General features: G+C 56.3%; 1 protein-coding gene across 1 annotated transcript; it reads right to left on the bottom strand.

Annotated features, from left to right (window-relative positions):
• Window positions 1-38,318: 38,318 nt before the first annotated feature.
• LOC138066502 (otoferlin-like) lies at window positions 38,319-148,882 on the bottom strand. Its single transcript, XM_068936370.1, is given in 42 exon segments — window positions 38,319-38,499; window positions 39,269-39,369; window positions 39,576-39,754; window positions 40,313-40,554; window positions 42,394-42,495; window positions 44,747-44,835; window positions 45,360-45,503; window positions 46,300-46,459; window positions 47,018-47,188; window positions 47,763-47,890; window positions 50,125-50,262; window positions 51,055-51,189; window positions 52,994-53,145; window positions 55,531-55,597; window positions 56,708-56,839; window positions 57,325-57,354; window positions 58,758-58,888; window positions 59,705-59,867; window positions 60,159-60,320; window positions 61,622-61,741; window positions 62,540-62,701; window positions 63,245-63,379; window positions 64,726-64,863; window positions 66,247-66,363; window positions 67,212-67,302; window positions 67,776-67,876; window positions 68,460-68,580; window positions 72,734-72,917; window positions 73,414-73,566; window positions 73,977-74,138; window positions 74,865-75,051; window positions 75,410-75,596; window positions 76,924-77,083; window positions 78,457-78,541; window positions 79,441-79,503; window positions 80,002-80,011; window positions 80,013-80,128; window positions 81,859-81,913; window positions 82,218-82,344; window positions 84,170-84,265; window positions 148,641-148,697; window positions 148,849-148,882. Coding segments are annotated over 42 exon segments (5,268 nt in total).
• Between the last annotated feature and the right edge of the window lie 131,175 nt (window positions 148,883-280,057).

Below are 280,057 nucleotides of genomic sequence, written 5' to 3'. Positions count from 1 at the left end.
ATTCCCGATACGGTTGATTCTCTCTTTCATATTAACTGGAATGATCCCAAGGGGAATGGGGCTCCCTGTGTGCGTGGCCAGTGGCAACCAAGCTGTAATTTGGGGAGTAGTCACTCAATGTGCAAAACCTTTCCTTAGCTCCAAAACCAGATTGCTAGCTGTACGTTCTAACCATTCCCTCAACTGGTTTCAATCAACTAGGTGAACCAACCCCATGCCAATCCATAGGACCTATAACATTGGAACACTACTTGAGCACATTACAGGCGATTGTGGGAGGTGTGTGATGGGCTCGACCATCGACGGGAACCAATTCTGAGAAGAAAGGAAAAGAAAACTTCTGGGATGTGAGTGTTAAAATTTTAGCCTTAACATTTCACAGAATCACAGGCTCAGAGAATGGTGGAGGTTGGAAGGGACCTCCGGAGATCCTGGAGTCCAACGCCCCTGCTCAGCCAGGGTCCTCTGGAGCATATTGCCCAGGATTGGGCCAGGCGGCTTTTGAATATCTCCAGGGAAGGAGACTCCACAACCTCTCTGGGCAACCTGGTCGAGTGCTCCGGAACCCTCTCCGCACCCCCAAAAAAAGGCCTAGATTCCCTCAACACCCCCATGACAAGGCCCAGCACCGCCAAAACAACGCCCAGATCCCCTCAGTACCCCGAAAACAAGGCCCAGATCCCCTAAGCACCCTGAAAACAAGCCTAGTTCTCCCAAAACAAGGCCCACCACCCCCAACACAACACCATGACCACTCAGGACCCCCACGACAAGCCCAGCACCCCCAACACAAGGCCCATGTCCTCTAAGCGCCCCCAAAACAAGACCCAGATCCCCTCTGCACCCCCATAACAAGCCCAGCAAACCCTACACAATGCCCAGCACCCCCAACACAATGCCCTGATCCCCTCAGCACCCCCATGACAAGCCCAGCACTCCCAAAACAAGGCCCAGCACCCCAAAAACAAGGCCCTGATCCCCTCTCCACCCCCACAACAAACCCAGCACCCCCAACACAAGGCCCACCTCCTCTAAGCACCCCCACAACAACACCCAGATCCCCTCTGCACCCCCAACACAAGGTCCAGATCCCCTCTGCACCTCAAAACAAAGACCAGCACCCCCAACACAAGGACCAACTCCCCTCTGCACCCCCCACGACAAGACCAGCACCCCCAACACAACGCCCCACTCCCCCCTGCACCCCCGCCACAAGCCCAGCACCAGCAGACACCCTGACCAGAAGGCTAGCCCGCGAGTTTATTGTATACATGTGTTGGGAAGTACGACTAGCATCTGAAATACAAAGGGATGAAATGAAATGCAGCTTCCAGCAGCAATGATCTCTTGCACTGCCTGCAAGGGATGCCATGGGAAATGCATCCTTTGGCAAGAAGCATTTTATTTCTTCCTCTCTGTTTGGCTCTTGCTTGAAATGTTCCAGCAGAGTGGTCTCACTAGGGAGGTTTATGTTTGGTTCTGCAGGAGGAGGTGCACTGGAAGATACTTTGTAGAGCCATTGTTTCCAGAGGCTAGCCAAGTGTTGCCTCAGCTTTTCTTCATGCAGCTCTTCCTTCTTTAGCGACAAAGCCACCAGTTGCCTTCTCTTGACAAGCTCGTGTTCACATTCCGGCTTCTTCTGATGCCCTTTGCTCGGATTCTTCTCCCGTTCAATGAACTCGGCAGACTTTCTCTGTGTCTCTTCCACAAGTGCTTCTCTCAGATCTTGCAGTTGATTTTCAATGCTTGCTTTCCGCTGAATCAAAAGCCCACTGGCGTCATCTTCCCTGAAATACGGTTCCAAGTCTTTCCAGAGGGTCTCCTATTTATCTTGCACTTCCTCCATAAGGCTTCTTCGGGTCACATGCGGAACGTCTCCCTTTCTAATCCGATTGTTCTGTTTCATTTGCAAGTCTAGGATGTGGCTCCCCAGCTGCCAGGTCCACTGGCTGTCGGTTGTTCCTAAGCTGTTGTCTGCGGCAACTTCCCGAGTGTTTTGGAAAGGGAAAACAAACTTTTCATTCAGCAGAGCCTTCCACAAGTCACTCATGCGAACTTTCAAGCTCGAGAGCCTTGAAATAGTGCCCTGCGATCCCTTCTTGGCAGCTTGGAGAATTGTGCTCTTTAACTGCTGCACGTGCTGGCTGTGTGTGGGGTTGGGTGGGGCCCTGGGTGGGTTTCCTTGCCACCCAGAGGTGAGCAAAGTAGTGACTGTGGCTGTTCACATCAAAGCGGATGACATCGCTGAAGCAGGTGACATGGCAGAACGCCTGCTGGGCGGCTGGGTGGCTGTCCCTGCCATTTCCTCCAGCTTTTCCTGCAGGCGTCTTTGTGCTTGCATGTTTTGTTCCTGGGCAGTTATTTCTCCAACATTGTGGTGCACAAAGCAGCAGCTTGGCGAAAGATTGACTTGCTTCATGCGGAGAAAAGCCTGCCCAGCTAGCTGAAGGACATCTTGCATGTCTCCAGGATTTTCTCCCAAGATATTGATCAGAGTCATGTTGCCAATGCCAATGCCAAAGGTGGCTAGCTCATTGTCATCATTAAGTGACTGCTTATTGGCCACCTCCATGGCACAAAGTCCTGCTGTGTCAACAATCAGCCTGTAATCAAAGTCCACGGCCTCTTGGGGTTTCTCGTCCACCTGAAGCAGCTGCGTAAACGCTCCCCGCGTGCCTCTCCCCGCACTGACGTTCCACTGCAGACCAAACATGGCATTCAGCAGGCTTGACTTCCCCGGGCTCTGGATGCCAAGCACTGAGAGAACAAACGCTCTTCTCTCCCCTAGCTTCTCAATTAACTTGTCAAAGATTGCCCCAAGCCATCGTCACCGTACAGACGAAGCATCACCATCCACCACTTCAAGGGCATACCCTGAAACCATCAGATCAACTGCCACTTCAGGTAGTTTGCAAAAACATTCATCTTTTGAGTTCAAGGATTCTAGAGCTTCACGAATCTGCCCTACTTCTCTCAAAAGACACTTGAGACCAATGGATGAATCATTGACTGCATTGGAGAGGGCTTCTAACTTATTCATCAATGCTGTTTTCAGACTGGTTTTTTCCTTGCTTTTCTTTATTTCCAGGATTTGATACCTTCACTGATGATACTCTTTCTGAAGTTCCTCCAAGTGCTCAGAGGACAGGTCATCCCTAAAGACCTTCCTCCACTGCAGCAAGTATTTCTTGGTGTCTCTTGCCTGTGCCTGGAGAAAAGCGAGGACTGATTTCAGCAGCTGCTTGAGGGGGAACGCTCTGTCGAGTTGCTTTCTTCGTCCTGCACACTTCTCTGGCTCAGTTTGGCTCCCATGATGTTCTATGTTCTTGTTCCTCTTTTCCTGCAAGCGGGGGAGCTCTTTCTCCTTTTTACACCATGGGTACCATAGTTGTCCTTGAAGAGGCAGTAGCTGTGACTTGATCTCAAACACAATTTCTCCTTTGTCAAGAATCCCACCAAGGTTCTTGCCTTTGCTTTGGCTCTCACACACTCTTCTGCCTCTTTAGCCACAATAAATCCACGTTGGCGAGCTGTGTCCTGACAAGCATCAAGCCTTAAGAGGTTGTTTCACCTTGCTAGCAGATCTCTGATTGTTTTTACCAGCTCCTCTACTAATTCTGCTTTGTTTCTGTTCTGGATACCTCTTTTTACATTCTGGCTAGATCGGCCACATGCAACATTCTCTTCTTCAGTGAAAAGACAAATCAAAGGCTTTTGAGACTGCCACGGGTCACGTACAATGTTCATGCCTTTCTTGTCACTCTGGTCAGACTCAGCTAACTGAGAGCCTCCTTCACAGAAGAGATCTGCTGTAAAAACGGCAATTGTTGTTCATGACCTCTAGCATCTCCATGCAGGTTACAAAAAGCAACACAGCCGTCAAAAGTGTCATCAGCACTGCCACTGGCACAGGACCAAGAGATCTGCACAACACCTGTCATTAGAAGACAGCCTTTGGTGCTGCCTTTGCAATGTCGATGGAAGAAAGTGTCGTGTTTGTGTTTAGTCGGCAGAGCATTCAGGAGCTGAGCCTTGGAAGAGGAAGGAGAACTCCCGATCCGTAGGAAGGACACGATGGGTGTGTCTGCCTGATCAATCGGTTTGTTTTTGTGCCTCTGAATTGTGGTCTGCTCCTCTGAATTGTGGTCTGCCTTCCCAATTGTTCCGTCCCTTTCCAGCTCTTTTTAACTTGGCTGAGGGAACTCTCTTGGTGCGGTGCATGGATTTGGTAGCAGGAGGGGGAGCACCAAGTGGCACAAAGCGAGGTTTGTTGAAATGTACTGGCTCGTGAAATCAGGGGCACCATGAAACATCGCCACCTGGAGGTCCATGGCATGTGTGTGTGTCAGACCTGCTGTAACAGAGGCATCCCCTTCTTCACGCTCAGCATTGAAAAACTCACTGTCCATATCTGAGGCACTATCTGAGCACTCAGTGCCAAGGCTTGTTGCATTCGGAGTGCTCAGAACGCCTTCTTTTGCTTTGCCATGCTCCTGGCAAACCAGATACCTTCCACGGTAGTCCAGCATCAGCAGCTTGTGCCGAAAATGGAAGGGGTATTCACTGCCAATCCTGGGCTGGCTGTCACACAGGGCAGTCTTGTCGATAACCTGAAGATCTGCCCTCCCCCTTTTCCTTGCGTAGCAATTTTCTAGTCCCGGGTGTTTGATCAAGTGGAAGACCTCTTGGCCTCTGGAACGCTCATTCCTTTTAGGATCCTCCGACTGTTCTGCTGAGGGTGATGGCTTGGATGAATCTTTCTGCTCAGCCCCCTGACCGATATCAATTCTCCCCCGTTTTATAACTTCTTTCTGCAGATCACTGTTGGAGGCTACATAGTCTCCATTCACAGGGGAATTCAGATCTTGCTCCAGAGCGCCCCCAGGATCACATCCACCGCACTTTCTAAGGATCTCACGGACTTCTTCTGACAGCCAGTTTCCTATGTGATGGTTCATCTGAGCTAAGCATTTAAACTTCTCTTCTGGAGACATGTTTTTGCATGTTGCTGCTCTACTCAGCCCTGTCAGGAGCAGGAAAGCCTGAGTTCGGGGAACGGCTGGCTTCCTAAGACTCAGGGAGCATTCCTGCGCCGCCTTCTTTTCACTTCACATGGTGTTTCACTCTCGCCTCCCGCAGAGTCTTGCTCAGAGGTTTATTGACGCTGGCCCGGAGGTGGCGAAGGCGTCTAGCTCCGCGGGCGCTGGTTACTGGCACGTCTGCCCAGGCGCGGAGCCTGCTGCTGGCCCCAATCAGCTGGCCCTTGCCTGGCGCCTCCTGAGCACTCGCCGTGGCCTTCGCAGGAAGGAGGCGCATCTGCGGAGGCCCTTGCGCAGCCCTCTGAAGGCGCCTGCAGGGCAGGCTGGGCAGGCTGGGCAGAGCAGGCAGGCCAGGGCCGCTGTGCAGCCGGTGGCTGCAGCGGGAGGGGAGGGCGCCTCCGGTGGTGGGCTCCAGAGCTGCATGGTGGGCCAGCGCTGCAGGGAGGTGGCACACGCTGGCTCCTCGTCCTCTTCCTCCTCGGACTGCTTGGGGGGCGAAAGTGGCCGCACTGTGCCTTCCCCTGCCAGCGGGACGGGTGCCCAGGCACAGTGCAGGATGGACCGGCGCGGGATGTGGGCTGGCCAGTCGAGGTGTGGGGCTTTGGGGAGGCAGTCCAGCAGCTCGTGTCCTTCCTCGCTGAGCAACACGGTCTGGTTGCGCCCAAAGCGGACCCGCCTGCGTGGTGGGGATGGCGGGAGGGCTGTGGGCACAAGCAGCTCACCCAGCACTCCTGCAGGTGTTGGGGGAGCGTCCAGCAGGATGGAGGCTGGTGGCAGTGGGAGAGGGCCATCCAACTTCCATCCATCCGTGTCTGGCTCGGAGGTGGGCAGGAGGTGGCGAGGGGGCAAGGTGTCCTCGCTTGTGAGCCTGGGAGGGAGAAAGGAGGTGAGGAGGCTGCCTTGGGTGCCCCAGGGGGAAGCCCTGGTGGCAGCAGATGCTAAAGGGTGCCAGGGTGCGGGCGGAGGGGGCGCTGGGGCCAGGGCTGCAGCAGTGGGCAAGGAGCAAAGGGGCTTCCCAGTTGGTGAGCAGCAGGCATGTGGCATGTCCTGGGCATCCCGCGCGTCGACCCCAGCCCTAGCCATGCCATGCCCTGCTCTTTGGGGGGCCCAGGCCAGGCGCAGGTCTGTGGCTCTGGGCTGCATCGGGCTCTTGCCTGCGGTGGGCCTGGCCAGGGCTGTGGAGGCCAGGCCTCCGCTTACCCTGCCTGCCGGCTGGCTGCACAGTCCTGCGTGTCCACCGTGGGCAGGAAGGAGGCTGCTGGAAGAGGAGGCAGAGAGGCAGTGAGCGAGGGCAGCCCGTCGGCGGAGCCCCAGCTGGGGCCGAGGGCGGTGGGCGCTGGCGGCGCTGGGCTGTCTTGGCCGGGAGGCGCTGCCGAGCGCGCCTACGCTCTGGGCCGGGGCTGCTCACCTCCGGGCTCGTCCACGCTGCCGTTGCCCAGGCTGCCAGCACTGCCGCGAGGCCCCTGCACAGCCCAAGAGAGCGCTGCCTTAGTGGCGAGCATCCACGCTGCGCCAAGAGGCGCCCTGCTCGCGGAAGGGCTGCGCGGGGCACGCAGAGCTGAGGCTGGAGGCAGGCTTGCGCGCAGCACCGTCAGGCTGCCCTTGCTGCAGGTGCTGCCGCGGCCTCAGCCCTCTCGCTGCCCGCGCCAGCTCGGGGCCATGCCCAGGCTGACTCCTACCTTGGGCCAGAGCCTTTTCCCCGCCGGCACCAACACCACCGCTATGCACAGGATCGTGAGGACGTTGACGACCGAGGGCATGTGGGCCAGGCACACCACAAAGAGGCTCAGCACCACAAACTCGCCCACGACGCTCAGCCTCCGAGGCTCTATGCCGCCACCGGAAGCGCGCCGCGAGCGTGCAGCCTGCTCAGCGCTCCGCCTCCACGTCCTGCTCCAAGAGTGCCACCCAAAACACAGCACCCACCTCTGAGCACGCCGCCCCTTGCAGCCACCCTCCCCCTCCCCGACCAAGGCAGACCAGCAGCCCCCAAAGCCCTGCTCCCCACCGCCCCTCCAACGCCCCTCCACCAACCTCCCCCGACCCTGACCGCTCTGCTCTGCGGCTCACCCTGTGCACGCTCCTCCGCACCCCAAGATCGACAGCGTCAATCTGACACCAGGAGAAGAGCCAAAGGCCGCCGAGAGCAACTCTGCAAAAAGCAGGGCACGGTGCGCTCACTCCGTCGGCCTTGCCCGGCTGCCCGCTCCCGCGGCTGCTTTCCCACGTGTGACGCGGGGACACCGGGTGGTGAGCAGCAAGGGCGCAGAATGGTGCCCGAGCGTGGCTGGGCTTCGCGGCGGGGACGTTTGCCTGATTGTGGCACTTGTGCCCACCGAGGGAGCGTGCAGCGGGTGGTGGGCGCTGGGGGGGCGACAAAGCCAGGGAGAGCGCCCCGAGGGGAGGAGAGACTGCAGAGAGACGGAAGGAGCCAGCTCTTACCCCGCTGCCTCGCTCCTTCGCCCCAGCTCAACACCACGCTCTCCACCTGCTCGCGCACTCGCTCGCACACTCGCTCGCTCGCTCGCTCGCAGGCAAAGTGACAGCGGCACTTCCCCCAGCCCCACCTCCAGAAAGACCCCGGCATTGTGATGCCATGGTGACATCACTTCCACACACCTGGTCTGCCAGGGCACCCCCAGGCCCCACCTGACGCTGCTCTCACCCAAACCCCAACAAGGCGCAGCCCACCAAGGCCAGCCCCAACACAGCTCCCGCCAGCACAAAGCCCAACCAAAGCCCAGAGTCGTCCCTGACAAGCCCATGCCGAGCCCGTGGCTCGTTCTTCCTTTGGGCACTTTTCCCCTTCTGGACGGGTTGCTGCTGTGCCCTCCAATTGTGCACAGCAATCTTGTTGCAATTGTGAGCGGAAACGGCACACAAGCCATTTGCAGCATGCCTGCGGGGAGCTTTCTGGCGTGAGGCCCCAATTGGCAGAAGCTGCTCCTGCTTCTCTAGACTTTGTATAGGCAGCTTCCTTGTTATCCTCAAGCACAAGGCAACAGTGACTTGCTACAAGACTGGAGCAAAGGGCAGGGACCAACTGATTTCTTCTAACCCACTGGGTCCCATTGAGGACTTGAGGGCGATGGAAGTGAACACTGTGGTCCCCATCAGGAGCACGTATTGTGTCTGTGCAAAGAGCGCTGCACAACGGGCATTGCTTCCAGCAGCCGTGCAGCCCTTCAACTCCGATTGTATGAGGTTTCCAGTTCCAAGCTTTCAGATGAGGCATGGAAAATGCCTGTTTCAGGTTTGCTAGCACAGGGGCCAGAGCTTTACTCATTGCCTCCTCCAGGAGCTCTAGCTCCTTTCTTTCTTGATGCTCAATGCTTTTCAGATGACTTCTGGGAAGTTCAGAATTAGCTCCAAGTCTGCTCCCAAATTCCTCTAGCCACAGGGAGACATTGCCACAGTTCTCTTGGACAACTGGAGTTGTAGGCGCAAAGCTAGCAGCAGCAACAAGAGTCTGGAATGAATTCAGGGAAACATGGAACAAGTTCTTCAGCCTTGAATTGTTCTTGTCTAAGCAATAGTTGTTAACACACTTTTCAACAAAACCTTCTAAAACATGTTGGGGGAAATGAATGTGCTGCCTGAACGTCTCACAATTCTCTTCCTCCGCAAGAGAGAGGAGAATAGCCGTTTCTAGTTGAGATCGATGGCCATTGAAAGCTGGAGAGTTAGAGCTCCTTTCCCAGGCTATATCAAGAGCAGTCTTCACAGACACTGCCTGTCAAAGAGCTCCTGAAAGCTCGTCACATAAAAAAAATCAGCAACTGCTGTGATAGAGGGCACTGCTTGGCAGGACATGTGGAAACTTGTGAAGAAGTCTTCTCTCTGGCCCTGCAGGTAGAAAGTGGGGTCATTTGCTCTTGTGAAAGCCTTCTGCATCTTTGCCAACCTTTCTGCTGCCACTTTGCCTAGAGACACTGCTGAATGTCTTCTGTATCCATGAGTGAAGACATATGTGGAGTTCCTGGCTGCCGAGTCCACCTGTTTTCCTATTTCATGCAGTCTGTCATGAATGCAACTTTGGTTGTCATGCATTGGCTCCTGTTCCTGTGTGTCGATGGGGAGGCTGATGAGCTGTGTGATGCGGTCGTGAAGCTGCTCCGTTCTGGTAATAGCGCAGCTGCACAAAGGCTTTTTCCTGAAGGGCAGTGCTCCCTTCATGACCACCTGCTTGGAAATAGCTTTGATTGGGCAGGTCTCTCTCAGGGAGCGGTCCTCTCAGGTCCCGAGCACAACTGTTTGTTGTCCCCACTGTAACGCTGAGCCATCTATTTCGTAGGCCCTACGCACGGTGTCTGGTTCACTCCCCCAGGTGACATGACAGTTTTGATCCCACACATTCCTCCAGTTCAAGTCTTGTGGAAGATTCTTGGCTTGCTAGACATATGATGGAGAGATGGGAGTTTGAGACTTGTATGCCCAGGCCCCAATCATATAGACGCACCGTTGGTATTATTCCCGATACGGTTGATTCTCTCTTTCATATTAACTGGAATGATCCCAAGGGGAATGGGGCTCCCTGTGTGCGTGGCCAGTGGCAACCAAGCTGTAATTTGGGGAGTAGTCACTCAATGTGCAAAACCTTTCCTTAGCTCCAAAACCAGATTGCTAGCTGTACGTTCTAACCATTCCCTCAACTGGTTTCAATCAACTAGGTGAACCAACCCCATGCCAATCCATAGGACCTATAACATTGGAACACTACTTGAGCACATTACAGGCGATTGTGGGAGGTGTGTGATGGGCTCGACCATCGACGGGAACCAATTCTGAGAAGAAAGGAAAAGAAAACTTCTGGGATGTGAGTGTTAAAATTTTAGCCTTAACATTTCACAGAATCACAGGCTCAGAGAATGGTGGAGGTTGGAAGGGACCTCCGGAGATCCTGGAGTCCAACGCCCCTGCTCAGCCAGGGTCCTCTGGAGCATATTGCCCAGGATTGGGCCAGGCGGCTTTTGAATATCTCCAGGGAAGGAGACTCCACAACCTCTCTGGGCAACCTGGTCGAGTGCTCCGGAACCCTCTCCGCACCCCCAAAAAAAGGCCTAGATTCCCTCAACACCCCCATGACAAGGCCCAGCACCGCCAAAACAACGCCCAGATCCCCTCAGTACCCCGAAAACAAGGCCCAGATCCCCTAAGCACCCTGAAAACAAGCCTAGTTCTCCCAAAACAAGGCCCACCACCCCCAACACAACACCATGACCACTCAGGACCCCCACGACAAGCCCAGCACCCCCAACACAAGGCCCATGTCCTCTAAGCGCCCCCAAAACAAGACCCAGATCCCCTCTGCACCCCCATAACAAGCCCAGCAAACCCTACACAATGCCCAGCACCCCCAACACAATGCCCTGATCCCCTCAGCACCCCCATGACAAGCCCAGCACTCCCAAAACAAGGCCCAGCACCCCAAAAACAAGGCCCTGATCCCCTCTCCACCCCCACAACAAACCCAGCACCCCCAACACAAGGCCCACCTCCTCTAAGCACCCCCACAACAACACCCAGATCCCCTCTGCACCCCCAACACAAGGTCCAGATCCCCTCTGCACCTCAAAACAAAGACCAGCACCCCCAACACAAGGACCAACTCCCCTCTGCACCCCCCACGACAAGACCAGCACCCCCAACACAACGCCCCACTCCCCCCTGCACCCCCGCCACAAGCCCAGCACCAGCAGACACCCTGACCAGAAGGCTAGCCCGCGAGTTTATTGTATACATGTGTTGGGAAGTACGACTAGCATCTGAAATACAAAGGGATGAAATGAAATGCAGCTTCCAGCAGCAATGATCTCTTGCACTGCCTGCAAGGGATGCCATGGGAAATGCATCCTTTGGCAAGAAGCATTTTATTTCTTCCTCTCTGTTTGGCTCTTGCTTGAAATGTTCCAGCAGAGTGGTCTCACTAGGGAGGTTTATGTTTGGTTCTGCAGGAGGAGGTGCACTGGAAGATACTTTGTAGAGCCATTGTTTCCAGAGGCTAGCCAAGTGTTGCCTCAGCTTTTCTTCATGCAGCTCTTCCTTCTTTAGCGACAAAGCCACCAGTTGCCTTCTCTTGACAAGCTCGTGTTCACATTCCGGCTTCTTCTGATGCCCTTTGCTCGGATTCTTCTCCCGTTCAATGAACTCGGCAGACTTTCTCTGTGTCTCTTCCACAAGTGCTTCTCTCAGATCTTGCAGTTGATTTTCAATGCTTGCTTTCCGCTGAATCAAAAGCCCACTGGCGTCATCTTCCCTGAAATACGGTTCCAAGTCTTTCCAGAGGGTCTCCTATTTATCTTGCACTTCCTCCATAAGGCTTCTTCGGGTCACATGCGGAACGTCTCCCTTTCTAATCCGATTGTTCTGTTTCATTTGCAAGTCTAGGATGTGGCTCCCCAGCTGCCAGGTCCACTGGCTGTCGGTTGTTCCTAAGCTGTTGTCTGCGGCAACTTCCCGAGTGTTTTGGAAAGGGAAAACAAACTTTTCATTCAGCAGAGCCTTCCACAAGTCACTCATGCGAACTTTCAAGCTCGAGAGCCTTGAAATAGTGCCCTGCGATCCCTTCTTGGCAGCTTGGAGAATTGTGCTCTTTAACTGCTGCACGTGCTGGCTGTGTGTGGGGTTGGGTGGGGCCCTGGGTGGGTTTCCTTGCCACCCAGAGGTGAGCAAAGTAGTGACTGTGGCTGTTCACATCAAAGCGGATGACATCGCTGAAGCAGGTGACATGGCAGAACGCCTGCTGGGCGGCTGGGTGGCTGTCCCTGCCATTTCCTCCAGCTTTTCCTGCAGGCGTCTTTGTGCTTGCATGTTTTGTTCCTGGGCAGTTATTTCTCCAACATTGTGGTGCACAAAGCAGCAGCTTGGCGAAAGATTGACTTGCTTCATGCGGAGAAAAGCCTGCCCAGCTAGCTGAAGGACATCTTGCATGTCTCCAGGATTTTCTCCCAAGATATTGATCAGAGTCATGTTGCCAATGCCAATGCCAAAGGTGGCTAGCTCATTGTCATCATTAAGTGACTGCTTATTGGCCACCTCCATGGCACAAAGTCCTGCTGTGTCAACAATCAGCCTGTAATCAAAGTCCACGGCCTCTTGGGGTTTCTCGTCCACCTGAAGCAGCTGCGTAAACGCTCCCCGCGTGCCTCTCCCCGCACTGACGTTCCACTGCAGACCAAACATGGCATTCAGCAGGCTTGACTTCCCCGGGCTCTGGATGCCAAGCACTGAGAGAACAAACGCTCTTCTCTCCCCTAGCTTCTCAATTAACTTGTCAAAGATTGCCCCAAGCCATCGTCACCGTACAGACGAAGCATCACCATCCACCACTTCAAGGGCATACCCTGAAACCATCAGATCAACTGCCACTTCAGGTAGTTTGCAAAAACATTCATCTTTTGAGTTCAAGGATTCTAGAGCTTCACGAATCTGCCCTACTTCTCTCAAAAGACACTTGAGACCAATGGATGAATCATTGACTGCATTGGAGAGGGCTTCTAACTTATTCATCAATGCTGTTTTCAGACTGGTTTTTTCCTTGCTTTTCTTTATTTCCAGGATTTGATACCTTCACTGATGATACTCTTTCTGAAGTTCCTCCAAGTGCTCAGAGGACAGGTCATCCCTAAAGACCTTCCTCCACTGCAGCAAGTATTTCTTGGTGTCTCTTGCCTGTGCCTGGAGAAAAGCGAGGACTGATTTCAGCAGCTGCTTGAGGGGGAACGCTCTGTCGAGTTGCTTTCTTCGTCCTGCACACTTCTCTGGCTCAGTTTGGCTCCCATGATGTTCTATGTTCTTGTTCCTCTTTTCCTGCAAGCGGGGGAGCTCTTTCTCCTTTTTACACCATGGGTACCATAGTTGTCCTTGAAGAGGCAGTAGCTGTGACTTGATCTCAAACACAATTTCTCCTTTGTCAAGAATCCCACCAAGGTTCTTGCCTTTGCTTTGGCTCTCACACACTCTTCTGCCTCTTTAGCCACAATAAATCCACGTTGGCGAGCTGTGTCCTGACAAGCATCAAGCCTTAAGAGGTTGTTTCACCTTGCTAGCAGATCTCTGATTGTTTTTACCAGCTCCTCTACTAATTCTGCTTTGTTTCTGTTCTGGATACCTCTTTTTACATTCTGGCTAGATCGGCCACATGCAACATTCTCTTCTTCAGTGAAAAGACAAATCAAAGGCTTTTGAGACTGCCACGGGTCACGTACAATGTTCATGCCTTTCTTGTCACTCTGGTCAGACTCAGCTAACTGAGAGCCTCCTTCACAGAAGAGATCTGCTGTAAAAACGGCAATTGTTGTTCATGACCTCTAGCATCTCCATGCAGGTTACAAAAAGCAACACAGCCGTCAAAAGTGTCATCAGCACTGCCACTGGCACAGGACCAAGAGATCTGCACAACACCTGTCATTAGAAGACAGCCTTTGGTGCTGCCTTTGCAATGTCGATGGAAGAAAGTGTCGTGTTTGTGTTTAGTCGGCAGAGCATTCAGGAGCTGAGCCTTGGAAGAGGAAGGAGAACTCCCGATCCGTAGGAAGGACACGATGGGTGTGTCTGCCTGATCAATCGGTTTGTTTTTGTGCCTCTGAATTGTGGTCTGCTCCTCTGAATTGTGGTCTGCCTTCCCAATTGTTCCGTCCCTTTCCAGCTCTTTTTAACTTGGCTGAGGGAACTCTCTTGGTGCGGTGCATGGATTTGGTAGCAGGAGGGGGAGCACCAAGTGGCACAAAGCGAGGTTTGTTGAAATGTACTGGCTCGTGAAATCAGGGGCACCATGAAACATCGCCACCTGGAGGTCCATGGCATGTGTGTGTGTCAGACCTGCTGTAACAGAGGCATCCCCTTCTTCACGCTCAGCATTGAAAAACTCACTGTCCATATCTGAGGCACTATCTGAGCACTCAGTGCCAAGGCTTGTTGCATTCGGAGTGCTCAGAACGCCTTCTTTTGCTTTGCCATGCTCCTGGCAAACCAGATACCTTCCACGGTAGTCCAGCATCAGCAGCTTGTGCCGAAAATGGAAGGGGTATTCACTGCCAATCCTGGGCTGGCTGTCACACAGGGCAGTCTTGTCGATAACCTGAAGATCTGCCCTCCCCCTTTTCCTTGCGTAGCAATTTTCTAGTCCCGGGTGTTTGATCAAGTGGAAGACCTCTTGGCCTCTGGAACGCTCATTCCTTTTAGGATCCTCCGACTGTTCTGCTGAGGGTGATGGCTTGGATGAATCTTTCTGCTCAGCCCCCTGACCGATATCAATTCTCCCCCGTTTTATAACTTCTTTCTGCAGATCACTGTTGGAGGCTACATAGTCTCCATTCACAGGGGAATTCAGATCTTGCTCCAGAGCGCCCCCAGGATCACATCCACCGCACTTTCTAAGGATCTCACGGACTTCTTCTGACAGCCAGTTTCCTATGTGATGGTTCATCTGAGCTAAGCATTTAAACTTCTCTTCTGGAGACATGTTTTTGCATGTTGCTGCTCTACTCAGCCCTGTCAGGAGCAGGAAAGCCTGAGTTCGGGGAACGGCTGGCTTCCTAAGACTCAGGGAGCATTCCTGCGCCGCCTTCTTTTCACTTCACATGGTGTTTCACTCTCGCCTCCCGCAGAGTCTTGCTCAGAGGTTTATTGACGCTGGCCCGGAGGTGGCGAAGGCGTCTAGCTCCGCGGGCGCTGGTTACTGGCACGTCTGCCCAGGCGCGGAGCCTGCTGCTGGCCCCAATCAGCTGGCCCTTGCCTGGCGCCTCCTGAGCACTCGCCGTGGCCTTCGCAGGAAGGAGGCGCATCTGCGGAGGCCCTTGCGCAGCCCTCTGAAGGCGCCTGCAGGGCAGGCTGGGCAGGCTGGGCAGAGCAGGCAGGCCAGGGCCGCTGTGCAGCCGGTGGCTGCAGCGGGAGGGGAGGGCGCCTCCGGTGGTGGGCTCCAGAGCTGCATGGTGGGCCAGCGCTGCAGGGAGGTGGCACACGCTGGCTCCTCGTCCTCTTCCTCCTCGGACTGCTTGGGGGGCGAAAGTGGCCGCACTGTGCCTTCCCCTGCCAGCGGGACGGGTGCCCAGGCACAGTGCAGGATGGACCGGCGCGGGATGTGGGCTGGCCAGTCGAGGTGTGGGGCTTTGGGGAGGCAGTCCAGCAGCTCGTGTCCTTCCTCGCTGAGCAACACGGTCTGGTTGCGCCCAAAGCGGACCCGCCTGCGTGGTGGGGATGGCGGGAGGGCTGTGGGCACAAGCAGCTCACCCAGCACTCCTGCAGGTGTTGGGGGAGCGTCCAGCAGGATGGAGGCTGGTGGCAGTGGGAGAGGGCCATCCAACTTCCATCCATCCGTGTCTGGCTCGGAGGTGGGCAGGAGGTGGCGAGGGGGCAAGGTGTCCTCGCTTGTGAGCCTGGGAGGGAGAAAGGAGGTGAGGAGGCTGCCTTGGGTGCCCCAGGGGGAAGCCCTGGTGGCAGCAGATGCTAAAGGGTGCCAGGGTGCGGGCGGAGGGGGCGCTGGGGCCAGGGCTGCAGCAGTGGGCAAGGAGCAAAGGGGCTTCCCAGTTGGTGAGCAGCAGGCATGTGGCATGTCCTGGGCATCCCGCGCGTCGACCCCAGCCCTAGCCATGCCATGCCCTGCTCTTTGGGGGGCCCAGGCCAGGCGCAGGTCTGTGGCTCTGGGCTGCATCGGGCTCTTGCCTGCGGTGGGCCTGGCCAGGGCTGTGGAGGCCAGGCCTCCGCTTACCCTGCCTGCCGGCTGGCTGCACAGTCCTGCGTGTCCACCGTGGGCAGGAAGGAGGCTGCTGGAAGAGGAGGCAGAGAGGCAGTGAGCGAGGGCAGCCCGTCGGCGGAGCCCCAGCTGGGGCCGAGGGCGGTGGGCGCTGGCGGCGCTGGGCTGTCTTGGCCGGGAGGCGCTGCCGAGCGCGCCTACGCTCTGGGCCGGGGCTGCTCACCTCCGGGCTCGTCCACGCTGCCGTTGCCCAGGCTGCCAGCACTGCCGCGAGGCCCCTGCACAGCCCAAGAGAGCGCTGCCTTAGTGGCGAGCATCCACGCTGCGCCAAGAGGCGCCCTGCTCGCGGAAGGGCTGCGCGGGGCACGCAGAGCTGAGGCTGGAGGCAGGCTTGCGCGCAGCACCGTCAGGCTGCCCTTGCTGCAGGTGCTGCCGCGGCCTCAGCCCTCTCGCTGCCCGCGCCAGCTCGGGGCCATGCCCAGGCTGACTCCTACCTTGGGCCAGAGCCTTTTCCCCGCCGGCACCAACACCACCGCTATGCACAGGATCGTGAGGACGTTGACGACCGAGGGCATGTGGGCCAGGCACACCACAAAGAGGCTCAGCACCACAAACTCGCCCACGACGCTCAGCCTCCGAGGCTCTATGCCGCCACCGGAAGCGCGCCGCGAGCGTGCAGCCTGCTCAGCGCTCCGCCTCCACGTCCTGCTCCAAGAGTGCCACCCAAAACACAGCACCCACCTCTGAGCACGCCGCCCCTTGCAGCCACCCTCCCCCTCCCCGACCAAGGCAGACCAGCAGCCCCCAAAGCCCTGCTCCCCACCGCCCCTCCAACGCCCCTCCACCAACCTCCCCCGACCCTGACCGCTCTGCTCTGCTCTGCGGCTCACCCTGTGCACGCTCCTCCGCACCCCAAGATCGACAGCGTCAATCTGACACCAGGAGAAGAGCCAAAGGCCGCCGAGAGCAACTCTGCAAAAAGCAGGGCACGGTGCGCTCACTCCGTCGGCCTTGCCCGGCTGCCCGCTCCCGCGGCTGCTTTCCCACGTGTGACGCGGGGACACCGGGTGGTGAGCAGCAAGGGCGCAGAATGGTGCCCGAGCGTGGCTGGGCTTCGCGGCGGGGACGTTTGCCTGATTGTGGCACTTGTGCCCACCGAGGGAGCGTGCAGCGGGTGGTGGGCGCTGGGGGGGCGACAAAGCCAGGGAGAGCGCCCCGAGGGGAGGAGAGACTGCAGAGAGACGGGAGGAGCCAGCTCTTACCCCGCTGCCTCGCTCCTTCGCCCCAGCTCAACACCACGCTCTCCACCTGCTCGCGCACTCGCTCGCACACTCGCTCGCTCGCTCGCTCGCAGGCAAAGTGACAGCGGCACTTCCCCCAGCCCCACCTCCAGAAAGACCCCGGCATTGTGATGCCATGGCCACATCACTTCCACACACCTGGTCTGCCAGGGCACCCCCAGGCCCCACCTGACGCTGCTCTCACCCAAACCCCAACAAGGCGCAGCCCACCAAGGCCAGCCCCAACACAGCTCCCGCCAGCACAAAGCCCAACCAAAGCCCAGAGTCGTCCCTGACAAGCCCATGCCGAGCCCGTGGCTCGTTCTTCCTTTGGGCACTTTTCCCCTTCTGGACGGGTTGCTGCTGTGCCCTCCAATTGTGCACAGCAATCTTGTTGCAATTGTGAGCGGAAACGGCACACAAGCCATTTGCAGCATGCCTGCGGGGAGCTTTCTGGCGTGAGGCCCCAATTGGCAGAAGCTGCTCCTGCTTCTCTAGACTTTGTATAGGCAGCTTCCTTGTTATCCTCAAGCACAAGGCAACAGTGACTTGCTACAAGACTGGAGCAAAGGGCAGGGACCAACTGATTTCTTCTAACCCACTGGGTCCCATTGAGGACTTGAGGGCGATGGAAGTGAACACTGTGGTCCCCATCAGGAGCACGTATTGTGTCTGTGCAAAGAGCGCTGCACAACGGGCATTGCTTCCAGCAGCCGTGCAGCCCTTCAACTCCGATTGTATGAGGTTTCCAGTTCCAAGCTTTCAGATGAGGCATGGAAAATGCCTGTTTCAGGTTTGCTAGCACAGGGGCCAGAGCTTTACTCATTGCCTCCTCCAGGAGCTCTAGCTCCTTTCTTTCTTGATGCTCAATGCTTTTCAGATGACTTCTGGGAAGTTCAGAATTAGCTCCAAGTCTGCTCCCAAATTCCTCTAGCCACAGGGAGACATTGCCACAGTTCTCTTGGACAACTGGAGTTGTAGGCGCAAAGCTAGCAGCAGCAACAAGAGTCTGGAATGAATTCAGGGAAACATGGAACAAGTTCTTCAGCCTTGAATTGTTCTTGTCTAAGCAATAGTTGTTAACACACTTTTCAACAAAACCTTCTAAAACATGTTGGGGGAAATGAATGTGCTGCCTGAACGTCTCACAATTCTCTTCCTCCGCAAGAGACAGGAGAATAGCCGTTTCTAGTTGAGATCGATGGCCATTGAAAGCTGGAGAGTTAGAGCTCCTTTCCCAGGCTATATCAAGAGCAGTCTTCACAGACACTGCCTGTCAAAGAGCTCCTGAAAGCTCGTCACATAAAAAAAATCAGCAAATGCTGTGATAGAGGGCACTGCTTGGCAGGACATGTGGAAACTTGTGAAGAAGTCTTCTCTCTGGCCCTGCAGGTAGAAAGTGGGGTCATTTGCTCTTGTGAAAGCCTTCTGCATCTTTGCCAACCTTTCTGCTGCCACTTTGCCTAGAGACACTGCTGAATGTCTTCTGTATCCATGAGTGAAGACATATGTGGAGTTCCTGGCTGCCGAGTCCACCTGTTTTCCTATTTCATGCAGTCTGTCATGAATGCAACTTTGGTTGTCATGCATTGGCTCCTGTTCCTGTGTGTCGATGGGGAGGCCGATGAGCTGTGTGATGCGGTCGTGAAGCTGCTCCGTTCTGGTAATAGCGCAGCTGCACAAAGGCTTTTTCCTGAAGGGCAGTGCTCCCTTCATGACCACCTGCTTGGAAATAGCTTTGATTGGGCAGGTCTCTCTCAGGGAGCGGTCCTCTCAGGTCCCGAGCACAACTGTTTGTTGTCCCCACTGTAACGCTGAGCCATCTATTTCGTAGGCCCTACGCACGGTGTCTGGTTCACTCCCCCAGGTGACATGACAGTTTTGATCCCACACATTCCTCCAGTTCAAGTCTTGTGGAAGATTCTTGGCTTGCTAGACATATGATGGAGAGATGGGAGTTTGAGACTTGTATGCCCAGGCCCCAATCATATAGACGCACCGTTGGTATTATTCCCGATACGGTTGATTCTCTCTTTCATATTAACTGGAATGATCCCAAGGGGAATGGGGCTCCCTGTGTGCGTGGCCAGTGGCAACCAAGCTGTAATTTGGGGAGTAGTCACTCAATGTGCAAAACCTTTCCTTAGCTCCAAAACCAGATTGCTAGCTGTACGTTCTAACCATTCCCTCAACTGGTTTCAATCAACTAGGTGAACCAACCCCATGCCAATCCATAGGACCTATAACATTGGAACACTACTTGAGCACATTACAGGCGATTGTGGGAGGTGTGTGATGGGCTCGACCATCGACGGGAACCAATTCTGAGAAGAAAGGAAAAGAAAACTTCTGGGATGTGAGTGTTAAAATTTTAGCCTTAACATTTCACAGAATCACAGGCTCAGAGAATGGTGGAGGTTGGAAGGGACCTCCGGAGATCCTGGAGTCCAACGCCCCTGCTCAGCCAGGGTCCTCTGGAGCATATTGCCCAGGATTGGGCCAGGCGGCTTTTGAATATCTCCAGGGAAGGAGACTCCACAACCTCTCTGGGCAACCTGGTCGAGTGCTCCGGAACCCTCTCCGCACCCCCAAAAAAAGGCCTAGATTCCCTCAACACCCCCATGACAAGGCCCAGCACCGCCAAAACAACGCCCAGATCCCCTCAGTACCCCGAAAACAAGGCCCAGATCCCCTAAGCACCCTGAAAACAAGCCTAGTTCTCCCAAAACAAGGCCCACCACCCCCAACACAACACCATGACCACTCAGGACCCCCACGACAAGCCCAGCACCCCCAACACAAGGCCCATGTCCTCTAAGCGCCCCCAAAACAAGACCCAGATCCCCTCTGCACCCCCATAACAAGCCCAGCAAACCCTACACAATGCCCAGCACCCCCAACACAATGCCCTGATCCCCTCAGCACCCCCATGACAAGCCCAGCACTCCCAAAACAAGGCCCAGCACCCCAAAAACAAGGCCCTGATCCCCTCTCCACCCCCACAACAAACCCAGCACCCCCAACACAAGGCCCACCTCCTCTAAGCACCCCCACAACAACACCCAGATCCCCTCTGCACCCCCAACACAAGGTCCAGATCCCCTCTGCACCTCAAAACAAAGACCAGCACCCCCAACACAAGGACCAACTCCCCTCTGCACCCCCCACGACAAGACCAGCACCCCCAACACAACGCCCCACTCCCCCCTGCACCCCCGCCACAAGCCCAGCACCAGCAGACACCCTGACCAGAAGGCTAGCCCGCGAGTTTATTGTATACATGTGTTGGGAAGTACGACTAGCATCTGAAATACAAAGGGATGAAATGAAATGCAGCTTCCAGCAGCAATGATCTCTTGCACTGCCTGCAAGGGATGCCATGGGAAATGCATCCTTTGGCAAGAAGCATTTTATTTCTTCCTCTCTGTTTGGCTCTTGCTTGAAATGTTCCAGCAGAGTGGTCTCACTAGGGAGGTTTATGTTTGGTTCTGCAGGAGGAGGTGCACTGGAAGATACTTTGTAGAGCCATTGTTTCCAGAGGCTAGCCAAGTGTTGCCTCAGCTTTTCTTCATGCAGCTCTTCCTTCTTTAGCGACAAAGCCACCAGTTGCCTTCTCTTGACAAGCTCGTGTTCACATTCCGGCTTCTTCTGATGCCCTTTGCTCGGATTCTTCTCCCGTTCAATGAACTCGGCAGACTTTCTCTGTGTCTCTTCCACAAGTGCTTCTCTCAGATCTTGCAGTTGATTTTCAATGCTTGCTTTCCGCTGAATCAAAAGCCCACTGGCGTCATCTTCCCTGAAATACGGTTCCAAGTCTTTCCAGAGGGTCTCCTATTTATCTTGCACTTCCTCCATAAGGCTTCTTCGGGTCACATGCGGAACGTCTCCCTTTCTAATCCGATTGTTCTGTTTCATTTGCAAGTCTAGGATGTGGCTCCCCAGCTGCCAGGTCCACTGGCTGTCGGTTGTTCCTAAGCTGTTGTCTGCGGCAACTTCCCGAGTGTTTTGGAAAGGGAAAACAAACTTTTCATTCAGCAGAGCCTTCCACAAGTCACTCATACGAACTTTCAAGCTCGAGAGCCTTGAAATAGTGCCCTGCGATCCCTTCTTGGCAGCTTGGAGAATTGTGCTCTTTAACTGCTGCACGTGCTGGCTGTGTGTGGGGTTGGGTGGGGCCCTGGGTGGGTTTCCTTGCCACCCAGAGGTGAGCAAAGTAGTGACTGTGGCTGTTCACATCAAAGCGGATGACATCGCTGAAGCAGGTGACATGGCAGAACGCCTGCTGGGCGGCTGGGTGGCTGTCCCTGCCATTTCCTCCAGCTTTTCCTGCAGGCGTCTTTGTGCTTGCATGTTTTGTTCCTGGGCAGTTATTTCTCCAACATTGTGGTGCACAAAGCAGCAGCTTGGCGAAAGATTGACTTGCTTCATGCGGAGAAAAGCCTGCCCAGCTAGCTGAAGGACATCTTGCATGTCTCCAGGATTTTCTCCCAAGATATTGATCAGAGTCATGTTGCCAATGCCAATGCCAAAGGTGGCTAGCTCATTGTCATCATTAAGTGACTGCTTATTGGCCACCTCCATGGCACAAAGTCCTGCTGTGTCAACAATCAGCCTGTAATCAAAGTCCACGGCCTCTTGGGGTTTCTCGTCCACCTGAAGCAGCTGCGTAAACGCTCCCCGCGTGCCTCTCCCCGCACTGACGTTCCACTGCAGACCAAACATGGCATTCAGCAGGCTTGACTTCCCCGGGCTCTGGATGCCAAGCACTGAGAGAACAAACGCTCTTCTCTCCCCTAGCTTCTCAATTAACTTGTCAAAGATTGCCCCAAGCCATCGTCACCGTACAGACGAAGCATCACCATCCACCACTTCAAGGGCATACCCTGAAACCATCAGATCAACTGCCACTTCAGGTAGTTTGCAAAAACATTCATCTTTTGAGTTCAAGGATTCTAGAGCTTCACGAATCTGCCCTACTTCTCTCAAAAGACACTTGAGACCAATGGATGAATCATTGACTGCATTGGAGAGGGCTTCTAACTTATTCATCAATGCTGTTTTCAGACTGGTTTTTTCCTTGCTTTTCTTTATTTCCAGGATTTGATACCTTCACTGATGATACTCTTTCTGAAGTTCCTCCAAGTGCTCAGAGGACAGGTCATCCCTAAAGACCTTCCTCCACTGCAGCAAGTATTTCTTGGTGTCTCTTGCCTGTGCCTGGAGAAAAGCGAGGACTGATTTCAGCAGCTGCTTGAGGGGGAACGCTCTGTCGAGTTGCTTTCTTCGTCCTGCACACTTCTCTGGCTCAGTTTGGCTCCCATGATGTTCTATGTTCTTGTTCCTCTTTTCCTGCAAGCGGGGGAGCTCTTTCTCCTTTTTACACCATGGGTACCATAGTTGTCCTTGAAGAGGCAGTAGCTGTGACTTGATCTCAAACACAATTTCTCCTTTGTCAAGAATCCCACCAAGGTTCTTGCCTTTGCTTTGGCTCTCACACACTCTTCTGCCTCTTTAGCCACAATAAATCCACGTTGGCGAGCTGTGTCCTGACAAGCATCAAGCCTTAAGAGGTTGTTTCACCTTGCTAGCAGATCTCTGATTGTTTTTACCAGCTCCTCTACTAATTCTGCTTTGTTTCTGTTCTGGATACCTCTTTTTACATTCTGGCTAGATCGGCCACATGCAACATTCTCTTCTTCAGTGAAAAGACAAATCAAAGGCTTTTGAGACTGCCACGGGTCACGTACAATGTTCATGCCTTTCTTGTCACTCTGGTCAGACTCAGCTAACTGAGAGCCTCCTTCACAGAAGAGATCTGCTGTAAAAACGGCAATTGTTGTTCATGACCTCTAGCATCTCCATGCAGGTTACAAAAAGCAACACAGCCGTCAAAAGTGTCATCAGCACTGCCACTGGCACAGGACCAAGAGATCTGCACAACACCTGTCATTAGAAGACAGCCTTTGGTGCTGCCTTTGCAATGTCGATGGAAGAAAGTGTCGTGTTTGTGTTTAGTCGGCAGAGCATTCAGGAGCTGAGCCTTGGAAGAGGAAGGAGAACTCCCGATCCGTATGAAGGACACGATGGGTGTGTCTGCCTGATCAATCGGTTTGTTTTTGTGCCTCTGAATTGTGGTCTGCTCCTCTGAATTGTGGTCTGCCTTCCCAATTGTTCCGTCCCTTTCCAGCTCTTTTTAACTTGGCTGAGGGAACTCTCTTGGTGCGGTGCATGGATTTGGTAGCAGGAGGGGGAGCGCCAAGTGGCACAAAGCGAGGTTTGTTGAAATGTACTGGCTCGTGAAATCAGGGGCACCATGAAACATCGCCACCTGGAGGTCCATGGCATGTGTGTGTGTCAGACCTGCTGTAACAGAGGCATCCCCTTCTTCACGCTCAGCATTGAAAAACTCACTGTCCATATCTGAGGCACTATCTGAGCACTCAGTGCCAAGGCTTGTTGCATTCGGAGTGCTCAGAACGCCTTCTTTTGCTTTGCCATGCTCCTGGCAAACCAGATACCTTCCACGGTAGTCCAGCATCAGCAGCTTGTGCCGAAAATGGAAGGGGTATTCACTGCCAATCCTGGGCTGGCTGTCACATAGGGCAGTCTTGTGGATAACCTGAAGATCTGCCCTCCCCCTTTTCCTTGCGTAGCAATTTTCTAGTCCCGGGTGTTTGATCAAGTGGAGGACCTCTTGGCCTCTGGAACGCTCATTCCTTTTAGGATCCTCCCACTGTTCTGCTGAGGGTGATGGCTTGGATGAATCTTTCTGCTCAGCCCCCTGACCGATATCAATTCTCCCCCGTTTTATAACTTCTTTCTGCAGATCACTGTTGGAGGCTACATAGCCTCCATTCACAGGGGAATTCAGATCTTGCTCCAGAGCGCCCCCAGGATCACATCCACCGCACTTTCTAAGGATCTCACGGACTTCTTCTGACAGCCAGTTTCCTATGTGATGGTTCATCTGAGCTAAGCATTTAAACTTCTGTTCTGGAGACATGTTTTTGCATGTTGCTGCTCTACTCAGCCCTGTCAGGAGCAGGAAAGCCTGAGTTCGGGGAACGGCTGGCTTCCTAAGACTCAGGGAGCATTCCTGCGCCGCCTTCTTTTCACTTCACATGGTGTTTCACTCTCGCCTCCCGCAGAGTCTTGCTCAGAGGTTTATTGACGCTGGCCCGGAGGTGGCAAAGGCGTCTAGCTCCGCAGGCGCTGGTTACTGGCACCTCTGCCCAAGCGCGGAGCCTGCTGCTGGCCCCAATCAGCTGGCCCTTGCCTGGCGCCTCCTGAGCACTCGCCGTGGCCCTCGCAGGAAGGAGGCGCATCTGCGGAGGCCCTTGCGCAGCCCTCTGAAGGCGCCTGCAGGGCAGGCTGGGCAGGCTGGGCAGAGCAGGCAGGCCAGGGCCGCTGTGCAGCCGGTGGCTGCAGCGGGAGGGGAGGGCGCCTCCGGTGGTGGGCTCCAGAGCTGCATGGTGGGCCAGCGCTGCAGGGAGGTGGCACACGCTGGCTCCTCGTCCTCTTCCTCCTCGGACTGCTCGGGGGGCGAAAGTGGCCGCACTGTGCCTTCCCCTGCCAGCGGGACGGGTGCCCAGGCACAGTGCAGGATGGACCGGCGCGGGATGTGGGCTGGCCAGTCGAGGTGTGGGGCTTTGGGGAGGCAGTCCAGCAGCTCGTGACCTTCCTCGCTCAGCAACACGGTCTGGTTGCGCCCAAAGCGGACCCGCCTGCGTGGTGGGGATGGCGGGAGGGCTGTGGGCACAAGCAGCTCACCCAGCACTCCTGCAGGTGTTGGGGGAGCGTCCAGCAGGATGGAGGCTGGTGGCAGTGGGAGAGGGCCATCCAACTTCCATCCATCCGTGTCTGGCTCGGAGGTCGGCAGGAGGTGGCGAGGGGGCAAGATGTCCTCGCTTGTGAGCCTGGGAGGGAGAAAGGAGGTGAGGAGGCTGCCTTGGGTGCCCCGGGGGAAGCCCTGGTGGCAGCAGACGCCAAAGGGTGCCAGGGTGCGGGCGGAGGGGGCGCTGGGGCCAGGGCTGCAGCAGTGGGCAAGGAGCAAAGGGGCTTCCCAGTTGGTGAGCAGCAGGCATGCGGCATGTCCTGGGCATCCCGCGCGTCGACCCCAGCCCTAGCCATGCCATGCCCTGCTCTTTGGGGGGCCCAGGCCAGGCGCAGGTCTGTGGCTCTGGGCTGCATCGGGCTCTTGCCTGCGGTGGGCATGGCCAGGGCTGTGGGGCAGCCCCCCTGCAGGCCAGGCCTCCGCTTACCCTGCCTGCCGGCTGGCTGCACAGTCCTGCGTGTCCACCGTGGGCAGGAAGGAGGCTGCTGGAAGAGGAGGCAGAGAGGCAGTGAGCGAGGGCAGCCCGTCGGCGGAGCCCCAGCTGGGGCCGAGGGCGGTGGGCGCTGGCGGCGCTGGGCTGTCTTGGCCGGGAGGCGCTGCCGAGCGCGCCTGTGCTCTGGGCCGGGGCTGCTCACCTCCGGGCTCGTCCACGCTGCCGTTGCCCAGGCTGCCAGCACTGCCGCGAGGCCCCTGCACAGCCCAAGAGAGCGCTGCCTTAGTGGCGAGCATCCACGCTGCGCCAAGAGGCGCCCTACTCGCGGAAGGGCTGCGCGGGGCACGCAGAGCTGAGGCTGGAGGCAGGCTTGCGCGCAGCACCGTCAGGCTGCCCTTGCTGCAGGTGCTGCCGCGGCCTCAGCCCTCTCGCTGCCCGCGCCAGCTCGGGGCCATGCCCAGGCTGACTCCTACCTTGGGCCAGAGCCTTTTCCCCGCCGGCACCAACACCACCGCTATGCACAGGATCATGAGGACGTTGACGACCGAGGGCATGTGGGCCAGGCACACCACAAAAAGGCTCAGCACCACAAACTCGCCCACGACGCTCAGCCTCCGAGGCTCCATGCCGCCACCGGAAGCGCGCCGCGAGCGTGCAGCCTGCTCAGCGCTCCGCCTCCACGTCCTGCTCCAAGAGTGCCACCCAAAACACAGCACCCACCTCTGAGCACGCCGCCCCTTGCAGCCACCCTCCCCCTCCCCGACCAAGGCAGACCAGCAGCCCCCAAAGCCCTGCTCCCCACCGCCCCTCCAACGCCCCTCCACCAACCTCCCCCGACCCTGACCGCTCCGCTCTGCTCTGCGGCTCACCCTGTGCACGCTCCTCCGCACCCCAAGATCGACAGCGTCAATCTGACACCAGGAGAAGAGCCAAAGGCCGCCGAGAGCAACTCTGCAAAAAGCAGGGCACGGTGCGCTCACTCCGTCGGCCTTGCCTGGCTGCCCGCTCCCACGGCTGCTTTCCCACGTGTGACGCGGGGACACCGGGTCGTGAGCAGCAAGGGCGCAGAATGGTGCCCGAGCGTGGCTGGGCTTCGCGGCGGGGACGTTTGCCTGATTGTGGCACTTGTGCCCACCGAGGGAGCGTGCAGCGGGTTGTGGGCGCTGGGGGGGCGACAAAGCCAGGGAGAGCGCCCCGAGGGGAGGAGAGACTGCAGAGAGATGGAAGGAGCCAGCTCTTACCCCGCTGCCTCGCTCCTTCGCCCCAGCTCAACGCCACGCTCTCCACCTGCTCGCGCACTCGCTCGCACACTCGCTCGCTCGCTCGCTCGCAGGCAAAGTGACAGCGGCACTTCCCCCAGCCCCACCTCCAGAAAGACCCCGGCATTGTGATGCCATGGCGACATCACTTCCACACACCTGGTCTGCCAGGGCACCCCCAGGCCCCACCTGACGCTGCTCTCACCCAAACCCCAACAAGGCGCAGCCCGCCAAGGCCAGCCCCAACACAGCTCCCGCCAGCACAAAGCCCAACCAAAGCCCAGAGTCGTCCCTGACAAGCCCATGCCGAGCCCGTGGCTCGTTCTTCCTTTGGGCACTTTTCCCCTTCTGGACGGGTTGCTGCTGTGCCCTCCAATTGTGCACAGCAATCTTGTTGCAATTGTGAGCGGAAACGGCACACAAGCCATTTGCAGCATGCCTGCGGGGAGCTTTCTGGCGTGAGGCCCCAATTGGCAGAAGCTGCTCCTGCTTCTCTAGACTTTGTATAGGCAGCTTCCTTGTTATCCTCAAGCACAAGGCAACAGTGACTTGCTACAAGACTGGAGCAAAGGGCAGGGACCAACTGATTTCTTGTAACCCACTGGCTACCATTGAGGACTTGAGGGCGATGGAAGTGAACACTGTGGTCCCCATCAGGAGCACGTATTGTGTCTGTGCAAAGAGCGCTGCACAACGGGCATTGCTTCCAGCAGCCGTGCAGCCCTTCAACTCCGATTGTATGAGGTTTCCAGTTCCAAGCTTTCAGATGAGGCATGGAAAATGCCTGTTTCAGGTTTGCTAGCACAGGGGCCAGAGCTTTACTCATTGCCTCCTCCAGGAGCTCTAGCTCCTTTCTTTCTTGATGCTCAATGCTTTTCAGATGACTTCTGGGAAGTTCAGAATTAGCTCCAAGTCTGCTCCCAAATTCCTCTAGCCACAGGGAGACATTGCCACAGTTCTCTTGGACAACTGGAGTTGTAGGCGCAAAGCTAGCAGCAGCAACAAGAGTCTGGAATGAATTCAGGGAAACATGGAACAAGTTCTTCAGCCTTGAATTGTTCTTGTCTAAGCAATAGTTGTTAACACACTTTTCAACAAAACCTTCTAAAACATGTTGGGGGAAATGAATGTGCTGCCTGAACTTCTCACAATTCTCTTCCTCCGCAAGAGAGAGGAGAATAGCCGTTTCTAGTTGAGATCGATGGCCACTGAAAGCTGGAGAGTTAGAGCTCCTTTCCCAGGCTATATCAAGAGCAGTCTTCACAGACACTGCCTGTCAAAGAGCTCCTGAAAGCTCGTCACATAAAAAAAATCAGCAACTGCTGTGAGAGAGGGCACTGCTTGGCAGGACATGTGGAAACTTGTGAAGAAGTCTTCTCTCTGGCCCTGCAGGTAGAAAGTGGGGTCATTTGCTCTTGTGAAAGCCTTCTGCATCTTTGCCAACCTTTCTGCTGCCACTTTGCCTAGAGACACTGCTGAATGTCTTCTGTATCCATGAGTGAAGACATATGTGGAGTTCCTGGCTGCCAAGTCCACCTGTTTTCCTATTTCATGCAGTCTGTCATGAATGCAACTTTGGTTGTCATGCATTGGCTCCTGTTCCTTTGTGTCGATGGGGAGGCTGATGAGCTGTGTGATGCGGTCGTGAAGCTGCTCCGTTCTGGTAATAGCGCAGCTGCGCAAAGGCTTTTTCCTGAAGGGCAGTGCTCCCTTCATGACCACCTGCTTGGAAATAGCTTTGATTGGGCAGGTCTCTCTCAGGGAGCGGTCCTCTCAGGTCCCGAGTACAATTGTTTGTTGTCCCCACTGTAACGCTGAGCCATCTATTTCGTAGGCCCTACGCACGGTGTCTGGTTCACTCCCCCAGGTGACATGACAGTTTTGATCCCACACATTCCTCCAGTTCAAGTCTTGTGGAAGATTCTTGGCTTGCTAGACATATGATGGAGAGATGGGAGTTTGAGACTTGTATGCCCAGGCCCCAATCATATAGACGCACCGTTGGTATTATTCCCGATACGGTTGATTCTCTCTTTCATATTAACTGGAATGATCCCAAGGGGAATGGGGCTCCCTGTGTGCGTGGCCAGTGGCAACCAAGCTGTAATTTGGGGAGTAGTCACTCAATGTGCAAAACCTTTCCTTAGCTCCAAAACCAGATTGCTAGCTGTACGTTCTAACCATTCCCTCAACTGGTTTCAATCAACTAGGTGAACCAACCCCATGCCAATCCATAGGACCTATAGCATTGGAACACTACATGAGCACATTACAGGTGATTGTGGAAGGTGTGTGATGGGCTCGACCATCGACGGGAACCAATTCTGAGAAGAAAGGAAAAGAAAACTTCTGGGATGTGAGTGTTAAAATTTTAGCCTTAACATTTCACAGAATCACAGGCTCAGAGAATGGTGGAGGTTGGAAGGGACCTCCGGAGATCCTGGAGTCCAACGCCCCTGCTCAGCCAGGGTCCTCTGGAGCATATTGCCCAGGATTGGGCCAGGCGGCTTTTGAATATCTCCAGGGAAGGAGACTCCACAACCTCTCTGGGCAACCTGGTCGAGTGCTCCGTAACCCTCTCCGCACCCCCAAAAAAAGGCCTAGATTCCCTCAACACCCCCATGACAAGGCCCAGCACCGCCAAAACAATGCCCAGATCCCCTCAGTACCCCGAAAACAAGGCCCAGATCCCCTCAGCACCCCGAAAACAAGCCTAGTTCTCCCAAAACAAGGCCCACCACCCCCAACACAACACCATGACCACTCAGGACCCCCACGACAAGCCCAGCACCCCCAACACAAGGCCCATGTCCTCTAAGCGCCCCCAAAACAAGACCCAGATCCCCTCTGCACCCCCATAACAAGCCCAGCAAACCCTACACAATGCCCAGCACCCCCAACACAATGCCCTGATCCCCTCAGCACCCCCATGACAAGCCCAGCACTCCCAAAACAAGGCCCAGCACCCCAGAAACAAGGCCCTGATCCCCTCTCCACCCCCACAACAAACCCAGCACCCCCAACACAAGGCCCACCTCCTCTAAGCACCCCCACAACAACACCCAGATCCCCTCTGCACCCCCAACACAAGGTCCAGATCCCCTCTGCACCTCAAAACAAAGACCAGCACCCCCAACACAAGGACCAACTCCCCTCTGCACCCCCCACGACAAGACCAGCACCCCCAGCACAACGCCCCACTCCCCCCTGCACCCCCGCCACAAGCCCAGCACCAGCAGACACCCTGACCAGAAGGCTAGCCCGCGAGTTTATTGTATACATGTGTTGGGAAGTACGACTAGCATCTGAAATACAAAGGGATGAAATGAAATGCAGCTTCCAGCAGCAATGATCTCTTGCACTGCCTGCAAGGGATGCCATGGGAAATGCATCCTTTGGCAAGGAGCATTTTATTTCTTCCTCTCTGTTTGGCTCTTGCTTGAAATGTTCCAGCAGAGTGGTCTCACTAGGGAGGTTTATGTTTGGTTCTGCAGGAGGAGGTGCACTGGAAGATACTTTGTAGAGCCATTGTTTCCAGAGGCTAGCCAAGTGTTGCCTCAGCTTTTCTTCATGCAGCTCTTCCTTCTTTAGCGACAAAGCCACCAGTTGCCTTCTCTTGACAAGCACGTGTTCACATTCTGGCTTCTTCTGATGCCCTTTGCTCGGATTCTTCTCCCGTTCAATGAACTCGGCAGACTTTCTCTGTGTCTCTTCCACAAGTGCTTCTCTCAGATCTTGCGGTTGATTTTCAATGCTTGCTTTCCGCTGAATCAAAAGCCCACTGGCGTCATCTTCCCTGAAATACGGTTCCAAGCCTTTCCAGAGGGTCTCCTATTTATCTTGCACTTCCTCCATAAGGCTTCTTCGGGTCACATGCGGAACGTCTCCCTTTCTAATCCGATTGTTCCGTTTCATTTGCAAGTCTAGGATGTGGCTCCCCAGCTGCCAGGTCCACTGGCTGTCGGTTATTCCTAACCTGTTCTCTGCGGCAACTTCCTGAGTGTTTTGGAAAGGGAAAACAAACTTTTCATTCAGCAGAGCCTTCCACAAGTCACTCATACGAACTTTCAAGCTCGAGAGCCTTGAAATAGTGCCCTGCGATCCCTTCTTGGCAGCTTGGAGAATTGTGCTCTTTAACTGCTGCACGTGCTGGCTGTGTGTGGGGTTGGGTGGGGCCCTGGGTGGGTTTCCTTGCCACCCAGAGGTGAGCAAAGTAGTGACTGTGGCTGTTCACATCAAAGCGGATGACATCGCTGAAGCAGGTGACATGGCAGAACGCCTGCTGGGCGGCTGGGTGGCTGTCCCTGCCATTTCCTCCAGCTTTTCCTGCAGGCGTCTTTGTGCTTGCATGTTTTGTTCCTGGGCAGTTATTTCTCCAACATTGTGGTGCACAAAGCAGCAGCTTGGCGAAAGATTGACTTGCTTCATGCGGAGAAAAGCCTGCCCAGCTAGCTGAAGGACATCTTGCATGTCTCCAGGATTTTCTCCCAAGATATTGATCAGAGTCATGTTGCCAATGCCAATGCCAAAGGTGGCTAGCTCATTGTCATCATTAAGTGACTGCTTATTGGCCACCTCCATGGCACAAAGTCCTCCTGTGTCAACAATCAGCCTGTAATCAAAGTCCACAGCCTCTTGGGGTTTCTCGTCCACCTGAAGCAGCTGCGTAAACGCTCCCCGCGTGCCTCTCCCCGCACTGACGTTCCACTGCAGACCAAACATGGCATTCAGCAGGCTTGACTTCCCCGGGCTCTGGATGCCAAGCACTGAGAGAACAAACGCTCTTCTCTCCCCTAGCTTCTCAATTAACTTGTCAAAGATTGCCCCAAGCCATCGTCACCGTACAGACGAAGCATCACCATCCACCACTTCAAGGGCATACCCTGAAACCATCAGATCAACTGCCACTTCAGGTAGTTTGCAAAAACATTCATCTTTTGAGTTCAAGGATTCTAGAGCTTCACGAATCTGCCCTACTTCTCTCAAAAGACACTTGAGACCAATGGATGAATCATTGACTGCATTGGAGAGGGCTTCTAACTTATTCATCAATGCTGTTTTCAGAGTGGTTTTTTCCTTGCTTTTCTTTATTTCCAGGATTTGATACCTTCACTGATGATACTCTTTCTGAAGTTCCTCCAAGTGCTCAGAGGACAGGTCATCCCTAAAGACCTTCCTCCACTGCAGCAAGTATTTCTTGGTGTCTCTTGCCTGTGCCTGGAGAAAAGCGAGGACTGATTTCATCAGCTGCTTGAGGGGGAACGCTCTGTCGAGTTGCTTTCTTCGTCCTGCACACTTCTCTGGCTCAGTTTGGCTCCCATGATGTTCTATGTTCTTGTTCCTCTTTTCCTGCAAGCGGGGGAGCTCTTTCTCCTTTTTACACCATGGGTACCATAGTTGTCCTTGAAGAGGCAGTAGCTGTGATTTGATCTCAAACACAATTTCTCCTTTGTCAAGAATCCCACCAAGGTTCTTGCCTTTGCTTTGGCTCTCACACACTCTTCTGCCTCTTTAGCCACAATAAATCCACGTTGGCGAGCTGTGTCCTGACAAGCATCAAGCCTTAAAAGGTTGTTTCACCTTGCTAGTAGGTCTCTGATTGTTTTTATCAGCTCCTCTACTAATTCTGCTTTGTTTCTGTTCTGGATACCTCTTTTTACATTCTGGCTAGATCGGCCACATGCAACATTCTCTTCTTCAGTGAAAAGACAAGTCAAAGGCTTTTGAGACTGCCACAGGTCACGTACAATGTTCATGCCTTTCTTGTCACTCTGGTCAGACTCAGCTAACTGAGAGCCTCCTTCACAGAAGAGATCTGCTGTAAAAACGGCAATTGTTGTTCATGACCTCTAGCATCTCCATGCAGGTTACAAAAAGCAACACAGCCGTCAAAAGTGTCATCAGCACTGCCACTGGCACAGGACCAAGAGATCTGCACAACACCTGTCATTAGAAGACAGCCTTTGGTGCTGCCTTTGCAATGTCGATGGAAGAAAGTGTCGTGTTTGTGTTTAGTCGGCAGAGCATTCAGGAGCTGAGCCTTGGAAGAGGAAGGAGAACTCCCGATCCGTAGGAAGGACACGATGGGTGTGTCTGCCTGATCAATCGGTTTGTTTTTGTGCCTCTGAATTGTGGTCTGCTCCTCTTGTGGACTGCTTTCCCAATTGTTCCGTGGCTTTCCAGCTCTTTTTAACTTGGCTGAGGGAACTCTCTTGGTGAGGTGCATGGATTTGGTAGCAGGAGGGGGAGCGCCAAGTGGCACAAAGCGAGGTTTGTTGAAATGTACTGGCTCGTGAAATCAGGGGCACCATGAAACATCGCCACCTGGAGGTCCATGGCATGTGTGTGTGTCAGACCTGCTGTAACAGAGGCATCCCCTTCTTCACGCTCAGCATTGAAAAACTCACTGTCAATATCTGAGGCATTATCTGAGCACTCAGTGCCAAGGCTTGTTGCATTTGGAGTGCTCAGAACGCCTTCTTTTGCTTTGCCATGCTCCTGGCAAACCAGATACCTTCCACGGTAGTCCAGCATCAGCAGCTTGTGCCGAAAATGGAAGGGGTATTCACTGCCAATCCTGGGCTGGCTGTCACACAGGGCAGTCTTGTCGATAACCTGAAGATCTGCCCTCCCCCTTTTCCTTGCGTAGCAATTTTCTAGTCCCGGGTGTTTGATCAAGTGGAAGACCTCTTGGCCTCTGGAACGCTCATTCCTTTTAGGATCCTCCGACTGTTCTGCTGAGGGTGATGGCTTGGATGAATCTTTCTGCTCAGCCCCCTGACCGATATCAATTCTCCCCCGTTTTAGAACTTCTTTCTGCAGATCACTGTTGGAGGCTACATAGTCTCCATTCACAGGGGAATTCAGATCTTGCTCCAGAGCGCCCCCAGGATCACATCCACCGCACTTTCTAAGGATCTCACGGACTTCTTCTGACAGCCAGTTTCCTATGTGATGGTTCATCTGAGCTAAGCATTTAAACTTCTCTTCTGGAGACATGTTTTTGCATGTTGCTGCTCTACTCAGCCCTGTCAGGAGCAGGAAAGCCTGAGTTCGGGGAACGGCTGGCTTCCTAAGACTCAGGGAGCATTCCTGCGCCGCCTTCTTTTCACTTCACATGGTGTTTCACTCTCGCCTCCCGCAGAGTCTTGCTCAGAGGTTTATTGACGCTGGCCCGGAGGTGGCGAAGGCGTCTAGCTCCGCGGGCGCTGGTTACTGGCACGTCTGCCCAGGCGCGGAGCCTGCTGCTGGCCCCAATCAGCTGGCCCTTGCCTGGCGCCTCCTGAGCACTCGCCGTGGCCTTCGCAGGAAGGAGGCGCATCTGCGGAGGCCCTTGCGCAGCCCTCTGAAGGCGCCTGCAGGGCAGGCTGGGCAGGCTGGGCAGAGCAGGCAGGCCAGGGCCGCTGTGCAGCCGGTGGCTGCAGCGGGAGGGGAGGGCGCCTCCGGTGGTGGGCTCCAGAGCTGCATGGTGGGCCAGCGCTGCAGGGAGGTGGCACACGCTGGCTCCTCGTCCTCTTCCTCCTTGGACTGCCCAGGGGGTGAAAGTGGCCGCACTGTGCCTTCCCCTGCCAGCGGGACGGGTGCCCAGGCACAGTGCAGGATGGACCGGCGCGGGATGTGGGCTGGCCAGTCGAGGTGTGGGGCTTTGGGGAGGCAGTCCAGCAGCTCGTGACCTTCCTCGCTCAGCAACACGGTCTGGTTGCGCCCAAAGCGGACCCGCCTGCGTGGTGGGGATGGCGGGAGGGCTGTGGGCACAAGCAGCTCACCCAGCACTCCTGCAGGTGTTGGGGGAGCGTCCAGCAGGATGGAGGCTGGTGGCAGTGGGAGAGGGCCATCCAACTTCCATCCATCCGTGTCTGGCTCGGAGGTGGGCAGGAGGTGGCGAGGGGGCAAGGTGTCCTCGCTTGTGAGCCTGGGAGGGAGAAAGGAGGTGAGGAGGCTGCCTTGGGTGCCCCAGGGGGAAGCCCTGGTGGCAGCAGATGCTAAAGGGTGCCAGGGTGCGGGCGGAGGGGGCGCTGGGGCCAGGGCTGCAGCAGTGGGCAAGGAGCAAAGGGGCTTCCCAGTTGGTGAGCAGCAGGCATGCGGCATGTCCTGGGCATCCCGCGCATCGACCCCAGCCCTAGCCATGCCATGCCCTGCTCTTTGGGGGGCTCAGGCCAGGCGCAGGTCTGTGGCTCTGGGCTGCATCGGGCTCTTGCCTGCGGTGGGCATGGCCAGGGCTGTGGGGCAGCCCCCCTGCAGGCCAGGCCTCCGCTTACCCTGCCTGCCGGCTGGCTGCACAGTCCTGCGTGTCCACCGTGGGCAGGAAGGAGGCTGCTGGAAGAGGAGGCAGAGAGGCAGTGAGCGAGGGCAGCCCGTCGGCGGAGCCCCAGCTGGGGCCGAGGGCGGTGGGCGCTGGCGGCGCTGGGCTGTCTTGGCCGGGAGGCGCTGCCGAGCGCGCCTACGCTCTGGGCCGGGGCTGCTCACCTCCGGGCTCGTCCACGCTGCCGTTGCCCAGGCTGCCAGCACTGCCGCGAGGCCCCTGCACAGCCCAAGAGAGCGCTGCCTTAGTGGCGAGCATCCACGCTGCGCCAAGAGGCGCCCTGCTCGCGGAAGGGCTGCGCGGGGCACGCAGAGCTGAGGCTGGAGGCAGGCTTGCGCGCAGCACCGTCAGGCTGCCCTTGCTGCAGGTGCTGCCGCGGCCTCAGCCCTCTCGCTGCCCGCGCCAGCTCGGGGCCATGCCCAGGCTGACTCCTACCTTGGGCCAGAGCCTTTTCCCCGCCGGCACCAACACCACCGCTATGCACAGGATCGTGAGGACGTTGACGACCGAGGGCATGTGGGCCAGGCACACCACAAAGAGGCTCAGCACCACAAACTCGCCCACGACGCTCAGCCTCCGAGGCTCCATGCCGCCACCGGAAGCGCGCCGCGAGCGTGCAGCCTGCTCAGCGCTCCGCCTCCACGTCCTGCTCCAAGAGTGCCACCCAAAACACAGCACCCACCTCTGAGCACGCCGCCCCTTGCAGCCACCCTCCCCCTCCCCGACCAAGGCAGACCAGCAGCCCCCAAAGCCCTGCTCCCCACCGCCCCTCCAACGCCCCTCCACCAACCTCCCCCGACCCTGACCGCTCTGCTCTGCTCTGCGGCTCACCCTGTGCACGCTCCTCCGCACCCCAAGATCGACAGCGTCAATCTGACACCAGGAGAAGAGCCAAAGGCCGCCGAGAGCAACTCTGCAAAAAGCAGGGCACGGTGCCCTCACTCCGTCGGCCTTGCCTGGCTGCCCGCTCCCACGGCTGCTTTCCCACGTGTGACGCGGGGACACTGGGTCGTGAGCAGCAAGGGCGCAGAATGGTGCCCGAGCGTGGCTGGGCTTCGCGGCGGGGACGTTTGCCTGATTGTGGCACTTGTGCCCACCGAGGGAGCGTGCAGCGCGTGGTGGGCGCTGGGGGGGCGACAAAGCCATGGAGAGCGCCCCGAGGGGAGGAGAGACTGCAGAGAGACGGAAGGAGCCAGCTCTTACCCCGCTGCCTCGCTCCTTCGCCCCAGCTCAACACCACGCTCTCCACCTGCTCGCGCACTCGCTCGCACACTCGCTCGCTCGCTCGCTCGCAGGCAAAGTGACAGCGGCCCTTCCCCCAGCCCCACCTCCAGAAAGACCCCGGCATTGTGATGCCATGGCCACATCACTTCCACACACCTGGTCTGCCAGGGCACCCCCAGGCCCCACCTGACGCTGCTCTCACACAAACCCTGGCTGCAAGGCCAAGCACTGGAGGGCACCGAGGAGCAGCATCCCTCATCTGCTTTGCTGGAGGGTGATCCAGGCCTTGCAGCCACCACTAGAGCAGCACCCTCAGCTTTGCACAAACTCCAAGCCCAGGGTGGGGCAGAAGGAAAGGCCAAGTTCTGCAGCCAGGCAGGAACAACTCCATGCACCAATACAGGCTGGGGCCAATCGACTCCAAAGCTGCAAAGGCCAACAGCATCATGAGCTGCATTAGGAAGAGCTTTACCAGCAGGTCGACGGAGGTGGTCCTTCCCCTCCACACAGCACTGCTGAGGACACACCTGGAGTACTGTGTCCAGTTCTGCACTCCCCAGTACAAGAGACACACGGAGCTCCTGTAGTGAATCCAGCAAAGGGCAACGAAGATGATTAAGGCACTGGAGCATCTGTCAGACAAGGAGAGCCTGAGAGAGCTGGGGCTGTTTAGCCTGGAGAGGAGAAGCCTCTGGGGGATCATCTTAGTATGTGATTGGGGAGGGGGAGTAAAGAAGAGAGAGCAAGACTCCTCTCAGTGATGCTGAATGACAGGACAAGGGGCAAGTGGCACAAACTGAAATACAGGAAATTGCACTTAAAGATCAGAAAATACTTCTTTACTGTGAGGGTGGTTAAACACTGCAATGAGTTCCCCAGAGAGTCCGTGGCGTCTCCATTCTTGTAGAGAATACAAACTTGACTGGACATGACCATGAGCAAGCTGCTCCAGCTGGCCAAGCTTCAAGCAGCACGGTTGCACTAGAAGATCGGCACAGGTCCCTGACCACAAAAACTATTCTCGAGTCTATGGTGGCATTTGGTATATATGTCCACAGCCTAGTGGGCAACGGGTCTCCGCCCTGGGGGGTCCAATCTGTGCTCGGGGCTGGAAGTGAACCCCCAGGGCACGTGTGGCTGGGTAACAGAGGGCAGTGGCAGACAGCAGCTCTTCTGGAAGAGCTTAAACCAACTTTTATTGACAAACCAAAACATCATCATCCTAAAAACAACCCCAAGAGCTCCCCAGGTAGTGAGTAAGGGTCTTGCACACTTGAAGCTGAGAAAGGTGGATCTTCAACAGCTTTATATTGCAGTGGGCTGAAGAAAGAGACCTTCCCTCCCTCCCCCAATATACACAGCAAGAAAAGCCCCAGCCCCAAGAAGTAGTGGTCAGTACAAAATAAATAGGTAAACCAGCAGACCACGCTGAGCTCACACTGCACCAGAGAACGTGGCTCCATGGGAGCCTTCAGGCAAGTCCCACCACCACTGCTGCTTTCAGTGGCCTTAGAAAGATGCTTGAGCTGCTGGAAATCTGCCTTCCTGGGGATGGGGCAGCCCAGTCTGCCCCTTGCAGAGCCCAAGGGCTCTGCCAAGTCTCTACTGCTGTTGGGGCAGGGTGGCTGGCGTGCCCTGTGGTGGCATCAGCCCCTGCAGTCAGGGGCAGTGACCTTCAGGGCTAGGAGGGGGGCAGCGGCAGTGCTGGCATGGAGGCCAGGCTTTGGGGCTGCTCTGTGCCTTGTCCCCAAGCCCGAGGGGCTGGCGTGCTCCCAGCAAGCCCTGGCTGCTCTGCCCCGCCCCACGTCACTGGTTCATGACTGCTTTTAACGTGTCCTGTGAACAAGCATTTAGGCAGCATTCCCACAGCTCCAGCAACGCAACCCTAGTGCTCCCTCTGCTTTCTGCTGGGGCAGAGGAGCTGAGCTGCCCAGACGGGGCACCGACCTCTGCCCCCAGTGGGTCAAGGCATCTGGGACCCACAGCACGGGTGACCCAGAGTAGACAGCCACGCATCTCTGCCAGCCCAGGTGAGGGACACAGGACAGCCTGGGGACCAGAGGCCTTCTCCAACCCCACTTCTCTGAGAGTAAAGCCAAGAAAGGGATCCACAAAGCAGAAACGCAAAATAGGAGGCACAGCAGCAGGGAGGAGATGTCCCTCAAGGTTGCTGCAAGGCAGAGGCGAGGAGAAGGGCATGGGGCTGGGGCAGGCGGTGGCACTGGGCTAGGCGTGTGGGGGAGGCCCCTTTGCCTCACGCTCCCAGGAGCTTCTTGACCATGTAGCCTGGCATGCTGTAAAGGAAGAGGGCCAGCAGGATGAGGAGCAGCAGGGTCAACACTATTTTGATGATGAGCCACTTGTAGCGGGTGCAGGTGAGGTATTTGATGGACTTGAGGGGGTTGAGGAACCTCATGAAGGATGTGTCTGGGCGGCTGTTGGGGAAGCAAGCATCTGTCATGAATGCCATGGCCACAGAAAGGGAGGGCAGGCACAACAAGCAATACAACCAACATGTGAGCCAATGCGGTGGCAGCATTGTGTCCCATCCAGCCACTCCAGGGTGCAGCAGGCTCTCTCGGGGTTGGGGCCACAGCAACCATCCCCACCCAGATGTGGCTTTCCTGTGGCTGCCCAAGTGCATGATCCTCCCCGGCTCACCGCAGTCTGCTCGCACCCTGGCACAGCCTTGACTTTCCTTTTACAAGCCCAGCTGGCAATGGAGAGGGGCACTGTGAGAGAGCCCACGATCTCCTTCCTTGGATAACCCTTCACGCAGTGAAAGAGCCTGACCTTGAGGATCAGGAGGGTTTCCAAGAGGAGCCAGCAGAATTTGTCCCAGAAGGAGTGCAGGGACTTGAGTGGGGGGGTGGGGGAGGGGGTCCTGATGAAGCTGATGTCCTGGCAACGGGTACCAGAGGGGAGGAAGAAGAGGTGGGAGGCTGGGAAAGGGGGATGGAGCTAGGAAGGGAGGGAGAGAAGGAAGAGACTAAGGAAAGGCAGGGAAGTAAATAGAGGGCACTGGAATGAACCAGGAGAGGTGACTCTGCCCCTTTTACCCTGCCCGCAGCCCTCATTCCTACATCCCCAGATAAGTGACCCCTTTCTAACCTTCCCCTGCCTGGCTACCTCCCCGGGAACCACCCGACGCAGCATCTCCCACAAATCCAGGCATCTGCTGGGGGAGAGGCGTCTCCTACTTACTTGGGTTTCTCCAGTGGGTCAGGCTCATTGCGAGCCAGCCCAGCAGGCGATTTCTCTGCCTCCTCTGCTCTCAGGAGCTGTAGTTCAGCTTCAACTTTTCCCTGCAGGGAGCAGAGAGAGGCCTGCTGAGACATGGGCAACGCTCTCCACCGCCGGCCCCAGAGACGGTGCCAGCCAGCGACATGGTGAGCAGAGGGGGCCCCAGGTAGCAGAGGCAGGCATGAAGGAGCTCTGCAAAGGGGCCTCCGTGTACACAGAGGATGCACTCCCCAGGACAGAAAATCCCCCCGCTTCTCCCCATCCTTGCTGTCATCTCCAGCTCATCGTTTTCATCCCTGGCCACAAACGGCCACCAGCCTTTCACTCGCTTCTGCTTGAAGAGGGAAACCATGGTCAGCTCTGCCTCATTTGTCCCCATCTACATGCTGCACTGCTTTGCAGTCTTAGCTCCCCGGGGAAAGCGCTTCAGGTCCAGCTCGATTGCCCCTGGTAGGAGAGGGGGAAGGATACATGGTGGCACCCCTCAACTGTGAGTCTTTGGCTGGAGGCGGGCTGGGCCAACGTTTCCTGCCCTGGCGAGCAACATTTCCTGCCCTGAGCTGTGTCCTGGCATCCTCCCACACATCTATGGCCATGCATCCTCCGATCTCTCCACTATAGCCTGCTTTTTGGGTCACGTCCCCACCTCCTCTCACCCTCTCAAACATCTGCCCATGGCTTCCAGCCACCCTGCACTCCAAAACTAGCTTGGGCATAGAGCTCCCAGACAGGCACCTAAGGGAAAAAGCTAATGCCTTTGCTACAGGAGCAGCCTTTGAACAGCAGCATGAAGACAAGGCCTCTTAGCCTAACTGCTCTTACCTGCAGCATCCAAAGGCGTTTGTAGGACACAATTGGCTTAAAGACCAGGGCTGTCCTTCCAGGGTCTGTTCCTACATAAACCTTGTCTCATCCCACATGCCTTCCTGCTCCATCAGCCATGTAACCTCCCCCTATCCCTCCAGCTTCCCTGTCACTCCAGCTCAGCTGGCCCTCCCCTCTTACCGAGGAAATCGTCGGCCGAGAAGTGGTCGGCATCCCAGACCTGCAGGGTGAGGCGAGCAGGGAGCTTGTCTTCAGTCTCATCCCAGGAGAACATAGACTCCTTCTTGGAGTTGACCATCTTCTTCTCTGCCATCAGGTAGTCAAAGGGAAAGGTGGAGCGCCAGCTGAAGTTGCCCTCGCCAGTGAGTGAGGGGTAAGGGACATGTGTGTCTTGCTTGTCCTCCTGCTGGCCCTTCAGCCACCTGCAGGGCCCAGAGGGATGAGAGGGGTGGCACATATTAGCAGGAGGGAGGAGAGGGCACAGGGCCATCCTGCGCATACAGCTGGCATGTCTCCAGGCCAGCAAGGCATGGACACACTGGAAGGACTCAAGAGTAACGAGCAATGGGCTAGGGTTGCTCAAATCACCATGTCAGCCTCTCCAAGAGGCAACATGGGCATGAGGGCCCTAGAGGGAACAGGCTGATTGAGGGAGCAACATGCAAGCTGGTTATCAGGGTCCTTCTCTGGGCAGGGGGATGTTCAAGAGATGGAAAGGAGCAGGCAGCACTGCTGGGAAGTCTGGAGCAGAGCTTGCTGGAAGGAGCATTATGAATGTTCCTCAGCTTCTTCGACATGACAGGACACCTCTGTTCCTCAGGGAACTCTCAGATTTGTGTGAGTCTCTTGGTCCAGAGGGGCTGCAGCCAGCAGGGACATGGGTCCGTGCTTAGACACTTAGTACAGGGTTGTTCCCCTGGCCTCTGAGCATGCTGACACTCCCGCTCTGCCCTGCAAAACACACAGGGCAAGCAATCCCACCCCAAGCACAAAGGGAAGGCCTCTCACGTTTCAGATTCAGAGTCATCGCAGAAAAGCCACCCATGCATAAACCACCTACTTACCGGCCTTGAAACGGACAGTGACAAGACCTTGTCCCCCTCACGCACATGTACACAGACACAAATTTCACACGCCTGCCAGTATGCAGCAACGGCATGAGAGAGCATGGGTCCTGCCAGCATGTTAAAGTTCATCGCTCCAAGGGCACCTGCCCTCTGTGCAGCATGGCACTGGGAATGCCGAGGCAGGCACTGCATGCACTGCCCTAAACAACCCTCCACTGCACTCTGCAAACAGGACCAGACATAGAAAATGGAACACGTTCTCCAAGAGCAGCATGAGGTGCAAGACGAGGAGACCTGGCCCAAAAGCTCAGGGTAGCTTTTGGGAAGCAGTGAGCAGTTTAGCAGAGCTGTGGGAAGTCACTGCATGCTGTGATGTCAGCCATCAGCCTTAGATTCTGCTACACTAATCTGACCTTCCTCCTCATGCCTCTTTGCCATGACATAGGGTTTAAGCCTTTGGAGAAAGCTTGTTTTCTTGCCTGCTGCACATTGCGCTATGATCTAGTTGCATCTTAACCTGTGCGTGTCAATTTAAAATGAATGAAAGGATCTGGGAAATCCAAATCGACTCTTGCTGAAGCAGGACAGTTCAGGCAGCTCCGCAGGGACGGGAAAGGGAAATCTGGGGACCAAATTTGGCGGAGCCCATGCTGAGGGCCAGTCTCAGAGCCCTGCTATATGAGGACAGGAGAAAAGGGACTCACAAGCACGTTAAGGTAAGTCGTGGGCCAGGGCTCACTCAGAGATGGTCCACAGGTACCATCTGCCCCATGCTGAATATGGGGAGGGTCAGTGCGGTCTGAGATCAGATAACCTGAAGGGACCAAGTAGCAAGACCTCGGCCATTACCCCCGACAGACATCTTCTCTCCCACCAGGAAAGCATCATCTTCCAAAACCACCTCATCCGTGTTCCAGATAATGACCCGCAGCTCAAAGCTGGGCAACCAGGCCAGGCAGCACAGACAGACACACACAGTAGGTCAAGCAGCCAGCAAGAGAGACACAGAGGCAGAGACAGAGCACAGCACATAACAGCACCACTGGCATCATCTGGCCCTCCCCATGGGGAAACCCTTCCTAGCTGCATCACAGAACCCCCCTCTCCAAAACTAGCCCTGGGGCCTAAGTGAGCACCAGGACCCCACCTCGAGGAGAAGTGGAAGTGGTGGCACTGGCCAGCCACATTGTACACACCCCGCTGACAAAAACGTCCCTGGATTTCTCGCCAGTCAAGTAGTCATCGTCCTCCAGGATGACCTCGTCTGTGCTCCACACTATCACTCTAAGCTCATATCTGGCAGCAGGAAGGGAGACCAGGAGGTGAGGCATGGGGGGAACAGAGGGAAGGGGCAGGAGGAGATGGGGTGGGCAGAAGGGAATGGGATGATGCTGCAGGAAACAGGGCGGCAGGAACGCCAACTGCAGGGCTCTACTCGCAGCCATCTTGTCCTAGGGACCAACAGGGCAGGAACACAGAGGGAAATGGTGCCTCAGCTCGGAGGCAGCCCAGGCAAGGTCAGAGGAGCAACAAAGGGACTTTTACCTTCATCTACTCTGAACTGCTGCATGGCCCGAGCCAAAGGCTCTAGGAGACAGCACAGCCTTAGTCTCAGGTACATTTGTGGTTACAATGCGGGTCTGTTGGCCCTGCAAAACAGTCTGAAGCCAGCTCTTTTCCTCATTTCCCCACCTTACCCACCCGGGCCACCCTCCTGGAAACACAGGACAATTTTCCCCTGCCTTCAGAAGTCAGCTCCAAAGGCTCTACCTGCTCTTGTGTCCCAGTCACTTCATCGGGCATCACTGCCTTTCCTAGGACTCCAGCAAGTTTGGAGCCTGTAAGATATTCCCAGCATTGCCTTTGGTGTGCAGGCAACTGGGGTTTCCCAGACACACGCAGTTCGCTTGGGAATTGTGCTGATGGATAAACCAGCTCCCGTGGGAGTTGCCAGAGGAAAAGCAGAAGCCAGTTTCCTTGAACTGGAAGCAGCTGCAGTGTGGACGGGCTAGAAGAGGACTGGAAGACAGTGGCAGAGAAAGGCAGCCATGTGGCCACAATCACATCACATGGCTGCAAGTGCCAGGGACTCCTGTGGAACTGTGAGATTCCTGCCATCTTCAGTGCCAGCACCCTCCGGTCTGCTCCTGTTGTGGGGGAGGGCGGGGGGGGGCTTTCTCTGTGCTGTTCCTCTATAGCACCTAGCACTTGTCCAAGCAACACAGGGATGCTCTTCAGAGCTAACAGGCCACACCGTCAGCTCGTGTTACATGCTGAAACTCCTGGCAAAGAGGGGGGAGCTGCGTTAAATCCCTAGGATGATACATCAGCAGAACCTTGCTGAAATACAGCATCTTCCTACAGACACAGGCACTCACGCAGGTGCTCTCCAGTGCACGTGTGAAGACATACATGGGCTGATGTGTCCATGTGTAACTTGACTGGAGCTCACGTTTATCCCTGCCAAAACAGAGCGACCAGAGCCATAGCCCTTCCTGCTCCATTTTCCCCACAGGGAAGGGTGCATTGGTGTTTTCAAGGCTATTGAAATCCTCCCTTCAGCCCCTCCGGAGGAATGTCTCAACTCCAGCACACGGGGCACTACTGAGCACGGCTGCCCCTGGCTGCATTGCAGATAAACCTCTGTTTTTTTCCAGGCTGCTTCAGCAACTAGAGCTTTCTCTGGCTTCAGCTTTCCTGCAGCTGCCTGCCCTGCTCTTCACATCCAAGCTACGGCCCTCGGAGATCAGAGGAAATTGTCTCCACTTTCATTGTGCTTTGGAGCCAAACACCAGTCGACTGAGCACAGGAGTGCAAGAGATTCCCACGAGGATGCAAATATGGCCTCTGCATCCCAGCCCCCGGGGACGGGCAAAAGGGGCCCAAGGACACAGTCTAGCTGGGTAAAATTGGCCTAGCATGGATGCTGAGGAACACAATGTCTTCCTTCTGTCTAAAGGACTCCTAGAGGGGCTGAGCATCGGAGGGCAGAGGTGGAGAGGACAGGAATGGGAAGGAGAACTCTCTAGTTCACTGTCTGCTGCCTGCTCTGTCCTACCTGCCTTTACCAAGTCTCTCCCAGTGATCTGCCTGGTGCCAGGGCCCTTCCTTGCCCAGAGCCCCAGCCAGACTGGGAAACTCTCCCCTCCAGCCAAGGGCCTGTGGACGCCCTGACCTAGGCTAACCCCTGCCCCTGGGGCTGCGTTCGGGCTGGCTGCATTGGTCTGCCCCCTTCCCCATACCAGGCACTAGCTAGCAATTTGAACTCCTCGTCTAGACTGACACAGAGAGGTGAGGAGCTGCAGGGAACTGAACAGATGGGAACTGAAGCACCCTGCAAGGGCAGCTCCACAACCTGTGGGGAAGCGGAAGACAGCATTTGATGCCTCCAGTCTTGGGATCTCTGGCCACGCCAGTCTGGTTGGGGGTCCCAGGCACATGGCTGTGCTGAGCTGGGCCATGGAGAACCAGTAGAAGAGTGGGGAAGCAGGGCTCCAGCCCCAGCCACGGGTTTTCCCTGGGGTTTGTTGGCTGGCAGATTCCTTACTTCTTTGGTTTCCTGGGGAAAATATCAATGGCAGGGCCTGGTGCCAGCATATCCATGGGGAACACGTCCACCCACATCTCCAGGCGACCCTGCAAGGCTGGAGTCGTGCAGTCAGCTCCCCGAGATCCTCCTTGCCCAAAGACACCTGCAGCATTCCCTCCAGCTCCTCCTGCCCTTCAGCATCAGTAAGGCTGTGCCAGTCCTGCCAAGGCAATGCAAGGCCTGCAGCACCACACTAAACCCTGCCGGATGTGTGGTTGGGCAGGGCTCCACTGGGCTGTTTGTCTTTTATTGCCCCAGTAGAGGAATTTTTCCTGGCACAGCATGGCGCCGAGGAAGAAGAACATAGGCATGGGGGAAGTAGGGGACCCAGAGACTTTGGGGTATGAAATAGGTGCCAGCTGAAGAGGCATTGAAAATTTAGTCAGCTGGGCTCAACAGGCAGTGTGTTAAGGACTGCTATGTCCAAGTGCCACTTTTCGTAGGCTGCCTCCCTCCCCACTGCTCCCCATGACAAGGGGGGTTGCAGCTTGTCTGCCCAGCTGAGGTCTCTCCTCCCTGCTTGGAGGCTAAGCAGGCCCTGCCCTTCCCCCGGATCTTGGGCTGCGGGGACCTGTTCAATGCCCGGCTTGTCACGGTTCAGCAATGGACGCGGCTCCACGTGCTCAGGGACCAGCCTGCAGCCTGCGCGTGGAACGTCTTCCCAGTGGTGCAGCACGGTCAGTGCTAGGCGCTCCCCTGCCTGCTTCTTCTGTCCCGTGTGGGTAAAGGGAGGACTGAGTCTGGAGAACTGGGCAGAAGAGACACCAGGGACAGCAAACAATCCCAAGCAGGACCCAACCTCCTACTGACAGCAGGACCTCCAGTCTGGCTTTGCAAACTTCTGCTGACATCCTCTTCCCCAAGGCCACACACACTGCTCCTGCTGGCTACCTCTTCCAGCTCCTACCAACTTCAAGGCAGCAGAACTGCCTAGTAGTTGCTCCTCTCCATCTCCTTGGGCCCCCTTTGTTCTTGCACCAACACTCCCTAACTCCTCTTTCTCCCCTTTCTACTCCTAGGCACTCACAGAGAAGGTCCAGATCCCCTACCAGGCTGTATTTTCCCACGCTCAACAAGCTCTATATCCACCGACACTGCTGCCCCCCTCCTCTGCACCCCTCCTGGTCTGCATTCAACTGTGTTGCGTATATACGAGTGATTTGGACACAACCATTGTTTGGGGATGCAGCTATATGGACAGTGGCTTCCTAAGCCCTGCAAGGGCCAGGATGGGCTATCTGCATTGGTCCTTTGCCATAAACTGCCAGCAGGAAGGTTTCAAAGGCAGCTTTGGTCATGCCATGCCGTGGATGCTCACCAGTAACTCTGACAGCAACCTGGGTCGTCTATAAGACACTGTCTAGCTGGTGACATAACGCAGGCCCCACACAAGGGGGTGGCTGGAGAGACATTGCAATGCTGCAGGGGGTGATGGGATTCAGTTCTGGATGATGAGGGGACACCCCATGCCCCTGCTCCCCTCCCCACCTTCACGCCATGGGGTGCGTACCATTTTCATCCTCCATCTCCGTGGCGCCACTGAAGACCCTCGTGGCCACTTTCACTCTTCCTCCTGGACCAAAGGGCGGCCCATCCACTTGGCCCTCTTTGCACAGCTTGCACAGCATTTGGGAAGGCTTCATGGGGTCACGCCACATGTTATACCCATGTCTGTGAACAAGAGCACAAGGTCAGACTTGGAGGAAGAAGGAATCTTTGTTTCCATCTGCCAGAAACGCAAATGTTACTGCCCCTCAGGAGCCAGGATTCATCAGGGAAGGATCTGAGGCTCCACATGTCAAACTGCAGAGCAAGGTAGGGCCACCTGTGCCCAAACTCTACGCTTTGCCGATACCTTTCCACCCCAGGCCCTTCACTCTATGCTGACCCAGACCTGCAATCCCCAGCGCCCTCCACTTTGCCACTGATGCTCAGTTCTGCTGCTCCGGCCCAGCTGCTATTTCAGCAACCTCTTCATTTCTATATCCAGACCTACCAATGCCCCTCAGTCCCTTCCTCACTGCCCTGTGCTCCTGCTTACAACCTGCTCTCCTGCTACCCCACTGTGCTGGTCCCAAAGCCCACGTTAAGACTGAGGGCACAGCACAGATTCCCTCATCATCAGGCAATGAAAGAGGGAGATCCCTACAGGAGATCTAGGCCTAGTGCAGAAGATGAAACTGACACGGGTCCAGACACCAGGTTGCACAGGGAAAGCTTGGCTCATACATGGCATAAGGCTGTGACACCCCACAAGTAGCTCGGTGCTTGCTGTAGTAGCGGTTCTCCAGGTCAATCTTGGTCTCTCCAACGAGGTCGTCGGTCCCCACCAAGTCCCAGTCGTACACTGCCACCCTCAGCATGGACTCCATGGGAAAGGTGGCCTCAATGTCAAAGGACCTGTGGCGGGAGAAAGGGTGGAGAGGGAGAACAGGCTGTAGCCATCCAAGGGTTTGGATGGCGCTCAAGACACATGCATGGGTGAGGTGGGTCTGCTCCAGTCTCTGGACAGTGTTTAATTGCACCTCCCACTGCAGTACATTCAGCTTACGTGTTGTCACTAATTCTCTGCGTGGACTGCTTCTGAACTAGTAGCCCTAGAAGGGAGAGCGATCATGAGGATTGCTTGACGTGGATGTCCCAATAGCCCTGAAACTAAATGTGTGTGTCACTGGAGAGCCGGCAATGCTGTTACTTGGGTCCAGGCCTAGCGCTTCCTAAAGTTGGCACCTATCTTGACCAGATACGGATAGCTCTTCAACACTCTTGACAGCGTTGACGAGACTGCTGACAAAGCAGGACAGATGACTTCAATGGGGACAGCTACACTGCACCCAAGGAAAGTTCAGGGTGATCAGTCCCATCTTTCGACCCCAAGCTGGGGCTATGGGATGGGTAGGGTGCAGGCCCAAGGGCTGGTGAGCCTAGCTCACTCTTCAGGGTGAAGACAGCTAACAGGGCTGGGGCAACTCACTCGCCAAAGACAGGATTCAACTGTTGGGAGATGTAGTTCTCCTCATCTTTGATGTCTGTCTTCCCCAGCTTGATGGCAATATAAGGATCAGCTTTTCCATTGATGTCAGCTGGGGGCAGCTCTGTGGCCTGTAGGGAAAAGATAAGATAGGTCAGCCCAGTCAGGGACAGTCCCTATTCTCCATCCCTGAGACCAGCTGGCCTTACCTGGCCATAGCTGTGTGCCCAAGTCCTTTGATAAGGTCACCTAAATATAGGGACTCAATTTAAACCAGGGATCAGTCCTGCCTTCTACTAACCTATGTCCCTGCCTAGGCATGTAGTGGGGCTAGGTGTGTTGGTCTGGGCTGACTCAGGTCAAGCCCAAGTGGCTGTGTCCCCTTCGGAAAGACATAGTCACAGTCTCCTTTGGCTTCTCTCTCATCAGTGGAAAGACGCAGGTTCCTCTAGCTAGAGACCCTCAGCAGAAACCTGACTGAGATGTCCAGAAGACATCCCTCCGCCTCTCTCTTTCCCTCCATGGATTTATTAGGGCCACGGGCCTCTGTAAGTAGCCCCCGTAAGCAGGGGTAAGTATCCTCAATCTCTCCAGTTCAGAGTCTAGTTGGAGGTCTATAACGAGCAGTGTGCCCCAGGGGTCAATACTGGGTCCAGTCTTGTTCAACTTATTCCTCAATGACCTGGATGAAAGGACAGAGTGCCTCCTCAGCAAGTTTGCTGAGGATGCTAAACTAGGAGGAGCGGCTGACACACCAGAAGGCTGTGCTGCCATTGCGAGGGACCTCGACAGGCTGGAGAGTTGGGCAGAGAGGAGCCTCATGACATTCAACAAAGGCCAGTGCAGGGTCCTGCACCTGGGGAGGAATAACCTGGTGCATGGTGCATGGGCACGGGCACCAGGACAGGCTCGGGGTTGACCTCCTGGAAAGCAGCTCTGCAGAGAAGGACCTGGGAGTCCTGGTGGACAACAAGTTGACTATAAGCCAGCAATGTGCCCTTGTGGCCAACAAGGTCAATGGTACCCTGGGCAGCCTTAGGAAGAGTGTTGCTAGCAGGTGGAGGGAGGTGAGGGCCTCCCCCTCTCCTCAGCCCTGCTGAGACCACACCTCGGGTGGTGTGTCTAGTGCTGGGCTCCCCAGTACAAGACAGACATGGAGCTCCTGGAGTGAGTCCAGCAAAGGGCCACTAAGATGAGGAAGGGCCTGGAGCATCTCTCCTAGGACGAAAGGCTGAGAGCGCTGCTACTCTTCAGCCTGCAGAAGAGAAGACTGAGAGGGGAGTCTCATCAATGAGTCTAAGCATGTGAAGGGAGGGTGACAGGAAGACGGGGCCAGACTCTTCTCCATGGTGCCCAGCAACAGGACAAGAGGCAACGGGCACAACCTGAAACATAGGAAGTTCTGTCTGAACATGAGGAAATACTTCTTTCCTGGGAGGGTAACTGAGCACTGGAGCAGGTTGCCCAGAGAGGCCGTGGAGTCTCCTTCCTCGAAGATATTCAAAAGTCATCTGGACACAATTCTACGCAACATGCTGTAGGTGACCCTGGTTGAGCGGGGGGAGTTGGACTAGATGATCTCCAGAGGTCCCTTCCAACTTCAACCATTCGGTGATTTTGGGATTCTGGGATTGCAATCTCACCTGCTATCCCCTTCTCAGGGCAATGAGATGTAGCACTGGATGGGAAACCAGGTTAGTGGGAAACGTAGGTGAAAGTAGGTTGCATTTATAAAACAACAGGGACAAGGGGTTGGCAAAGAGCCACCCAGGTGCTTCCAGCAGGGCTGAGATATCTCAAGATATCTTATCTTGACATAAGAATGGAGGTCAAGAAGGACTTTTTCCAGAGTGCACTCCATATAAAGAGACAGGCATTAGCTGGACCACATTGATTATCACTCGGCATGTGTCCCACAAGGTGACAGGCCCTTCAGCCAGATCTACTAATCCCTGCCTCCTCCTGGTTTGCTCAGCATATGCCTCATTGATTATCTAAAAGGGGGATTATGTAAAGAACCAGAATCTCGTAGTCTGGGCTGATCCAAATTCTTCTCTGAAGTTGAGCACTACAACGGACACCTCCATCCATCCTGTAGGCCAGGTGTCTGGACCTCACACAGGCTTAGTATCCCAATGGGGAGAGCACAAAGCTAGGAAGACGCCCCTTTCAAGGGCCCATCAGTGAGCTTTAGTCCTCATGCTGCATCCTTGACCTTGGTGCCATCTGCTATCAGGTGGATGCTGGCACCAACAGCACCAAGAACTAAAAGTCAACTTCTCTGCAGCTTCAGCACCAGCTCTGGGTGCGAGCACTGTAAGGGAACACAGCATCACGCCTTGGCATACAACATGGTTATACTCACCCGAACAACAGAGACTCAGACCAGCACATTGATGGGGTCATTGCTGGCGATCCCCTGGAACATGCCCAAGTCGGGGTCGTATCCTGCCTCCTTGCCCATATCATCACGGAGCGGCACTTTGTAGACACAGATGGAGCCCTAGCACAAGGGAGTGCACAGCCTCAGTAGTCCTGCTGCTCCCGAGGCTCAGAGCGAGCAGACCAATCCCAAACCACCCTTCCTGAGAGCCCACTTTCTCTCCTTGTTTCTAGCCCTGCGCTGTAGTAGACAGGCGAGGTCTGGAAGCTTCCTCTGCCTCACAAGCACCCCCTGCAGAGGATACAACCCTGAGCAGAGCAACTGGACAACGTGAAGGACACCTGCAGAGGAATCAGACTAGCAAGGTGCTCACAGGCAGGGAATTCCAGGAATACAACTGGCAGAAAACCAAGAGCAATGGAAATAAAAGGTGCTGTCAAGGCAGGGGCTGGGAAATCCAGGAACTACCACGTGAAACACAGTTCATTTCCATGCTCCCTGACCGTCTGATCACTCCCTCCAGCAAGAGTTTAACTTGCATGCATTGGTGCAACATGGCAGGCAGCCCCGTGCTACTGGTGAAAAATAGTCTGCAACGATAACTCCAGGCATGACTTATATCCACAGCGGGTGATAAAGAGGATCTGCTTTGCCCTTGGCCTTCTGTAGGAATCACAAAAGATCTGGTTGCTGCAAAGGACTGCCCTCTGCAATGCACTCTGTGAAGCCATCTGACTCCTGGGGCTATCCTTGGAGGCTTACCCTCCCTGCAAGGAGATGTGGTTGGGTCAATGCAAATTGGTCTCTTACATCCAACCTCCTTTCAGCTAATGCACCTTCAAGGAGAGAACCCTATAGGCAAGGCTTTCCCAAGCTGTCCCTGCCCTGACCCAACTCAGCAGCCACACTCACTCTGAACCTCCCCACTAGCCGCTCCTCTTCTGTTGCGTCGTCATCATTGTCCCCGGTCTTTCCACGGAGCAGGTTGAAGGTGTGCAGCCAGTCCTCAAAGTTATCAAACTCTCTTTCCAGCTCTTTGTTGAAGACCTGTGATGACACAAAATTAGAGGAGAGCAGTTTAAAAAAAAAAAAAAAAAAGAAAAGATCCAGTGGTCACCCAAGGACAATCAAAGAGATCATGGACATCACCGTTCCCAGTGACTAATTCTCTAGGATGCAAAGGGATCTCCAGGTCATTGGGTTAGACCTTGATGACATAAGCACCTTCCCAAACTGATCATGTATAGGAGGGAACCTCAGCTGAATGGGCTGTGTAGCTATTCCCCTTACGTGTATAATCCGGGTTCAAATTCCTTCTCAGGCCCAGAGTCACAGATTCTATAGTAAAGTCCATGGACCACTAACCTGAACCAGGGCCCTTTCCTGCACTGAGTCTTGGCCAGGCTAGCTATGGCCCACAGGAAGCTCTCCCCCACCCAGGGCCCATCCAAACTGCCCATGGGATAGCCTTGCCCCAGGCTATTCCCTGCCCCTGCCCAGCAGTGGGATGGGGCTGGGCACATTGGCCTGGAGCCCTGGCACCAGGCCTGGCGCCAGGGTCCTGGTTTGGGTTGCTGATGGGCAATGCCTGGCCCTGATCCATCTCCTACTATAGCTGTAGACTCTGATTCCACCGTGGGGAGGGTGTTCTCACCAACTTAGAACTTCTTCCTCCACTCTCAAGACCAAGTTGATGCCTTTCTCATACTACTCATTAAGCTACACGATTGCCTGATCCTTCAGTGCAGTTACAGAGAGCAAATCATAGCTCCCACCACCTTTGGTTTTTTCTCCCCTGTAATTCCTGCAAGTACTTCTGGTTCCAGCTGCATTGTGTGGGACAAACCCCTCCAAGAACTACATACAGTGATGGCTGTGATTCCTGCTGCCATGAGGCATGTTGGGTTTCAGCCCCACATACAGCAGCTGTTTGGGCACTCAGGATGCCAGTCACCTCAGGAGCTTTAGACATCCACTGGCTGAACATGGGAGCTGCCTGATCAAATGGGGGCATCTCTGGATGGACAAATCATACAGTCATATGGGAACCGAGGTGGGAAGGGACCACTGGCATTCAAAGTTAGAGAAGCTTGCCCAGGGTCAAGCTCCCATGTCTCCAAGGACGGAGAGCTCTGCAAAGTTGCAGCACACTCATGATGAATCAGTTCATTGTAGGAAACAAACGATGCTTTATGTCCAACAGGAATTTCCTTTGCTGCATCTTGCGTCCATTTCCTTCTGCACTCTCCTTTGTCCTCTGCCATATCCCCCTGCCATGTACCATCAGGTACCTGAAGATGACAATTCAATCCCCCATTCACCTTCTCCTCTCCAAGCTGAACAAACCCAGCTCTCAGCCTCTTCCTCTTCTTGTATGCCACGTCCTCCAGACCTGTGACCAGCCTGGTGGCTTCCACCACTGGACTCACTGCAGTAGGTCAGTGTCTTCCTTGTGCTGGGGAGCACCAGTCAGGACAGAGAAGCCAGAAGGGATCTGACAAGTGCCAGAAAGAGGGGAAGAATCCCTCCCCTCAACTCGCTGGCCAACTCTTGCTAACACAGCCCAGCATGCACTTGGCCTTCACTGCTAGAAGGGTTCACTGCTGACTTTTCCTGTCCCCAAGGACCTCAGGTCCTTTCCTGCAAAGCTAGTTACCCTGAACTCTCCGTCTATGCAGAGAATTTGACAGTCCCAAGGCTCATCTCACCCAGTGCTAGATACCCCTCACACAGGTGAGATGCATCCAGCAGGGCTGATCCATCCTACTGTGTTTTCCACATGGCTAGGATCTGACTTCCATCCTGCTGCTGAGCAGGCAGAGCCTCCTCCTCCCCCTGCCAACACACATACCTTCAGTTCATCAATCTTCCGCTTGCTCTGCTTCTCAGGAAGCTCAGTGGCTCACTGCTGCTGCTTCTTCTTATCATCTTTGGGTGCCTTGGACTTCTTGCTCTTTGCCTGACCCTTGGAGCCTTTCATGGGAGAGTCATCCGGTTTGATTTCTGAGTCCAAGGGGAAGCAATGGGGATGGAGGAGATGGAAACGAGGGTGAGGTGGAGCGGAGGAAGACAGAGAAGGGGGAACATGATCACAGGCACTCAAACAAGAGGAACATGAAAGCTGACAGCTGCTACTGCCTGCAATTCCCCATCTCAGTCCCACAGGAACCCTTCAACCTCTCTCCTCTCTTTCCTCAGCTCTGGCCATTGCTACCCAGCTCACAGCATTTCCAGGAGCCCACAGATCTCCGCGTAGGGAACTCCCACAGTTGACCCGAGCAGGAGTCATTTGGAGGACTATGAAACATGGACTGAGAGCCTAGGCTCTGCCTAGTTTCAACAGCACTGAAAATATCTGATCCTGCCCATAGCACCTTCTTGTCTTCTTTCCACTTGTCCTGCTGGGCTGCTAGTACAACACCCTTCCCAGTCTTCCCTGAAGGGCTCATTTCCCCATCTCACTCTGGTCTCCGCTACGTCCTTTGAAGCTGACAGCAATGGCGTTGGAGAAAAGAGAAGGGAGTGAAAAACATCAAGGGCACCTGGCTGGGCCCTGCTAGGTGCGCCCATGGAAGAGAATACTTCCTGTGCCCAGACCCCTGACACGTGCGCAGCTTGCAGAGCAAAACCCCTGCCTAGGTGTGGCTGAGGTGACAATGCTTGAAGCTCAGTGCCAAAGCACAGACTGCTGCTCTTCAAGGGTGACGCCAATGACTAGCTGCAACAACAGGCTCTTAAGATCTCTCTCTTCAGAGCAGTCACCAGCCAAGGACACAGTACAGTCTACTAGAAAGGCATGCTCAAAGGAGGCTGCACAACACTGCACGCTTCTCCCACTCATGTGCAATCCCCAGCCCTCACTGCCTCTATCCCGCCAGCTTTCATGGCTGCTGCGCAAGGCAGATGAGAACAGACAGATGACAACAGATAAACCTTTAATGTGGAAGAGGAAAGCAGGAAGGAAGGGCAGTGTAAAAGGGGAAAATGAACCCTGCTCAGAATGACTGACAGAGAACGAGGAGGCATACAAGGACACCCCCCCAACAGCTCTGCTACTACAGCAAGCCCAGGCAGAAGCTGCTCAGAGTCATCGCCAAGCTCAGCAGCACCTGGCCTCATCTTTCTCATGATACAAAGGCTAGTCTTCCAACAGAAGCCAGACTCTCTATTTTTCCCACCTAATGGAGTCTGCACGAACAGGACAACCACCCCCTCTCCTCTGAATTCACGATCTATGGAGAGCAGGGGAAGCAGGCAGCGCTGGGAACTCAGTGCTATCTGCTGCTACCCTTCTTTACTCCACTGCCCATTTAGTCCATAGGGTGGCCCTTTGCTGAGCCCCTACGCAGAGGCTCCTAACCTTCTCCCTCTGCCCATTCCCATCTCAGTCTTCATGACTGAGCTGGCCAATCATGGCTCCTCAGGGAAACACTCACCAGCCCTGCTTACCAGGGACTGCCAGAGAGCCTGCAGGGTGGACAAGGTCACCCTTGGACAGCAGGTCCCAGCTCACTCATGTTCACAGCCCATAGTACTCTTGGTATGAAATTGGCCTCACCCAGCTTGAGGCATCTGCAATGCCCCATCTGAGCTACTGTCCCCCAGACTCTTTGAGAGAAAAACACACTCAGGGCACACTTCATCTCAGGACAGTATCTAAAATAGGTCAGAGAACTGGCCCTGAAAGGCATAGTTTTCTCTAATGCCCATTCTAGAAAACCAGAACACAGACTACACTTTCAGCTTTAGATCACAGACTACGCTTTCAGATTACACTTTTTTTTTTAAACAGATCACTCTTCAGCTTTACACTGAAGATAAAAGCAGTCAGGTTAGATGGATCCCAAACATCTTGCCTAGTGGACTCTTCCCTGGCAAAACTGGGGCAAAAGAAGGCCTCCATAAAGCCTCCCTCATGGTGACGAGGGAAAACCCTGCAAATGCGATATTAACGTATCTGTGCCTTGGTGTTCTCAATAGACTTTGAGCACACAGCCTTGCAGCTCTATAAACGCATGGGCAAGGGGATGCGACTACTAACTTCTGAAGGCACAAAAATGCCTTCAGTCAATAACACAGATCCTAGTCACTAATCTCATTACTTCCACACAGCCTTCCTTCCAGCAGGGATGAGCTGGAGGCTGCCACAATGCCACACTCGGACTGGGAGTCCCCTGGCATTTGCAGCCTGATACGTCAGCCCAACACAATCCATACCAGGTCTGCATTCACAAAAATTGATCCCGCCTGGAGATATGCAACACAGCACGAGTATCTGACTGAGCAGAAGAGCAATTGCATGCTCGGAATTGGGTGCCCAAGCACCAAAAGGAACTCTGGTCCTACCCTTCCCTGCCCCGTTTCCTCCCTTGCTTGCAAACAGCTCACCCTCAGCAGTCTCCATTCCCTCCTCCTCCTCTGCTTCTGCTGCAGCTGCTTCCTGCTGCCAAAGTTGCTGGGGGAGAAACGAAATGAACAACGAGTGGCCAGTTGCACTGAGCTCTCTGTGCTCATTGAAAGTGCCTAGCTTAGGGGTCGCAGCTCTCCCTTTCTCCTTTGAGCAGGGAGCTAGGATCTAGCCAAACTGGAGAAATCAAAGTTGTTCAACACAGTCTTCAACAGTGACGCTGCTAAATAACTGTGCTCTGAATACAAACGAGACACAAAATAAGTACACTCAAGGAAAAGAAACCCTGCTCAGCTCTGCCAGGTGAAAGCCTGGTTGACAGTCAGGCAAGGCTGGCGAGAAAAGCAGCATGGCCCCAAGCCTTTGGCCACAAGGCTGCCCCAGTCTCTGCAAGAACAGCCTATTAGACAGCTAAAGCACTTTTACCTCTCTCTTGCACTTGTTTAAATTGTGTGTCCATCCAGGAAGCTGGACAGAGCCCAGGCAAGTGGGGATGGCTCTAGGGTATCCAAGGAGCAGTTCCCAAGGCCAGGGATGTTGCCAGTGCAAAGAGCCTTTAGTTTTAGGTGGTTCTGTGTAACAGCGGAGGATCAGGCCCCACAAGAGAAAAGAAACACCCTCTCCCTCACTGTACAATTTTTCAGCACTGGTACGTGAGCAGGAATTCTCACAAAGGCAGGGCTCAGCCATGAGCAGGACTGTGTGTGAGGGAGAGTCTCTCGCAGGGGATGGGGCAGGAGGACGTGTCTATGTTTGCATGGCATCCTTGTGCACTTGGGCAGTTCGCAGCTGAGACACTGGGAAGACGACTGGGCTGGTACCAGAAAGGGAAACGGAATGAGCACCTGGCTGGCGCAAGCCCACGTGCCCCTTACCAGCTCGGCAATGATCAGGGAGGCAACAGACAGAAACAGCAGCTGATCGTTGCTTTTCTACCACCCCATTTTTCACACTGGGGATGGGGACTTCAATACACATACTTCCCCTCCTTCCTTAGGCCAGTGGTCCCAGCCTTAGTGCTGGGAATGGGCACTGTTTGCATTTCAAAAGCAGTCCACTGCTGTGCTGTCCCAACAGATGTTGGGACTGTGCTGTTCTGCTGGAAATAGCCGAGACCTTGCAGGCAGGGAACATCTTCCTGCACCCCCCTACATGCACCCCTCCACTGCTCTCAATTGAAGCAAAATACTTGGACCACCAGTCCAGCATGCTCTCATCCGGCTCCTCCTCTTCTCCTTCCTCTCCTCCTCCTTTCTTCTTCTTCTTCCTTTTCTCCTTCTCTTCCTCAGACTGCAGGAACAAAGGAAGCAAAGACAGAGAAGAAGAGGGATCAGATGGAAGCAAGATGTCTCTCAAAGGGCCAAGGTGATAGGTAAATCCCTTGAGAAGGCAGAATCCTCCTGGCTAGGCTGTATCATTAGCACCTGCCACCTTTTACAACCAGAGAAACTGAGGCTCCGAGTAGCAAAGGGAGCTGCCCAAGGCTCCAGAGAGATAGTGTCAGAGTCCTAAACCAGAGATGTCCTCATCCCTTTTCCACCATCCCTTTCACTCATGCATTTCCCAGGCTGAAGCACCTGAAGCTTACATGGTACCAGGCCCCCCTGTCCCAGCAAGGTATCCTGAGCCCGCTCAGTGCCTCACCATTAAGCCTTTGGGAGGTGGTACCACAACCACATAGTTGTGGTGGGAATAATCATCATGCACACTCGCAGGGTGCTGTCTCTCCTGCTCCTCCCAGCCCAACTATGCTCGGAAGCAGATCCGTCACTTACCACCTCCACCTTCACCACTGCATCCGAGTTCTGCCACCAGGGCTAAAAGGGAACAGGGAGAGGGAACAGCAGGCTAGTGGGCAACTGCACCGCCAAAAGGCAGCAGAGTACAAAGGCACACAGACACACACGTGCACAGTGAGCTGCGAGAAGTCACAAACAGCTCCCCACGGTTGCAGGAAGCAAAGGCCTTGAAGGAACAGCCCTGGCTGGGAAGCTCTACATACAAGGGAGACGTCTGCTGGGACACATCAAACCCATCTCCTCTTGGGAGAGCTCTGCTAATGAAGAACCCCAATCCCAAACAATGAGAGCACGGGCCTGGAAAGATACCTGGGCCTTCAGTATGGATAAAGACTGCTTTGCTCCCTTGGAGCTACTTTTTGTCTAGCTAAGGAGGCTTGCAAGTGTTTGTGGTACATTTCCCGAAGCCAACAAGCATGTGCATGCCAGGGCTTTTCACACATGCACACATGCTCTGGGGGTCCTCTTGAACACAGCTGGGCCAACAGACTCCTTGTGAATGCAAATGCAAGTGACAAGAGTTTTTTGTGCACCTGCTAGGAACTCTAGGTAGAGGTGCATTTGTAAATCCACCAAGGACTTGTGGGTTGTACGGGTGTGTGTGTGTTTATGCACATGTGCATCTGTGCAGAAGTGGCTTTGTATGTGCTGTGGTCTTTCTGTAAATGTGCCCATGAGGGGCCATGGATATGCATGCACATTTGGAGCCCGCAATGTGCCCATAGGCACATGCATGCACACATGCTGCTTGCCTGCAGAGGAGGACATGTCCCTACAAAGGGCTTCCTGTAGAGACACAGGCATTTCTTTTGGTAGAGAGCGCTCTGGAGTAGACAGCTACAGGAGGGTGCTCCAATTTCCATTCTGGGCAAGAAAACGGTGACAACACGTGAGCAAAGTCTGACTCCTCGGGGACACGTTGCTTGTCCCATGTGCAGACTGCTGATTTTTCAGGGCAGACCCAGTAGGTCTAGAGGGCTCTGCCTGCATCAGGATGACTCTGTGTGCCTGGATCAGCCCTGTGCCACATGCATCTGAGGTGCATGCATCTCGAGTCTGCACCATTCACAGAACGATGGTTCAGACAGAGCAACACAGGGGCAGGGTTATGCTCATGGGGGCTCATTCCTATTTAACTGTCTTCACAGGAAAACGTACAAATACCTCATTTTCTTAGCCCAGGACAGGCTGTCTTGGGGCAGCAAGCACCAGCTGAGTTCAGCCAGGACAGGACAGGACGTGACTGATTAGTGCAACTAACTATGACCCCAAGGCCTTTAATTCCAGGCATCAGTCCAACTACATGCCCAACAGCACAAGGTCGCCTCTGCTTGCGGGGGGATCACCCAGTTATTGACAATGCAGTGAAGACAGACATGCTAAAGTAGTGCCGACACACGGATACTCACAGCTTCCAGCTTCACCATGGTCTCCATCTTCTTGATGGGAACCTCAGGTTCCACCTTGACAACAAGCTCCCCCGTGGGGCAAGAGGGAGGACCTCTGATGGCCATTGCCAGAGAGCCATTGAGCAGTTCAACTGGACAGAGGACAGAGAAAGACAGACAACAAGAGAGAAAGGATAGTGCAGAGTGGAAACTGAGAGCTCAAGTGCGATCCTACAGGATTCGGACAGGAGTGGCGTGTGACCCTCTTGTTCAGAGAAGGACCAAAGCACGGAAATTAGTACACTGGTTGGGATTCAAACACTGGCCACCTCAGTGCCAGGAACACTGCTGGTCTTGCTGCTGTCCCCATGACTTTTCAGGTCTCCTTGCTATAAACGTCCACAGGGAAGGCACCTCCACCTAAGCAAGCCATCCCAGGCTCTCGTTATAATCGCCAGAGATCTAAGTAATTCAGTCTAGTCTAGAGCACAAGGCCCGTGCCCTGGACAGAAAAGCTACTTGCAATGACACAACAATGAGTCCAGCCCTCCAGGCTGCATTAAGTGTATTGACTATATCTCTTCCACGGGAGCCTGAGCTGTCTGTCCTGAGCAAATTCATCTCCCAGTCCTGAGGAACAGTTGGAGATTGTAGAGCCACGGAAACACAGCTATGTTAGTGGTGAACCAGGCTTTCTTGTCTGACAGGTGTCAGGAAGAGTAGGCAGTTATCACAGTGAGACCCATGGATCAAACCAATCAAAAGGCAACGATGACCTCATGCCCCCACGGCTTCCCAACCCCTTGATGTGAACCTTGAATCCTAATTCATTTAACAACCAAGCAGACAATGGCCCATAGTCCTTACAACCCACTACCCATCTCCCTTCTTTTCTGTATCGCTCACTCGTGTGCGGTGCCCCACCAATGACCCACACCAGCCTGTCCCTCTTGGCCCAAGCCTGGTACCTGTCATATTCCAATGGTGGGCCGCCTTCTCTGGTGGGCGACAGATGAACTTTCAGACGGAGCTGACAGCACGGGACCCCACTAGGGTATAACGCCCAAAAGCCCGGCACTCCACCACTCGGATGTGGAGGGGCGGGTGAAGCAGTTCATTCTCTGGGAGGTCCTGGAAGCAAAGGGGTCCTGGTTATCAAGGGCTGCATGTAGGCTACAGCATGTCTATTGTGGTGGTTGCCAGTAGGGACTCAAAGAGAGATCATGTTGGAGGAAGAGGTCTCATGTAACTCCAGCAGAGCTGGGCCTGGGAGCCATCACAGAAAGGGAATCCCCAACTAGGCTGGAGATCACTTCCTTTACTATCGTGGGCAAACGGAAGCAAGGGGCCAGCAGCCACAATTTGAGCTCCAGCCAAGCCTGGATTTTGGCCAAGGGCTCAGAGGAAAGAGGCAACACTCACCACTCCCAACCGCTTGACTGAAGTGCTGAAGTTGGCGCTTTTCTTGTAGTTCTGGATGAGAACTGACTGGACCCCCTTTCCAGTACACTCAATGTCCACACGGGGCCGCTCCTCCTGAGCCACGTTCACTCTCTTCAGGTCTCTGAGTCCCCAGAACAACATCTAGGGCAGCAGGAGGAGGAAAGGCATACAGGTGAGAAGAACTGCCCCCAACTGCTGCCAGACCTCTTTGCTGGAGCCAAAGGAGTTGGCTTTCCTCATCCCCTGGGAGCAAGGATCCCTCACGGCACACAAAATCACCTGGGCAGCAATGGAGCCCTCAAGCTTCTTTTCCTTCTCCATGCGGCTCTGGCATGCAGCATGCTCTCTCACTGACCCCACACAAACCACCCCATGACTCACCTGCAACAGCCTAACATCTCCTTTCCGATGCCCTCAGCACTCCTCTCCTAGCCCTCTTCTGCCCTCAGACTCCATAGAGCAGGACCACATCAGTTTAGTTTAGCCCATCTGCAGTGGCTCTTCATTCAGCACTGGCAGCATTTTGTCAGAAACAGGGAAATGACTGCCTCCTCCCCTTTCCTTTCTTGGGATAAGAGACCAACACCATGATTAAAAGTCCCCCTGAAACAAGCTTTTTCCACCTCCTGTCCCCCCAAGGCCATATTCACACTGCGCACCAGAGGAATAGTATTTCTTTGACCAGATGAAAAAGTCTACAAAACGTGGACGTAGGATCTCTTTAGAGCCCCTGGGGATCCGATCAGCAGCATCTCCTCCTAGCAGAGACACCTACAACAGCCGGGTGAGTCATGCACCAAATGTCACTGTCTCTATTGCCCACATCACCATTGTCTACCAAGTCAGCCTAGGGTGAGGAGCCCTGATGGATGTGTCACCATATCTCACTAGAGAGAAGCAGCAGGCATCCTGTCCTTGATGTCCAAGATAGGTCAAATGAGCTTCAGGCTACCAATCTTGGGTTTTTCCCCTCCCACCAATACTAAGGGAGAGTCAGCGTGACTACTTCAGGTGTAGGTGTACACCCCTAATGTGCATTCCTCTGAATTTCAGACCAAGTGCCCTCTACTGCAGCTCCTAGGCTTGCTATGGTGCCCACAGTTAAGAAAGAAAGCAAGTACTAATCCAGTCATCCTGCTTTTTTTTTAGGGCTGCTGCAGCTTAACTCCCTGTGCAGCTAGTACAGGCAGGTCCTTGCAATCCAAACATCTGGCTGTAGGTGCTTAACTTGTCATCAGAACCTCTAAGATCCCTCCTGGCCTTCAAACACCCACTGACAGAGTCTTCTGCCTTACATCACCCTCGCCTAACAGATGGAGCCCTCATAATGGGATCTGGTCGAGGCCATGACAACACAGTACCTTCTGCTGTGTAGCCATCTGGCTGCGCAGCATTCAAGTCTGGTGCCCCAAGACGAACCCCTCTGCTGTCAACGCATTTGCCTCCACTCTGTATTTACTCAGCACCAGACGAATCCCCAATGGCACTGGCAGGATGGGACCCCTGTCAATGCCTGTGGGTCCATCGACACGAGGCAGGTCTGACTTGCCCCCAGCTCCAATCTGGAAGAGATGCATCACGGATTAAGGTCTGCTTTTTTGAACTGGGGGAACCAGCACACCCTGCTCTCCTGCACTGGGTCTGTAGAGTCTTAGATGATTCAGCAATCCACTGACTGTACAGTACAGGCACTTTGGGAAAAGGTGTTCATAGGAGCAGAAGAGGTGGTGCTATGCTTCCACACAGGGCACATTCAGCAGCAAAGCAAACTTCCAAGCCCACCCACTAGTGCAGCTGACAGGCTGATACGGACAGGCTTTGGCCAGCTCAAAGCCTGAGCAAAGCCAGCAGGTCTCTACTCCACCACCTTCAACCACTCCAGGCATCTCCTGCTCTGTCTAGTCAATGGAAAGAGAGGGATACCTACAGAGAGAGATTAGCCCCCACCCTGAGCTCCTTGTCAAAGATGCTTAGCATACACCATCTTCCTCTATGAGAACTCACACCCCTTTTACCTGGGACCTTCCCATTGACATCTCTTGAGAGAACCAAGACTCCCATTGACAACTTCCATAGCCCAGGGATGTTGCAGAGACTTTGTGCTGCTGCAACGCTTTAGTAGGGTTCCCTGCCAGAAAGAAGCTGGCATTCATTGCACACCAGCATAACTCTGCAGGAGCTGCCCTCACACTGAGCTGCGAGTAGCTATGCTACACCCTGCTAGCTTTTCTAGGATGCATGAACTAACCACTCTTTGCAGCACCTCAGAAACAGAAGCGTGGATTAAACGCGGTTCTCCCCCACACCCCCTCCCGCTCTCTTCCCTCCCTCGGTCTGGGATGGCTCTGTCCAGCTGCTACCTGCAGTAGCTCAAAGGCAGCCAGCAGGTCGCCTGCTGTGGAGTTGCCCCGGTATATCTGGTAGCACTCCAGCTGCAGAGGGAACCGTGGAGGGCAGTACTGTTCATCTGACATCTTCACCACAGGTTGGGCAAAGGTGCGGCCCATCAAGTCAGCTTTGCCCTGGCCAGGCAAAGACAGCACTCGGGTTTTTAGCATCGGGCTTCTTGTCTGCCTTGAGAGACCAACCAAAGGTCTCCACAGTTAGCCCCACAGCACTCCCCAGTATGGGCAGAACAGGATCAGTCTGCTGCACGTACGTGACCAAAGCTCAGTGCCACCTTTCACTGGTGCCTTTCCATCCACGAGGCCTTTCCTAATGCACCAACTTCTTTAAGGAAGGTGAAGGAGGTGGCCCAGGGTTGGGGCAGCAATGAGGCCAGGACTGAGCACTGCTCTACTGGGAGAGACTACAGTAATATATCCTTGCCTCCAGCCTCACCTGAACTCTTGCTTCTGGCTCCAAACATAAGACACCAACGAGTGCAAGAGATCAATTAGCAGCAGAGGCTCCTAGTTTCTTCTGTGCCCTGGGAAACAGGGAGGAAACATCTTCCACAGGTCAGGAAAAACACTTCTTCTCACATCTGCTGCACCAGCTGCCTTGCCAGGAGTGATCTCAGTACCTGAATCAGAAATGCTTTCCTCTGCTGAGATTCATCTTACCACTGGGTCCTGCTCATAGATCTCAGTGACAACTATGGGAGGGTCGTCCCGCATTTCGTGAGCTTCTCCATATAGCTCCACATTGTCAAAGACCAGCAGCTGGTCCCAGCTTGGGCAAAGGCTTTCATTGAGAACCTGGAGGAACAGAAACAGCATTTACCATTACAGCTAGGAGTAGCAGCCAGGGCCTAAGGCCCTGAACAATGGGAGCAGAGAGGATATTGATCTCCGTTTTCCTGCACCAGGACTTTTGCAGCGCTGCGAGCAGGGGGGAGGTTACTTTGAAAATATGAGGGGATTTATCTTGGGTCACATTGCATGTCCACAACATAAAGGCTCCCTTACTTCATGGTAGGCACCCCAGGATCCCTGTCTAGGGAGGGGGAGAGAAAGCAATCTCTTTATGGCACCGCTTGTCTCTTCCTAAGGTGTATGGCTAAAATAGATGAGATGTATTTTGTCTTTTAAAGGTCCTTCTCTCCCCACTGCTTATTCAGAGAATTGAGGCAGCTCTGATGCAGATGCGGACACTGTGGCAGTCTGCCATCTATTGGGTATTAATGCTATTGCCAAGCAGTGCTTTGGATCACAGATATTTACTGGATCATACTGTGAAGGCACCTGGGGCTAAACCCATTAGAGGGTTGATGGCTTATGGGGCAAGAGACAGGAAAGAGCCACATTAGGATCTGAAGCCTGATCCAAAGGAAGGGAAATTACAGGTCTAACTCGCTTGGCAGATCTTGACCCAAGATACTTGCAGCTCCCAGAGTTCACCCCTTGCTCTGATGGTCTAATTTTCTCTGCTTGAGCATCTGCTTCCTTCTGTCAAATCAGGACAAAACAGTACCCTGCAAAGGGGCAGCCACAGGGATGACCCCATTTCCGTGAATGACCCCAGGCCTGGCCTGTCTGAGCCAGGCCACAGGCTGCAACTTCAGTGCTGGCAGCACTGGTAGGCTGGCGCTTGCTCTGCAGGCAAGCGAGCCATAGCGCATCTCCCATGGACTCTCCCAGGAAAAAACAGCAGGCAGGCACAAATTATTCCCAGCTTCCACGAGGTTTGCTAAAGCTCGGCAGCCTTCAGCACAGGAAGAGATGGCACAGAAACACCTCCTACTTCCTGTAGGGTCCAGTTTCTCTTCACCAGGCAGCTGAAAGCTCAGTCACACAGAAACGGGGTGGCTGTGTGCTTGTGCCCAGGGACATGCGGTGAAAGGGCTGTTGGACTTGCCTGCAGCTGGGGAAGAGACTTCCAGCAGGCTTCCTTTGAGTGCAAGGTTGCTCGAGATAGATAGTCAGGCCCCAGTGCTATGGCTGCTTTCGCACCCCAGGACCCCACGGTCAACCTGATCCATGATTCAGCAGGAGTCAGGAGACCCAGCCCCATGGCAGGGCAGCAGGATGGACAGATGAGAGGACAAGTACCACATTCAACCCCAGGGATTGCCCACTCCTCCAGGTCAGGAAATAGTGTTCACCTCGGTGCATTGGCTCTGGGGGAGGAAGACGACTCGGGCAAAGGGAGCCAAAAGGCCACTACTGTCAGCAGCAAACAAACTCCTGGCCTGGTACATGTGGGCTCGCAGCTCAAACACCTGCTTCTCTGTGACAGAGAGAGGGGGAAGTGAGACAGCTTGGGATGCATCCCTGGAGCTTAGCCATGGAGAACTCCAGATTGGAAGGCTGAAGATTTTCCCTTTCTCTTAGTTCAGTGCCCACGAGGACTGTAGGGCAGGTACCCTGCACTTCCATTCCCTACAATGGAAGCAGTTCCCTCTCTGGACATCTCCTATCATGCCTTAGAGCCTGCTTTATTTTCTGCTGTGGCAAACCAAAGCAGAGAAAAGAGTTACTTTATAAAGGGCTATTTCACCAAGCCTAGGAGCCTCGCCCATATTGGCAAATGAGAACAGCAAGTGCCAAACTACAACTTCCACGTGGACCAATAACCCCAAATGGCTGCAGCCATTCAGACCCAGGTAGAAACTGCACGAATTTCAGAGGAACTGCAATTTTCTGCAGGAAGGAACAAGAGATTTTGCAGAAATAACATCTTTTTGGAAATTTTGTGAGCAGCTCTAACATATTCGGCTATTAACTGTCACCCATGAGGTGGAGTGAAGCAAGAGTACACCGCAGTGATAACAATTAGATGGCTTCATCTGAAAGCTCTCCAAAGAGCTACTTACTTAACATTTTTCTCTACTTAGCAAAAATCAGAGATGGCTGCAGGCTGCTCACTTCAATATTGGGTGGACATTTGCCACCTTCTGGGGGCTGCTCCCCTGGGGAATTGCACGGCCTTGTCACGGCTCAAGGCAGGCAAAACCATCCTCTAGCTCAACTGCAAGAGGACCCAGTTCTGTTACTGTCTGGGAAGGGCTCTTCAACTTATATTAATGCTCATCCTTTCCAATCCAGGAGCGTATAGGCAAACCTGGGAGGCACGGGGCAGTTTATAGACTGACTATGCAAAGTTGCCAGATGGTGAAAAGTATACTGGTGACCTATTTCAGGCCAGGGCCCTGCCTCAGGCCCTGGGCCAGGCTGGGAAACGCCCCCACCTCAAGGGGTCCCTCCAACCAGCTCCAGGGATGCCCTGTCCAGGGCTAAGCCTGGCCTCACCTGCGGACGGGTTAGGGCTGGGCATTTTGGCTTGGGCTCACAGTGCACCAGGATGGACAGCCAGGGCTCAGTTCCCACCACAGACTGGTTAATTAGCACACTAGATATAGCTGGTGTAGTCAGTGGAGGGAAGTGGTCATGCTGCCTTGGCTGAGCACTTCTATTAGGTGGTCTGAAGAGAGGTTTAAGCACCTGTCTTGACACAGGAGGAGCATACAGGTCCTTTAGAAAAGGAGCAGAGTCTAACAAAGGTCTTGTCTTCTTGGACTGGCTCCTTGCAGAAGACCTGTGTCACCAGGGAACTCTCCTGCACGCAGGATTTGCCCATAAGCTGACCCAGCTAACAGGCACTCTCCCTGTGGAGGGCAACTCACCTCATCAGCTAACAACCAGAGTTTCTGGAGGAAGTTTTGCACCAGCTTCACCTTGTCTTTCATGGTGGTGTTCTTCACCTGCGAGCGCAGAGTCGTGGCTTGCTGACCCATGTTTTCCTGTGATTAAAAGGGAGCCCAGGACACATTGTGAATGAGAGCACAATGGAGCACAGAGAAGGCAAAAGCAGCAGACAGGTCTCCCTGCGTTCAGGAAGGCGTGGTGAGGACACAAATGCCTTAGTCCTGCCATGTGCATCCAGATAATGGTACTTCTGGCGCCCCTTTGTTAACCTCAGCAGGATATAGGAAGGGTCCCACAGCACAGAGGTTTCTGCCCCAGCAGGGCCTGCCATGGAACAGAGAGGTGTCAGTTGTGCTTATGGCATTTTGCAGTGGCTTCAAGCCTTGTCTTAAGCATAGTCTCTCCCCTTTCCCTGACTCCACTACAAATCAGCATCTGGCAGTTCAGAAGAGGGGACATAGAGGCTTCCACAGGTCACATTCATCACTCTGTTGTATGCAGCTGGCTAATGAAGCTTCATTGCGTCAGCTGGATAAACCACTTGGTCTTTGCACAGCTCCTTTCCAATACGTTGGCCTACCAGCTCCAAATACCCAGGCTAGAGCTAGCCCTGCAGCATCTATACTCGGCAGAGTCCCCTACATTCCTGCTTTCCCCTCTCCTGAACTCTTTGACAATAAAGCGACTCCTTTTCTGCACTCCGAGATTTCTTCCCAATGAAAAGCAGAGCGTGATGGAGGGGACGTAGTGGTGTGGACCCAAGGGTCATGTGGGACCTGTGCAAGACAGGAAGTGCTCTTGGGTCCCCCTCTTTAGCAATAAACCTCAAACCACCAATCCACAGAGACTGGAAGTCAAGACCCCTAAGGACCAAGGTTCCCCACCGCATTGATGGGGTCCAGCCCCATTCCCGAATCTTCCTCCCCAGCTGAATCACACTTACCAGCTCCCTCATGCAGGACTCGAGTCTTTCTCGATCCAGCCTCGTGCGGGAAGAGTGGTGCCGGTCCTTGTCAGCTAAGGTCACAAAGCGCCTGATGGAAAAGCTCGTCAGCATGAATCCTGCGAGAGCCTGCTGGCTCTCTGCAAGCAGCCTTGCCAGGCTGGATCTCTGCTAGCAGTAGGGCACTTGCCTACACGGAAGCGCCCTTGTTCTTTCAGTGTGCGCTGCAATCGCAGCCAAGCGGCCTATTTACACCCAGCACTCAATGACGTGCATGAGGAGAAGGTGCCGCTCAGGCACTAGCCTGAGGAGGCCACAAGACTGAGTCTGTGTGGCTTTCATCACTGGCTGGGGGTCTTTGGAATTCAGAGGCGAGTACCACCTCGCCCATGCTCCAAGGCAGAAGGCAATCAATATGGTGGTGTGCTAAGCCAAGAAAATGATTGCCTATCATCTCGGAGCATAACGCAAGGGGAGCTCATGCTCTCAGTCCCATGATCTTGCCCATATCCCGGCTGAGAGCACAGGTCTCTGGTGGGTAGCTTTTGCTAGTCTTTTACTCACAAGCACCCACTGCTCAGATCCTCCAGGACCCCTCAGAGCCAGCGCTCCAGCTGTGGCTTCTCACTCTTGATCGTTTCCTGCACATCACTGAGGCCTTCCTCCTGGAATGGCAATGGGGGGGAAGCAGTGAAGGGGGCAGTGGAGCAGAGCCCCACAGCAGGCTGAGGTTTAGCACCACAGCCACTCCATGAAGAGCAGCCCTGGCACTGCCAATAGCACACACCTGCTTCTTCCCCAGGCTTTCCTGCCTCAGAGCTCAGCTCTGGCACATGTTTGGCTGGGGGAGGCTGGCTTCAGTTGATGTGAATTTCACCTCTCTCCACCTGCAGGCATCACAAAGGCTCCTCAGCAATCAGTTCAGGCTACAAAGGAGGCTCTGCCACAAAAGGGGCTCACTCCAGGAGTCCAGGCAGGGAAAGTCTCCCACCTTCCTTCAGCCTTCCGGGGGACACTCTGGGTCTGACCCACACCAAAATTCATTCAACCCCCAGGGTTTGGCCATTCATTCTGTGGAGTGTTTAGTATTGCGGAGCTTCCTCTTTCCTGGCATGAGTTTGATAAAGGCTCTCTGCAACGGTCTGGCCCTGCTTTGTAACAAGCTGCAGAGACATGCAGGGAGCCTGGATGTGCCAGGAATGGCCTACCCCATCCCCTGAGCCAGCTCCATCCCCAGCACCTACTGGCCACCTTGTCTGCAATCTTGTCCATGATGGTGGCATTATACAGTCTCCGGCGCTGGTCTGGCCACCAGCTCTTGATGTACCTGCAGGCCTTCTTCTCAAAGTATGGCAGGTGGAAGCAGTTCCTGCAACAGGAAGCAGAAGGATGTTCTGTGGTAGGACCACTCCCAGACAGGAACGGCCATTGCCCCCCACCTCCCCCAGCATGTCAGAGTGCTGGGATGGGGAAATGGATATACATGAAGTCAGGCCAAGAGGAAAGGCGCTGGGAGTAGCATATATGAATTGCACGTTCAAGGACAGAGACTCCATCTCTCCTAGCACCCTTCCGCATCTGGAGTACTGTGTCCACATCTGGGCTCCCCAATACAAGAGAGACATGGAGCTCCTGGAGTGAGTCCAGCAAAGGGCCACTACGATGATGAAGGGACTGGAGCATCTCCCCTAGGAGGAAAGGCTGAGGGAGCTATTACTCTTCAGCCTGCAGAAGAAAAAATTGAGGGGGAATCTCATCAATGTGGACAAGTATCTGAAGGGAGGGCGTCAAGAGGAGGAGGCCAGACTCTTCTGCGTGGTGCCCAGCGACAGGGCGAGAGGCAACGGGCACAAACTGGAGCACAGGAACTTCCATATGAATAGGAAGAAAAACTTGTTGACTGTGAGGGTGACAGAGCACGGGACCAGGTTGCCCAGACAGACTGCAGAGTCTCCTTCCTTGGAGATATTCAAAAGCATCTGGACACAGTCCTGGGAAAAATGTTGTAGGTGACCCTGGTTGAGCGGAGGTGGGGGTTGGACTAGATGATCCCCAGAGGTCCCTTCCAACCACAACCATTCTGTGATTCCTAGCACCAGACCGGTCCCCACCCAAGCCCACAGCTGGGCCAGCCATGCCTGGGGGAAACTTTCCCCTCCCAGCCAAGGCCCACCCAAACTGCCCCCAGGCATGCCCTGCCTGGGTTAACCCCTGCCTCTGCCCAGGGAGGGTTGGGGCTGCATGCATTGGCCAGGTGCTCCAGTGTGACAGCGCATGCAGGCAGACACCATGAGCGAGCACAAGTGAAACCAAAGCACTAACACCCTATTCTGAAAGCCAGCGAGCATTTCTTATAGACCCCCCTGGCCTTCACAACAGGCAGAGGTCTCTGCTGTTTGCAGAGCTGCCAGATTTCCATTCGTCTGTGGGATGGACGTGGCATGGAGAGACAATAGTCATGGCACAGAAAAGGGGGGGGAAGAGCCAGGATCGCAGGCATGCCCTGCAGAACAGGTTCATGCTTCTGGTTTGCCCAAGGCAGCCTGAGCATCCGCTGTGAGCCAGGATTCACCCTGGATAAAGCCACTGCAGATCCTGCTGCAACTGGAATCACCCTTAGGTTACAAAACAGCTTCACTTCATCTTGTGAAGCTGTCTGGGTTATTTTTAGGCAGATGATGTCAGCAGAGTCCCACAGTTGATGGGGAAACTCCCTGTGCTCTGATAAGGCAGTAGGAAAAGCAAAGCCCAGGGGAATACGCTCTGTAAAACATCTGTGCTTTCCATCTCCCTTCTGCATTCACCTTCCCAATGGGCTGCTTAACAAGTGCAGCAACCCCAGGCAGACAGTTCTATCTAGAATGCAAACAGCCTTGATTCAGGTTAGTCTCTTCCATTTCCCAGTTGAATTAAGTCAGTCAGTTAATTTTGATTAGCAACATCTATCTGCTGGTATAATAGTTACAATAATCCACTTCCAATACCTCTCCTCAGGTTAAATCCGATTAGCCTTCCTGAGTACAAGTCCTTTGTATTCAAATCTTGGCCAGGGATGGCGTGCAGCCTAGACACACCAAGACCCGGGTCCTGATCCCATTTGCTTCTGGGCTTTCTGAAAAGCCTTCTGAAGCTCCAGGTGCTTGCGGTAGTGATAGGCGCCACACAGGCAAGTGTGGGACTCAGGATGGTGCAGCCCCTAGAAGAGGGGTTTGCTCTAGGGTGCTCCCCAAGAGTTTAGGAACCCCGGGTGCACCACGGCCAGAGCCACCACACTGTGGGGGTGCCGTAGCCTCATGAGTGCACAGCATGAGTGCAGAGCAAACCTAGTCAGCAAAGGAGAAGGGACACCGCAGACTCACACTCTAAGCATCTGGATACCTTGGAATTGCGCACTGATAGCTGCTGACTGTGCGCACTGATAGCTGCTGACTGTGCGCACTGATAGCTGCTAAACGTGCAACTGTTAAACATGCACACTGATAGCTGCTGAATGTACTGATAAGCATCCTGTTGACCATCCTGTTGGCATCCCTACTGTTATCACCTAAGACCATCCGTTCCATTGTCCAGCTATGGTCTGGCACTGATCAATGAACTAAGCCCGGGAAGGATAAAAGACAGTAAGCCACATACCTCTGTGTGGACTCGGACTCACCGTCAGCTGGCCTGCGGACCCCACAACCCACCCATCAGCGGGGACGCCCCTGATGCCAACTGCCAGAGAGAACCTGAATCCTCTTGGCGCAGCTCGAGCGTGGTGAGAACAAGCCGGGGAAAACTATACCGCAGGGCTGGCCCATAAGGACAAGGAAAGGGCGAGAGCGGTCATTATACCGTGCATCCGAGAGCAGTCATTGTACTGGGCTTCCGTGGCTTAACCATAGAGCTCTGATACGTGGGGGTTTTGGATTCCTTACTATACTACTTAGCCTTGTTATACTTGTAGATTGTCTGCTGGTCATGGTTTAGTGTTGTCCAGTGTCCGTCATACGTGCAGAACCGCTTAGATCTAATACATTCTTACATCTGACAAAGAACCATCTCCAGTTCAGTGCAACTAACCCCAGAATACAAAAGAATCCCGGACGCCCCACTAGTGGCACGTCACAGGTAGAAAGCATCGAGTAGACTCACATTTGCAGCTGTCTGGATCACCTGTCTGTTAGGGTAATTTCTACCTGCACATCGCAAAGAATTGCCTCAATTCTACAGAGGGAGAACCTGAAGCAGAGAGAACAGAACTCATCTGCCCAGTGAAACTCACCAGTTTTGGCAGTCCCAGGAATAGGATCTACTTTCCCCATATCCTGATTCTCTGACACTGACACACGAGAACGAGGCATGCCAATAGTTAGAGGGAATGGGAATAGACAGACTGACCAAAAGAGAGAGAGAAGCTACAAATCTAGACACTGAAAGGATTAAGACTTTTACCCCAAACTCCTGCTAACCCATTCTCATGAACTTCCTCCAGCAGTTTCTGCATCCGCCCCTCTGTGTTTGTGACCTCGGCTAGCTTTTCAGATCCCAAGCGATTCCAAATGCACCTTGCCCCAGCACAAATTACCTTAATTACTGAAATCTATGCCTTATTTCAAGGTAGACTTCTTGCCAATCTCTAAACGGTCTCCAGGATGCTTTCACATGTCAGGCAGCTAGAGAAATCAAAGACGCAAAGCCCAGGCACCTCCCTCCCTCTTTCCTCCCTGATGGGCAGAAGTGCGTTTGTGCATTCACACATTTGCTGTGGCATCAAAGGGTCCTAGGCAGGGACCTGTCTTTTAGGCTGGTTTTCTGAATGTCTGAAACTTGCATGTGCAGCAGTCCATCTGCTTTTTTTAATGCCAACCAATGATTTTTGAATCCACTGGTTAACTTTCCCCTAACTTGCCACAGAGGTAGAGCGTTAAAGGTGTGGATAGCTACGAGCGCTGGGCACATAACTGGCTGCGTAGATGAGAGAGGCCCTCTGTAGGGTAGGCTGAGAGGTCAGCTCAACCTTTATGAGACAACAGGCAATCGACAAGAGTGATCAGCACTGTAGGCAATGGCGGTGGGTGTTCAGCTCTTCTTAGCTGCAATACCCAAGATGGGGTCTCTACAAGCACTTAGCTAAGCTCCCTTCACAGGGCACAGAGAGCTAGCGGCTGCTGCTGCTCCGAGGGCTGGCTGGCTGAATGACTCTCCAGGTTCCAGGGACTGCACTGACTCCATCTCTGCTGACTCTCGGGGGAGCTCAGATACCTGGCACACATGCCAACACCTTCGGACAAGGAACTAAGTCACATCTCTCCCCACGAGCTTTTAGGTCTGCTGCTCCCATCAGCCTACAGACCTTTCAGAAACCAGATGCTAATTCCCTCTCCTGCAAGGCAAGGGAGCACACTGCCTCTCTGTTTCCCAGCTGCTGGCAGGAGACAGACCCCTCCTACCTCACTACAACACTGCAATGTCCCTTCCCTCACTTTCCCCTTGCCATGTTCAGCAAGGCCGCCCTCTGGTGGCCAGGAGGGCACACTTACCTGTCTGTGACCAGGGGTTTCATGGGTTGAGATGAGCAAAGGGAGACCAGCTCTCCATCCTCATCACCGTCTTCCTCACTTGAGTTCTGCAGCAGCTCAGACTCTGCTTCGTCCCCATCCTCTCCATCTTTCTTCCTCCGCAAGGTAGGCTTGGCCATGCCATCAATCTGGTTCCCGTAGTTACCTCAGGAAAGAAGTCACAGGGCTATAACTCACACTGGGGTTAAACGGCCTCAGTCACCTGCCTTTAATTCAGGCTGGGGAGCAACTTCCTCTGCAGGAACCATGGGGGACAGTGGAGTTCAGCTTTCTGAAACCCTGACCAGGGATTACAAACTAACAACAGAAATCTGTCCTCTACTCATGCCCCCTTCCAAGCCACTAGAAACATACATCCTTCCTTTGGTGGTTAACCTCTGGAAACGCAAAGCCAGGTGCTCTCAACTGAGAGATGGAGCAGATCCACTGCTGACAGGAGATCACGCAGCAAAGAGCTCATCTGGGGACACGCATGGCTTGTGCCAATGAAGTAGCCATCACCTTCTTCCTAAACTGAGAGCCTCAGATGCTCTGTCAAACGTTAGCATGGAAAGAGGGGGTAAACAGCCTGCTTTTGGCCTTGGCTCCTGCAGTCTCTGCCGGGCATGTTTCAAAACCAACCTCCTCAGAAAACCACCAACCTATTGTGACCTCAGAGTTGATGGGTTTGTCACCAATCTTCCTGTCCATCACGGTAGCTTCCAGGAAGGCTCCAAAGAGGAAGAATTCCTCCATTTTCCCAGGACAGTTCTGCAGGAAAAAAACAGGCAAGTAGGATACAAGGTTAAGGTCAGCTGGATGGACCCTTAGGAGAACAAGCCACAGGGCAGGGGGTCCCAGAAGGCCACATTCGGCACCTTGAACACCTACACAGGCTCTATGAAGGGGACGTGCCACTGTCTAGGTTTTCATGGAGACTATGAGGGTTTTCTCTCCCTCTGCTCAAGCCTTCTAAGAGATAGGTGTCTGGCTGAACTCGGTGTCTAGGCTCACTGCATGTTCCTTTTGAATGACCATAAAACCTGAAAAATCTTTGCAAGATTTGTTGTTGTGCTGGGGGATCCAGTGCTTGTAGTGCAACACCAAATAAAATCCTCAGTCTATGAGACCAGACATAACTACCAAGGGGACTGAGCAAACTATCACTAACACCCAGCACTTGTCACTGGCAACCAAAGGGTCAGGGAAGACTCACATCAGCAACTCATCTCCAAGATCTCCACAGCAAGGCTTATCAAAAGCCTGGCCCGGAAAGAGATGCCTTCACCCAGACCCTCATTCAGATCTTGGTGCTCATCCATCAGGGTGTAGTTCCGAGTGGAGCCGTACATGTTCACCCAGGCACGGCCAAAGGTGGGCAGGAAGCCTGCAGGAGACCAGACACACACGTAGTGAAGGGGATGTGCAAGAAGGAGGGCATGGCTTTGTCTCAGGGCTCAAGCTGGCTCATGGAATGGCATCACTTCCCTGCTCTGGGTATTGTACTACAGGATTGAGCATGCGTATGTGTGCGTGCGCGTGCACATGGAAAATACACACTTGCAACAATACATGGAAATGATTTTGTGGTGACAGCAGTGAGGGGGATTGTGCAGCTCACCACGCCAAAGACACACACAACTACTCCGTTGGGCAAGCCACCCAGCATGAGGCAACAGAGAGGAGAAACCCTCATTAGCCACCTTCGTAGAGCCCTCTCTGCTTTTACATTGGTCCTGTCCACATGTGCGCTAGTGCATTTGTGCATGTGTGTGCATTCGTGTGTGCATGTGTCTGTGTGAACATGAGAGCCTGTCAGATATTCATCCATTCATGGCCATGAATTTTCTGGAAGGGCCCGTTGCTCTTGGGTGTCTTTTCTTTCAAGTTTCTGACTGGAGGCATGTTATGGGACTTGGTTTTCAGGGAATGGGTGCCCAGTGATCTCAGAAAACCACTGCAGGGAATAAAGGTCTCTCCTACTGGCCACCAAGGAGCAGCTGTCTCCAGGGCTGGGGAAGGAGCCTGGGCTATTTTGCTAACTCTCTGCCAATGGGAAGTCTCTCTCTACCATGAAGAGGGTGTCTCAGTCCTCCCTTCATATTAGCTTTACCTTTGTCTCCTTCGTTAGAGACCTCCCGCCAATCAATGAAATGGGTCCCAATGGCCACATCATGGACTTTGTCAGAGTCTCGGACCTGGATCTTTATCCTCTTGCACAATGGGGGGAACATTCCTGTGAAGACTATTTGCTCATTCCAGAGGAGCTCGTAGCTGCTCTTCCGCACAGATGTCTTCCCCTGCCAAGTGGGAGGAGAAAGCACATGTTTCACAAGGGTCTGAGCCCACAAGCCACCCACCTTCTTTCAGACCTCAACTCCTCCCCTGCTAATGACCATGATAGCAACACGTGTTCTGCTCGGGACTTTCTTCTCCCAAATAGAGACTGCTGGAGACTGCAGACTGATGCAACCCCCTCGTAGTCTGGGCAAGAGAAGGGAACGTGGCACAGGACAAACAAGCAGCTTTGTCACACAGGTCAGCATCTACATGCCAGGACAGCTGAGATCATCCTTGGCCACGTAGTCCCAAACCTGCATAATGGCTAGCCCTGCTCACGTTATCATGTCACAATAGAATAGCAAGTAGCTCACCCACCTTCTGCCCTGCAAAGAACACCTCCACATCGGGGTCCACCAAGTCCTTGTTCTCCCCAATGAGAGCCTTCTTCACATTGGCCATGAGGCTGGTGTTCATACGGGGCAGCCCCTCAGCTCGATAGATCTTTAGGTAGAAACGAGCCCATTGCTGCTCCGGAGGGACCCCATCTGGAAGGAGGAGGTTCCTGCAGCATCAGAAAACAGGACTCAAAACAGCTCCTGGGCCTGGCAGGTTTGTCAGGAGAGACTTGCAGAAGAGGGAGAAGCTGCCCCACTTGTGGAGCACAGGCTGTGAGGAGGTGGAAAGGTAGCCATTTCTGCAGCCCTATATTTTATCATAGTCCTGTTCCTGCCCACCCTCCTGATTCAGGACGGGGAAGGGCGGTTTCATAAGGGAAACCTTATGGCAACACATTGAGGTGCCTCAGAGACAACCTGCATCTTTCTAAAGGGATACAATCATTATCAGCAGTGGAGCCGAGGGAGGGGAAGACTAATCTCTACCTAGTTTAGACATCTGCAGCAGCCCAGATGAATGGGATGTTAGAAGGGCCTTTACCTTTGGAAAAGGCCCTCATACCCTGCCAGGGTATAAGGAGAACTGGGGTGGTTATACTGGAAGGAAACTTGAGCTCCGTGAAATGGCTTCTCGTGGCAGGTCTTGCCTCTTCCCTCTTCCCCGAGAGCTACAGAGGATGCTGTGAACAACAGTTCTAAAGGAACTTTGTCCATGATAAAGTGGGATAAGAGCATGACTGCAGCATGGAACAATAGTCCAAAAGAGTTCACATGCTGCTCTAAGCCCCTTGGTGCCCAGCAAGTCAAGAAGGCTGTACTAGCATTTTCATACTAGCGTGATAAGCTTAGTTGCTGACTACTTGGGCAGAGGCTGAGAGATGGACTTGCAAGTCTGTGATCGCACTTGGAGATATTTAATTGACTTGAAACACTCAGGGCTACAACTACGTTTTAAACTCGCTTGACTCTTCTTGCATGGCCTTTCAGATGCTCTGGGGAGTTGAAGAGCTCTGCCCACTCACATCACCTGGCAAACACTTACACAAACTGCTCCTCTCTGTCCTTGCACTGGGTAGGGAGACCTCAGCCATCATTTCCCATCTTCCCTTCAACCTCACTTCTGTGGCTCCCATTCAACGGCCAACTGGAGCAACAGCTAAAAAGCACGGACATTATGTTGGTTCACATCAGGCTGGTGCTGGTATGCAGAAGTGAACAACCAGCAGCAGAGGGTCTGAACTGATATAAAGGACTGGTCTGTAGTGATGTGACCAGGATTTGCATCAGTAATCTAGCAACTCTTCTCTTTCCAAGAAACAATCTAGTTGGCACTTCTGATTGCAGTGCACAAGTTAAGCATGCCTATTAGAGGGGCTGTCAGCCTAATTGGGAAGGGGTGCTGTCCTTACTGAATAATCCAAAATAAAGTGACACAAAAAGCTCATAGCTCATTCCCAAGGAAGGATACAGGAAATCGGCTCTGCGAATCCTTACCCCTCAATATCATCCTCATCTGTCTCATTGGCTTTGTGTGGTGTCTTGATGTTGTCCCCTTTCCCTACCACAGCAACGTCACACTTCAGATAACCTTTAAGTCCAGCAGTGAGATCCTCAGGGTCAGAAAGGATGGCCCATTTGTGATAGAACTGGTGCTCTGAAAGCCATGGAACAAGACAGACATTTATCACAATTACAGGAATTACTGTGAGCACTGGGCATGTCTGTCCACTTGACTGCAGAAGCCTGCATGCATGCCTAAGAGACATCTTCAGGTGTGAGGAATTCCAGACAGAACCCCCTGAAAATCCATTGGGAGAATCTGCCTCATGTTGAAGACAGAGAAGCAATGGGATAAACTGCCTGTAGAGGTGTGGAGTTTCCATCACTGGACATTTTTAAGGCCTGGTGCCTCTTAGATGGGCGAGAAAGATCTCATCCTTCTGTGGAGTGCATCAGAGGAGACGCTCTCTTAAGGTACCTTCCAGCATCATTTGCTGAGCACCCCTGAAACGGAAACTTAGCTCTCAGGACTCTTCAGAGGGGCAGAGTGCTACAAAAAGGCCTGATGCATAAGCTAAGATAAAATCCCAGTGATTCTGGATGTCTCTTCTCTAAAGGGAAGTTTCAGGTCTTCCTTACGCTGGCATGCTGCAAGCCCTGGGCCCTCCAAGGAGCCATGCTCTTCTGTACAGAACAGGCATTTCTTAGTCTCCTCTCCTGCAGACGGGTTTGCTTCATCAGTCTGCCAGACACGTTCAAGATGATTCACTGATTCAGTGACTTTTCAGGCAGAAGCTCAGTGGGGAGCCTGTCACGGAGTAGGGCTGATCCTTCCCAAGAGCAAGGGTATGGACTGAATGACCTCTCCAGGGACCCTTCTGGACCTCCTTTATACTAATCCCAACCATGCCTGCTTTCGCTGCGCACAGCGAGTGCAGGATGCTGAAAGCTTCCACATTTCTTTTATGGTTCTATAAAACAGGCTTCCCTGAAACAGAGGTCCTCTAAACAAAGCCCACGATAGCACAGTGGATTTTAGTAGCACTCATCGGGCCCCTCTGTGCTAAGTCAAGGCAGGCTGTAGCATCAGTGAGCAACATGACATTCTCACAGAAGCTCTAATTAACCTCTCTTTCTTTGCACACTGGGCATCTTCCTGTCTTGGTCTAAAGGCCAGCCACACAGGGCTAGACCTTCAGCTCTCGGAAAGGTCAACATCTTGCCTAAGCAAGCTAATCTAAGCTTCTTAGGAGGTCAGTGGAGAGAGAATGGCACATCTGAGGACAATTCTACCTGCGTGCATTATGCCTTATCCTAGAATGGGATATACCATCTTCTGGAGAGGCTGAGGGCTCTTTTCGGACTGCAGAAGGAGCCTAGATGACATGCTTGCACCTGGGATACTAAAATTAAGTTGACTAAGTGTTGCCAAAGGAAACTAGTGACTGCCTGGCTACCTTGCCAAGACATTTGTTTGATGGTGAAGGTAGGCATCTATATGACCCCTTGCAAATTGTGGTGACATACCAGGCTGGGTGTAAACAGTTCCAACATCCACCTTGAAGGAGCCTACCAAAGTCCCACTGCGCAAGAGATTTTTTGAGTGGATCACCTGAAAAGCGAGGGAGAACAACAAGTCAGAGCTTTTTCTGTGCCCAGCCATGCTGGGAGGGGTAGGGCTGTTTCTAATGTTTGACACTGAACCCTTCTAAAGGATTTGATGCATCTTGCTTAGTCCGGGCAGGAGATATAATCACTCTATGAAGCACAGTGTGGTTGGCAGCTCTTGTTTAGCAGTCTTGCAAGCAAGTGTACACTTGGATTCAACAGAAAAAAAAAGTAAAAAAAAAAACCATCTTTGAAACAAGATGCAGTGTTCCAGCTACTATGGCACCAAACACTGAGACATTCTCCTCAAGGAAGTGTCTCAAAGATGCTTGAAATCTATGCTTTAATTCCCTTCCTGGGAGAAATTACACAGCCAGACTATGCATGGGATAGATGTGGATGCTCCTAGCCAGCCTGCTTTGATCTGTGAATCTATGAATCTCCTTCCTAGTCTTCCTTTGCGGCTCTGGGGAGAGCTGGAGCCTCTGTTTTGCTCTCATTATTTACAACTCTGAATTTCCTCAAGAGCTGTACCCACCCTCATGCTTCAGGGAATCCACTGGCAGCCTCAGGAAGCTCTTGCTTCTCCCCAAGCCTAAAGAGACATCCTGAGACAGGCTTAGTTTTGCCTAGCTAGGAAATACCAGAGAGCAGCCTCAGAGGGAACACGAGTGGAGGGGTGTGTGGCTGCAGCAATAAGGACACTGACAGAGGGATTGGGGGGATCTGCAAAGGAGGTGAGGCTCGTAGGACATGAGGGCTCAGAGAGAGGGACTGAGCACCTCCGCTCCTGCCACAGGTCTCGCATCATCAAGGGTCTTAAATCCATCCCAACAAGTAAGTAAAATGGGTTGGTTTCCACCAAAGCCCACTGAAAAGGGCAACACAACCATGCTCACTTACGGACAGCTTGATGATCTTATCGAACACGACATCTGGGGGAACATGGAAATCAAAGACAAAGTACTGAAAGAGAAGGAGCATGCGTGAAAGCAGGGAAGCAGGCGTGGACTCCTTCTGAATTGAAGGACAACATTATGGTCCATATCCCACCAACAGAGACGTGTCTGGGCAGAGGAACAGCCTGCAGTTCACGTCACAGCTGCAGAGGGACCCACGTCAGCCCAACAACTGACAGCATCAGTGATCTCAGAAACTAAAATAAAGCATTAACTTCTTGGAAAGACTCAGAAAGTGGGCACAGGCTCATTTAATTTGAAACTGATCAAGTAAGGGGTTTTGTTTTGCTTTGGTTCTTTGTCACCATTTTGTAAAATACCAGAGGGCCAAGGTTTCATCCCTCCTTCTGCATGGTTTCTGATTTCATCTTACTCCATCTTACTTACTAACAGAAGAAAAAGAAAAAAAAACAAAGTCAAATAAATGTAACTTGCTGTCAAACTGCAGTGTAGGCCTTGAGGAGCAACGAGCCTGGAGCAGCACCTCAGGAAAAATCCAGCTCACCTCATTGTAGGCAATTAGTCGAGTCCTTCATGGACGTGCATTTCTTTTCATCTCCAACCTCCACACAGGCCACGGGGTCCATGTTGAGCTCAACCAGCTGCCGTGACTCAATGACTATGATGCTGACCTGGGGAGAGAGATTCATGGACCTCCACCTCGGCTGCCCTAAACCGTGTCTCCACCTGGCTCTCCTCTCCAAGGTGCTTTCAGTGCCGGGGTGGCAGCTGGGTAGTCTCTCTTCATCACACAAAAGGGACAGGGCTGCTCCTACAAGCCTGAGAGAGCTGCGGCATGGCATGGGAGGTAGGAGCATCAGAGCAGCCCTGTCCGTTCAGATGGCTCTTCTGCTCCAAGAGCACGTAAGGCACAAAGCTGAACAGATTTAGCTAAGCTGCGGGAGCAGACACTCTGCTACTGATGCCCTAACTGGCTTAACTTGCTTCTGCTAAAAAATACAAGGGGTAAACCGCTCATAAAAGGAAGCTGATAAAAGACAGCTGAGCTCTCTAAAGAAGAGGACAAGACTGCCTGGCATTGATTGCTGCACAAACTGACTTACTGCAGAGGAGCTGAGCTGCAAATGCAACCTCCTACCCCTCACCCAAAGCTGCACCAGCTTAACAAACCCAGCTCAAATCCCTTCCTCATTTCAAGGGCAGCAAGGTAGGTGCGAATACTCTCAGACTCCTTCTGAGGAGGTAAGCAGCTAAGGTCACTGCTCTGTTCCCTCACCATTCCCAATGAAAACCAGCCTTGTGATACTCCTGTTTGCACTGGCCAATTAACTGAACCTCTTGCTCTGTCTTGCACATAATTCATCTTGCACCTTCCTCCTTCTCCTTACATTCCGATTATACTATTCCCGAACCAGGGACACTCAGTCCTCGTCATCCTCGCAACTTGCTTTAGGCTTTTTATGCGTATAATTAAACCTCTTCCACATACTGCTCTACTGCATCTTCTGATGTCAACTGGTCTCTCGTGGGATTTAGAAGTGGACGCCGTATATGGTCTACAATAAACCTTTAACAACAAATCATTATTTGCATTGGTCCCAGACATCCCTAGGAACGTGCTACTGCACTAACACGCAAGGACAGAAAAGTAAACGGCTGCCGAATCAGCATGACTCAGGGAAAGCGAGAAGAGGAACAAGATAACAGCAACCGGGCACCAACCTACCAGAGGAAATCCAACGAGTACTGCCAGCCAGGCCTCGTCAATTGGGAATGCTAAAACAGGTACTGAAAGCCTTTGGAAATTAAGAGAACTGTGTTGGAGATTGCCTGCTTCAAACCCTGATTAAGCTGGGCTTTCTGGGCTTGTCACAATGGACAGCAAATCCAGTTAACTACTTGAGATATAGCTTATCACTCTAGCATTTAAACAGCAGCTTTTTGAAAGTCATCCTCCCACAGGAACAACACCTGAAACAGTCATTCACACATGAGCCAGCCTTCAGACTTAACAAACAAATTGTCAGTTGCTTTTGTGAGCGCAGTACATTGAAACCCGCGCTGGACTCGCTCCCAACAACGCCATGCCAAGGTCCATAACCTGCTGCACGGGGAGGAGGCACAGCCTCGGTGGGACTCCAGCAAGCCTAGGCCTGCTCAAGTGACTGTCAGTCCTTCCTCCTGGTCCCAGAGCTGTCCCACAGGCCATCGGGGACAAAGGCTTCAACTAAGAGATTCAGCTCCTCAAGTAACTACTCTGCTGATAGTTGTGGTCCAAGAAAGTGTGAAAGAAAAGTTCTCAACTCGCCTCTTCCTCCCCTTAAACACTCCCTGTGAAATGGTCTCTCTCTGGGCTCTGAACCCCCCGAGCTGAAGTTGGGGGCACAGCGTTGTCACCTACCTGATAATCCATCGGCCTCCCAGCACTCGGCTCCATTTTGATATCAGGCTTGGACCTTCCAAAGGGCAGGAAAAAAGACCTCCGTCAAACAACAGAGGAACTCACTGCAGACTGTGACAGAGCATTTCCCAGCGTTACTCCTCGCAGTGCCAGCTCTCTTGGCATGAGAGGAATATAAACTCCAGGGGCTGTGAAATGCCACTGAACATTCTTTGTTCAAGCGTTTCTGAAAACAGTTGCATGGGGCAACGTGATTTCCAGCATAGCTCAGCTCAGGGAACACATGGCTCTGGGGAGCAGGCACGTCTGAGAGTTTGCCATCACCTCCTGGCTTGCACAAGCTCACATCTGGCCTTCACCTCTTGTTGGAGACACTGGTGGTTACAGCCGTGACGGAAGCCAAGGAGACTGTGTCTGGGTCCAGTCCACCTCCTAGTCTCATGGCTTTTCGGCCCAGGTCTTCTGCTTCCAAAACAGCAGGTTCCTCTGCATAAAGGCACACAGACAAAAGAATGTCTCTTGTTGTTTCCACTCGGTGGATAATTGAAGACTCCGAGAAAGGTAACCAATACATCCTATCAACCTCTCCTGGTAATACAAAGAACAGTGGTCACCTGGTCAGGCCACAGACAACCTGGTTTAAAATGGATTTTAAAAGAGGTTTGCGTAGCGTGACACATTATTCCACCTGTGCTGTGTGCCAGCACAGTTTCATGAAGGCAATAAACTTTGGAAAACTGAAATCCGACAAATGAGCAATGCAGACTTCACGAGGTAAAAGAGCATGTGAACATGTGCTGCAGCTCTAACTGCCATAAGGTGATGCACTGCTGAGGATGAAGGGAGGTGGGGAGCTGCTTTAGGGTCACTGGTTTGTTTCGTTGGCACAGGGGGAAATACTACCAAAACCACGCATAGAGCACAGACATCGCTTTTGGGAAACAGGTTTCCTACCTCGTGGCTAATCCAAGACTTGGATCAGTTGCTTCACCATAGTCTGGCCCGGTTCTGTGAGATAATACAGAAATAACCTTGGGCTTCAGCTGAAGTGAGGGGGATCTAGGCTGGATGTTAGGAAAAGCTTTCCTAGGTGGAGAGAGGCACTGCAGCAAGTTGTGTGTGAAAAGAGTGTCCTCATTTCCACTGAGGGACCTAAGCAGATTCCATCCTGCCACGTGTGGGTGGAGGGACAGACCAGCACCTTCCCAGCTCTGCTTGCAGTGATTCAGTGGGTTTGTTTGACCCGAGCAGAACTGGCAATCTGCCTGGGATGGCAGAAAGAAGCAGACCACCACTCAGGAGGGATGCTGGGAGGACTACGCCCTGTGGAGGGCAAAGGGGGAGGAAGGATACACACAGCTGTGAGGCAATGACCACATGAACAGTTGTTGCAACTGTTCCCCCACCACTGGTAAATCTACATGTGAATGTACTCCACAATCTGAGAGTACAGCCTTTTCATGCCTTTGCATCCCAGATGGCTTTCCTCATCACCTTAGGTGAAGTCTTCACCACAAGAAGAACACCCTTTCACTGGGGAGGGCAGGAAGATCACCAAGGTTTCAGTATTATGCCTCTACAGTCTGCCAAGGCCTCTACCTCTATAGTGTCTCAGGCCAAATCCCTCCTTTCTTCTCTTAAAAGCTGGCTGAACAACAACAAAGATTTGCCCATGAAGAATATCTAAAGCAACATTTGGTCTTCCTCCACAAAAAGGCATTCCCCAATTTCTTTGTCACTGAAACATCATAGTTTGAGCCGAATGGAAACAACAACAAATTTCCGATCGCTAACCACCTTCTGCCTTTCCAGAAAGGTGTCCCATTTCAGCACTGTAGCAGGTATCGAGACCTTGGAACAGACAACCTTGAGGCAACAGAGCCCTACCTCTCACTGTGCTGCTGCAATGCTATTCATGCAGGTCTCCATGCATCACAGAGAAGCAGTGAAAGGGCTAAATCACGCTTTTTGCTCTTACACTTGCAAGTAATCCTTAAAATAAGCCAGAAACTGCCCACCTGACTTCCAGGTTTCACCATGATCTCACAAAGCGGGTGAGATCTGGCAAAGCCTTCAGTGTAAGGCTCTCTCCATCTATCCCTGCTTCCCAGATTCCCCCATGCAGACCCTCTCTCCAGCCTTCACCCTGTCCACCAAATGCTCCCTGCCTAATCCCTGAGTTACCAACAGCATTGATGTGTGCCACTTACGGGGCGCAGCCGGGGGGGGTCTCATCCGTAAGTGGATGGGACCAGGGGCTTTCCTGGAACAGCAGTACTGGATCAGGGAACAACCTCCTCCCAGCACCTACCTTGCTTCCGATGATCATCCTTTGGTGGACGCATCTTGCCAAGCTTCATGGCTGAAAAAACTCCTTTCCCAGCTCTGGGAGAAGACGTTCTTTCTTCTGAAAGAACTCATTGTATCCTGTACTTTTAGTGGTGTTCTCTGTGACACAGGGGACAACAGGAGGTTTCACAGAATCACAGAATGGTTGAGGTTAGAAGAGGGACTGCTAACTTCCTCCCCCAGCTCCTTTATCTGGCAATACAAAGGGTCAACCACAGCACACCTTGCACAGGAGAGCTGACTGTCAGCCCAGGCCTCACAGAAAGGCCCCAGGCACTCCCTGCAGCCTGACACCTGCAGAGCTGCATCTGCTGTCTGAGGGTCTGTCTGGGTTGAAGCCTCACACACAGCTGAGGCAGCACCTCCAACAGCCACTGGGGAATGTGCTCTGCAGCATGTCATGACCATGCCCCAGGGAAGGACACACCACTGCAGAAAAGGGAGAGGCACCTTCTTTGCCTGCTGCCCAAACTGCTGCCTCTGCCAGCCCCACTCTGGGAGCTGGGCTCTAGGCCTGGCTCTTATATAGGCCTCTGCCCAGCAGTGACTCACAAGGGTGCTTGACCCACCAAATCAGGAGCCACCTGAAACAAAAGCCCCAACTCCCTCTGACCAGGCCAGCCCAGATTGCTCGTTAGCAGCAGCCCCACCTAGCTAGGACTTCCCAGAAGTTAAGTTAAGTTAAGTTAAGTCAAGGCCCCCTGCAGTAGTCCTTGCCTAGCTCTCCCTTCCTGCTAGCAGCAAGCACTGTCTAGTTCCTCGGGGGTCCCCAGAAAGCCTCCCCAACTTCCAACAAGGCCCACCAAAGGCCCAGGCAGAGCCCAGACACTGCTGCGCAAACTGCTGTGTCTGTTTGCTGCCTCTGTTTGCTGTGCTCTGCAGCTCATCACTGCACCATGACAAGAACAGGTGCGTTTTCACCAAAACAGAGCTGGGGCTGCCTGTGCAGTGCAGATGTTGCTGTTGCCCTCTTCTCAGCACCCCCCCACCACCACCACAATCCTTTCTTGGCCTCAGCAGCTCAGCACGGCCATGCCCACCTCTCTGCCTCTGGGCTGCATCCTGCTCTGCCCCGGCCTGTACCTCCCCCTGCTCCTGGGGCATCTGCACAGGCCACAGGCACACACTAGTGCCCTCCCCATTCCAGCACCTGCCACAGGGGCAGACCTCTGCAGCCAAGGCCTCCCCTTAACCCTGCCTCCCGCCTCTCTGCCCAAAGCTCCCCGTCTGCTGGGGGGAAGCAAGGAGGCTGCGGCAACAAGAGCCACACAGAGAGTGAGGGAGGGCAGCTCCTCCGTGCCCTTTGGGGGAGCTGGTCTTGTCATAGGTTTGCTCAGGGGACCTGGGCCTTGTGTTGGGGGTGCTGGGCTTGTTGTGGGGGTGCTGAGGGTCACTGAACTTTGTGTTGGGAGTGCTGAGGGGATCTGCTTGTTGTGTTGGGGGTGCTAGGTTTGTTTTCGGGCTGCTCAGTGGAGCGGAGCCTTGTGTTGCGGGTGCTGGGGTTGTCATGGTGGTGCTTAGGGGATCTGGGCGTTGTGCAGGAGGTGCTGAGCCTTTTGTTGCGAGTGCTAGGCTTGTCGTGGGGGTGCAGAGGGGATCTGGACCTTTCTTATGGGGCTGCTGGGCTTGTTTTGGGGGATCTGGGCCTTGTGTTGGGGGTGCTGGGCTTGTGGGTCTGCTGAGGGGATCTGGACATTGTGTTGGGACTGCTGGGCTTGTCATGCAGGGTGCTGAGGGGATCAGGGCCTTGTGTTGGGGAGAGCAAGGCTTGTTGTGGGGGTGCTGAGGAAAGCTAGGTCTTGTTTTCGGGGTGCTGGGCCTTGTTTTGGGAGTGCAGAGGGGATCAGGGCCCTGTTTTGGGGGTGCTGAGTAGATCTGGGCGGTGTGTTTGTTGTGTTGGGCTTGTGGGAGCGCTGAGGGGATCTTGAGCTTGTATTGGAGATGCTGGGCTTCTGGTGGGGGTGCTGAGGGGTCTGAGCTTTGTGTTGGGGTTGCTGGGCCTTGTGTTGGGAGTGCTGGGTCTTGTGTTGGGGGTGATGAGGGAATCTGGGCCATTGCGTTGGGGGTGCTGGGCCTTGTGGTGGGGGTGCTGAGGGGATCTGGGCTTGTTTTTGAGGTGCTGAGCTTGTGTTGCAGGTGCTGGCCTTGTTTTGGGGGTGCAGAGGGGAGCTGGGTGTTGTGTTGGAGGTGCTGGGCCTTGTATTGGGGGGATCTGGGTGTTGTGTTGGGGGTGCTAAGCTTGTTTTCAGGCTGCTCACTGGAGATGAGTGTTGTGTTGGGGGTGCTGGTCTTATCATGAGGGTACTGAAGGGGATCTCGGCGTAGTGTTGGGGGTGCTGGGCTTGTTGTGGCTGTGCTTAGGGGGTCTGGGCTTTGTTTTCGAGGTGCTGGGCTTTGTTTTGGGGGTGCAGAGGGGATCTGGGGCTTGTGTTGGGGGTGCTGGGCTTGTCATAGTGGTGCTGAGGGGATCTGGGGCTTGTTTTAGGGGTGCTGGGCCTTTTTTACGTGGTGCAGAGGAGATCTGGGGCTTGTTTTCGAGATGCTGGGCTTGTGGTCGGGGTGCTGAGGGGGTCTGGGCATTGTGTTCGGCGTGCTGGGCTTGTAGTGGAGGTGCTGAAGGGATGTGGGGCTTGTTTTCAAGATGCTGGGCCTTTTTTTGGTGGTGCAGAGGTTTATCAGGTACTTGTTTTGGAGATGCTGCGCTTGTGGTGGGGTTGCAGAGGGGATCTGGCCATTGCGTTGGGGGTGCTGAGGGGATCTGGGCTTGTGTTGGGGGTGCTGGGCGTGTTGTGCGAGTGCGGAGGGGATCTGGGGCTTGTATTGGAGGTGTTGGGTTTGTTATGGGGCTGCTGAGGGGATCAGGGGCTTGTATTGGGGGTACTGAGGGGATCAGGGGCTTGTTTTCGAGGTGCTGGATGTGTTTTGGGAGTGCAGAGGGGATCAGGGCCTTGTGGTGGGGGTGCTGAGGGGATCTGGGCGTTGTGTTGGGGGTGCTGGGCTTGTGGTGGGGGTGCTGAAAAGAGCTAGGTCTTGCACTGGGGGTGCTGGGCTTGTTGTGGGAGTGCTGGGCTAGTGGTGGGTGTGCAGAGGGGATCCTGGTGTTGTGTTACGGGTGCTGGGCTTGTGGTCGGGCTGCTGATGGGATGTGGGCCTTGTGTCGGGGGAGCTGGTCTTGTAATGGGTGTGCTGAGGGGATCTGGGCCTTGTTTTGGGGTTGCTGAGGGGATCGGGGCATTGTGTTGGGGGTGCTGGGCTTGTGGTAGGGGTGCTGAGGGCATGTGGGCATTGCGTTGGGGGTGCAGGGCTTGTGGTGCGGCTGCTGAGGTGATCTGGGGCATTGTTTTGGAGGTGCGGGGCTTGTGGTGGGGGTGCTGAGGGGATCTGGCCATGTTTTCGAGGTGCTGGGCCTTTTTTTCCGTGGTGCAGAGGAAATCTGGGCATTGTGTTGGGGGTGCTGGGCTTGTGGTGGGGGTGCTGAGGGGATCTGGGCTTTGTGTTGGGGGTGCTGAGGAGATCGGGGCCTTGTATTGGGGGTAGTGAGGGGATCAGGGGCTTGTTTTCGAGGTGCTGGATGTGTTTTGGGAGTGCAGAGGGGATCAGGGCCTTGTGGTGGGGGTGCTGAGGGGATCTGGGCATTGTGTTGGGGGTGCTGAGGGGATCGGGGCATTGTGGTGGGGGTGCTGGGTGTTGTTTTTGGACTGCTGGGCTTGTGGTAGGGATGCTGAGGTGATTTAGGCCCTGTTTTTGTTGTGTGGGGCGTGTGGGAGTGCCTAGGGGATCTGGGCTGTGTGTCGGGGGTGCTGAGGGGATCTGGGCGTTGTGTTTGTTGTGTTGAGCTTGTGGGAGTGCTGAGGGGATCTGGGGCTTGTTGTGGGGGTGCTGAGGGGATCAGGGCATGGTGTCGGAAGTGTTGGGCTTGTCATCGGGGTACTGAGGGGTCTGGGCCTTGTCTTGGGTGTGCTGGGCCTTGTGTTGGGGCTTGTCGAGGGGATGTGGGCGGTGTGTTTGTTGAGTTGGGCTTGGGGGAGTGCTGAGGGGATGATGGGCTTGTTTTGGGGGTGCTGGGCTTGTGGTGGGTGTGCTGAGGGGGTCTGGGCCTGTTTTCGAGGTGCTGGGCTTGTCATGCAGGGTGCTAGCCTTGTTTTGGGGGTGCAGAGGGGATCTGGGCGTTGTGTTGGGGGTGCTGGGCTTGTGGTGGGGGTGCTGAGGGGATCTGGGCATTGTTTTTGAAGTGCTGGGCTTTGTTGTGGGGGTGCAGAGGGGATCTGGGCCTTGTGTCGGGGGAGCTGGTCTTGTAATGGGTTTGCTGAGGGGATGTGGGCCTTGTTTTGGGGTTCTGAGGGGATCTGGGGCCTTGTGTTGGGGGTGCAGGGCTTGTGGTAGGGGTGCTGAGGGGATCGGGGCATTGTGTTGGGGGTGCTGGGCTTGGGGTAGGGGTGCTGAGGGGATCTGGGCATTGCGTTGGGGGTGCAGAGGGGATCTGGGCGTTGTGGTGGGGGTGCTGAGGTGATCTGGGGCATTGTTTTGGAGGTGCGGGGCTTGTAGTGGGGGTGCTGAGGGGATCTGGCCATGTTTTCGAGGTGCGGGGCCTTTTTTTCCGTGGTGTAGAGGAGATCTGGGCATTGTGTTGGGGGTGCCGGGCTTGTGGTGGGGGTGCAGAGGGGATCTGGGCGTTGTGGTGGGGGTGCTCAGGAGATCGGGGCCTTGTATTGGGGGTAGTGAGGGGATCAGGGGCTTGTTTTCGAGGTGCTGGATGTGTTTTGGGAGTGCAGAGGGGATCAGGGCCTTGTGGTGGGGGTGCTGAGGGGATCTGGGCGTTGTGTTGGGGGTGCTGGGCTTGTGGTGGGGGTGCTGAGGAGAGCTAGGTCTTGCACTGGGGGTGCTGGGCTTGTTGTGGGCAGTGCTGGGCTAGTGGTGGGTGTGCAGAGGGGATCTGGGTCTTGTTGTGGGGGTGTCGGGCTTGTCATGGGGGTACTGAGGGGTCTGGGCCTTGTCTTGGGAGTACTGGGCCTTGTGTTGGGGGTGAAGAGGAGATCTGGGCTGTGTGTTTGTTGTGTTGGGCTTGGGGAAGTGCAGAGGGGATCTGGGCTTGTGGTGGGGGTGCTGAGGGGATCTGGGCATTGTGTTGGGGGTGCTGAGGGGATCGGGGCATTGTGTTGGGGGTGCTGGGTGTTGTTTTTGGACTGCTGGGCTTGTGGTGGGGATGCTGAGGTGATTTAGGCCCTGTTTTTGTTGTGTGGGGCGTGTGGGAGTGCCTAGGGAATCTGGGCTGTGTGTCGGGGGTGCTCAGGGGATCTGGGCGTTGTGTTTGTTGTGTTGAGCTTGTGGGAGTGCTGAGGGGATCTGGGGCTTGTTGTGGGGGTGCTGAGGGGATCAGGGCATGGTGTCGGAAGTGTTGGGCTTGTCATCGGGGTACTGAGGGGTCTGGGCCTTGTCTTGGGTGTGCTGGGCCTTGTGTTGGGGCTTCTCGAGGGGATGTGGGCGGTGTGTTTGTTGAGTTGGGCTTGGGGGAGTGCTGAGGGGATGATGGGCTTGTTTTGGGGGTGCTGGGCTTGTGGTGGGGGTGCTGAGGGGATCTGGGCCTGTTTTCGAGGTGCTGGGCTTGTCATGCAGGGTGCTAGCCTTGTTTTGGGGGTGCAGAGGGGATCAGGGCGTTGTGTTGGGGGTGCTGGGCTTGGGGTAGGGGTGCTGAGGGGATCTGGGCATTGCGTTGGGGGTACAGGGCTTGTGGTGGGGCTGCTGAGGTGATCGGGGCATTGTTTTGGAGGTGCGGGGCTTGTAGTGGGGGTGCTGAGGGGATCTGGCCATGTTTTCGAAGTGCTGGGCCTTTTTTTCCATGGTGCAGAGGAAATCTGGGCATTGTGTTGGGGGTGCTGGGCTTGTGGTGGGGGTGCAGAGGGGATCTGGGCTTTGTGTTGGGGGTGCTGGGCTTGTGGTGGGGGTGCAGAGGGGATCTGGGCGTTGTGGTGGGGGTGCTGAGGAGATCCGGGCCTTGTATTGGGGGTAGTGAGGGGATCAGGGGCTTGTTTTCGAGGTGCTGGATGTGTTTTGGGAGTGCAGAGGGGATCAGGGCCTTGTGGTGGGGGTGCTGAGGGGATCTGGGCATTGTGTTGGGGGTGCTGGGCTTGTGGTGGGGGTGCTGAGGAGAGCTAGGTCTTGCACTGGGGGTGCTGGGCTTGTTGTGGGAGTGCTGGGCCTTGTTTTGGGAGTGCAGAGGGGATCAGGGCCTTGTTTTGGGGGTGCGGAGGGGATCTGGGCCGTGTGTTTGTTGTGTGGGGCGTGTGGGAGTGCTGAGGGGATCTGGGGCTTGTTTTTGGGGTGCTGGGCTTGTGATGGAGGATGCTGAGGGGATCTGGGCCTTGTGTTGGGTGCGCTGGGCTTGTCGTGGACGTGCTGAGGGGATCTGGGCATTGTGGTGGAGGGGCTGGGCTTGTCGTAGGGGTACTGAGGGGTCTGGGCCTTGTCTGGGGAGTGCTGGGCCTTGTGTTCGGGGTGCTGAGGGGATGTGGGCCTTGTGTCGGGGGAGCTGGTCTTGTAATGGGTTTGCTGAGGGGATCTGGGCCTTTTTTGGGGGTTCTGAGGGGATCGGGGCATTGTGTTGGGGGTGCTGGGCTTGTTATGGGGGTGCAGAGGGGATCTCGGCTGTGTGTTTGTTGTGTTGGGCTTGTGGGAGTGCAGAGGGGATCTGGGCTTGTCATGGGGGTGCTGAGGGGATCTGGACCTTCTTGTGGGGGTGTTGAGGGAATATGGGGCGTGTTTTCATGGTGTTGGGCTTGTCATGCAGGCTGCTGGGCTTTTTGTGGAAGTGCAGAGGCGAGCTGGGTGTTGTGTTGGAGTTGCTGGGCCTTGTTTTGGGGGTGCTGAGGGGATGTGGGCCTTGTGTCGGGGGAGCTGGTCTTATAATGGGTTTGCTGAGGGGATCTGGGCCTTGTTTTGGGGTTGCTGAGGGGATTAGGGCATTGTGTTGGGGGTGCAGGGCTTGTGGTAGGGGTGCTAAGGGGATCTGGTCATTGTGTTGGGGGTGCAGGGCTTGTGGTGCGGCTGCTGAGGTGATCGGGGCATTGTTTTGGAGGTGCGGGGCTTGTAGTGGGGGTGCTGAGGGGATCTGGCCATGTTTTCGAGGTGCTGGGCCTTTTTTTCCGTGGTGCAGAGGAAATCTGGGCATTGTGTTGGGGGTGCTGGGCTTGTGGTGGGGGTGCAGAGGGGATCTGGGCTTTGTGTTGGGGGTGCTGAGGAGATCGGGGCCTTGTATTGCGGGTACTGAGGGGATCAGGGGCTTGTTTTCGAGGTGCTGGATGTGTTTTGGGAGTGCAGAGGGGATCAGGGCCTTGTGGTGGGGGTGCTGAGGGGATCTGGGCATTGTGTTGGGGGTGCTGAGGGGATCGGGGCATTGTGGTGGGGGTGCTGGGTGTTGTTTTTGGACTGCTGGGCTTGTGGTGGGGATGCTGAGGTGATTTAGGCCCTGTTTTTGTTGTGTGGGGCGTGTGGGAGTGCCTAGGGGATCTGGGCTGTGTGTCGGGGGTGCTCAGGGGATCTGGGCATTGTGTTTGTTGTGTTGAGCTTGTGGGAGTGCTGAGGGGATCTGGGGCTTGTTGTGGGGGTGCTGAGGGGATCAGGGCATGGTGTCGGAAGTGTTGGGCTTGTCATCGGGGTACTGAGGGGTCTGGGCCTTGTCTTGGGTGTGCTGGGCCTTGTGTTGGGGCTTGTCGAGGGGATGTGGGCAGTGTGTTTGTTGAGTTGGGCTTGGGGGAGTGCTGAGGGGATGATGGGCTTGTTTTGGGGGTGCTGGGCTTGTGGTGGGGGTGCTGAGGGGATCTGGGCGTTGTGTTGGGGGTGCTGGGCTTGTGGTGGGGGTGCTGAGGGGAGCTAGGTCTTGCACTGGGGGTGCTGGGCTTGTTGTGGGAGTGCTGGGCTAGTGGTGGGTGTGCAGAGGGGATCTGGGTCTTGTTGTGGGGGTGTCGGGCTTGTCATGGGGGTACTGAGGGGTCTGGGCCTTGTCTTGGGAGGGCTGGGCCTTGTGTTGGGGGTGCAGAGGAGATCTGGGCCGTGTGTTCGTTGTGTTGGGCTTGTGGGAGTGCTGAGGGGATGATGGGCTTGTTTTGGGGGTGCTGGGCTTGTGGTGGGGGTGCTGAGGGGATCTGGGGCTTGTTTTCGAGGTGCTGGGCTTGTCATGCAGGGTGCTAGCCTTGTTTTGGGGGTGCAGAGGGGAGCTGGGCATTGTGTTGGAGGTGCTGGGCCTAGTTTTGGGGGATCTGGGTGTTGTGTTGGGGGTGCTAGGCTTGTTTTCGGGCTGCTCAGTGGAGCTGGGTGTTGTGTTGGGGGTGCTAGTCTTGTCATGAGGGTACTGAAGGGGATCTGGGCGTGGTGTTGGGGGTGCTGGGCTTGTGGTGGGGGTGCTGAGGGGATCTGGGCGTTGTGTTGGGGGTGCTGGGCTTGTGGTGGGGGTGCTTAGGGGATCTGGGCATTGTTTTTGAAGTGCTGGGCTTTGTTGTGGGGGTGCCGAGGGGATCTGGGCATTGTTTTTGAGGTGCTGGACTTGTCATAGTGGTGCTGAGGGCATCTGGGCTTGTGTTAGGGGTGCTGGGCGTGTTGTGCCAGTGCGGAGGGGATCTGGGGCTTGTATTGGAGGTGTTGGGCCTGTTATGGGGGTGCAGAGGGGATCTGGGCTGTGTGTTTGTTGTGTTGGGCTTGTGGGAGTGCAGAGGGGATCTGGGCTTGTCATGGGGGTGCTGAGGAGATCCGGACCTTCTTGTGGGGGTGCTGAGGGAATATGGGGCTTGTTTTGAGGTGCTGGGCTTGTCATGCAGGCTGCTGGGCTTTTTGTGGAAGTGCAGAGGGGAGCTGGGCGTTGTGTTGGAGTTGCTGGGCCTTGTTTTGGGGGTGCTGAGGGGATCTGGGCCTTGTGTCAGGGGAGCTGGTCTTGTAATGGGTTTGCTGAGGGGATGTGGGCCTTGTTTTGGGGTTGCTGAGGGGATCTGGGACATTGTGTTGGGGGTGCTGGGCTTGTGGTAGGGGTGCTGAGGGGATCTGGACTTTGTTTTCGAGGTGCTGGGCCTTTTTTCCCAGTGGTGCAGAGGAAATCTGGGCATTGTGTTGGGGGTGCTGGGCTTGTGGTGGGGGTGCAGAGGGGATCTGGGCATTGTGGTGGGGGTGCTGAGGGATCGGGGCCTTGTATTGCGGGTATTGAGGGGATCAGGGGCTTGTTTTCGAGGTGCTGGATGTGTTTTGGGAGTGCAGAGGGGATCACGGCCTTGTGGTGGGGGTGCTGAGGGGATCGGGGGGTTGTGTTGGGGGTGCTGGGCCTGTTGTGGGAGTGCTGGGCCTTGTTTTGGGAGTGCAGAGGGGATCAGGGCCTTGTTTTGGGGGTGCGGAGGGGATCTGGGCCGTGTGTTTGTTGTGTGGGGCGTGTGGGAGTGCTGAGGGGATCTGGGGCTTGTTTTTGGGGTGCTGGGCTTGTGATGGAGGATGCTGAGGGGATCTGGGCCTTGTGTTGGGTGCGCTGGGCTTGTCGTGGACGTGCTGAGGGGATCTGGGCATTGTGGTGGAGGGGCTGGGCTTGTCGTAGGGGTACTGAGGGGTCTGGGCCTTGTCTGGGGAGTGCTGGGCCTTGTGTTCGGGGTGCTGAGGGGATGTGGGCCTTGTGTCGGGGGAGCTGGTCTTGTAATGGGTTTGCTGAGGGGATCTGGGCCTTTTTTGGGGTTCTGAGGGGATCAGGGCATTGTGTTGGGGGTGCTGGGCTTGTTATGGGGGTGCAGAGGGGATCTGGGCTGTGTGTTTGTTGTGTTGGGCTTGTGGGAGTGCAGAGGGGATCTGGGCTTGTCATGGGGGTGCTGAGGGGATCTGGACCGTCTTGTGGGGGTGCTGAGGGAATATGGGGCTTGTTTTCGTGGTGTTGGGCTTGTCATGCAGGCTGCTGGGCTTTTTGTGGAAGTGCAGAGGCGAGCTGGGTGTTGTGTTGGAGTTGCTGGGCCTTGTTTTGGGGGTGCTGAGGGGATGTGGGCCTTGTGTCGGGGGAGCTGGTCTTGTAATGGGTTTGCTGAGGGGATCTGGGCCTTGTTTTGGGGTTGCTGAGGGGATTAGGGCATTGTGTTGGGGGTGCTGGGCTTGTGGTGGGGGTGCTTAGGAGATCGGGGCCTTGTATTGGGGGTAGTGAGGGGATCAGGGGCTTGTTTTCGAGGTGCTGGATGTGTTTTGGGAGTGCAGAGCGGATCAGGGCCTTGTGGTGGGGGTGCTGAGGGGATCTGGGCATTGTGTTGGGGGTGCTGAGGGGATCGGGGCCTTGTGGTGGGGGTGCTGGGTGTTGTTTTTGGACTGCTGGGCTTGTGGTGGGGATGCTGAGGTGATTTAGGCCCTGTTTTTGTTGTGTGGGGCGTGTGGGAGTGCCTAGGGGATCTGGGCTGTGTGTCGGGGGTGCTCAGGGGATCTGGGCGTTGTGTTTGTTGTGTTGAGCTTGTGGGAGTGCTGAGGGCATCTGGGGCTTGTTGTGGGGGTCCTGAGGGCATGGTGTCGGAAGTGTTGGGCTTGTCATCGGGGTACTGAGGGGTCTGGGCCTTGTCTTGGGTGTGCTGGGCCTTGTGTTGGGGCTTGTCGAGGGGATGTGGGCGGTGTGTTTGTTGAGTTGGGCTTGGGGGAGTGCTGAGGGGATGATGAGCTTGTTTTGGGGGTGCTGGGCTTGTGGTGGGGGTGCTGAGGGGATCTGGGCCTGTTTTCGAGGTGCTGGGCTTGTCATGCAGGGTGCTAGCCTTGTTTTGGGGGTGCAGAGGGGATCAGGGCGTTGTGTTGGGGGTGCTGGGCTTGGGGTAGGGGTGCTGAGGGGATCTGGGCATTGCGTTGGGGGTGCAGGGCTTGTGGTGGGGCTGCTGAGGTGATCGGGGCATTGTTTTGGAGGTGCAGGGCTTGTAGTGGGGGTGCTGAGGGGATCTGGCCATGTTTTCGAGGTGCGGGGCCTTTTTTTCCATGGTGCAGAGGAAATCTGGGCATTGTGTTGGGGGTGCTGGGCTTGTGGTGGGGGTGCAGAGGGGATCTGGGCTTTGTGTTGGGGGTTCTGGGCTTGTGGTGGGGGTGCAGAGGGCATCTGGGCGTTGTGGTGGGGGTGCTGAGGAGATCGGGGCCTAGTATTGGGTGTAGTGAGGGGATCAGGGGCTTGTTTTTGAGGTGCTGGATGTGTTTTGGGAGTGCAGAGGGGATCAGGGCCTTGTGGTGGGGGTGCTGGGTGTTGTTTTTGGACTGCTGGGCTTGTGGTGGGGATGCTGAGGTGATTTAGGCCCTGTTTTTGTTGTGTGGGGCGTGTGGGAGTGCCTAGGGGATCTGGGCTGTGTGTCGGGGGTGCTCAGGGGATCTGGGCGTTGTGTTTGTTGTGTTGAGCTTGTGGGAGTGCTGAGGGCATCTGGGGCTTGTTGTGGGGGTGCTGAGGGCATGGTGTCGGAAGTGTTGGGCTTGTCATCGCGGTACTGAGGGGTCTGGGCCTTGTCTTGGGAGTACTGGGCCTTGTGTTGGGGGTGAAGAGGAGATCTGGGCTGTGTGTTTGTTGTGTTGGGTTTGGGGAAGTGCAGAGGGGATCTGGGCTTGTCATGGGGGTGCTGAGGGGATCCGGACCTTCTTGTGGGGGTGTTGAGGGAATATGGGGCTTGTTTTCGAGGTGCTGGATGTGTTTTGGGAGTGCTGAGGGGATCAGGGCCTTGTGGTGAGGGTGCTGAGGGGATCTGGGCGTTGTGTTGGGGGTGCTGGGCTTGTGGTGGGGGTGCTGAGGAGAGCTAGGTCTTGCACTGGGGGTGCTGGGCTTGTTGTGGGAGTGCTGGGCCTTGTTTTGGGGGTGCAGAGGGGATCAGGGCCTTGTTTTGGGGGTGCGGAGGGGATCTGGGCCGTGTGTTTGTTGTGTGGGGCGTGTGGGAGTGCTGAGGGGATCTGGGGCTTGTTTTTGGGGTGCTGGGCTTGTGATGGAGGATGCTGAGGGGATCTGGGCCTTGTGTTGGGTGCGCTGGGCTTGTCGTGGACGTGCTGAGGGGATCTGGGCATTGTCGGGGGAGTGCTGGGCCTTGTTTTCGGGCTGCTCAGTGGAGCTGGGAGTTGTGTTGGGGGTGCTAATCTTGTCATGAGGGTACTGAAGGGATCTGGGCGTTGTGTTGGGGGTGCTGGGCTTGTGGTGGGGGTGCTGAGGGGATCTGGGCATTGTGTTGGGGGTGCTGGGCTTTGTTGTGGGGGTGCTTAGGGGATCTGGGCATTGTTTTTGAAGTGCTGGGCTTTGTTGTGGGGGTGCCGAGGGGATCTGGGCATTGTTTTTGAGGTGCTGGACTTGTCATAGTGGTGCTGAGGGGATCTGGTCCTTGTGTTGGGGGTGCTGGGCGTGTTGTGCGAGTGCAGAGGGGATCTGGGCTTTGTGTTTGTTGTGTTGGGCTTGTGGGAGTGCAGAGGGGATCTGGGCTTGTCATGGGGGTGCTGAGGGGATCTGGACCGTCTTGTGGGGGTGCTGAGGGAATATGGGGCTTGTTTTGAGGTGCTGGGCTTGTCATGCAGGCTGCTGGGCTTTTTGTGGAAGTGCAGAGGGGAGCTGGGCGTTGTGTTGGAGTTGCTGGGCTTGTGGTGGGGGTGCTGAGGGGATCTGGGCATTGTTTTTGAAGTGCTGGGCTTTGTTGTGGGGGTGCAGAGGGGATCTGGGCATTGTGTTGGGGGTGCTGGACTTGTCATAGTGGTGCTGAGGGGATCTGGGCTTTTGTTAGGGGTGCGGGGCGTGTTGTGCCAGTGCGGAGGGGATCTGGGGCTTGTATTGGAGGTGTTGGGCCTGTTATGGGGGTGCAGAGGGGATCTGGGCATTGTTTGTTGTTTTGGGCTTGTGGGAGTGCAGAGGGGATCTGGGCTTGTCATGGGGGTGCTGAGGGGATCCGGACCTTCTTGTGGGGGTGCTGAGGGAATATGGGGCTTGTTTTGAGGTGCTGGGCTTGTCATGCAGGCTGCTGGGCTTTTTGTGGAAGTGCAGAGGGGAGCTGGGCGTTGTGTTGGAGTTGCTGGGCTTTGTCATAGTGGTGCTGAGGGGATCTGGTCCTTGTGTTGGGTGCGCTGGGCTTGTCGTGCAGGTGCTGACGGGATCTGGGCATTGTGGTGGAGGGGCTGGGCTTGTCGTAGGGGTACTGAGGGGTCTGGGCCTTGTCTTGGGAGTGCTGGGCCTTGTTTTGAGGGTGTTGAGGGGATGTGGCCTTGTGTCGGGGGAGCTGTTCTTGTAAGGGGTTTGCTGACGGGATGTCGGCCCTGTTTTGGGGTTGCTGAGGGGGTCTGGGCATTGCGTTGGGGGTGCAGGGCTTGTGGTGGGTTTGCTGAGGGGATCGGGGGGTTGTGTTGGGGGTGCTGGGCGTTGTTTTTGGAGTGCTGGGCTTGTGGTGGGGATGCTGAGGTGATTCAGGCCGTGTTTTTGTTGTGTTGGGCGTGTGGGAGTGCCGAGGGGATCTAGGCTGTGTGTCGGGGGTGCTGAGGGGATCTGGGCATTGTTTTTGAGGTGCTGGACTTGTGTTGCGGGTGCTGGCCTTGTTTTGGGGGTGCTGAGGGGATCTGGGCCTTGTGTCAGGGGAGCTGGTCTTGTAATGGGTTTGCTGAGGGGATGTGGGCCTTGTTTTGGGGTTGCTGAGGGGATCGGGGACATTGTGTTGGGGGTGCTGGGCTTGTGGTAGGGGTGCTGAGGGGATCTGGACTTTGTTTTCAAGGTGTTGGGCCTTTTTTCCCAGTGGTGCAGAGGAAATCTGGGCATTGTGTTGGGGGTGCCGGGCTTGTGGTGGGGGTGCAGAGGGGATCTGGGCGTTGTGGTGGGGGTGCTGAGGAGATCGGGGCCTAGTATTGCGGGTAGTGAGGGGATCAGGGGCTTGTTTTCGAGGTGCTGGATGTGTTTTGGGAGTGCAGAGGGGATCAGGGCCTTGTGGTGGGGGTGCTGAGGGGATCTGGGCGTTGTGTTGGGGGTGCTGGGCTTGTGGTGGGGGTGCTGAGGAGAGCTAGGTCTTGCACTGGGGGTGCTGGGCTTGTTGTGGGAGTGCTGGGCCTTGTTTTGGGAGTGCAGAGGGGATCAGGGCCTTGTTTTGGGGGTGCGGAGGGGATCTGGGCCGTGTGTTTGTTGTGTGGGGCGTGTGGGAGTGCTGAGGGGATCTGGGGCTTGTTTTTGGGGTGCTGGGCTTGTGATGGAGGATGCTGAGGGGATCTGGGCCTTGTGTTGGGTGCGCTGGGCTTGTCGTGGACGTGCTGAGGGGATCTGGGCATTGTGGTGGAGGGGCTGGGCTTGTCGTAGGGGTACTGAGGGGTCTGGGCCTTGTCTGGGGAGTGCTGGGCCTTGTGTTCGGGGTGCTGAGGGGATGTGGGCCTTGTGTCGGGGGAGCTGGTCTTGTAATGGGTTTGCTGAGGGGATCTGGGCCTTTTTTGGGGGTTCTGAGGGGATCGGGGCATTGTGTTGGGGGTGCTGGGCTTGTTATGGGGGTGCAGAGGGGATCTGGGCTGTGTGTTTGTTGTGTTGGGCTTGTGGGAGTGCAGAGGGCATCTGGGCTTGTCATGGGGGTGCTGAGGGGATCTGGACCGTCTTGTGGGGGTGTTGAGGGAATATGGGGCTTGTTTTCGTGGTGTTGGGCTTGTCATGCAGGCTGCTGGGCTTTTTGTGGAAGTGCAGAGGGGAGCTGGGTGTTGTGTTGGAGTTGCTGGGCCTTGTTTTGGGGGTGCTGAGGGGATGTGGGCCTTGTGTCGGGGGAGCTGGTCTTATAATGGGTTTGCTGAGGGGATCTGGGCCTTGTTTTGGGGGTGCTCAGGGGATCGGGGCATTGTGTTGGGGGTGCTGGGCTTGTGGTAGGGGTGCTGAAGGGATCTGGGCATTGCATTGGGGGTGCAGGGCTTGTGGTGCGGCTGCTGAGGTGATCGGGGCATTGTTTTGGAGGTGCGGGGCTTGTAGTGGGGGTGCTGAGGGGATCTGGCCATGTTTTCGAGGTGCTGGGCCTTTTTTTCCGTGGTGCAGAGGAAATCTGGGCATTGTGTTGGGGGTGCTGGGCTTGTGGTGGGGGTGCTGAGGGGATCTGGGCGTTGTGGTTGGGGTGCTGGGCTTGTGGTGGGGGTGCAGAGGGTATCTGGGCGTTGTGGTGGGGGTGCTCAGGAGATCGGGGCCTTGTATTGGGGGTAGTGAGGGGATCAGGGGCTTGTTTTGGAGGTGCTGGATGTGTTTTGGGAGTGCAGAGGGGATCAGGGCCTTGTGGTGAGGGTGCTGAGGGGATCTGGGCATTGTTTTTGAAGTGCTGGGCTTTGTTGTGGGGGTGCAGAGGGGATCTGGGCATTGTTTTTGAGGTGCTGGACTTGTCATAGTGGTGCTGAGGGGATCTGGGCATTGTGTTGGGGGTGCTGAGGGGATCGGGGCCTTGTGGTGGGGGTGCTGGGTGTTGTTTTTGGACTGCTGGGCTTGTGGTGGGGATGCTGAGGTGATTTAGGCCCTGTTTTTGTTGTGTGGGGCGTGTGGGAGTGCCTAGGGGATCTGGGCTGTGTGTCGGGGGTGCTCAGGGGATCTGGGCGTTGTGTTTGTTGTGTTGAGCTTGTGGGAGTGCTGAGGGCATCTGGGGCTTGTTGTGGGGGTCCTGAGGGCATGGTGTCGGAAGTGTTGGGCTTGTCATTGGGGTACTGAGGGGTCTGGGCCTTGTCTTGGGTGTGCTGGGCCTTGTGTTGGGGCTTGTCGAGGGGATGTGGGCGGTGTGTTTGTTGAGTTGGGCTTGGGGGAGTGCTGAGGGGATGATGGGCTTGTTTTGGGGGTGCTGGGCTTGTGGTGGGGGTGCTGAGGGGATCTGGGCCTGTTTTCGAGGTGCTGGGCTTGTCATGCAGGGTGCTAGCCTTGTTTTGGGGGTGCAGAGGGGATCAGGGCGTTGTGTTGGGGGTGCTGGGCTTGGGGTAGGGGTGCTGAAGGGATCTGGGCATTGCATTGGGGGTGCAGGGCTTGTGGTGCGGCTGCTGAGGTGATCGGGGCATTGTTTTGGAGGTGCAGGGCTTGTAGTGGGGGTGCTGAGGGGATCTGGCCATGTTTTCGAGGTGCTGGGCCTTTTTTTCCATGGTGCAGAGGAAATCTGGGCATTGTGTTGGGGGTGCTGGGCTTGTGGTGGGGGTGCAGAGGGGATCTGGGCTTTGTGTTGGGGGTTCTGGGCTTGTGGTGGGGGTGCAGAGGGCATCTGGGCGTTGTGGTGGGGGTGCTAAGGAGATCGGGGCCTTGTATTGGGTGTAGTGAGGGGATCAGGGGCTTGTTTTTGAGGTGCTGGATGTGTTTTGGGAGTGCAGAGGGGATCAGGGCCTTGTGGTGGGGGTGCTGGGTGTTGTTTTTGGACTGCTGGGCTTGTGGTGGGGATGCTGAGGTGATTTAGGCCCTGTTTTTGTTGTGTGGGGCGTGTGGGAGTGCCTAGTCGATCTGGGCTGTGTGTCGGGGGTGCTCAGGGGATCTGGGCGTTGTGTTTGTTGTGTTGAGCTTGTGGGAGTGCTGAGGGGATCTGGGGCTTGTTGTGGGGGTGCTGAGGGCATGGTGTCGGAAGTGTTGGGCTTGTCATCGCGGTACTGAGGGGTCTGGGCCTTGTCTTGGGAGTACTGGGCCTTGTGTTGGGGGTGAAGAGGAGATCTGGGCTGTGTGTTTGTTGTGTTGGGTTTGGGGAAGTGCAGAGGGGATCTGGGCTTGTCATGGGGGTGCTGAGGGGATCCGGACCTTCTTGTGGGGGTGTTGAGGGAATATGGGGCTTGTTTTCGAGGTGCTGGATGTGTTTTGGGAGTGCTGAGGGGATCAGGGCCTTGTGGTGAGGGTGCTGAGGGGATCTGGGCGTTGTGTTGGGGGTGCTGGGCTTGTGGTGGGGGTGCTGAGGGGAGCTAGGTCTTGCACTGGGGGTGCTGGGCTTGTTGTGGGAGTGCTGGGCTAGTGGTGGGTGTGCAGAGGGGATCTGGGTCTTGTTGTGGGGGTGTCGGGCTTGTCATGGGGGTACTGAGGGGTCTGGGCCTTGTCTTCGGAGGGCTGGGCCTTGTGTTGGGGGTGCAGAGGAGATCTGGGCCGTGTGTTCGTTGTGTTGGGCTTGTGGGAGTGCTGAGGGGATGATGGGCTTGTTTTGGGGGTGCTGGGCTTGTGGTGGGGGTGTTGAGGGGATCTGGGCTTGTTTTCGAGGTGCTGGGCTTGTCATGCAGGGTGCTAGCCTTGTTTTGGGGGTGCAGAGGGGAGCTGGGCATTGTGTTGGAGGTGCTGGGCCTAGTTTTGGGGGATCTGGGTGTTGTGTTGGGGGTGCTAGGCTTGTTTTCGGGCTGCTCAGTGGAGCTGGGAGTTGTGTTGGGGGTGCTAGTCTTGTCATGAGGGTACTGAAGGGATCTGGGCGTTGTGTTGGGGGTGCTGGGCTTGTGGTGGGGGTGCTGAGGGGATCTGGGCATTGTGTTGGGGGTGCTGGGCTTTGTTGTGGGGGTGCTTAGGGGATCTGGGCATTGTTTTTGAAGTGCTGGGCTTTGTTGTGGGGGTGCCGAGGGGATCTGGGCATTGTTTTTGAGGTGCTGGACTTGTCATAGTGGTGCTGAGGGGATCTGGGCTTGTGTTAGGGGTGCTGGGCATGTTGTGCGAGTGCAGAGGGGATCTGGGCTGTGTGTTTGTTGTGTTGGGCTTGTGGGAGTGCAGAGGGGATCTGGGCTTGTCATGGGGGTGCTGAGGGGATCCGGACCTTCTTGTGGGGGTGCTGAGGGAATATGGGGCTTGTTTTGAGGTGCTGGGCTTGTCATGCAGGCTGCTGGGCTTTTTGTGGAAGTGCAGAGGGGAGCTGGGCGTTGTGTTGGAGTTGCTGGGCTTTGTCATAGTGGTGCTGAGGGGATCTGGTCCTTGTGTTGGGGGTGCTGGGCGTGTTGTGCGAGTGCAGAAGGGATCTGGGGCTTGTGTTGGGTGCGCTGGGCTTGTCGTGCAGGTGCTGACGGGATCTGGGCATTGTGGTGGAGGGGCTGGGCTTGTCGTAGGGGTACTGAGGGGTCTGGGCCTTGTCTTGGGAGTGCTGGGCCTTGTTTTGAGGGTGCTGAGGGGATGTGGCCTTGTGTCGGGGGAGCTGTTCTTGTAAGGGGTTTGCTGACGGGATGTCGGCCCTGTTTTGGGGTTGCTGAGGGGGTCTGGGCATTGCGTTGGGGGTGCAGGGCTTGTGGTGGGTTTGCTGAGGGGATCGGGGGGTTGTGTTGGGGGTGCTGGGCGTTGTTTTTGGAGTGCTGGGCTTGTGGTGGGGATGCTGAGGTGATTCAGGCCGTGTTTTTGTTGTGTTGGGCGTGTGGGAGTGCCGAGGGGATCTAGGCTGTGTGTCGGGGGTGCTGAGGGGATCTGGGCATTGTTTTTGAGGTGCTGGACTTGTGTTGCGGGTGCTGGCCTTGTTTTGGGGGTGCTGAGGGGATCTGGGCCTTGTGTCAGGGGAGCTGGTCTTGTAATGGGTTTGCTGAGGGGATGTGGGCCTTGTTTTGGGGTTGCTGAGGGGATCGGGGACATTGTGTTGGGGGTGCTGGGCTTGTGGTAGGGGTGCTGAGGGGATCTGGACTTTGTTTTCAAGGTGCTGGGCCTTTTTTCCCAGTGGTGCAGAGGAAATCTGGGCATTGTGTTGGGGGTGCCGGGCTTGTGGTGGGGGTGCAGAGGGGATCTGGGCGTTGTGGTGGGGGTGCTGAGGAGATCGGGGCCTAGTATTGCGGGTAGTGAGGGGATCAGGGGCTTGTTTTCGAGGTGCTGGATGTGTTTTGGGAGTGCAGAGGGGATCAGGGCCTTGTGGTGGGGGTGCTGGGTGTTGTTTTTGGACTGCTGGGCTTGTGGTGGGGATGCTGAGGTGATTTAGGCCCTGTTTTTGTTGTGTGGGGCGTGTGGGAGTGCCTAGGGGATCTGGGCTGTGTGTCGGGGGTGCTCAGGGGATCTGGGCGTTGTGTTTGTTGTGTTGAGCTTGTGGGAGTGCTGAGGGGATCTGGGGCTTGTTGTGGGGGTGCTGAGGGCATGGTGTCGGAAGTGTTGGGCTTGTCATCGCGGTACTGAGGGGTCTGGGCCTTGTCTTGGGAGTACTGGGCCTTGTGTTGGGGGTGAAGAGGAGATCTGGGCTGTGTGTTTGTTGTGTTGGGTTTGGGGAAGTGCAGAGGGGATCTGGGCTTGTCATGGGGGTGCTGAGGGGATCCGGACCTTCTTGTGGGGGTGTTGAGGGAATATGGGGCTTGTTTTCGAGGTGCTGGATGTGTTTTGGGAGTGCTGAGGGGATCAGGGCCTTGTGGTGAGGGTGCTGAGGGGATCTGGGCGTTGTGTTGGGGGTGCTGGGCTTGTGGTGGGGGTGCTGAGGGGAGCTAGGTCTTGCACTGGGGGTGCTGGGCTTGTTGTGGGAGTGCTGGGCTAGTGGTGGGTGTGCAGAGGGGATCTGGGTCTTGTTGTGGGGGTGTCGGGCTTGTCATGGGGGTACTGAGGGGTCTGGGCCTTGTCTTGGGAGGGCTGGGCCTTGTGGTGGGGGTGCTGAGGGGATCTGGGCGTTGTGTTGGGGGTGCTGGGCTTGTGGTGGGGGTGCTGAGGAGAGCTAGGTCTTGCACTGGGGGTGCTGGGCTTGTTGTGGGAGTGCTGGGCCTTGTTTTGGGAGTGCAGAGGGGATCAGGGCCTTGTTTTGGGGGTGCGGAGGGGATCTGGGCCGTGTGTTTGTTGTTTGGGGCGTGTGGGAGTGCTGAGGGGATCTGGGGCTTGTTTTTGGGGTGCTGGGCTTGTGATGGAGGATGCTGAGGGGATCTGGGCCTTGTGTTGGGTGCGCTGGGCTTGTGGACGTGCTGAGGGGATCTGGGCATTGTGGTGGAGGGGCTGGGCTTGTCGTAGGGGTACTGAGGGGTCTGGGCCTTGTCTGGGGAGTGCTGGGCCTTGTGTTCGGGGTGCTGAGGGGACGTGGGCCTTGTGTCGGGGGAGCTGGTCTTGTAATGGGTTTGCTGAGGGGATCTGGGCCTTTTTGGGGGGTTCTGAGGGGATCGGGGCATTGTGTTGGGGGTGCTGGGCTTGTTATGGGGGTGCAGAGGGGATCTGGGCTGTGTGTTTGTTGTGTTGGGCTTGTGGGAGTGCAGAGGGCATCTGGGCTTGTCATGGGGGTGCTGAGGGGATCTGGACCGTCTTGTGGGGGTGTTGAGGGAATATGGGGCTTGTTTTCGTGGTGTTGGGCTTGTCATGCAGGCTGCTGGGCTTTTTGTGGAAGTGCAGAGGCGAGCTGGGTGTTGTGTTGGAGTTGCTGGGCCTTGTTTTGGGGGTGCTGAGGGGATGTGGGCCTTGTGTCGGGGGAGCTGGTCTTATAATGGGTTTGCTGAGGGGATCTGGGCCTTGTTTTGGGGGTGCTCAGGGGATCTGGGGCATTGTGTTGGGGGTGCTGGGCTTGTGGTAGGGGTGCTGAAGGGATCTGGGCATTGCATTGGGGGTGCAGGGCTTGTGGTGCGGCTGCTGAGGTGATCGGGGCATTGTTTTGGAGGTGCGGGGCTTGTAGTGGGGGTGCTGAGGGGATCTGGCCATGTTTTCGAGGTGCTGGGCCTTTTTTTCCGTGGTGCAGAGGAAATCTGGGCTTGTGGTGGGGGTGCTGGGCTTGTGGTGGGGGTGCAGAGGGGATCTGGGCGTTGTGGTTGGGGTGCTGGGCTTGTGGTGGGGGTGCAGAGGGCATCTGGGCGTTGTGGTGGGGGTGCTCAGGAGATCGGGGCCTTGTATTGGGGGTAGTGAGGGGATCAGGGGCTTGTTTTCGAGGTGCTGGATGTGTTTTGGGAGTGCAGAGGGGATCAGGGCCTTGTGGTGAGGGTGCTGAGGGGATCTGGGCGTTGTGTTGGGGGTGCTGGGCTTGTGGTGGGGGTGCTGAGGGGAGCTAGGTCTTGCACTGGGGGTGCTGGGCTTGTTGTGGGAGTGCTGGGCTAGTGGTGGGTGTGCAGAGGGGATCTGGGTCTTGTTGTGGGGGTGTCGGGCTTGTCATGGGGGTACTGAGGGGTCTGGGCCTTGTCTTGGGAGGGCTGGGCCTTGTGTTGGGGGTGCAGAGGAGATCTGGGCCGTGTGTTCGTTGTGTTGGGCTTGTGGGAGTGCTGAGGGGATGATGGGCTTGTTTTGGGGGTGCTGGGCTTATGGTGGGGGTGCTGAGGGGATCTGGGGCTTGTTTTCGAGGTGCTGGGCTTGTCATGCAGGGTGCTAGCCTTGTTTTGGGGGTGCAGAGGGGAGCTGGGCATTGTGTTGGAGGTGCTGGGCCTAGTTTTGGGGGATCTGGGTGTTGTGTTGGGGGTGCTAGGCTTGTTTTCGGGCTGCTCAGTGGAGCTGGGAGTTGTGTTGGGGGTGCTAGTCTTGTCATGAGGGTACTGAAGGGATCTGGGCGTTGTGTTGGGGGTGCTGGGCTTGTGGTGGGGGTGCTGAGGGGATCTGGGCATTGTGTTGGGGGTGCTGGGCTTTGTTGTGGGGGTGCTTAGGGGATCTGGGCATTGTTTTTGAAGTGCTGGGCTTTGTTGTGGGGGTGCCGAGGGGATCTGGGCATTGTTTTTGAGGTGCTGGACTTGTCATAGTGGTGCTGAGGGGATCTGGGCTTGTGTTAGTGGTGCTGGGCATGTTGTGCGAGTGCAGAGGGGATCTGGGCTTTGTGTTTGTTGTGTTGGGCTTGTGGGAGTGCAGAGGGGATCTGGGCTTGTCATGGGGGTGCTGAGGGGATCTGGACCGTCTTGTGGGGGTGCTGAGGGAATATGGGGCTTGTTTTGAGGTGCTGGGCTTGTCATGCAGGCTGCTGGGCTTTTTGTGGAAGTGCAGAGGGGAGCTGGGCGTTGTGTTGGAGTTGCTGGGCTTGTGGTGGGGGTGCTGAGGGGATCTGGGCATTGTTTTTGAAGTGCTGGGCTTTGTTGTGGGGGTGCAGAGGGGATCTGGGCATTGTGTTGGGGGTGCTGGACTTGTCATAGTGGTGCTGAGGGGATCTGGGCTTTTGTTAGGGGTGAGGGGCGTGTTGTGCCAGTGCGGAGGGGATCTGGGGCTTGTATTGGAGGTGTTGGGCCTGTTATGGGGGTGCAGAGGGGATCTGGGCATTGTTTGTTGTGTTGGGCTTGTGGGAGTGCAGAGGGGATCTGGGCTTGTCATGGGGGTGCTGAGGGGATCCGGACCTTCTTGTGGGGGTGCTGAGGGAATATGGGGCTTGTTTTGAGGTGCTGGGCTTGTCATGCAGGCTGCTGGGCTTTTTGTGGAAGTGCAGAGGGGAGCTGGGCGTTGTGTTGGAGTTGCTGGGCTTTGTCATAGTGGTGCTGAGGGGATCTGGTCCTTGTGTTGGGGGTGCTGGGCGTGTTGTGGGGGTGCAGAGGGGATCTGGGGCTTGTGTTGGGTGCGCTGGGCTTGTCGTGCAGGTGCTGACGGGATCTGGGCATTGTGGTGGAGGGGCTGGGCTTGTCGTAGGGGTACTGAGGGGTCTGGGCCTTGTCTTGGGAGTACTGGGCCTTGTGTTGGGGATGAAGAGGAGATCTGGGCTGTGTGTTTGTTGTGTTGGGCTTGTGGGGAGTGCAGAGGGGATCTGGGCTTGTCATGGGGGTGCTGAGGGGATCCGGACCTTCTTGTGGGGGTGCTGAGGGAATATGGGGCTTGTTTTGAGGTGCTGGGCTTGTCATGCAGGCTGCTGGGCTTTTTGTGGAAGTGCAGAGGGGAGCTGGGTGTTGTGTTGGAGTTGCTGGGCCTTGTTTTGGGGGTGCTGAGGGGATGTGGGCCTTGTGTCAGGGGAGCTGGTCTTGTAATGGGTTTGCTGAGGGGATGTGGGCCTTGTTTTGGGGTTCTGAGGGGATCTGGGGCATTGTGTTGGGGGTGCAGGGCTTGTGGTAGGGGTGCTGAGGGGATCGGGGCATTGTGTTGGGGGTGCTGGGCTTGGGGTAGGGGTGCTGAGGGGATCTGGGCATTGCGTTGGGGGTGCAGAGGGGATCTGGGCGTTGTGGTGGGGGTGCTGAGGTGATCTGGGGCATTGTTTTGGAGGTGCGGGGCTTGTAGTGGGGGTGCTGAGGGGATCTGGCCATGTTTTCGAGGTGCTGGGCCTTTTTTTCCGTGGTGTAGAGGAGATCTGGGCATTGTGTTGGGGGTGCTGGGCTTGTGGTGGGGGTGCAGAGGGGATCTGGGCGTTGTGGTGGGGGTGCTCAGGAGATCGGGGCCTTGTATTGGGTGTAGTGAGGGGATCAGCGGCTTGTTTTCGAGGTGCTGGATGTGTTTTGGGAGTGCAGAGGGGATCAGGGCCTTGTGGTGAGGGTGCTGAGGGGATCTGGGCGTTGTGTTGGGGTTGCTGGGCTTGTGGTGGGGGTGCTGAGGAGAGCTAGGTCTTGCACTGGGGGTGCTGGGCTTGTTGTGGGCAGTGCTGGGCTAGTGGTGGGTGTGCAGAGGGGATCTGGGTCTTGTTGTGGGGGTGTCGGGCTTGTCATGGGGGTACTGAGGGGTCTGGGCCTTGTCTTGGGAGGGCTGGGCCTTGTGTTGGGGGTGCAGAGGAGATCTGGGCCGTGTGTTTGTTGTGTTGGGCTTGGGGGAGTGCTGAGGGGATGATGGGCTTGTTTTGGGGGTGCTGGGCTTGTGGTGGGGGTGCTGAGGGGATCTGGGCTTGTTTTCGAGGTGCTGGGCTTGTCATGCAGGGTGCTAGCCTTGTTTTGGGGGTGCAGAGGGGAGCTGGGCATTGTGTTGGAGGTGCTGGGCCTAGTTTTGGGGGATCTGGGTGTTGTGTTGGGGGTGCTAGGCTTGTTTTCGGGCTGCTCAGTGGAGCTGGGTGTTGTGTTGGGGGTGCTAGTCTTGTCATGAGGGTACTGAAGGGGATCTGGGCGTTGTGTTGGGGGTGCTGGGCTTGTGGTGGGGGTGCTGAGGGGATCTGGGCGTTGTGTTGGGGGTGCTGGGCTTTGTTGTGGGGGTGCTTAGGGGATCTGGGCATTGTTTTTGAAGTGCTGGGCTTTGTTGTGGGGGTGCCGAGGGGATCTGGGCTTGTGTTAGGGGTGCTGGGTGTGTTGTGCCAGTGCGGAGGGGATCTGGGGCTTGTATTGGAGGTGTTGGGCCTGTTATGGGGGTGCAGAGGGGATCTGGGCATTGTTGTTTTGGGCTTGTGGGGATGCAGAGGGGATCTGGGCTTGTCATGGGGGTGCTGAGGGGATCTGGACCTTCTTGTGGGGGTGCTGAGGGAATATGGGGCTTGTTTTGAGGTGCTGGGCTTGTCATGCAGGCTGCTGGGCTTTTTGTGGAAGTGCAGAGGGGAGCTGGGCATTGTGTTGGAGTTGCTGGGCTTTGTTTTAGGGGTGCTGAGGGGATGTGGGCCTTGTGTTGTGGGGGCTGGACTTGTCATAGTGGTGCTGAGGGGATCTGGTCCTTGTGTTGGGGGTGCTGGGCGTGTTGTGCGAGTGCAGAAGGGATCTGGGGCTTGTGTTGGGTGCGCTGGGCTTGTCGTGCAGGTGCTGACGGGATCTGGGCATTGTGGTGGAGGGGCTGGGCTTGTCGTAGGGGTACTGAGGGGTCTGGGCCTTGTCTTGGGAGTGCTGGGCCTTGTTTTGAGGGTGCTGAGGGGATGTGGCCTTGTGTCGGGGGAGCTGTTCTTGTAAGGGGTTTGCTGACGGGATGTCGGCCCTGTTTTGGGGTTGCTGAGGGGGTCTGGGCATTGCGTTGGGGGTGCAGGGCTTGTGGTGGGTTTGCTGAGGGGATCGGGGGGTTGTGTTGGGGGTGCTGGGCGTTGTTTTTGGAGTGCTGGGCTTGTGGTGGGGATGCTGAGGTGATTCAGGCCGTGTTTTTGTTGTGTTGGGCGTGTGGGAGTGCCGAGGGGATCTAGGCTGTGTGTCGGGGGTGCTGAGGGGATCTGGGCATTGTTTTTGAGGTGCTGGACTTGTGTTGCGGGTGCTGGCCTTGTTTTGGGGGTGCTGAGGGGATCTGGGCCTTGTGTCAGGGGAGCTGGTCTTGTAATGGGTTTGCTGAGGGGATGTGGGCCTTGTTTTGGGGTTGCTGAGGGGATCGGGGACATTGTGTTGGGGGTGCTGGGCTTGTGGTAGGGGTGCTGAGGGGATCTGGACTTTGTTTTCAAGGTGCTGGGCCTTTTTTCCCAGTGGTGCAGAGGAAATCTGGGCATTGTGTTGGGGGTGCCGGGCTTGTGGTGGGGGTGCAGAGGGGATCTGGGCGTTGTGGTGGGGGTGCTGAGGAGATCGGGGCCTAGTATTGCGGGTAGTGAGGGGATCAGGGGCTTGTTTTCGAGGTGCTGGATGTGTTTTGGGAGTGCAGAGGGGATCAGGGCCTTGTGGTGGGGGTGCTGGGTGTTGTTTTTGGACTGCTGGGCTTGTGGTGGGGATGCTGAGGTGATTTAGGCCCTGTTTTTGTTGTGTGGGGCGTGTGGGAGTGCCTAGGGGATCTGGGCTGTGTGTCGGGGGTGCTCAGGGGATCTGGGCGTTGTGTTTGTTGTGTTGAGCTTGTGGGAGTGCTGAGGGGATCTGGGGCTTGTTGTGGGGGTGCTGAGGGCATGGTGTCGGAAGTGTTGGGCTTGTCATCGCGGTACTGAGGGGTCTGGGCCTTGTCTTGGGAGTACTGGGCCTTGTGTTGGGGGTGAAGAGGAGATCTGGGCTGTGTGTTTGTTGTGTTGGGTTTGGGGAAGTGCAGAGGGGATCTGGGCTTGTCATGGGGGTGCTGAGGGGATCCGGACCTTCTTGTGGGGGTGTTGAGGGAATATGGGGCTTGTTTTCGAGGTGCTGGATGTGTTTTGGGAGTGCTGAGGGGATCAGGGCCTTGTGGTGAGGGTGCTGAGGGGATCTGGGCGTTGTGTTGGGGGTGCTGGGCTTGTGGTGGGGGTGCTGAGGGGAGCTAGGTCTTGCACTGGGGGTGCTGGGCTTGTTGTGGGAGTGCTGGGCTAGTGGTGGGTGTGCAGAGGGGATCTGGGTCTTGTTGTGGGGGTGTCGGGCTTGTCATGGGGGTACTGAGGGGTCTGGGCCTTGTCTTGGGAGGGCTGGGCCTTGTGGTGGGGGTGCTGAGGGGATCTGGGCGTTGTGTTGGGGGTGCTGGGCTTGTGGTGGGGGTGCTGAGGAGAGCTAGGTCTTGCACTGGGGGTGCTGGGCTTGTTGTGGGAGTGCTGGGCCTTGTTTTGGGAGTGCAGAGGGGATCAGGGCCTTGTTTTGGGGGTGCGGAGGGGATCTGGGCCGTGTGTTTGTTGTGTGGGGCGTGTGGGAGTGCTGAGGGGATCTGGGGCTTGTTTTTGGGGTGCTGGGCTTGTGATGGAGGATGCTGAGGGGATCTGGGCCTTGTGTTGGGTGCGCTGGGCTTGTGGACGTGCTGAGGGGATCTGGGCATTGTGGTGGAGGGGCTGGGCTTGTCGTAGGGGTACTGAGGGGTCTGGGCCTTGTCTGGGGAGTGCTGGGCCTTGTGTTCGGGGTGCTGAGGGGATGTGGGCCTTGTGTCGGGGGAGCTGGTCTTGTAATGGGTTTGCTGAGGGGATCTGGGCCTTTTTTGGGGGTTCTGAGGGGATCGGGGCATTGTGTTGGGGGTGCTGGGCTTGTTATGGGGGTGCAGAGGGGATCTGGGCTGTGTGTTTGTTGTGTTGGGCTTGTGGGAGTGCAGAGGGCATCTGGGCTTGTCATGGGGGTGCTGAGGGGATCTGGACCGTCTTGTGGGGGTGTTGAGGGAATATGGGGCTTGTTTTCGTGGTGTTGGGCTTGTCATGCAGGCTGCTGGGCTTTTTGTGGAAGTGCAGAGGCGAGCTGGGTGTTGTGTTGGAGTTGCTGGGCCTTGTTTTGGGGGTGCTGAGGGGATGTGGGCCTTGTGTCGGGGGAGCTGGTCTTATAATGGGTTTGCTGAGGGGATCTGGGCCTTGTTTTGGGGGTGCTCAGGGGATCTGGGGCATTGTGTTGGGGGTGCTGGGCTTGTGGTAGGGGTGCTGAAGGGATCTGGGCATTGCATTGGGGGTGCAGGGCTTGTGGTGCGGCTGCTGAGGTGATCGGGGCATTGTTTTGGAGGTGCGGGGCTTGTAGTGGGGGTGCTGAGGGGATCTGGCCATGTTTTCGAGGTGCTGGGCCTTTTTTTCCGTGGTGCAGAGGAAATCTGGGCTTGTGGTGGGGGTGCTGGGCTTGTGGTGGGGGTGCAGAGGGGATCTGGGCGTTGTGGTGGGGGTGCTGGGCTTGTGGTGGGGGTGCAGAGGGCATCTGGGCGTTGTGGTGGGGGTGCTCAGGAGATCGGGGCCTTGTATTGGGGGTAGTGAGGGGATCAGGGGCTTGTTTTCGAGGTGCTGGATGTGTTTTGGGAGTGCAGAGGGGATCAGGGCCTTGTGGTGAGGGTGCTGAGGGGATCTGGGCGTTGTGTTGGGGGTGCTGGGCTTGTGGTGGGGGTGCTGAGGGGAGCTAGGTCTTGCACTGGGGGTGCTGGGCTTGTTGTGGGAGTGCTGGGCTAGTGGTGGGTGTGCAGAGGGGATCTGGGTCTTGTTGTGGGGGTGTCGGGCTTGTCATGGGGGTACTGAGGGGTCTGGGCCTTGTCTTGGGAGGGCTGGGCCTTGTGTTGGGGGTGCAGAGGAGATCTGGGCCGTGTGTTCGTTGTGTTGGGCTTGTGGGAGTGCTGAGGGGATGATGGGCTTGTTTTGGGGGTGCTGGGCTTATGGTGGGGGTGCTGAGGGGATCTGGGGCTTGTTTTCGAGGTGCTGGGCTTGTCATGCAGGGTGCTAGCCTTGTTTTGGGGGTGCAGAGGGGAGCTGGGCATTGTGTTGGAGGTGCTGGGCCTAGTTTTGGGGGATCTGGGTGTTGTGTTGGGGGTGCTAGGCTTGTTTTCGGGCTGCTCAGTGGAGCTGGGAGTTGTGTTGGGGGTGCTAGTCTTGTCATGAGGGTACTGAAGGGATCTGGGCGTTGTGTTGGGGGTGCTGGGCTTGTGGTGGGGGTGCTGAGGGGATCTGGGCATTGTGTTGGGGGTGCTGGGCTTTGTTGTGGGGGTGCTTAGGGGATCTGGGCATTGTTTTTGAAGTGCTGGGCTTTGTTGTGGGGGTGCCGAGGGGATCTGGGCATTGTTTTTGAGGTGCTGGACTTGTCATAGTGGTGCTGAGGGGATCTGGGCTTGTGTTAGTGGTGCTGGGCATGTTGTGCGAGTGCAGAGGGGATCTGGGCTTTGTGTTTGTTGTGTTGGGCTTGTGGGAGTGCAGAGGGGATCTGGGCTTGTCATGGGGGTGCTGAGGGGATCTGGACCGTCTTGTGGGGGTGCTGAGGGAATATGGGGCTTGTTTTGAGGTGCTGGGCTTGTCATGCAGGCTGCTGGGCTTTTTGTGGAAGTGCAGAGGGGAGCTGGGCGTTGTGTTGGAGTTGCTGGGCTTGTGGTGGGGGTGCTGAGGGGATCTGGGCATTGTTTTTGAAGTGCTGGGCTTTGTTGTGGGGGTGCAGAGGGGATCTGGGCATTGTGTTGGGGGTGCTGGACTTGTCATAGTGGTGCTGAGGGGATCTGGGCTTTTGTTAGGGGTGCGGGGCGTGTTGTGCCAGTGCGGAGGGGATCTGGGGCTTGTATTGGAGGTGTTGGGCCTGTTATGGGGGTGCAGAGGGGATCTGGGCATTGTTTGTTGTGTTGGGCTTGTGGGAGTGCAGAGGGGATCTGGGCTTGTCATGGGGGTGCTGAGGGGATCCGGACCTTCTTGTGGGGGTGCTGAGGGAATATGGGGCTTGTTTTGAGGTGCTGGGCTTGTCATGCAGGCTGCTGGGCTTTTTGTGGAAGTGCAGAGGGGAGCTGGGCGTTGTGTTGGAGTTGCTGGGCTTTGTCATAGTGGTGCTGAGGGGATCTGGTCCTTGTGTTGGGGGTGCTGGGCGTGTTGTGCGAGTGCAGAAGGGATCTGGGGCTTGTGTTGGGTGCGCTGGGCTTGTCGTGCAGGTGCTGACGGGATCTGGGCATTGTGGTGGAGGGGCTGGGCTTGTCGTAGGGGTACTGAGGGGTCTGGGCCTTGTCTTGGGAGTACTGGGCCTTGTGTTGGGGATGAAGAGGAGATCTGGGCTGTGTGTTTGTTGTGTTGGGCTTGTGGGGAGTGCAGAGGGGATCTGGGCTTGTCATGGGGGTGCTGAGGGGATCCGGACCTTCTTGTGGGGGTGCTGAGGGAATATGGGGCTTGTTTTGAGGTGCTGGGCTTGTCATGCAGGCTGCTGGGCTTTTTGTGGAAGTGCAGAGGGGAGCTGGGTGTTGTGTTGGAGTTGCTGGGCCTTGTTTTGGGGGTGCTGAGGGGATGTGGGCCTTGTGTCGGGGGAGCTGGTCTTGTAATGGGTTTGCTGAGGGGATGTGGGCCTTGTTTTGGGGTTCTGAGGGGATCTGGGGCATTGTGTTGGGGGTGCAGGGCTTGTGGTAGGGGTGCTGAGGGGATCTGGGCATTGCGTTGGGGGTGCAGAGGGGATCTGGGCGTTGTGGTGGGGCTGCTGAGGTGATCTGGGGCATTGTTTTGGAGGTGCGGGGCTTGTAGTGGGGGTGCTGAGGGGATCTGGCCATGTTTTCGAGGTGCTGGGCCTTTTTTTCCGTGGTGCAGAGGAAATCTGGGCATTGTGTTGGGGGTGCTGGGCTTGTGGTGGGGGTGCAGAGGGCATCTGGGCGTTGTGGTGGGGGTGCTCAGGAGATCGGGGCCTTGTATTGGGTGTAGTGAGGGGATCAGCGGCTTGTTTTCGAGGTGCTGGATGTGTTTTGGGAGTGCAGAGGGGATCAGGGCCTTGTGGTGAGGGTGCTGAGGGGATCTGGGCGTTGTGTTGGGGTTGCTGGGCTTGTGGTGGGGGTGCTGAGGAGAGCTAGGTCTTGCACTGGGGGTGCTGGGCTTGTTGTGGGCAGTGCTGGGCTAGTGGTGGGTGTGCAGAGGGGATCTGGGTCTTGTTGTGGGGGTGTCGGGCTTGTCATGGGGGTACTGAGGGGTCTGGGCCTTGTCTTGGGAGGGCTGGGCCTTGTGTTGGGGGTGCAGAGGAGATCTGGGCCGTGTGTTTGTTGTGTTGGGCTTGTGGGAGTGCTGAGGGGATGATGGGCTTGTTTTGGGGGTGCTGGGCTTGTGGTGGGGGTGCTGAGGGGATCTGGGCTTGTTTTCGAGGTGCTGGGCTTGTCATGCAGGGTGCTAGCCTTGTTTTGGGGGTGCAGAGGGGAGCTGGGCATTGTGTTGGAGGTGCTGGGCCTAGTTTTGGGGGATCTGGGTGTTGTGTTGGGGGTGCTAGGCTTGTTTTCGGGCTGCTCAGTGGAGCTGGGTGTTGTGTTGGGGGTGCTAGTCTTGTCATGAGGGTACTGAAGGGGATCTGGGCGTTGTGTTGGGGGTGCTGGGCTTGTGGTGGGGGTGCTGAGGGGATCTGGGCGTTGTGTTGGGGGTGCTGGGCTTTGTTGTGGGGGTGCTTAGGGGATCTGGGCATTGTTTTTGAAGTGCTGGGCTTTGTTGTGGGGGTGCCGAGGGGATCTGGGCTTGTGTTAGGGGTGCTGGGCGTGTTGTGCCAGTGCGGAGGGGATCTGGGGCTTGTATTGGAGGTGTTGGGCCTGTTATGGGGGTGCAGAGGGGATCTGGGCATTGTTGTTTTGGGCTTGTGGGGATGCAGAGGGGATCTGGGCTTGTCATGGGGGTGCTGAGGGGATCTGGACCTTCTTGTGGGGGTGCTGAGGGAATATGGGGCTTGTTTTGAGGTGCTGGGCTTGTCATGCAGGCTGCTGGGCTTTTTGTGGAAGTGCAGAGGGGAGCTGGGCATTGTGTTGGAGTTGCTGGGCTTTGTTTTAGGGGTGCTGAGGGGATGTGGGCCTTGTGTTGTGGGGGCTGGACTTGTCATAGTGGTGCTGAGGGGATCTGGTCCTTGTGTTGGGGGTGCTGGGCGTGTTGTGCGAGTGCAGAAGGGATCTGGGGCTTGTGTTGGGTGCGCTGGGCTTGTCGTGCAGGTGCTGACGGGATCTGGGCATTGTGGTGGAGGGGCTGGGCTTGTCGTAGGGGTACTGAGGGGTCTGGGCCTTGTCTTGGGAGTGCTGGGCCTTGTTTTGAGGGTGCTGAGGGGATGTGGCCTTGTGTCGGGGGAGCTGTTCTTGTAAGGGGTTTGCTGACGGGATGTCGGCCCTGTTTTGGGGTTGCTGAGGGGGTCTGGGCATTGCGTTGGGGGTGCAGGGCTTGTGGTGGGTTTGCTGAGGGGATCGGGGGGTTGTGTTGGGGGTGCTGGGCGTTGTTTTTGGAGTGCTGGGCTTGTGGTGGGGATGCTGAGGTGATTCAGGCCGTGTTTTTGTTGTGTTGGGCGTGTGGGAGTGCCGAGGGGATCTAGGCTGTGTGTCGGGGGTGCTGAGGGGATCTGGGCATTGTTTTTGAGGTGCTGGGCTTGTGTTGCGGGTGCTGGCCTTGTTTTGGGGGTGCTGAGGGGATCTGGGCTTGTTGTGGGGGTCCTGAGGGGATCTGGGGCTTGTTTTCGAGGTGCTGGATGTGTTTTGGGAGTGCAGAGGGGATCAGGGCCTTCTGGTGGGGGTGCTGAGGGGATCTGGGCATTGTTTTTGAAGTGCTGGGCTTTGTTGTGGGGGTGCAGAGGGGATCTGGGCATTGTTTTTGAGGTGCTGGACTTGTCATAGTGGTGCAGAGGGGATCTGGGCTTGTGTTAGGGGTGCTGGGCGTGTTGTGCCAGTGCGGAGGGGATCTGGGGCTTGTATTGGAGGTGTTGGGCCTGTTATGGGGGTGCAGAGGGGATCTGGGCATTGTTTGTTGTTTTGGGCTTGTGGGAGTGCAGAGGGGATCTGGGCTTGTCATGGGGGTGCTGAGGGGATCCGGACCTTCTTGTGGGGGTGCTGAGGGAATATGGGGCTTGTTTTGAGGTGCTGGGCTTGTCATGCAGGCTGCTGGGCTTTTTGTGGAAGTGCAGAGGGGAGCTGGGCGTTGTGTTGGAGTTGCTGGGCTTTGTCATAGTGGTGCTGAGGGGATCTGGTCCTTGTGTTGGGGGTGCTGGGCGTGTTGTGCGAGTGCAGAAGGGATCTGGGGCTTGTGTTGGGTGCGCTGGGCTTGTCGTGCAGGTGCTGACGGGATCTGGGCATTGTGGTGGAGGGGCTGGGCTTGTCGTAGGGGTACTGAGGGGTCTGGGCCTTGTCTTGGGAGTGCTGGGCCTTGTTTTGAGGGTGCTGAGGGGATGTGGCCTTGTGTCGGGGGAGCTGTTCTTGTAAGGGGTTTGCTGACGGGATGTCGGCCCTGTTTTGGGGTTGCTGAGGGGGTCTGGGCATTGCGTTGGGGGTGCAGGGCTTGTGGTGGGTTTGCTGAGGGGATCGGGGGGTTGTGTTGGGGGTGCTGGGCGTTGTTTTTGGAGTGCTGGGCTTGTGGTGGGGATGCTGAGGTGATTCAGGCCGTGTTTTTGTTGTGTTGGGCGTGTGGGAGTGCCGAGGGGATCTAGGCTGTGTGTCGGGGGTGCTGAGGGGATCTGGGCATTGTTTTTGAGGTGCTGGGCTTGTGTTGCGGGTGCTGGCCTTGTTTTGGGGGTGCTGAGGGGATCTGGGCCTTGTGTCAGGGGAGCTGGTCTTGTAATGGGTTTGCTGAGGGGATGTGGGCCTTGTTTTGGGGTTGCTGAGGGGATCGGGGACATTGTGTTGGGGGTGCTGGGCTTGTGGTAGGGGTGCTGAGGGGATCTGGACTTTGTTTTCAAGGTGCTGGGCCTTTTTTCCCAGTGGTGCAGAGGAAATCTGGGCATTGTGTTGGGGGTGCCGGGCTTGTGGTGGGGGTGCAGAGGGGATCTGGGCGTTGTGGTGGGGGTGCTGAGGAGATCGGGGCCTAGTATTGCGGGTAGTGAGGGGATCAGGGGCTTGTTTTCGAGGTGCTGGATGTGTTTTGGGAGTGCAGAGGGGATCAGGGCCTTGTGGTGGGGGTGCTGGGTGTTGTTTTTGGACTGCTGGGCTTGTGGTGGGGATGCTGAGGTGATTTAGGCCCTGTTTTTGTTGTGTGGGGCGTGTGGGAGTGCCTAGGGGATCTGGGCTGTGTGTCGGGGGTGCTCAGGGGATCTGGGCGTTGTGTTTGTTGTGTTGAGCTTGTGGGAGTGCTGAGGGGATCTGGGGCTTGTTGTGGGGGTGCTGAGGGCATGGTGTCGGAAGTGTTGGGCTTGTCATCGCGGTACTGAGGGGTCTGGGCCTTGTCTTGGGAGTACTGGGCCTTGTGTTGGGGGTGAAGAGGAGATCTGGGCTGTGTGTTTGTTGTGTTGGGTTTGGGGAAGTGCAGAGGGGATCTGGGCTTGTCATGGGGGTGCTGAGGGGATCCGGACCTTCTTGTGGGGGTGTTGAGGGAATATGGGGCTTGTTTTCGAGGTGCTGGATGTGTTTTGGGAGTGCTGAGGGGATCAGGGCCTTGTGGTGAGGGTGCTGAGGGGATCTGGGCGTTGTGTTGGGGGTGCTGGGCTTGTGGTGGGGGTGCTGAGGGGAGCTAGGTCTTGCACTGGGGGTGCTGGGCTTGTTGTGGGAGTGCTGGGCTAGTGGTGGGTGTGCAGAGGGGATCTGGGTCTTGTTGTGGGGGTGTCGGGCTTGTCATGGGGGTACTGAGGGGTCTGGGCCTTGTCTTGGGAGGGCTGGGCCTTGTGGTGGGGGTGCTGAGGGGATCTGGGCGTTGTGTTGGGGGTGCTGGGCTTGTGGTGGGGGTGCTGAGGAGAGCTAGGTCTTGCACTGGGGGTGCTGGGCTTGTTGTGGGAGTGCTGGGCCTTGTTTTGGGAGTGCAGAGGGGATCAGGGCCTTGTTTTGGGGGTGCGGAGGGGATCTGGGCCGTGTGTTTGTTGTGTGGGGCGTGTGGGAGTGCTGAGGGGATCTGGGGCTTGTTTTTGGGGTGCTGGGCTTGTGATGGAGGATGCTGAGGGGATCTGGGCCTTGTGTTGGGTGCGCTGGGCTTGTGGACGTGCTGAGGGGATCTGGGCATTGTGGTGGAGGGGCTGGGCTTGTCGTAGGGGTACTGAGGGGTCTGGGCCTTGTCTGGGGAGTGCTGGGCCTTGTGTTCGGGGTGCTGAGGGGATGTGGGCCTTGTGTCGGGGGAGCTGGTCTTGTAATGGGTTTGCTGAGGGGATCTGGGCCTTTTTGGGGGGTTCTGAGGGGATCGGGGCATTGTGTTGGGGGTGCTGGGCTTGTTATGGGGGTGCAGAGGGGATCTGGGCTGTGTGTTTGTTGTGTTGGGCTTGTGGGAGTGCAGAGGGCATCTGGGCTTGTCATGGGGGTGCTGAGGGGATCTGGACCGTCTTGTGGGGGTGTTGAGGGAATATGGGGCTTGTTTTCGTGGTGTTGGGCTTGTCATGCAGGCTGCTGGGCTTTTTGTGGAAGTGCAGAGGCGAGCTGGGTGTTGTGTTGGAGTTGCTGGGCCTTGTTTTGGGGGTGCTGAGGGGATGTGGGCCTTGTGTCGGGGGAGCTGGTCTTATAATGGGTTTGCTGAGGGGATCTGGGCCTTGTTTTGGGGGTGCTCAGGGGATCTGGGGCATTGTGTTGGGGGTGCTGGGCTTGTGGTAGGGGTGCTGAAGGGATCTGGGCATTGCATTGGGGGTGCAGGGCTTGTGGTGCGGCTGCTGAGGTGATCGGGGCATTGTTTTGGAGGTGCGGGGCTTGTAGTGGGGGTGCTGAGGGGATCTGGCCATGTTTTCGAGGTGCTGGGCCTTTTTTTCCGTGGTGCAGAGGAAATCTGGGCTTGTGGTGGGGGTGCTGGGCTTGTGGTGGGGGTGCAGAGGGGATCTGGGCGTTGTGGTGGGGGTGCTGGGCTTGTGGTGGGGGTGCAGAGGGGATCTGGGCGTTGTGGTGGGGGTGCTCAGGAGATCGGGGCCTTGTATTGGGGGTAGTGAGGGGATCAGGGGCTTGTTTTCGAGGTGCTGGATGTGTTTTGGGAGTGCAGAGGGGATCAGGGCCTTGTGGTGAGGGTGCTGAGGGGATCTGGGCGTTGTGTTGGGGGTGCTGGGCTTGTGGTGGGGGTGCTGAGGGGATCGGGGCATTGTGTTGGGGGTGCTGGGCTTGGGGTAGGGGTGCAGAGGGGATCTGGGCATTGCGTTGGGGGTGCAGAGGGGATCTGGGCATTGTGGTGGGGGTGCTGAGGTGATCTGGGGCATTGTTTTAGAGGTGCGGGGCTTGTAGTGGGGGTGCTGAGGGGATATGGCCATGTTTTCGACGTGCTGGGCCTTTTTTTCCGTGGTGTAGAGGAAATCTGGGCATTGTGTTGGGGGTGCTGGGCTTGTGGTGGGGGTGCTGAGGGGATCTGGGCGTTGTGGTGGGGGTGCTGAGGAGATCGGGGCCTTGTATTGGGTGTAGTGAGGGGATCAGGGGCTTGTTTTGGAGGTGCTGGATGTGGTTTGGGAGTGCAGAGGGGATCAGGGCCTTGTGGTGGGGGTGCTGAGGGGATCTGGGTGTTGTGTTGGGGGTGCTGGGCTTGTGGTGGGGGTGCTGAGGAGAGCTAGGTCTTGCACTGGGGGTGCTGGGCTTGTTGTGGGAGTGCTGGGCCTTGTTTTGGGAGTGCAGATGGGATCGGGGCCTTGATTTGGGGGTGCGGAGGGGATCTGGGCCGTGTGTTTGTTGTGTGGGGCATGTGGGAGTGCTGAGGGGATCTGGGGCTTGTTTTTGGGGTGCTGGGCTTGTGATGGAGGATGCTGAGGGGATCTGGGCCTTGTGTTGGGTGCGCTGGGCTTGTCGTGGACGTGCTGAGGGGATCTGGGCATTGTGGTGGAGGGGCTGGGCTTGTCGTAGGGGTACTGAGGGGTCTGGGCCTTGTCTGGGGAGTGCTGGGCCTTGTGTTCGGGGTGCTGAGGGGATGTGGGCCTTGTGTCGGGGGAGCTGGTCTTGTAATGGGTTTGCTGAGGGGATCTGGGCCTTTTTTGGGGGTTCTGAGGGGATCGGGGCATTGTGTTGGGGGTGCTGGGCTTGTTATGGGGGTGCAGAGGGGATCTGGGCTGTGTGTTTGTTGTGTTGGGCTTGTGGGAGTGCAGAGGGCATCTGGGCTTGTCATGGGGGTGCTGAGGGGATCTGGACCGTCTTGTGGGGGTGTTGAGGGAATATGGGGCTTGTTTTTGTGGTGTTGGGCTTGTCATGCAGGCTGCTGGGCTTTTTGTGGAAGTGCAGAGGCGAGCTGGGTGTTGTGTTGGAGTTGCTGGGCCTTGTTTTGGGGGTGCTGAGGGGATGTGGGCCTTGTGTCGGGGGAGCTGGTCTTATAATGGGTTTGCTGAGGGGATGTGGGCCTTGTTTTGGGGGTGCTCAGGGGATCGGGGCATTGTGTTGGGGGTGCTGGGCTTGTGGTAGGGGTGCTGAAGGGATCTGGGCATTGCATTGGGGGTGCAGGGCTTGTGGTGCGGCTGCTGAGGTGATCGGGGCATTGTTTTGGAGGTGCAGGGCTTGTAGTGGGGTGCTGAGGGGATCTGGCCATGTTTTCGAGGTGCTGGGCCTTTTTTTCCATGGTGCAGAGGAAATCTGGGCATTGTGTTGGGGGTGCTGGGCTTGTGGTGGGGGTGCAGAGGGGATCTGGGCGTTGTGGTGGGGGTGCTGGGCTTGTGGTGGGGGTGCAGAGGGCATCTGGGCGTTGTGGTGGGGGTGCTCAGGAGATCGGGGCCTTGTATTGGGGGTAGTGAGGGGATCAGGGGCTTGTTTTCGAGGTGCTGGATGTGTTTTGGGAGTGCAGAGGGGATCAGGGCCTTGTGGTGGTGGTGCTGAGGGGATCTGGGCGTTGTGTTGGGGGTGCTGGGCTTGTGGTGGGGGTGCTGAGGGGAGCTAGGTCTTGCACTGGGGGTGCTGGGCTTGTTGTGGGAGTGCTGGGCTAGTGGTGGGTGTGCAGAGGGGATCTGGGTCTTGTTGTGGGGGTGTCGGGCTTGTCATGGGGGTACTGAGGGGTCTGGGCCTTGTCTTGGGAGGGCTGGGCCTTGTGTTGGGGGTGCAGAGGAGATCTGGGCCGTGTGTTCGTTGTGTTGGGCTTGTGGGAGTGCTGAGGGGATGATGGGCTTGTTTTGGGGGTGCTGGGCTTATGGTGGGGGTGCTGAGGGGATCTGGGGCTTGTTTTCGAGGTGCTGGGCTTGTCATGCAGGGTGCTAGCCTTGTTTTGGGGGTGCAGAGGGGAGCTGGGCATTGTGTTGGAGGTGCTGGGCCTAGTTTTGGGGGATCTGGGTGTTGTGTTGGGGGTGCTAGGCTTGTTTTCGGGCTGCTCAGTGGAGCTGGGAGTTGTGTTGGGGGTGCTAGTCTTGTCATGAGGGTACTGAAGGGATCTGGGCGTTGTGTTGGGGGTGCTGGGCTTGTGGTGGGGGTGCTGAGGGGATCTGGGCATTGTGTTGGGGGTGCTGGGCTTTGTTGTGGGGGTGCTTAGGGGATCTGGGCATTGTTTTTGAAGTGCTGGGCTTTGTTGTGGGGGTGCCGAGGGGATCTGGGCATTGTTTTTGAGGTGCTGGACTTGTCATAGTGGTGCTGAGGGGATCTGGGCTTGTGTTAGGGGTGCTGGGCATGTTGTGCGAGTGCAGAGGGGATCTGGGCTTTGTGTTTGTTGTGTTGGGCTTGTGGGAGTGCAGAGGGGATCTGGGCTTGTCATGGGGGTGCTGAGGGGATCTGGACCGTCTTGTGGGGGTGCTGAGGGAATATGGGGCTTGTTTTGAGGTGCTGGGCTTGTCATGCAGGCTGCTGGGCTTTTTGTGGAAGTGCAGAGGGGATCTGGGCGTTGTGTTGGAGTTGCTGGGCTTGTGGTGGGGGTGCTGAGGGGATCTGGGCATTGTTTTTGAAGTGCTGGGCTTTGTTGTGGGGGTGCAGAGGGGATCTGGGCATTGTGTTGGGGGTGCTGGACTTGTCATAGTGGTGCTGAGGGGATCTGGGCTTTTGTTAGGGGTGCGGGGCGTGTTGTGCCAGTGCGGAGGGGATCTGGGGCTTGTATTGGAGGTGTTGGGCCTGTTATGGGGGTGCAGAGGGGATCTGGGCATTGTTTGTTGTGTTGGGCTTGTGGGAGTGCAGAGGGGATCTGGGCTTGTCATGGGGGTGCTGAGGGGATCCGGACCTTCTTGTGGGGGTGCTGAGGGAATATGGGGCTTGTTTTGAGGTGCTGGGCTTGTCATGCAGGCTGCTGGGCTTTTTGTGGAAGTGCAGAGGGGAGCTGGGCGTTGTGTTGGAGTTGCTGGGCTTTGTCATAGTGGTGCTGAGGGGATCTGGTCCTTGTGTTGGGGGTGCTGGGCGTGTTGTGCGAGTGCAGAAGGGATCTGGGGCTTGTGTTGGGTGCGCTGGGCTTGTCGTGCAGGTGCTGACGGGATCTGGGCATTGTGGTGGAGGGGCTGGGCTTGTCGTAGGGGTACTGAGGGGTCTGGGCCTTGTCTTGGGAGTACTGGGCCTTGTGTTGGGGATGAAGAGGAGATCTGGGCTGTGTGTTTGTTGTGTTGGGCTTGTGGGGAGTGCAGAGGGGATCTGGGCTTGTCATGGGGGTGCTGAGGGGATCCGGACCTTCTTGTGGGGGTGCTGAGGGAATATGGGGCTTGTTTTGAGGTGCTGGGCTTGTCATGCAGGCTGCTGGGCTTTTTGTGGAAGTGCAGAGGGGAGCTGGGTGTTGTGTTGGAGTTGCTGGGCCTTGTTTTGGGGGTGCTGAGGGGATGTGGGCCTTGTGTCGGGGGAGCTGGTCTTGTAATGGGTTTGCTGAGGGGATGTGGGCCTTGTTTTGGGGGTGCTCAGGGGATCGGGGCATTGTGTTGGGGGTGCTGGGCTTGTGGTAGGGGTGCTGAAGGGATCTGGGCATTGCATTGGGGGTGCAGGGCTTGTGGTGCGGCTGCTGAGGTGATCGGGGCATTGTTTTGGAGGTGCAGGGCTTGTAGTGGGGTGCTGAGGGGATCTGGCCATGTTTTCGAGGTGCTGGGCCTTTTTTTCCATGGTGCAGAGGAAATCTGGGCATTGTGTTGGGGGTGCTGGGCTTGTGGTGGGGGTGCTGAGGGGATCTGGGCGTTGTGGTGGGGGTGCTGGGCTTGTGGTGGGGGTGCAGAGGGGATCTGGGCTTGTCATGGGGGTGCTGAGGGGATCCGGACCTTCTTGTGGGGGTGCTTAGGGAATATGGGGCTTGTTTTCGAGGTGCTGGATGTGTTTTGGGAGTGCAGAGGGGATCAGGGCCTTGTTGTGAGGGTGCTGAGGGGATCTGGGCATTGTTTTTGAAGTGCTGGGCTTTGTTGTGGGGGTGCAGATGGGATCTGGGCATTGTGTTGGGGGTGCTGGACTTGTCATAGTGGTGCTGAGGGGATCTGGGCTTTTGTTAGGGGTGCGGGGCGTGTTGTGCCAGTGCGGAGGGGATCTGGGGCTTGTATTGGAGGTGTTGGGCCTGTTATGGGAGTGCCGAGGGGATCTAGGCTGTGTGTCGGGGGTGCTGAGGGGATCTGGGCATTGTTTTTGAGGTGCTGGGCTTGTGTTGCGGGTGCTGGCCTTGTTTTGGGGGTGCTGAGGGGATCTGGGCTTGTTGTGGGGGTCCTGAGGGGATCTGGGGCTTGTTTTCGAGGTGCTGGATGTGTTTTGGGAGTGCAGAGGGGATCAGGGCCTTCTGGTGGGGGTGCTGAGGGGATCTGGGCATTGTTTTTGAAGTGCTGGGCTTTGTTGTGGGGGTGCAGAGGGGATCTGGGCATTGTTTTTGAGGTGCTGGACTTGTCATAGTGGTGCAGAGGGGATCTGGGCTTGTGTTAGGGGTGCTGGGCGTGTTGTGCCAGTGCGGAGGGGATCTGGGGCTTGTATTGGAGGTGTTGGGCCTGTTATGGGGGTGCAGAGGGGATCTGGGCTGTGTGTTTGTTGTGTTGGGCTTGTGGGAGTGCAGAGGGGATCTGGGCTTGTCATGGGGGTGCTGAGGGGATCCGGACCTTCTTGTGGGGGTGCTGAGGGAATATGGGGCTTGTTTTGAGGTGCTGGGCTTGTCATGCAGGCTGCTGGGCTTTTTGTGGAAGTGCAGAGGGGAGCTGGGCGTTGTGTTGGAGTTGCTGGGCCTTGTTTTGGGGGTGCTGAGGGGATGTGGGCCTTGTGTCGGGGGAGCTGGTCTTGTAACGGGTTTGCTGAGGGGATGTGGGCCTTGTTTTGGGGTTCTGAGGGGATCTGGGGCATTGTGTTGGGGGTGCAGCGCTTGTGGTAGGGGTGCTGAGGGGATCGGGGCATTGTGTTGGGGGTGCTGGGCTTGGGGTAGGGGTGCTGAGGGGATCTGGGCATTGCGTTGGGGGTGCAGAGGGGATCTGGGCATTGTGGTGGGGGTGCTGAGGTGATCTGGGGCATTGTTTTAGAGGTGCGGGGCTTGTAGTGGGGGTGCTGAGGGGATATGGCCATGTTTTCGACGTGCTGGGCCTTTTTTTCCGTGGTGTAGAGGAAATCTGGGCATTGTGTTGGGGGTGCTGGGCTTGTGGTGGGGGTGCAGAGGGGATCTGGGCGTTGTGGTGGGGGTGCTGAGGAGATCGGGGCCTTGTATTGCGGGTAGTGAGGGGATCAGGGGCTTGTTTTGGAGGTGCTGGATGTGGTTTGGGAGTGCAGAGGGGATCAGGGCCTTGTGGTGGGGGTGCTGAGGGGATCTGGGTGTTGTGTTGGGGGTGCTGGGCTTGTGGTGGGGGTGCTGAGGAGAGCTAGGTCTTGCACTGGGGGTGCTGGGCTTGTTGTGGGAGTGCTGGGCCTTGTTTTGGGAGTGCAGATGGGATCGGGGCCTTGATTTGGGGGTGCGGAGGGGATCTGGGCCGTGTGTTTGTTGTGTGGGGCATGTGGGAGTGCTGAGGGGATCTGGGGCTTGTTTTTGGGGTGCTGGGCTTGTGATGGAGGATGCTGAGGGGATCTGGGCCTTGTGTTGGGTGCGCTGGGCTTGTCGTGCAGGTGCTGACGGGATCTGGGCATTGTGGTGGAGGGGCTGGGCTTGTCGTAGGGGTACTGAGGGGTCTGGGCCTTGTCTGGGGAGTGCTGGGCCTTGTGTTCGGGGTGCTGAGGGGATGTGGCCTTGTGTCGGGGGAGCTGGTCTTGTAATGGGTTTGCTGAGGGGATCTGGGCCTTTTTTGGGGGTTCTGAGGGGATCGGGGCATTGTGTTGGGGGTGCTGGGCTTGTTATGGGGGTGCAGAGGGGATCTGGGCTGTGTGTTTGTTGTGTTGGGCTTGTGGGAGTGCAGAGGGCATCTGGGCTTGTCATGGGGGTGCTGAGGGGATCTGGACCTTCTTGTGGGGGTGTTGAGGGAATATGGGGCTTGTTTTTGTGGTGTTGGGCTTGTCATGCAGGCTGCTGGGCTTTTTGTGGAAGTGCAGAGGCGAGCTGGGTGTTGTGTTGGAGTTGCTGGGCCTTGTTTTGGGGGTGCTGAGGGGATGTGGGCCTTGTGTCGGGGGAGCTGGTCTTATAATGGGTTTGCTGAGGGGATGTGGGCCTTGTTTTGGGGGTGCTCAGGGGATCGGGGCATTGTGTTGGGGGTGCTGGGCTTGTGGTAGGGGTGCTGAAGGGATCTGGGCATTGCATTGGGGGTGCAGGGCTTGTGGTGCGGCTGCTGAGGTGATCGGGGCATTGTTTTGGAGGTGCAGGGCTTGTAGTGGGGTGCTGAGGGGATATGGCCATGTTTTCGACGTGCTGGGCCTTTTTTTCCGTGGTGTAGAGGAAATCTGGGCATTGTGTTGGGGGTGCTGGGCTTGTGGTGGGGGTGCTGAGGGGATCTGGGCGTTGTGGTGGGGGTGCTGAGGAGATCGGGGCCTTGTATTGCGGGTAGTGAGGGGATCAGGGGCTTGTTTTGGAGGTGCTGGATGTGGTTTGGGAGTGCAGAGGGGATCAGGGCCTTGTGGTGGGGGTGCTGAGGGGATCTGGGTGTTGTGTTGGGGGTGCTGGGCTTGTGGTGGGGGTGCTGAGGAGAGCTAGGTCTTGCACTGGGGGTGCTGGGCTTGTTGTGGGAGTGCTGGGCCTTGTTTTGGGAGTGCAGATGGGATCGGGGCCTTGATTTGGGGGTGCGGAGGGGATCTGGGCCGTGTGTTTGTTGTGTGGGGCATGTGGGAGTGCTGAGGGGATCTGGGGCTTGTTTTTGGGGTGCTGGGCTTGTGATGGAGGATGCTGAGGGGATCTGGGCCTTGTGTTGGGTGCGCTGGGCTTGTCGTGCAGGTGCTGACGGGATCTGGGCATTGTGGTGGAGGGGCTGGGCTTGTCGTAGGGGTACTGAGGGGTCTGGGCCTTGTCTGGGGAGTGCTGGGCCTTGTGTTCGGGGTGCTGAGGGGATGTGGCCTTGTGTCGGGGGAGCTGGTCTTGTAATGGGTTTGCTGAGGGGATCTGGGCCTTTTTTGGGGGTTCTGAGGGGATCGGGGCATTGTGTTGGGGGTGCTGGGCTTGTTATGGGGGTGCAGAGGGGATCTGGGCTGTGTGTTTGTTGTGTTGGGCTTGTGGGAGTGCAGAGGGCATCTGGGCTTGTCATGGGGGTGCTGAGGGGATCTGGACCTTCTTGTGGGGGTGTTGAGGGAATATGGGGCTTGTTTTTGTGGTGTTGGGCTTGTCATGCAGGCTGCTGGGCTTTTTGTGGAAGTGCAGAGGCGAGCTGGGTGTTGTGTTGGAGTTGCTGGGCCTTGTTTTGGGGGTGCTGAGGGGATGTGGGCCTTGTGTCGGGGGAGCTGGTCTTATAATGGGTTTGCTGAGGGGATGTGGGCCTTGTTTTGGGGGTGCTCAGGGGATCGGGGCATTGTGTTGGGGGTGCTGGGCTTGTGGTAGGGGTGCTGAAGGGATCTGGGCATTGCATTGGGGGTGCAGGGCTTGTGGTGCGGCTGCTGAGGTGATCGGGGCATTGTTTTGGAGGTGCAGGGCTTGTAGTGGGGTGCTGAGGGGATCTGGCCATGTTTTCGAGGTGCTGGGCCTTTTTTTCCATGGTGCAGAGGAAATCTGGGCATTGTGTTGGGGGTGCTGGGCTTGTGGTGGGGGTGCAGAGGGGATCTGGGCGTTGTGGTGGGGGTGCTGGGCTTGTGGTGGGGGTGCAGAGGGGATCTGGGCTTGTCATGGGGGTGCTGAGGGGATCCGGACCTTCTTGTGGGGGTGCTTAGGGAATATGGGGCTTGTTTTCGAGGTGCTGGATGTGTTTTGGGAGTGCAGAGGGGATCAGGGCCTTGTTGTGAGGGTGCTGAGGGGATCTGGGCATTGTTTTTGAAGTGCTGGGCTTTGTTGTGGGGGTGCAGATGGGATCTGGGCATTGTGTTGGGGGTGCTGGACTTGTCATAGTGGTGCTGAGGGGATCTGGGCTTTTGTTAGGGGTGCGGGGCGTGTTGTGCCAGTGCGGAGGGGATCTGGGGCTTGTATTGGAGGTGTTGGGCCTGTTATGGGGGTGCAGAGGGGATCTGGGCATTGTTTGTTGTTTTGGGCTTGTGGGAGTGCAGAGGGGATCTGGGCTTGTCATGGGGGTGCTGAGGGGATCCGGACCTTCTTGTGGGGGTGCTGAGGGAATATGGGGCTTGTTTTGAGGTGCTGGGCTTGTCATGCAGGCTGCTGGGCTTTTTGTGGAAGTGCAGAGGGGAGCTGGGCGTTGTGTTGGAGTTGCTGGGCTTTGTCATAGTGGTGCTGAGGGGATCTGGTCCTTGTGTTGGGGGTGCTGGGCGTGTTGTGCGAGTGCAGAAGGGATCTGGGGCTTGTGTTGGGTGCGCTGGGCTTGTCGTGCAGGTGCTGACGGGATCTGGGCATTGTGGTGGAGGGGCTGGGCTTGTCGTAGGGGTACTGAGGGGTCTGGGCCTTGTCTTGGGAGTGCTGGGCCTTGTTTTGAGGGTGCTGAGGGGATGTGGCCTTGTGTCGGGGGAGCTGTTCTTGTAAGGGGTTTGCTGACGGGATGTCGGCCCTGTTTTGGGGTTGCTGAGGGGGTCTGGGCATTGCGTTGGGGGTGCAGGGCTTGTGGTGGGTTTGCTGAGGGGATCGGGGGGTTGTGTTGGGGGTGCTGGGCGTTGTTTTTGGAGTGCTGGGCTTGTGGTGGGGATGCTGAGGTGATTCAGGCCGTGTTTTTGTTGTGTTGGGCGTGTGGGAGTGCCGAGGGGATCTAGGCTGTGTGTCGGGGGTGCTGAGGGGATCTGGGCATTGTTTTTGAGGTGCTGGACTTGTGTTGCGGGTGCTGGCCTTGTTTTGGGGGTGCTGAGGGGATCTGGGCCTTGTGTCAGGGGAGCTGGTCTTGTAATGGGTTTGCTGAGGGGATGTGGGCCTTGTTTTGGGGTTGCTGAGGGGATCGGGGACATTGTGTTGGGGGTGCTGGGCTTGTGGTAGGGGTGCTGAGGGGATCTGGACTTTGTTTTCAAGGTGCTGGGCCTTTTTTCCCAGTGGTGCAGAGGAAATCTGGGCATTGTGTTGGGGGTGCCGGGCTTGTGGTGGGGGTGCAGAGGGGATCTGGGCGTTGTGGTGGGGGTGCTGAGGAGATCGGGGCCTAGTATTGCGGGTAGTGAGGGGATCAGGGGCTTGTTTTCGAGGTGCTGGATGTGTTTTGGGAGTGCAGAGGGGATCAGGGCCTTGTGGTGGGGGTGCTGGGTGTTGTTTTTGGACTGCTGGGCTTGTGGTGGGGATGCTGAGGTGATTTAGGCCCTGTTTTTGTTGTGTGGGGCGTGTGGGAGTGCCTAGGGGATCTGGGCTGTGTGTCGGGGGTGCTCAGGGGATCTGGGCGTTGTGTTTGTTGTGTTGAGCTTGTGGGAGTGCTGAGGGGATCTGGGGCTTGTTGTGGGGGTGCTGAGGGCATGGTGTCGGAAGTGTTGGGCTTGTCATCGCGGTACTGAGGGGTCTGGGCCTTGTCTTGGGAGTACTGGGCCTTGTGTTGGGGGTGAAGAGGAGATCTGGGCTGTGTGTTTGTTGTGTTGGGTTTGGGGAAGTGCAGAGGGGATCTGGGCTTGTCATGGGGGTGCTGAGGGGATCCGGACCTTCTTGTGGGGGTGTTGAGGGAATATGGGGCTTGTTTTCGAGGTGCTGGATGTGTTTTGGGAGTGCAGAGGGGATCAGGGCCTTGTGGTGAGGGTGCTGAGGGGATCTGGGCGTTGTGTTGGGGGTGCTGGGCTTGTGGTGGGGGTGCTGAGGGGAGCTAGGTCTTGCACTGGGGGTGCTGGGCTTGTTGTGGGAGTGCTGGGCTAGTGGTGGGTGTGCAGAGGGGATCTGGGTCTTGTTGTGGGGGTGTCGGGCTTGTCATGGGGGTACTGAGGGGTCTGGGCCTTGTCTTGGGAGGGCTGGGCCTTGTGGTGGGGGTGCTGAGGGGATCTGGGCGTTGTGTTGGGGGTGCTGGGCTTGTGGTGGGGGTGCTGAGGAGAGCTAGGTCTTGCACTGGGGGTGCTGGGCTTGTTGTGGGAGTGCTGGGCCTTGTTTTGGGAGTGCAGAGGGGATCAGGGCCTTGTTTTGGGGGTGCGGAGGGGATCTGGGCCGTGTGTTTGTTGTGTGGGGCGTGTGGGAGTGCTGAGGGGATCTGGGGCTTGTTTTTGGGGTGCTGGGCTTGTGATGGAGGATGCTGAGGGGATCTGGGCCTTGTGTTGGGTGCGCTGGGCTTGTGGACGTGCTGAGGGGATCTGGGCATTGTGGTGGAGGGGCTGGGCTTGTCGTAGGGGTACTGAGGGGTCTGGGCCTTGTCTGGGGAGTGCTGGGCCTTGTGTTCGGGGTGCTGAGGGGATGTGGGCCTTGTGTCGGGGGAGCTGGTCTTGTAATGGGTTTGCTGAGGGGATCTGGGCCTTTTTGGGGGGTTCTGAGGGGATCGGGGCATTGTGTTGGGGGTGCTGGGCTTGTTATGGGGGTGCAGAGGGGATCTGGGCATTGTTTGTTGTTTTGGGCTTGTGGGAGTGCAGAGGGGATCTGGGCTTGTCATGGGGGTGCTGAGGGGATCCGGACCTTCTTGTGGGGGTGCTGAGGGAATATGGGGCTTGTTTTGAGGTGCTGGGCTTGTCATGCAGGCTGCTGGGCTTTTTGTGGAAGTGCAGAGGGGAGCTGGGCGTTGTGTTGGAGTTGCTGAGCTTTGTCATAGTGGTGCTGAGGGGATCTGGTCCTTGTGTTGGGGGTGCTGGGCGTGTTGTGCGAGTGCAGAAGGGATCTGGGGCTTGTGTTGGGTGCGCTGGGCTTGTCGTGCAGGTGCTGACGGGATCTGGGCATTGTGGTGGAGGGGCTGGGCTTGTCGTAGGGGTACTGAGGGGTCTGGGCCTTGTCTTGGGAGTGCTGGGCCTTGTTTTGAGGGTGCTGAGGGGATGTGGCCTTGTGTCGGGGGAGCTGTTCTTGTAAGGGGTTTGCTGACGGGATGTCGGCCCTGTTTTGGGGTTGCTGAGGGGGTCTGGGCATTGCGTTGGGGGTGCAGGGCTTGTGGTGGGTTTGCTGAGGGGATCGGGGGGTTGTGTTGGGGGTGCTGGGCGTTGTTTTTGGAGTGCTGGGCTTGTGGTGGGGATGCTGAGGTGATTCAGGCCGTGTTTTTGTTGTGTTGGGCGTGTGGGAGTGCCGAGGGGATCTAGGCTGTGTGTCGGGGGTGCTGAGGGGATCTGGGCATTGTTTTTGAGGTGCTGGGCTTGTGTTGCGGGTGCTGGCCTTGTTTTGGGGGTGCTGAGGGGATCTGGGCCTTGTGTCAGGGGAGCTGGTCTTGTAATGGGTTTGCTGAGGGGATGTGGGCCTTGTTTTGGGGTTGCTGAGGGGATCGGGGACATTGTGTTGGGGGTGCTGGGCTTGTGGTAGGGGTGCTGAGGGGATCAGGACTTTATTTTCAAGGTGCTGGGCCTTTTTTCCCAGTGGTGCAGAGGAAATCTGGGCATTGTGTTGGGGGTGCTGGGCTTGTGGTGGGGGTGCTGAGGAGAGCTAGGTCTTGCACTGGGGGTGCTGGGCTTGTTGTGGGAGTGCTGGGCCTTGTTTTGGGAGTGCAGAGGGGATCAGGGCCTTGTTTTGGGAGTGCGGAGGGGATCTGGGCCGTGTGTTTGTTGTGTGGGGCATGTGGGAGTGCTGAGGGGATCTGGGGCTTGTTTTTGGGGTGCTGGGCTTGTGATGGAGGATGCTGAGGGGATCTGGGCCTTGTGTTGGGTGCGCTGGGCTTGTCGTGGACGTGCTGAGGGGATCTGGGCATTGTGGTGGAGGGGCTGGGCTTGTCGTAGGGGTACTGAGGGGTCTGGGCCTTGTCTGGGGAGTGCTGGGCCTTGTGTTCGGGGTGCTGAGGGGATGTGGGCCTTGTGTCGGGGGAGCTGGTCTTGTAATGGGTTTGCTGAGGGGATCTGGGCCTTTTTGGGGGGTTCTGAGGGGATCGGGGCATTGTGTTGGGGGTGCTGGGCTTGTTATGGGGGTGCAGAGGGGATCTGGGCTGTGTGTTTGTTGTGTTGGGCTTGTGGGAGTGCAGAGGGCATCTGGGCTTGTCATGGGGGTGCTGAGGGGATCTGGACCGTCTTGTGGGGGTGTTGAGGGAATATGGGGCTTGTTTTCGTGGTGTTGGGCTTGTCATGCAGGCTGCTGGGCTTTTTGTGGAAGTGCAGAGGGGAGCTGGGCGTTGTGTTGGAGTTGCTGGGCCTTGTTTTGGGGGTGCTGAGGGGATGTGGGCCTTGTGTCGGGGGAGCTGGTCTTATAATGGGTTTGCTGAGGGGATGTGGGCCTTGTTTTGGGGGTGCTCAGGGGATCGGGGCATTGTGTTGGGGGTGCTGGGCTTGTGGTAGGGGTGCTGAAGGGATCTGGGCATTGCGTTGGGGGTGCAGGGCTTGTGGTGCGGCTGCTGAGGTGATCGGGGCATTGTTTTGGAGGTGCAGGGCTTGTAGTGGGGGTGCTGAGGGGATCTGGCCATGTTTTCGAGGTGCTGGGCCTTTTTTTCCATGGTGCAGAGGAAATCTGGGCATTGTGTTGGGGGTGCTGGGCTTGTGGTGGGGGTGCAGAGGGGATCTGGGCGTTGTGGTGGGGGTGCTGGGCTTGTGGTGGGGGTGCAGAGGGGATCTGGGCGTTGTGGTGGGGGTGCTGGGCTTGGGGTAGGGGTGCGGAGGGGATCTGGGCATTGCGTTGGGGGTGCAGAGGGGATCTGGGCGTTGTGGTGGGGGTGCTGAGGTGATCTGGGGCATTGTTTTGGAGGTGCGGGGCTTGTAGTGGGGGTGCTGAGGGGATCTGGCCATGTTTTCGAGGTGCTGGGCCTTTTTTTCCATGGTGCAGAGGAAATCTGGGCATTGTGTTGGGGGTGCTGGGCTTGTGGTGGGGGTGCTGAGGGGATCTGGGCGTTGTGGTGGGGGTGCAGAGGGGATCTGGGCGTTGTGGTGGGGGTGCTCAGGAGATCGGGGCCTTGTATTGGGGGTAGTGAGGGGATCAGGGGCTTGTTTTCGAGGTGCTGGATGTGTTTTGGGAGTGCAGAGGGGATCAGGGCCTTGTGGTGGGGGTGCTGAGGGGATCTGGGCGTTGTGTTGGGGGTGCTGGGCTTGTGGTGGGGGTGCTGAGGAGAGCTAGGTCTTGCACTGGGGGTGCTGGGCTTGTTGTGGGAGTGCTGGGCCTTGTTTTGGGAGTGCAGATGGGATCAGGGCCTTGTTTTGGGGGTGCGGAGGGGATCTGGGCCGTGTGTTTGTTGTGTGGGGCATGTGGGAGTGCTGAGGGGATCTGGGGCTTGTTTTTGGGGTGCTGGGCTTGTGATGGAGGATGCTGAGGGGATCTGGGCCTTGTGTTGGTTGCGCTGGGCTTGTCGTGGACGTGCTGAGGGGATCGGGGCATTGTGGTGGAGGGGCTGGGCTTGTCGTAGGGGTACTGAGGGGTCTGGGCCTTGTCTGGGGAGTGCTGGGCCTTGTGTTCGGGGTGCTGAGGGGATGTGGGCCTTGTGTCGGGGGAGCTGGTCTTGTAATGAGTTTGCTGAGGGGATCTGGGCCTTGTTTTGATGTTCTGAGGGGATCGGGGCATTGTGTTGGGGGTGCTGGGCTTGTTATGGGGGTGCAGAGGGGATCTGGGCTGTGTGTTTGTTGTGTTGGGCTTGTGGGAGTGCAGAGGGGATCAGGGCCTTGTGGTGGGGGTGCTGAGGGGATCTGGACCGTCTTGTGGGGGTGTTGAGGGAATATGGGGCTTGTTTTCGTGGTGTTGGGCTTGTCATGCAGGCTGCTGGGCTTTTTGTGGAAGTGCAGAGGCGAGCTGGGTGTTGTGTTGGAGTTGCTGGGCCTTGTTTTGGGGGTGCTGAGGGGATGTGGGCCTTGTGTCGGGGGAGCTAGTCTTATAATGGGTTTGCTGAGGGGATCTGGGCCTTGTTTTGGGGGTGCTCAGGGGATCGGGGCATTGTGTTGGGGGTGCTGGGCTTGGGGTAGGGGTGCTGAGGGGATCTGGGCATTGCGTTGGGGGTGCAGGGCTTGTGGTGCGGCTGCTGAGGTGATCCGGGGCATTGTTTTGGAGGTGCGGGGCTTGTAGTGGGGGTGCTGAGGGGATCTGGCCATGTTTTCGAGGTGCTGGGCCTTTTTTTCCGTGGTGCAGAGGAAATCTGGGCATTGTGTTGGGGGTGCTGGGCTTGTGGTGGGGGTGCAGAGGGGATCTGGGCGTTGTGGTGGGGGTGCTGGGCTTGTGGTGGGGGTGCAGAGGGGATCTGGGCGTTGTGGTGGGGGTGCTCAGGAGATCGGGGCCTTGTATTGGGGGTAGTGAGGGGATCAGGGGCTTGTTTTCGAGGTGCTGGATGTGTTTTGGGAGTGCAGAGGGGATCAGGGCCTTGTGGTGGGGGTGCTGAGGGGATCTGGGCGTTGTGTTGGGGGTGCTGGGCTTGTGGTGGGGGTGCTGAGGAGAGCTAGGTCTTGCACTGGGGGTGCTGGGCTTGTTGTGGGCAGTGCTGGGCTAGTGGTGGGTGTGCAGAGGGGATCTGGGTCTTGTTGTGGGGGTGTCGGGCTTGTCATGGGGGTACTGAGGGGTCTGGGCCTTGTCTTGGGAGTACTGGGCCTTGTGTTGGGGGTGAAGAGGAGATCTGGGCTGTGTGTTTGTTGTGTTGGGCTTGGGGAAGTGCAGAGGGGATCTGGGCTTGTCATGGGGGTGCTGAGGGGATCTGGACCTTCTTGTGGGGGTGTTGAGGGAATATGGGGCTTGTTTTCGAGGTGCTGGATGTGTTTTGGGAGTGCAGAGGGGATCAGGGCCTTCTGGTGGGGGTGCTGAGGGGATCTGGGCATTGTTTTTGAAGTGCTGGGCTTTGTTGTGGGGGTGCAGAGGGGATCTGGGCATTGTTTTTGAGGTGCTGGACTTGTCATAGTGGTGCAGAGGGGATCTGGGCTTGTGTTAGGGGTGCTGGGCGTGTTGTGCCAGTGCGGAGGGGATCTGGGGCTTGTATTGGAGGTGTTGGGCCTGTTATGGGTGTGCAGAGGGGATCTGGGCATTGTTTGTTGTTTTGGGCTTGTGGGAGTGCAGAGGGGATCTGGGCTTGTCATGGGGGTGCTGAGGGGATCCGGACCTTCTTGTGGGGGTGCTGAGGGAATATGGGGCTTGTTTTGAGGTGCTGGGCTTGTCATGCAGGCTGCTGGGCTTTTTGTGGAAGTGCAGAGGGGAGCTGGGCGTTGTGTTGGAGTTGCTGGGCCTTGTTTTGGGGGTGCTGAGGGGATGTGGGCCTTGTGTCGGGGGAGCTGGTCTTGTAACGGGTTTGCTGAGGGGATGTGGGCCTTGTTTTGGGGTTCTGAGGGGATCTGGGGCATTGTGTTGGGGGTGCAGGGCTTGTGGTAGGGGTGCTGAGGGGATCGGGGCATTGTGTTGGGGGTGCTGGGTTTGGGGTAGGGGTGCTGAGGGGATCTGGGCATTGCGTTGGGGGTGCAGAGGGGATCTGGGCATTGTGGTGGGGGTGCTGAGGTGATCTGGGGCATTGTTTTAGAGGTGCGGGGCTTGTAGTGGGGGTGCTGAGGGGATATGGCCATGTTTTCGACGTGCTGGGCCTTTTTTTCCGTGGTGTAGAGGAGATCTGGGCATTGTGTTGGGGGTGCTGGGCTTGTGGTGGGGGTGCTGAGGGGATCTGGGCGTTGTGGTGGGGGTGCTGAGGAGATCGGGGCCTTGTATTGCGGGTACTGAGGGGATCAGGGGCTTGTTTTTGAGGTGCTGGATGTGGTTTGGGAGTGCAGAGGGGATCAGGGCCTTGTGGTGGGGGTGAAGAGGAGATCTGGGCTGTGTGTTTGTTGTGTTGGGCTTGTGGTGGGGGTGCTGAGGGGAGCTAGGTCTTGCACTGGGGGTGCTGGGCTTGTTGTGGGAGGGCTGGGCCTTGTTTTGGGAGTGCAGATGGGATCGGGGCCTTGATTTGGGGGTGCGGAGGGGATCTGGGCCGTGTGTTTGTTGTGTGGGGCATGTGGGAGTGCTGAGGGGATCTGGGGCTTGTTTTTGGGGTGCTGGGCTTGTGATGGAGGATGCTGAGGGGATCTGGGCCTTGTGTTGGGTGCGCTGGGCTTGTCGTGGACGTGCTGAGGGGATCTGGGCATTGTGGTGGTGGGGCTGGGCTTGTCGTAGGGGTACTGAGGGGTCTGGGCCTTGTCTGGGGAGTGCTGGGCCTTGTGTTCGGGGTGCTGAGGGGATGTGGGCCTTGTGTCGGGGGAGCTGGTCTTGTAATGGGTTTGCTGAGGGGATCTGGGCCTTTTTGGGGGGTTCTGAGGGGATCGGGGCATTGTGTTGGGGGTGCTGGGCTTGTTATGGGGGTGCAGAGGGGATCTGGGCTGTGTGTTTGTTGTGTTGGGCTTGTGGGAGTGCAGAGGGCATCTGGGCTTGTCATGGGGGTGCTGAGGGGATCTGGACCTTCTTGTGGGGGTGCTGAGGGAATATGGGGCTTGTTTTGAGGTGCTGGGCTTGTCATGCAGGCTGCTGGGCTTTTTGTGGAAGTGCAGAGGGGAGCTGGGCGTTGTGTTGGAGTTGCTGGGCCTTGTTTTGGGGGTGCTGAGGGGATGTGGGCCTTGTGTCGGAGGAGCTGGTCTTATAATGGGTTTGCTGAGGGGATCTGGGCCTTGTTTTGGGGTTGCTGAGGGGATTGGGGCATTGTGTTGGGGGTGCAGGGCTTGTGGTAGGGGTGCTGAGGGGATCTGGGCATTGCGTTGGGGGTGCAGGGCTTGTGGTGCAGCTGCTGAGGTGATCGGGGCATTGTTTTGGAGGTGCGGGGCTTGTAGTGGGGGTGCTGAGGGGATCTGGCCATGTTTTCGAGGTGCTGGGCCTTTTTTTCCGTGGTGCAGAGGAAATCTGGGCATTGTGGTGGGGGTGCTGGGCTTGTGGTGGGGGTGCAGAGGGGATCTGGGCGTTGTGGTGGGGGTGCTCAGGAGAACGGGGCCTTGTATTGGGGGTACTGAGGGGATCAGGGGCTTGTTTTCGAGGTGCTGGATGTGTTTTGGGAGTGCAGAGGGGATCAGGGCCTTGTGGTGGGGGTGCTGAGGGGATCTGGGCATTGTGTTGGGGGTGCTGAGGGGATCGGGGCCTTGTGGTGGGGGTGCTGGGTGTTGTTTTTGGACTGCTGGGCTTGTGGTGGGGATGCTGAGGGGATCTGGGCTTTGTGTTTGGGGTGCTGGGCTTTGTTTTGGGGGTGCAGAGGGGATCAGGGCCTTGTGTTGGGGGTGCTGGACTTGTCATAGTGGTGCTGAGCGGATCTGGGCATTGTTTTGGGGGTGCTGGGCGTGTTGTGCGAGTGCGGAGGGGATCTGGGGCTTGTATTGGAGGTGTTGGGCCTGTTATGGGTGTGCAGAGGGGATTGGGCTGTGTGTTTGTTGTGTTGAGCTTGTGGGAGTGTTGAGGGGATCAGGGGCTTGTTTTTGAGGTGTTGGGCTTGTGTTGCGGGGGCTGGGCTTGTTTTGGGGGTGCAGAGGGGAGCTGGGCATTGTGTTGGATGTGCTGGGCCTTGTGTCGGGGGATCTGGGTGTTGTGTTGGGGGTGCTAGGCTTGTTTTCGGGCTGCTCAGTGGAGCTGGGTGTTGTGTTGGGGGTGCTAGTCTTGTCATGAGGGTACTGAAGGGATCTGGGCGTTGTGTTTGGGGTGCTGGGCTTGTGGTGGGGGTGCTGAGGGGATCTGGGCGTTGTGTTTGGGGTGCTGGGCTTTGTTGTGGGGGTGCAGAGGGGATCTGGGCATTGTTTTTGAGGTGCTGGACTTGTCATAGTGGTGCTGAGGGGATCTGGGCTTGTGTTAGGGGTGCAGGGCGTGTTGTGCCAGTGCGGAGGGGATCTGGGGCTTGTATTGGAGGTGTTGGGCCTGTTATGGGGGTGCAGAGGGGATCTGGGCTGTGTGTTTGTTGTTTTGGGCTTGTGGGAGTGCAGAGGGGATCTGGGCTTGTCATGGGGGTGCTGAGGGGATCCGGACCTTCTTGTGGGGGTGCTGAGGGAATATGGGGCTTGTTTTGAGGTGCTGGGCTTGTCATGCAGGCTGCTGGGCTTTTTGTGGAAGTGCAGAGGGGAGCTGGGCGTTGTGTTGGAGTTGCTGGGCCTTGTTTTGGGGGTGCTGAGGGGATGTGGGCCTTGTGTCGGGGGAGCTGGTCTTGTAATGGGTTTGCTGAGGGGATGTGGGCCTTGTTTTGGGGTTCTGAGGGGATCTGGGACATTGTGTTGGGGGTGCAGGGCTTGTGGTAGGGGTGCTGAGGGGATCGGGGCATTGTGTTGGGGGTGCTGGGCTTGGGGTAGGGGTGCTGGGGGGATCTGGGCATTGCGTTGGGGGTGCAGAGGGGATCTGGGCGTTGTGGTGGGGGTGCTGAGGTGATCCGGGGCATTGTTTTGGAGGTGCGGGGCTTGTAGTGGGGGTGCTGAGGGGATCTGGCCATGTTTTCGAGGTGCGGGGCCTTTTTTTCCGTGGTGTAGAGGAGATCTGGGCATTGTGTTGGGGGTGCTGGGCTTGTGGTGGGGGTGCTGAGGGGATCTGGGGCTTGTATTGGAGGTGTTGGGCCTGTTATGGGGGTGCAGAGGGGATCTGGGCTGTGTGTTTGTTGTGTTGAGCTTGTGGGAGTGTTGAGGGGATCTGGGCTTGTTTTTGAGGTGTTGGGCTTGTGTTGCGGGTGCTGGGCTTGTTTTGGGGGTGCAGAGGGGAGCTGGGCATTGTGTTGGAGGTGCTGGGCCTAGTTTTGGGGGATCTGGGTGTTGTGTTGGGGGTGCTAGGCTTGTTTTCGGGCTGCTCAGTGGAGCTGGGTGTTGTGTTGGGGGTGTGGTCTTGTCATGAGGGTACTGAAGGGATCTGGGCGTTGTGTTGGGGGTGCTGGGCTTGTGGTGGGGGTGCTGAGGGGATCTGGGCGTTGTGTTTGGGGTGCTGGGCTTTGTTGTGGGGGTGCAGAGGGGATCTGGGCATTGTTTTTGAGGTGCTGGACTTGTCATAGTGGTGCTGAGGGGATCTGGGCTTGTGTTAGGGGTGCTGGGCGTGTTGTGCCAGTGCGGAGGGGATCTGGGGCTTGTATTGGAGGTGTTGGGCCTGTTATGGGGGTGCAGAGGGGATCTGGGCTGTGTGTTTGTTGTGTTGGGCTTGTGGGAGTGCAGAGGGCATCTGGGCTTGTCATGGGGGTGCTGAGGGGATCTGGACCTTCTTGTGGGGGTGCTGAGGGAATATGGGGCTTGTTTTGAGGTGCTGGGCTTGTCATGCAGGCTGCTGGGCTTTTTGTGGAAGTGCAGAGGCGAGCTGGGTGTTGTGTTGGAGTTGCTGGGCCTTGTTTTGGGGGTGCTGAGGGGATGTGGGCCTTGTGTCGGGGGAGCTGGTCTTGTAATGGGTTTGCTGAGGGGATCTGGGCCTTGTTTTGGGGTTGCTGAGGGGATCGGGGCATTGTGTTGGGGGTGCAGGGCTTGTGGTAGGGGTGCTGAGGGGATCTGGGCATTGCGTTGGGGGTGCAGGGCTTGTGGTGCAGCTGCTGAGGTGATCGGGGCATTGTTTTGGAGGTGCGGGGCTTGTAGTGGGGGTGCTGAGGGGATCTGGCCATGTTTTCGAGGTGCTGGGCCTTTTTTTCCGTGGTGCAGAGGAAATCTGGGCATTGTGGTGGGGGTGCTGGGCTTGTGGTGGGGGTGCAGAGGGGATCTGGGCGTTGTGGTGGGGGTGCTCAGGAGAACGGGGCCTTGTATTGGGGGTACTGAGGGGATCAGGGGCTTGTTTTCGAGGTGCTGGATGTGTTTTGGGAGTGCAGAGGGGATCAGGGCCTTGTGGTGGGGGTGCTGAGGGGATCTGGGCATTGTGTTGGGGGTGCTGAGGGGATCGGGGCCTTGTGGTGGGGGTGCTGGGTGTTGTTTTTGGACTGCTGGGCTTGTGGTGGGGATGCTGAGGGGATCTGGGCTTTGTGTTTGGGGTGCTGGGCTTTGTTTTGGGGGTGCAGAGGGGATCAGGGCCTTGTGTTGGGGGTGCTGGACTTGTCATAGTGGTGCTGAGCGGATCTGGGCATTGTGTTAGGGGTGCTGGGCGTGTTGTGCGAGTGCGGAGGGGATCTGGGGCTTGTATTGGAGGTGTTGGGCCTGTTATGGGTGTGCAGAGGGGATTGGGCTGTGTGTTTGTTGTGTTGAGCTTGTGGGAGTGTTGAGGGGATCAGGGGCTTGTTTTTGAGGTGTTGGGCTTGTGTTGCGGGGGCTGGGCTTGTTTTGGGGGTGCAGAGGGGAGCTGGGCATTGTGTTGGATGTGCTGGGCCTAGTTTTGGGGGATCTGGGTGTTGTGTTGGGGGTGCTAGGCTTGTTTTCGGGCTGCTCAGTGGAGCTGGGTGTTGTGTTGGGGGTGCTAGTCTTGTCATGAGGGTACTGAAGGGATCTGGGCGTTGTGTTGGGGGTGCTGGGCTTGTGGTGGGGGTGCTGAGGGGATCTGGGCGTTGTGTTTGGGGTGCTGGGCTTTGTTGTGGGGGTGCAGAGGGGATCTGGGCATTGTTTTTGAGGTGCTGGACTTGTCATAGTGGTGCTGAGGGGATCTGGGCTTGTGTTAGGGGTGCGGGGCGTGTTGTGCGAGTGCGGAGGGGATCTGGGGCTTGTATTGGAGGTGTTGGGCCTGTTATGGGGGTGCAGAGGGGATCTGGGCTGTGTGTTTGTTGTGTTGGGCTTGTGGGAGTGCAGAGGGGATCTGGGCTTGTCATGGGGGTGCTGAGGGGATCCGGACCTTCTTGTGGGGGTGCTGAGGGAATATGGGGCTTGTTTTGAGGTGCTGGGCTTGTCATGCAGGCTGCTGGGCTTTTTGTGGAAGTGCAGAGGGGAGCTGGGCGTTGTGTTGGAGTTGCTGGGCCTTGTTTTGGGGGTGCTGAGGGGATGTGGGCCTTGTGTCGGGGGAGCTGGTCTTGTAATGGGTTTGCTGAGGGGATATGGGCCTTGTTTTGGGGTTCTGAGGGGATCTGGGGCATTGTGTTGGGGGTGCTGGGCTTGTGGTAGGGGTGCTGAGGGGATCGGGGCATTGTGTTGGGGGTGCTGGGCTTGGGGTAGGGGTGCTGGGGGGATCTGGCCATTGCATTGGGGGTGCAGAGGGGATCTGGGCGTTGTGGTGGGGGTGCTGAGGTGATCCGGGGCATTGTTTTAGAGGTGCGGGGCTTGTAGTGGGGGTGCTGAGGGGATCTGGCCATGTTTTCGAGGTGCGGGGCCTTTTTTTCCGTGGTGTAGAGGAGATCTGGGCATTGTGTTGGGGGTGCTGGGCTTGTGGTGGGGGTGCTGAGGGGATCTGGGGCTTGTATTGGAGGTGTTGGGCCTGTTATGGGGGTGCAGAGGGGATCTGGGCTGTGTGTTTGTTGTGTTGAGCTTGTGGGAGTGTTGAGGGGATCTGGGCTTGTTTTTGAGGTGTTGGGCTTGTGTTGCGGGGGCTGGGCTTGTTTTGGGGGTGCAGAGGGGAGCTGGGCATTGTGTTGGATGTGCTGGGCCTTGTGTCGGGGGATCTGGGTGTTGTGTTGGGGGTGCTAGGCTTGTTTTCGGGCTGCTCAGTGGAGCTGGGTGTTGTGTTGGGGGTGCTAGTCTTGTCATGAGGGTACTGAAGGGATCTGGGCGTTGTGTTTGGGGTGCTGGGCTTGTGGTGGGGGTGCTGAGGGGATCTGGGCGTTGTGTTTGGGGTGCTGGGCTTTGTTGTGGGGGTGCAGAGGGGATCTGGGCATTGTTTTTGAGGTGCTGGACTTGTCATAGTGGTGCTGAGGGGATCTGGGCTTGTGTTAGGGGTGCTGGGCGTGTTGTGCCAGTGCGGAGGGGATCTGGGGCTTGTATTGGAGGTGTTGGGCCTGTTATGGGGGTGCAGAGGGGATCTGGGCTGTGTGTTTGTTGTGTTGGGCTTGTGGGAGTGCAGAGGGGATCTGGGCTTGTCATGGGGGTGCTGAGGGGATCCGGACCTTCTTGTGGGGGTGCTGAGGGAATATGGGGCGTGTTTTGAAGTGCTGGGCTTGTCATGCAGGCTGCTGGGCTTTTTGTGGAAGTGCAGAGGGGAGCTGGGCGTTGTGTTGGAGTTGCTGGGCCTTGTTTTGGGGGTGCTGAGGGGATGTGGGCCTTGTGTCGGGGGAGCTGGTCTTGTAATGGGTTTGCTGAGGGGATATGGGCCTTGTTTTGGGGTTCTGAGGGGATCTGGGGCATTGTGTTGGGGGTGCTGGGCTTGTGGTAGGGGTGCTGAGGGGATCGGGGCATTGTGTTGGGGGTGCTGGGCTTGGGGTAGGGGTGCTGGGGGGATCTGGCCATTGCATTGGGGGTGCAGAGGGGATCTGGGCGTTGTGGTGGGGGTGCTGAGGTGATCCGGGGCATTGTTTTAGAGGTGCGGGGCTTGTAGTGGGGGTGCTGAGGGGATCTGGCCATGTTTTCGAGGTGCGGGGCCTTTTTTTCCGTGGTGTAGAGGAGATCTGGGCATTGTGTTGGGGGTGCTGGGCTTGTGGTGGGGGTGCTGAGGGGATCTGGGGCTTGTATTGGAGGTGTTGGGCCTGTTATGGGGGTGCAGAGGGGATCTGGGCTGTGTGTTTGTTGTGTTGAGCTTGTGGGAGTGTTGAGGGGATCTGGGCTTGTTTTTGAGGTGTTGGGCTTGTGTTGCGGGGGCTGGGCTTGTTTTGGGGGTGCAGAGGGGAGCTGGGCATTGTGTTGGAGGTGCTGGGCCTAGTTTTGGGGGATCTGGGTGTTGTGTTGGGGGTGCTAGGCTTGTTTTCGGGCTGCTCAGTGGAGCTGGGTGTTGTGTTGGGGGTGCTAGTCTTGTCATGAGGGTACTGAAGGGATCTGGGCGTTGTGTTGGGGGTGCTGGGCTTGTGGTGGGGGTGCTGAGGGAATCTGGGCGTTGTTTTTGGGGTGCTGGGCTTTGTTGTGGGGGTGCAGAGGGGATCTGGGCATTGTTTTTGAGGTGCTGGACTTGTCATAGTGGTGCTGAGGGGATCTGGGCTTGTGTTAGGGGTGCTGGGCGTGTTGTGCGAGTGCGGAGGGGATCTGGGGCTTGTATTGGAGGTGTTGGGCCTGTTATGGGGGTGCAGAGGGGATCTGGGCTGTGTGTTTGTTGTGTTGGGCTTGTGGGAGTGCAGAGGGCATCTGGGCTTGTCATGGGGGTGCTGAGGGGATCCGGACCTTCTTGTGGGGGTGCTGAGGGAATATGGGGCTTGTTTTGAGGTGCTGGGCTTGTCATGCAGGCTGCTGGGCTTTTTGTGGAAGTGCAGAGGCGAGCTGGGCGTTGTGTTGGAGTTGCTGGGCCTTGTTTTGGGGGTGCTGAGGGGATGTGGGCCTTGTGTCGGGGGAGCTGGTCTTGTAATGGGTTTGCTGAGGGGATCTGGGCCTTGTTTTGGGGTTGCTGAGGGGATCGGGGCATTGTGTTGGGGGTGCAGGGCTTGTGGTAGGGGTGCTGAGGGGATCTGGGCATTGCGTTGGGGGTGCAGGGCTTGTGGTGCAGCTGCTGAGGTGATCGGGGCATTGTTTTGGAGGTGCGGGGCTTGTAGTGGGGGTGCTGAGGGGATCTGGCCATGTTTTCGAGGTGCTGGGCCTTTTTTTCCGTGGTGCAGAGGAAATCTGGGCATTGTGGTGGGGGTGCTGGGCTTGTGGTGGGGGTGCAGAGGGGATCTGGGCGTTGTGGTGGGGGTGCTCAGGAGAACGGGGCCTTGTATTGGGGGTACTGAGGGGATCAGGGGCTTGTTTTCGAGGTGCTGGATGTGTTTTGGGAGTGCAGAGGGGATCAGGGCCTTGTGGTGGGGGTGCTGAGGGGATCTGGGCATTGTGTTGGGGGTGCTGAGGGGATCGGGGCCTTGTGGTGGGGGTGCTGGGTGTTGTTTTTGGACTGCTGGGCTTGTGGTGGGGATGCTGAGGGGATCTGGGCTTTGTGTTTGGGGTGCTGGGCTTTGTTGTGGGGGTGCAGAGGGGATCAGGGCCTTGTGTTGGGGGTGCTGGACTTGTCATAGTGGTGCTGAGCGGATCTGGGCATTGTGTTAGGGGTGCTGGGCGTGTTGTGCGAGTGCGGAGGGGATCTGGGGCTTGTATTGGAGGTGTTGGGCCTGTTATGGGTGTGCAGAGGGGATTGGGCTGTGTGTTTGTTGTGTTGAGCTTGTGGGAGTGTTGAGGGGATCAGGGGCTTGTTTTTGAGGTGTTGGGCTTGTGTTGCGGGGGCTGGGCTTGTTTTGGGGGTGCAGAGGGGAGCTGGGCATTGTGTTGGATGTGCTGGGCCTTGTGTCGGGGGATCTGGGTGTTGTGTTGGGGGTGCTAGGCTTGTTTTCGGGCTGCTCAGTGGAGCTGGGTGTTGTGTTGGGGGTGCTAGTCTTGTCATGAGGGTACTGAAGGGATCTGGGCGTTGTGTTTGGGGTGCTGGGCTTGTGGTGGGGGTGCTGAGGGGATCTGGGCGTTGTGTTTGGGGTGCTGGGCTTTGTTGCGGGGGTGCAGAGGGGATCTGGGCATTGTTTTTGAGGTGCTGGACTTGTCATAGTGGTGCTGAGGGGATCTGGGCTTTTGTTAGGGGTGCTGGGCGTGTTGTGCGAGTGCGGAGGGGATCTGGGGCTTGTATTGGAGGTGTTGGGCCTGTTATGGGGGTGCAGAGGGGATCTGGGCTGTGTGTTTGTTGTGTTGGGCTTGTGGGAGTGCAGAGGGGATCTGGGCTTGTCATGGGGGTGCTGAGGGGATCCGGACCTTCTCGTGGGGGAGCTGAGGGAATATGGGGCGTGTTTTGAAGTGCTGGGCTTGTCATGCAGGCTGCTGGGCTTTTTGTGGAAGTGCAGAGGGGAGCTGGGCGTTGTGTTGGAGTTGCTGGGCCTTGTTTTGGGGGTGCTGAGGGGATGTGGGCCTTGTGTCGGGGGAGCTGGTCTTGTAATGGGTTTGCTGAGGGGATATGGGCCTTGTTTTGGGGTTCTGAGGGGATCTGGGGCATTGTGTTGGGGGTGCTGGGCTTGTGGTAGGGGTGCTGAGGGGATCGGGGCATTGTGTTGGGGGTGCTGGGCTTGGGGTAGGGGTGCTGGGGGGATCTGGCCATTGCATTGGGGGTGCAGAGGGGATCTGGGCGTTGTGGTGGGGGTGCTGAGGTGATCCGGGGCATTGTTTTAGAGGTGCGGGGCTTGTAGTGGGGGTGCTGAGGGGATCTGGCCATGTTTTCGAGGTGCGGGGCCTTTTTTTCCGTGGTGTAGAGGAGATCTGGGCATTGTGTTGGGGGTGCTGGGCTTGTGGTGGGGGTGCTGAGGGGATCTGGGGCTTGTATTGGAGGTGTTGGGCCTGTTATGGGGGTGCAGAGGGGATCTGGGCTGTGTGTTTGTTGTGTTGAGCTTGTGGGAGTGTTGAGGGGATCTGGGCTTGTTTTTGAGGTGTTGGGCTTGTGTTGCGGGGGCTGGGCTTGTTTTGGGGGTGCAGAGGGGAGCTGGGCATTGTGTTGGAGGTGCTGGGCCTAGTTTTGGGGGATCTGGGTGTTGTGTTGGGGGTGCTAGGCTTGTTTTCGGGCTGCTCAGTGGAGCTGGGTGTTGTGTTGGGGGTGCTAGTCTTGTCATGAGGGTACTGAAGGGATCTGGGCGTTGTGTTTGGGGTGCTGGGCGTTGTGTTTGGGGTGCTGAGGGGATCTGGGCGTTGTGTTTGGGGTGCTGGGCTTTGTTGTGGGGGTGCAGAGGGGATCTGGGCATTGTTTTTGAGGTGCTGGACTTGTCATAGTGGTGCTGAGGGGATCTGGGCTTGTGTTAGGGGTGCTGGGCGTGTTGTGCCAGTGCGGAGGGGATCTGGGGCTTGTATTGGAGGTGTTGGGCCTGTTATGGGTGTGCAGAGGGGATCTGGGCTGTGTGTTTGTTGTGTTGGGCTTGTGGGAGTGCAGAGGGCATCTGGGCTTGTCATGGGGGTGCTGAGGGGATCTGGACCTTCTTGTGGGGGTGCTGAGGGAATATGGGGCTTGTTTTGAGGTGCTGGGCTTGTCATGCAGGCTGCTGGGCTTTTTGTGGAAGTGCAGAGGGGAGCTGGGCGTTGTGTTGGAGTTGCTGGGCCTTGTTTTGGGGGTACTGAGGGGATGTGGGCCTTGTGTCGGGGGAGCTGGTCTTGTAATGGGTTTGCTGAGGGGATCTGGGCCTTGTTTTGGGGTTCTGAGGGGATCTGGGGCATTGTGTTGGGGGTGCTGGGCTTGTGGTAGGGGTGCTGAGGGGATCGGGGCATTGTGTTGGGGGTGCTGGGCTTGGGGTAGGGGTGCTGGGGGGATCTGGCCATTGCATTGGGGGTGCAGAGGGGATCTGGGCGTTGTGGTGGGGGTGCTGAGCTGATCCGGGGCATTGTTTTAGAGGTGCGGGGCTTGTAGTGGGGGTGCTGAGGGGATCTGGCCATGTTTTCGAGGTGCGGGGCCTTTTTTTCTGTGGTGTAGAGGAGATCTGGGCATTGTGTTGGGGGTGCTGGGCTTGTGGTGGGGGTGCAGAGGGGATCTGGGGCTTGTATTGGAGGTGTTGGGCCTGTTATGGGGGTGCAGAGGGGATCTGGGCTGTGTGTTTGTTGTGTTGAGCTTGTGGGAGTGTTGAGGGGATCTGGGCTTGTTTTTGAGGTGTTGGGCTTGTGTTGCGGGGGCTGGGCTTGTTTTGGGGGTGCAGAGGGGAGCTGGGCATTGTGTTGGAGGTGCTGGGCCTAGTTTTGGGGGATCTGGGTGTTGTGTTGGGGGTGCTAGGCTTGTTTTCGGGCTGCTCAGTGGAGCTGGGTGTTGTGTTGGGGGTGCTAGTCTTGTCATGAGGGTACTGAACGGGATCTGGGCGTTGTGTTGGGGGTGCTGGGCTTGTTGTGGGGGTGCTGAGGGGATCTGGGCGTTGTGTTTGGGGTGCTGGGCTTTGTTGTGGGGGTGCAGAGGGGATCTGGGCATTGTGTTGGGGGTGCTGGACTTGTCATAGTGGTGCTGAGGGGATCTGGGCTTGTGTTAGGGGTGCTGGGCTTGTTGTGCCAGTGCGGAGGGGATTTGGGGCTTGTATTGGAGGTGTTGGGCCTGTTATGGGTGTGCCGAGGGGATCTGGGCATTATTTGTTGTTTTGGGCTTGTGGGAGTGCAGAGGGGATCTGGGCTTGTCATGGGGGTGCTGAGGGGATCTGGACCTTCTTGTGGGGGTGCTGAGGGAATATGGGGCTTGTTTTGAGGTGCTGGGCTTGTCATGCAGGCTGCTGGGCTTTTTGTGGAAGTGCAGAGGGGAGCTGGGCGTTGTGTTGGAGTTGCTGGGCCTTGTTTTGGGGGTGCTGAGGGGATGTGGGCCTTGTGTCGGGGGAGCTGGTCTTGCAATGGGTTTGCTGAGGGGATGTGGGCCTTGTTTTGGGGTTCTGAGGGGATCTGGGGCATTGTGTTGGGGGTGCTGGGCTTGTGGTGGGGGTGCTGAGGTGATCGGGGCATTGTATTGGGGGTGCTGGGCTTGTGGTGGGGGTGCAGAGGGGATCCGAGCGTTGTGTTGGGGGTGCTGGGCGTTGTTTTTGGAGTGCTGGGCTTGTGGTGGGGATGCTGAGGTGATTTAGGCTGTGTTTTTGGTTTGTTGGGCGTGTGGGAGTGCCTAGGGGATCTGGGCTATGTGTCGGTGGTGCTGACCGGATCTGGGCCTTGTTGTGGGGGTCCTGAGGGGATCTGGGGCTTGTTTTCAAGGTGCTGGCCTTGTTTTGGGGGTGCTGGCCTTGTTTTGGGGGTGCAGAGAGGATCTGGGCATTGTTGTGGGGCTGCTGAGGGAATATGGGGCTTGTTTTCGAGGTGCTGGGCTTGTTTTGCAGGGGATCTGGGCTTTTTGTGGGGGTGCTGAGGGGATGTGGGCCTTGTGTCGGGGGAGCTGGTCTTGTAATGGGTTTGCTGAGGGGATCTGGGCCTTGTTATGGGGTTGCTGAGGGGATCGGGGCATTGTGGTGGGGGTGCAGGGCGTGTGGTGGGGGTGCTGAGGTGATCAGGGCGTTGTTTTGGAGGTGCGGGGCTTGTAGTGGGGGTGCTGAAGGGATCTGGCTTTGTTTTCGAGGTGCTGGGCCTTTTTTCCGTGGTGCAGAGGAAATCTGGGCATTGTGTTGGGGGTGCTTGTTTTCAAGGTGCTTGGCTTGTCATGCAGGCTGCTGGGCTTTTTGTGGAAGTGCAGAGGGGAGCTGGGCGTTGTGTTGGAGCTGTTGGGCCTTGTTTTTGGGGTGCTGAGGGGATCTGGGCCTTGTTTTGGGGTTGCTGAGGGGATCGGGGCATTGCGTTGGGGGTGCAGGGCTTGTGGTAGGGGTTGCTGAGGGGATCTGGCCATGTTTTGGAGGTGCGGGGCTTGTAGTCGGGGTGCTGAGGGGATCTGTCCTTATTTTCGACGTGCTGGGCCTTTTTTCCGTGGTGCAGAGGAGATCTGGGCATTGTGTTGGGGGTGGTGGGCCTTGTGCTCGGCTTGCAGCAGCGATCTGGAGCTGTCATGGAGGTGGAGAGGGGATCTGGGCTTGTATTTCGGGTGCTGGGTCTTTTTTTAGTGGGGGTGCGGAGGGGATCTGGGCCTTGTTCCGGGGAGATCTGGGCGGTGTGTTGGGGGTGCTGAGGGGTTCTGGGCGTTGTTTTCGGGGTGCTGGGCTTATCGGCGTCCTGAGGGGATCTGGGTGTTGTGTTGGGAGTGCAGAGACTGTGTCGCTGGCTCCTTGAAAGCCTCAGCTGCAGCCTCTTGAAATGGGGCTACTCACCCCCCAGCAGGCAGCCCGCACGCCCTCCACCACTGCGTATGCCATGGCTCATGCAGCTTCCCGATTGTTCCTGTCTCCACCTCTGGAGAACTCCGCAGATGCTTGGAGCTGCAGCTCACCTGGGTCACAACAAGGCACAAGGCTTGTGGCCGCTCCTCTTGCCCACAGCCCCTTGGCAGCACACGCAGCGACAGTCACAGCTCTGCCTTCCCCTCTGAGTGGCATGCCACCACACCTCTGCCTCAGCACTCCTGCCTAGCTGAGAGCCACCAGAGCCACTGCCAGGGGCTGCTGTTGGCCAGGCAAGAGCCAGCACTACCTGGGCATCTTCCATAGGCAGCATGGGGGCACTCGCATGCTGCCCAATGTCTCTTTGCTCCACCTGGGAGGCAGAAAGCAGGTGACAACCCTCCCTCAGGGCTCCCTTTTGCCCCTGAGCAGGCACCCCTGCGCCAGGCAGGCCCCAAAGGCACCCAGCCTTGCCGCACAGAGGGGCCCTGCAGACACACCTGCACCGGGCGCCTGGGCTGTGTCTCAGCACCAGGCAGCCTTTCGGGCAGCTCTGCGGCAGCCTTTCCATTTACCCTGGCCCTCCCTAAGCCATTGCCTGCTCTTCAGCACTCCCAACACCCATCCCCTCCTTGGCCTCTGCACCTCAGCCACACCATGAGCACCTCTCTGCCTCTGGGCTCCATCCTGCCCTCAGTCTCCCCAGGGCCACGCCGCAGCTGCAAGGCCCACAGGCACACATTCAGGGAGCCCCCCGCATCACGGTCTCTCGCACAGCCTGATGCCCTGCAGCCAAGGCCTCTGCCTACCCTGCCTCCTGCCTTCTGCACACTCCTCCTCCGCTTCCTTGTGCGCCACAGAGGCTGCTGCAAGAAGAGGCACACACAGAGTGAGCGAGGGCAGCTCCTCTGCCAAGCCTTGCCTGCGCCAGAGGCATGTGGGTGCCGGCAGCGGCGGCGATTTCTTGCTGCGACCAGCTGCACAGTGCCGCACTCACTCTTGCATGCGGTTGCTCACCTCCAGCCTCCTCCTTCCTCTCTCTCTGCCTCATTGTCCTCGGCAGAGCTCTCGCACTAGTGCAGCACGAGTGTGCTGCTGGCTCTTTTGCATGAGCAGCAGCCCCTTGCTTCTTCTCAGGCCAGCCCTTGCTCTCCGCCTCTTGCCGCCTCTGCGCCTGCTCCGTCCCCCACTTGCCTCTCACCTGCCCTTCTGCAGCAGCCCAAGATGATGCCTTCGAGCCTCCGATGCGCCAGCAGCGCCCCACCAGCAATCTCGCAGGCCCTGTCCCGTTGGGCACCTGAGGGCCGAGGCAGCTTGCACCTCATGCCCAGTTTGCGCTCTGGGCCTCTGGAGGCTTCTGCACGATGCGCTGGCGATGTCTCACGTGCGCCGGCCACTCTTTGTGTGCAACTTTTGGGAGGCAGTCCAGCAGCTCATGGCCTTCATCGCTCACCAACACCGCCTGGTTGTCAGCACAACGGAGCCGGCTCTGCCTGTGCAGTGCACATATTGCTGTTGCCCTCTTCTCAGCACCCCCCCACCACAATCCTCTCTTGGCCTCGGCAGCTCAGCACGGCCATGCCCACCTCTCTGCCTCTGGGCTGCATCCTGCTCTGCCCCGGCCTGCGCCTCCCCCCGCTCCTGCGGCACCTGCCCAGGCCACAGGCACACACTAGTGCCCTCCCCATTCCAGCACCTGCCGCAGGGGCAGACCTCTGCAGCCAAGGCCTCCCCTTGCCCTGCCTCCCGCCTCTCTGCCCCCAAAACACCCCCAGCGCCCCCAACCCCCAGATCCCCCCCGCACCCCCCACAACCCCCAGATCCCCTCAGCAGGGACAGACAAGGCTTCACTCCCCGCCCCACGCTGCCATCCACAACCCGCCAATCAGGACACAGCTAACACTCCCACACCCACCAATCAGGAGGCTCCTACCGCAGCTGTTGCTCCGGCACCTTCTAGAAGCTTCCCCGGGCCAGCAGGGAGTGAGGAAATGCCCAGAGAAAACGGGCTCCGGAGAAAAGGAGTAATGGAGCCACAACCAGCTGCTCGGGGGGAGAGGGCATCCCACCCCCTGCCCCTGCGCCTGACTCCGTGACCCCCGAGTGAAAATTAATCAGGAACGCCCCAAGGAAATGGCTGGGGGGGGTGAGGGGAAAGGGGGAGCTGCTGAAAAACAAAGAACAGCCAAACCCCAACCCAGCCTCCTTCCCATGGGTAAATAAATAAAACCCACAGTGTGTAAGTAAATAAATGACCCCTATGGGTGATTGCTTGTGGGGGAGGAAGAAGAAAAAGACCAAAAAAAAAACTGCTGGAAAAAAACCTGCAGAGTTTCAAGGCTGTAAAAAACTTCCTCAGGAAATACATTTTAAAAACCTGCACACAAGCTGCTCAAATATGGGCAACCACCACCCTCCATCTGCCAAAAGACAGGGAGAAAAAAAAAAGAAATAGTTGCAAATCAGAAAGGAAATGTGCCACCCTCCCCCCCCAAAAGGTGAAAATGTGGGGAATCCTTTCCCCCTTGCCCCTCCAAGAGCCGCTCCAATAACAAATGGCGATGGAGAAGGCTGCGGTGGAGGCTGCTGCGTTTCTGGCTGGCGTGGCGAGAGCTGTCTGTGGCAGGAAATCCAGCCGGACCGCCCCGGTACGGCCTCCTGGGCGCTGCTTGCCAGATGGCTTCTCCCCTTGGTGCCACGACGAGTGCCCACGTCTTGGGCAGCTCCTGGGACGAGGACGTGCCGCTTGTCCCCCCACCCCACTGTCTCCAGCACCAGGAGAGAGCCTGACTAGCGTTGCAGCCGCTCTGCTGCTTTTCACACCTTGTATGCGCCCTGACCCCCAATACAACGCCCAGATCCCCTCAGGAACGCCCAACACAAGGCCCAGATCCCCTCAGCACCCTAAAACAAAGCCCAGAACTCGAAAAACAAGGCCCAGCACTCCCAAACATAAGGCCCAGATCCCGTTCAACACCCCCATGACAAGCCGCGCACCACCAATACAAGGCCCAGATCCCCTCAGGACTCCCAAAACAAGCCCCAGCACCCCTAAAACAACACCTAGCTCTCAGCACACCCACGACAAGCCCAGCTCTCCCCAATACAAGGCCCAGATCCCCTCAGCACTCCCAAAACAAGCCCAGCACCCCCAACACAATGCCCAGATCCCCTCAGCACCACCATAAGCCCAGCCCCCCAACAAAATGCCCAGATCTCCTCAGCACCCACAACACAAGCCCCGCACCCCCAACATATCCCCTCAGCACCCCCACAGCAAGGCCCAGCACCCCCAAAACAATGCCCAGATCGCCTCAGCACGTGCAAAACAAGACCCACCACTTACAAAACAAGGCCAAGATCCCCTCAGCACTACTAACACAAGGCCCAGATCCCCTCACCACCCCCCAAAAAAGACACAGATCCCATCAGAACCCCCAACACAAAGCCCAGCACTCCCAATACAAGGCCCAAATCCCCTCAACGTCCCCATGACAAGACCAGCATTTCCAATAAAAGCCCCAGATACCCTCAGCGCTCCTAAAACCAGGCCCAGATCCCCTCCGCATCCCCCAAAAAAGCCCCGCACCTCCAACACAATGCCCAGCACCCCCAAAAGCAATGCCCAGCACCCCAAAAACACAGCCCAGATCCCCTCAGCACCCCAACGACAAGACCAGCACCCCTAAAACAAGACCCAGCACCCCCAGAAAAAGGCCCCGATACTCTCAGGATGCCCAACACAAGGCCTAGATCCCCTAAGCACCACGACAAGCCCAGTGCCCACAACACAATGCCCAGATCCCCTCAGCACCTTCATGAAAAGCCCAGCACCCCCAATACAAGGCCCAGATACCTCCAGCACTCCCAAAACAATGCCTAGGTCCCCTCAGCACCCCAAAACAAGCCTAGCTCTCCCAAAACAAGTCCCAGCACCCCCAAAACAACGCCCTGACTACTCAGGACCCCCACAACAGGCCCTGCACCCCAAACACAAGGCCCACGTCCCCTCTCCACCCCCACGACAAGCCCAGCACCCCCAACACAATGCCCAGATGCCCTCAGCACCCCCATGACAAGCCCAGCACCAGGAGAGAGCCTGACTAGCGTTGCAGCCGCTCTGCTGCTTTTCACACCTTGTATGCGCCCTGGCCCTCATCCCACATTGCTTCAATCTCTGCGCGTCTGTGGCAGGAGCCGTGCAAATCTCTATGTGCACCAGCTGAGCCAGGAGGGAGAGGTGGCCCTCTTGGGACAACAGCCTCCAGTCCTGCCCGTGCAGACGAGCGTACTGGACCTGACTTGCCACAGGAGAGTGCGACCAGCTCTTGCCAGGCTCAGCAGGAGACGCCTGCACTCTGCAGCAAGGCTTCGTAAGGGGGCTTCAGGCCTGGCTCCTGCAGAAGACCTTCCCAAAGGCACCTGGCACTTTCTCTCCCCACAACCTCCCCGCCAGCACCCGCACGATGCTTCCCACATACAAGGAGAACGTCAGGAAGCGAGAGCAGGCAACAGGCCCCTTTTACTGCTTGTTGCTGGTACAGAGCTATGAACGTGGGAACATGTGTTACAAACAGAGCAGAGCCACAGGATCAAACACAAGAGAGAGACCTTGGTGAAGGGTGACATTCTGTGACATGTTTGTTCCCGAGGCCATCAGATGAGGGGATCCTATCAGTCCAGTTGGACTTTAAAAGCACAGACTTCAGGAAAGACTCTGCTTCATGGAGTCCAGAAGTCCAAAATACCCATGTTTGTATCTTGCCAACTGTGCTGGCTATTGTTTGAGTTCTTTGCTGAAGGCTTGAGTTGATTGTATACATGTTTCGGGAAGTAAGACTGGGACCTGAAAAACAAAGGGATGAAATGAAATGCAGCTTCCAGCAGGAGTGATCTCTTGGACTGCTGGCAAGGGATGCCAATACATTCAGGCCATTGCCATTGCAGACCGTTTTGGTGCTGGGAGATGCTATGTGGAGGGGATAGCTGTTCCAGCTCAGAGATCACATCTGTCTTTGGGCACTTTTCCCCTTCTGGAGGGGTTGCTGCTGTGCCCTCCAATTGTGCACAGCAATCTTGTTGCAATTGTGAGCGGAAACGGCACACAAGCCATTTGCAGCATGCCTGCGGGGAGCTTTCTGGCGTGAGGCTCCAACTGGCAGAAGCTGCTCCTGCTTCTCTAGACTTTGTATAGGCAGCTTCCTTGTTATCCTCAAGCACAAGGCAACAGTGACTTGCTACAAGACTGGAGCAAAGGGCAGGGACGAACTGATTTCTTCTAACCCACTGGCTACCATTGAGGACTTGAGGGCGATGGAAGTGAACCCTGTGGTCCCCATCAGGAGCACATATTGTGTCTGTGCAAAGAGCGCTGCACAACGGGCATTGCTTCCAGCAGCCGTGCAGCCGTTCAACTACGATTGTATGAGCCCAGGCTATATCAAGAGCAGTCTTCACAGACACTGCCTGTCAAAGAGCTCCTGAAAGCTTGTCACATAAAAAAATCAGCAACTGCTGTGATAGAGGGCACTGCTTGGCAGGACATGTGGAAACTTGTGAAGAAGTCTTCTCTCTGGCCCTGCAGGTAGAAAGTGGGGTCGTTTGCTCTTGTGAAAGCCTTCTGCATCTTTGCCAAGCTTTCTGCTGCCACTTTGCCTAGAGACACTGCTGAATGTCTTCTGTATCCATGAGTGAAGACATATGTGGAGTTCCTGGCTGCCGAGTCCACCTGTTTCCTTATTTCATGCAGTCTGTCATGAATGCAACTTTGGTTGTCATGCATTGGCTCCTGTTCCTTTGTGTCGATGGGGAGGCTGATGAGCTGTGTGATGCGGTCGTGAAGCTGCTCCGTTCTGGTAATAGCGCAGCTGCGCAAAGGCTTTTTCCTGAAGGGCAGTGCTCCCTTCATGACCACCTGCTTGGAAATAGCTTCGATTGGGCAGGTCTCTCTCAGGGAGTGGTCCTCTCAGGTCCCGAGTACAATTGTTTGTTGTCCCCACTGTAACGCTGAGCCATCTATTTCGTAGGCCCTACGCACGGTGTCTGGTTCACTCCCCCAGGTGACATGACAGTTTTGATCCCACACATTCCTCCAGTTCAAGTCTTGTGGAAGATTCTTGGCTTGCTAGACATATGATGGAGAGATGGGAGTTCGAGACTTGTATGCCCAGGCCCCAATCATATAGACGCACCGTTGGTATTATTCCCGATACGGTTGATTCTCTCTTTCATATTAACTGCAATGATCCCAAGGGGAATGGGGCTCCCTGTGTGCGTGGGCAGTGGCAACCAAGCTGTAATTTGGGGAGTAGTCACTCAATGTGCAAAACCTTTCCTTAGCTCCAAAACCAGATTGCTAGCTGTACGTTCTAACCATTCCCTCAACTGGTTTAAATCAACTAGGTGAACCAACCCCATGCCAATCCATAGGACCTATAGCATTGGAACACTACATGAGCACATTACAGGTGATTGTGGAAGATGTGTGATGGGCTCGACCATCGATGGGAACCAATTCTGAGAAGAAAGGAAAAGAAAACTTCTGGGATGTGAGTGTTAAAATTTTAGCCTTAACATTTCACAGAATCACAGGCTCAGAGAATGGTGGAGGTTGGAAGGGACCTCCGGAGATCCTGGAGTCCAACGCCCCTGCTCAGCCGGGGTCCTCTGGAGCATATTGCCCAGGATTGGGCCAGGCGGCTTTTGAATATCTCCAGGGAAGGAGACTCCACAACCTCTCTGGGCAACCTGGTCGAGTGCTCCGTAACCCTCTCCGCACCCCCCAAAAAAGGCCTAGATTCCCTCAACACCCCCATGACAAGGCCCAGCACCCCCAAAACAACGCCCAGATCCCCACCGTACCCCGAAAACAAGGCCCAGATCCCCTCAGCACCCTTAGGAAAAGCCCAGTACCCCCAAAACAAGGCCCACACCCCGAAAACAAGGCCCAGATCCCCTAAGCACCCCAAAAACAAGCCTAGTTCTCCCAAAACAACGCCCACCACCCCCAACACAACACCATGACCACTCAGGACCCCCACGACAAGCCCAGCACCCCCAACACAAGGCCCACGTCCTCTAAGCACCCCCAAAACAAGACCCAGACCCCCTCTGCACCCCCATAACAAGCCCAGCAAACCCTACACAATGCCCAGCACCCCCAACACAATGCCCTGATCCCCTCAGCACCCCCACAACAAGCCCAGCACTCCCAAAACAAGGCCCAGCACCCCAGAAACAAGGCCCTGATCCCCTCTCCACCCCCACAACAAACCCAGCACCCCCAACACAAGGCCCACCTCCTCTAAGCACCCCCACAACAACACCCAGATCCCCTCTGCACCCCCAACACAAGGTCCAGATCCCCTCTGCACCTCAAAACAAAGACCAGCACCCCCAACACAAGGACCAACTCCCCTCTGCACCCCCCACGACAAGACCAGCACCCCCAACACAACGCCCCACTCCCCCCTGCACCCCCGCCACAAGCCCAGCACCAGCAGACACCCTGACCAGAAGGCTAGCCCGCGAGTTTATTGTAGACATGTTTTGGGAAGTACGACTAGCATCTGAAATACAAAGGGATGAAATGAAATGCAGCTTCCAGCAGCAATGATCTCTTGCACTGCCTGCAAGGGATGCCATGGGAAATGCATCCTTTGGCAAGAAGCATTTTATTTCTTCCTCTCTGTTTGGCTCTTGCTTGAAATGTTCCAGCAGAGTGGTCTCACTAGGGAGGTTTATGTTTGGTTCTGCAGGAGGAGGTGCACTGGAAGATACTTTGTAGAGCCATTGTTTCCAGAGGCTAGCCAAGTGTTGCCGCAGCTTTTCTTCATGCAGCTCTTCCTTCTTTAGCGACCAAGCCACCAGTTGCCTTCTCTTGACAAGCTCGTGTTCACATTCTGGCTTCTTCTGATGCCCTTTGCTCTGATTCTTCTCCCGTTCAATGAACTCGGCAGACTTTCTCTGTGTCTCTTCCACAAGTGCTTCTCTCAGATCTTGCGGTTGATTTTCAATGCTTGCTTTCTGCTGAATCAAAAGCCCACTGGCGTCATCTTCCCTGAAATATGGTTCCAAGTCTTTCCAGAGGGAAAGAGAGAGAGTCTTTCATATTTATCTTGCACTTCCTCCATAAGGCTTCTTCGGGTCACATGCGGAACGTCTCCCTTTCTAATCCGATTGTTCCGTTTCATTTGCAAGTCTAGGATGTGGCTCCCCAGCTGCCAGGTCCACTGGCTGTCGGTTGTTCCTAAGCTGTTGTCTGCGGCAACTTCCCGAGTGTTTTGGAAAGGGAAAACAAACTTTTCATTCAGCAGAGCCTTCCACAAGTCACTCATACGAACTTTCAAGCTCGAGAGCCTTGAAATAGAGCCCTGCGATCCCTTCTTGGCAGCTTGGAGAATTGTGCTCTTTAACTGCTGCACGTGCTGGCTGTGTGTGGGGTTGGGTGGGGCCCTGCGTGGGTTTCCTTGCCACCCAGAGGTGAGCAAAGTAGTGACGGTGGGTGTTCACATCAAAGCGGATGACATCGCTGAAGCAGGTGACATGGCAGAACGCCTGCTGGGCGGCTGGGCGGCTGTCCCTGCCATTTCCTCCAGCTTTTCCTGCAGGCGTCTTTGTGCTTGCATGTTTTGTTCCTGGGCAGTTATTTCTCCAACATTGTGGTGCACAAAGCAGCAGCTTGGCGAAAGATTGACTTGCTTCATCCGGAGAAAAGCCTGCCCTGCTAGCTGAAGGACATCTTGCATGTCTCCAGGATTTTCTCCCAAGATATTGATCAGAGTCATGTTGCCAATGCCAATGCCAAAGGTGGCTAGCTCATTGTCATGATTGAGTGACTGCTTATTGGCCACCTCCATGGCACAAAGTCCTCCCGTGTCAACAATCAGCCTGTAATCAAAGTCCACGGCCTCTTGGCGTTTCTCGTCCACCTGAAGCAGCTGCATAAACGCTCCCCGCGTGCCTCTCCCCGCACTGACGTTCCACTGCAGACCAAACATGGCATTCAGCAGGCTTGACTTCCCCGGGCTCTGGATGCCAAGCACTGAGAGAACAAACGCTCTTCTCTCCCCTAGCTTCTCAATTAACTTGTCAAAGATTGCCCCAAGCCATCGTCACCGTACAGACGAAGCATCACCATCCACCACTTCAAGGGCATACCCTGAAACCATCAGATCGACTGCCACTTCAGGTAGTTTGCAAAAACATTCATCTTTTGAGTTCAAGGATTCTAGAGCTTCACGAATCTGCCCTACTTCTCTCAAAAGACGCTTGAGACCAATGGATGAATCATTGACTGCATTGGAGAGGGCTTCTAACTTATTCATCAATGCTGTTTTCAGACTGGTTTTTTTCCTTGCTTTTCTTTATTTCCAGGATTTGATACCATCACTGATGATACTCTTTCTGAAGTTCCTCCAAGTGCTCAGAGGACAGGTCATCCCTAAAGACCTTCCTCCACTGCAGCAAGTATTTCTTGGTGTCTCTTGCCTGTGCCTGGAGAAAAGCGAGGACTGATTTCATCAGCTGCTTGAGGGGGAACGCTCTGTCGAGTTGCTTTCTTCGTCCTGCACACTTCTCTGGCTCAGTTTGGCTCCCATGATGTTCTATGTTCTTGTTCCTCTTTTCCTGCAAGCGGGGGAGCTCTTTCTCCTTTTTACACCATGGGTACCATAGTTGTCCTTGAAGAGGCAGTAGCTGTGACTTGATCTCAAACACAATTTCTCCTTTGTCAAGAATCCCACCAAGGTTCTTGCCTTTGCTTTGGCTCTCACACACTCTTCTGCCTCTTTAGCCACAATAAATCCACATTGGCGAGCTGTGTCCTGACAAGCATCAAGCCTTAAAAGGTTGTTTCACCTTGCTAGTAGGTCTCTGATTGTTTTTACCAGCTCCTCTACCAATTCTGCTGTGTTTCTGTTCTGGATACCTCTTTTTACATTCTGGCTAGATCGGCCACATGCAACATTCTCTTCTTCAGTGAAAAGACAAATCAAAGGCTTTTGAGACTGCCACGGGTCACGTACAATGTTCACGCCTTTCTTGTCACTCTGGTCAGACTCAGCTAACTGAGAGCCTCCTTCACAGAAGAGATCTGCTGTAAAAACGGCAATTGTTGTTCATGACCTCTAGCATCTCCATGCAGGTTACAAAAAGCAACACAGCCGTCAAAAGTGTCATCAGCACTGCCACTGGCACAGGACCAAGAGATCTGCACAACACCTGTCGTTAGAAGACAGCCTTTGGTGCTGCCTTTGCAATGTCGATGGAAGAAAGTGTCGTGTTTGTGTTTAGTCGGCAGAGCATTCAGGAGCTGAGCCTTGGAAGAGGAAGGAGAACTCCCGATCCGTATGAAGGACACGATGAGTGTGTCTGCCTGATCAATCGGTTTGTTTTTGGGCCTCTGAATTGTGGTCTGCTCCTCTGAATTGTGGTCTGCTTTCCCTATTGTTCCGTCCCTTTCCAGCTCTTTTTAACTTGGCTGAGGGAACTCTCTTGGTGCGGTGCATGGATTTGGTAGCAGGAGGGGGAGCGCCAAGTGGCACAAAGCGAGGTTTGTTGAAATGTACTGTCTCGTGAAATCAGGGGCACCATGAAACATCGCCACCTGGAGGTCCATGGCATGTGTGTGTGTGTCAGACCTGCTGTAACAGAGGCATCCCCTTCTTCACTCTCAGCATTGAAAAACTCACTGTCAATATCTGAGGCACTATCTGAGCACTCAGCGCCAAGGCTTGTTGCATTCGGAGTGCTCAGAACGCCTTCTTTTGCTTTGCCATGCTCCTGGCAAACCAGATACCTTCCACGGTAGTCCAGCATCAGCAGCTTGTGCCGAAAATGGAAGGGGTATTCACTGCCAATCCTGGGCTGGCTGTCACACAGGGCAGTCTTGTGGATAACCTGAAGATCTGCCCTCCCCCTTTTCCTTGCGTAGCAATTTTCTCGTCCCGGGTGTTTGATCAAGTGGAGGACCTCTTGGCCTCTGGAACGCTCATTCCTTTTAGGATCCTCCCACTGTTCTGCTGAGGGTGATGGCTTGGATGAATCTTTCTGCTCAGCCCCCTGACCAATATCAATTCTCCCCTGTTTTACAACTTCTTTCTGCAGATCACTGTTGGAGGCTACATAGTCTCCATTCACAGGGGAATTCAGATCTTGCTCCAGAGCGCCCCCAGGATCACATCCACCGCGCTTTGTAAGGATCTCAACGGACTTCTTCTGGCAGCCAGTTTCCTATGTGATGGTTCATCTGAGCTAAGCATTTAAACTTCTGTTCTGGAGACATGTTTTTGCATGTTGCTGCTCTACTCAGCCCTGTCAGGAGCAGGAAAGCCTGAGTTCGGGGAACGGCTGGCTTCCTAAGACTCAGGGAGCATTCCTGCGCCTCCTTCATAGCACTTCACATGGTGTTTCACTCTTGCCTCCCACAGAGTCTTGCTCAGAGGTTTATTGACACTGGGCCGGAGGTGGCGAAGGCGTCTAGCTCCGCGGGCGCTGGTTACTGGCACCTCTGCCCAGGCGCGGAGCCTGCTGCTGGCCCCAATCAGCTGGCCCTTGCCTGGCGCCTCCTCAGCACTCGCCGTGGCCTTCGCAGGAAGGAGGCGCATCTGCGGAGACCCTTGCGCAGCCCTCTGAAGGCGCCTGCAGGGCAGGCTGGGCAGGCTGGGCAGAGCAGGCAGGCCAGGGCCGCTGTGCAGCCGGTGGCTGCAGCGGGAGGGGAGGGCGCCTCCGGTGGTGGGCTCCAGAGCTGCATGGTGGGCCAGCGCTGCAGGGAGGTGGCACACGCTGGCTCCTCGTCCTCTTCCTCCTCGGACTGCCCGGCGGGTGAAAGTGGCCGCACTGTGCCTTCCCCTGCCAGCGGGACGGGTGCCCAGGCACAGTGCAGGATGGACCGGCGCGGGATGTGGGCTGGCCAGTCGAGGTGTGGGGCTTTGGGGAGGCAGTCCAGCAGCTCGTGACCTTCCTCGCTCAGCAACACGGTCTGGTTGCGCCCAAAGCGGACCCGCCTGCGTGGTGGGGATGGCGGGAGGGCTGTGGGCACAAGCAGCTCACCCAGCACTGCTGCAGGTGTTGGGGGAGCGTCCAGCAGGATGGAGGTTGGTGGCAGTGGGAGAGGGCCATCCAACTTCCATCCATCCGTGTCCGGCTCGGAGGTGGGCAGGAGGTGGCGAGGGGGCAAGGTGTCCTCGCTTGTGAGCCTGGGAGGGAGAAAGGAGGTGAGGAGGCTGCCTTGGGTGCCCCAGGGGGAAGCCCTGGTGGCAGCAGATGCTAAAGGGTGCCAGGGTGCGGGCGGAGGGGGCGCTGGGGCCAGGGCTGCAGCAGTGGGCAAGGAGCAAAGGGGCTTCCCAGTTGGTGAGCAGCAGGCATGCGGCATGTCCTGGGCATCCCGCGCGTCGACCCCAGCCCTAGCCATGCCATGCCCTGCTCTTTGGGGGGCCCAGGCCAGGCGCAGGTCTGTGGCTCTGGGCTGCATCGGGCTCTTGCCTGCGGTGGGCCTGGCCAGGGCTGTGGGGCAGCCCCCCTGCAGGCCACGCCTCCGCTTACCCTGCCTGCCGGCTGGCTGCACACTCCTGCGTGTCCACCGTGGGCAGGAAGGAGGCTGCTGGAAGAGGAGGCAGAGAGGCAGTGAGCGAGGGCAGCCCGTCGGCGGAGCCCCAGCTGGGGCCGAGGGCGGTGGGCGCTGGCGGCGCTGGGCTGTCTTGGCCGGGAGGCGCTGCCGAGCGCGCCTACGCTCTGGGCCGGGGCTGCTCACCTCCGGGCTCGTCCACGCTGCCGTTGCCCAGGCTGCCAGCACTGCCGCGAGGCCCCTGCACAGCCCAAGAGAGCGCTGCCTTAGTGGCGAGCATCCACGCTGCGCCAAGAGGCGCCCTGCTCGCGGAAGGGCTGCGCGGGGCACGCAGAGCTGAGGCTGCAGGCAGGCTTGCGCGCAGCACCGTCAGGCTGCCCTTGCTGCAGGTGCTGCCGCGGCCTCAGCCCTCTCGCTGCCCGCGCCAGCTCGGGGCCATGCCCAGGCTGACTCCTACCTTGGGCCAGAGCCTTTTCCCCGCCAGCACCAACACCACCGCTATGCACAGGATCATGAGGACGTTGACGACCGAGGGCATGTGGGCCAGGCACACCACAAAAAGGCTCAGCACCACAAACTCGCCCACGACGCTCAGCCTCCGAGGCTCCATGCCGCCACCGGAAGCGCGCCGCGAGCGTGCAGCCTGCTCAGCGCTCCGCCTCCACGTCCTGCTCCAAGAGTGCCACCCAAAACACAGCACCCACCTCTGAGCACGCCGCCCCTTGCAGCCACCCTCCCCCTCCCCGACCAAGGCAGACCAGCAGCCCCCAAAGCCCTGCTCCCCACCGCCCCTCCAACGCCCCTCCACCAACCTTCCCCGACCCTGACCACTCCGCTCTGCTCTGCGGCTCACCCTGTGCACGCTCCTCCGCACCCCAAGATCGACAGCGTCAATCTGACACCAGGAGAAGAGCCAAAGGCCGCCGAGAGCAACTCTGCAAAAAGCAGGGCACGGTGCCCTCACTCCGTCGGCCTTGCCTGGCTGCCCGCTCCCGCCGCTGCTTTCCCACGTGTGACGCGGGGACACCGGGTGGTGAGCAGCAAGGGCGCAGAATGGTGCCCGAGCGTGGCTGGGCTTCGCGGCGGGGACGTTTGCCTGATTGTGGCACTTGTGCCCACCGAGGGAGCGTGCAGCGGGTGGTGGGCGCTGGGGGGGCGACAAAGCCAGGGAGAGTGCCCCGAGGGGAGGAGAGACTGCAGAGAGACGGAAGGAGCCACCTCTTACCCCGCTGCCTCGCTCCTTCGCCCCAGCTCAACGCCACGCTCTCCACCTGCTCGCGCACTCGCTCGCACACTCGCTCGCTCGCTCGCTCGCAGGCAAAGTGACAGCGGCACTTCCCCCAGCCCCACCTCCAGAAAGACCCCGGCATTGTGATGCCATGGCGACATCACTTCCACACACCTGGTCTGCCAGGGCACCCCCAGGCCCCACCTGACGCTGCTCTCACCCAAACCCCAACAAGGCGCAGCCCGCCAAGGCCAGCCCCAACACAGCTCCCGCCAGCACAAAGCCCAACCAAAGCCCAGAGTCGTCCCTGACAAGCCCATGCCGAGCCCGTGGCTCGTTCTTTCTTTGGGCACTTTTCCCCTTCTGGACGGGTTGCTCCTTTGCCCTCCAATTGTGCACAGCAATCTTGTTGCAATTGTGAGCGGAAACGGCACACAAGCCATTTGCAGCATGCCTGCGGGGAGCTTTCTGGGGTGAAATGGGAATGGGGCTCCCTGTGTGCGTGGGCAGTGGCAACCAAGCTGTAATTTGGGGAGTAGTCACTCAATGTGCAAAACCTTTCCTTAGCTCCAAAACCAGATTGCTAGCTGTACGTTCTAACCATTCCCTCAACTGGTTTAAATCAACTAGGTGAACCAACCCCATGCCAATCCATAGGACCTATAGCATTGGAACACTACATGAGCACATTACAGGTGATTGTGGAAGATGTGTGATGGGCTCGACCATCGATGGGAACAAATTCTGAGAAGAAAGGAAAAGAAAACTTCTGGGATGTGAGTGTTAAAATTTTAGCCTTAACATTTCACAGAATCACAGACTCACAGAATGGTGGAGGTTGGAAAGGACCTCTGGAGATCCTGGAGTCCAACCCCCCCTGCTCAGCCAGGGTCCTCTGGAGCATATTGCCCAGGATTGGGCCAGGTGGCTTTTGAATATCTCCAGGGAAGGAGACTCCACAACCTCTCTGGGCAACCTGGTCGAGTGCTCCGGAACCCTCTCCGCACCCCAAAAAAAAGGCCTAGATCCCCTCAACACCCCCATGACAAGGCCCAGCACACCCAAAACAATGCCCAGATCCCCACCGTACCCCGAAAACAAGGCCCAGATCCCCTCAGCACTCCCAAGACAAGGCCCACATCGCCTGTCCATCCCCAATACAAGGCCCAGATCCCCTCAGCACCCTTACGACAAGCCCACTACCCCCAAAACAAGGCCCACACCCCAAAAACAAGGCCCAGATCCCCTCAGCACCCCCCTGACAAGCCCACCACCCCCATTACAAGGCCGAGCATACCCTCAGCACCCCCATGACAAGGCCCAGATCCCCTCAGCATCCCCACGACAAGCCCAGCACACCCATTACAAGGCCGAGCATTCCCTCAGCACCCCCATGACAAGACCCAGCTCCCCTCTGCACCCCCACAACAAGCCCAGACCCCCAATACAATGCCCAGATCCCCTAAGCACCCCAAAAACAAGCCTAGTTCTCCCAAAAAAAAGCCCACCACCCCCAACACAACACCATGACCACTCAGGACCCCCACGATAAGCCCAGCACCCCCAACACAAGGCCCACGTCCTCTAAGCACCCCCAAAACAAGACCCAGACCCCCTCTGCACCCCCATAACAAGCCCAGCAAACCCTACACAATGCCCAGCACCCCCAACACAATGCCCTGATCCCCTCAGCACCCCCACAACAAGCCCAGCACTCCCAAAACAAGGCCCAGCACCCCAAAAACAAGGCCCTGATCCCCTCTCCACCCCCACAACAAACCCAGCACCCCCAACACAAGGCCCACCTCCTCTAAGCACCCCCACAACAACACCCAGATCCCCTATGCACCCCCAACACAAGGTCCAGATCCCCTCAGCACCTCAAAACAAAGACCAGCACCCCCAACACAAGGACCAACTCCCCTCTGCACCCCCCACGACAAGACCAGCACCCCCAACACAACGCCCCACTCCCCCCTGCACCCCCGCCACAAGCCCAGCACCACGAGACACCCTGACCAGAAGGCTAGCCCGCGAGTTTATTGTAGACATGTTTTGGGAAGTACGACTAGCATCTGAAATACAAAGGGATGAAATGAAATGCAGCTTCCAGCAGCAATGATCTCTTGCACTGCCTGCAAGGGATGCCATGGGAAATGCATCCTTTGGCAGGAAGCATTTTATTTCTTCCTCTCTGTTTGGCTCTTGCTTGAAATGTTCCAGCAGAGTGGTCTCACTAGGGAGGTTTATGTTTGGTTCTGCAGGAGGAGGTGCACTGGAAGATACTTTGTAGAGCCATTGTTTCCAGAGGCTAGCCAAGTGTTGCCTCAGCTTTTCTTCATGCAGCTCTTCCTTCTTTAGCGACCAAGCCACCAGTTGCCTTCTCTTGACAAGCTCGTGTTCACATTCTGGCTTCTTCTGATGCCCTTTGCTCTGATTCTTCTCCCGTTCAATGAACTCGGCAGACTTTCTCTGTGTCTCTTCCACAAGTGCTTCTCTCAGATCTTGCGGTTGATTTTCAATGCTTGCTTTCTGCTGAATCAAAAGCCCACTGGCGTCATCTTCCCTGAAATATGGTTCCAAGTCTTTCCAGAGGGAAAGAGAGAGAGTCTTTCATATTTATCTTGCACTTCCTCCATAAGGCTTCTTCGGGTCACATGCGGAACGTCTCCCTTTCTAATCCGATTGTTCCATTTCATTTGCAAGTCTAGGATGTGGCTCCCCAGCTGCCAGGTCCACTGGCTGTCGGTTGTTCCTAAGCTGTTGTCTGCGGCAACTTCCCGAGTGTTTTGGAAAGGGAAAACAAACTTTTCATTCAGCAGAGCCTTCCACAAGTCACTCATACGAACTTTCAAGCTCGAGAGCCTTGAAATAGAGCCCTGCGATCCCTTCTTGGCAGCTTGGAGAATTGTGCTCTTTAACTGCTGCACGTGCTGGCTGTGTGTGGGGTTGGGTGGGGCCCTGCGTGGGTTTCCTTGCCACCCAGAGGTGAGCAAAGTAGTGACGGTGGGTGTTCACATCAAAGCGGATGACATCGCTGAAGCAGGTGACATGGCAGAATGCCTGCTGGGCGGCTGGGCGGCTGTCCCTGCCATTTCCTCCAGCTTTTCCTGCAGGCGTCTTTGTGCTTGCATGTTTTGTTCCTGGGCAGTTATTTCTCCAACATTGTGGTGCACAAAGCAGCGGCTTGGCGAAAGATTGACTTGCTTCATCCGGAGAAAAGCCTGCCCAGCTAGCTGAAGGACATCTTGCATGTCTCCAGGATTTTCTCCCAAGATATTGATCAGAGTCATGTTGCCAATGCCAATGCCAAAGGTGGCTAGCTCATTGTCATGATTGAGTGACTGCTTATTGGCCACCTCCATGGCACAAAGTCCTCCCGTGTCAACAATCAGCCTGTAATCAAAGTCCACGGCCTCTTGGCGTTTCTCGTCCACCTGAAGCAGCTGCATAAACGCTCCCCGCGTGCCTCTCCCCGCACTGACGTTCCACTGCAGACCAAACATGGCATTCAGCAGGCTTGACTTCCCCGGGCTCTGGATGCCAAGCACTGAGAGAACAAACGCTCTTCTCTCCCCTAGCTTCTCAATTAACTTGTCAAAGATTGCCCCAAGCCATCGTCACCGTACAGACGAAGCATCACCATCCACCACTTCAAGGGCATACCCTGAAACCATCAGATCGACTGCCACTTCAGGTAGTTTGCAAAAACATTCATCTTTTGAGTTCAAGGATTCTAGAGCTTCACGAATCTGCCCTACTTCTCTCAAAAGACGCTTGAGACCAATGGATGAATCATTGACTGCATTGGAGAGGGCTTCTAACTTATTCATCAATGCTGTTTTCAGACTGGTTTTTTTCCTTGCTTTTCTTTATTTCCAGGATTTGATACCATCACTGATGATACTCTTTCTGAAGTTCCTCCAAGTGCTCAGAGGACAGGTCATCCCTAAAGACCTTCCTCCACTGCAGCAAGTATTTCTTGGTGTCTCTTGCCTGTGCCTGGAGAAAAGCGAGGACTGATTTCATCAGCTGCTTGAGGGGGAACGCTCTGTCGAGTTGCTTTCTTCGTCCTGCACACTTCTCTGGCTCAGTTTGGCTCCCATGATGTTCTATGTTCTTGTTCCTCTTTTCCTGCAAGCGGGGGAGCTCTTTCTCCTTTTTACACCATGGGTACCATAGTTGTCCTTGAAGAGGCAGTAGCTGTGACTTGATCTCAAACACAATTTCTCCTTTGTCAAGAATCCCACCAAGGTTCTTGCCTTTGCTTTGGCTCTCACACACTCTTCTGCCTCTTTAGCCACAATAAATCCACATTGGCGAGCTGTGTCCTGACAAGCATCAAGCCTTAAAAGGTTGTTTGACCTCGCTAGTAGGTCTCTGATTGTTTTTACCAGCTCCTCTACTAATTCTGCTGTGTTTCTGTTCTGGATACCTCTTTTTACATTCTGGCTAGATCGGCCACATGCAACATTCTCTTCTTCAGTGAAAAGACAAATCAAAGGCTTTTGAGACTGCCACGGGTCACGTACAATGTTCACGCCTTTCTTGTCACTCTGGTCAGACTCAGCTAACTGAGAGCCTCCTTCACAGAAGAGATCTGCTGTAAAAACGGCAATTGTTGTTCATGACCTCTAGCATCTCCATGCAGGTTACAAAAAGCAACACAGCCGTCAAAAGTGTCATCAGCACTGCCACTGGCACAGGACCAAGAGATCTGCACAACACCTGTCGTTAGAAGACAGCCTTTGGTGCTGCCTTTGCAATGTCGATGGAAGAAAGTGTCGTGTTTGTGTTTAGTCGGCAGAGCATTCAGGAGCTGAGCCTTGGAAGAGGAAGGAGAACTCCCGATCCGTATGAAGGACACGATGAGTGTGTCTGCCTGATCAATCGGTTTGTTTTTGGGCCTCTGAATTGTGGTCTGCTCCTCTGAATTGTGGTCTGCTTTCCCAATTGTTCCGTCCCTTTCCAGCTCTTTTTAACTTGGCTGAGGGAACTCTCTTGGTGCGGTGCATGGATTTGGTAGCAGGAGGGGGAGCGCCAAGTGGCACAAAGCGAGGTTTGTTGAAATGTACTGTCTCGTGAAATCAGGGGCACCATGAAACATCGCCACCTGGAGGTCCATGGCATGTGTGTGTGTGTCAGACCTGCTGTAACAGAGGCATCCCCTTCTTCACGCTCAGCATTGAAAAACTCACTGTCAATATCTGAGGCACTATCTGAGCACTCAGTGCCAAGGCTTGTTGCATTCGGAGTGCTCAGAACGCCTTCTTTTGCTTTGCCATGCTCCTGGCAAACCAGATACCTTCCACGGTAGTCCAGCATCAGCAGCTTGTGCCGAAAAGGGAAGGATATTCACTGCCAATCCTGGGCTGGCTGTCACACAGGGCAGTCTTGTCGATAACCTGAAGATCTGCCCTCCGCCTTTTCCTTGCGTAGCAATTTTCTCGTCCCGGGTGTTTGATCAAGTGGAGGACCTCTTGGCCTCTGGAACGCTCATTCCTTTTAGGATCCTCCCACTGTTCTGCTGAGGGTGATGGCTTGGATGAATCTTTCTGCTCAGCCCCCTGACCAATATCAATTCTCCCCTGTTTTACAACTTCTTTCTGCAGATCACTGTTGGAGGCTACATAGTCTCCATTCACAGGGGAATTCAGATCTTGCTCCAGAGCGCCCCCAGGATCACATCCACCGCGCTTTCTAAGGATCTCACGGACTTCTTCTGACAGCCAGTTTCCTATGGGATGGTTCATCTGAGCTAAGCATTTAAACTTCTGTTCTGGAGACATGTTTTTGCATGTTGCTGCTCTACTCAGCCCTGTCAGGAGCAGGAAAGCCTGAGTTCGGGGAACGGCTGGCTTCCTAAGACTCAGGGAGCATTCCTGCGCCTCCTTCATAGCACTTCACATGGTGTTTCACTCTCGCCTCCCGCAGAGTCTTGCTCAGAGGTTTATTGACGCTGGGCCGGAGGTGGCGAAGGCGTCTAGCTCCGCGGGCGCTGGTTATTGGCACCTCTGCCCAGGCGCGGAGCCTGCTGCTGGCCCCAATCAGCTGGCCCTTGCCTGGCGCCTCCTGAGCACTCGCCGTGGCCCTCGCAGGAAGGAGGCGCATCTGCGGAGGCCCTTGCGCAGCCCTCTGAAGGCGCCTGCAGGGCAGGCTGGGCAGGCTGGGCAGAGCAGGCAGGCCAGGGCCGCTGTGCAGCCGGTGGCTGCAGCGGGAGGGGAGGGTGCCTCCGGTGGTGGGCTCCAGAGCTGCATGGTGGGCCAGCGCTGCAGGGAGGTGGCACACGCTGGCTCCTCGTCCTCTTCCTCCTCGGACTGCCCGGGGGGTGAAAGTGGCCGCACTGTGCCTTCCCCTGCCAGCGGGACGGGTGCCCAGGCACAGTGCAGGATGGACCGGCGCGGGATGTGGGCTGGCCAGTCGAGGTGTGGGGCTTTGGGGAGGCAGTCCAGCAGCTCGTGACCTTCCTCGCTCAGCAACACGGTCTGGTTGCACCCAAAGCGGACCCGCCTGCGTGGTGGGGATGGCGGGAGGGCTGTGGGCACAAGCAGCTCACCCAGCACTCCTGCAGGTGTTGGGGGAGCGTCCAGCAGGATGGAGGTTGGTGGCAGTGGGAGAGGGCCATCCAACTTCCATCCATCCGTGTCTGGCTCGGAGGTCGGCAGGAGGTGGCGAGGGGGCAAGGTGTCCTCGCTTGTGAGCCTGGGAGGGAGAAAGGAGGTGAGGAGGCTGCCTTGGGTGCCCCAGGGGGAAGCCCTGGTGGCAGCAGATGCTAAAGGGTGCCAGGGTGCGGGCGGAGGGGGCGCTGGGGCCAGGGCTGCAGCAGTGGGCAAGGAGCAAAGGGGCTTCCCAGTTGGTGAGCAGCAGGCATGTGGCATGTCCTGGGCATCCCGCGCGTCGACCCCAGCCCTAGCCATGCCATGCCCTGCTCTTTGGGGGGCCCAGGCCAGGCGCAGGTCTGTGGCTCTGGGCTGCATCGGGCTCTTGCCTGCGGTGGGCCTGGCCAGGGCTGTGGGGCAGCCCCCCTGCAGGCCAGGCCTCCGCTTACCCTGCCTGCCGGCTGGCTGCACAGTCCTGCGTGTCCACCGTGGGCAGGAAGGAGGCTGCTGGAAGAGGAGGCAGAGAGGCAGTGAGCGAGGGCAGCCCGTCGGCGGAGCCCCAGCTGGGGCCAAGGGCGGTGGGCGCTGGCGGCGCTGGGCTGTCTTGGCCGGGAGGCGCTGCCGAGCGCGCCTACGCTCCAGGCCGGGGCTGCTCACCTCCGGGCTCGTCCACGCTGCCGTTGCCCAGGCTGCCAGCACTGCCGCGAGGCCCCTGCACAGCCCAAGAGAGCGCTGCCTTAGTGGCGAGCATCCACGCTGCGCCAAGAGGCACCCTGCTCGCGGAAGGGCTGCGCGGGGCACGCAGAGCTGAGGCTGGAGGCAGGCTTGCACGCAGCACCGTCAGGCTGCCCTTGCTGCAGGTGCTGCCGCGGCCTCAGCCCTCTCGCTGCCCGCGCCAGCTCGGGGCCATGCCCAGGCTGACTCCTACCTTGGGCCAGGGCCTTTTCCCCGCCGGCACCAACACCACTGCTATGCACAGGATTGTGAAGACGTTGACGACCGAGGGCATGTGGGCCAGGCACACCACAAAGAGGCTCAGCACCACAAACTCGCCCACGACGCTCAGCCTCCGAGGCTCCATGCCGCCACCGGAAGCGCGCCGCGAGCGTGCAGCCTGCTCAGCGCTCCGCCTCCACGTCCTGCTCCAAGAGTGCCACCCAAAACACAGCACCCACCTCTGAGCACGCCGCCCCTTGCAGCCACCCTCCCCCTCCCCGACCAAGGCAGACCAGCAGCCCCCAAAGCCCTGCTCCCCACCGCCCCTCCAACGCCCCTCCACCAACCTCCCCCGACCCTGACCGCTCCGCTCTGCTCTGCGGCTCACCCTGTGCACGCTCCTCCGCACCCCAAGATCGACAGCGTCAATCTGACACCAGGAGAAGAGCCAAAGGCCGCCGAGAGCAACTCTGCAAAAAGCAGGGCACGGTGCCCTCACTCCGTCGGCCTTGCCTGGCTGCCCGCTCCCGCCGCTGCTTTCCCACGTGTGACGCGGGGACACCGGGTGGTGAGCAGCAAGGGCGCAGAATGGTGCCCGAGCGTGGCTGGACTTCGCGGCGGGGACGTTTGCCTGATTGTGGCACTTGTGCCCACCGAGGGAGCGTGCAGCGGGTGGTGGGCGCTGGGGGGGCGACAAAGCCAGGGAGAGCGCCCCGAGGGGAGGAGAGACTGCAGAGAGACGGAAGGAGCCACCTCTTACCCCGCTGCCTCGCTCCTTCGCCCCAGCTCAACGCCACGCTCTCCACCTGCTCGCGCACTCGCTCGCACACTCGCTCGCTCGCTCGCTCGCAGGCAAAGTGACAGCGGCACTTCCCCCAGCCCCACCTCCAGAAAGACCCCGGCATTGTGATGCCATGGCGACATCACTTCCACACACCTGGTCTGCCAGGGCACCCCCAGGCCCCACCTGACGCTGCTCTCACCCAAACCCCAACAAGGCGCAGCCCGCCAAGGCCAGCCCCAACACAGCTCCCGCCAGCACAAAGCCCAACCAAAGCCCAGAGTCGTCCCTGACAAGCCCATGCCGAGCCCGTGGCTCGTTCTTTCTTTGGGCACTTTTCCCCTTCTGGACGGGTTGCTCCTTTGCCCTCCAATTGTGCACAGCAATCTTGTTGCAATTGTGAGCGGAAACGGCACACAAGCCATTTGCAGCATGCCTGCGGGGAGCTTTCTGGGGTGAAATGGGAATGGGGCTCCCTGTGTGCGTGGGCAGTGGCAACCAAGCTGTAATTTGGGGAGTAGTCACTCAATGTGCAAAACCTTTCCTTAGCTCCAAAACCAGATTGCTAGCTGTACGTTCTAACCATTCCCTCAACTGGTTTAAATCAACTAGGTGAACCAACCCCATGCCAATCCATAGGACCTATAGCATTGGAACACTACATGAGCACATTACAGGTGATTGTGGAAGATGTGTGATGGGCTCGACCATCGATGGGAACAAATTCTGAGAAGAAAGGAAAAGAAAACTTCTGGGATGTGAGTGTTAAAATTTTAGCCTTAACATTTCACAGAATCACAGACTCACAGAATGGTGGAGGTTGGAAAGGACCTCTGGAGATCCTGGAGTCCAACCCCCCCTGCTCAGCCAGGGTCCTCTGGAGCATATTGCCCAGGATTGGGCCAGGTGGCTTTTGAATATCTCCAGGGAAGGAGACTCCACAACCTCTCTGGGCAACCTGGTCGAGTGCTCCGGAACCCTCTCCGCACCCCAAAAAAAAGGCCTAGATCCCCTCAACACCCCCATGACAAGGCCCAGCACACCCAAAACAATGCCCAGATCCCCACCGTACCCCGAAAACAAGGCCCAGATCCCCTCAGCACTCCCAAGACAAGGCCCACATCGCCTGTCCATCCCCAATACAAGGCCCAGATCCCCTCAGCACCCTTACGACAAGCCCACTACCCCCAAAACAAGGCCCACACCCCAAAAACAAGGCCCAGATCCCCTCAGCACCCCCCTGACAAGCCCACCACCCCCATTACAAGGCCGAGCATACCCTCAGCACCCCCATGACAAGGCCCAGATCCCCTCAGCATCCCCACGACAAGCCCAGCACACCCATTACAAGGCCGAGCATTCCCTCAGCACCCCCATGACAAGACCCAGCTCCCCTCTGCACCCCCACAACAAGCCCAGACCCCCAATACAATGCCCAGATCCCCTAAGCACCCCAAAAACAAGCCTAGTTCTCCCAAAAAAAAGCCCACCACCCCCAACACAACACCATGACCACTCAGGACCCCCACGATAAGCCCAGCACCCCCAACACAAGGCCCACGTCCTCTAAGCACCCCCAAAACAAGACCCAGACCCCCTCTGCACCCCCATAACAAGCCCAGCAAACCCTACACAATGCCCAGCACCCCCAACACAATGCCCTGATCCCCTCAGCACCCCCACAACAAGCCCAGCACTCCCAAAACAAGGCCCAGCACCCCAAAAACAAGGCCCTGATCCCCTCTCCACCCCCACAACAAACCCAGCACCCCCAACACAAGGCCCACCTCCTCTAAGCACCCCCACAACAACACCCAGATCCCCTATGCACCCCCAACACAAGGTCCAGATCCCCTCAGCACCTCAAAACAAAGACCAGCACCCCCAACACAAGGACCAACTCCCCTCTGCACCCCCCACGACAAGACCAGCACCCCCAACACAACGCCCCACTCCCCCCTGCACCCCCGCCACAAGCCCAGCACCACGAGACACCCTGACCAGAAGGCTAGCCCGCGAGTTTATTGTAGACATGTTTTGGGAAGTACGACTAGCATCTGAAATACAAAGGGATGAAATGAAATGCAGCTTCCAGCAGCAATGATCTCTTGCACTGCCTGCAAGGGATGCCATGGGAAATGCATCCTTTGGCAGGAAGCATTTTATTTCTTCCTCTCTGTTTGGCTCTTGCTTGAAATGTTCCAGCAGAGTGGTCTCACTAGGGAGGTTTATGTTTGGTTCTGCAGGAGGAGGTGCACTGGAAGATACTTTGTAGAGCCATTGTTTCCAGAGGCTAGCCAAGTGTTGCCTCAGCTTTTCTTCATGCAGCTCTTCCTTCTTTAGCGACAAAGCCACCAGTTGCCTTCTCTTGACAAGCTCGTGTTCACATTCTGGCTTCTTCTGATGCCCTTTGCTCTGATTCTTCTCCCGTTCAATGAACTCGGCAGACTTTCTCTGTGTCTCTTCCACAAGTGCTTCTCTCAGATCTTGCGGTTGATTTTCAATGCTTGCTTTCTGCTGAATCAAAAGCCCACTGGCGTCATCTTCCCTGAAATATGGTTCCAAGTCTTTCCAGAGGGAAAGAGAGAGAGTCTTTCATATTTATCTTGCACTTCCTCCATAAGGCTTCTTCGGGTCACATGCGGAACGTCTCCCTTTCTAATCCGATTGTTCCATTTCATTTGCAAGTCTAGGATGTGGCTCCCCAGCTGCCAGGTCCACTGGCTGTCGGTTGTTCCTAAGCTGTTGTCTGCGGCAACTTCCCGAGTGTTTTGGAAAGGGAAAACAAACTTTTCATTCAGCAGAGCCTTCCACAAGTCACTCATACGAACTTTCAAGCTCGAGAGCCTTGAAATAGAGCCCTGCGATCCCTTCTTGGCAGCTTGGAGAATTGTGCTCTTTAACTGCTGCACGTGCTGGCTGTGTGTGGGGTTGGGTGGGGCCCTGCGTGGGTTTCCTTGCCACCCAGAGGTGAGCAAAGTAGTGACGGTGGGTGTTCACATCAAAGCGGATGACATCGCTGAAGCAGGTGACATGGCAGAATGCCTGCTGGGCGGCTGGGCGGCTGTCCCTGCCATTTCCTCCCGCTTTTCCTGCAGGCGTCTTTGTGCTTGCATGTTTTGTTCCTGGGCAGTTATTTCTCCAACATTGTGGTGCACAAAGCAGCGGCTTGGCGAAAGATTGACTTGCTTCATGCGGAGAAAAGCCTGCCCAGCTAGCTGAAGGACATCTTGCATGTCTCCAGGATTTTCTCCCAAGATATTGATCAGAGTCATGTTGCCAATGCCAATGCCAAAGGTGGCTAGCTCATTGTCATGATTGAGTGACTGCTTATTGGCCACCTCCATGGCACAAAGTCCTCCCGTGTCAACAATCAGCCTGTAATCAAAGTCCACGGCCTCTTGGGGTTTCTCGTCCACCTGAAGCAGCTGCATAAACGCTCCCCGCGTGCCTCTCCCCGCACTGACGTTCCACTGCAGACCAAACATGGCATTCAGCAGGCTTGACTTCCCCGGGCTCTGGATGCCAAGCACTGAGAGAACAAACGCTCTTCTCTCCCCTAGCTTCTCAATTAACTTGTCAAAGATTGCCCCAAGCCATCGTCACCGTACAGACGAAGCATCACCATCCACCACTTCAAGGGCATACCCTGAAACCATCAGATCGACTGCCACTTCAGGTAGTTTGCAAAAACATTCATCTTTTGAGTTCAAGGATTCTAGAGCTTCACAAATCTGCCCTACTTCTCTCAAAAGACGCTTGAGACCAATGGATGAATCATTGACTGCATTGGAGAGGGCTTCTAACTTATTCATCAATGCTGTTTTCAGACTGGTTTTTTTCCTTGCTTTTCTTTATTTCCAGGATTTGATACCATCACTGATGATACTCTTTCTGAAGTTCCTCCAAGTGCTCAGAGGACAGGTCATCCCTAAAGACCTTCCTCCACTGCAGCAAGTATTTCTTGGTGTCTCTTGCCTGTGCCTGGAGAAAAGCGAGGACTGATTTCATCAGCTGCTTGAGGGGGAACGCTCTGTCGAGTTGCTTTCTTCGTCCTGCACACTTCTCTGGCTCAGTTTGGCTCCCATGATGTTCTATGTTCTTGTTCCTCTTTTCCTGCAAGCGGGGGAGCTCTTTCTCCTTTTTACACCATGGGTACCATAGTTGTCCTTGAAGAGGCAGTAGCTGTGACTTGATCTCAAACACAATTTCTCCTTTGTCAAGAATCCCACCAAGGTTCTTGCCTTTGCTTTGGCTCTCACACACTCTTCTGCCTCTTTAGCCACAATAAATCCACATTGGCGAGCTGTGTCCTGACAAGCATCAAGCCTTAAAAGGTTGTTTGACCTCGCTAGTAGGTCTCTGATTGTTTTTACCAGCTCCTCTACTAATTCTGCTGTGTTTCTGTTCTGGATACCTCTTTTTACATTCTGGCTAGATCGGCCACATGCAACATTCTCTTCTTCAGTGAAAAGACAAATCAAAGGCTTTTGAGACTGCCACGGGTCACGTACAATGTTCACGCCTTTCTTGTCACTCTGGTCAGACTCAGCTAACTGAGAGCCTCCTTCACAGAAGAGATCTGCTGTAAAAACGGCAATTGTTGTTCATGACCTCTAGCATCTCCATGCAGGTTACAAAAAGCAACACAGCCGTCAAAAGTGTCATCAGCACTGCCACTGGCACAGGACCAAGAGATCTGCACAACACCTGTCGTTAGAAGACAGCCTTTGGTGCTGCCTTTGCAATGTCGATGGAAGAAAGTGTCGTGTTTGTGTTTAGTCGGCAGAGCATTCAGGAGCTGAGCCTTGGAAGAGGAAGGAGAACTCCCGATCCGTATGAAGGACACGATGAGTGTGTCTGCCTGATCAATCGGTTTGTTTTTGTGCCTCTGAATTGTGGTCTGCTCCTCTGAATTGTGGTCTGCTTTCCCAATTGTTCCGTCCCTTTCCAGCTCTTTTTAACTTGGCTGAGGGAACTCTCTTGGTGCGGTGCATGGATTTGGTAGCAGGAGGGGGAGCGCCAAGTGGCACAAAGCGAGGTTTGTTGAAATGTACTGTCTCGTGAAATCAGGGGCACCATGAAACATCGCCACCTGGAGGTCCATGGCATGTGTGTGTGTGTCAGACCTGCTGTAACAGAGGCATCCCCTTCTTCACGCTCAGCATTGAAAAACTCACTGTCAATATCTGAGGCACTATCTGAGCACTCAGTGCCAAGGCTTGTTGCATTCGGAGTGCTCAGAACGCCTTCTTTTGCTTTGCCATGCTCCTGGCAAACCAGATACCTTCCACGGTAGTCCAGCATCAGCAGCTTGTGCCGAAAAGGGAAGGATATTCACTGCCAATCCTGGGCTGGCTGTCACACAGGGCAGTCTTGTCGATAACCTGAAGATCTGCCCTCCGCCTTTTCCTTGCGTAGCAATTTTCTCGTCCCGGGTGTTTGATCAAGTGGAGGACCTCTTGGCCTCTGGAACGCTCATTCCTTTTAGGATCCTCCCACTGTTCTGCTGAGGGTGATGGCTTGGATGAATCTTTCTGCTCAGCCCCCTGACCAATATCAATTCTCCCCTGTTTTACAACTTCTTTCTGCAGATCACTGTTGGAGGCTACATAGTCTCCATTCACAGGGGAATTCAGATCTTGCTCCAGAGCGCCCCCAGGATCACATCCACCGCGCTTTCTAAGGATCTCACGGACTTCTTCTGACAGCCAGTTTCCTATGGGATGGTTCATCTGAGCTAAGCATTTAAACTTCTGTTCTGGAGACATGTTTTTGCATGTTGCTGCTCTACTCAGCCCTGTCAGGAGCAGGAAAGCCTGAGTTCGGGGAACGGCTGGCTTCCTAAGACTCAGGGAGCATTCCTGCGCCTCCTTCATAGCACTTCACATGGTGTTTCACTCTCGCCTCCCGCAGAGTCTTGCTCAGAGGTTTATTGACGCTGGGCCGGAGGTGGCGAAGGCGTCTAGCTCCGCGGGCGCTGGTTATTGGCACCTCTGCCCAGGCGCGGAGCCTGCTGCTGGCCCCAATCAGCTGGCCCTTGCCTGGCGCCTCCTGAGCACTCGCCGTGGCCTTCGCAGGAAGGAGGCGCATCTGCGGAGGCCCTTGCGCAGCCCTCTGAAGGCGCCTGCAGGGCAGGCTGGGCAGGCTGGGCAGAGCAGGCAGGCCAGGGCCGCTGTGCAGCCGGTGGCTGCAGCGGGAGGGGAGGGTGCCTCCGGTGGTGGGCTCCAGAGCTGCATGGTGGGCCAGCGCTGCAGGGAGGTGGCACACGCTGGCTCCTCGTCCTCTTCCTCCTCGGACTGCCCGGGGGGTGAAAGTGGCCGCACTGTGCCTTCCCCTGCCAGCGGGACGGGTGCCCAGGCACAGTGCAGGATGGACCGGCGCGGGATGTGGGCTGGCCAGTCGAGGTGTGGGGCTTTGGGGAGGCAGTCCAGCAGCTCGTGACCTTCCTCGCTCAGCAACACGGTCTGGTTGCACCCAAAGCGGACCCGCCTGCGTGGTGGGGATGGCGGGAGGGCTGTGGGCACAAGCAGCTCACCCAGCACTCCTGCAGGTGTTGGGGGAGCGTCCAGCAGGATGGAGGTTGGTGGCAGTGGGAGAGGGCCATCCAACTTCCATCCATCCGTGTCTGGCTCGGAGGTCGGCAGGAGGTGGCGAGGGGGCAAGGTGTCCTCGCTTGTGAGCCTGGGAGGGAGAAAGGAGGTGAGGAGGCTGCCTTGGGTGCCCCAGGGGGAAGCCCTGGTGGCAGCAGATGCTAAAGGGTGCCAGGGTGCGGGCGGAGGGGGCGCTGGGGCCAGGGCTGCAGCAGTGGGCAAGGAGCAAAGGGGCTTCCCAGTTGGTGAGCAGCAGGCATGTGGCATGTCCTGGGCATCCCGCGCGTCGACCCCAGCCCTAGCCATGCCATGCCCTGCTCTTTGGGGGGCCCAGGCCAGGCGCAGGTCCGTGGCTCTGGGCTGCATCGGGCTCTTGCCTGCGGTGGGCCTGGCCAGGGCTGTGGGGCAGCCCCCCTGCAGGCCAGGCCTCCGCTTACCCTGCCTGCCGGCTGGCTGCACAGTCCTGCGTGTCCACCGTGGGCAGGAAGGAGGCTGCTGGAAGAGGAGGCAGAGAGGCAGTGAGCGAGGGCAGCCCGTCGGCGGAGCCCCAGCTGGGGCCAAGGGCGGTGGGCGCTGGCGGCGCTGGGCTGTCTTGGCCGGGAGGCGCTGCCGAGCGCGCCTACGCTCCAGGCCGGGGCTGCTCACCTCCGGGCTCGTCCACGCTGCCGTTGCCCAGGCTGCCAGCACTGCCGCGAGGCCCCTGCACAGCCCAAGAGAGCGCTGCCTTAGTGGCGAGCATCCACGCTGCGCCAAGAGGCACCCTGCTCGCGGAAGGGCTGCGCGGGGCACGCAGAGCTGAGGCTGGAGGCAGGCTTGCACGCAGCACCGTCAGGCTGCCCTTGCTGCAGGTGCTGCCGCGGCCTCAGCCCTCTCGCTGCCCGCGCCAGCTCGGGGCCATGCCCAGGCTGACTCCTACCTTGGGCCAGGGCCTTTTCCCCGCCGGCACCAACACCACTGCTATGCACAGGATTGTGAAGACGTTGACGACCGAGGGCATGTGGGCCAGGCACACCACAAAGAGGCTCAGCACCACAAACTCGCCCACGACGCTCAGCCTCCGAGGCTCCATGCCGCCACCGGAAGCGCGCCGCGAGCGTGCAGCCTGCTCAGCGCTCCGCCTCCACGTCCTGCTCCAAGAGTGCCACCCAAAACACAGCACCCACCTCTGAGCACGCCGCCCCTTGCAGCCACCCTCCCCCTCCCCGACCAAGGCAGACCAGCAGCCCCCAAAGCCCTGCTCCCCACCGCCCCTCCAACGCCCCTCCACCAACCTCCCCCGACCCTGACCGCTCTGCTCTGCTCTGCGGCTCACCCTGTGCACGCTCCTCCGCACCCCAAGATCGACAGCGTCAATCTGACACCAGGAGAAGAGCCAAAGGCCGCCGAGAGCAACTCTGCAAAAAGCAGGGCACGGTGCCCTCACTCCGTCGGCCTTGCCTGGCTGCCCGCTCCCGCCGCTGCTTTCCCACGTGTGACGCGGGGACACCGGGTGGTGAGCAGCAAGGGCGCAGAATGGTGCCCGAGCGTGGCTGGACTTCGCGGCGGGGACGTTTGCCTGATTGTGGCACTTGTGCCCACCGAGGGAGCGTGCAGCGGGTGGTGGGCGCTGGGGGGGCGACAAAGCCAGGGAGAGCGCCCCGAGGGGAGGAGAGACTGCAGAGAGACGGAAGGAGCCACCTCTTACCCCGCTGCCTCGCTCCTTCGCCCCAGCTCAACGCCACGCTCTCCACCTGCTCGCGCACTCGCTCGCACACTCGCTCGCTCGCTCGCTCGCAGGCAAAGTGACAGCGGCACTTCCCCCAGCCCCACCTCCAGAAAGACCCCGGCATTGTGATGCCATGGCGACATCACTTCCACACACCTGGTCTGCCAGGGCACCCCCAGGCCCCACCTGACGCTGCTCTCACCCAAACCCCAACAAGGCGCAGCCCGCCAAGGCCAGCCCCAACACAGCTCCCGCCAGCACAAAGCCCAACCAAAGCCCAGAGTCGTCCCTGACAAGCCCATGCCGAGCCTGTGGCTCGTTCTTCCTTTGGGCACTTTTCCCCTTCTGGACGGGTTGCTGCTGTGCCCTCCAATTGTGCACAGCAATCTTGTTGCAATTGTGAGCGGAAACGGCACACAAGCCATTTGCAGCATGCCTGCGGGGAGCTTTCTGGCGTGAGGCCCCAATTGGCAGAAGCTGCTCCTGCTTCTCTAGACTTTGTATAGGCAGCTTCCTTGTTATCCTCAAGCACAAGGCAACAGTGACTTGCTACAAGACTGGAGCAAAGGGCAGGGACCAACTGATTTCTTGTAACCCACTGGCTACCATTGAGGACTTGAGGGCGATGGAAGTGAACCCTGTGGTCCCCATCAGGAGCACGTATTGTGTCTGTGCAAAGAGCGCTGCACAACGGGCATTGCTTCCAGCAGCCGTGCAGCCCTTCAACTCCGATTGTATGAGGTTTCCAGTTCCAAGCTTTCAGATGAGGCATGGAAAATGCCTGTTTCAGGTTTGCTAGCACAGGGGCCAGAGCTTTACTCATTGCCTCCTTCAGGAGCTCTCGCTCCTTTCTTTCTTGATGCTCAGTGCTTTTCAGATGACTTCTGGGAAGTTCAGAATTAGCTCCAAGTCTGCTCCCAAATTCCTCTAGCCACAGGGAGACATTGCCACAGTTCTCTTGGACAACTGGAGTTGTAGGCGCAAAGCTAGCAGCAGCAACAAGAGTCTGGAATGAATTCAGGGAAACATGGAACAAGTTCTTCAGCCTTGAATTGTTCTTGTCTAAGCAATAGTTAACACACTTCTCAACGAAACCTTCTAAAACATGTTGGGGGAAATGAATGTGCTGCCTGAACTCACCATTCTCTTCCTCCGCAAGAGAGAGGAGAATAGCCGTTTCTAGTTGAGATCGATGGCCATTGAAAGCTGGAGAGTTAGAGCTCCTTTCCCAGGCTATATCAAGAGCAGTCTTCACAGACACTGCCTGTCAAAGAGCTCCTGAAAGCTCGTCACATAAAAAAAATCAGCAACTGCTGTGATAGAGGGCACTGCTTGGCAGGACATGTAGAAACTTGTGAAGAAGTCTTCTCTCTGGCCCTGCAGGTAGAAAGTGGGGTCGTTTGCTCTTGTGAAAGCCTTCTGCATCTTTGCCAACCTTTCTGCTGCCACTTTGCCTAGAGACACTGCTGAATGTCTTCTGTATCCATGAGTGAAGACATATGTGGAGTTCCTGGCTGCCGAGTCCACCTGTTCTCTTATTTCATGCAGTCTGTCATGAATGCAACTTTGGTTGTCATGCATTGGCTCCTGTTCCTTTGTGTCGATGGGGAGGCTGATGAGCTGTGTGATGCGGTCGTGAAGCTGCTCCGTTCTGGTAATAGCGCAGCTGCACAAAGGCTTTTTCCTGAAGGGCAGTGCTCCCTTCAGGACCACCTGCTTGGAAATAGCTTCGATTGGGCAGGTCTCTCTCAGGGAGTGGTCCTCTCAGGTCCCGAGTACAATTGTTTGTTGTCCCCACTGTAACGCTGAGCCATCTATTTCGTAGGCCCTACGCACGGTGTCTGGTTCACTCCCCCAGGTGACATGACAGTTTTGATCCCACACATTCCTCCAGTTCAAGTCTTGTGGAAGATTCTTGGCTTGCTAGACATATGATGGAGAGATGGGAGTTCGAGACTTGTATGCCCAGGCCCCAATCATATAGACGCACCGTTGGTATTATTCCAGATACGGTTGATTCTCTCTTTCATATTAACTGGAATGATCCCAAGGGGAATGGGGCTCCCTGTGTGCGTGGCCAGTGGCAACCAAGCTGTAATTTGGGGAGTAGTCACTCAATGTGCAAAACCTTTCCTTAGCTCCAAAACCAGATTGCTAGCTGTACGTTCTAACCATTCCCTCAACTGGTTTAAATCAACTAGGTGAACCAACCCCATGCCAATCCATAGGACCTATAACATTGGAACACTACATGAGCACATTACAGGCGATTGTGGGAGGTGTGTGATGGGCTCGACCATCGACGGGAACCAATTCTGAGAAGAAAGGAAAAGAAAACTTCTGGGATGTGAGTGTTAAAATTTTAGCCTTAACATTTCACAGAATCACAGGCTCAGAGAATGGTGGAGGTTGGAAGGGACCTCCGGAGATCCTGGAGTCCAACGCCCCTGCTCAGCCAGGGTCCTCTGGAGCATATTGCCCAGGATTGGGCCAGGCGGCTTTTGAATATCTCCAGGGAAGGAGACTCCACAACCTCTCTGGGCAACCTGGTCGAGTGCTCCGGAACCCTCTCCGCACCCCCAAAAAAGGCCTAGATCCCCTCAACACCCCCACGACAAGGCCCAGCACCGCCAAAACAACGCCCAGATCCCCACAGTACCCCGAAAACAAGGCCCAGATCCCCTAAGCACCCCAAAAACAAGCCTAGTTCTCCCAAAACAACGCCCACCACCCCCAACACAACACCATGACCACTCAGGACCCCCACGACAAGCCCAGCACCCGCAACACAAGGCCCACGTCCCCTAAGCACCCCCAAAACAAGACCCAGATCCCCTCTCCACCCCCATAACAAGCCCAGCAAACCCTACACAATGCCCAGCACCCCCAACACAATGCCCTGATCCCCTCAGCACCCCCATGACAAGCCCAGCACTCCCAAAACAAGGCCCAGCACCCCAGAAACAAGGCCCTGATCCCCTCTCCACCCCCACAACAAACCCAGCACCCCCAACACAAGGCCCATCTCCTCTAAGCACCCCCACAACAACACCCAAATCCCCTCTGCACCCCCAACACAAGGTCCAGATCCCCTCTGCACCCCAAAACAAAGACCAGCACTCCAAAAACAAGGCCCTGATCCCTTCTGCACCCCCATGACAAGCCCAGCACCCCCAACACAAAGCCCACCTCCTCTAAGCACCCCCACAACAACACCCAGATCCCCTATGCACCCCCAACACAAGGTCCAGATCCCCTCTGCACCTCAAAACAAAGACCAGCACCCCCAACACAAGGACCAACTCCCCTCTGCACCTCCCACGACAAGACCAGCACCCCCAACACAACGCCCCACTCCCCCCTGCACCCCCGCCACAAGCCCAGCACCACGAGACACCCTGACCAGAAGGCTAGCCCGCGAGTTTATTGTAGACATGTTTTGGGAAGTACGACTAGCATCTGAAATACAAAGGGATGAAATGAAATGCAGCTTCCAGCAGCAATGATCTCTTGCACTGCCTGCAAGGGATGCCATGGGAAATGCATCCTTTGCCAAGAAGCATTTTATTTCTTCCTCTCTGTTTGGCTCTTGCTTGAAATGTTCCAGCAGAGTGGTCTCACCAGGGAGGTTTATGTTTGGTTCTGCAGGAGGAGGTGCGCTGGAAGATACTTTGTAGAGCCATTGTTTCCAGAGGCTAGCCAAGTGTTGCCTCAGCTTTTCTTCATGCAGCTCTTCCTTCTTTAGCGACAAAGCCACCAGTTGCCTTCTCTTGACAAGCTCGTGTTCACATTCTGGCTTCTTCTGATGCCCTTTGCTCGGATTCTTCTCCCGTTCAATGAACTCGGCAGACTTTCTCTGTGTCTCTTCCACAAGTGCTTCTCTCCGATCTTGCGGTTGATTTTCAATGCTTGCTTTCCGCTGAATCAAAAGCCCACTGGCGTCATCTTCCCTGAAATACGGTTCCAAGCCTTTCCAGAGGGTCTCATATTTATCTTGCACTTCCTCCATAAGGCTTCTTCGGGTCACTTGCGGAACGTCTCCCTTTCTAATCTGATTGTTCCGTTTCATTTGCAAGTCTAGGATGTGGCTCCCCAGCTGCCAGGTCCACTGGCTGTCGGTTGTTCCTAAACTGTTGTCTGCAGCAATTTCCCAAGTGTTTTGGAAAGGGAAAACAAACTTTTCATTCAGCAGAGCCTTCCACAAGTCACTCATACGAACTTTCAAGCTCGAGAGCCTTGAAATAGTGCCCTGCGATCCCTTCTTGGCAGCTTGGAGAATTGTGCTCTTTAACTGCTGCACGTGCTGGCTGTCTGTGGGGTTGGGTGGGGCCCTGGGTGGGTTTCCTTGCCACCCAGAGGTGAGCAAAGTAGTGACTGTGGGTGTTCACATCAAAGCGGATGACATCGCTGAAGCAGGTGACATGGCAGAATGCCTGCTGGGCGGCTGGGCGGCTGTCCCTGCCATTTCCTCCAGCTTTTCCTGCAGGCGTCTTTGTGCTTGCATGTTTTGTTCCTGGGCAGTTATTTCTCCAACATTGTGGTGCACAAAGCAGCAGCTTGGCGAAAGATTGACTTGCTTCATCTGGAGAAAAGCCTGCCCGGCTAGCTGAAGGACATCTTGCATGTCTCCAGGATTTTCTCCCAAGATATTGATCAGAGTCATGTTGCCAATGCCAATGCCAAAGGTGGCTAGCTCATTGTCATCATTAAGTGACTGCTTATTGGCCACCTCCATGGCACAAAGTCCTCCCGTGTCAACAATCAGCCTGTAATCAAAGTCCATGACCTCTTGGGGTTTCTCGTCCACCTGAAGCAGCTGCATAAACGCTCCCCGCGTGCCTCTCCCCGCACTGACGTTCCACTGCAGCCCAAACATGGCATTCAGCAGGCTTGACTTCCCCGGGCTCTGGATGCCAAGCACTGAGAGAACAAACGCTCTTCTCTCCCCTAGCTTCTCAATTAACTTGTCAAAGATTGCCCCAAGCCATCGTCACCGTACAGACGAAGCATCACCATCCACCACTTCAAGGGCATACCCTGAAACCGTCAGATCGACTGCCACTTCAGGTAGTTTGCAAAAACATTCATCTTTTGAGTTCAAGGATTCTAGAGCTTCACAAATCTGCCCTACTTCTCTCAAAAGACACTTGAGACCAATGGATGAATCATTGCCTGCATTGGAGAGGGCTTCTAACTTATTCATCAATGCTGTTTTCAGACTGTTTTTTTCCTTGCTTTTCTTTATTTCCAGGATTTGATACCTTCACTGATGATACTCTTTCTGAAGTTCCTCCAAGTGCTCAGAGGACAGGTCATCCCTAAAGACCTTCCTCCACTGCAGCAAGTATTTCTTGGTGTCTCTTGCCTGTGCCTGGAGAAAAGCGAGGACTGATTTCATCAGCTGCTTGAGGGGGAACGCTCTGTCGAGTTGCTTTCTTCGTCCTGCACACTTCTCTGGCTCACTTTGGCTCCCATGATGTTCTATGTTCTTGTTCCTCTTTTCCTGCAAGCGGGGGAGCTCTTTCTCCTTTTTACACCATGGGTACCATAGTTGTCCTTGAAGAGGCAGTAGCTGTGATTTGATCTCAAACACAATTTCTCCTTTGTCAAGAATCCCACCAAGGTTCTTGCCTTTGCTTTGGCTCTCACACACTCTTCTGCCTCTTTAGCCACAATAAATCCACGTTGGCGAGCTGTGTCCTGACAAGCATCAAGCCTTAAGAGGTTGTTTCACCTTGCTAGTAGGTCTCTGATTGTTTTTACCAGCTCCTCTACTAATTCTGCTTTGTTTCTGTTCTGGATACCTCTTTTTACATTCTGGCTAGATCGGCCACACGCAACATTCTCTTCTTCAGTGAAAAGACAAATCAAAGGCTTTTGAGACTGCCACGGGTCACGTACAATGTTCATGCCTTTCTTGTCACTCTGGTCAGACTCGGCTAACTGAGAGCCTCCTTCACAGAAGAGATCTGCTGTAAAAACGGCAATTGTTGTTCATGACCTCTAGCATCTCCATGCAGGTTACAGAAAGCAACACAGCCGTCAAAAGTGTCGTCAGCACTGCCACTGGCACAGGACCAAGAGATCTCCACAACACCTGTCGTTAGAAGACAGCCTTTGGTGCTGCCTTTGCAATGTCGGTGGCAGAAAGTGTGGTGTTTGTGTTTAGTCGGCAGAGCATTCAGGAGCTGAGCCTTGGAAGAGGAAGGAGAACTCCCGATCCGTATGAAGGACACCATGAGTGTGTCTGCCTGATCAATCGGTTTGTTTTTGTGCCTCTGAATTGTGGTCTGCTCCTCTGAATTGTGGTCTGCTTTCCCGATTGTTCCGTGGCTTTCCAGCTCTTTTTAACTTGGCTGAGGGAACTCTCTTGGTGCGGTGCATGGATTTGGTAGCAGGAGGGGGAGCGCCAAGTGGCACAAAGCGAGGTTTGTTGAAATGTACTGGCTCGTGAAATCATGGGCACCATGAAACATCGCCACCTGGAGGTCCATGGCATGTGTGTGTGTCAGACCTGCTGTAACAGAGGCATCCCCTTCTTCACGCTCAGCATTGAAAAACTCACTGTCAATATCTGAGGCACTATCTGAGCACTCAGCGCCAAGGCTTGTTGCATTCGGAGTGCTCAGAACGCCTTCTTTTGCTTTGCCATGCTCCTGGCAAACCAGATACCTTCCACGGTAGTCCAGCATCAGCAGCTTGTGCCGAAAATGGAAGGGGTATTCACTGCCAATCCTGGGCTGGCTGTCACACAGGGCAGTCTTGTCGATAACCTGAAGATCTGCCCTCCCCCTTTTCCTTGCGTAGCAATTTTCTAGTCCCGGGTGTTTGATCAAGTGGAGGACCTCTTGGCCTCTGGAACGCTCATTCCTTTTAGGATCCTCCCACTGTTCTGCTGAGGGTGATGGCTTGGATGAATCTTTCCGCTCAGCCCCCTGACCAATATCAATTCTCCCCCGTTTTATAACTTCTTTCTGCAGATCACTGTTGGAGGCTACATAGTCTCCATTCACAGGGGAATTCAGATCTTGCTCCAGAGCGCCCCCAGGATCACATCCACCGCGCTTTGTAAGGATCTCACGGACTTCTTCTGACAGCCAGTTTCCTATGTGATGGTTCATCTGAGCTAAGCATTTAAACTTCTGTTCTGGAGACATGTTTTTGCATGTTGCTGCTCTACTCAGCCCTGTCAGGAGCAGGAAAGCCTGAGTTCGGGGAACGGCTGGCTTCCTAAGACTCAGGGAGCATTCCTGCGCCTTCTTCATATCACTTCACATGGTGTTTCACTCTCGCCTCCCGCAGAGTCTTGCACAGAGGTTTATTGACGCTGGCCCGGAGGTGGCAAAGGCGTCTAGCTCCGCGGGCGCTGGTTACTGGCACGTCTGCCCAGGCGCGGAGCCTGCTGCTGGCCCCAATCAGCTGGCCCTTGCCTGGCGCCTCCTGAGCACTCGCCGTGGCCTTCGCAGGAAGGAGGCGCATCTGCGGAGGCCCTTGCGCAGCCCTCTGAAGGCGCCTGCAGGGCAGGCTGGGCAGGCTGGGCACAGCAGGCAGGCCAGGGCCGCTGTGCAGCCGGTGGCTGCAGCGGGAGGGGAGGGCGCCTCCGGTGGTGGGCTCCAGAGCTGCATGGTGGGCCAGCGCTGCAGGGAGGTGGCACACGCTGGCTCCTCGTCCTCTTCGTCCTCGGACTGCCCGGCGGGTGAAAGTGGCAAGATGTCCTCGCTTGTGAGCCTGGGAGGGAGAAAGGAGGTGAGAAGGCTGCCTTGGGGGCCCCAGGGGGAAGCCCTGGTGGTGGCGGCAGACGCCAAAGGGTGCCAGGGTGCGGGCGGAGGGGGTGCTGGGGCCAGGGCTGCAGCAGTGGGCAAGGAGCAAAGGGGCTTCCCAGTTGGTGAGCAGCAGGCATGCGGCATGTCCTGGGCATCCCGCGCGTCGACCCCAGCCCTAGCCATGCCATGCCCTGCTCTTTGGGGGGCCCAGGCCAGGCGTAGGTCCGTGGCTCTGGGCTGCATCGGGCTCTTGCCTGCGGTGGGCCTGGCCAGGGCTGTGGAGGCCAGGCCTCCGCTTACCCTGCCTGCCGGCTGGCTGCACAGTCCTGCGTCTGCACCGTGGGAAGGAAGGGGGCTGCTGGAAGAGGAGGCAGAGAGGCAGTGAGCGAGGGCAGCCCGTCGGCGGAGCCCCAGCTGGGGCCGAGGGCGGTGGGCGCTGGCGGCGCTGGGCTGTCTTGGCCGGGAGGCGCTGCCGAGCGCGCCTACGCTCTGGGCCGGGGCTGCTCACCTCCGGGCTTGTCCACGCTGCCGTTGCCCAGGCTGCCAGCACTGCCGCGAGGCCCCTGCACAGCCCAAGAGAGCGCTGCCTTAGTGGCGAGCATCCACGCTGCGCCAAGAGGCGCCCTGCTCGCGGAAGGGCTGCGCGGGGCACGCAGAGCTGAGGCTGGAGGCAGGCTTGCGCGCAGCACCGTCAGGCTGCCCTTGCTGCAGGTGCTGCCGCGGCCTCAGCCCTCTCGCTGCCCGCGCCAGCTCGGGGCCATGCCCAGGCTGACTCCTACCTTGGGCCAGAGCCTTTTCCCCGCCAGCACCAACACCACCGCTATGCACAGGATCGTGAGGACGTTGACGACCGAGGGCATGTGGGCCAGGCACACCACAAAGAGGCTCAGCACCACAAACTCGCCCACGACGCTCAGCCTCCGAGGCTCCATGCCGCCACCGGAAGCGCGCCGCGAGCGTGCAGCCTGCTCAGCGCTCCGCCTCCACGTCCTGCTCCAAGAGTGCCACCCAAAACACAGCACCCACCTCTGAGCACGCCGCCCCTTGCAGCCACCCTCCCCCTCCCCGACCAAGGCAGACCAGCAGCCCCCAAAGCCCTGCTCCCCACCGCCCCTCCAACGCCCCTCCACCAACCTCCCCCGACCCTGACCGCTCCGCTCTGCTCTGCGGCTCACCCTGTGCACGCTCCTCCGCACCCCAAGATCGACAGCGTCAATCTGCCACCAGGAGAAGAGCCAAAGGCCGCCGAGAGCAACTCTGCAAAAAGCAGGGCACGGTGCGCTCACTCCGTCGGCCTTGCCTGGCTGCCCGCTCCCGCCGCTGCTTTCCCACGTGTGACGCGGGGACACCGGGTGGTGAGCAGCAAGGGCGCAGAATGGTGCCCGAGCGTGGCTGGGCTTCGCGGCGGGGACGTTTGCCTGATTGTGGCACTTGTGCCCACCGAGGGAGCGTGCAGCGGGTGGTGGGCGCTGGGGGGGGCGACAAAGCCACGGAGAGCGCCCCGAGGGGAGGAGAGACTGCAGAGAGATGGAAGGAGCCAGCTCTTACCCCGCTGCCTTGCTCCTTCGCCCCAGCTCAACGCCACGCTCTCCACCTGCTCGCGCACTCGCTCGCACACTCGCTCGCTCGCTCGCTCGCAGGCAAAGTGACAGCGGCACTTCCCCCAGCCCCACCTCCAGAAAGACCCCGGCATTGTGATGCCATGGTGACATCACTTCCACACACCTGGTCTGCCAGGGCACCCCCAGGCCCCACCTGACGCTGCTCTCACCCAAACCCCAACAAGGCGCAGCCCACCAAGGCCAGCCCCAACACAGCTCCCGCCAGCACAAAGCCCAACCAAAGACCAGAGTCGTCCCTGACAAGCCCATGCCGAGCCCGTGGCTCGTTCTTCCTTTGGGCACTTTTCCCCTTCTGGAGGGGTTGCTCCTTTGCCCTCCAATTGTGCACAGCAATCTTGTTGCAATTGTGAGCGGAAACGGCACACAAGCCATTTGCAGCATGCCTGCGGGGAGCTTTCTGGCGTGAGGCCCCAATTGGCAGAAGCTGCTCCTGCTTCTCTAGACTTTGTATAGGCAGCTTCCTTGTTATCCTCAAGCACAAGGCAACAGTGACTTGCTACAAGACTGGAGCAAAGGGCAGGGACCAACTGATTTCTTGTAACCCACTGGCTCCCATTGAGGACTTGAGGGCGATGGAAGTGAACCCTGTGGTCCCCATCAGGAGCACGTATTGTGTCTGTGCAAAGAGCGCTGCACAACGGGCATTGCTTCCAGCAGCCGTGCAGCCCTTCAACTCCGATTGTATGAGGTTTCCAGTTCCAAGCTTTCAGATGAGGCATGGAAAATGCCTGTTTCAGGTTTGCTAGCACAGGGGCCAGAGCTTTACTCATTGCCTCCTCCAGGAGCTCTAGCTCCTTTCTTTCTTGATGCTCAGTGCTTTTCAGATGACTTCTGGGAAGTTCAGAATTAGCTCCAAGTCTGCTCCCAAATTCCTCTAGCCACAGGGAGACATTGCCACAGTTCTCTTGGACAACTGGAGTTGTAGGCGCAAAGCTAGCAGCAGCAACAAGAGTCTGGAATGAATTCAGGGAAACATGGAACAAGTTCTTCAGCCTTGAATTGTTCTTGTCTAAGCAATAGTTGTTAACACACTTCTCAACGAAACCTTCTAAAACATGTTGGGGGAAATGAATGTGCTGCCTGAACTTCTCACCATTCTCTTCCTCCGCAAGAGACAGGAGAATAGCCGTTTCTAGTTGAGATCGATGGCCACTGAAAGCTGGAGAGTTAGAGCTCCTTTCCCAGGCTATATCAAGAGCAGTCTTCACAGACACTGCCTGTCAAAGAGCTCCTGAAAGCTCGTCACATAAAAAAAATCAGCAACTGCTGTGAGAGAGGGCACTGCTTGGCAGGACATGTGGAAACTTGTGAAGAAGTCTTCTCTCTGGCCCTGCAGGTAGAAAGTGGGGTTGTTTGCTCTTGTGAAAGCCTTCTGCATCTTTGCCAACCTTTCTGCTGCCACTTTGCCTAGAGACACTGCTGAATGTCTTCTGTATCCATGAGTGAAGACATATGTGGAGTTCCTGGCTGCCGAGTCCACCTGTTTTCCTATTTCATGCAGTCTGTCATGAATGCAACTTTGGTTGTCATGCATTGGCTCCTGTTCCTGTGTGTCGATGGGGAGGCTGATGAGCTGTGTGATGCGGTCGTGAAGCTGCTCCGTTCTGGTAATAGCGCAGCTGCGCAAAGGCTTTTTCCTGAAGGGCAGTGCTCCCTTCAGGACCACCTGCTTGGAAATAGCTTCGATTGGGCAGGTCTCTCTCAGGGAGTGGTCCTCTCAGGTCCCGAGTACAATTGTTTGCTGTCCCCACTGTAACACTGAGCCATCTATTTCGTAGGCCCTACGCACGGTGTCTGGTTCACTCCCCCAGGTGACATGACAGTTTTGATCCCACGCATTCCTCCAGTTCAAGTCTTGTGGAAGATTCATGGCTTGCTAGACATATGATGGAGAGATGGGAGTTCGAGACTTGTATGCCCAGGCCCCAATCATATAGACGCACCGTTGGTATTATTCCCGATACGGTTGATTCTCTCTTTCATATTAACTGGAATGATCCCAAGGGGAACGGGGCTCCCTGTGTGCGTGGGCAGTGGCAACCAAGCTGTAATTTGGGGAGTAGTCACTCAATGTGCAAAACCTTTCCTTAGCTCCAAAACCAGATTGCTAGCTGTACGTTCTAACCATTCCCTCAACTGGTTTAAATCAACTAGGTGAACCAACCCCTATAGCAACCATATGACCTATAACATTGGAACACTACACGAGCACATTACAGGCGATTGTGGGAGGTGTGTGATGGGCTCGACCATTGACGGGAACCAATTCTGAGAAGAAAGGAAAAGAAAACTTCTGGGATGTGAGTGTTAAAATTTTAGCCTTAACATTTCACAGAATCACAGGCTCACAGAATGGTGGAGGTTGGAAGGGACCTCTGGAGGTCCTGGAGTCCAACGCCCCTGCTCAGCCAGGGTCCCCTGGAGCATATTGCCCAGGATTGGGCCAGGCGGCTTTTGAATATCTCCAGGGAAGGAGACTCCACAACCTCTCTGGGCAACCTGGTCGAGTGCTCCGGAACCCTCTCCGCACCCCCAAAAAAAGGCCTAGATCCCCTCAACACCCCCACAACAAGGCCCAGCACCCCCAAAACAATGCCCAGATCCCCACGGTACCCCGAAAACAAGGCCCACATCCCCTCAGCACCCTTAGGACAAGCCCAGTACCCCCAAAACAAGGCCCACACCCCGAAAACAAGGCCCAGATCCCCTAAGCACCCCGAAAACAAGCCTAGTTCTCCCAAAACAACGCCCACCACCCCCAATACAACACCATGACCACTCAGGACCCCCACGACAAGCCCAGCACCCCCAACACAAGGCCCACGTCCTCTAAGCACCCCCAAAACAAGACCCAGACCCCCTCTGCACCCCCAGAACAAGCCCAGCAAACCCTACACAATGCCCAGCACCCCCAACACAATGCCCTGATCCCCTCTGCACCCCCATGACAAGCCCAGCACTCCCAAAACAAGGCCCAGCACCCCAAAAACAAGGCCCTGATCCCCTCTCCACCCCCACAACAAACCCAGCACCCCCAACACAAGGCCCACCTCCTCTAAGCACCCCCACAACAACACCCAGATCCCCTATGCACCCCCAACACAAGGTCCAGATCCCCTCTGCACCTCAAAACAAAGACCAGCACCCCCAACACAAGGACCAACTCCCCTCTGCACCCCCCACGACAAGACCAGCACCCCCAACACAACGCCCCACTCCCCCCGGCACCCCCGCCACAAGCCCAGCACCACGAGACACCCTGACCAGAAGGCTAGCCCGCGAGTTTATTGTAGACATGTTTTGGGAAGTACGACTAGCATCTGAAATACAAAGGGATGAAATGAAATGCAGCTTCCAGCAGCAATGATCTCTTGCACTGCCTGCAAGGGATGCCATGGGAAATGCATCCTTTGGCAAGAAGCATTTTATTTCTTCCTCTCTGTTTGGCTCTTGCTTGAAATGTTCCAGCAGAGTGGTCTCACTAGGGAGGTTTATGTTTGGTTCTGCAGGAGGAGGTGCACTGGAAGATACTTTGTAGAGCCATTGTTTCCAGAGGCTAGCCAAGTGTTGCCTCAGCTTTTCTTCATGCAGCTCTTCCTTCTTTAGCGACCAAGCCACCAGTTGCCTTCTCTTGACAAGCTCATGTTCACATTCTGGCTTCTTCTGATGCCCTTTGCTCTGATTCTTCTCCCGTTCAATGAACTCGGCAGACTTTCTCTGTGTCTCTTCCACAAGTGCTTCTCTCAGATCTTGCGGTTGATTTTCAATGCTTGCTTTCCGCTGAATCAAAAGCCCACTGGCGTCATCTTCCCTGAAATACGGTTCCAAGCCTTTCCAGAGGGTCTCATATTTATCTTGCACTTCCTCCATAAGGCTTCTTCGGGTCACTTGCGGAACGTCTCCCTTTCTAATCCGATTGTTCCGTTTCATTTGCAAGTCTAGGATGTGGCTCCCCAGCTGCCAGGTCCACTGGCTGTCGGTTGTTCCTAAGCTGTTGTCTGCGGCAACTTCCCGAGTGTTTTGGAAAGGGAAAACAAACTTTTCATTCAGCAGAGCCTTCCACAAGTCACTCATACGAACTTTCAAGCTCAAGAGCCTTGAAATAGTGCCCTGCGATCCCTTCTTGGCAGCTTGGAGAATTGTGCTCTTTAACTGCTGCACGTGCTGGCTGTGTGTGGGGTTGGGTGGGGCCCTGCGTGGGTTTCCTTGCCACCCAGAGGTGAGCAAAGTAGTGACGGTGGGTGTTCACATCAAAGCGGATGACATTGCTGAAGCAGGTGACATGGCAGAACGCCTGCTGGGCGGCTGGGCGGCTGTCCCTGCCATTTCCTCCCGCTTTTCCTGCAGGCGTCTTTGTCCTTGCATGTTTTGTTCCTGGGCAGTTATTTCTCCAACATTGTGGTGCACAAAGCAGCGGCTTGGCGAAAGATTGACTTGCTTCATGCGGAGAAAAGCCTGCCCAGCTAGCTGAAGGACATCTTGCATGTCTCCAGGATTTTCTCCCAAGATATTGATCAGAGTCATGTTGCCAATGCCAATGCCAAAGGTGGCTAGCTCATTGTCATCATTAAGTGACTGCTTATTGGCCACCTCCATGGCACAAAGTCCTCCTGTGTCAACAATCAGCCTGTAATCAAAGTCCACGGCCTCTTGGGGTTTCTCGTCCACCTGAAGCAGCTGCATAAACGCTCCCCGCGTGCCTCTCCCCGCACTGACGTTCCACTGCAGACCAAACATGGCATTCAGCAGGCTTGACTTCCCCGGGCTCTGGATGCCAAGCACTGAGAGAACAAACGCTCTTCTCTCCCCTAGCTTCTCAATTAACTTGTCAAAGATTGCCCCAAGCCATCGTCACCGTACAGACGAAGCATCACCATCCACCACTTCAAGGGCATACCCTGAAACCATCAGATCGACTGCCACTTCAGGTAGTTTGCAAAAACATTCATCTTTTGAGTTCAAGGATTCTAGAGCTTCATGAATCTGCCCTACTTCTCTCAAAAGACGCTTGAGACCAATGGATGAATCATTGACTGCATTGGAGAGGGCTTCTAACTTATTCATCAATGCTGTTTTCAGAGTGGTTTTTTTCCTTGCTTTTCTTTATTTCCAGGATTTGATACCTTCACTGATGATACTCTTTCTGAAGTTCCTCCAAGTGCTCAGAGGACAGGTCATCCCTAAAGACCTTCCTCCACTGCAGCAAGTATTTCTTGGTGTCTCTTGCCTGTGCCTGGAGAAAAGCGAGGACTGATTTCATCAGCTGCTTGAGGGGGAACGCTCTGTCGAGTTGCTTTCTTCGTCCTGCACACTTCTCTGGCTCAGTTTGGCTCCCATGATGTTCTATGTTCTTGTTCCTCTTTTCCTGCAAGCGGGGGAGCTCTTTCTCCTTTTTACACCATGGGTACCATAGTTGTCCTTGAAGAGGCAGTAGCTGTGATTTGATCTCAAACACAATTTCTCCTTTGTCAAGAATCCCACCAAGGTTCTTGCCTTTGCTTTGGCTCTCACACACTCTTCTGCCTCTTTAGCCACAATAAATCCACGTTGGCGAGCTGTGTCCTGACAAGCATCAAGCCTTAAAAGGTTGTTTGACCTTGCTAGTAGGTCTCTGATTGTTTTTACCAGCTCCTCTACCAATTCTGCTGTGTTTCTGTTCTGGATACCTCTTTTTACATTCTGGCTAGATCGGCCACATGCAACATTCTCTTCTTCAGTGAAAAGACAAATCAAAGGCTTTTGAGACTGCCACAGGTCACGTACAATGTTCATGCCTTTCTTGTCACTCTGGTCAGACTCAGCTAACTGAGAGCCTCCTTCACAGAAGAGATCTGCTGTAAAAATGGCAATTGTTGTTCATGACCTCTAGCATCTCCATGCAGGTTACAAAAAGCAACACAGCCGTCAAAAGTGTCATCAGCACTGCCACTGGCACAGGACCAAGAGATCTGCACAACACCTGTCATTAGAAGACAGTCTTTGGTGCTGCCTTTGCAATGTCGGTGGAACAAAGTGTCGTGTTTGTGTTTAGTCAGCAGAGCATTCAGGAGCTGAGCCTTGGAAGAGGAAGGAGAACTCCCGATCCGTATGAAGGACACCATGAGTGTGTCTGCCTGATCAATCGGTTTGTTTTTGTGCCTCTGAATTGTGGTCTGCTCCTCTGAATTGTGGTCTGCTTTCCCAATTGTTCCGTGGCTTTCCAGCTCTTTTTAACTTGGCTGAGGGAACTCTCTTGGTGAGGTGCATGGATCTGGTAGCAGGAGGGGGAGCGCCAAGTGGCACAAAGCGAGGTTTGTTGAAATGTACTGTCTCGTGAAATCATGGGCACCATGAAACATCGCCACCTGGAGGTCCATGGCATGTGTGTGTGTCAGACCTGCTGTAACAGAGGCATCCCCTTCTTCACGCTCAGCATTGAAAAACTCACTGTCAATATCTGAGGCATTATCTGAGCACTCAGTGCCAAGGCTTGTTGCATTCGGAGTGCTCAGAACGCCTTCTTTTGCTTTGCCATGCTCCTGGCAAACCAGATACCTTCCACGGTAGTCCAGCATCAGCAGCTTGTGCCGAAAATGGAAGGGGTATTCACTGCCAATCCTGGGCTGGCTGTCACACAGGGCAGTCTTGTCGATAACCTGAAGATCTGCCCTCCCCCTTTTCCTTGCGTAGCAATTTTCTCGTCCTGGGTGTTTGATCAAGTGGAGGACCTCTTGGCCTCTGGAACGCTCATTCCTTTTAGGATCCTCCCACTGTTCTGCTGAGGGTGATGGCTTGGATGAATCTTTCTGCTCAGCCCCCTGACCAATATCAATTCTTCCCTGTTTTACAACTTCTTTCTGCAGATCACTGTTGGAGGCTACATAGTCTCCATTCACAGGGGAATTCAGATCTTGCTCCAGAGCGCCCCCAGGATCACATCCACCGCGCTTTGTAAGGATCTCACGGACTTCTTCTGACAGCCAGTTTCCTATGTGATGGTTCATCTGAGCTAAGCATTTAAACTTCTGCTCTGGAGACATGTTTTTGCATGTTGCTGCTCTACTCAGCCCTGTCAGGAGCAGGAAAGCCTGAGTTCAGGGAACGGCTGGCTTCCTAAGACTCAGGGAGCATTCCTGCGCCTTCTTCATATCACTTCACATGGTGTTTCACTCTCGCCTCCCGCAGAGTCTTGCTCAGAGGTTTATTGACGCTGGCCCGGAGGTGGCGAAGGCGTCTAGCTCCGCGGGCGCTGGTTACTGGCACGTCTGCCCAGGCACGGAGCCTGCTGCTGGCCCCAATCAGCTGGCCCTTGCCTGGCGCCTCCTGAGCACTCGCCATGGCCTTCGCAGGAAGGAGGCGCATCTGCGGAGGCCCTTGCGCAGCCCTCTGAAGGCGCCTGCAGGGCAGGCTGGGCAGGCTGGGCACAGCAGGCAGGCCAGGGCCGCTGTGCAGCCGGTGGCTGCAGCGGGAGGGGAGGGCGCCTCCGGTGGTGGGCTCCAGAGCTGCATGGTGGGCCAGCGCTGCAGGGAGGTGGCACACGCTGGCTCCTCGTCCTCTTCCTCCTCGGACTGCTCGGGGGGCGAAAGTGGCCGCACTGTGCCTTCCCCTGCCAGCGGGACGGGTGCCCAGGCACAGTGCAGGATGGACCGGCGCGGGATGTGGGCTGGCCAGTCGAGGTGTGGGGCTTTGGGGAGGCAGTCCAGCAGCTCGTGACCTTCTTCACTGAGCAGCACGGTCTGGTTGTGCCCAAAGCGGACCCGCCTGCGTGGTGGGGATGGCGGGAGGGCTGTGGGCACAAGCAGCTCACCCAGCACTCCTGCAGGTGTTGGGGGAGCGTCCAGCAGGATGGAGGTTGGTGGCAGTGGGAGAGGGCCATCCAACTTCCATCCATCCGTGTCCAGCTCGGAGGTCGGCAGGAGGTGGCGAGGGGACAAGATGTCCTCGCTTGTGAGCCTGGGAGGGAGAAAGGAGGTGAGGAGGCTGCCTTGGGTGCCCCAGGGGGAAGCCCTGGTTGCGGCGGCAGACGCCAAAGGGTGCCAGGGTGCGGGCGGAGGGGGCGCTGGGGCCAGGGCTGCAGCAGTGGGCAAGGAGCAAAGGGGCTTCCCAGTTGGTGAGCAGCAGGCATGCGGCATGTCCTGGGCATCCCGCGCGTCGACCCCAGCCCTAGCCATGCCATGCCCTGCTCTTTGGGGGGCCCAGGCCAGGCGCAGGTCTGTGGCTCTGGGCTGCATCGGGCTCTTGCCTGCGGTGGGCCTGGCCAGGGCTGTGGGGCAGCCCCCCTGCAGGCCAGGCCTCCGCTTACCCTGCCTGCCGGCTGGCTGCACAGTCCTGCGTGTCCACCGTGGGCAGGAAGGAGGCTGCTGGAAGAGGAGGCAGAGAGGCAGTGAGCGAGGGCAGCCCGTGGGCGGAGCCCCAGCTGGGGCCGAGGGCGGTGGGCGCTGGCGGCGCTGGGCTGTCTTGGCCGGGAGGCGCTGCCGAGCGCGCCTACGCTCTGAGCCGGTGCTGCTCACCTCCGGGCTCGTCCACGCTGCCGTTGCCCAGGCTGCCAGCACTGCCGCGAGGCCCCTGCACAGCCCAAGAGAGCGCTGCCTTAGTGGCGAGCATCCACGCTGCGCCAAGAGGCGCCCTGCTCGCGGAAGGGCTGCGCGGGGCACGCAGAGCTGAGGCTGGAGGCAGGCTTGCGCGCAGCACCGTCAGGCTGCCCTTGCTGCAGGTGCTGCCGCGGCCTCAGCCCTCTCGCTGCCCGCGCCAGCTCGGGGCCATGCCCAGGCTGACTCCTACCTTGGGCCAGGGCCTTTTCCCCGCCGGCACCAACACCACCGCTATGCACAGGATCGTGAGGACGTTGACGACCGAGGGCATGTGGGCCAGGCACACCACAAAGAGGCTCAGCACCACAAACTCGCCCACGACGCTCAGCCTCCGAGGCTCCATGTCGCGACCGGAAGCGCGCCGCGAGCGTGCAGCCTGCTCAGCGCTCCGCCTCCACGTCCTGCTCCAAGAGTGCCACCCAAAACACAGCACCCACCTCTGAGCACGCCTCCCCTTGCAGCCACCCTCCCCCTCCCCGACCAAGGCAGACCAGCAGCCCCCAAAGCCCTGCTCCCCACCGCCCCTCCAACGCCCCTCCACCAACCTCCCCCGACCCTGACCGCTCCGCTCTGCTCTGCGGCTCACCCTGTGCACGCTCCTCCGCACCCCAAGATCGACAGCGTCAATCTGACACCAGGAGAAGAGCCAAAGGCCGCCGAGAGCAACTCTGCAAAAAGCAGGGCACGGTGCGCTCACTCCGTCGGCCTTGCCTGGCTGCCCGCTCCCACGGCTGCTTTCCCACGTGTGACGCGGGGACACCGGGTGGTGAGCAGCAAGGGCGCAGAATGGTGCCCGAGCGTGGCTGGGCTTCGCGGCGGGGACGTTTGCCTGATTGTGGCACTTGTGCCCACCGAGGGAGCGTGCAGCGGGTGGTGGGCGCTGGGGGGGCGACAAAGCCAGGGAGAGCGCCCCGAGGGGAGGAGAGACTGCAGAGAGACGGAAGGAGCCAGCTCTTACCCCGCTGCCTTGCTCCTTCGCCCCAGCTCAACGCCACGCTCTCCACCTGCTCGCGCACTCGCTCGCACACTCGCTCGCTCGCTCGCTCGCAGGCAAAGTGACAGCGGCACTTCCCCCAGCCCCACCTCCAGAAAGACCCCGGCATTGTGATGCCATGGCGACATCACTTCCACACACCTGGTCTGCCAGGGCACCCCCAGGCCCCACCTGACGCTGCTCTCACCCAAACCCCAACAAGGCGCAGCCCACCAAGGCCAGCCCCAACACAGCTCCCGCCAGCACAAAGCCCAACCAAAGACCAGAGTCGTCCCTGACAAGCCCATGCCGAGCCCGTGGCTCGTTCTTCCTTTGGGCACTTTTCCCCTTCTGGAGGGGTTGCTCCTTTGCCCTCCAATTGTGCACAGCAATCTTGTTGCAATTGGGAGCGGAAACGGCACACAAGCCATTTGCAGCATGCCTGCGGGGAGCTTTCTGGCGTGAGGCCCCAATTGGCAGAAGCTGCTCCTGCTTCTCTAGACTTTGTATAGGCAGCTTCCTTGTTATCCTCAAGCACAAGGCAACAGTGACTTGCTACAAGACTGGAGCAAAGGGCAGGGACCAACTGATTTCTTGTAACCCACTGGCTCCCATTGAGGACTTGAGGGCGATGGAAGTGAACCCTGTGGTCCCCATCAGGAGCACGTATTGTGTCTGTGCAAAGAGCGCTGCACAACGGGCATTGCTTCCAGCAGCCGTGCAGCCCTTCAACTCCGATTGTATGAGGTTTCCAGTTCCAAGCTTTCAGATGAGGCATGGAAAATGCCTGTTTCAGGTTTGCTAGCACAGGGGCCAGAGCTTTACTCATTGCCTCCTTCAGGAGCTCTAGCTCCTTTCTTTCTTGATGCTCAGTGCTTTTCAGATGACTTCTGGGAAGTTCAGAATTAGCTCCAAGTCTGCTCCCAAATTCCTCTAGCCACAGGGAGACATTGCCACAGTTCTCTTGGACAACTGGAGTTGTAGGCGCAAAGCTAGCAGCAGCAACAAGAGTCTGGAATGAATTCAGGGAAACATGGAACAAGTTCTTCAGCCTTGAATTGTTCTTGTCTAAGCAATAGTTGTTAACACACTTCTCAACGAAACCTTCTAAAACATGTTGGAGGAAATGAATGTGCTGCCTGAACTTCTCACCATTCTCTTCCTCCGCAAGAGACAGGAGAATAGCCGTTTCTAGTTGAGATCGATGGCCACTGAAAGCTGGAGAGTTAGAGCTCCTTTCCCAGGCTATATCAAGAGCAGTCTTCACAGACACTGCCTGTCAAAGAGCTCCTGAAAGCTCGTCACATAAAAAAAATCAGCAACTGCTGTGAGAGAGGGCACTGCTTGGCAGGACATGTGGAAACTTGTGAAGAAGTCTTCTCTCTGGCCCTGCAGGTAGAAAGTGGGGTTGTTTGCTCTTGTGAAAGCCTTCTGCATCTTTGCCAACCTTTCTGCTGCCACTTTGCCTAGAGACACTGCTGAATGTCTTCTGTATCCATGAGTGAAGACATATGTGGAGTTCCTGGCTGCCGAGTCCACCTGTTTTCCTATTTCATGCAGTCTGTCATGAATGCAACTTTGGTTGTCATGCATTGGCTCCTGTTCCTGTGTGTCGATGGGGAGGCTGATGAGCTGTGTGATGCGGTCGTGAAGCTGCTCCGTTCTGGTAATAGCGCAGCTGCGCAAAGGCTTTTTCCTGAAGGGCAGTGCTCCCTTCATGACCACCTGCTTGGAAATAGCTTTGATTGGGCAGGTCTCTCTCAGGGAGTGGTCCTCTCAGGTCCCGAGTACAATTGTTTGCTGTCCCCACTGTAACACTGAGCTATCTATTTCGTAGGCCCTACGCACGGTGTCTGGTTCACTCCCCCAGGTGACATGACAGTTTTGATCCCACACATTCCTCCAGTTCAAGTCTTGTGGAAGATTCATGGCTTGCTAGACATATGATGGAGAGATGGGAGTTCGAGACTTGTATGCCCAGGCCCCAATCATATAGACGCACCGTTGGTATTATTCCCGATACGGTTGATTCTCTCTTTCATATTAACTGGAATGATCCCAAGGGGAACGGGGCTCCCTGTGTGCGTGGGCAGTGGCAACCAAGCTGTAATTTGGGGAGTAGTCACTCAATGTGCAAAACCTTTCCTTAGCTCCAAAACCAGATTGCTAGCTGTACGTTCTAACCATTCCCTCAACTGGTTTAAATCAACTAGGTGAACCAACCCCTATAGCAACCATATGACCTATAACATTGGAACACTACACGAGCACATTACAGGCGATTGTGGGAGGTGTGTGATGGGCTCGACCATTGACGGGAACCAATTCTGAGAAGAAAGGAAAAGAAAACTTCTGGGATGTGAGTGTTAAAATTTTAGCCTTAACATTTCACAGAATCACAGGCTCACAGAATGGTGGAGGTTGGAAGGGACCTCCGGAGATCCTGGAGTCCAACGCCCCTGCTCAGCCAGGGTCCTCTGGAGCATATTGCCCAGGATTGGGCCAGGCGGCTTTTGAATATCTCCAGGGAAGGAGACTCCACAACCTCTCTGGGCAACCTGGTCGAGTGCTCCGGAACCCTCTCCGCACCCCCAAAAAAAGGCCTAGATCCCCTCAACACCCCCACAACAAGGCCCAGCACCGCCAAAACAATGCCCAGATCCCCACGGTACCCCGAAAACAAGGCCCACATCCCCTCAGCACCCTTAGGACAAGCCCAGTACCCCCAAAACAAGGCCCACACCCCGAAAACAAGGCCCAGATCCCCTAAGCACCCCGAAAACAAGCCTAGTTCTCCCAAAACAACGCCCACCACCCCCAATACAACACCATGACCACTCAGGACCCCCACGACAAGCCCAGCACCCCCAACACAAGGCCCACGTCCTCTAAGCACCCCCAAAACAAGACCCAGACCCCCTCTGCACCCCCAGAACAAGCCCAGCAAACCCTACACAATGCCCAGCACCCCCAACACAATGCCCTGATCCCCTCTGCACCCCCATGACAAGGCCAGCACTCCCAAAACAAGGCCCAGCACCCCAGAAACAAGGCCCTGATCCCCTCTGCACCCCCATGACAAGACCAGCTCCCCCAACACAAGGCCCACCTCCTCTAAGCACCCCCTCAACAACACCCAGATCCCCTATGCACCCCCAACACGAGGTCCAGATCCCCTCTGCACCTCAAAACAAAGACCAGCACCCCCAACACAAGGACCAACTCCCCTTTGCACCCCCCACGACAAGACCAGCACCCCCAACACAACGCCCCACTCCCCCCTGAACCCCCGCCACAAGACCAGCACCAGCAGACACCCTGACCAGAAGGCTAGCCCGCGAGTTTATTGTAGACATGTTTTGGGAAGTACGACTAGCATCTGAAATACAAAGGGATGAAATGAAATGCAGCTTCCAGCAGCAATGATCTCTTGCACTGCCTGCAAGGGATGCCATGGGAAATGCATCCTTTGGCAAGAAGCATTTTATTTCTTCCTCTCTGTTTGGCTCTTGCTTGAAATGTTCCAGCAGAGTGGTCTCACTAGGGAGGTTTATGTTTGGTTCTGCAGGAGGAGGTGCACTGGAAGATACTTTGTAGAGCCATTGTTTCCAGAGGCTAGCCAAGTGTTGCCTCAGCTTTTCTTCATGCAGCTCTTCCTTCTTTAGCGACCAAGACACCAGTTGCCTTCTCTTGACAAGCTCATGTTCACATTCTGGCTTCTTCTGATGCCCTTTGCTCTGATTCTTCTCCCGTTCAATGAACTCGGCAGACTTTCTCTGTGTCTCTTCCACAAGTGCTTCTCTCCGATCTTGCGGTTGATTTTCAATGCTTGCTTTCTGCTGAATCAAAAGCCCACTGGCGTCATCTTCCCTGAAATATGGTTCCAAGTCTTTCCAGAGGGAAAGAGAGAGAGTCTTTCATATTTATCTTGCACTTCCTCCATAAGGCTTCTTCGAGTCACATGCGGAACGTCTCCCTTTTTAATCCGATTGTTCCGTTTCATTTGCAAGTCTAGGATGTGGCTCCCCAGCTGCCAGGTCCACTGGCTGTCGGTTGTTCCTAAGCTGTTGTCTGCGGCAACTTCCCGAGTGTTTTGGAAAGGGAAAACAAACTTTCCATTCAGCAGAGCCTTCCACAAGTCACTCATACGAACTTTCAAGCTCGAGAGCCTTGAAATAGTGCCCTGCGATCCCTTCTTGGCAGCTTGGAGAATTGTGCTCTTTAACTGCTGCACGTGCTGGCTGTGTGTGGGGTTGGGTGGGGCCCTGCGTGGGTTTCCTTGCCACCCAGAGGTGAGCAAAGTAGTGACGGTGGGTGTTCACATCAAAGCGGATGACATTGCTGAAGCAGGTGACATGGCAGAACGCCTGCTGGGCGGCTGGGTGGCTGTCCCTGCCATTTCCTCCCGCTTTTCCTGCAGGCGTCTTTGTGCTTGCATGTTTTGTTCCTGGGCAGTTATTTCTCCAACATTGTGGTGCACAAAGCAGCGGCTTGGCGAAAGATTGACTTGCTTCATGCGGAGAAAAGCCTGCCCAGCTAGCTGAAGGACATCTTGCATGTCTCCAGGATTTTCTCCCAAGATATTGATCAGAGTCATGTTGCCAATGCCAATGCCAAAGGTGGCTAGCTCATTGTCATCATTAAGTGACTGCTTATTGGCCACCTCCATGGCACAAAGTCCTGCTGTGTCAACAATCAGCCTGTAATCAAAGTCCACGGCCTCTTGGGGTTTCTCGTCCACCTGAAGCAGCTGCATAAACGCTCCCCGCGTGCCTCTCCCCGCACTGACGTTCCACTGCAGACCAAACATGGCATTCAGCAGGCTTGACTTCCCCGGGCTCTGGATGCCAAGCACTGAGAGAACAAACGCTCTTCTCTCCCCTAGCTTCTCAATTAACTTGTCAAAGATTGCCCCAAGCCATCGTCACCGTACAGACGAAGCATCACCATCCACCACTTCAAGGGCATACCCTGAAACCATCAGATCGACTGCCACTTCAGGTAGTTTGCAAAAACATTCATCTTTTGAGTTCAAGGATTCTAGAGCTTCATGAATCTGCCCTATTTCTCTCAAAAGACGCTTGAGACCAATGGATGAATCATTGACTGCATTGGAGAGGGCTTCTAACTTATTCATCAATGCTGTTTTCAGAGTGGGTTTTTCCTTGCTTTTCTTTATTTCCAGGATTTGATACCATCACTGATGATACTCTTTCTGAAGTTCCTCCAAGTGCTCAGAGGACAGGTCATCCCTAAAGACCTTCATCCACTGCAGCATGTATTTCTTGGTGTCTCTTGCCTGTGCCTGGAGAAAAGCGAGGACTGATTTCATCAGCTGCTTGAGGGGGAACGCTCTGTCGAGTTGCTTTCTTCGTCCTGCACACTTCTCTGGCTCAGTTTGGCTCCCATGATGTTCTATGTTCTTGTTCCTCTTTTCCTGCAAGCGGGGGAGCTCTTTCTCCTTTTTACACCATGGGTACCATAGTTGTCCTTGAAGAGGCAGTAGCTGTGACTTGATCTCAAACACAATTTCTCCTTTGTCAAGAATCCCACCAAGGTTCTTGCCTTTGCTTTGGCTCTCACACACTCTTCTGCCTCTTTAGCCACAATAAATCCACATTGGCGAGCTGTGTCCTGACAAGCATCAACCCTTAAGAGGTTGTTTGACCTTGCTAGTAGGTCTGTGGTTGTTTTTACCAGCTCCTCTACCAATTCTGCTGTGTTTCTGTTCTGGATACCTCTTTTTACATTCTGGCTAGATCGGCCACATGCAACATTCTCTTCTTCAGTGAAAAGACAAATCAAAGGCTTTTGAGACTGCCACGGGTCACGTACAATGTTCACGCCTTTCTTGTCACTCTGGTCAGACTCAGCTAACTGAGAGCCTCCTTCACAGAAGAGATCTGCTGTAAAAACGGCAATTGTTGTTCATGACCTCTAGCATCTCCATGCAGGTTACAAAAAGCAACACAGCCGTCAAAAGTGTCATCAGCACTGCCACTGGCACAGGACCAAGAGATCTCCACAACACCTGTCATTAGAAGACAGTCTTTGGTGCTGCCTTTGCAATGTCGGTGGAACAAAGTGTCGTGTTTGTGTTTAGTCGGCAGAGCATTCAGGAGCTGAGCCTTGGAAGAGGAAGGAGAACTCCCGATCCGTATGAAGGACACGATGAGTGTGTCTGCCTGATCAATCGGTTTGTTTTTGTGCCTCTGAATTGTGGTCTGCTCCTCTGAATTGTGGTCTGCTTTCCCGATTGTTCCGTGGCTTTCCAGCTCTTTTTAACTTGGCTGAGGGAACTCTCTTGGTGAGGTGCATGGATTTGGTAGCAGGAGGGGGAGCGCCAAGTGGCACAAAGCGAGGTTTGTTGAAATGTACTGTCTCGTGAAATCATGGGCACCATGAAACATCGCCACCTGGAGGTCCATGGCATGTATGTGTGTCAGACCTGCTGTAACAGAGGCATCCCCTTCTTCACGCTCAGCATTGAAAAACTCACTGTCAATATCTGAGGCATTATCTGAGCACTCAGTGCCAAGGCTTGTTGCATTCGGAGTGCTCAGAACGCCTTCTTTTGCTTTGCCATGCTCCTGGCAAACCAGATACCTTCCACGGTAGTCCAGCATCAGCAGCTTGTGCCGAAAATGGAAGGGGTATTCACTGCCAATCCTGGGCTGGCTGTCACACAGGGCAGTCTTGTCGATAACCTGAAGATCTGCCCTCCCCCTTTTCCTTGCGTAGCAATTTTCTCGTCCTGGGTGTTTGATCAAGTGGAGGACCTCTTGGCCTCTGGAACGCTCATTCCTTTTAGGATCCTCCCACTGTTCTGCTGAGGGTGATGGCTTGGATGAATCTTTCTGCTCAGCCCCCTGACCAATATCAATTCTTCCCTGTTTTACAACTTCTTTCTGCAGATCACTGTTGGAGGCTACATAGTCTCCATTCACAGGGGAATTCAGATCTTGCTCCAGAGCGCCCCCAGGATCACATCCACCGCGCTTTGTAAGGATCTCACGGACTTCTTCTGACAGCCAGTTTCCTATGTGATGGTTCATCTGAGCTAAGCATTTAAACTTCTGTTCTGGAGACATGTTTTTGCATGTTGCTGCTCTACTCAGCCCTGTCAGGAGCAGGAAAGCCTGAGTTCAGGGAACGGCTGGCTTCCTAAGACTCAGGGAGCATTCCTGCGCCGCCTTCTTTTCACTTCACATGGTGTTTCACTCTCGCCTCCCGCAGAGTCTTGCTCAGAGGTTTATTGACGCTGGCCCGGAGGTGGCGAAGGCGTCTAGCTCCGCGGGCGCTGGTTACTGGCACGTCTGCCCAGGCGCGGAGCCTGCTGCTGGACCCAATCAGCTGGCCCTTGCCTGGCGCCTCCTGAGCACTCGCCATGGCCTTCGCAGGAAGGAGGCGCATCTGCGGAGGCCCTTGCGCAGCCCTCTGAAGGCGCCTGCAGGGCAAGCTGGGCAGGCTGGGCACAGCAGGCAGGCCAGGGCCGCTGTGCAGCCGGTGGCTGCAGCGGGAGGGGAGGGCGCCTCCGGTGGTGGGCTCCAGAGCTGCATGGTGGGCCAGCGCTGCAGGGAGGTGGCACACGCTGGCTCCTCGTCCTCTTCGTCCTCGGACTGCCCGGCGGGTGAAAGTGGCCGCACTGTGCCTTCCCCTGCCAGCGGGACGGGTGCCCAGGCACAGTGCAGGATGGACCGGCGCGGGATGTGGGCTGGCCAGTCGAGGTGTGGGGCTTTGGGGAGGCAGTCCAGCAGCTCGTGACCTTCCTCGCTCAGCAACACGGTCTGGTTGCGCCCAAAGCGGACCCGCCTGCGTGGTGGGGATGGCGGGAGGGCTGTGGGCACAAGCAGCTCACCCAGCACTCCTGCAGGTGTTGGGGGAGCGTCCAGCAGGATGGAGGTTGGTGGCAGTGGGAGAGGGCCATCCAACTTCCATCCATCCGTGTCTGGCTCGGAGGTGGGCAGGAGGTGGCGAGGGGACAAGATGTCCTCGCTTGTGAGCCTGGGAGGGAGAAAGGAGGTGAGGAGGCTGCCTTGGGTGCCCCAGGGGGAAGCCCTGGTGGCAGCAGATGCTAAAGGGTGCCAGGGTGCGGGCGGAGGGGGCGCTGGGGCCAGGGCTGCAGCAGTGGGCAAGGAGCAAAGGGGCTTCCCAGTTGGTGAGCAGCAGGCATGCGGCATGTCCTGGGCATCCCGCGCGTCGACCCCAGCCCTAGCCATGCCATGCCCTGCTCTTTGGGGGGCCCAGGCCAGGCGCAGGTCTGTGGCTCTGGGCTGCATCGGGCTCTTGCCTGCGGTGGGCCTGGCCAGGGCTGTGGGGCAGCCCCCCTGCAGGCCAGGCCTCCGCTTACCCTGCCTGCCGGCTGGCTGCACAGTCCTGCGTGTCCACCGTGGGCAGGAAGGAGGCTGCTGGAAGAGGAGGCAGAGAGGCAGTGAGCGAGGGCAGCCCGTGGGCGGAGCCCCAGCTGGGGCCGAGGGCGGTGGGCGCTGGCGGCGCTGGGCTGTCTTGGCCGGGAGGCGCTGCCGAGCGCGCCTGTGCTCTGGGCCGGGGCTGCTCACCTCCGGGCTCGTCCACGCTGCCGTTGCCCAGGCTGCCAGCACTGCCGCGAGGCCCCTGCACAGCCCAAGAGAGCGCTGCCTTAGTGGCGAGCATCCACGCTGCGCCAAGAGGCGCCCTGCTCGCGGAAGGGCTGCGCGGGGCACGCAGAGCTGAGGCTGGAGGCAGGCTTGCGCGCAGCACCGTCAGGCTGCCCTTGCTGCAGGTGCTGCCGCGGCCTCAGCCCTCTCGCTGCCCGCGCCAGCTTGGGGCCATGCCCAGGCTGACTCCTACCTTGGGCCAGAGCCTTTTCCCCGCCAGCACCAACACCACCGCTATGCACAGGATCGTGAGGACGTTGACAACCGAGGGCATGTGGGCCAGGCACACCACAAAGAGGCTCAGCACCACAAACTCGCCCACGACGCTCAGCCTCCGAGGCTCCATGCCGCCACCGGAAGCGCGCCGCGAGCGTGCAGCCTGCTCAGCGCTCCGCCTCCACGTCCTGCTCCAAGAGTGCCACCCAAAACACAGCACCCACCTCTGAGCACGCCGCCCCTTGCAGCCACCCTCCCCCTCCCCGACCAAGGCAGACCAGCAGCCCCCAAAGCCCTGCTCCCCACCGCCCCTCCAACGCCCCTCCACCAACCTCCCCCGACCCTGACCGCTCCGCTCTGCTCTGCGGCTCACCCTGTGCACGCTCCTCCGCACCCCAAGATCGACAGCGTCAATCTGACACCAGGAGAAGAGCCAAAGGCCGCCGAGAGCAACTCTGCAAAAAGCAGGGCACGGTGCCCTCACTCCGTCGGCCTTGCCTGGCTGCCCGCTCCCGCCGCTGCTTTCCCACGTGTGACGCGGGGACACCGGGTGGTGAGCAGCAAGGGCGCAGAATGGTGCCCGAGCGTGGCTGGACTTCGCGGCGGGGACGTTTGCCTGATTGTGGCACTTGTGCCCGCCGAGGGAGCATGCAGCGGGTGGTGGGCGCTGGGGGGGCGACAAAGCCAGGGAGAGCGCCCCGAGGGGAGGAGAGACTGCAGAGAGACGGAAGGAGCCAGCTCTTACCCCGCTGCCTTGCTCCTTCGCCCCAGCTCAACGCCACGCTCTCCACCTGCTCGCGCACTCGCTCGCACACTCGCTCGCTCGCTCGCTCGCAGGCAAAGTGACAGCGGCACTTCCCCCAGCCCCACCTCCAGAAAGACCCCGGCATTGTGATGCCATGGCGACATCACTTCCACACACCTGGTCTGCCAGGGCACCCCCAGGCCCCACCTGACGCTGCTCTCACCCAAACCCCAACAAGGCGCAGCCCGCCAAGGCCAGCCCCAACACAGCTCCCGCCAGCACAAAGCCCAACCAAAGCCCAGAGTCGTCCCTGACAAGCCCATGCCGAGCCCGTGGCTCGTTCTTCCTTTGGGCACTTTTCCCCTTCTGGACGGGTTGCTGCTGTGCCCTCCAATTGTGCACAGCAATCTTGTTGCAATTGTGAGCGGAAACGGCACACAAGCCATTTGCAGCACGCCTGCGGGGAGCTTTCTGGCGTGAGGCTCCAACTGGCAGAAGCTGCTCCTGCTTCTCTAGACTTTGTATAGGCAGCTTCCTTGTTATCCTCAAGCACAAGGCAACAGTGACTTGCTACAAGACTGGAGCAAAGGGCAGGGACAAACCGATTTCTTCTAACCCACTGGCTCCCATTGAGGACTTGAGGGCGATGGAAGTGAACACTGTGGTCCCCATCAGGAGCACGTATTGTGTCTGTGCAAAGAGCGCTGCACAACGGGCATTGCTTCCAGCAGCCGTGCAGCCCTTCAACTCCGATTGTATGAGGTTTCCAGTTCCAAGCTTTCAGATGAGGCATGGAAAATGCCTGTTTCAGGTTTGCTAGCACAGGGGCCAGAGCTTTACTCATTGCCTCCTCCAGGAGCTCTAGCTCCTTTCTTTCTTGATGCTCAGTGCTTTTCAGATGACTTCTGGGAAGTTCAGAATTAGCTCCAAGTCTGCTCCCAAATTCCTCTAGCCACAGGGAGACATTGCCACAGTTCTCTTGGACAACTGGAGTTGTAGGCGCAAAGCTAGCAGCAGCAACAAGAGTCTGGAATGAATTCAGGGAAACATGGAACAAGTTCTTCAGCCTTGAATTGTTCTTGTCTAAGCAATAGTTGTTAACACACTTCTCAACGAAACCTTCTAAAACATGTTGGGGGAAATGAATGTGCTGCCTGAACTTCTCACAATTCTCTTCCTCCGCAAGAGAGAGGAGAATAGCCGTTTCTAGTTGAGATCGATGGCCATTGAAAGCTGGAGAGTTAGAGCTCCTTTCCCAGGCTATATCAAGAGCAGTCTTCACAGACACTGCCTGTCAAAGAGCTCCTGAAAGCTCGTCACATAAAAAAAATCAGCAACTGCTGTGAGAGAGGGCACTGCTTGGCAGGACATGTGGAAACTTGTGAAGAAGTCTTCTCTCTGGCCCCGCAGGTAGAAAGTGGGGTTGTTTGCTCTTGTGAAAGCCTTCTGCATCTTTGCCAACCTTTCTGCTGCCACTTTGCCTAGAGACACTGCTGAATGTCTTCTGTATCCATGAGTGAAGACATATGTGGAGTTCCTGGCTGCCGAGTCCACCTGTTTTCCTATTTCATGCAGTCTGTCATGAATGCAACTTTGGTTGTCATGCATTGGCTCCTGTTCCTTTGTGTCGATGGGGAGGCTGATGAGCTGTGTGATGCGGTCGTGAAGCTGCTCCGTTCTGGTAATAGCGCAGCTGCGCAAAGGCTTTTTCCTGAAGGGCAGTGCTCCCTTCATGACCACCTGCTTGGAAATAGCTTTGATTGGGCAGGTCTCTCTCAGGGAGTGGTCCTCTCAGGTCCCGAGTACAATTGTTTGCTGTCCCCACTGTAACGCTGAGCCATCTATTTCGTAGGCCCTACGCACGGTGTCTGGTTCACTCCCCCAGGTGACATGACAGTTTTGATCCCACACATTCCTCCAGTTCAAGTCTTGTGGAAGATTCATGGCTTGCTAGACATATGATGGAGAGATGGGAGTTCGAGACTTGTATGCCCAGGCCCCAATCATATAGACGCACCGTTGGTATTATTCCCGATACAGTTGATTCTCTCTTTCATAGTAACTGGAATGATCCCAAGGGGAACGGGGCTCCCTGTGTGCGTGGGCAGTGGCAACCAAGCTGTAATTTGGGGAGTAGTCACTCAATGTGCAAAACCTTTCCTTAGCTCCAAAACCAGATTGCTAGCTGTACGTTCTAACCATTCCCTCAACTGGTTTAAATCAACTAGGTGAACCAACCCCTGTAGCAACCATATGACCTATAGCATTTGAACACTACATGAGCACATTACAGGTGATTGTGGAAGATGTGTGATGGGCTCAACCATCGATGGGAACCAATTCTGAGAAGAAAGGAAAAGAAAACTTCTGGGATGTGAGTGTTAAAATTTTAGTCTTAACATTTCACAGAATCACAGGCTCAGAGAATGGTGGAGGTTGGAAGGGACCTCCGGAGATCCTGGAGTCCAACGCCCCTGCTCAGCCAGGGTCCCCTGGAGCATATTGCCCAGGATTGGGCCAGGCGGCTTTTGAATATCTCCAGGGAAGGAGACTCCACAACCTCTCTGGGCAACCTGGTCGAGTGCTCCGGAACCCTCTCCGCACCCCCAAAAAAAGGCCTAGATCCCCTCAACACCCCCACAACAAGGCCCAGCACCCCCAAAACAATGCCCAGATCCCCTCAGTACCCCGAAAACAAGGCCCAGATCCCCTAAGTACCCTGAAAACAAGCCTAGTTCTCCCAAAACAAGGCCCACCACCCCCAACACAACACCATGACCACTCAGGACCCCCACGACAAGCCCAGCACCCCCAACACAAGGCCCATGTCCTCTAAGCGCCCCCAAAACAAGACCCAGATCCCCTCTGCACCCCCAGAACAAGCCCAGCAAACCCTACACAAGGCCCAGCACCCCCAACACAATGCCCTGATCCCCTCAGCACCCCCACAAAAAGCCCAGCACTCCCAAAACAAGGCCCAGCACCCCAAAAACAAGGCCCTGATCCCCTCTCCACCCCCACCCAGATCCCCTATGCACCCCCAACACAATGCCCAGATACCCTCTGCACCCCAAAACAAAGACCAGCACCCCCAACACAAGGCCCAACTCCCCACTGCACCCCCCACGACAAGTCCAGCACCCCCAACAGAAGGCCCACCTCCTCTAAGCACCCCCACAACAACACCCAGATCCCCTATGCACCCCCAACACAAGGTCCAGATCCCCTCTGCACCTCAAAACAAAGACCAGCACCCCCAACACAAGGACCAACTCCCCACTGCACCCCCCACGACAAGACCAGCACCCCCAACACAACGCCCCACTCCCCCCTGCACCCCCGCCACAAGCCCAGCACCACGAGACACCCTGACCAGAAGGCTAGCCCGCGAGTTTATTGTAGACATGTTTTGGGAAGTACGACTAGCATCTGAAATACAAAGGGATGAAATGAAATGCAGCTTCCAGCAGCAATGATCTCTTGCACTGCCTGCAAGGGATGCCATGGGAAATGCATCCTTTGGCAAGAAGCATTTTATTTCTTCCTCTCTGTTTGGCTCTTGCTTGAAATGTTCCAGCAGAGTGGTCTCACTAGGGAGGTTTATGTTTGGTTCTGCAGGAGGAGGTGCACTGGAAGATACTTTGTAGAGCCATTGTTTCCAGAGGCTAGCCAAGTGTTGCCTCAGCTTTTCTTCATGCAGCTCTTCCTTCTTTAGCGACCAAGACACCAGTTGCCTTCTCTTGACAAGCTCGTGTTCACATTCTGGCTTCTTCTGATGCCCTTTGCTCGGATTCTTCTCCCGTTCAATGAACTCGGCAGACTTTCTCTGTGTCTCTTCCACAAGTGCTTCTCTCAGATCTTGCGGTTGATTTTCAATGCTTGCTTCCCGCTGAATCAAAAGCCCACTGGCGTCATCTTCCCTGAAATACGGTTCCAAGCCTTTCCAGAGGGAAAGAGAGAGAGTCTTTCATATTTATCTTGCACTTCCTCCATAAGGCTTCTTCGGGTCACATGCGGAACGTCTCCCTTTCTAATCCGATTGTTCCGTTTCATTTGCAAGTCTAGGATGTGGCTCCCCAGCTGCCAGGTCCACTGGCTGTCGGTTGTTCCTAAGCTGTTGTCTGCGGCAACTTCCCGAGTGTTTTGGAAAGGGAAAACAAACTTTTCATTCAGCAGAGCCTTCCACAAGTCACTCATACGAACTTTCAAGCTCGAGAGCCTTGAAATAGTGCCCTGCGATCCCTTCTTGGCAGCTTGGAGAATTGTGCTCTTTAACTGCTGCACGTGCTGGCTGTGTGTGGGGTTGGGTGGGGCCCTGCGTGGGTTTCCTTGCCACCCAGAGGTGAGCAAAGTAGTGACGGTGGGTGTTCACATCAAAGCGGATGACATCGCTGAAGCAGGTGACATGGCAGAACGCCTGCTGGGCGGCTGGGCGGCTGTCCCTGCCATTTCCTCCCGCTTTTCCTGCAGGCGTCTTTGTCCTTGCATGTTTTGTTCCTGGGCAGTTATTTCTCCAACATTGTGGTGCACAAAGCAGCAGCTTGGCGAAAAATTGACTTGCTTCATCCGGAGAAAAGCCTGCCCAGCTAGCTGAAGGACATCTTGCATGTCTCCAGGATTTTCTCCCAAGATATTGATCAGAGTCATGTTGCCAATGCCAATGCCAAAGGTGGCTAGCTCATTGTCATCATTAAGTGACTGCTTATTGGCCACCTCCATGGCACAAAGTCCTCCTGTGTCAACAATCAGCCTGTAATCAAAGTCCACGGCCTCTTGGGGTTTCTCGTCCACCTGAAGCAGCTGCATAAACGCTCCCCGCGTGCCTCTCCCCGCACTGACGTTCCACTGCAGACCAAACATGGCATTCAGCAGGCTTGACTTCCCCGGGCTCTGGATGCCAAGCACTGAGAGAACAAACGCTCTTCTCTCCCCTAGCTTCTCAATTAACTTGTCAAAGATTGCCCCAAGCCATCGTCACCGTACAGACGAAGCATCACCATCCACCACTTCAAGGGCATACCCTGAAACCATCAGATCGACTGCCACGTCAGGTAGTTTGCAAAAACATTCATCTTTTGAGTTCAAGGATTCTAGAGCTTCACGAATCTGCCCTACTTCTCTCAAAAGACGCTTGAGACCAATGGATGAATCATTGACTGCATTGGAGAGGGCTTCTAACTTATTCATCAATGCTGTTTTCAGAGTGGTTTTTTTCCTTGCTTTTCTTTATTTCCAGGATTTGATACCTTCACTGATGATATTCTTTCTGAAGTTCCTCCAAGTGCTCAGAGGACAGGTCATCCCTAAAGACCTTCCTCCACTGCAGCATGTATTTCTTGGTGTCTCTTGACTGTGCCTGGAGAAAAGCGAGGACTGATTTCATCAGCTGCTTGAGGGGGAACGCTCTGTCGAGTTGCTTTCTTCGTCCTGCACACTTCTCTGGCTCAGTTTGGCTCCCATGATGTTCTATGTTCTTGTTCCTCTTTTCCTGCAAGCGGGGGAGCTCTTTCTCCTTTTTACACCATGGGTACCATAGTTGTCCTTGAAGAGGCAGTAGCTGTGACTTGATCTCAAACACAATTTCTCCTTTGTCAAGAATCCCACCAAGGTTCTTGCCTTTGCTTTGGCTCTCACACACTCTTCTGCCTCTTTAGCCACAATAAATCCACATTGGCGAGCTGTGTCCTGACAAGCATCAACCCTTAAGAGGTTGTTTGACCTTGCTAGTAGGTCTGTGGTTGTTTTTACCAGCTCCTCTACCAATTCTGCTGTGTTTCTGTTCTGGATACCTCTTTTTACATTCTGGCTAGATCGGCCACATGCAACATTCTCTTCTTCAGTGAAAAGACAAATCAAAGGCTTTTGAGACTGCCACGGGTCACGTACAATGTTCACGCCTTTCTTGTCACTCTGGTCAGACTCAGCTAACTGAGAGCCTCCTTCACAGAAGAGATCTGCTGTAAAAACGGCAATTGTTGTTCATGACCTCTAGCATCTCCATGCAGGTTACAAAAAGCAACACAGCCGTCAAAAGTGTCATCAGCACTGCCACTGGCACAGGACCAAGAGATCTCCACAACACCTGTCGTTAGAAGACAGCCTTTGGTGCTGCCTTTGCAATGTCGGTGGAACAAAGTGTCGTGTTTGTGTTTAGTCGGCAGAGCATTCAGGAGCTGAGCCTTGGAAGAGGAAGGAGAACTCCCGATCCGTATGAAGGACACGATGGGTGTGTCTGCCTGATCAATCGGTTTGTTTTTGTGCCTCTGAATTGTGGTCTGCTCCTCTGAATTGTGGTCTGCTTTCCCAATTGTTCCGTGGCTTTCCAGCTCTTTTTAACTTGGCTGAGGGAACTCTCTTGGTGCGGTGCATGGATTTGGTAGCAGGAGGGGGAGCGCCAAGTGGCACAAAGCGAGGTTTGTTGAAATGTACTGTCTCGTGAAATCAGGGGCACCATGAAACATCGCCACCTGGAGGTCCATGGCGTGTGTGTGTGTCAGACCTGCTGTAACAGAGGCATCCCCTTCTTCACGCTCAGCATTGAAAAACTCACTGTCAATATCTGAGGCACTATCTGAGCACTCAGTGCCAAGGCTTGTTGCATTCGGAGTGCTCAGAACGCCTTCTTTTGCTTTGCCATGCTCCTGGCAAACCAGATACCTTCCACGGTAGTCCAGCATCAGCAGCTTGTGCCGAAAATGGAAGGGGTATTCACTGCCAATCCTGGGCTGGCTGTCACACAGGGCAGTCTTGTCGATAACCTGAAGATCTGCCCTCCCCCTTTTCCTTGCGTAGCAATTTTCTAGTCCCGGGTGTTTGATCAAGTGGAGGACCTCTTGGCCTCTGGAACGCTCATTCCTTTTAGGATCCTCCCACTGTTCTGCTGAGGGTGATGGCTTGGATGAATCTTTCTGCTCAGCCCCCTGACCAATATCAATTCTCCCCCGTTTTACAACTTCTTTCTGCAGATCACTGTTGGAGGCTACATAGTCTCCATTCACAGGGGAATTCAGATCTTGCTCCAGAGCGCCCCCAGGATCACATCCACCGCGCTTTGTAAGGATCTCACGGACTTCTTCTGACAGCCAGTTTCCTATGTGATGGTTCATCTGAGCTAAGCATTTAAACTTCTCTTCTGGAGACATGTTTTTGCATGTTGCTGCTCTACTCAGCCCTGTCAGGAGCAGGAAAGCCTGAGTTCGGGGAACGGCTGGCTTCCTAAGACTCAGGGAGCATTCCTGCGCCGCCTTCTTTTCACTTCACATGGTGTTTCACTCTCGCCTCCCGCAGAGTCTTGCTCAGAGGTTTATTGACGCTGGCCCGGAGGTGGCGAAGGCGTCTAGCTCCGCGGGCGCTGGTTACTGGCACGTCTGCCCAGGCGCGGAGCCTGCTGCTGGCCCCAATCAGCTGGCCCTTGCCTGGCGCCTCCTGAGCACTCGCCATGGCCTTCGCAGGAAGGAGGCGCATCTGCGGAGGCCCTTGCGCAGCCCTCTGAAGGCGCCTGCAGGGCAGGCTGGGCAGGCTGGGCACAGCAGGCAGGCCAGGGCCGCTGTGCAGCCGGCGGCTGCAGCGGGAGGGGAGGGCGCCTCCGGTGGTGGGCTCCAGAGCTGCATGGTGGGCCAGCGCTGCAGGGAGGTGGCACACGCTGGCTCCTCGTCCTCTTCGTCCTCGGACTGCCCGGCGGGTGAAAGTGGCCGCACTGTGCCTTCCCCTGCCAGCGGGACGGGTGCCCAGGCACAGTGCAGGATGGACCGGCGCGGGATGTGGGCTGGCCAGTCGAGGTGTGGGGCTTTGGGGAGGCAGTCCAGCAGCTCGTGACCTTCCTCGCTGAGCAACACGGTCTGGTTGCGCCCAAAGCGGACCCGCCTGCGTGGTGGGGATGGCGGGAGGGCTGTGGGCACAAGCAGCTCACCCAGCACTCCTGCAGGTGTTGGGGGAGCGTCCAGCAGGATGGAGGTTGGTGGCAGTGGGAGAGGGCCATCCAACTTCCATCCATCCGTGTCTGGCTCGGAGGTGGGCAGGAGGTGGCGAGGGGACAAGATGTCCTCGCTTGTGAGCCTGGGAGGGAGAAAGGAGGTGAGGAGGCTGCCTTGGGTGCCCCAGGGGGAAGCCCTGGTGGCAGCAGATGCTAAAGGGTGCCAGGGTGCGGGCGGAGGGGGCGCTGGGGCCAGGGCTGCAGCAGTGGGCAAGGAGCAAAGGGGCTTCCCAGTTGGTGAGCAGCAGGCATGCGGCATGTCCTGGGCATCCCGCGCGTCGACCCCAGCCCTAGCCATGCCATGCCCTGCTCTTTGGGGGGCCCAGGCCAGGCGCAGGTCTGTGGCTCTGGGCTGCATCGGGCTCTTGCCTGCGGTGGGCCTGGCCAGGGCTGTGGGGCAGCCCCCCTGCAGGCCAGGCCTCCGCTTACCCTGCCTGCCGGCTGGCTGCACAGTCCTGCGTCTGCACCGTGGGCAGGAAGGAGGCTGCTGGAAGAGGAGGCAGAGAGGCAGTGAGCGAGGGCAGCCCGTGGGCGGAGCCCCAGCTGGGGCCGAGGGCGGTGGGCGCTGGCGGCGCTGGGCTGTCTTGGCCGGGAGGCGCTGCCGAGCGCGCCTGTGCTCTGGGCCGGGGCTGCTCACCTCCGGGCTCGTCCACGCTGCCGTTGCCCAGGCTGCCAGCACTGCCGCGAGGCCCCTGCACAGCCCAAGAGAGCGCTGCCTTAGTGGCGAGCATCCACGCTGCGCCAAGAGGCGCCCTGCTCGCGGAAGGGCTGCGCGGGGCACGCAGAGCTGAGGCTGGAGGCAGGCTTGCGCGCAGCACCGTCAGGCTGCCCTTGCTGCAGGTGCTGCCGCGGCCTCAGCCCTCTCGCTGCCCGCGCCAGCTTGGGGCCATGCCCAGGCTGACTCCTACCTTGGGCCAGAGCCTTTTCCCCGCCAGCACCAACACCACCGCTATGCACAGGATCGTGAAGACGTTGACGACCGAGGGCATGTGGGCCAGGCACACCACAAAGAGGCTCAGCACCACAAACTCGCCCACGACGCTCAGCCTCCGAGGCTCCATGCCGCCACCGGAAGCGCGCCGCGAGCGTGCAGCCTGCTCAGCGCTCCGCCTCCACGTCCTGCTCCAAGAGTGCCACCCAAAACACAGCACCCACCTCTGAGCACGCTGCCCCTTGCAGCCACCCTCCCCCTCCCCGACCAAGGCAGACCAGCAGCCCCCAAAGCCCTGCTCCCCACCGCCCCTCCAACGCCCCTCCACCAACCTCCCCCGACCCTGACCGCTCCGCTCTGCTCTGCGGCTCACCCTGTGCACGCTCCTCCACACCCCAAGATCGACAGCGTCAATCTGACACCAGGAGAAGAGCCAAAGGCCGCCGAGAGCAACTCTGCAAAAAGCAGGGCACGGTGCCCTCACTCCGTCGGCCTTGCCTGGCTGCCCGCTCCCGCCGCTGCTTTCCCACGTGTGACGCGGGGACACCGGGTGGTGAGCAGCAAGGGCGCAGAATGGTGCCCGAGCGTGGCTGGACTTCGCGGCGGGGACGTTTGCCTGATTGTGGCACTTGTGCCCACCGAGGGAGCGTGCAGCGGGTGGTGGGCGCTGGGGGGGCGACAAAGCCAGGGAGAGCGCCCCGAGGGGAGGAGAGACTGCAGAGAGACGGAAGGAGCCAGCTCTTACCCCGCTGCCTTGCTCCTTCGCCCCAGCTCAACGCCACGCTCTCCACCTGCTCGCGCACTCGCTCGCACACTTGCTCGCTCGCTCGCTCGCAGGCAAAGTGACAGCGGCACTTCCCCCAGCCCCACCTCCAGAAAGACCCCGGCATTGTGATGCCATGGCGACATCACTTCCACACACCTGGTCTGCCAGGGCACCCCCAGGCCCCACCTGACGCTGCTCTCACCCAAACCCCAACAAGGCGCAGCCCGCCAAGGCCAGCCCCAACACAGCTCCCGCCAGCACAAAGCCCAACCAAAGCCCAGAGTCGTCCCTGACAAGCCCATGCCGAGCCCGTGGCTCGTTCTTCCTTTGGGCACTTTTCCCCTTCTGGACGGGTTGCTGCTGTGCCCTCCAATTGTGCACAGCAATCTTGTTGCAATTGTGAGCGGAAACGGCACACAAGCCATTTGCAGCACGCCTGCGGGGAGCTTTCTGGCGTGAGGCTCCAACTGGCAGAAGCTGCTCCTGCTTCTCTAGACTTTGTATAGGCAGCTTCCTTGTTATCCTCAAGCACAAGGCAACAGTGACTTGCTACAAGACTGGAGCAAAGGGCAGGGACAAACCGATTTCTTCTAACCCACTGGCTCCCATTGAGGACTTGAGGGCGATGGAAGTGAACACTGTGGTCCCCATCAGGAGCACGTATTGTGTCTGTGCAAAGAGCGCTGCACAACGGGCATTGCTTCCAGCAGCCGTGCAGCCCTTCAACTCCGATTGTATGAGGTTTCCAGTTCCAAGCTTTCAGATGAGGCATGGAAAATGCCTGTTTCAGGTTTGCTAGCACAGGGGCCAGAGCTTTACTCATTGCCTCCTCCAGGAGCTCTAGCTCCTTTCTTTCTTGATGCTCAGTGCTTTTCAGATGACTTCTGGGAAGTTCAGAATTAGCTCCAAGTCTGCTCCCAAATTCCTCTAGCCACAGGGAGACATTGCCACAGTTCTCTTGGACAACTGGAGTTGTAGGCGCAAAGCTAGCAGCAGCAACAAGAGTCTGGAATGAATTCAGGGAAACATGGAACAAGTTCTTCAGCCTTGAATTGTTCTTGTCTAAGCAATAGTTGTTAACACACTTCTCAACGAAACCTTCTAAAACATGTTGGGGGAAATGAATGTGCTGCCTGAACTTCTCACCATTCTCTTCCTCCGCAAGAGAGAGGAGAATAGCCGTTTCTAGTTGAGATCGATGGCCATTGAAAGCTGGAGAGTTAGAGCTCCTTTCCCAGGCTATATCAAGAGCAGTCTTCACAGACACTGCCTGTCAAAGAGCTCCTGAAAGCTTGTCACATAAAAAAAATCAGCAACTGCTGTGATAGAGGGCACTGCTTGGCAGGACATGTGGAAACTTGTGAAGAAGTCTTCTCTCTGGCCCCGCAGGTAGAAAGTGGGGTCGTTTGCTCTTGTGAAAGCCTTCTGCATCTTTGCCAACCTTTCTGCTGCCACTTTGCCTAGAGACACTGCTGAATGTCTTCTGTATCCATGAGTGAAGACATATGTGGAGTTCCTGGCTGCCGAGTCCACCTGTTTTCCTATTTCATGCAGTCTGTCATGAATGCAACTTTGGTTGTCATGCATTGGCTCCTGTTCCTTTGTGTCGATGGGGAGGCTGATGAGCTGTGTGACGCGGTCGTGAAGCTGCTCCGTTCTGGAAATAGCGCAGCTGCGCAAAGGCTTTTTCCTGAAGGGCAGTGCTCCCTTCATGACCACCTGCTTGGAAATAGCTTCGATTGGGCAGGTCTCTCTCAGGGAGTGGTCCTCTCAGGTCCCGAGTACAATTGTTTGTTGTCCCCACTGTAACGCTGAGCCATCTATTTCGTAGGCCCTACGCACGGTGTCTGGTTCACTCCCCCAGGTGACATGACAGTTTTGATCCCACGCATTCCTCCAGTTCAAGTCTTGTGGAAGATTCATGGCTTGCTAGACATATGATGGAGAGATGGGAGTTCGAGACTTGTATGCCCAGGCCCCAATCATATAGACGCACCGTTGGTATTATTCCCGATACGGTTGATTCTCTCTTTCATAGTAACTGGAATGATCCCAAGGGGAATGGGGCTCCCTGTGTGCGTGGGCAGTGGCAACCAAGCTGTAATTTGGGGAGTAGTCACTCAATGTGCAAAACCTTTCCTTAGCTCCAAAACCAGATTGCTAGCTGTACGTTCTAACCATTCCCTCAACTGGTTTAAATCAACTAGGTGAACCAACCCCTGTAGCAACCATATGACCTATAGCATTTGAACACTACATGAGCACATTACAGGTGATTGTGGAAGATGTGTGATGGGCTCAACCATCGATGGGAACCAATTCTGAGAAGAAAGGAAAAGAAAACTTCTGGGATGTGAGTGTTAAAATTTTAGCCTTAACATTTCACAGAATCACAGGCTCAGAGAATGGTGGAGGTTGGAAGGGACCTCCGGAGATCCTGGAGTCCAACGCCCCTGCTCAGCCAGGGTCCTCTGGAGCATATTGCCCAGGATTGGGCCAGGCGGCTTTTGAATATCTCCAGGGAAGGAGACTCCACAACCTCTCTGGGCAACCTGGTCGAGTGCTCCGTAACCCTCTCCGCACCCCCAAAAAAAGGCCTAGATTCCCTCAACACCCCCACAACAAGGCCCAGCACCGCCAAAACAACGCCCAGATCCCCTCAGTACCCCGAAAACAAGGCCCAGATCCCCTAAGCACCCTTAGGACAAGCCTAGTTCTCCCAAAACAAGGCCCACCACACCCAACACAACACCATGACCACTCAGGACCCCCACGACAAGCCCAGCACCCCCAACACAAGGCCCATGTCCTCTAAGCGCCCCCAAAACAAGACCCAGATCCCCTCTGCACTCCCAGAACAAGCCCAGCAAACCCTACACAATGCCCAGCACCCCCAACACAATGCCCTGATCCCCTCTGCACCCCCACAACAAGCCCAGCACTCCCAAAACAAGGCCCAGCACCCCAAAAACAAGGCCCTGATCCCCTCTCCACCCCCACAACAAACCCAGCATCCCCAACACAAGGCCCACCTCCTCTAAGCACCCCCACAACAACACCCAGATCCCCTATGCACCCCCAACACAATGCCCAGATACCCTCTGCACCCCAAAACAAAGACCAGCACCCCCAACACAAGGCCCAACTCCCCTCTGCACCCCCCACGACAAGTCCAGCACCCCCAACACAAGGCCCACCTCCTCTAAGCACCCCCACAACAACACCCAGATCCCCTATGCACCCCCAACACAATGTCCAGATCCCCTCTGCACCTCAAAACAAAGACCAGCACCCCCAACACAAGGACCAACTCCCCTCTGCACCCCCCACGACAAGACCAGCACCCCCAACACAACGCCCCACTCCCCCCTGCACCCCCGCCACAAGCCCAGCACCACGAGACACCCTGACCAGAAGGCTAGCCCGCGAGTTTATTGTAGACATGTTTTGGGAAGTACGACTAGCATCTGAAATACAAAGGGATGAAATGAAATGCAGCTTCCAGCAGCAATGATCTCTTGCACTGCCTGCAAGGGATGCCATGGGAAATGCATCCTTTGGCAAGAAGCATTTTATTTCTTCCTCTCTGTTTGGCTCTTGCTTGAAATGTTCCAGCAGAGTGGTCTCACTAGGGAGGTTTATGTTTGGTTCTGCAGGAGGAGGTGCACTGGAAGATACTTTGTAGAGCCATTGTTTCCAGAGGCTAGCCAAGTGTTGCCTCAGCTTTTCTTCATGCAGCTCTTCCTTCTTTAGCGACCAAGACACCAGTTGCCTTCTCTTGACAAGCTCGTGTTCACATTCTGGCTTCTTCTGATGCCCTTTGCTCTGATTCTTCTCCCGTTCAATGAACTCGGCAGACTTTCTCTGTGTCTCTTCCACAAGTGCTTCTCTCCGATCTTGCGGTTGATTTTCAATGCTTGCTTTCCGCTGAATCAAAAGCCCACTGGCGTCATCTTCCCTGAAATACGGTTCCAAGCCTTTCCAGAGGGAAAGAGAGAGAGTCTTTCATATTTATCTTGCACTTCCTCCATAAGGCTTCTTCGGGTCACTTGCGGAACGTCTCCCTTTCTAATCCGATTGTTCCGTTTCATTTGCAAGTCTAGGATGTGGCTCCCCAGCTGCCAGGTCCACTGGCTGTCGGTTGTTCCTAAGCTGTTGTCTGCGGCAACTTCCCGAGTGTTTTGGAAAGGGAAAACAAACTTTTCATTCAGCAGAGCCTTCCACAAGTCACTCATACGAACTTTCAAGCTCGAGAGCCTTGAAATAGTGCCCTGCGATCCCTTCTTGGCAGCTTGGAGAATTGTGCTCTTTAACTGCTGCACGTGCTGGCTGTCTGTGGGGTTGGGTGGGGCCATGGGTGGGTTTCCTTGCCACCCAGAGGTGAGCAAAGTAGTGACTGTGGGTGTTCACATCAAAGCGGATGACATCGCTGAAGCAGGTGACATGGCAGAACGCCTGCTGGGCGGCTGGGCGGCTGTCCCTGCCATTTCCTCCCGCTTTTCCTGCAGGCGTCTTTGTGCTTGCATGTTTTGTTCCTGGGCAGTTATTTCTCCAACATTGTGGTGCACAAAGCAGCAGCTTGGCGAAAAATTGACTTGCTTCATCCGGAGAAAAGCCTGCCCGGCTAGCTGAAGGACATCTTGCATGTCTCCAGGATTTTCTCCCAAGATATTGATCAGAGTCATGTTGCCAATGCCAATGCCAAAGGTGGCTAGCTCATTGTCATCATTAAGTGACTGCTTATTGGCCACCTCCATGGCACAAAGTCCTCCTGTGTCAACAATCAGCCTGTAATCAAAGTCCACGGCCTCTTGGCGTTTCTCGTCCACCTGAAGCAGCTGCATAAACGCTCCCCGCGTGCCTCTCCCCGCACTGACGTTCCACTGCAGACCAAACATGGCATTCAGCAGGCTTGACTTCCCCGGGCTCTGGATGCCAAGCACTGAGAGAACAAACGCTCTTCTCTCCCCTAGCTTCTCAATTAACTTGTCAAAGATTGCCCCAAGCCATCGTCACCGTACAGACGAAGCATCACCATCCACCACTTCAAGGGCATACCCTGAAACCATCAGATCGACTGCCACTTCAGGTAGTTTGCAAAAACATTCATCTTTTGAGTTCAAGGATTCTAGAGCTTCACGAATCTGCCCTACTTCTCTCAAAAGACGCTTGAGACCAATGGATGAATCATTGACTGCATTGGAGAGGGCTTCTAACTTATTCATCAATGCTGTTTTCAGACTGGTTTTTTCATTGCTTTTCTTTATTTCCAGGATTTGATACCATCACTGATGATATTCTTTCTGAAGTTCCTCCAAGTGCTCAGAGGACAGGTCATCCCTAAAGACCTTCCTCCACTGCAGCAAGTATTTCTTGGTGTCTCTTGACTGTGCCTGGAGAAAAGCGAGGACTGATTCCATCAGCTGCTTGAGGGGGAACGCTCTGTCGAGTTGCTTTCTTCGTCCTGCACACTTCTCTGGCTCAGTTTGGCTCCCATGATGTTCTATGTTCTTGTTCCTCTTTTCCTGCAAGCGGGGGAGCTCTTTCTCCTTTTCACACCATGGGTACCATAGTTGTCCTTGAAGAGGCAGTAGCTGTGACTTGATCTCAAACACAATTTCTCCTTTGTCAAGAATCCCACCAAGGTTCTTGCCTTTGCTTTGGCTCTCACACACTCTTCTGCCTCTTTAGCCACAATAAATCCACGTTGGCGAGCTGTGTCCTGACAAGCATCAAGCCTTAAAAGGTTGTTTCACCTTGCTAGTAGAGCTCTGATTGTTTTTACCAGCTCCTCTACTAATTCTGCTGTGTTTCTGTTCTGGATACCTCTTTTTACATTCTGGCTAGATCGGCCACATGCAACATTCTCTTCTTCAGTGAAAAGACAAATCAAAGGCTTTTGAGACTGCCACGGGTCACGTACAATGTTCATGCCTTTCTTGTCACTCTGGTCAGACTCAGCTAACTGAGAGCCTCCTTCACAGAAGAGATCTGCTGTAAAAACGGCAATTGTTGTTCATGACCTCTAGCATCTCCATGCAGGTTACAAAAAGCAACACAGCCGTCAAAAGTGTCATCAGCACTGCCACTGGCACAGGACCAAGAGATCTCCGCAACACCTGTCGTTAGAAGACAGTCTTTGGTGCTGCCTTTGCAATGTCGGTGGAAGAAAGTGTCGTGTTTGTGTTTAGTCGGCAGAGCATTCAGGAGCTGAGCCTTGGAAGAGGAAGGAGAACTCCCGATCTGTATGAAGGACACGATGGGTGTGTCTGCCTGATCAATCGGTTTGTTTTTGTGCCTCTGAATTGTGGTCTGCTCCTCTGAATTGTGGTCTGCTTTCCCAATTGTTCCGTGGCTTTCCAGCTCTTTTTAACTTGGCTGAGGGAACTCTCTTGGTGCGGTGCATGGATTTGGTAGCAGGAGGGGGAGCGCCAAGTGGCACAAAGCGAGGTTTGTTGAAATGTACTGTCTCGTGAAATCAGGGGCACCATGAAACATCGCCACCTGGAGGTCCATGGCATGTGTGTGTGTCAGACCTGCTGTAACAGAGGCATACCTTCTTCACTCTCAGCATTGAAAAACTCACTGTCAATATCTGAGGCACTATCTGAGCACTCAGTGCCAAGGCTTGTTGCATTCGGAGTGCTCAGAACGCCTTCTTTTGCTTTGCCATGCTCCTGGCAAACCAGATACCTTCCACGGTAGTCCAGCATCAGCAGCTTGTGCCGAAAATGGAAGGGGTATTCACTGCCAATCCTGGGCTGGCTGTCACACAGGGCAGTCTTGTCGATAACCTGAAGATCTGCCCTCCCCCTTTTCCTTGCGTAGCAATTTTCTAGTCCCGGGTGTTTGATCAAGTGGAGGACCTCTTGGCCTCTGGAACGCTCATTCCTTTTAGGATCCTCCCACTGTTCTGCTGAGGGTGATGGCTTGGATGAATCTTTCTGCTCAGCCCCCGACCAATATCAATTCTCCCCTGTTTTACAACTTCTTTCTGCAGATCACTGTTGGAGGCTACATAGTCTCCATTCACAGGGGAATTCAGATCTTGCTCCAGAGCGCCCCCAGGATCACATCCACCGCGCTTTGTAAGGATCTCACGGACTTCTTCTGGCAGCCAGTTTCCTATGTGATGGTTCATCTGAGCTAAGCATTTAAACTTCTGTTCTGGAGACATGTTTTTGCATGTTGCTGCTCTACTCAGCCCGTCAGGAGCAGGAAAGCCTGAGTTCGGGGAACGGCTGGCTTCCTAAGACTCAGGGAGCATTCCTGCGCCGCCTTCTTTTCACTTCACATGGTGTTTCACTCTCGCCTCCCGCAGAGTCTTGCTCAGAGGTTTATTGACGCTGGCCCGGAGGTGGCGAAGGCGTCTAGCTCCGCGGGCGCTGGTTACTGGCATGTCTGCCCAGGCGCGGAGCCTGCTGCTGGCCCCAATCAGCTGGCCCTTGCCTGGCGCCTCCTCAGCACTCGCCGTGGCCTTCGCAGGAAGGAGGCGCATCTGCGGAGGCCCTTGCGCAGCCCTCTGAAGGCGCCTGCAGGGCAGGCTGGGCAGGCTGGGCACAGCAGGCAGGCCAGGGCTGCTGTGCAGCCAGTGGCTGCAGCGGGAGGGGAGGGCGCCTCCGGTGGTGGGCTCCAGAGCTGCATGGTGGGCCAGCGCTGCAGGGAGGTGGCACACGCTGGCTCCTCGTCCTCTTCGTCCTCGGACTGCCCGGCGGGTGAAAGTGGCCGCACTGTGCCTTCCCCTGCCAGCGGGACGGGTGCCCAGGCACAGTGCAGGATGGACCGGCGCGGGATGTGGGCTGGCCAGTCGAGGTGTGGGGCTTTGGGGAGGCAGTCCAGCAGCTCGTGACCTTCCTCGCTCAGCAACACGGTCTGGTTGCGCCCAAAGCGGACCCGCCTGCGTGGTGGGGATGGCGGGAGGGCTGTGGGCACAAGCAGCTCACCCAGCACTCCTGCAGGTGTTGGGGGAGCGTCCAGCAGGATGGAGGTTGGTGGCAGTGGGAGAGGGCCATCCAACTTCCATCCATCCGTGTCCGGCTCGGAGGTGGGCAGGAGGTGGCGAGGGGGCAAGGTGTCCTCGCTTGTGAGCCTGGGAGGGAGAAAGGAGGTGAGGAGGCTGCCTTGGGTGCCCCAGGGGGAAGCCCTGGTGGTGGTAGCAGACGCCAAAGGGTGCCAGGGTGCGGGCGGAGGGGGCGCTGGGGCCAGGGCTGCAGCAGTGGGCAAGGAGCAAAGGGGCTTCCCAGTTGGTGAGCAGCAGGCATGCGGCATGTCCTGGGCATCCCGCGCGTCGACCCCAGCCCTAGCCATGCCATGCCCTGCTCTTTGGGGGGCCCAGGCCAGGCGCAGGTCTGTGGCTCTGGGCTGCATCGGGCTCTTGCCTGCGGTGGGCCTGGCCAGGGCTGTGGGGCAGCCCCCCTGCAGGCCAGGCCTCCGCTTACCCTGCCTGCCGGCTGGCTGCACAGTCCTGCGTGTCCACCATGGGCAGGAAGGAGGCTGCTGGAAGAGGAGGCAGAGAGGCAGTGAGCGAGGGCAGCCCGTCGGCGGAGCCCCAGCTGGGGCCGAGGGCGGTGGGCGCTGGCGGCGCTGGGCTGTCTTGGCCGGGAGGCGCTGCCGAGCGCGCCTACGCTCTGGGCCGGGGCTGCTCACCTCCGGGCTCGTCCACGCTGCCGTTGCCCAGGCTGCCAGCACTGCCGCGAGGCCCCTGCACAGCCCGAGAGAGCGCTGCCTTAGTGGCGAGCATCCACGCTGCGCCAAGAGGCGCCCTGCTCGCGGAAGGGCTGCGCGGGGCATGCAGAGCTGAGGCTGGAGGCAGGCTTGCGCGCAGCACCGTCAGGCTGCCCTTGCTGCAGGTGCTGCCACGGCCTCAGCCCTCTCGCTGCCCGCGCCAGCTTGGGGCCATGCCCAGGCTGACTCCTACCTTGGGCCAGGGCCTTTTCCCCGCCGGCACCAACACCACCGCTATGCACAGGATCGTGAGGACGTTGACGACCGAGGGCATGTGGGCCAGGCACACCACAAAGAGGCTCAGCACCACAAACTCGCCCACGACGCTCAGCCTCCGAGGCTCCATGCCGCCACCGGAAGCGCGCCGCGAGCGTGCAGCCTGCTCAGCGCTCCGCCTCCACGTCCTGCTCCAAGAGTGCCACCCAAAACACAGCACCCACCTCTGAGCACGCCGCCCCTTGCAGCCACCCTCCCCCTCCCCGACCAAGGCAGACCAGCAGCCCCCAAAGCCCTGCTCCCCACCGCCCCTCCAACGCCCCTCCACCAACCTCCCCCGACCCTGACCGCTCCGCTCTGCTCTGCGGCTCACCCTGTGCACGCTCCTCCGCACCCCAAGATCGACAGCGTCAATCTGCCACCAGGAGAAGAGCCAAAGGCCGCCGAGAGCAACTCTGCAAAAAGCAGGGCACGGTGCCCTCACTCCGTCGGCCTTGCCCGGCTGCCCGCTCCCGCCGCTGCTTTCCCACGTGTGACGCGGGGACACCGGGTGGTGAGCAGCAAGGGCGCAGAATGGTGCCCGAGCGTGGCTGGACTTCGCGGCGGGGACGTTTGCCTGATTGTGGCACTTGTGCCCACCGAGGGAGCGTGCAGCGGGTGGTGGGCGCTGGGGGGGCGACAAAGCCAGGGAGAGCGCCCCGAGGGGAGGAGAGACTGCAGAGAGACGGAAGGAGCCAGCTCTTACCCCGCTGCCTTGCTCCTTCGCCCCAGCTCAACGCCACGCTCTCCACCTGCTCGCGCACTCGCTCGCACACTCGCTCGCTCGCTCGCTCGCAGGCAAAGTGACAGCGGCACTTCCCCCAGCCCCACCTCCAGAAAGACCCCGGCATTGTGATGCCATGGCGACATCACTTCCACACACCTGGTCTGCCAGGGCACCCCCAGGCCCCACCTGACGCTGCTCTCACCCAAACCCCAACAAGGCGCAGCCCGCCAAGGCCAGCCCCAACACAGCTCCCGCCAGCACAAAGCCCAACCAAAGCCCAGAGTCGTCCCTGACAAGCCCATGCCGAGCCCGTGGCTCGTTCTTCCTTTGGGCACTTTTCCCCTTCTGGACGGGTTGCTCCTTTGCCCTCCAATTGTGCACAGCAATCTTGTTGCAATTGTGAGCGGAAACGGCACACAAGCCATTTGCAGCATGCCTGCGGGGAGCTTTCTGGGGTGAAATGGGAATGGGGCTCCCTGTGTGCGTGGGAGTGGCAACCAAGCTGTAATTTGGGGAGTAGTCACTCAATGTGCAAAACCTTTCCTTAGCTCCAAAACCAGATTGCTAGCTGTACGTTCTAACCATTCCCTCAACTGGTTTAAATCAACTAGGTGAACCAACCCCATGCCAATCCATAGGACCTATAGCATTGGAACACTACATGAGCACATTACAGGTGATTGTGGGAGGTGTGTGATGGGCTCGACCATCGATGGGAACAAATTCTGAGAAGAAAGGAAAAGAAAACTTCTGGGATGTGAGTGTTAAAATTTTAGCCTTAACATTTCACAGAATCACAGGCTCAGAGAATGGTGGAGGTTGGAAGGGACCTCCGGAGATCCTGGAGTCCAACGCCCCTGCTCAGCCAGGGTCCTCTGGAGCATATTGCCCAGGATTGGGCCAGGCGGCTTTTGAATATCTCCAGGGAAGGAGACTCCACAACCTCTCTGGGCAACCTGGTCGAGTGCTCCGGAACCCTCTCCGCACCCCAAAAAAAAGGCCTAGATCCCCTCAACACCCCCATGACAAGGCCCAGCACACCCAAAACAATGCCCAGATCCCCTCAGTACCCCGAAAACAAGGCCCAGATCCCCTCAGCACTCCCAAGACAAGGCCCACATCGCCTGTCCATCCCCAATACAAGGCCCAGATCCCCTCAGCACCCTTACGACAAGCCCACTACCCCCAAAACAAGGCCCACACCCCAAAAACAAGGCCCAGATCCCCTCAGCACCCCCCTGACAAGCCCACCACCCCCATTACAAGGCCGAGCATACCCTCAGCACCCCCATGACAAGGCCCAGATCCCCTCAGCATCCCCACGACAAGCCCAGCACACCCATTACAAGGCCGAGCATTCCCTCAGCACCCCCATGACAAGACCCAGCTCCCCTCTGCACCCCCACAACAAGCCCAGACCCCCAATACAATGCCCAGATCCCCTAAGCACCCCAAAAACAAGCCTAGTTCTCCCAAAAAAAAGCCCACCACCCCCAACACAACACCATGACCACTCAGGACCCCCACGATAAGCCCAGCACCCCCAACACAAGGCCCACGTCCTCTAAGCACCCCCAAAACAAGACCCAGACCCCCTCTGCACCCCCATAACAAGCCCAGCAAACCCTACACAATGCCCAGCACCCCCAACACAATGCCCTGATCCCCTCAGCACCCCCACAACAAGCCCAGCACTCCCAAAACAAGGCCAGCACCCCAAAAACAAGGCCCTGATCCCCTCTCCACCCCCACAACAAACCCAGCACCCCCAACACAAGGCCCACCTCCTCTAAGCACCCCCACAACAAGACCCAGATCCCCTATGCACCCCCAACACAAGGTCCAGATCCCCTCTGCACCTCAAAACAAAGACCAGCACCCCCAACACAAGGACCAACTCCCCTCTGCACCCCCCACGACAAGACCAGCACCCCCAACACAACGCCCCACTCCCCCCTGCACCCCCGCCACAAGCCCAGCACCAGCAGACACCCTGACCAGAAGGCTAGCCCGCGAGTTTATTGTATACATGTGTTGGGAAGTACGACTAGCATCTGAAATACAAAGGGATGAAATGAAATGCAGCTTCCAGCAGCAATGATCTCTTGCACTGCCTGCAAGGGATGCCATGGGAAATGCATCCTTTGGCAGGAAGCATTTTATTTCTTCCTCTCTGTTTGGCTCTTGCTTGAAATGTTCCAGCAGAGTGGTCTCACTAGGGAGGTTTATGTTTGGTTCTGCAGGAGGAGGTGCACTGGAAGATACTTTGTAGAGCCATTGTTTCCAGAGGCTAGCCAAGTGTTGCCTCAGCTTTTCTTCATGCAGCTCTTCCTTCTTTAGCGACCAAGCCACCAGTTGCCTTCTCTTGACAAGCTCGTGTTCACATTCTGGCTTCTTCTGATGCCCTTTGCTCTGATTCTTCTCCCGTTCAATGAACTCGGCAGACTTTCTCTGTGCCTCTTCCACAAGTGCTTCTCTCAGATCTTGCGGTTGATTTTCAATGCTTGCTTTCCGCTGAATCAAAAGCCCACTGGTGTCATCTTCCCTGAAATATGGTTCCAAGTATTTCCAGAGGGAAAGAGAGAGAGTCTTTCATATTTATCTTGCACTTCCTCCATAAGGCTTCTTCGGGTCACATGCGGAACGTCTCCCTTTCTAATCCGATTGTTCCGTTTCATTTGCAAGTCTAGGATGTGGCTCCCCAGCTGCCAGGTCCACTGGCTGTCGGTTGTTCCTAAGCTGTTGTCTGCGGCAACTTCCCGAGTGTTTTGGAAAGGGAAAACAAACTTTTCATTCAGCAGAGCCTTCCACAAGTCACTCATACGAACTTTCAAGCTCGAGAGCCTTGAAATAGTGCCCTGCGATCCCTTCTTGGCAGCTTGGAGAATTGTGCTCTTTAACTGCTGCACGTGCTGGCTGTGTGTGGGGTTGCGTGGGGCGATGGGTGGGTTTCCTTGCCACCCAGAGGTGAGCAAAGTAGTGACGGTGGGTGTTCACATCAAAGCGGATGACATCGCTGAAGCAGGTGACATGGCAGAACGCCTGCTGGGCGGCTGGGCGGCTGTCCCTGCCATTTCCTCCCGCTTTTCCTGCAGGCGTCTTTGTCCTTGCATGTTTTGTTCCTGGGCAGTTATTTCTCCAACATTGTGGTGCACAAAGCAGCAGCTTGGCGAAAGATTGACTTGCTTCATCCGGAGAAAAGCCTGCCCAGCTAGCTGAAGGACATCTTGCATGTCTCCAGGATTTTCTCCCAAGATATTGATCAGAGTCATGTTGCCAATGCCAATGCCAAAGGTGGCTAGCTCATTGTCATGATTGAGTGACTGCTTATTGGCCACCTCCATGGCACAAAGTCCTCCCGTGTCAACAATCAGCCTGTAATCAAAGTCCACGGCCTCTTGGGGTTTCTCGTCCACCTGAAGCAGCTGCATAAACGCTCCCCGCGTGCCTCTCCCCGCACTGACGTTCCACTGCAGACCAAACATGGCATTCAGCAGGCTTGACTTCCCCGGGCTCTGGATGCCAAGCACTGAGAGAACAAACGCTCTTCTCTCCCCTAGCTTCTCAATTTGTCAAAGATTGCCCCAAGCCATCGTCACCGTACAGACGAAGCATCACCATCCACCACTTCAAGGGCATACCCTGAAACCATCAGATCGACTGCCACTTCAGGTAGTTTGCAAAAACATTCATCTTTTGAGTTCAAGGATTCTAGAGCTTCACGAATCTGCCCTACTTCTCTCAAAAGACGCTTGAGACCAATGGATGAATCATTGACTGCATTGGAGAGGGCTTCTAACTTATTCATCAATGCTGTTTTCAGACTGGTTTTTTTCATTGCTTTTCTTTATTTCCAGGATTTGATACCTTCACTGATGATACTCTTTCTGAAGTTCCTCCAAGTGCTCAGAGGACAGGTCATCCCTAAAGACCTTCATCCACTGCAGCAAGTATTTCTTGGTGTCTCTTGACTGTGCCTGGAGAAAAGCGAGGACTGATTTCATCAGCTGCTTGAGGGGGAACGCTCTGTCGAGTTGCTTTCTTCGTCCTGCACACTTCTCTGGCTCAGTTTGGCTCCCATGATGTTCTATGTTCTTGTTCCTCTTTTCCTGCAAGCGGGGGAGCTCTTTCTCCTTTTCACACCATGGGTACCATAGTTGTCCTTGAAGAGGCAGTAGCTGTGACTTGATCTCAAACACAATTTCTCCTTTGTCAAGAATCCCACCAAGGTTCTTGCCTTTGCTTTGGCTCTCACACACTCTTCTGCCTCTTTAGCCACAATAAATCCACGTTGGCGAGCTGTGTCCTGACAAGCATCAAGCCTTAAAAGGTTGTTTCACCTTGCTAGTAGGTCTCTGATTGTTTTTACCAGCTCCTCTACCAATTCTGCTTTGTTTCTGTTCTGGATACCTCTTTTTACATTCTGGCTAGATCGGCCACATGCAACATTCTCTTCTTCAGTGAAAAGACAAATCAAAGGCTTTTGAGACTGCCACGGGTCACGTACAATGTTCATGCCTTTCTTGTCACTCTGGTCAGACTCAGCTAACTGAGAGCCTCCTTCACAGAAGAGATCTGCTGTAAAAACGGCAATTGTTGTTCATGACCTCTAGCATCTCCATGCAGGTTACAAAAAGCAACACAGCCGTCAAAAGTGTCATCAGCACTGCCACTGGCACAGGACCAAGAGATCTCCACAACACCAGTCATTAGAAGACAGCCTTTGGTGCTGCCTTTGCAATGTCGATGGAAGAAAGTGTCGTGTTTGTGTTTAGTCGGCAGAGCATTCAGGAGCTGAGCCTTGGAAGAGGAAGGAGAACTCCCGATCCGTATGAAGGACACGATGGGTGTGTCTGCCTGATCAATCGGTTTGTTTTTGTGCCTCTGAATTGTGGTCTGCTCCTCTGAATTGTGGTCTGCTTTCCCAATTGTTCCGTGGCTTTCCAGCTCTTTTTAACTTGGCTGAGGGAACTCTCTTGGTGCGGTGCATGGATTTGGTAGCAGGAGGGGGAGCGCCAAGTGGCACAAAGCGAGGTTTGTTGAAATGTACTGTCTCGTGAAATCAGGGGCACCATGAAACATCGCCACCTGGAGGTCCATGGCATGTGTGTGTGTCAGACCTGCTGTAACAGAGGCATCCCCTTCTTCACGCTCAGCATTGAAAAACTCACTGTCAATATCTGAGGCATTATCTGAGCACTCAGTGCCAAGGCTTGTTGCATTCGGAGTGCTCAGAACGCCTTCTTTTGCTTTGCCATGCTCCTGGCAAACCAGATACCTTCCACGGTAGTCCAGCATCAGCAGCTTGTGCCGAAAATGGAAGGGGTATTCACTGCCAATCCTGGGCTGGCTGTCACACAGGGCAGTCTTGTCGATAACCTGAAGATCTGCCCTCCCCCTTTTCCTTGCGTAGCAATTTTCTCGTCCCGGGTGTTTGATCAAGTGGAAGACCTCTTGGCCTCTGGAACGCTCATTCCTTTTAGGATCCTCCCACTGTTCTGCTGAGGGTGATGGCTTGGATGAATCTTTCTGCTCAGCCCCCTGACCAATATCAATTCTCCCCCGTTTTATAACTTCTTTCTGCAGATCACTGTTGGAGGCTACATAGTCTCCATTCACAGGGGAATTCAGATCTTGCTCCAGAGCGCCCCCAGGATCACATCCACCGCGCTTTGTAAGGATCTCACGGACTTCTTCTGGCAGCCAGTTTCCTATGTGATGGTTCATCTGAGCTAAGCATTTAAACTTCTGCTCTGGAGACATGTTTTTGCATGTTGCTGCTCTACTCAGCCCTGTCAGGAGCAGGAAAGCCTGAGTTCGGGGAACGGCTGGCTTCCTAAGACTCAGGGAGCATTCCTGCGCCGCCTTCTTTTCACTTCACATGGTGTTTCACTCTCGCCTCCCGCAGAGTCTTGCTCAGAGGTTTATTGACGCTGGCCCGGAGGTGGCGAAGGCGTCTAGCTCCGCGGGCGCTGGTTACTGGCACGTCTGCCCAGGCGCGGAGCCTGCTGCTGGCCCCAATCAGCTGGCCCTTGCCTGGCGCCTCCTCAGCACTCGCCATGGCCTTCGCAGGAAGGAGGCGCATCTGCGGAGGCCCTTGCGCAGCCCTCTGAAGGCGCCTGCAGGGCAGGCTGGGCAGGCTGGGCACAGCAGGCAGGCCAGGGCTGCTGTGCAGCCGGTGGCTGCAGCGGGAGGGGAGGGTGCCTCCGGTGGTGGGCTCCAGAGCTGCATGGTGGGCCAGCGCTGCAGGGAGGTGGCACACGCTGGCTCCTCGTCCTCTTCGTCCTCGGACTGCCCGGCGGGTGAAAGTGGCCGCACTGTGCCTTCCCCTGCCAGCGGGACGGGTGCCCAGGCACAGTGCAGGATGGACCGGCGCGGGATGTGGGCTGGCCAGTCGAGGTGTGGGGCTTTGGGGAGGCAGTCCAGCAGCTCGTGACCTTCCTCGCTCAGCAACACGGTCTGGTTGCGCCCAAAGCGGACCCGCCTGCGTGGTGGGGATGGCGGGAGGGCTGTGGGCACAAGCAGCTCACCCAGCACTCCTGCAGGTGTTGGGGGAGCGTCCAGCAGGATGGAGGGTGGTGGCAGTGGGAGAGGGCCATCCAACTTCCATCCATCCGTGTCTGGCTCGGAGGTGGGCAGGAGGTGGCGAGGGGGCAAGGTGTCCTCGCTTGTGAGCCTGGGAGGGAGAAAGGAGGTGAGGAGGCTGCCTTGGGTGCCCCAGGGGGAAGCCCTGGTGGTGGTAGCAGATGCCAAAGGGTGCCAGGGTGCGGGCGGAGGGGGCGCTGGGGCCAGGGCTGCAGCAGTGGGCAAGGAGCAAAGGGGCTTCCCAGTTGGTGAGCAGCAGGCATGCGGCATGTCCTGGGCATCCCGCGCGTCGACCCCAGCCCTAGCCATGCCATGCCCTGCTCTTTGGGGGGCCCAGGCCAGGCGTAGGTCCGTGGCTCTGGGCTGCATCGGGCTCTTGCCTGTGGTGGGCCTGGCCAGGGCTGTGGGGCAGCCCCCCTGCAGGCCACGCCTCCGCTTACCCTGCCTGCCGGCTGGCTGCACAGTCCTGCGTGTCCACCGTGGGCAGGAAGGAGGCTGCTGGAAGAGGAGGCAGAGAGGCAGTGAGCGAGGGCAGCCCGTGGGCGGAGCCCCAGCTGGGGCCGAGGGCGGTGGGCGCTGGCGGCGCTGGGCTGTCTTGGCCGGGAGGCGCTGCCGAGCGCGCCTACGCTCTGGGCCGGGGCTGCTCACCTCCGGGCTCGTCCACGCTGCCGTTGCCCAGGCTGCCAGCACTGCCGCAAGGCCCCTGCACAGCCCGAGAGAGCGCTGCCTTAGTGGCGAGCATCCACGCTGCGCCAAGAGGCGCCCTGCTCGCGGAAGGGCTGCGCGGGGCACGCAGAGCTGAGGCTGGAGGCAGGCTTGCGCGCAGCACCGTCAGGCTGCCCTTGCTGCAGGTGCTGCCGCGGCCTCAGCCCTCTCGCTGCCCGCGCCAGCTCGGGGCCATGCCCAGGCTGACTCCTACCTTGGGCCAGGGCCTTTTCCCCGCCGGCACCAACACCACCGCTATGCACAGGATCGTGAAGACGTTGACGACCGAGGGCATGTGGGCCAGGCACACCACAAAGAGGCTCAGCACCACAAACTCGCCCACGACGCTCAGCCTCCGAGGCTCCATGCCGCCACCGGAAGCGCGCCGCGAGCGTGCAGCCTGCTCAGCGCTCCGCCTCCACGTCCTGCTCCAAGAGTGCCACCCAAAACACAGCACCCACCTCTGAGCACGCCGCCCCTTGCAGCCACCCTCCCCCTCCCCGACCAAGGCAGACCAGCAGCCCCCAAAGCCCTGCTCCCCACCGCCCCTCCAACACCCCTCCACCAACCTCCCCCGACCCTGACCGCTCTGCTCTGCTCTGCGGCTCACCCTGTGCACGCTCCTCCGCACCCCAAGATCGACAGCGTCAATCTGACACCAGGAGAAGAGCCAAAGGCCGCCGAGAGCAACTCTGCAAAAAGCAGGGCATGGTGCCCTCACTCCGTCGGCCTTGCCTGGCTGCCCGCTCCCACGGCTGCTTTCCCACGTGTGACGCGGGGACACCGGGTGGTGAGCAGCAAGGGCGCAGAATGGTGCCCGAGCGTGGCTGGGCTTCGCGGCAGGGACGTTTGCCTGATTGTGGCACTTGTGCCCACCGAGGGAGCGTGCAGCGGGTGGTGGGCGCTGGGGGGGCGACAAAGCCACAGAGAGCGCCCCGAGGGGAGGAGAGACTGCAGAGAGACGGAAGGAGCCAGCTCTTACCCCGCTGCCTTGCTCCTTCGCCCCAGCTCAACACCACGCTCTCCACCTGCTCGCGCACTCGCTCGTACACTCACTCGCTCGCTCGCTCGCTCGCAGGCAAAGTGACAGCGGCACTTCCCCCAGCCCCACCTCCAGAAAGACCCCGGCATTGTGATGCCATGGTGACATCACTTCCACACACCTGGTCTGCCAGGGCACCCCCAGGCCCCACCTGACGCTGCTCTCACCCAAACCCCAACAAGGCGCAGCCCGCCAAGGCCAGCCCCAACACAGCTCCCGCCAGCACAAAGCCCAACCAAAGCCCAGAGTCGTCCCTGACAAGCCCATGCCGAGCCCGTGGCTCGTTCTTCCTTTGGGCACTTTTCCCCTTCTGGACGGGTTGCTGCTGTGCCCTCCAATTGTGCACAGCAATCTTGTTGCAATTGTGAGCGGAAACGGCACACAAGCCATTTGCAGCATGCCTGCGGGGAGCTTTCTGGCGTGAGGCCCCAATTGGCAGAAGCTGCTCCTGCTTCTCTAGACTTTGTATAGGCAGCTTCCTTGTTATCCTCAAGTACAAGGCAACAGTGACTTGCTACAAGACTGGAGCAAAGGGCAGGGACCAACTGATTTCTTCTAACCCACTGGCTACCATTGAGGACTTGAAGGCGATGGAAGTGAACCCTGTGGTCCCCATCAGGAGCACGTATTGTGTCTGTGCAAAGAGCGCTGCACAACGGGCATTGCTTCCAGCAGCCGTGCAGCCCTTCAACTCCGATTGTATGAGGTTTCCAGTTCCAAGCTTTCAGATGAGGCATGGAAAATGCCTGTTTCAGGTTTGCTAGCACAGGGGCCAGAGCTTTACTCATTGCCTCCTCCAGGAGCTCTAGCTCCTTTCTTTCTTGATGCTCAGTGCTTTTCAGATGACTTCTGGGAAGTTCAGAATTAGCTCCAAGTCTGCTCCCAAATTCCTCTAGCCACAGGGAGACATTGCCACAGTTCTCTTGGACAACTGGAGTTGTAGGCGCAAAGCTAGCAGCAGCAACAAGAGTCTGGAATGAATTCAGGGAAACATGGAACAAGTTCTTCAGCCTTGAATTGTTCTTGTCTAAGCAATAGTTGTTAACACACTTCTCAACGAAACCTTCTAAAACATGTTGGGGGAAATGAATGTGCTGCCTGAACTTCTCACCATTCTCTTCCTCCGCAAGAGACAGGAGAATAGCCGTTTCTAGTTGAGATCGATGGCCATTGAAAGCTGGAGAGTTAGAGCTCCTTTCCCAGGCTATATCAAGAGCAGTCTTCACAGACACTGCCTGTCAAAGAGCTCCTGAAAGCTCGTCACATAAAAAAAATCAGCAACTGCTGTGATAGAGGGCACTGCTTGGCAGGACATGTGGAAACTTGTGAAGAAGTCTTCTCTCTGGCCCCGCAGGTAGAAAGTGGGGTCGTTTGCTCTTGTGAAAGCCTTCTGCATCTTTGCCAAGCTTTCTGCTGCCACTTTGCCTAGAGACACTGCTGAATGTCTTCTGTATCCATGAGTGAAGACATATGTGGAGTTCCTGGCTGCCGAGTCCACCTGTTTTCCTATTTCATGCAGTCTGTCATGAATGCAACTTCGGTTGTCATGCATTGGCTCCTGTTCCTTTGTGTCGATGGGGAGGCTGATGAGCTGTGTGATGCGGTCGTGAAGCTGCTCCGTTCTGGTAATAGCGCAGCTGCGCAAAGGCTTTTTCCTGAAGGGCAGTGCTCCCTTCAGGACCACCTGCTTGGAAATAGCTTCGATTGGGCAGGTCTCTCTCAGGGAGTGGTCCTCTCAGGTCCCGAGTACAATTGTTTGTTGTCCCCACTGTAACGCTGAGCCATCTATTTCGTAGGCCCTACGCACGGTGTCTGGTTCACTCCCCCAGGTGACATGACAGTTTTGATCCCACGCATTCCTCCAGTTCAAGTCTTGTGGAAGATTCTTGGCTTGCTAGACATATGATGGAGAGATGGGAGTTCGAGACTTGTATGCCCAGGCCCCAATCATATAGACGCACCGTTGGTATTATTCCAGATACGGTTGATTCTCTCTTTCATATTAACTGGAATGATCCCAAGGGGAATGGGGCTCCCTGTGTGCGTGGGCAGTGGCAACCAAGCTGTAATTTGGGGAGTAGTCACTCAATGTGCAAAACCTTTCCTTAGCTCCAAAACCAGATTGCTAGCTGTACGTTCTAACCATTCCCTCAACTGGTTTAAATCAACTAGGTGAACCAACCCCTGTAGCAACCATATGACCTATAGCATTTGAACACTACATGAGCACATTACAGGTGATTGTGGAAGATGTGTGATGGGCTCAACCATCGATGGGAACCAATTCTGAGAAGAAAGGAAAAGAAAACTTCTGGGATGTGAGTGTTAAAATTTTAGCCTTAACATTTCACAGAATCACAGGCTCAGAGAATGGTGGAGGTTGGAAGGGACCTCCGGAGATCCTGGAGTCCAACGCCCCTGCTCAGCCAGGGTCCTCTGGAGCATATTGCCCAGGATTGGGCCAGGCGGCTTTTGAATATCTCCAGGGAAGGAGACTCCACAACCTCTCTGGGCAACCTGGTCGAGTGCTCCGGAACCCTCAGTACCCCGAAAACAAGGCCCAGATCCCCTAAGCACCCTTAGGACAAGCCTAGTTCTCCCAAAACAAGGCCCACCACACCCAACACAACACCATGACCACTCAGGACCCCCACGACAAGCCCAGCACCCCCAACACAAGGCCCATGTCCTCTAAGCGCCCCCAAAACAAGACCCAGATCCCCTCTGCACCCCCATAACAAGCCCAGCAAACCCTACACAATGCCCAGCACCCCAAAAACAAGGCCCTGATCCCCTCTCCACCCCCACAACAAGCCCAGCACCCCCAACACAAGGCCCACCTCCTCTAAGCACCCCCACAACAACACCCAGATCCCCTCTGCACCCCCAACACAAGGTCCAGATCCCCTCTGCACCTCAAAACAAAGACCAGCACCCCCAACACAAGGCCCAACTCCCCTCTGCACCCCCCACGACAAGACCAGCACCCCCAACACAACGCCCCACTCCCCCCTGCACCCCCGCCACAAGCCCAGCACCAGCAGACACCCTGACCAGAAGGCTAGCCCGCGAGTTTATTGTAGACATGTTTTGGGAAGTACGACTAGCATCTGAAATACAAAGGGATGAAATGAAATGCAGCTTCCAGCAGCAATGATCTCTTGCACTGCCTGCAAGGGATGCCATGGGAAATGCATCCTTTGGCAAGAAGCATTTTATTTCTTCCTCTCTGTTTGGCTCTTGCTTGAAATGTTCCAGCAGAGTGGTCTCACTAGGGAGGTTTATGTTTGGTTCTGCAGGAGGAGGTGCACTGGAAGATACTTTGTAGAGCCATTGTTTCCAGAGGCTAGCCAAGTGTTGCCTCAGCTTTTCTTCATGCAGCTCTTCCTTCTTTAGCGACCAAGCCACCAGTTGCCTTCTCTTGACAAGCTCGTGTTCACATTCTGGCTTCTTCTGATGCCCTTTGCTCGGATTCTTCTCCCGTTCAATGAACTCGGCAGACTTTCTCTGTGTCTCTTCCACAAGTGCTTCTCTCAGATCTTGCGGTTGATTTTCAGTGCTTGCTTTCCGCTGAATCAAAAGCCCACTGGCGTCATCTTCCCTGAAATACGGTTCCAAGCCTTTCCAGAGGGAAAGAGAGAGAGTCTTTCATATTTATCTTGCACTTCCTCCATAAGGCTTCTTCGGGTCACATGCGGAACGTCTCCCTTTCTAATCCGATTGTTCCGTTTCATTTGCAAGTCTAGGATGTGGCTCCCCAGCTGCCAGGTCCACTGGCTGTCGGTTGTTCCTAAGCTGTTGTCTGCGGCAACTTCCCGAGTGTTTTGGAAAGGGAAAACAAACTTTTCATTCAGCAGAGCCTTCCACAAGTCACTCATACGAACTTTCAAGCTCGAGAGCCTTGAAATAGTGCCCTGCGATCCCTTCTTGGCAGCTTGGAGAATTGTGCTCTTTAACTGCTGCACGTGCTGGCTGTGTGTGGGGTTGCGTGGGGCGATGGGTGGGTTTCCTTGCCACCCAGAGGTGAGCAAAGTAGTGACGGTGGGTGTTCACATCAAAGCGGATGACATCGCTGAAGCAGGTGACATGGCAGAATGCCTGCTGGGCGGCTGGGCGGCTGTCCCTGCCATTTCCTCCCGCTTTTCCTGCAGGCGTCTTTGTGCTTGCATGTTTTGTTCCTGGGCAGTTATTTCTCCAACATTGTGGTGCACAAAGCAGCAGCTTGGCGAAAGATTGACTTGCTTCATCCGGAGAAAAGCCTGCCCAGCTAGCTGAAGGACATCTTGCATGTCTCCAGGATTTTCTCCCAAGATATTGATCAGAGTCATGTTGCCAATGCCAATGCCAAAGGTGGCTAGCTCATTGTCATGATTGAGTGACTGCTTATTGGCCACCTCCATGGCACAAAGTCCTCCCGTGTCAACAATCAGCCTGTAATCAAAGTCCACGGCCTCTTGGGGTTTCTCGTCCACCTGAAGCAGCTGCATAAACGCTCCCCGCGTGCCTCTCCCCGCACTGACGTTCCACTGCAGACCAAACATGGCATTCAGCAGGCTTGACTTCCCCGGGCTCTGGATGCCAAGCACTGAGAGAACAAACGCTCTTCTCTCCCCTAGCTTCTCAATTTGTCAAAGATTGCCCCAAGCCATCGTCACCGTACAGACGAAGCATCACCATCCACCACTTCAAGGGCATACCCTGAAACCATCAGATCGACTGCCACTTCAGGTAGTTTGCAAAAACATTCATCTTTTGAGTTCAAGGATTCTAGAGCTTCACGAATCTGCCCTACTTCTCTCAAAAGACGCTTGAGACCAATGGATGAATCATTGACTGCATTGGAGAGGGCTTCTAACTTATTCATCAATGCTGTTTTCAGACTGGTTTTTTTCATTGCTTTTCTTTATTTCCAGGATTTGATACCTTCACTGATGATACTCTTTCTGAAGTTCCTCCAAGTGCTCAGAGGACAGGTCATCCCTAAAGACCTTCATCCACTGCAGCAAGTATTTCTTGGTGTCTCTTGACTGTGCCTGGAGAAAAGCGAGGACTGATTTCATCAGCTGCTTGAGGGGGAACGCTCTGTCGAGTTGCTTTCTTCGTCCTGCACACTTCTCTGGCTCAGTTTGGCTCCCATGATGTTCTATGTTCTTGTTCCTCTTTTCCTGCAAGCGGGGGAGCTCTTTCTCCTTTTCACACCATGGGTACCATAGTTGTCCTTGAAGAGGCAGTAGCTGTGACTTGATCTCAAACACAATTTCTCCTTTGTCAAGAATCCCACCAAGGTTCTTGCCTTTGCTTTGGCTCTCACACACTCTTCTGCCTCTTTAGCCACAATAAATCCACGTTGGCGAGCTGTGTCCTGACAAGCATCAAGCCTTAAAAGGTTGTTTCACCTTGCTAGTAGGTCTCTGATTGTTTTTACCAGCTCCTCTACCAATTCTGCTTTGTTTCTGTTCTGGATACCTCTTTTTACATTCTGGCTAGATCGGCCACATGCAACATTCTCTTCTTCAGTGAAAAGACAAATCAAAGGCTTTTGAGACTGCCACGGGTCACGTACAATGTTCATGCCTTTCTTGTCACTCTGGTCAGACTCAGCTAACTGAGAGCCTCCTTCACAGAAGAGATCTGCTGTAAAAACGGCAATTGTTGTTCATGACCTCTAGCATCTCCATGCAGGTTACAAAAAGCAACACAGCCGTCAAAAGTGTCATCAGCACTGCCACTGGCACAGGACCAAGAGAACTCCGCAACACCTGTCGTTAGAAGACAGTCTTTGGTGCTGCCTTTGCAATGTCGGTGGAAGAAAGTGTCGTGTTTGTGTTTAGTCGGCAGAGCATTCAGGAGCTGAGCCTTGGAAGAGGAAGGAGAACTCCCGACCTGTATGAAGGACACGATGGGTGTGTCTGCCTGATCAATCGGTTTGTTTTTGTGCCTCTGAATTGTGGTCTGCTCCTCTGAATTGTGGTCTGCTCCTCTGAATTGTGGTCTGCTTTCCCAATTGTTCCGTGGCTTTCCAGCTCTTTTTAACTTGGCTGAGGGAACTCTCTTGGTGCGGTGCATGGATTTGGTAGCAGGAGGGGGAGCGCCAAGTGGCACAAAGCGAGGTTTGTTGAAATGTACTGTCTCGTGAAATCAGGGGCACCATGAAACATCGCCACCTGGAGGTCCATGGCATGTGTGTGTGTCAGACCTGCTGTAACAGAGGCATACCTTCTTCACTCTCAGCATTGAAAAACTCACTGTCAATATCTGAGGCACTATCTGAGCACTCAGTGCCAAGGCTTGTTGCATTCGGAGTGCTCAGAACGCCTTCTTTTGCTTTGCCATGCTCCTGGCAAACCAGATACCTTCCACGGTAGTCCAGCATCAGCAGCTTGTGCCGAAAATGGAAGGGGTATTCACTGCCAATCCTGGGCTGGCTGTCACACAGGGCAGTCTTGTCGATAACCTGAAGATCTGCCCTCCCCCTTTTCCTTGCGTAGCAATTTTCTCGTCCCGGGTGTTTGATCAAGTGCAGGACCTCTTGGCCTCTGGAACGCTCATTCCTTTTAGGATCCTCCCACTGTTCTGCTGAGGGTGATGGCTTGGATGAATCTTTCTGCTCAGCCCCCGACCAATATCAATTCTCCCCTGTTTTACAACTTCTTTCTGCAGATCACTGTTGGAGGCTACATAGTCTCCATTCACAGGGGAATTCAGATCTTGCTCCAGAGTGCCCCCAGGATCACATCCACCGCGCTTTGTAAGGATCTCACGGACTTCTTCTGACAGCCAGTTTCCTATGTGATGGTTCATCTGAGCTAAGCATTTAAACTTCCGTTCTGGAGACATGTTTTTGCATGTTGCTGCTCTACTCAGCCCTGTCAGGAGCAGGAAAGCCTGAGTTCGGGGAACGGCTGGCTTCCTAAGACTCAGGGAGCATTCCTGCGCCGCCTTCTTTTCACTTCACATGGTGTTTCACTCTCGCCTCCCGCAGAGTCTTGCTCAGAGGTTTATTGACGCTGGCCCGGAGGTGGCGAAGGCGTCTAGCTCCGCGGGCGCTGGTTACTGGCACGTCTGCCCAGGCGCGGAGCCTGCTGCTGGCCCCAATCAGCTGGCTCTTGCCTGGCGCCTCCTCAGCACTCGCCGTGGCCTTCGCAGGAAGGAGGCGCATCTGCGGAGGCCCTTGCGCAGCCCTCTGAAGGCACCTGCAGGGCAGGCTGGGCAGGCTGGGCACAGCAGGCAGGCCAGGGCTGCTGTGCAGCCAGTGGCTGCAGCGGGAGGGGAGGGCGCCTCCGGTGGTGGGCTCCAGAGCTGCATGGTGGGCCAGCGCTGCAGGGAGGTGGCACACGCTGGCTCCTCGTCCTCTTCCTCCTCGGACTGCCCGGCGGGTGAAAGTGGCCGCACTGTGCCTTCCCCTGCCAGCGGGACGGGTGCCCAGGCACAGTGCAGGATGGACCGGCGCGGGATGTGGGCTGGCCAGTCGAGGTGTGGGGCTTTGGGGAGGCAGTCCAGCAGCTCGTGTCCTTCCTCGCTCAGCAACACGGTCTGGTTGCGCCCAAAGCGGACCCGCCTGCGTGGTGGGGATGGCGGGAGGGCTGTGGGCACAAGCAGCTCACCCAGCACTCCTGCAGGTGTTGGGGGAGCGTCCAGCAGGATGGAGGGTGGTGGCAGTGGGAGAGGGCCATCCAACTTCCATCCATCCGTGTCCGGCTCGGAGGTGGGCAGGAGGTGGCGAGGGGGCAAGGTGTCCTCGCTTGTGAGCCTGGGAGGGAGAAAGGAGGTGAGGAGGCTGCCTTGGGTGCCCCAGGGGGAAGCCCTGGTGGTGGTAGCAGACGCCAAAGGGTGCCAGGGTGCGGGCGGAGGGGGCGCTGGGGCCAGGGCTGCAGCAGTGGGCAAGGAGCAAAGGGGCTTCCCAGTTGGTGAGCAGCAGGCATGCGGCATGTCCTGGGCATCCCGCGCGTCGACCCCAGCCCTAGCCATGCCATGCCCTGCTCTTTGGGGGGCCCAGGCCAGGCGCAGGTCTGTGGCTCTGGGCTGCATCGGGCTCTTGCCTGCGGTGGGCCTGGCCAGGGCTGTGGGGCAGCCCCCCTGCAGGCCACGCCTCCGCTTACCCTGCCTGCCGGCTGGCTGCACAGTCCTGCGTGTCCACCGTGGGCAGGAAGGAGGCTGCTGGAAGAGGAGGCAGAGAGGCAGTGAGCGAGGGCAGCCCGTGGGCGGAGCCCCAGCTGGGGCCGAGGGCGGTGGGCGCTGGCGGCGCTGGGCTGTCTTGGCTGGGAGGCGCTGCCGAGCGCGCCTACGCTCTGGGCCGGGGCTGCTCACCTCCGGGCTCGTCCACGCTGCCGTTGCCCAGGCTGCCAGCACTGCCGCGAGGCCCCTGCACAGCCCAAGAGAGCGCTGCCTTAGTGGCGAGCATCCACGCTGCGCCAAGAGGCCCCCTGCTCGCGGAAGGGCTGCGCGGGGCACGCAGAGCTGAGGCTGGAGGCAGGCTTGCGCGCAGCACCGTCAGGCTGCCCTTGCTGCAGGTGCTGCCACGGCCTCAGCCCTCTCGCTGCCCGCGCCAGCTCGGGGCCATGCCCAGGCTGACTCCTACCTTGGGCCAGAGCCTTTTCCCCGCCAGCACCAACACCACCGCTATGCACAGGATCATGAGGACGTTGACGACCGAGGGCATGTGGGCCAGGCACACCACAAAAAGGCTCAGCACCACAAACTCGCCCACGACGCTCAGCCTTCGAGGCTCCATGTCGCCACCGGAAGCGCGCCGCGAGCGTGCAGCCTGCTCAGCGCTCCGCCTCCACGTCCTGCTCCAAGAGTGCCACCCAAAACATAGCACCCACCTCTGAGCACGCCGCCCCTTGCAGCCACCCTCCCCCTCCCCGACCAAGGCAGACCAGCAGCCCCCAAAGCCCTGCTCCCCACCGCCCCTCCAACGCCCCTCCACCAACCTCCCCCGACCCTGACCACTCCGCTCTGCTCTGCGGCTCACCCTGTGCACGCTCCTCCGCACCCCAAGATCGACAGCGTCAATCTGCCACCAGGAGAAGAGCCAAAGGCCGCCGAGAGCAACTCTGCAAAAAGCAGGGCACGGTGCCCTCACTCCGTCGGCCTTGCCTGGCTGCCCGCTCCCGCCGCTGCTTTCCCACGTGTGACGCGGGGACACCGGGTGGTGAGCAGCAAGGGCGCAGAATGGTGCCCGAGCGTGGCTGGACTTCGCGGCGGGGACGTTTGCCTGATTGTGGCACTTGTGCCCACCGAGGGAGCGTGCAGCGGGTGGTGGGCGCTGGGGGGGCGACAAAGCCACGGAGAGCGCCCCGAGGGGAGGAGAGACTGCAGAGAGACGGAAGGAGCCAGCTCTTACCCCGCTGCCTTGCTCCTTCGCCCCAGCTCAACGCCACGCTCTCCACCTGCTCGTGCACTCGCTCGCACACTCGCTCGCTCGCTCGCTCGCAGGCAAAGTGACAGCGGCACTTCCCCCAGCCCCACCTCCAGAAAGACCCCGGCATTGTGATGCCATGGCGACATCACTTCCACACACCTGGTCTGCCAGGGCACCCCCAGGCCCCACCTGACGCTGCTCTCACCCAAACCCCAACAAGGCGCAGCCCGCCAAGGCCAGCCCCAACACAGCTCCCGCCAGCACAAAGCCCAACCAAAGACCAGAGTCGTCCCTGACAAGCCCATGCCGAGCCCGTGGCTCGTTCTTTCTTTGGGCACTTTTCCCCTTCTGGACGGGTTGCTCCTTTGCCCTCCAATTGTGCACAGCAATCTTGTTGCAATTGTGAGCGGAAACGGCACACAAGCCATTTGCAGCATGCCTGCGGGGAGCTTTCTGGGGTGAAATGGGAATGGGGCTCCCTGTGTGCGTGGGAGTGGCAACCAAGCTGTAATTTGGGGAGTAGTCACTCAATGTGCAAAACCTTTCCTTAGCTCCAAAACCAGATTGCTAGCTGTACGTTCTAACCATTCCCTCAACTGGTTTAAATCAACTAGGTGAACCAACCCCATGCCAATCCATAGGACCTATAGCATTGGAACACTACATGAGCACATTACAGGTGATTGTGGGAGGTGTGTGATGGGCTCGACCATCGATGGGAACAAATTCTGAGAAGAAAGGAAAAGAAAACTTCTGGGATGTGAGTGTTAAAATTTTAGCCTTAACATTTCACAGAATCACAGACTCACAGAATGGTGGAGGTTGGAAAGGACCTCTGGAGATCCTGGAGTCCAACCCCCCCTGCTCAGCCAGGGTCCTCTGGAGCATATTGCCCAGGATTGGGCCAGGCGGCTTTTGAATATCTCCAGGGAAGGAGACTCCACAACCTCTCTGGGCAACCTGGTCGAGTGCTCCAGAACCCTCTCCGCACCCCAAAAAAAAGGCCTAGATCCCCTCAACACCCCCATGACAAGGCCCAGCACACCCAAAACAATACCCAGATCCCCTCAGTACCCCGAAAACAAGGCCCAGATCCCCTCAGCACTCCCAAGACAAGGCCCACATCGCCTGTCCATCCCCAATACAAGGCCCAGATCCCCTCAGCACCCTTACGACAAGCCCACTACCCCCAAAACAAGGCCCACACCCCAAAAACAAGGCCCAGATCCCCTCAGCACCCCCCTGACAAGCCCACCACCCCCATTACAAGGCCGAGCATACCCTCAGCACCCCCATGACAAGGCCCAGATCCCCTCAGCATCCCCACGACAAGCCCAGCACACCCATTACAAGGCCGAGCATTCCCTCAGCACCCCCATGACAAGACCCAGCTCCCCTCTGCACCCCCACAACAAGCCCAGACCCCCAATACAATGCCCAGATCCCCTAAGCACCCCAAAAACAAGCCTAGTTCTCCCAAAAAAAAGCCCACCACCCCCAACACAACACCATGACCACTCAGGACCCCCACGATAAGCCCAGCACCCCCAACACAAGGCCCACGTCCTCTAAGCACCCCCAAAACAAGACCCAGACCCCCTCTGCACCCCCATAACAAGCCCAGCAAACCCTACACAATGCCCAGCACCCCCAACACAATGCCCTGATCCCCTCAGCACCCCCACAACAAGCCCAGCACTCCCAAAACAAGGCCAGCACCCCAAAAACAAGGCCCTGATCCCCTCTCCACCCCCACAACAAACCCAGCACCCCCAACACAAGGCCCACCTCCTCTAAGCACCCCCACAACAAGACCCAGATCCCCTCTGCACCCCCAACACAAGGTCCAGATCCCCTCTGCACCACAAAACAAAGACCAGCACCCCCAACACAAGGACCAACTCCCCTCTGCACCCCCCACGACAAGACCAGCACCCCCAACACAACGCCCCACTCCCCCCTGCACCCCCGCCACAAGCCCAGCACCACGAGACACCCTGACCAGAAGGCTAGCCCGCGAGTTTATTGTAGACATGTTTTGGGAAGTACGACTAGCATCTGAAATACAAAGGGATGAAATGAAATGCAGCTTCCAGCAGCAATGATCTCTTGCACTGCCTGCAAGGGATGCCATGGGAAATGCATCCTTTGGCAGGAAGCATTTTATTTCTTCCTCTCTGTTTGGCTCTTGCTTGAAATGTTCCAGCAGAGTGGTCTCACTAGGGAGGTTTATGTTTGGTTCTGCAGGAGGAGGTGCACTGGAAGATACTTTGTAGAGCCATTGTTTCCAGAGGCTAGCCAAGTGTTGCCTCAGCTTTTCTTCATGCAGCTCTTCCTTCTTTAGCGACAAAGCCACCAGTTGCCTTCTCTTGACAAGCTCGTGTTCACATTCTGGCTTCTTCTGATGCCCTTTGCTCGGATTCTTCTCCCGTTCAATGAACTCGGCAGACTTTCTCTGTGTCTCTTCCACAAGTGCTTCTCTCAGATCTTGCGGTTGATTTTCAGTGCTTGCTTTCCGCTGAATCAAAAGCCCACTGGCGTCATCTTCCCTGAAATACGGTTCCAAGCCTTTCCAGAGGGTCTCATATTTATCTTGCACTTCCTCCATAAGGCTTCTTCGGGTCACATGCGGAACGTCTCCCTTTCTAATCCGATTGTTCCGTTTCATTTGCAAGTCTAGGATGTGGCTCCCCAGCTGCCAGGTCCACTGGCTGTCGGTTGTTCCTAAGCTGTTGTCTGCGGCAACTTCCCGAGTGTTTTGGAAAGGGAAAACAAACTTTTCATTCAGCAGAGCCTTCCACAAGTCACTCATACGAACTTTCAAGCTCGAGAGCCTTGAAATAGAGCCCTGCGATCCCTTCTTGGCAGCTTGGAGAATTGTGCTCTTTAACTGCTGCACGTGCTGGCTGTGTGGGGGGTTGGGTGGGGCCATGGGTGGGTTTCCTTGCCACCCAGAGGTGAGCAAAGTAGTGACTGTGGCTGTTCACATCAAAGCGGATGACATCGCTGAAGCAGGTGACATGGCAGAATGCCTGCTGGGCGGCTGGGCGGCTGTCCCTGCCATTTCCTCCCGCTTTTCCTGCAGGCGTCTTTGTCCTTGCATGTTTTGTTCCTGGGCACTTATTTCTCCAACATTGTGGTGCACAAAGCAGCAGCTTGGCGAAAAATTGACTTGCTTCATGCGGAGAAAAGCCTGCCCAGCTAGCTGAAGGACATCTTGCATGTCTCCAGGATTTTCTCCCAAGATATTGATCAGAGTCATGTTGCCAATGCCAATGCCAAAGGTGGCTAGCTCATTGTTATCATTAAGTGACTGCTTATTGGCCACCTCCATGGCACAAAGTCCTGCTGTGTCAACAATCAGCCTGTAATCAAAGTCCACGGCCTCTTGGCGTTTCTCGTCCACCTGAAGCAGCTGCATAAACGCTCCCCGCGTGCCTCTCCCCGCACTGACGTTCCACTGCAGACCAAACATGGCATTCAGCAGGCTTGACTTCCCCGGGCTCTGGATGCCAAGCACTGAGAGAACAAACGCTCTTCTCTCCCCTAGCTTCTCAATTTGTCAAAGATTGCCCCAAGCCATCGTCACCGTACAGACGAAGCATCACCATCCACCACTTCAAGGGCATACCCTGAAACCATCAGATCGACTGCCACTTCAGGTAGTTTGCAAAAACATTCATCTTTTGAGTTCAAGGATTCTAGAGCTTCACGAATCTGCCCTACTTCTCTCAAAAGACGCTTGAGACCAATGGATGAATCATTGACTGCATTGGAGAGGGCTTCTAACTTATTCATCAATGCTGTTTTCAGACTGGTTTTTTTCCTTGCTTTTCTTTATTTCCAGGATTTGATACCTTCACTGATGATACTCTTTCTGAAGTTCCTCCAAGTGCTCAGAGGACAGGTCATCCCTAAAGACCTTCCTCCACTGCAGCAAGTATTTCTTGGTGTCTCTTGACTGTGCCTGGAGAAAAGCGAGGACTGATTTCATCAGCTGCTTGAGGGGGAACGCTCTGTCGAGTTGCTTTCTTCGTCCTGCACACTTCTCTGGCTCAGTTTGGCTCCCATGATGTTCTATGTTCTTGTTCCTCTTTTCCTGCAAGCGGGGGAGCTCTTTCTCCTTTTCACACCATGGGTACCATAGTTGTCCTTGAAGAGGCAGTAGCTGTGACTTGATCTCAAACACAATTTCTCCTTTGTCAAGAATCCCACCAAGGTTCTTGCCTTTGCTTTGGCTCTCACACACTCTTCTGCCTCTTTAGCCACAATAAATCCACGTTGGCGAGCTGTGTCCTGACAAGCATCAAGCCTTAAAAGGTTGTTTCACCTTGCTAGTAGGTCTCTGATTGTTTTTACCAGCTCCTCTACCAATTCTGCTGTGTTTCTGTTCTGGATACCTCTTTTTACATTCTGGCTAGATCGGCCACATGCAACATTCTCTTCTTCAGTGAAAAGACAAATCAAAGGCTTTTGAGACTGCCACGGGTCACGTACAATGTTCATGCCTTTCTTGTCACTCTGGTCAGACTCAGCTAACTGAGAGCCTCCTTCACAGAAGAGATCTGCTGTAAAAACGGCAATTGTTGTTCATGACCTCTAGCATCCCCATGCAGGTTACAAAAAGCAACACAGCCGTCAAAAGTGTCATCAGCACTGCCACTGGCACAGGACCAAGAGATCTCCACAACACCAGTCATTAGAAGACAGCCTTTGGTGCTGCCTTTGCAATGTCGATGGAAGAAAGTGTCGTGTTTGTGTTTAGTCGGCAGAGCATTCAGGAGCTGAGCCTTGGAAGAGGAAGGAGAACTCCCGATCTGTATGAAGGACACGATGGGTGTGTCTGCCTGATCAATCGGTTTGTTTTTGTGCCTCTGAATTGTGGTCTGCTCCTCTGAATTGTGGTCTGCTTTCCCAATTGTTCCGTGGCTTTCCAGCTCTTTTTAACTTGGCTGAGGGAACTCTCTTGGTGCGGTGCATGGATTTGGTAGCAGGAGGGGGAGCGCCAAGTGGCACAAAGCGAGGTTTGTTGAAATGTACTGTCTCGTGAAATCAGGGGCACCATGAAACATCGCCACCTGGAGGTCCATGGCATGTGTGTGTGTCAGACCTGCTGTAACAGAGGCATCCCCTTCTTCACGCTCAGCATTGAAAAACTCACTGTCAAAATCTGAGGCACTATCTGAGCACTCAGTGCCAAGGCTTGTTGCATTCGGAGTGCTCAGAACGCCTTCTTTTGCTTTGCCATGCTCCTGGCAAACCAGATACCTTCCACGGTAGTCCAGCATCAGCAGCTTGTGCCGAAAATGGAAGGGGTATTCACTGCCAATCCTGGGCTGGCTGTCACACAGGGCAGTCTTGTCGATAACCTGAAGATCTGCCCTCCCCCTTTTCCTTGCGTAGCAATTTTCTCGTCCCGGGTGTTTGATCAAGTGCAGGACCTCTTGGCCTCTGGAACGCTCATTCCTTTTAGGATCCTCCCACTGTTCTGCTGAGGGTGATGGCTTGGATGAATCTTTCTGCTCAGCCCCCGACCAATATCAATTCTCCCCCGTTTTATAACTTCTTTCTGCAGATCACTGTTGGAGGCTACATAGTCTCCATTCACAGGGGAATTCAGATCTTGCTCCAGAGCGCCCCCAGGATCACATCCACCGCGCTTTGTAAGGATCTCACGGACTTCTTCTGGCAGCCAGTTTCCTATGTGATGGTTCATCTGAGCTAAGCATTTAAACTTCCGTTCTGGAGACATGTTTTTGCATGTTGCTGCTCTACTCAGCCCTGTCAGGAGCAGGAAAGCCTGAGTTCGGGGAACGGCTGGCTTCCTAAGACTCAGGGAGCATTCCTGCGCCTCCTTCATAGCACTTCACATGGTGTTTCACTCTCGCCTCCCGCAGAGTCTTGCTCAGAGGTTTATTGACGCTGGCCCGGAGGTGGCGAAGGCGTCTAGCTCCGCGGGCGCTGGTTACTGGCATGTCTGCCCAGGCGCGGAGCCTGCTGCTGGCCCCAATCAGCTGGCCCTTGCCTGGCGCCTCCTGAGCACTCGCCGTGGCCTTCGCAGGAAGGAGGCGCATCTGCGGAGGCCCTTGCGCAGCCCTCTGAAGGCGCCTGCAGGGCAGGCTGGGCAGGCTGGGCACAGCAGGCAGGCCAGGGCCGCTGTGCAGCCAGTGGCTGCAGCGGGAGGGGAGGGCGCCTCCGGTGGTGGGCTCCAGAGCTGCATGGTGGGCCAGCGCTGCAGGGAGGTGGCACACGCTGGCTCCTCGTCCTCTTCCTCCTCGGACTGCCCGGCGGGTGAAAGTGGCCGCACTGTGCCTTCCCCTGCCAGCGGGACGGGTGCCCAGGCACAGTGCAGGATGGACCGGCGTGGGATGTGGGCTGGCCAGTCGAGGAGTGGGGCTTTGGGGAGGCAGTCCAGCAGCTCGTGTCCTTCCTCACTGAGCAACACGGTCTGGTTGCGCCCAAAGCGGACCCGCCTGCGTGGTGGGGATGGCGGGAGGGCTGTGGGCACAAGCAGCTCACCCAGCACTCCTGCAGGTGTTGGGGGAGCGTCCAGCAGGATGGGGGGTGGTGGCAGTGGGAGAGGGCCATCCAACTTCCATCCATCCGTGTCCGGCTCGGAGGTGGGCAGGAGGTGGCGAGGGGGCAAGGTGTCCTCGCTTGTGAGCCTGGGAGGGAGAAAGGAGGTGAGGAGGCTGCCTTGGGTGCCCCAGGGGGAAGCCCTGGTGGTGGTAGCAGACGCCAAAGGGTGCCAGGGTGCGGGCGGAGGGGGCGCTGGGGCCAGGGCTGCAGCAGTGGGCAAGGAGCAAAGGGGCTTCCCAGTTGGTGAGCAGCAGGCATGCGGCATGTCCTGGGCATCCCGCGCGTCGACCCCAGCCCTAGCCATGCCATGCCCTGCTCTTTGGGGGGCCCAGGCCAGGCGCAGGTCTGTGGCTCTGGGCTGCATCGGGCTCTTGCCTGCGGTGGGCCTGGCCAGGGCTGTGGGGCAGCCCCCCTGCAGGCCACGCCTCCGCTTACCCTGCCTGCCGGCTGGCTGCACAGTCCTGCGTGTCCACCATGGGCAGGAAGGAGGCTGCTGGAAGAGGAGGCAGAGAGGCAGTGAGCGAGGGCAGCCCGTGGGCGGAGCCCCAGCTGGGGCCGAGGGCGGTGGGCACTGGCGGCGCTGGGCTGTCTTGGCCGGGAGGTGCTGCCGAGCGCGCCTACGCTCTGGGCCGGGGCTGCTCACCTCCGGGCTCGTCCACGCTGCCGTTGCCCAGGCTGCCAGCACTGCCGCGAGACCCCTGCACAGCCCAAGAGAGCGCTGCCTTAGTGGCGAGCATCCACGCTGCGCCAAGAGGCCCCCTGCTCGCGGAAGGGCTGCGCGGGGCACGCAGAGCTGAGGCTGCAGGCAGGCTTGCGCGCAGCACCGTCAGGCTGCCCTTGCTGCAGGTGCTGCCGCGGCCTCAGCCCTCTCGCTGCCCGCGCCAGCTCGGGGCCATGCCCAGGCTGACTCCTACCTTGGGCCAGGGCCTTTTCCCCGCCGGCACCAACACCACCGCTATGCACAGGATCGTGAGGACGTTGACGACCGAGGGCATGTGGGCCAGGCACACCACAAAGAGGCTCAGCACCACAAACTCGCCCACGACGCTCAGCCTCCGAGGCTCCATGCCGCCACCGGAAGCGCGCCGCGAGCGTGCAGCCTGCTCAGCGCTCCGCCTCCACGTCCTGCTCCAAGAGTGCCACCCAAAACACAGCACCCACCTCTGAGCACGCCGCCCCTTGCAGCCACCCTCCCCCTCCCCGACCAAGGCAGACCAGCAGCCCCCAAAGCCCTGCTCCCCACCGCCCCTCCAACGCCCCTCCACCAACCTCCCCCGACCCTGACCGCTCCGCTCTGCTCTGCGGCTCACCCTGTGCACGCTCCTCCGCACCCCAAGATCGACAGCGTCAATCTGACACCAGGAGAAGAGCCAAAGGCCGCCGAGAGCAACTCTGCAAAAAGCAGGGCACGGTGCCCTCACTCCGTCGGCCTTGCCTGGCTGCCCGCTCCCGCCGCTGCTTTCCCACGTGTGACGCGGGGACACCGGGTGGTGAGCAGCAAGGGCGCAGAATGGTGCCCGAGCGTGGCTGGGCTTCGCGGCGGGGACGTTTGCCTGATTGTGGCACTTGTGCCCGCCGAGGGAGCATGCAGCGGGTGGTGGGCGCTGGGGGGGGCGACAAAGCCAGGGAGAGCGCCCCGAGGGGAGGAGAGACTGCAGAGAGACGGAAGGAGCCAGCTCTTACCCCGCTGCCTTGCTCCTTCGCCCCAGCTCAACACCACGCTCTCCACCTGCTCGCGCACTCGCTCGCACACTCGCTCGCTCGCTCGCTCGCAGGCAAAGTGACAGCGGCACTTCCCCCAGCCCCACCTCCAGAAAGACCCCGGCATTGTGATGCCATGGCGACATCACTTCCACACACCTGGTCTGCCAGGGCACCCCCAGGCCCCACCTGACGCTGCTCTCACCCAAACCCCAACAAGGCGCAGCCCGCCAAGGCCAGCCCCAACACAGCTCCCGCCAGCACAAAGCCCAACCAAAGCCCAGAGTCGTCCCTGACAAGCCCATGCCGAGCCCGTGGCTCGTTCTTCCTTTGGGCACTTTTCCCCTTCTGGACGGGTTGCTGCTGTGCCCTCCAATTGTGCACAGCAATCTTGTTGCAATTGTGAGCGGAAACGGCACACAAGCCATTTGCAGCATGCCTGCGGGGAGCTTTCTGGCGTGAGGCCCCAATTGGCAGAAGCTGCTCCTGCTTCTCTAGACTCTGTATAGGCAGCTTCCTTGTTATCCTCAAGCACAAGGCAACAGTGACTTGCTACAAGACTGGAGCAAAGGGCAGGGACCAACTGATTTCTTCTAACCCACTGGCTCCCATTGAGGACTTGAGGGCGATGGAAGTGAACACTGTGGTCCCCATCAGGAGCACGTATTGTGTCTGTGCAAAGAGCGCTGCACAACGGGCATTGCTTCCAGCAGCCGTGCAGCCCTTCAACTCCGATTGTATGAGGTTTCCAGTTCCAAGCTTTCAGATGAGTCATGGAAAATGCCTGTTTCAGCTTTGCTAGCACAGGGGCCAGAGCTTTACTCATTGCCTCCTCCAGGAGCTCTAGCTCCTTTCTTTCTTGATGCTCAGTGCTTTTCAGGTGACTTCTGGGAAGTTCAGAATTAGCTCCAAGTCTGCTCCCAAATTCCTCTAGCCACAGGGAGACATTGCCACAGTTCTCTTGGACAACTGGAGTTGTAGGCGCAAAGCTAGCAGCAGCAACAAGAGTCTGGAATGAATTCAGGGAAACATGGAACAAGTTCTTCAGCCTTGAATTGTTCTTGTCTAAGCAATAGTTGTTAACACACTTCTCAACGAAACCTTCTAAAACATGTTGGGGGAAATGAATGTGCTGCCTGAACTTCTCACCATTCTCTTCCTCCGCAAGAGAGAGGAGAATAGCCGTTTCTAGTTGAGATCGATGGCCATTGAAAGCTGGAGAGTTAGAGCTCCTTTCCCAGGCTATATCAAGAGCAGTCTTCACAGACACTGCCTGTCAAAGAGCTCCTGAAAGCTCGTCACATAAAAAAAATCAGCAACTGCTGTGATAGAGGGCACTGCTTGGCAGGACATGTGGAAACTTGTGAAGAAGTCTTCTCTCTGGCCCCGCAGGTAGAAAGTGGGGTCGTTTGCTCTTGTGAAAGCCTTCTGCATCTTTGCCAAGCTTTCTGCTGCCACTTTGCCTAGAGACACTGCTGAATGTCTTCTGTATCCATGAGTGAAGACATATGTGGAGTTCCTGGCTGCCGAGTCCACCTGTTTTCCTATTTCATGCAGTCTGTCATGAATGCAACTTCGGTTGTCATGCATTGGCTCCTGTTCCTTTGTGTCGATGGGGAGGCTGATGAGCTGTGTGATGCGGTCGTGAAGCTGCTCCGTTCTGGTAATAGCGCAGCTGCGCAAAGGCTTTTTCCTGAAGGGCAGTGCTCCCTTCAGGACCACCTGCTTGGAAATAGCTTCGATTGGGCAGGTCCCTCTCAGGGAGTGGTCCTCTCAGGTCCCGAGTACAATTGTTTGCTGTCCCCACTGTAACACTGAGCCATCTATTTCGTAGGCCCTACGCACGGTGTCTGGTTCACTCCCCCAGGTGACATGACAGTTTTGATCCCACGCATTCCTCCAGTTCAAGTCTTGTGGAAGATTCTTGGCTTGCTAGACATATGATGGAGAGATGGGAGTTCGAGACTTGTATGCCCAGGCCCCAATCATATAGACGCACCGTTGGTATTATTCCAGATACGGTTGATTCTCTCTTTCATATTAACTGGAATGATCCCAAGGGGAATGGGGCTCCCTGCGTGCGTGGCCAGTGGCAACCAAGCTGCAATTTGGGGAGTAGTCACTCAATGTGCAAAACCTTTCCTTAGCTCCAAAACCAGATTGCTAGCTGTACGTTCTAACCATTCCCTCAACTGGTTTAAATCAACTAGGTGAACCAACCCCTGTAGCAACCATATGACCTATAACATTGGAACACTACATGAGCACATTACAGGTGATTGTGGAAGATGTGTGATGGGCTCAACCATCGATGGGAACAAATTCTGAGAAGAAAGGAAAAGAAAACTTCTGGGATGTGAGTGTTAAAATTTTAGCCTTAACATTTCACAGAATCACAGGCTCACAGAATGGTGGAGGTTGGAAGGGACCTCCGGAGATCCTGGAGTCCAACGCCCCTGCTCAGCCAGGGTCCTCTGGAGCATATTGCCCAGGATTGGGCCAGGCGGCTTTTGAATATCTCCAGGGAAGGAGACTCCACAACCTCTCTGGGCGACCTGGTCGAGTGCTCCGGAACCCTCTCCGCACCCCCAAAAAAAGGCGTAGATCCCCTCAACACCCCCATGACAAGGCCCAGCACCGCCAAAACAACGCCCAGATCCCCTCAGTACCCCGAAAACAAGGCCCAGATCCCCTAAGCACCCTGAAAACAAGCCTAGTTCTCCCAAAACAAGGCCCACCACCCCCAACACAACACCATGACCACTCAGGACCCCCACGACAAGCCCAGCACCCCCAACACAACGCCCCACTCCCCCCTGCACCCCCGCCACAAGCCCAGCACCAGCAGACACCCTGACCAGAAGGCTAGCCCGCGAGTTTATTGTAGACATGTTTTGGGAAGTACGACTAGCATCTGAAATACAAAGGGATGAAATGAAATGCAGCTTCCAGCAGCAATGATCTCTTGCACTGCCTGCAAGGGATGCCATGGGAAATGCATCCTTTGGCAAGAAGCATTTTATTTCTTCCTCTCTGTTTGGCTCTTGCTTGAAATGTTCCAGCAGAGTGGTCTCACTAGGGAGGTTTATGTTTGGTTCTGCAGGAGGAGGTGCACTGGAAGATACTTTGTAGAGCCATTGTTTCCAGAGGCTAGCCAAGTGTTGCCTCAGCTTTTCTTCATGCAGCTCTTCCTTCTTTAGCGACCAAGCCACCAGTTGCCTTCTCTTGACAAGCTCGTGTTCACATTCTGGCTTCTTCTGATGCCCTTTGCTCGGATTCTTCTCCCGTTCAATGAACTCGGCAGACTTTCTCTGTGTCTCTTCCACAAGTGCTTCTCTCAGATCTTGCGGTTGATTTTCAGTGCTTGCTTTCCGCTGAATCAAAAGCCCACTGGCGTCATCTTCCCTGAAATACGGTTCCAAGCCTTTCCAGAGGGGCTCATATTTATCTTGCACTTCCTCCATAAGGCTTCTTCGGGTCACATGCGGAACGTCTCCCTTTCTAATCCGATTGTTCCGTTTCATTTGCAAGTCTAGGATGTGGCTCCCCAGCTGCCAGGTCCACTGGCTGTCGGTTGTTCCTAAGCTGTTGTCTGCGGCAACTTCCCGAGTGTTTTGGAAAGGGAAAACAAACTTTTCATTCAGCAGAGCCTTCCACAAGTCACTCATACGAACTTTCAAGCTCGAGAGCCTTGAAATAGTGCCCTGCGATCCCTTCTTGGCAGCTTGGAGAATTGTGCTCTTTAACTGCTGCACGTGCTGGCTGTGTGTGGGGTTGCGTGGGGCGATGGGTGGGTTTCCTTGCCACCCAGAGGTGAGCAAAGTTCAAGGATTCTAGAGCTTCACGAATCTGCCCTACTTCTCTCAAAAGACGCTTGAGACCAATGGATGAATCATTGACTGCATTGGAGAGGGCTTCTAACTTATTCATCAATGCTGTTTTCAGACTGGTTTTTTTCATTGCTTTTCTTTATTTCCAGGATTTGATACCTTCACTGATGATACTCTTTCTGAAGTTCCTCCAAGTGCTCAGAGGACAGGTCATCCCTAAAGACCTTCCTCCACTGCAGCAAGTATTTCTTGGTGTCTCTTGACTGTGCCTGGAGAAAAGCGAGGACTGATTTCAGCAGCTGCTTGAGGGGGAACGCTCTGTCGAGTTGCTTTCTTCGTCCTGCACACTTCTCTGGCTCAGTTTGGCTCCCATGATGTTCTATGTTCTTGTTCCTCTTTTCCTGCAAGCGGGGGAGCTCTTTCTCCTTTTCACACCATGGGTACCATAGTTGTCCTTGAAGAGGCAGTAGCTGTGATTTGATCTCAAACACAATTTCTCCTTTGTCAAGAATCCCACCAAGGTTCTTGCCTTTGCTTTGGCTCTCACACGCTCTTCTGCCTCTTTATCCACAATAAATCCACGTTGGCGAGCTGTGTCCTGACAAGCATCAAGCCTTAAAAGGTTGTTTGACCTTGCTAGCAGATCTCTGATTGTTTTTACCAGCTCCTCTACTAATTCTGCTGTGTTTCTGTTCTGGATACCTCTTTTTACATTCTGGCTAGATTGGCCACATGCAACATTCTCTTCTTCAGTGAAAAGACAAATCAAAGGCTTTTGAGACTGCCACGGGTCACGTACAATGTTCATGCCTTTCTTGTCACTCTGGTCAGACTCAGCTAACTGAGAGCCTCCTTCACAGAAGAGATCTGCTGTAAAAACAGCAATTGTTGTTCATGACCTCTAGCATCTCCATGCAGGTTACAAAAAGCAACACAGCCGTCAAAAGTGTCATCAGCACTGCCACTGGCACAGGACCAAGAGATCTGCACAACACCTGTCGTTAGAAGACAGTCTTTGGTGCTGCCTTTGCAATGTCGGTGGAAGAAAGTGTCGTGTTTGTGTTTAGTCGGCAGAGCATTCAGGAGCTGAGCCTTGGAAGAGGAAGGAGAACTCCCGATCCGTATGAAGGACACGATGGGTGTGTCTGCCTGATCAATCGGTTTGTTTTTGTGCCTCTGAGTTGTAGTCTGCTCCTCTTGTGGACTGCTTTCCCAATTGTTCCGTGGCTTTCCAGCTCTTTTTAACTTGGCTGAGGGAACTCTCTTGGTGCGGTGCATGGATTTGGTAGCAGGAGGGGGAGCGCCAAGTGGCACAAAGCGAGGTTTGTTGAAATGTACTGGCTCGTGAAATCAGGGGCACCATGAAACATCGCCACCTGGAGGTCCATGGCATGTGTGTGTGTCAGACCTGCTGTAACAGAGGCATCCCCTTCTTCACGCTCAGCATTGAAAAACTCACTGTCAAAATCTGAGGCACTATCTGAGCACTCAGCGCCAAGGCTTGTTGCATTCGGAGTGCTCAGAACGCCTTCTTTTGCTTTGCCATGCTCCTGGCAAACCAGATACCTTCCACGGTAGTCCAGCATCAGCAGCTTGTGCCGAAAATGGAAGGGGTATTCACTGCCAATCCTGGGCTGGCTGTCACACAGGGCAGTCTTGTCGATAACCTGAAGATCTGCCCTCCCCCTTTTCCTTGTGTAGCAATTTTCTAGTCCCGGGTGTTTGATCAAGTGGAGGACCTCTTGGCCTCTGGAACGCTCATTCCTTTTAGGATCCTCCCACTGTTCTGCTGAGGGTGATGGCTTGGATGAATCTTTCTGCTCAGCCCCCTGACCAATATCAATTCTCCCCCGTTTTATAAATTCTTTCTGCAGATCACTGTTGGAGGCTACATAGTCTCCATTCACAGGGGAATTCAGATCTTGCTCTAGAGCGCCCCCAGGATCACATCCACCGCGCTTTGTAAGGATCTCACGGACTTCTTCTGACAGCCAGTTTCCTATGTGATGGTTCATCTGAGCTAAGCATTTAAACTTCCGTTCTGGAGACATGTTTTTGCATGTTGCTGCTCTACTCAGCCCTGTCAGGAGCAGGAAAGCCTGAGTTCGGGGAACGGCTGGCTTCCTAAGACTCAGGGAGCATTCCTGCGCCGCCTTCTTTTCACTTCACATGGTGTTTCACTCTCGCCTCCCGCAGAGTCTTGCTCAGAGGTTTATTGACGATGGCCCGGAGGTGGCGAAGGCGTCTAGCTCCGTGGGCGCTGGTTACTGGCACGTCTGCCCAGGCGCGGAGCCTGCTGCTGGCCCCAATCAGCTGGCCCTTGCCTGGCGCCTCCTCAGCACTCGCTGTGGCCCTCGCAGGAAGGAGGCACATCTGCGGAGGCCCTTGCGCAGCCCTCTGAAGGCGCCTGCAGGGCAGGCTGGGCAGGCTGGGCACAGCAGGCAGGCCAGGGCCGCTGTGCAGCCGGTGGCTGCAGCGGGAGGGGAGGGCGCCTCCGGTGGTGGGCTCCAGAGCTGCATGGTGGGCCAGCGCTGCAGGGAGGTGGCACACGCTGGCTCCTCGTCCTCTTCGTCCTCGGACTGCCCGGCGGGTGAAAGTGGCCGCACTGTGCCTTCCCCTGCCAGCGGGACGGGTGCCCAGGCACAGTGCAGGATGGACCGGCGCGGGATGTGGGCTGGCCAGTCGAGGTGTGGGGCTTTGGGGAGGCAGTCCAGCAGCTCGTGTCCTTCCTCACTGAGCAACACGGTCTGGTTGCGCCCAAAGCGGACCCGCCTGCGTGGTGGGGATGGCGGGAGGGCTGTGGGCACAAGCAGCTCACCCAGCACTGCTGCAGGTGTTGGGGGAGCGTCCAGCAGGATGGGGGGTGGTGGCAGTGGGAGAGGGCCATCCAACTTCCATCCATCCGTGTCCGGCTCCGAGGTCGGCAGGAGGTGGCGAGGGGACAAGATGTCCTCGCTTGTGAGCCTGGGAGGGAGAAAGGAGGTGAGGAGGCTGCCTTGGGTGCCCCAGGGGGAAGCCCTGGTGGTGGCGGCAGACGCCAAAGGGTGCCAGGGTGCGGGCGGAGGGGGCGCTGGGGCCAGGGCTGCAGCAGTGGGCAAGGAGCAAAGGGGCTTCCCAGTTGGTGAGCAGCAGGCATGCGGCATGTCCTGGGCATCCCGCGCGTCGACCCCAGCCCTAGCCATGCCATGCCCTGCTCTTTGGGGGGCCCAGGCCAGGCGCAGGTCCGTGGCTCTGGGCTGCATCGGGCTCTTGCCTGCGGTGGGCCTGGCCAGGGCTGTGGGGCAGCCCCCCTGCAGGCCACGCCTCCGCTTACCCTGCCTGCCGGCCGGCTGCACATTCCTGCGTCTGCACCGTGGGCAGGAAGGAGGCTGCTGGAAGAGGAGGCAGAGAGGCAGTGAGCGAGGGCAGCCCATCGGCGGAGCCCCAGCTGGGGCCGAGGGCGGTGGGCGCTGGCGGCGCTGGGCTGTCTTGGCCGGGAGGCGCTGCCGAGCGCGCCTACGCTCTGGGCCGGGGCTGCTCACCTCCGGGCTCGTCCACGCTGCCGTTGCCCAGGCTGCCAGCACTGCCGCGAGGCCCCTGCACAGCCCAAGAGAGCGCTGCCTTAGTGGCGAGCATCCACGCTGCGCCAAGAGGCGCCCTGCTCGCGGAAGGGCTGCGCGGGGCACTCAGAGCTGAGGCTGGAGGCAGGCTTGCGCGCAGCACCGTCAGGCTGCCCTTGCTGCAGGTGCTGCCGCGGCCTCAGCCCTCTCGCTGCCCGCGCCAGCTCGGGGCCATGCCCAGGCTGACTCCTACCTTGGGCCAGGGCCTTTTCCCCGCCGGCACCAACACCACCGCTATGCACAGGATCGTGAAGACGTTGACGACCGAGGGCATGTGGGCCAGGCACACCACAAAAAGGCTCAGCACCACAAACTCGCCCACGACGCTCAGCCTCCGAGGCTCCATGCCGCCACCGGAAGCGCGCCGCGAGCGTGCAGCCTGCTCAGCGCTCCGCCTCCACGTCCTGCTCCAAGAGTGCCACCCAAAACACAGCACCCACCTCTGAGCACGCCGCCCCTTGCAGCCACCCTCCCCCTCCCCGACCAAGGCAGACCAGCAGCCCCCAAAGCCCTGCTCCCCACCGCCCCTCCAACGCCCCTCCACCAACCTCCCCCGACCCTGACCGCTCCGCTCTGCTCTGCGGCTCACCCTGTGCACGCTCCTCCGCACCCCAAGATCGACAGCGTCAATCTGACACCAGGAGAAGAGCCAAAGGCCGCCGAGAGCAACTCTGCAAAAAGCAGGGCACGGTGCCCTCACTCCGTCGGCCTTGCCTGGCTGCCCGCTCCCGCCGCTGCTTTCCCACGTGTGACGCGGGGACACCGGGTGGTGAGCAGCAAGGGCGCAGAATGGTGCCCGAGCGTGGCTGGGCTTCGCGGCGGGGACGTTTGCCTGATTGTGGCACTTGTGCCTGCCGAGGGAGCGTGCAGCGGGTGGTGGGCGCTGGGGGGGCGACAAAGCCAGGGAGAGCGCCCCGAGGGGAGGAGAGACTGCAGAGAGACGGAAGGAGCCAGCTCTTACCCCGCTGCCTCGCTCCTTCGCCCCAGCTCAACACCACGCTCTCCACCTGCTCGCGCACTCGCTCGCACTCTCGCTCGCTCGCTCGCTCGCAGGCAAAGTGACAGCGGCACTTCCCCCAGCCCCACCTCCAGAAAGACCCCGGCATTGTGATGCCATGGCGACATCACTTCCACACACCTGGTCTGCCAGGGCACCCCCAGGCCCCACCTGACGCTGCTCTCACCCAAACCCCAACAAGGCGCAGCCCGCCAAGGCCAGCCCCAACACAGCTCCCGCCAGCACAAAGCCCAACCAAAGCCCAGAGTCGTCCCTGACAAGCCCATGCCGAGCCCGTGGCTCGTTCTTCCTTTGGGCACTTTTCCCCTTCTGGAGGGGCTGCTCCTTTGCCCTCCAATTGTGCACAGCAATCTTGTTGCAATTGTGAGCGGAAACGGCACACAAGCCATTTGCAGCATGCCTGCGGGGAGCTTTCTGGGGTGAAATGGGAATGGGGCTCCCTGTGTGCATGGGCAGTGGCAACCAAGCTGTAATTTGGGGAGTAGTCACTCAATGTGCAAAACCTTTCCTTAGCTCCAAAACCAGATTGCTAGCTGTACGTTCTAACCATTCCCTCAACTGGTTTAAATCAACTAGGTGAACCAACCCCATGCCAATCCATAGGACCTATAACATTTGAACACTACATGAGCACATTACAGGCGATTGTGGGAGGTGTGTGATGGGCTCGACCATCGATGGGAACAAATTCTGAGAAGAAAGGAAAAGAAAACTTCTGGGATGTGAGTGTTAAAATTTTAGCCTTAACATTTCACAGAATCACAGACTCACAGAATGGTGGAGGTTGGAAAGGACCTCTGGAGATCCTGGAGTCCAACCCCCCCTGCTCAGCCAGGGTCCTCTGGAGCATATTGCCCAGGATTGGGCCAGGCGGCTTTTGAATATCTCCAGGGAAGGAGACTCCACAACCTCTCTGGGCAACCTGGTCGAGTGCTCCGGAACCCTCTCCGCACCCCCAAAAAAAGGCCTAGATCCCCTCAACACCCCCATGACAAGGCCCAGCACACCCAAAACAATGCCCAGATCCCCACCGTACCCCGAAAACAAGGCCCAGATCCCCTCAGCACTCCCAAGACAAGGCCCACATCGCCTGTCCATCCCCAATACAAGGCCCAGATCCCCTCAGCACCCTTACGACAAGCCCACTACCCCCAAAACAAGGCCCACACCCCAAAAACAAGGATCAGATCCCCTCAGCATCCCCACAAGAAGCCCAGCACACCCATTACAAGGCCGAGCATTCCCTCAGCACCCCCATGACAAGACCCAGCTCCCCTCTGCACCCCTACAACAAGCCCAGACCCCCAATACAATGCCCAGATCCCCTAAGCACCCCAAAAACAAGCCTAGTTCTCCCAAAAAAAAGCACACCACCCCCAACACAACACCATGACCACTCAGGACCCCCACGACAAGCCCAGCACCCCCAACACAAGGCCCACCTCCTCTAAGCACCCCCAAAACAAGACCCAGACCCCCTCTGCACCCCCATAACAAGCCCAGCAAACCCTACACAATGCCCAGCACCCCCAACACAATGCCCTGATCCCCTCTGCACCCCCACAACAAGCCCAGCACTCCCAAAACAAGGCCCAGCACCCCAAAAACAAGGCCCTGATCCCCTCTCCACCCCCACAACAAACCCAGCACCCCCAACACAAGGCCCACCTCCTCTAAGCACCCCCACAACAACACCCAGATCCCCTCTGCACCCCCAACACAAGGTCCAGATCCCCTCTGCACCTCAAAACAAAGACCAGCACCCCCAACACAAGGACCAACTCCCCTCTGCACCCCCCACGACAAGACCAGCACCCCCAACACAACGCCCCACTCCCCCCTGCACCCCCGCCACAAGCCCAGCACCACGAGACACCCTGACCAGAAGGCTAGCCCGCGAGTTTATTGTAGACATGTTTTGGGAAGTACGACTAGCATCTGAAATACAAAGGGATGAAATGAAATGCAGCTTCCAGCAGCAATGATCTCTTGCACTGCCTGCAAGGGATGCCATGGGAAATGCATCCTTTGGCAAGAAGCATTTTATTTCTTCCTCTCTGTTTGGCTCTTGCTTGAAATGTTCCAGCAGAGTGGTCTCACTAGGGAGGTTTATGTTTGGTTCTGCAGGAGGAGGTGCACTGGAAGATACTTTGTAGAGCCATTGTTTCCAGAGGCTAGCCAAGTGTTGCCGCAGCTTTTCTTCATGCAGCTCTTCCTTCTTTAGCGACCAAGCCACCAGTTGCCTTCTCTTGACAAGCTCGTGTTCACATTCTGGCTTCTTCTGATGCCCTTTGCTCGGATTCTTCTCCCGTTCAATGAACTCGGCAGACTTTCTCTGTGTCTCTTCCACAAGTGCTTCTCTCAGATCTTGCGGTTGATTTTCAGTGCTTGCTTTCCGCTGAATCAAAAGCCCACTGGCGTCATCTTCCCTGAAATACGGTTCCAAGCCTTTCCAGAGGGGCTCATATTTATCTTGCACTTCCTCCATAAGGCTTCTTCGGGTCACATGCGGAACGTCTCCCTTTCTAATCCGATTGTTCCGTTTCATTTGCAAGTCTAGGATGTGGCTCCCCAGCTGCCAGGTCCACTGGCTGTCGGTTGTTCCTAAGCTGTTGTCTGCGGCAACTTCCCGAGTGTTTTGGAAAGGGAAAACAAACTTTTCATTCAGCAGAGCCTTCCACAAGTCACTCATATGAACTTTCAAGCTCGAGAGCCTTGAAATAGTGCCCTGCGATCCCTTCTTGGCAGCTTGGAGAATTGTGCTCTTTAACTGCTGCACGTGCTGGCTGTGTGGGGGGTTGGGTGGGGCCCGGCGTGGGTTTCCTTGCCACCCAGAGGTGAGCAAAGTAGTGACGGTGGGTGTTCACATCAAAGCGGATGACATTGCTGAAGCAGGTGACATGGCAGAACGCCTGCTGGGCGGCTGGGCGGCTGTCCCTGCCATTTCCTCCAGCTTTTCCTGCAGGTGTCTTTGTGCTTGCATGTTTTGTTCCTGGGCAGTTATTTCTCCAACATTGTGGTGCACAAAGCAGCAGCTTGGCGAAAGATTGACTTGCTTCATGTGGAGAAAAGCCTGCCCAGCTAGCTGAAGGACATCTTGCATGTCTCCAGGATTTTCTCCCAAGATATTGATCAGAGTCATGTTGCCAATGCCAATGCCAAAGGTGGCTAGCTCATTGTCATCATTAAGTGACTGCTTATTGGCCACCTCCATGGCACAAAGTCCTGCTGTGTCAACAATCAGCCTGTAATCAAAGTCCACGGCCTCTTGGCGTTTCTCGTCCACCTGAAGCAGCTGCATAAACGCTCCCCGCGTGCCTCTCCCCGCACTGACGTTCCACTGCAGACCAAACATGGCATTCAGCAGGCTTGACTTCCCCGGGCTCTGGATGCCAAGCACTGAGAGAACAAACGCTCTTCTCTCCCCTAGCTTCTCAATTAACTTGTCAAAGATTGCCCCAAGCCATCGTCACCGTACAGACGAAGCATCACCATCCACCACTTCAAGGGCATACCCTGAAACCATCAGATCGACTGCCACTTCAGGTAGTTTGCAAAAACATTCATCTTTTGAGTTCAAGGATTCTAGAGCTTCACGAATCTGCCCTACTTCTCTCAAAAGACACTTAAGACCAATGGATGAATCATTGACTGCATTGGAGAGGGCTTCTAACTTATTCATCAATGCTGTTTTCAGACTGGTTTTTTTCATTGCTTTTCTTTATTTCCAGGATTTGATACCATCACTGATGATACTCTTTCTGAAGTTCCTCCAAGTGCTCAGAGGACAGGTCATCCCTAAAGACCTTCCTCCACTGCAGCAAGTATTTCTTGGTGTCTCTTGACTGTGCCTGGAGAAAAGCGAGGACTGATTTCATCAGCTGCTTGAGGGGGAACGCTCTGTCGAGTTGCTTTCTTCGTCCTGCACACTTCTCTGGCTCAGTTTGGCTCCCATGATGTTCTATGTTCTTGTTCCTCTTTTCCTGCAAGCGGGGGAGCTCTTTCTCCTTTTTACACCATGGGTACCATAGTTGTCCTTGAAGAGGCAGTAGCTGTGACTTGATCTCAAACACAATTTCTCCTTTGTCAAGAATCCCACCAAGGTTCTTGCCTTTGCTTTGGCTCTCACACACTCTTCTGCCTCTTTAGCCACAATAAATCCACGTTGGCGAGCTGTGTCCTGACAAGCATCAAGCCTTAAAAGGTTGTTTCACCTTGCTAGTAGAGCTCTGATTGTTTTTACCAGCTCCTCTACTAATTCTGCTGTGTTTCTGTTCTGGATACCTCTTTTTACATTCTGGCTAGATTGGCCACATGCAACATTCTCTTCTTCAGTGAAAAGACAAATCAAAGGCTTTTGAGACTGCCACGGGTCACGTACAATGTTCATGCCTTTCTTGTCACTCTGGTCAGACTCAGCTAACTGAGAGCCTCCTTCACAGAAGAGATCTGCTGTAAAAACGGCAATTGTTGTTCATGACCTCTAGCATCTCCATGCAGGTTATAAAAAGCAACACAGCCGTCAAAAGTGTCATCAGCACTGCCACTGGCACAGGACCAAGAGATCTGCACAACACCTGTCGTTAGAAGACAGTCTTTGGTGCTGCCTTTGCAATGTCGGTGGAAGAAAGTGTCGTGTTTGTGTTTAGTCGGCAGAGCATTCAGGAGCTGAGCCTTGGAAGAGGAAGGAGAACTCCCGATCCGTAGGAAGGACACGATGGGTGTGTCTGCCTGATCAATCGGTTTGTTTTTGTGCCTCTGAATTGTGGTCTGCTCCTCTGAATTGTGGTCTGCTTTCCCAATTGTTCCGTGGCTTTCCAGCTCTTTTTAACTTGGCTGAGGGAACTCTCTTGGTGCGGTGCATGGATTTGGTAGCAGGAGGGGGAGCGCCAAGTGGCACAAAGCGAGGTTTGTTGAAATGTACTGTCTCGTGAAATCAGGGGCACCATGAAACATCGCCACCTGGAGGTCCATGGCATGTATGTGTGTCAGACCTGCTGTAACAGAGGCATCCCCTTCTTCACGCTCAGCATTGAAAAACTCACTGTCAATATCTGAGGCACTATCTGAGCACTCAGTGCCAAGGCTTGTTGCATTCGGAGTGCTCAGAACGCCTTCTTTTGCTTTGCCATGCTCCTGGCAAACCAGATACCTTCCACGGTAGTCCAGCATCAGCAGCTTGTGCCGAAAATGGAAGGGGTATTCACTGCCAATCCTGGGCTGGCTGTCACACAGGGCAGTCTTGTGGATAACCTGAAGATCTGCCCTCCCCCTTTTCCTTGTGTAGCAATTTTCTAGTCCCGGGTGTTTGATCAAGTGGAGGACCTCTTGGCCTCTGGAACGCTCATTCCTTTTAGGATCCTCCCACTGTTCTGCTGAGGGTGATGGCTTGGATGAATCTTTCTGCTCAGCCCCCTGACCAATATCAATTCTCCCCCGTTTTATAACTTCTTTCTGCAGATCACTGTTGGAGGCTACATAGTCTCCATTCACAGGGGAATTCAGATCTTGCTCCAGAGCGCCCCCAGGATCACATCCACCGCACTTTGTAAGGATCTCACGGACTTCTTCTGACAGCCAGTTTCCTATGTGATGGTTCATCTGAGCTAAGCATTTAAACTTCTGTTCTGGAGACATGTTTTTGCATGTTGCTGCTCTACTCAGCCCTGTCAGGAGCAGGAAAGCCTGAGTTCGGGGAACGGCTGGCTTCCTAAGACTCAGGGAGCATTCCTGCGCCGCCTTCTTTTCACTTCACATGGTGTTTCACTCTCGCCTCCCGCAGAGTCTTGCTCAGAGGTTTATTGACGCTGGCCCGGAGGTGGCGAAGGCGTCTAGCTCCGCGGGCGCTGGTTACTGGCACGTCTGCCCAGGCACGGAGCCTGCTGCTGGCCCCAATCAGCTGGCCCTTGCCTGGCGCCTCCTCAGCACTCGCCGTGGCCCTCGCAGGAAGGAGGCGCATCTGCGGAGGCCCTTGCGCAGCCCTCTGAAGGCACCTGCAGGGCAGGCTGGGCAGGCTGGGCACAGCAGGCAGGCCAGGGCCGCTGTGCAGCCGGCGGCTGCAGCGGGAGGGGAGGGCGCCTCCGGTGGTGGGCTCCAGAGCTGCATGGTGGGCCAGCGCTGCAGGGAGGTGGCACACGCTGGCTCCTCGTCCTCTTCTTCCTCGGACTGCCCGGGGGGCGAAACTGGCCGCACTGTGCCTTCCCCTGCCAGCGGGACGGGTGCCCAGGCACAGTGCAGGATGGACCGGCGCGGGATGTGGGCTGGCCAGTCGAGGTGTGGGGCTTTGGGGAGGCAGTCCAGCAGCTCGTGACCTTCCTCGCTCAGCAACACGGTCTGGTTGCGCCCAAAGCGGACCCGCCTGCGTGGTGGGGATGGCGGGAGGGCTGTGGGCACAAGCAGCTCACCCAGCACTCCTGCAGGTGTTGGGGGAGCGTCCAGCAGGATGGAGGGTGGTGGCAGTGGGAGAGGGCCATCCAACTTCCATCCATCCGTGTCTGGCTCGGAGGTGGGCAGGAGGTGGCGAGGGGGCAAGGTGTCCTCGCTTGTGAGCCTGGGAGGGAGAAAGGAGGTGAGGAGGCTGCCTTGGGTGCCCCAGGGGGAAGCCCTGGTGGCAGCAGATGCTAAAGGGTGGCAGGGTGCGGGCGGAGGGGGCGCTGGGGCCAGGGCTGCAGCAGTGGGCAAGGAGCAAAGGGGCTTCCCAGTTGGTGAGCAGCAGGCATGCGGCATGTCCTGGGCATCCCGCGCGTCGACCCCAGCCCTAGCCATGCCATGCCCTGCTCTTTGGGGGGCCCAGGCCAGGCGCAGGTCTGTGGCTCTGGGCTGCATCGGGCTCTTGCCTGCGGTGGGCCTGGCCAGGGCTGTGGGGCAGCCCCCCTGCAGGCCAGGCCTCCGCTTACCCTGCCTGCCGGCTGGCTGCACAGTCCTGCGTGTCCACCGTGGGCAGGAAGGAGGCTGCTGGAAGAGGAGGCAGAGAGGCAGTGAGCGAGGGCAGCCCGTGGGCGGAGCCCCAGCTGGGGCCGAGGGCGGTGGGCGCTGGCGGCGCTGGGCTGTCTTGGCCGGGAGGCGCTGCCGAGCGCGCCTACGCTCTGGGCCGGGGCTGCTCACCTCCGGGCTCGTCCACGCTGCCATTGCCCAGGCTGCCAGCACTGCCGCGAGACCCCTGCACAGCCCAAGAGAGCGCTGCCTTAGTGGCGAGCATCCACGCTGCGCCAAGAGGCGCCCTGCTCGCGGAAGGGCTGCGCGGGGCACGCAGAGCTGAGGCTGCAGGCAGGCTTGCGCGCAGCACCGTCAGGCTGCCCTTGCTGCAGGTGCTGCCACGGCCTCAGCCCTCTCGCTGCCCGCGCCAGCTCGGGGCCATGCCCAGGCTGACTCCTACCTTGGGCCAGGGCCTTTTCCCCGCCGGCACCAACACCACCGCTATGCACAGGATCGTGAAGACGTTGACGACCGAGGGCATGTGGGCCAGGCACACCACAAAAAGGCTCAGCACCACAAACTCGCCCACGACGCTCAGCCTCCGAGGCTCCATGCCGCCACCGGAAGCGCGCCGCGAGCGTGCAGCCTGCTCAGCGCTCCGCCTCCACGTCCTGCTCCAAGAGTGCCACCCAAAACACAGCACCCACCTCTGAGCACGCCGCCCCTTGCAGCCACCCTCCCCCTCCCCGACCAAGGCAGACCAGCAGCCCCCAAAGCCCTGCTCCCCACCGCCCCTCCAACGCCCCTCCACCAACCTCCCCCGACCCTGACCGCTCCGCTCTGCTCTGCGGCTCACCCTGTGCACGCTCCTCCGCACCCCAAGATCGACAGCGTCAATCTGACACCAGGAGAAGAGCCAAAGGCCGCCGAGAGCAACTCTGCAAAAAGCAGGGCACGGTGCCCTCACTCCGTCGGCCTTGCCTGGCTGCCCGCTCCCGCCGCTGCTTTCCCACGTGTGACGCGGGGACACCGGGTCGTGAGCAGCAAGGGCGCAGAATGGTGCCCGAGCGTGGCTGGGCTTCGCGGCGGGGACGTTTGCCTGATTGTGGCACTTGTGCCCACCGAGGGAGCGTGCAGCGGGTGGTGGGTGCTGGGGGGGCGACAAAGCCAGGGAGAGCGCCCCGAGGGGAGGAGAGACTGCAGAGAGACGGAAGGAGCCAGCTCTTACCCCGCTGCCTCGCTCCTTCGCCCCAGCTCAACGCCACGCTCTCCACCTGCTCGCGCACTCGCTCGCACACTCGCTCGCTCGCTCGCTCGCAGGCAAAGTGACAGCGGCACTTCCCCCAGCCCCACCTCCAGAAAGACCCCGGCATTGTGATGCCATGGTGACATCACTTCCACACACCTGGTCTGCCAGGGCACCCCCAGGCCCCACCTGACGCTGCTCTCACCCAAACCCCAACAAGGCGCAGCCCACCAAGGCCAGCCCCAACACAGCTCCCGCCAGCACAAAGCCCAACCAAAGACCAGAGTCGTCCCTGACAAGCCCATGCCGAGCCTGTGGCTCGTTCTTTCTTTGGGCACTTTTCCCCTTCTGGACGGGTTGCTGCTGTGCCCTCCAATTGTGCACAGCAATCTTGTTGCAATTGTGAGCGGAAACGGCACACAAGCCATTTGCAGCATGCCTGCGGGGAGCTTTCTGGCGTGAGGCCCCAATTGGCAGAAGCTGCTCCTGCTTCTCTAGACTTTGTATAGGCAGCTTCCTTGTTATCCTCAAGCACAAGGCAACAGTGACTTGCTACAAGACTGGAGCAAAGGGCAGGGACCAACTGATTTCTTCTAACCCACTGGGTCCCATTGAGGACTTGAGGGCGATGGAAGTGAACACTGTGGTCCCCATCAGGAGCACGTATTGTGTCTGTGCAAAGAGCGCTGCACAACGGGCATTGCTTCCAGCAGCCGTGCAGCCCTTCAACTCCGATTGTATGAGGTTTCCAGTTCCAAGCTTTCAGATGAGTCATGGAAAATGCCTGTTTCAGGTTTGCTAGCACAGGGGCCAGAGCTTTACTCATTGCCTCCTCCAGGAGCTCTAGCTCCTTTCTTTCTTGATGCTCAGTGCTTTTCAGATGACTTCTGGGAAGTTCAGAATTAGCTCCAAGTCTGCTCCCAAATTCCTCTAGCCACAGGGAGACATTGCCACAGTTCTCTTGGACAACTGGAGTTGTAGGCGCAAAGCTAGCAGCAGCAACAAGAGTCTGGAATGAATTCAGGGAAACATGGAACAAGTTCTTCAGCCTTGAATTGTTCTTGTCTAAGCAATAGTTGTTAACACACTTCTCAACGAAACCTTCTAAAACATGTTGGGGGAAATGAATGTGCTGCCTGAACTTCTCACCATTCTCTTCCTCCGCAAGAGACAGGAGAATAGCCGTTTCTAGTTGAGATCGATGGCCATTGAAAGCTGGAGAGTTAGAGCTCCTTTCCCAGGCTATATCAAGAGCAGTCTTCACAGACACTGCCTGTCAAAGAGCTCCTGAAAGCTCGTCACATAAAAAAAATCAGCAACTGCTGTGATAGAGGGCACTGCTTGGCAGGACATGTGGAAACTTGTGAAGAAGTCTTCTCTCTGGCCCTGCAGGTAGAAAGTGGGGTCGTTTGCTCTTGTGAAAGCCTTCTGCATCTTTGCCAACCTTTCTGCTGCCACTTTGCCTAGAGACACTGCTGAATGTCTTCTGTATCCATGAGTGAAGACATATGTGGAGTTCCTGGCTGCCGAGTCCACCTGTTCTCTTATTTCATGCAGTCTGTCATGAATGCAACTTTGGTTGTCATGCATTGGCTCCTGTTCCTTTGTGTCGATGGGGAGGCTGATGAGCTGTGTGATGCGGTCGTGAAGCTGCTCCGTTCTGGTAATAGCGCAGCTGCGCAAAGGCTTTTTCCTGAAGGGCAGTGCTCCCTTCAGGACCACCTGCTTGGAAATAGCTTCGATTGGGCAGGTCTCTCTCAGGGAGTGGTCCTCTCAGGTCCCGAGTACAATTGTTTGTTGTCCCCACTGTAACGCTGAGCCATCTATTTCGTAGGCCCTACGCACGGTGTCTGGTTCACTCCCCCAGGTGACATGACAGTTTTGATCCCACGCATTCCTCCAGTTCAAGTCTTGTGGAAGATTCATGGCTTGCTAGACATATGATGGAGAGATGGGAGTTCGAGACTTGTATGCCCAGGCCCCAATCATATAGACGCACCGTTGGTATTATTCCCGATACGGTTGATTCTCTCTTTCATATTAACTGGAATGATCCCAAGGGGAATGGGGCTCCCTGTGTGCGTGGGCAGTGGCAACCAAGCTGTAATTTGGGGAGTAGTCACTCAATGTGCAAAACCTTTCCTTAGCTCCAAAACCAGATTGCTAGCTGTACGTTCTAACCATTCCCTCAACTGGTTTAAATCAACTAGGTGAACCAACCCCTGTAGCAACCATATGACCTATAGCATTGGAACACTACATGAGCACATTACAGGTGATTGTGGAAGATGTGTGATGGGCTCAACCATCGATGGGAACCAATTCTGAGAAGAAAGGAAAAGAAAACTTCTGGGATGTGAGTGTTAAAATTTTAGCCTTAACATTTCACAGAATCACAGGCTCAGAGAATGGTGGAGGTTGGAAGGGACCTCCGGAGATCCTGGAGTCCAACGCCCCTGCTCAGCCAGGGTCCTCTGGAGCATATTGCCCAGGATTGGGCCAGGCGGCTTTTGAATATCTCCAGGGAAGGAGACTCCACAACCTCTCTGGGCAACCTGGTCGAGTGCTCCGGAACCCTCTCCGCACCCCCAAAAAAAGGCCTAGATTCCCTCAACACCCCCATGACAAGGCCCAGCACCGCCAAAACAACGCCCAGATCCCCTCAGTACCCCGAAAACAAGGCCCAGATCCCCTAAGCACCCTGAAAACAAGCCTAGTTCTCCCAAAACAACGCCCACCACCCCCAACACAACACCATGACCACTCAGGACCCCCACGACAAGCCCAGCACCCCCAACACAAGGCCCACATCCTCTAAGCACCCCCAAAACAAGACCCAGATCCCCTCTGCACCCCCAGAACAAGCCCAGCAAACCCTACACAAGGCCCAGCACCCCCAACACAATGCCCTGATCCCCTCTGCACCCCCACAACAAGCCCAGCACTCCCAAAACAAGGCCCAGCACCCCAAAAACAAGGCCCTGATCCCCTCTCCACCCCCACAACAAGCCCAGCACCCCCAACACAAGGCCCACCTCCTCTAAGCACCCCCACAACAACACCCAGATCCCCTCTGCACCCCCAACACAAGGTCCAGATCCCCTCTGCACCTCAAAACAAAGACCAGCACCCCCAACACAAGGACCAACTCCCCTCTGCACCTCCCACGACAAGACCAGCACCCCCAACACAACGCCCCACTCCCCCCTGCACCCCCGCCACAAGCCCAGCACCACGAGACACCCTGACCAGAAGGCTAGCCCGCGAGTTTATTGTAGACATGTTTTGGGAAGTACGACTAGCATCTGAAATACAAAGGGATGAAATGAAATGCAGCTTCCAGCAGCAATGATCTCTTGCACTGCCTGCAAGGGATGCCATGGGAAATGCATCCTTTGGCAAGAAGCATTTTATTTCTTCCTCTCTGTTTGGCTCTTGCTTGAAATGTTCCAGCAGAGTGGTCTCACTAGGGAGGTTTATGTTTGGTTCTGCAGGAGGAGGTGCACTGGAAGATACTTTGTAGAGCCATTGTTTCCAGAGGCTAGCCAAGTGTTGCCGCAGCTTTTCTTCATGCAGCTCTTCCTTCTTTAGCGACCAAGCCACCAGTTGCCTTCTCTTGACAAGCTCGTGTTCACATTCTGGCTTCTTCTGATGCCCTTTGCTCGGATTCTTCTCCCGTTCAATGAACTCGGCAGACTTTCTCTGTGTCTCTTCCACAAGTGCTTCTCTCAGATCTTGCGGTTGATTTTCAGTGCTTGCTTTCCGCTGAATCAAAAGCCCACTGGCGTCATCTTCCCTGAAATACGGTTCCAAGCCTTTCCAGAGGGGCTCATATTTATCTTGCACTTCCTCCATAAGGCTTCTTCGAGTCACGTGCGGAACGTCTCCCTTTCTAATCTGATTGTTCAGTTTCATTTGCAAGTCTAGGATGTGGCTCCCCAGCTGCAGGTCCACTGGCTGTCGGTTGTTCCTAAGCTGTTGTCTGCGGCAACTTCCCGAGTGTTTTGGAAAGGGAAAACAAACTTTTCATTCAGCAGAGCCTTCCACAAGTCACTCATATGAACTTTCAAGCTCGAGAGCCTTGAAATAGTGCCCTGCGATCCCTTCTTGGCAGCTTGGAGAATTGTGCTCTTTAACTGCTGCACGTGCTGGCTGTGTGGGGGGTTGGGTGGGGCGATGGGTGGGTTTCCTTGCCACCCAGAGGTGAGCAAAGTAGTGACGGTGGGTGTTCACATCAAAGCGGATGACATTGCTGAAGCAGGTGACATGGCAGAACGCCTGCTGGGCGGCTGGGCGGCTGTCCCTGCCATTTCCTCCAGCTTTTCCTGCAGGCGTCTTTGTGCTTGCATGTTTTGTTCCTGGGCACTTATTTCTCCAACATTGTGGTGCACAAAGCAGCAGCTTGGCGAAAGATTGACTTGCTTCATGCGGAGAAAAGCCTGCCCAGCTAGCTGAAGGACATCTTGCATGTCTCCAGGATTTTCTCCCAAGATATTGATCAGAGTCATGTTGCCAATGCCAATGCCAAAGGTGGCTAGCTCATTGTCATCATTAAGTGACTGCTTATTGGCCACCTCCATGGCACAAAGTCCTGCTGTGTCAACAATCAGCCTGTAATCAAAGTCCACGGCCTCTTGGCGTTTCTCGTCCACCTGAAGCAGCTGCATAAACGCTCCCCGCGTGCCTCTCCCCGCACTGACGTTCCACTGCAGACCAAACATTGGAATTCAGCAGGCTTGACTTCCCCGGGCTCTGGATGCCAAGCACTGAGAGAACAAACGCTCTTCTCTCCCCTAGCTTCTCAATTAACTTGTCAAAGATTGCCCCAAGCCATCATCACCGTACAGACGAAGCATCACCATCCACCACTTCAAGGGCATACCCTGAAACCATCAGATCGACTGCCACTTCAGGTAGTTTGCAAAAACATTCATCTTTTGAGTTCAAGGATTCTAGAGCTTCACGAATCTGCCCTACTTCTCTCAAAAGACGCTTAAGACCAATGGATGAATCATTGACTGCATTGGAGAGGGCTTCTAACTTATTCATCAATGCTGTTTTCAGACTGGTTTTTTCCTTGCTTTTCTTTATTTCCAGGATTTGATACCATCACTGATGATATTCTTTCTGAAGTTCCTCCAAGTGCTCAGAGGACAGGTCATCCCTAAAGACCTTCATCCACTGCAGCAAGTATTTCTTGGTGTCTCTTGACTGTGCCTGGAGAAAAGCGAGGACTGATTTCATCAGCTGCTTGAGGGGGAACGCTCTGTCGAGTTGCTTTCTTCGTCCTGCACACTTCTCTGGCTCAGTTTGGCTCCCATGATGTTCTATGTTCTTGTTCCTCTTTTCCTGCAAGCGGGGGAGCTCTTTCTCCTTTTCACACCATGGGTACCATAGTTGTCCTTGAAGAGGCAGTAGCTGTGATTTGATCTCAAACACAATTTCTCCTTTGTCAAGAATCCCACCAAGGTTCTTGCCTTTGCTTTGGCTCTCACACACTCTTCTGCCTCTTTAGCCACAATAAATCCACGTTGGCGAGCTGTGTCCTGACAAGCATCAAGCCTTAAGAAGTTGTTTGACCTTGCTAGCAGGTCTCTGATTGTTTTTACCAGCTCCTCTACTAATTCTGCTTTGTTTCTGTTCTGGATACCTCTTTTTACATTCTGGCTAGATCGGCCACATGCAACATTCTCTTCTTCAGTGAAAAGACAAATCAAAGGCTTTTGAGACTGCCACGGGTCACGTACAATGTTCACGCCTTTCTTGTCACTCTGGTCAGACTCAGCTAACTGAGAGCCTCCTTCACAGAAGAGATCTGCTGTAAAAACGGCAATTGTTGTTCATGACCTCTAGCATCCCCATGCAGGTTACAAAAAGCAACACAGCCGTCAAAAGTGTCATCAGCACTGCCACTGGCACAGGACCAAGAGATCTGCACAACACCTGTCATTAGAAGACAGTCTTTGGTGCTGCCTTTGCAATGTTGGTGGAAGAAAGTGTCGTGTTTGTGTTTAGTCGGCAGAGCATTCAGGAGCTGAGCCTTGGAAGAGGAAGGAGAACTCCCGATCCGTAGGAAGGACACGATGGGTGTGTCTGCCTGATCAATCGGTTTGTTTTTGTGCCTCTGAGTTGTGGTCTGCTCCTCTTGTGGACTGCTTTCCCAATTGTTCCATGGCTTTCCAGCTCTTTTTAACTTGGCTGAGGGAACTCTCTTGGTGCGGTGCATGGATTTGGTAGCAGGAGGGGGAGCGCCAAGTGGCACAAAGCGAGGTTTGTTGAAATGTACTGTCTCGTGAAATCATGGGCACCATGAAACATCGCCACCTGGAGGTCCATGGCATGTATGTGTGTCAGACCTGCTGTAACAGAGGCATCCCCTTCTTCACGCTCAGCATTGAAAAACTCACTGTCAATATCTGAGGCATTATCTGAGCACTCAGTGCCAAGGCTTGTTGCATTCGGAGTGCTCAGAACGCCTTCTTTTGCTTTGCCATGCTCCTGGCAAACCAGATACCTTCCACGGTAGTCCAGCATCAGCAGCTTGTGCCGAAAATGGAAGGGGTATTCACTGCCAATCCTGGGCTGGCTGTCACACAGGGCAGTCTTGTCGATAACCTGAAGATCTGCCCTCCCCCTTTTCCTTGTGTAGCAATTTTCTAGTCCCGGGTGTTTGATCAAGTGGAGGACCTCTTGGCCTCTGGAACGCTCATTCCTTTTAGGATCCTCCCACTGTTCTGCTGAGGGTGATGGCTTGGATGAATCTTTCTGCTCAGCCCCCTGACCAATATCAATTCTCCCCTGTTTTACAACTTCTTTCTGCAGATCACTGTTGGAGGCTACATAGTCTCCATTCACAGGGGAATTCAGATCTTGCTCCAGAGCGCCCCCAGGATCACATCCACCGCGCTTTGTAAGGATCTCACGGACTTCTTCTGACAGCCAGTTTCCTATGTGATGGTTCATCTGAGCTAAGCATTTAAACTTCTGTTCTGGAGACATGTTTTTGCATGTTGCTGCTCTACTCAGCCCTGTCAGGAGCAGGAAAGCCTGAGTTCGGGGAACGGCTGGCTTCCTAAGACTCAGGGAGCATTCCTGCGCCGCCTTCTTTTCACTTCACATGGTGTTTCACTCTCGCCTCCCGCAGAGTCTTGCTCAGAGGTTTATTGACGATGGCCCGGAGGTGGCGAAGGCGTCTAGCTCCGCGGCGCTGGTTACTGGCACCTCTGCCCAGGCGCGGAGCCTGCTGCTGGCCCCAATCAGCTGGCCCTTGCCTGGCGCCTCCTGAGCACTCGCCGTGGCCCTCGCAGGAAGGAGGCGCATCTGCGGAGGCCCTTGCGCAGCCCTCTGAAGGCGCCTGCAGGGCAGGCTGGGCAGGCTGGGCACAGCAGGCAGGCCAGGGCCGCTGTGCAGCCGGTGGCTGCAGCGGGAGGGGAGGGCGCCTCCGGTGGTGGGCTCCAGAGCTGCATGGTGGGCCAGCGCTGCAGGGAGGTGGCACACGCTGGCTCCTCGTCCTCTTCCTCCTCGGACTGCTCGGGGGGCGAAAGTGGCCGCACTGTGCCTTCCCCTGCCAGCGGGACGGGTGCCCAGGCACAGTGCAGGATGGACCGGCGCGGGATGTGGGCTGGCCAGTCGAGGTGTGGGGCTTTGGGGAGGCAGTCCAGCAGCTCGTGACCTTCTTCACTGAGCAGCACGGTCTGGTTGTGCCCAAAGCGGACCCGCCTGCGTGGTGGGGATGGCGGGAGGGCTGTGGGCACAAGCAGCTCACCCAGCACTCCTGCAGGTGTTGGGGGAGCGTCCAGCAGGATGGAGGGTGGTGGCAGTGGGAGAGGGCCATCCAACTTCCATCCATCCGTGTCCAGCTCGGAGGTCGGCAGGAGGTGGCGAGGGGACAAGATGTCCTCGCTTGTGAGCCTGGGAGGGAGAAAGGAGGTGAGGAGGCTGCCTTGGGTGCCCCAGGGGGAAGCCCTGGTTGCGGCGGCAGACGCCAAAAGGTGCCAGGGTGCGGGCGGAGGGGGCGCTGGGGCCAGGGCTGCAGCAGTGGGCAAGGAGCAAAGGGGCTTCCCAGTTGGTGAGCAGCAGGCATGCGGCATGTCCTGGGCATCCCGCGCGTCGACCCCAGCCCTAGCCATGCCATGCCCTGCTCTTTGGGGGGCCCAGGCCAGGCGCAGGTCTGTGGCTCTGGGCTGCATCGGGCTCTTGCCTGCGGTGGGCCTGGCCAGGGCTGTGGGGCAGCCCCCCTGCAGGCCAGGCCTCCGCTTACCCTGCCTGCCGGCTGGCTGCACAGTCCTGCGTCTGCACCGTGGGCAGGAAGGAGGCTGCTGGAAGAGGAGGCAGAGAGGCAGTGAGCGAGGGCAGCCCGTCGGCGGAGCCCCAGCTGGGGCCGAGGGCGGTGGGCGCTGGCGGCGCTGGGCTGTCTTGGCCGGGAGGCGCTGCCGAGCGCGCCTACGCTCTGGGCCGGGGCTGCTCACCTCCGGGCTCGTCCACGCTGCCGTTGCCCAGGCTGCCAGCACTGCCGCGAGGCCCCTGCACAGCCCAAGAGAGCGCTGCCTTAGTGGCGAGCATCCACGCTGCGCCAAGAGGCCCCCTGCTCGCGGAAGGGCTGCGCGGGGCACGCAGAGCTGAGGCTGGAGGCAGGCTTGCACGCAGCACCGTCAGGCTGCCCTTGCTGCAGGTGCTGCCACGGCCTCAGCCCTCTCGCTGCCCACGCCAGCTCGGGGCCATGCCCAGGCTGACTCCTACCTTGGGCCAGGGCCTTTTCCCCGCCGGCACCAACACCACCGCTATGCACAGGATCGTGAAGACGTTGACGACCGAGGGCATGTGGGCCAGGCACACCACAAAAAGGCTCAGCACCACAAACTCGCCCACGACGCTCAGCCTCCGAGGCTCCATGCCGCCACCGGAAGCGCGCCGCGAGCGTGCAGCCTGCTCAGCGCTCCGCCTCCACGTCCTGCTCCAAGAGTGCCACCCAAAACACAGCACCCACCTCTGAGCACGCCGCCCCTTGCAGCCACCCTCCCCCTCCCCGACCAAGGCAGACCAGCAGCCCCCAAAGCCCTGCTCCCCACCGCCCCTCCAACGCCCCTCCACCAACCTCCCCCGACCCTGACCGCTCCGCTCTGCTCTGCGGCTCACCCTGTGCACGCTCCTCCGCACCCCAAGATCGACAGCGTCAATCTGACACCAGGAGAAGAGCCAAAGGCCGCCGAGAGCAACTCTGCAAAAAGCAGGGCACGGTGCCCTCACTCCGTCGGCCTTGCCTGGCTGCCCGCTCCCGCCGCTGCTTTCCCACGTGTGACGCGGGGACACCGGGTCGTGAGCAGCAAGGGCGCAGAATGGTGCCCGAGCGTGGCTGGGCTTCGCGGCGGGGACGTTTGCCTGATTGTGGCACTTGTGCCCACCGAGGGAGCGTGCAGCGGGTGGTGGGTGCTGGGGGGGCGACAAAGCCAGGGAGAGCGCCCCGAGGGGAGGAGAGACTGCAGAGAGACGGAAGGAGCCACCTCTTACCCCGCTGCCTCGCTCCTTCGCCCCAGCTCAACACCACGCTCTCCACCTGCTCGCGCACTCGCTCGCACACTCGCTCGCTCGCTCGCTCGCAGGCAAAGTGACAGCGGCACTTCCCCCAGCCCCACCTCCAGAAAGACCCCGGCATTGTGATGCCATGGTGACATCACTTCCACACACCTGGTCTGCCAGGGCACCCCCAGGCCCCACCTGACGCTGCTCTCACCCAAACCCCAACAAGGCGCAGCCCACCAAGGCCAGCCCCAACACAGCTCCCGCCAGCACAAAGCCCAACCAAAGCCCAGAGTCGTCCCTGACAAGCCCATGCCGAGCCTGTGGCTCGTTCTTTCTTTGGGCACTTTTCCCCTTCTGGACGGGTTGCTGCTGTGCCCTCCAATTGTGCACAGCAATCTTGTTGCAATTGTGAGCGGAAACGGCACACAAGCCATTTGCAGCATGCCTGCGGGGAGCTTTCTGGCGTGAGGCCCCAATTGGCAGAAGCTGCTCCTGCTTCTCTAGACTTTGTATAGGCAGCTTCCTTGTTATCCTCAAGCACAAGGCAACAGTGACTTGCTACAAGACTGGAGCAAAGGGCAGGGACCAACTGATTTCTTCTAACCCACTGGGTCCCATTGAGGACTTGAGGGCGATGGAAGTGAACACTGTGGTCCCCATCAGGAGCACGTATTGTGTCTGTGCAAAGAGCGCTGCACAACGGGCATTGCTTCCAGCAGCCGTGCAGCCCTTCAACTCCGATTGTATGAGGTTTCCAGTTCCAAGCTTTCAGATGAGTCATGGAAAATGCCTGTTTCAGGTTTGCTAGCACAGGGGCCAGAGCTTTACTCATTGCCTCCTCCAGGAGCTCTAGCTCCTTTCTTTCTTGATGCTCAGTGCTTTTCAGATGACTTCTGGGAAGTTCAGAATTAGCTCCAAGTCTGCTCCCAAATTCCTCTAGCCACAGGGAGACATTGCCACAGTTCTCTTGGACAACTGGAGTTGTAGGCGCAAAGCTAGCAGCAGCAACAAGAGTCTGGAATGAATTCAGGGAAACATGGAACAAGTTCTTCAGCCTTGAATTGTTCTTGTCTAAGCAATAGTTGTTAACACACTTCTCAACGAAACCTTCTAAAACATGTTGGGGGAAATGAATGTGCTGCCTGAACTTCTCACCATTCTCTTCCTCCGCAAGAGACAGGAGAATAGCCGTTTCTAGTTGAGATCGATGGCCATTGAAAGCTGGAGAGTTAGAGCTCCTTTCCCAGGCTATATCAAGAGCAGTCTTCACAGACACTGCCTGTCAAAGAGCTCCTGAAAGCTCGTCACATAAAAAAAATCAGCAACTGCTGTGATAGAGGGCACTGCTTGGCAGGACATGTGGAAACTTGTGAAGAAGTCTTCTCTCTGGCCCTGCAGGTAGAAAGTGGGGTCGTTTGCTCTTGTGAAAGCCTTCTGCATCTTTGCCAACCTTTCTGCTGCCACTTTGCCTAGAGACACTGCTGAATGTCTTCTGTATCCATGAGTGAAGACATATGTGGAGTTCCTGGCTGCCGAGTCCACCTGTTCTCTTATTTCATGCAGTCTGTCATGAATGCAACTTTGGTTGTCATGCATTGGCTCCTGTTCCTTTGTGTCGATGGGGAGGCTGATGAGCTGTGTGATGCGGTCGTGAAGCTGCTCCGTTCTGGTAATAGCGCAGCTGCGCAAAGGCTTTTTCCTGAAGGGCAGTGCTCCCTTCAGGACCACCTGCTTGGAAATAGCTTCGATTGGGCAGGTCTCTCTCAGGGAGTGGTCCTCTCAGGTCCCGAGTACAATTGTTTGTTGTCCCCACTGT

The sequence above is a fragment of the Struthio camelus genome, chromosome 3 (assembly GCF_040807025.1).
Source record: "Struthio camelus isolate bStrCam1 chromosome 3, bStrCam1.hap1, whole genome shotgun sequence".
Taxonomy (NCBI): Eukaryota; Metazoa; Chordata; class Aves; order Struthioniformes; family Struthionidae; genus Struthio; species Struthio camelus.
This window is presented reverse-complemented; position numbering and strand designations above follow the sequence as displayed.